The sequence below is a fragment of the Natator depressus genome, chromosome 17, assembly GCF_965152275.1.
Source record: "Natator depressus isolate rNatDep1 chromosome 17, rNatDep2.hap1, whole genome shotgun sequence".
Classification (NCBI taxonomy): domain Eukaryota; kingdom Metazoa; phylum Chordata; order Testudines; family Cheloniidae; genus Natator; species Natator depressus.
The window spans coordinates 19,406,327-19,687,566 of NC_134250.1; the positions used below are offsets into that span (position 1 = coordinate 19,406,327).

General features: G+C 52.9%; 1 protein-coding gene across 2 annotated transcripts; it reads right to left on the bottom strand.

Moving 5' to 3' along the window:
- Nucleotides 1–1,918: 1,918 nt before the first annotated feature.
- Nucleotides 1,919–180,615, bottom strand: SRRM3 (serine/arginine repetitive matrix 3). Of its 2 annotated transcripts, XM_074974575.1 has the most exons (17): nt 180,487–180,615; nt 119,730–119,858; nt 97,310–97,563; nt 59,911–60,012; nt 43,813–43,938; nt 41,949–42,029; nt 37,662–37,691; nt 35,467–35,535; nt 33,054–33,089; nt 30,491–30,541; nt 30,279–30,383; nt 28,766–28,943; nt 10,126–10,469; nt 8,324–8,536; nt 7,071–7,208; nt 4,065–4,157; nt 2,314–2,427 (listed from the first exon to the last, which is right to left on the bottom strand). In XM_074974575.1, the coding sequence occupies exons 3-16, from the start codon at nt 97,531–97,533 to the stop codon at nt 4,112–4,114; spliced, it is 1,743 nt and encodes a 580-aa protein (XP_074830676.1). In that variant the 5' UTR covers nt 97,534–97,563; nt 119,730–119,858; nt 180,487–180,615; the 3' UTR covers nt 2,314–2,427; nt 4,065–4,111. The 2 variants fall into 2 exon arrangements, with proteins under 2 accessions (XP_074830675.1, XP_074830676.1); XM_074974574.1 differs by lacking the exon at nt 4,065–4,157 and having other exon boundaries at nt 1,919–2,427.
- Nucleotides 180,616–281,240: the final 100,625 nt, after the last annotated feature.

The following is a 281,240-nucleotide window of genomic DNA, read 5'->3' on the forward strand; positions in this document are numbered from 1 at the left end:
GCCCTGAACACTCACACCCTGAATAGCATTCCCTGCCTGCAGGAGTTTACAGTCTAAATAAGCGAGACGCTCAAAGGGAGAAACTGAGGCACAGAGCAAGTGGACGTGACTACTCCAAGGTGACACAGCAGGGTAGTGGTAGTGTCAGGAACAGAACTCGCATCTCCTCACACCTCGTTCAGTTCTTGCTGTGCTAAACCCTGCTGTCTCCCTTGGTCCAAAATGGGTCAGGTTCCTTGCTAATATCCATCAGTCTGTGACCTGGTCGATATAATGGATGGCATCAGGCTGTAACTAACCCTTGCACGGCCAGGGCTGTAGGCTCAATGTCCTGAAACAATTCTGTTCTGGACGCGTTGCTTCTCCCCTACCTCACCCCCCGCCCCCGAAGGGGTTCTGAAATGGTTCCCCAATCCCTCGCTATGGCACTCGGGGTGAACGCTTCACCTTACACTGGGGTGCGGGCAGTCACCCACTGAAGTCAATAGGACTAGGCGGGTGAATAAGTGCTCCCCAGGGCCAGGGTAGGGTTCACAGCCTGGGCCTGAGAAGAGGCCTGCGACCAGTTCATGGCTCGACTCTCCGCAACCTCTTTCGTTGGGTAAGGAAGGGCTACTCACCAGGGCAGGAGGAAGGGAGCCAGGTGCTGGAGCAGCAGTTGTGTTCTTTGTGGTGCACACAGCCCCCCAAAGTGGAGAATGAAATGAAATTCCATGGAAAAGGCACCACCAGTCATGGAAGACGAGGGCCCTGGCTCAGCCTGCCAGGCTGGGGCCCAGGTCCTGGTATGGGACGTTCAGTGGTCGCATCTCCTCACCATCCGCCCGTAGCGTGACTTTGAGGTCATGTAACTGTGAGTCCCGCTGGGCCGAGCCTGGAGTTAGGACATGCAGAGACTCCTCTGCCATGCACGAGAGTGCTGCTATTCTGCTGGGGGCGACTTGCCGCCACGCCCAGGTGTCACTGGGATCGGCTCGTCCTGCTGGGAGCAGGTCAGAATGAATGGGTTCTGCAAAGCACCCGCGCTGGATGTGTGGGAGCGGCTGGATCAGGCCCTGGGCCTCCAAGTTACCTGCACAGCTGGGGTGCGAAGGGACCTTCGAACTGCACCCGAAAACCGAAGCGCCATCCGTAACTTTTCGGCGGGGCCTGCCTTGCGGCCGGGTGCGCTCCTGTCAGCTGCATTCCCAGAGATTTGCCCCCAGCTGGCTGCTTCACCAGCAGACGGCGGCGGAGAACTTTGTTCAGTGGAGGCTCTGAGGGCGTTGGGCGTTGTGTAGCTCCGGGAGGTGGGGGATGCCCCCGACGCCTCCCACGGGCCGATCCAGTCCCAAGCAGCTGGAGATGGCCCAGCTCAGCTAGGGATTCTCCACGGAAGCAGCGAATCCTCCTCCATGCCAAAGTCCAGAAAGATCTGGTACGCTTCTTTGGATTGCATCAATCCTGCAGATCTAGTGTCCCCCAACACCCCCTCTTCTCCCCTACCCCACCTCATCCTGCCTCCTTTAGCGCCCCCCCCCCCTGCAAATTTATACAGTTGTGCTCAAAAAATAAATTAAATGAAATAAAGCACAAGGACCTTTTGATGGGCCTGAGCAACATAAATAGAAACAACCCATCCCAAACCTTCCTCGGGTCCATGAGCTTTTTGTTCATGAAAGGCCCCCCCTCGCGGGAGGGTCCAGTCCAAGGTCTCTGTTAAGCATTTTGTTCCCTTGCTCCATGCCCCCCGATCCCCCACCCCAGCATTTGTTTGTAGACATGAAACCCCCCCCCCCCGCCCCCAAAACAACCCATGACGTTTTGGAGTCTGCCCTGCCCCTCGTGATGGGCGACAGCAGGGTTGTATTTGCCCGGTCAGCTGGAGCCTGCTGGGAGTAACATCAGCCTGGCCTCCTCCTCCGCTGTCCTGCATGCCCCTTCAGCCAGGACAACAACGGGGGCTGGGCGCTGTCTGCATCCCACTTGTCAGCCTCGAGCTCCAGCTGTTAGCAGCTGCCACGGTTGCCCCTCAAACCTCCCCTCCCCACCCCGATCAGATGTCTCAGCTCCTGGGCTGGAGGATCTCACCTGGCGGCTCCTTCTCCCTCTTCAAGGAGAAGGCGAGGATGTGCTGGAAGGACCAGGCCAGCTTGTGTGAGGGGGTGGGCACTGGGCGCCCTAGAGCCAACGGGGTCAGGGTGGAAAGGGGAGCGAGGGGCATGCCTGCTGCTGGCTCAGAACCCGGCGCTCTCCGAGCTGCTGGGGCTGTTGTAGCTGGGGCTGGGGCTTGGGCTGCGAGAGCGGCTCTGGGGGCTGCGAGTCCGGCTCCGGCTGGTACTGTAGCTGTCGTAACTCCGGCTGTGGCTCCGGCTGTATGAGTAGCTGCTCAGGGAGCTGGAAGAGGAAGGGCTGGGTCTGTAGTAGGGGATCGGGCGCTTGCGGGCACTGCAAATGAAAGGGAAACTGAGTCAGGGCCAGGCTCGGCAAGACAGGGGGTTGGATTTGGTTCTGGGCTTTGGCTTGAGCACAGAGGGGGAAGCTGAGAGGAGCGGGGGCTTTAGTTTAGTGCCAGCTAAGCCCCACATTTACCCCCTTCCCCCCCCCGCCCCCCAAAACAATGGGCAAGTTTAGATTCAGCTCTGGATCCAAATGTCCTGGCTCAATGGGCCAGACCCAAGGCCAGCTCTGGGCCAGAACTCTGCCCAAAACAGCAGAATCTCATGGCCTGGCTCCAGAGTGGCAGGACTGGGGCGGGTGGGCGGGGGGGGGGGCGGAGAAGGGGGTGCGTGCTGCTCCTTTACAAGGTGATGCTGCTAGGGACCATGGCTGACACCTGTGCCTTGCAGAGGCATGAGCTGTGTTAATCTTCTCGCCAAACCCCACTGCCAGCCCCCCTGGCTGCCCCCACAGTGCCCAAGCCGTGGCCCCTGGGTGTTAGTCCTGGATTAGGAGGCTACGACAGAGCAGGAAAAAGGTTAAGTGTAGCGTGTGTTTTTTTTCCCCCGACACCAAAGAGTTAAAGCTGCTGAAAAACAGAAGTTAGGGATTAGTGGGGGGGCTAGGCCAGGCCAGGGTTGGAGGGCTGAGCTGCTGCTGCTAATTCCCGTGGGCAGGGGGAAGAACAAACCTGCCCTTGGGTTCTCCTCCAGCCCAAAGGGGAGGGTCAGGTGGTAAAATCCTCTCCCTGCCCCCATTCAATATGCCAGGTGCCTGGGGTTCGGGGACAGGGCCAGTGCCCGGGAGGCACCGTGCAAGGGAACCAGACGTGTGAGGGGAAGAAACAAAGGGGAAGCTAAGAACTGGGGGAAAGGAGAAGTGAAGCCAGAGCAGGTTTCCTGTAGGATTGGATCTCTTGACCCCACAGCTCCCTGGTACCTTTTGTGGCCCCCTCCCAAGTCCTCCCCCATGGATCCTAACGCCCCCAACTCTTCCCCCCTGTGGCCTCCAAACCCTCCCCCATGGGCCTCTTGACCACCAGACCCTGCGAGGATGCTCTCTCGTGGACTTCCCTGTCCTTCCCTGGGGGCCTCCAGGGGCCTTTCTCTGGGGGTCCCCCAAACCTGCCCTACTGGCCCTTCACCCCACCCCACTTCCTCATCACCTTGCCCCCTGAGCCTTATGCCCTTCCTCAGCTGGCCTCCCCCCAGCACAGTCCCCAGTAAGCCCACCTCACGCGTGGCCCCTCTTCCTTGGCTCAGCCCCATTCACAAACGCCTCGCCCCACCCTAGACTCAGAGGGCAGCTCCGGCGGGAGAGGCTTAGGGGGTTAGCCCCTCAGCTGCAAGGCTCTCTGCAGCAGGCAATGGCAGGGAGCCAGGATGCTGGCCCCAGAAGCCCACTCAGACAGACTCCATCGCCCCTGACCCCGGCACTCGCAGGCTCAGGCCAGTGGGGCTGGGGCTCCTAGCAGGCAGCGAACCGGTGAGGAAGGAGTGAACGTCACCAAACCACCCCTGGCAGCCCCCAGCCGCCGGATGCACCCCCCCACCCCCCCGAACACTGCCCGCCCCAGTGAGTGGTGTTAGTGGGAGCAACAGAGCGAGACAGACGGCACAGACGCAGCTTAGCGCTGAAGGCCTCACACGGTGAATTCAGGGAGACGCGGGGAGCGGGGTCCTGGGCACCATGGTCACCAGGCCCGCGGCGACGCTCTCCGAGAGGAACCTTGAGATGGGCTGGAAAAGGAGAGGTTGGCATCAATAAGGGAGGCGGGGAGGAACAGGTCAGACAAACACCCGGGGCTCAGATGCAAACAAGGACACTCCAGACGCCTGCTGAGTCTTCCCATAGGCTGGGCGGGAGCTTGGTACTCCTTTGCAAGCAAGAGGCCCCGAGGCATCATCCCGTGTTTCTATCTTAGGGATGTACGTGGCCCCCCATGCCCACATTCCTGCAGTTTCTGGGCACATCGCCAGCTTTGCAGCACCGCTGGGAGGCAGGGCCAGGCTGTTATTCCCCATTTTTACAGAAGGGAAACTGAGGCACAGAGCAGCTAAGTGACTTGCCCCAGGTCCCACAGCAAACCTGGGGCAGAGCAGGGAACTGAGCGCAGGGATCCCAAATCCTAGGCTCATGTGCTAAACCTTGTACCACCCTTCCGCCACTTATTTGGGCCCACTGCTCCATTTCTGCCTTGATCCACCTCCCAGCCTAGCCAACCCCAAACAATCAGGACTCAGGCCCCCCCCAAAATCATGAGATTGGCTTTAAAAAAAAATTCACATAATTGTGACTACAGTAAATGTCAGGGGCTGTTTAGTTGCTGTCTGGGTTTTATGCCTTGGGGGGGGTGGTTATGGCTTCAGGCTTTTTCCCCACCAGCGGAAGGGCTAGGAGTTCCCTTTTCTTAAAAAAATGAAAGCTGAGATTCTCTGTAATCACAGGACTCCAGCAGCTGGGGCTTTAAGAGAAACACCAAGCACTGTGAGACTGGTAATGAAATCACGCGGCTGGGCAAGGCTGCACCAAGGCTAGAATCCACTAACACCGTGGGGCCCCCACCCAAGTCCCTTCTGTGATGATCCTATCCAGCCCCTATGGCTTGCCATGTGGGAGACAGGGAAGGAGCACAGCAGTGCATGTGTCTGGGGTGATTTGGCGGAGTAGGACTGAGCGCCAAAATAGGACTGTGGGCCCAATTCTGCATTGTCCTGTGACAACGCCCATGGCTTCCCAGGAAGTGCAAGCCAGCAGCAAGCTTGCCTTGTTACGATAGACCCTGGACTCACTTCTAGGTGACTCGTTGGGTGCTGGGGTGGAACGGCTGCACGTTGCAACAAGACCCCCCGAAGGCCTCCCTCTGACTCTGGAAATGCAGCTCCTGGTGAGGCCAGAAGCTGAGCTACAGAGGTTTGAAACTGGCCTCTTACATCGGGGACTCTCTGCCCATCCCATCCAATGGGTGTCACTACAGCCGAGAGAAGGAGCCAGATGGCTGGGTCCCCGCCTTGCCCTCTGGAGGGGGTGTCATTGCTCTAGCATTCACGGAAAGGGACGATGCCAGTGGCATCACCCCACCCATACACCCTCCAGTGGCTGATGCCATTTCAGCCCAGATCACAGGACACTGGAGCATCCCAAAATCCCAGGGGACTGAAAATACAGCACTTTTGCATGGGGCGCTACATCTGTTCTTGTCTGTAGCGTCTCATAGCCAGGCCCTGCAGGTTTCACAGACCGAGAAATCAACCCATTTAGCACCCTTCCAGTATCGCCCCTTCATGGAGGAAAAAAAACATTAGATCTGAAAGGCAACTTCAAGAGCATGGCTTAATTACACCTGCGGGGGGAGGGCGTGCTGGGAACCAAGGTGAGTGCTGTACAGTCCTGTATCAATAAGCCATGGCATTGATTGCATGGCAGTAACACGGATTGTACACACGCATCACAGGCGGGGGAAAGCAAGTTCCTGCTCAGTTACCTCCATTTCCAGTGGTGTCACCTTGCAACACGGCTGCTCTTTTGCAGCAACTGTTTGACTTGCATCCTCACCCTGACCCTGCAAACCCACACCTGTGTAATGTCAAGCAGCCCCGGAACATCTGGGGCCTGTGATGGCATGTGGTGCTCTAAAGATATGGGTCCAAGCTTCCTGCTGGTGCAAATGGGTGAAAGCTCCTTTGACTTCAGTGGTGTTTTGCCCATTTACATCAGCAGGGAATCTGGCCCACAGTAAGGCAGGACTGCACTACTCTAACGTCGCAAAGCCACCGTGAGTTACAGGGGTCACTGACACCAGCATTTTACACCATCATGTATTCCGTTGGCTTCATATACAGAAAAGCTACCGGAGAAATCCACAGAACACTTTAGCTCATTGCATTGGTACTAATTTTCCTGTCCTCTCTGCCTCTTAAGCCTTGAGTCTAATTGTCAGGGGCAAGTTAGTGCTACAATTCTCACCACTGTGACCTAAGGCTGGTTTTCCATAAATCCAGCTGTCCAAATATTAATGTCACAATTGACAGTAGCTAGAAAGAAACAGGTTAGAAAAGGCAAATCTCAGTTTGAGGTTTAAGTTTCTAGCTCTGAACAAGGTTCTAGTCTTTCAAACTGGGTCTGGTCTCAGATTAACTATTGCCCAGGTTGGAATTTAGGACTGAGATCTTTGTTTAATTTCAAAGAGAGGGAGATTCTGCATTTACAGCGCACGAGAGAAACAGATCAGGGGCAGGATCTTTTGTTTTACAATATAAATAAAATGTTAACAAAAAAAAACATGTATTTACTTATTTTGAAGGATCTTAGAAGCTTGTAATGTTGGTATCTATCGATCCTCATACACACTCATCTATCTATCTACTATGGGGCCCAAGGTTCACCACAGGGGCCTTGTCTAGACTAGGATTTGGACAGTGCTAGCTAACATAGGTGAACAGCCTAGTGTAGACAAGGCAGTGTACCTTTAACACCTGGGAAATTGATTGAATTAACTCTCTCTTTGCTGACCAGCTGCAGCAACCTGGGCTCTGTCTTTGCAGAGGAGCAAAGGGCGTTTTTGGGGCGGACACTGGGGGTTTGAGGCTATCAATGAATGAGTAAAACCCCTGAGCTGAGCCAGAGCTGAGCCCCTGCACCGTGGGAGCTACCTTGTAATTCTTCTGGGCTCCATGAAGCTGGGAGAGTCACGCCTCCTCTTCCTGATAGGGGAATAGCTTCTGGAGCGGCGCCTGGCCCGGGCAGGATCCGGGTCACTGTGCCGTGTTCGGGGCTCGTTGTCTCTCTCTCTGGATCCAAACCACACATGTTAGCTGGGTCGGCATGCACCGTGGTGCGCGCGCATGTCTGCTACAGGCCTATACGTATGCCCTGTGTGATCTGTGTCGGCGTGAGTCCACATTTACTTGTGTATACATGCTGACCCCACAGGTGGGTCATGTGTGGGAATGGAACCCAGGACCTGTGGAGTTAAAAACACAAGCCTCTCCTGGCTGAGCTAAAGGGACAGCACGGGTAGTTTGGAGCCAGCAGCAGACTCATAAACCCCTTGCCTTGTCTAGCCACTAGGGCAAGACAAAGAGCCACCCCAGGGTAGCTCAGGTTACAGCTGTGACCACACATGGCTTCCATGGTCACATAAAAGTTGGCACTGGGAACAGGTCTATTCGGTCCCGTCTAGTCCACCTCAGTGCAGGACTCTGACCGCTTTGCTTTGACTGTCCCACGAGATGGGGCTTCCGTCGCTTGTCCACCTGTGTGTGTCTACACCCAGACACGTGGGCAGGCTGGCTGCAATGGGGCTAGCCCTGGGGACCACGCAGAAGCCTCAGCTAGTGCAGAATGTGGCAGCATCTCCAGGGAGGTGGTCACCCTTGGGTGCCCCAGGCTGCCCCGGTTGCCCTAGGATCTCCGGGTGCAATTCGCCACCCCCCTGCCTGATCCATGAAGCTCTCTGTGGTTTGGGTGCCGAGCCTCTTAGAGATGCTGGTGTCTCTCTCCCTGCCCTCCTTACCCCAGCCACTGAGCTCGGCCAGGAAGGCTGGAGCCGAGTACCCCTTGATGAGCATGTACAGAGAAGAGAAAAGACGTTCCCAGTGAAGGAAGTGGTTTCCTTCACCTTGGTCTGACAGAGATTGTTGCCCTTCTGGCCATGTTACAAAGCACATTTATCTGCTCAAGCCTCTCCTGATTGGATGGGTTGGTGCGCAAGGCACATGTCTCCATGGGTACATCTGACCCCATGTGTGTGCTGGTGTCCTTGTGCGAACACTGGCTGGGTGCCTATCTGTGCCCAAGTGTCTGCTGGCATCCTGACCTATGCCTTTGTCAGTGTGTCTCTATGCCCATGTACTGCCCCACCCTGTGATCCTGTCTTGGGGGACGTGTGCTGCTGGGGCCTCACCTGCTTGAGTTTTTTTTCTGCGATGGAGACTGGCTCCGGCTCCGTGCTGGTCTTTTCTCCCGGGATCGCGACCGGGATTTGGATGGGGAGCCGCTGGAGCTCCAGGAGCTGCTACGGGACAGGCTCTTCCTTCTCTCGGAGTTGTGCCTGGAGTGCTTGACAGGGGACTGGGAGCCGCTGTTTGGCCTGCCCCGGTGGTGTCTGTCCTTCACCCTGCAAGACCATTAGATCAGACAGCCAGTCACTATCTCAGCCCCACTCCCTGTCACCCGCTGGCCTCCACCATGTTTCCAAGGAGACAGGAACACCCCACTTCCAGTTGAATCCCTTGAGAACAACGTGGCGTGGGCATCCAGGAGCAACAACAGTTAAGGCCTGATTTTCAGAAGTGCTGGGCATCCATAATGCCAAATGACGTCAGTGGGAACCTTGGGTGTTCTGAAAATCAGGCCATGAACATTCAGTGACCCCACATGACTGTGTCAATTAGGGTACCCATCAATGACTAATATAGGGCTAATTTTATTCTTTAGTAGAATGGCTACTTCTGCTGCCAAGGCACTCCCTATACCGTATATAATTAACCTATGGAACTCACTGCCACAAGATAATACTTAGGCCAAGTTTAGCAGGATGCCAAAAAGTCTGAGACAGTCATATGACTAATAGGGACCTCAACAGTTCCATTAGATGGGACAAGTATTTGTGAAAGGGATACAAATCCTCATGCTTCAGGGCATAAGCCAACCACTCACTTTCAGAGGTCAGGAAGAAACTTCCCCAAGGAGCAGATTATTCCACAATTGTCCACTAAGGGGTTTCTAGCACCTTCTTCTGAAGCATCTGGCACCAGCCACTGTGAGGACACGGACTGTATGGACCAATGGTCCGGTACTGCCTGGTGATACCTGTCTTCCGCGTATTGGGAAACAGAGGCTACAGTGGTTTTGGGTTGCAGTGTACAGTGTCTGATCCTGATTCTCAGGGGATTGCCATGCGCTCCACAAGAAGATCAGAAGAGAATAAACTGGAAGCAGCTTTTCTCCTTTGGGCGCGTTTCCCTGCAAACCTGGAATGTGCACACCTGAAACCTGCATCTCTAGGTCTGGCCCTGCTCCAATACCATTTCCAATCTATAGACAGAGCAGATAAGGGAGGGCAGGTGGGGGTCCCGCTCACTGGGCCAGTGAGTCCTGTGCAACGAAAGCCCGCTATCCAGCCTACATTTCCCCTTTCTTAATGCTCCCACCCAGCCGGAGCAATCCGTGGTGTGAATGCCCTTTGGAGCCATGTAGCCTGCGCTCACATCTCCCCTTTAGGAGTTCCTCTGCCTAGCGGGTGGAACCCCGCAAGCCAGTCCCTCCAGCGCCAGGATCATTTCCACCACTCTTCTCTGCGCTGCTCCCAGCCTGCCAGTCAAACTTTGCCCCACAGTGAACACCGGGTGCTGGGGCGATCGCATCATCGCCATCAGAAGGGGCCCTGTTAGCTCCAAGGCCTCTGCTTAATGGGTCTCTTGCTCTATCACAGCCCCCCTCCCCATGGCATCTCCGCCTCTCGCACGCTTTAATGTCTTTACCCGGCTCCTGCTGTGAGCTGCATTGGACAGGCAGAGAACTGTGGCCCGGAAAGGCAACGAGACACCCAAGGGAGTGCAGGGAGTTTATGGCAGGGCAAAGAATTGAACCCAGCTATCCAGGGTGAAACACCAGTTGACCTCATGGGTGGAGGATCACGCCCTGCAGGCAGCGACCGGGCTCTGAGGTCTCCGGGGCCCCTCCCTTCATGGCCCCGACTCTTACTTTTTCAAGTGCGCCCCATGGTTCTTCTCCGCCCCCCGCGCCGCCGGGTAGGGGTGCGAGCAGGCCGACCCCTCTGAATCGCTGCTGTAGTCGGTGTGGCTGAGCGAGTGGGGGGACTCCTTCTGGGCCGAGGCCTTGGCCTTGCTCCTCCCCTTGTGTTTGTGCAGCGACACGGACCGGGAGCGGCGTCGGTGGACGTACTTGTCCCCTCCGGAGCATCGGCCTCCTTTGTCCGGAGACACCGACCGGGGGCTTCTGGGGCCGCGTCTGCTGCCCTTGGAGCGGGGGGACGGCGGCTCGGTCTTGACATGCCCCCTGGGAGAAGGGGACGTGGAGTCCAGCCTCTGATGGGAAGAAAGAAAACAGGGGTGGGGAGGAAAGAAGAGAAGAAAGAAGGGGAGAGAGGTCTTTAAAGGGGAACCCCAAGCCAGAAGTGCAATTCACAACGTCAACGCACATTGCATAAGGCAGGCTACACAGAACTCTACTCTGAATCTGCCCTCCTGCTCAGCCTTTCGACCTCAACAATGCAGCTCATGCAAATCTCCGCATGCAAAACACAAAAGAAATCCATAAATCAAAAACTGGAAGAAGGGAGGGAGACTTCAAATGAAAAACCATCTGAAACGGAGTTTAAAAAACCCCAAAATAAACTGTGTGTAAACACCAAACAAACTAAAAAAAAAAAAAAAAAAAAAATAAGAGAGAGGTTGGAGGGGGAAAATAAATTGGACTTAATGAGGAAAAACCAAACCAAACCAAACTGGGATGTTGAAGGAAACGGGCCTGAGGGGAAGGAATGGAGTGGCGGGTCTTATACATAGTGTTTGGGTTGAAACAAACCAAGGTGTGAGGAAGACAGCACAGAAAGATGGCGAGGGGTGGGGCCGGGAGGTAATGGGGGCGGAAGGGGGCAGGGGGGAAAAAAAAGTATAAAAAACAAAAAGGAAGAGAAACATTAAAGAAAAAAAAAAAGAAAAGAAAACTCCACAAATGTCGTCATTACTGAAATAAACGAATGGTTCTGAACTCTTCCTGGGAAACTGTTTTTATCTGTGAGTGCAGAGCCCTGCTGAGTTTTCACCAGCGCTCTACATGGACTCCTGCTTTCTGCTTCCATTTTTTTTTCCTTTTTGTTAAATTCTGATTTTTTTTTTTTAAGTCCCTCTTGGTTAACATCCACTTACCAAAAAAGTGGCATTTCCTCCTTTAGTAGGTAAGGTATGAAGAGAAGGGAAAAGCGGGGCAATATAAGTGCATCATTAGATTCACAAAAATGCAAGAGAGAACGAGAGAGAGAGAGAGAGAGAGAAAGAAGAGAAATAAAACAAAACAACTCACTTCTCCTAGGCCTCGGAAACATCAACCATGTGAGAAACCAACTCTAGCTGGATTTGCATTTGCATCAGCTCTGCTTTGTTTGGTAAGCAAGTTCAGCGTAGGAGCACCGTTTTTTGGTTGGTTGGACAGCTTTTACTTAAAAACATTGAGTTCAAAGCCTTTAGAGCCTGCATATTTCACCCAGTGACCTGCTGCTTAGGCATTCAATAGCATAGTATCGGCCTGCCAGATCCAGCAAAGGCCTATAAGGAATTCTCCAGGACACTCTTGGCAATGAAATCCCATGGTGTGGATGGGAGCGGGGCAGTAGGGAAGTGGTACCAGCAAGTTTTTCCCCCAGTGGTAATATTCCAGAATCTAGCCAATGGCCCAAGTGGCACAAGAGAGGCCTGTGAGAAAGCAGTACAATTTCACATTGACTCATAGCTATGATCTGGTGTGAGCCAGCATGTCGGCTAGAATCCCACCTTGCATGGAATCACTGTGGCTCGATATGAAATATACACACGGATTTGCACGCGAAGAGCTAGCTTCTGGGCCCTCGCGGTACCGCAGCAAAGCAAATGGGGGGAAACGGGGCACTTTCTCCCCTGGTTTCAAATCAATGTAAGCGAGAGAAAACGCCGCTGACGCTGTCTGGAACCGCGGGCGGAGCCGTCTTTTCATTTCCTTCCAACTGGGTGAAGACACCCCCTGGCGACTGAGCTGCACTGCCCAGTGCTGGCTGACAGCTCAGCTAGCCTACAACTACAAAAGACAGTGGGATCAGCCCAGTGCACCCCGCTAAATAAAGTGAATCAACAAACTGCTGCCATGCTGTTCATGGCATCCCTGCCCGTTGGGTTCGCTTGCCTATAGGGCTCTAGTGACGCTGTATAAGATTAGCCAAGTCAGACCCCTTTGGAGGAGCTCAGCATTATTCCACAGATAGGGAAACTGAGGCACAGAGCGGTTATGCTCACTCCCCTAGACCACACGACTTGAGTGGCTGGCTCTTGGGCTTCTATTTTACCCTCTGCCCGTTTGTAAAACCACTGGAAGCGTGTGATATGCTGACAATAGAACCTAGCGATGGTTCCTTCTAATTACTGTCAGTGCAAACTGCCCCGGGAATCACACCGATATAGACTATTTTAAGTCACACAAATGTTTGTATGTTCACTAGTATGTATCTTAACCCCACTCCAATTATAGGTTATAGAACTTCGGGCTGACCCTGCTTCAAGGGGAAAAAGAGCAAACCATGGGCTGACTTCAGTGGGCTTCGGATCAGGCTGTATGAGGCTGAGTATCTCCAGAATCCCTGCAAGCAGTTATAGCCTGGTTCCTTCGAGCAGCCAGATGCCATTGAAAAGAGGTTGAGCTAATAAGCTGGGGAACAAAAAGGGGTTCTAAGTCTACCCTTAACTCTGCCCCACTCTCACGTGCTTTTCATCTTTACTGGATTTTCACCTCCCTGTTGCAATAGTGCTCTCTACCAAGTCACACCTGATAACACAATTGTTTTAGTCACGTCTTACTTTCATGCTCACCAGTGCTGCTTGCCACACGTCCTTACAGTTCATGCTGCTGTTTATCCTTAGCTTCGCTGAGGGGGGTAGAGGGCCGATGAGAATAACGGATCCATGCCCCCGGCTGGATTCAGACCTGCACTTACCCAAGCCGCCTGTGCCTGATCTGGAGCCCTGCCTGCGGTTCTGGGGGTGGGACCCCACACAGCTCTGTACAGGCACCTCACATCGGACCTGGATAGCCCCCTGCTATTCCAGCCCTGGGACTTCACAAGGGCCATAATATCGTGCACTATGACAATCCTAGGCCTGCGCTAAGCAGAGAGTCCCAGCTGCGACGAACAGATTTGGGGCAGTTGCTGGCTAGAGATTAGCCCGAGAGTGAAAAGTTGATTGCCAGGTGGGGCAGGACCCAACCCTAGCTCTCCCATGGGGAAGGCTGCAGCATCCCCCTAACCAATGCTGAAGGCGCTTTGCAGCATCTTCAAAGGGGAATTGGGTTGGCCTGAGCGGTACCTGGTAGGCAGCTCTGGAGACTGACGTCCGCTCTTTACCCACAGATCAGACAAAGCAAGGGACTCGGCTGCACAAGTTTCTCCCACCCCGCCCCGGTGTCTCCGCACTGCTAGGGAGACATTGTGTCCTACGGGCGAGGGTCTGTCTCCCGGAGCTCTTCTGTGCTGGGCCAGCCAGCACGGGGGGCGTAGTGAGGGGAGTTTACTGACATGGATTCCAGTGCAGGTGGCACTGACCCGAGACCACTGGAATTCACAACGGGGAAAGGCTGGCTGCCAGGTGGAAACCTGGGCCCCTCAATATAACTTTAGGCTCCTAAACCCAAGTGGCCTCCTATTCAGAGCTGCTCCCAGTCCCACTTTCCTCTGGCTGCCCAGATTCAGGAAATGGTTCCTATGATATACCAAGGGGGTCAAGGTGCCCAACCAAGGGGTTTGGTGCCCAACTCCTATTGGATTCCAAAGAGATTTGGGCAACCACCTAACTCCCTGGGGCTCCTCTGAAAGACCCAGCCTGGGTGCTTAAGGTTAGGCTCCTACATTCATATTTAGGCACTTAAGTGGCCTGATTTTGAAGACTGCTGAGTAGCGGCCAGTGCGTTCAGCGGGTACAGGACTGGTCCCATACGTGATGACGAGGTTTTAGTGTGAACAGAGTGCAGTGGCTTGTAAAGATGAACTCAACTTTGCCTCCGAACCCTCCCTCTCCTGGTCTCTCTTGCAGTATCAGGGGCAAAGACCCGAGCTTTGAGTTCTGCGTCCAGACAGGGCCCCAGGGCCTTTTCTCTCAGTGTCCTTTGCTGCCTCCTGGCCCATCTCAGCTGACACTAGGGGTAGGATGGGTTACATCAGCTTGGCTGGCTTTCCCTGGACGACTGATTGGTAGCAACACACTAAACACTCCAGGGGAAGGAACACCATGCAGTCAGACGTTTCAAACCCAGAACAACTGCAAACCAGGCACAGGGAGGTATAATCACCCAGCGACATGCCCTTGACTCACTGCATGAGCATTTCCACTCTCGTCTCCTGGCTCAAGGACACCCACTCCCCTCCCAGCTCAGATTCTCCTGCCCAGGGGCTTTGTAACATCCCCACCCCCAGGATTTATCCTTCCTCGCCCCCAGCTCCTCAGTGTCACAGCCCAGGGATGCTTGTTCCTGCATTTCCACCTTGTGTCTACATCTGAGGATTCCCCCTGTGCCCCACATCGCAGGGTCCCTGACCTTATCTCACGTCCTGGGGGCGTCCCTGGCCGAGGAGTTTCCCTGGCATTTCAGCACCTTCAGACAAAACGAACAGTAACAACAGTCATAGCGAATCAAAGCTGCAAGCAACAGTCCTGAACTAAGCAACTCACAATGGCACACAAGTGGCTAGCGTTGAGACCTGTAGCAATCCTCTCGGCTACACTTGGGAAGCACACATCCATGATCATTGCTCAGCCGTTTGAGCGAACCTGTCACGCACAGATGGAAAACGTATGCCGTTCTTACAGGACTGAGCCCCACTTCACACTTATTCAGACACTTAAGGCTGACATTTTTGACACTGATGGTAATTAACCGAGGGAACAATTTTCCAAGGGCCCTGGTGGATTCTCCATCACGGACAATTTTTAAATCCGGTGGGATAGTTTTCTAACAGCTCTGCTCTAGGAATTATTTTGGGGCAGGTCTCCAGCCTGTGCTGTGCAGGGGGGGCAGGCCAGGTGATCACAATGGTCCCTTCTGGCCTTAGCAGCTATGAATCTACACCCCCATCACAACAACAACCAACTCCTCCCTGACGGGAGAGGTGCTTAGCTACAGGTGAACATAGCGCATTCGAAGTGGAGATCTCTGCTCTAGTTACCTAGTTCAGACCAGGTGGCCAGTTTTTACCGTTAGGCTCCTGAGTTAGGTCACCTGCTTCCACATCTGGGCAGCCAAATCGGCACGTAGGCCCGGATTTCAAAAGGTGTTTAGGAGTGGCTCCGCTGTGCCTAAGTGATTTGGGAGCCCCAGGCCCAGATTTCTAAGGGATTTGGGTGCCTAATTCCTACTGAAATGAGTCTTAGGCACCCACATCACTTTTGACAATGAAACTTAGACTCCTAAGTCAGTTAGGAGTCGCACTGCTGAGCGGCACACCACGTAAACGCCTGTCAAAAGCTGGAGCCTTTGAGGATCTGGGCCATAGCTATGTGCTTCAGATTTAGTTCTGATCTGAGGACCTGAAGGCTCCATCCTCTCCCCATTCAAGTCAATGATAAAGCTCCTGTTGAGCTTTGGCACAGACCCAACCGCACAGCTGGGTGACTTGATGAAGATGCCCGTGTACAATAACAGGACTGTGCCTCAGTGGGTTGGAATCAGGGCAATTTCTGCATGTGCGGCCTGCCTTTCAGGGACTCACATGGGTAGGGTTTAGATGGGCCATAGGCAGCAGCAGGGGGAAATTGCTATAACATACAGCAGCAGCATTGCTCAAGGTTTCCAGCTGAATTTTGTCCGGCTCAATGCCGTGGGTAGGCTGGCGTCCCCAGCACTTGGGATGAGAGCAGTGACCCAGGCAGGAGGAAAAGGTTGCATTGTAAAAGGGACGCGCTTAAATTTCCTTGCAAGCAAACTGGTAATTAGCAGGGCTGGGAAGCGGAATCTGGGGAAAGCTCATGAGTATTAGCGAGGCTCTGGGGAAGACATACGGGTTGGGACTGAAAGTCACCCCACCTTTAAAATGTACCTGGATGTGGCAGGGCTCCTTTAATAAGCTGCCATGGGGACTAACTCCCCCAGGTTGGGCGGACAGTATCCACGGATTCAGGCTACAGAGTACATACACCGCAATTACACCCGGTGCCCAGTAACTGCGTACTTGGGTGGGAAGACACAGCCCACTTCATTTCCCTTCCTAGCATGCTCTCCCATGATTCTGCAGAGGAGACACTGAGCGGCTTGCTCAGGCTCTGGCCAGTTACACTCTTGTAACAGGGAAAATGACCGTGCCCTCATTTCCGTTCTTTTGACCCTTTACCAAGACAGGGAGCGAGAGAAACTGCAGGTCTGCTTGTTGAGCTATAGCTACCCTCCAGACCTCCCTCCCTCTCTCTGTCTGTCTCGGTTTCTTTGTTATCTCTGCTAGCACTGGGAGTGGTGGAGAGAATCATCCTAAAATGCATTATCAGGAATAAAAGCAAAATTGACCAACATTGTAACATTTAACCAGAGAAGCTCAAGGTCAACAGTGAGCAGGCTCCATTTGTGAGGATGCTTATTAAGTTGACAATGCCTTAGGGGGCTGGGAGGGGTTGGAATACCTCTCCCCAGGCTTAGAACCCAGTCCCTGCAGACGCGTGGTTCCTAGCAGGCGGGGGGCTACTAACAGTGGTGAGCACGGTGGGTGAAATTCACCCTTGTGCATCGACGCAGCACAAGGCCTGTGCATGCATTACGTCCCCGTAAGCGCTAATTGTAAGGCCTTGCGTTGGTCCCGTGAGTTTCACCCTTGTGCTAAGTTAGCACGGCCAAGCTTTTCAAAACCGAGCCCTTAACGCAGGGCTCATGAAGCCATACGTAGGTCCCTGGCTTATTCCCGTAGCAGTGAAGGGGAGTTCTGGGAGGCTGGTCACTTCAGGCAGTCAGCCAGGTGCCGCAGTACCAGTTTGGGAACCTAGGTGTGTGTCTTTGAAAGGCCTCCTCCCCACCCCTGCATTTGCATGATCAGGCCCATCATTTACAACATGCTTTCTGGCATCAATTCAGCAAAGCACCTATGTACATCTATTAAAGTCAATGGGACATAAGCAGGTCCTTAAAGTTAAGTATGTATTTAAGTGTTTTTCCTTATAGGTACAATTTGCTGAATCAAGACCAAGTCCAACCAAAATTGCTTCTTGCTTTGCTTCTTAGCCTGAGCCAGACATCACAAATGGAACAAGAGGCTGATTAAAAGACGACAAAAAGGAGAACATCTCTATATTTTCTCTCCCGTCCCCCTTAATGACCTAAACTTCCTAAACTTTCAATAACCCAAGAAATAAACAGGCTGGAATAATCATTGGAATCGCTGGTCCTTTTTCATTTGGTCTTGTCTCTATTTGTCATTAAGTTTGTTTGTCTTGTTACCCAGCCCCTAAAAAATCACAGAGGAAATCAAATTGACTAGACAGAATTATACCATTTATGGAAACAAACACAAAGTTGGAGGGCTAAAACACACAGAAATGCATTCTAACAACGGAACAAGAAACGGGGCAGGAGGAAAGGAAAGAAAGAAAGAAAAAAAATTACATGGACAGAAAAAAAAAAGTGAAAGAAGAGCATGGCTTTGTAGCTAACTGGGAAAAATAATACAAGTTAAAAAATTATACAGAGCCACCAAAAAGACAAAATGAAAGAGAAAAAGAGAGAGAGAGAGAGAGAGAGAATAACATTAAATCAAGCTACGGTGCTTTTCAACAGGCTGATCTGCAGAAGTGAACGTGCAGAGGCGGACAAAATACCTACCTTCTGCTTTGTCAGTGACAGGAATGCAATAATAAAAAAGAAAACAATAAACTCCACATTTGGAGTGCAGAATGGGAAAAAGACAATGACTCTTTAGTAATGTGATTTAGACCCCTGTGTAATCAAGTTTGCGTTGTTCTGAACTGGTTTGGCTTGTTGGCATTGGTCTGCTTTTCACTGATCTTGTTGAGCAGGTGAAGGAGGCAGCCGTATTGGGGGTTCATTTGGTGGTTCAACCAGCCCTCTAAATAGCAGCGCTTCTGTCCTGTTTTAAAGTCTCTACGTACCATCACAGAGTCCCAAAGAGCATGCAAGTAAAGCAACGGATGAAGGCAGAACATGTCAAGGTTTGCTGGGTTATTTGGGCACTGGGGTAGGCTAAGAGTGGCCCACAGAAAAAAAAAAAAGAGAGAGATAGAGAGAGAGAGAGAGTGAGTATGGGAGAGAGGAAAAGAGAGAGAAGGGAAGGGAAGGGAAGCCAACCAGAGTGAAAGGATGGGATGAAAATCTGAATGGTCCATTTAAAAGGGAAGCCAACTCCACCTGAACACTGACAATATTGTTTGTTTGCCCCCAACAGGCCAATACTCCCCCGAGGCTAATTTTAGGGGTGGGGTTTGCTGAATACACAGTTCAAGAAACACACCCAGTCAATACAACCTCCCTATTTCCAAGCTCCCTGACTGTTCTCCCGGGGTTGAGGGGTGAGCAATGCTGCCTGCTGGATGATGAAGTAGTAGAGGTGTCAAGCCCCGCTCCACCAAGCACGCAGTGTGGCCAACTCTTATGACAGGTTTCAGAGTAACAGCCGTGTTAGTCTGTATTCGCAAAAAGAAAAGGAGGACTTGTGGCCCCTTAGAGACTAACAAATTTATTTGAGCATAAGCTTTCGTGAGCTACAGCTCACTTCATCGAATGCATACTGTGGAAAATACAGAAGATGTTTTTATACACACAGACCATGAAAAGTCACCTACTACAGGACAGGCCCAACAAAGAAAATAACAGAACGCCACTAGCCGTCACCTTCAGCCCCCAACTAAAACCTCTCCAATGCATTATCAAGGATCTACAACCTATCCTGAATGATGACCCAACACTCTCACAGATCTTGGGAGACAGGCCAGTCCTTGCCTACAGACAGCCCCCCAACCTGAAGCGAATACTCACCAGCAACCACATACCACACAACAGAACCACTAACCCAGGAACCTATCCTTGCAACAAAGCCCATTGCCAACTGTGCCCACATATCTATTCAGGGGACACCATCACAGGGCCTAAACACATCAGCCACACTATCAGAGGCTCATTCACCTGCACATCCACCAATGTGATATATGCCATCATGTGCCAGCAATGCCCCTCTGCCATGTACATTGGGCACACTGGACAGTTTCTACGTAAAAGAATAAATGGACACAAATCAGATGTCAAGAATTATAACATTCATAAACCAGTCGGCGAACACTTCAATCTCTCTGGTCACTCGATTTCTGATCTCAAAGTGACTATCCTTCAACAAAAAAACTTCGAAAACAGACTCCAACGAGAGACTGCTGAATTGAAATTAATTTGCAAATTGGATACAATTAACTTAGGCTTGAATAGAGACTGGGAATGGTTGAGTCATTATAAAAAGTAACCTATTTCCCCTTGTTTATTATTTCCTCCCCCCGCCCCCCACTGTTCCTCAGATGTTCTTGTTAAACCCTGGATTTGTGCTGGAAATGGCCCACCTTGATTATCATACACATTGTAAGGAGAGTGATCACTTTAGATAAGCTATTACCAGCAGGAGAGTGGGGTGGGGGGGGAGAGAGAACCTTTTGTAGTGATAAACACCCATTTTTTCATGGTCTGCGTGTATAAAAACATCTTCTGTATTTTCCACAGTATGCATCCGATGAAGTGAGCTGTAGCTCACGAAAGCTTATGCTCAAATAAATTTGTTAGTCTCTAAGGGGCCACAAGTCCTCCTTTTCTTTTTGCAGCTCTTATGATATTACCCCAAGGCTTATGCTCTTGGGTTAAAGCTTCCAGTCCCGGAGTTGCGAATCCATGAGAAACTCAGCTGTCAGGTTCTAGTCCCTGTGACTGTGGGGCAAAGCTTGAAACCGACTTGAATTCATTTCCATCCTACACAGGGTTTACAGTTTGGTTCAATGGCTCTCAGCACCCCCACTCTACAAATTGTTCCAGCACCAGGGCAGGGACTGTCTTTTTGTTCTGAGTTTGTACAGTGCCAAGCACAGGCGGGCTCTGGTCCATGACTGGGGTTCCAAGGTGCTACCACGATACAAATAAATAAATACATAACAAGACTAATCATTAGATCTCGTTACTTACTTTTGTGCCTTGAGAGCAGAAAGAAAAGGACCTACGTTTTTAGGGGGGGGAGGGGGCTAGATTTTGAATTTGGAAATAAGTCCAGCAACTTTTCTTATCTGCACAGTTATCTTCCCTTTTAAATTCTCTGGTCAAAAGATGGAGATGGAAATACAATGTTCAACGGTTTGACTATTAAGATAACAGCTGTTTGTTTTTTTTTCCTTCTCCACATTAACACACGGCAAAGCACAGAGATTCGAGGACGACACAGCGACGACAGGAAAAGAAATAGAGAAACATAGAGTTTGCATTTCTGTACGTCACGAAGGGACAATAAATCAATGATTTTTAAAAAAGGAAACTAAACAAGGGAAAAGCACGTTCAGTCACCCTGCCCTCCCCCTCAGCCCTGCTTCTGCTGAGCAAGAAATGGAATTGTATATTACCGTTTTCAAACAGGAGGCTAAAGAAAAACACAGATGGGATTAAAAAGAAAACAAACCAAAAAGAGAGAGAGAGAGCGAGAGAGAGAGAGTTGTCGGAGAAAGGCACCGCCAGCGCTCGTTAACAAAAGAAACTTGTGTTTATTCAGCCGTGACTCTGACATGATGGGGCAGTAATGAAGGGACACGGAGATAGGGGGCTCTTTTTGGTAATCTCTGCATCGTTATCCAAACGACACGGTCAGCGGCTTGCTAAATCCACATGGGACCTTTGATGGGGGGGGGGGAGGTTGGGATTTCAGGGAAGGGTTCACAAAGACTAAGGACAATTGATAAATCATCATGGGTTTGTGAATTGGGGGGAGGGGTGCTTGTGGGATGGGAAGCAGAATCATAATAAAAATAAGCCATATTAAAAAAAAACCCACAATATAGAGGAAATCAAAGAGCTGCTACAGGGATTGAACTGAAATCTCTGGGTTGGGCAACATGATTGTTAGTGGGAATTAGCCTCGAAGGCAGTGGGGACTGGGGGGAGGGAAGGAAAGGAAGGGGAATATGAAAATGTAAAATTTGATTGCTGAAATATACTAGAGCTGTAGGATTGCATTTGCTTCAGGCTACTATACACCATTCCCCCCGGCCCCCGTGCAATAAGATCTCCAATGCCCATCTCATCACATCCTGATTGTTACAGAATGAGCAGGAAATCCACCCCAGCTCTTTCCACTCTGTCCCAAAGCCCGACCAAGTCAATGCAGAGACACCCGCTGACTTGGACAGACTTTTGATCAGGCAGCATCCTGATACAGGAGGCAAAAGAGGAGGTCTCTGGTGCAAAGCTTGAAAGCACAGTTCAGAGTTCAAAAGCAGAACACTTTTCCCTGGCTCAGGGTGGCTCTTGGGAAACCTGTCCTAAAGCAAAGTTCTCTGTTACCGGAGTGGAGTGGAAAGGGGGATTTCTGTCCCGTGGGGAATTCTGACACTTCAGCATTTGTTTTTGTCCCAAATTGGGATACAAAGCTGAAAAATATTGAAATTTTTCTTGGACTGAAATGTTCTGAAAAATGCCAATTTGGAAATGGCGAATGCTTCTGTTTCAGCGGTTGAGACGTTTCCTTGCAGTTGGTTGAAATGACCCAGACTGTTTCGTTGTGAGTCAGTTCAACATTAACTGGCATTTCCCTAGTGTGCTGCGTTGCCTCATGGGAGCTGGAGTTTGGATGTGACACGCCCATTCTCCACTATGGGCTGGATTCTATGGCCAGACTACATTTCCCATGATGCACCACACCATTCAATAAGAGGAGAAACTATGTTCCATCATGGAAGACGCAGTCTAGCCAGGGTGCCTGACCCACAGGAGAGAACAGGCTCTTCAGATATCCTGAACTACAAGTCCCATGAGGCAATGCTGTCGTTTAACGCTGAGCTGACTCAAAATGAAACATTTTGGATCTGTTCAACAAACCAAAACCTTTGGGCGAACTAACCCCAAATGAAATATTTTGGTTCCATTTTCCTAATGGAAAAATGGAAATTTTCTTCCAGAAAATTTTGATTTTGCACAAACTACATTTTCCGTCAAAAATCGTTCAAATGGAAAATTTCCGATCAGCTCCCCCCATTAAAGCCTTCTGCTGGGGGTGGAGGGGCATCTTTGTGTAAGGGTGAGGGGTGTTCCTCAATGATAGGCAATACTGCCAACTAAAATACTCAAAACCCAAGAGTCAGATCCATCTGAAATCATGAGATTGGCGTAAAAAGCCATGAGATTTTTTTTTTAATAAATAAATGCGGTGCTCTTTCTGAGGGAAGGCAGTGTTGCCTAGTGGATAGGGCATGGGACTGGAGGTCCAGTTCAACTCCTGACGCTGACGCTCAGTGACCATGGCCAAGTCACTTCCCTTCACTGTGCCTCAGTTTCCCCATCTGTAAAACGGGGATAATGACCCTGACCACCCTTGTGAAGTGCTTAGAGATCTAAAGATGAAAAGTGCTATACAAGAGCTAGGGATTTTTTATTATTTTTATTTCTCTCTTCTCTGAGCCTTTAGGTTTCACATTTTCAAGCATTTTTCCACAACCAGGAGGGCTAGAAACTTATTAAGAAAAAAACCAAAGATTATGATTCTCTCATAATCACATGACTCCAGGAGGTGGGGTTTTAAGAAAAACTCCAAATAGCACGAGACCTGCAATAAAATGATCAGAGCTGGCAATTCAGGACAGGCACATGGAGGGCAGAGCTAGTGGAAGTGCAAAATCCCCCTTCATGGGCAAATATTTTTGCAACTAGAAGTGCTGGATTCCATTTGCTGGGATTTATTCAGCTCATTCATTGCTCTTGAGTATTCAGAGGGCTGCTGTGGGAGGCCCAGAATCCTCACAAACAGCCATTTGTCCAACCCTTTGCAGCGAGAAGTGCTTTGCTCACTAGTTATTCCTGGCTGTTGGTCGGTTTCCTATTTAAAGTCAGGAATCAAAAATCCTAAATTAAATCAGGAATCAAACCCCGCCCCGACTCAGGTGGACAAGGAGGCTAAAGCGGAGCATGTGCTTGAGGCAGCTGGCTGGTGAATGACGTGCGCGATGGACGCTGTCCAGACAGCCTATTTGCCAAGTGCTAACGAACAAAGCACTGGATAGAAATCAGGCAGTGTGAGACATTCGCTGACCAACAAAGGGGGTAGGGGCCCAGGCTTGCAAAGGGATCGGTGTGCACAAATTCCTGCTGCCCAAATGGCGCAAGGTCTTGCACTCGCCTCTCCCTTTGCAGAGCTGCCAGGCTTTGTGCGGCCTCCTCTGTGACATGACACAGTCCCTGATTTCCCTCTTGGGACACCCCAATAGTGGGACAGGTGGGGGGAGGCAGCAGCCCGGCCCTGCATCCCACAGCTGCAGCGTGGATAGGCACAGCCCTGTTCAGAAGCCAATAGTGAGCAGGGGGGTTGGAAGGAGGCGGGGGTGACTATGGGGGAGGGATACTTCTTTGGGAAGCAGAGAGGCAGGAGAGCATGTTGGGGGTGGGGAGAGACAGGAATATTGGGGGGCTGTAGGGGCAGGGCTGGAGCAGGCTCCCCATTCTGTCCCAGCTTCTTACCCTCCACCCCATTATCTTAGCCTGAGCCCTTCTACTCCTACCCCCCACCCTGTTCCCTATGTCCCTCTTCTGCCCCTCTCCCCACTCCCTGCATTCAGGTCAAATTGCTTCCCCCTTCTCTATGCAGGCTGGGTGCTATGGGGGAGGGGGAGGGGGGGCGGCACAGATGAAACACCATTGATGCCACAGCAGTCCCTGCTGGCCAGGTGTAGCAATTGCTGGGAAAGTCTGGATCCATCCCTGTGGGGTCCCTGAGGCTCCAGCACAGGCTGGCCTTCCAGTCCTACTCAGCTTCTGACGCCAGCGTCAGGCCTTGATCCTAATTTTCAAAGCAACGAACGGATCAAGCCCCAGCTACATCACAGACAAATTCTGATCTGCGACCCCCGGCGACAGCTGCGGTTCTCTGGCACAGTGCAGGCCCCGAAGCCCAGAAGGAAGCTTGTGAGAGCTGGGTCTAAACCAGGATGAGGCCCGGTATCTGTTCTGAATCCACAGCAGCGAGCCACAATGTTGCTAGCACAGATCCGTGCACTAGTGCAAGGTATGGACCAAACCAATCGCACGCGCACTGCGACCGAGTCCCTGGTGTAAATAGCTCGCCATGTGCCTGCAAAGAGAACTTGGCCTACTGCTCTGATCGTCTGCATTACAGAGAATGAGATCCTTCTGAAGTGGGAAGAACACCCAGCCCCATGCAGGATCAGGCCCATAGCTTGCTCGCTCTTGGGCATGTAGATGCTGAGGACGAGGGAGAGGCAGTTTGCAGGCCTACACATGCTGATTTGTTTCAGCAGCAGCATTCCCTTGTGCCTGGCCTCACGGTAATCTGCAAACAGATTCAAATCTGCTGGTTAGCTCGATGCGTTCGTCTCTCGGTTATTTGACTTATGCTGCCTTGAGCGGCTGATTGGTCTGGAGGTCCCTGTCCAGCAAACAGTCTTCACACAACTCGCTCCTTCACCAGAGGCAGCTCATCTCACAGGGCAGAAAAATATGGTCTCAAACGCGATCCTGGCCCAGTTGTTGGAGACCTGATTCTGTTCTTGCTTACACTGGCTCCACACTCACATAGCGCCACTGACTTCAAGGGAGTGACTGGGGCTTCACGCCAATGCCACAGAAATCAGCTCGGTTCCGATTACCCGAACCTCAAATACCCAGAATACGTCCAGTTATCGCAAATAGGCTCACGGCCCCTGCTGTGTATGAATTACACTGGTGCTGAGTCTTCGGTCAAGCCGGGGTAAGCTTTGAAGGCAGAAGCGTAACATGGCTGTAAGTGAGAGGAGATCCACAGAGAACATCAGCTCCTCAGAGACCGCCAGCATCCCGAAGGATTCGTTCAGCCCTCGGACAGCTGAGGCTGGGGGCCATACAGACAGACACAGCTGTTTAACACTGGGCCTGCGTCCAAACCGTGGTTCTCTGACCATCACCCAAAGTGGGCGTCTAGTTCCAAACTTTATACTGGGCCCAAAGAGATCCCCAGATCTGGCTCCAAACTCAGGCCCATCTTGCTAACCCAACTGCCTTTGACAGTCCATGCTTGGCTCTAACAGGAAAGGGCTGGATTTTTTGTTAGTTTTAACCCCCTTCATGCCTGTCTGAGATAAATCCAAGTGAGGTGCTGGGGCCCCATGCGTGCCTGTCAGCAGCCATGGCTGGTCACTCCAGCCTGAGGATGGAGCAGACTCCCGCCCCTCAGCTTCAACAGGAGCCCTGTGCCCGGCGTGCTGACAGGATGGGGTCCTGGGTGATGTGGGCAGACGAGCCCTTAGCAGCTGGGGTTCTGTCTCAGAAGCACCTGGGGGTTTGTTTCACACAACCCTGGCCGGGGTTTAATGGGCTGAAACAATTTGGATTTCAGGATTAGCTGAGAAAAAAACAAAAACAAAAAAACCCGCAACAGCCCATTTTAAAATTCAGCCCTGGGGCGGTAAGATCCCGAAGTACGGAACAGCCCTTCCCAGCAGGTGCCCAAAGATCCCAGGTGCCCCACAAGCGCCCAACGGCTCAGCCGTGAAAATACAGCCCTGCCACGCAAGGAGCCTCCTCGCGCCCAGATGGTGTCCCGGCGAAGGTTGACGCGAAGGGCCGGCTGGGGAGTTCCCCGCATGAAGAGTCTGGGTTTGTGGAAAGGAGATTCCCCCCCCCAGGAAAATCCCTCTGTTGGTTTTCTCATCTGTCTGCTGCCGAGAGGTATCCCGAGCTCTGAGCCGGGTTCTGGGCACCCGGAGACCTTTCCTCACCTAGTGCCCAGCCCAGGGGAGCCACACGCTTTGATGGCCAGTGCCCCCAGGACACAGGAGGGAGCTGCCTGGGCTCAGTGACCATGCCTGGGGGATGTAGCCCGGCAGCCTTTGGCAGACCCAGTGCCTCCAGCAGCATTGTTCAGGCTGTGCGTGTGTGCTAGGGACACACTGCTGGATGCCCGGTGCGGTGCAAGTCACACACTGGCCAGGCTGTGCTAAGGGTGTTCTTGCTTCATAGGCTAAGTTCTGTGTTGGCCTGACTGAGTCAAGAGGACTCGTTTCAGTGTGAACTGGCCTCTGTGGCTCCTGACCCAGGGCAGCTCAAAGGGCCCCCGAGGACTGAACCCCAGAGAAGATGCGGATAATGAAGGAGGATCAGTTATAACTATCCTCAACTCCTACACAGCTTTTCATCACAAGATCTCAAAGCACTTTGCAAACATTAAGGGCTGGATTCTGACCTCAGAGAGACTAATGGAAATCTAAAGCAACTCCACTAACGTCAGGGGACTTCCTCTGGCTTTAAAGAGGGGGTGAAATCTGAAGCTGGCCCTAGATAACGAAGCCTCCAGGCAAGTGTCGGTCATCCCCCCCATTTTACAGATGGGGAAACTGAGGCACAGAAAGATTAAGCGTCTTGCCCAAAGCCACTGAGCAAATCAGGAGCAGAGACAGGTCAGAATCCAGGAGTCGTCACTTCACTAAGCCCACTTTCTAAAGTCCCCCTGGGAGATTTTAAAACCCCACCATTTACCCTTCAGTCCAGCAAGTGTGGGAGTCTCTGTCAAGCATTCCACCGTGTCCCTGGCTCTGGCCCTGATACGTTTGCCTCAGTCAAGTCCAGCTGCAGTGTACAGCAAGCTGGTCGCTGCCAAAATGCCAGAGGGACTCTGTTGAGCCTGCCCCTGGGATCTAACACCATGGTGGTGGACTGGTCCAGATTTCAGCTGGGGAGCACATGCACTGGAGGGCGGCAAAGGAAGGATGGTGTAATGGTTAGGGCAGTAGCTAGGTTCAATTCCCTGCACTGCCACAGGTTCTCTCTGTGACCTTGGTCAAGTCACTTAGTCTCAGTTCCCCATCTGTGAAATGAGGATCACGGAAATGCTTTATCATAACTGGCACTATTTATCCCGGCCTCACAGGGGGCAAACACCAGAGCTGGTTGGAAATTTTCAACAGAACAGGTCTGTCAGAATCTGCAGTATTGTTGAAATCAAAGTGTTTTGCAGGAACATCTGGATTTCTGTCGAAAACGTCATTAAAATGTCTAAACAAATAGTTTGGACTGTTTCATTTCCTTTTGAGAAGGTACAAAATGTTTCATTTTGCCTTTCTCATTTTGTTTTGACTTGTAGATTATATTAATTTTATTATTGTATATACTTAACATTAATCGTAGTTTAGGGCTACACCCTGCACAGAACCCCCAAACCACATGAAACTCGCCCGGTCTGGGGACAGCCCTGAACCCTAGCCAAGGTTCTCTGCCTGAAGCCAGGTCCAGTTCTGAGCGAGCAGGGCCTGGCTTAGGCTCCTGGGGGACTCACCATCTTGCATGGTCTTAGCATGATACTAGGAGAAGCTCTGCAGATTCTACTAGGTTCCCCCCCACTTGACTTTTTCAGGCTCCCAGGGGTTGAGTTCTATAGAGAGAAACCAAGGCTTCCTACCAAGCACTAGGGCCCCATGGCTGTCAGGAAAGGCCCGAAGCTTTGTACGAGGAAGGAGGCTGTAGCCAAAGTGGGCACAAAGCCCCCAGACGCAAGGGGAATAGCCAACATCTCTGCAGCCCCTGCTCATGCAGAAGGACTGAGGCTAGCTAGCCAGACCTACAGGCCACAGGCCTTGCTCGCTCCATTGACTTTCATGGAGTAAGGGCGGCAGGGTGTGGCCATGGGGAAGGATCGGAGAGTGGAGTTAGAGGGGAAGACGGTGGGGGAGGATCCCAGCGGATGTGAGGAGGGCTCCTACCACAGCGAGCTCCCTGACTAAGAGGGCTTCTGCCATTCCAGCTACGCCAGCCGCCCAGATGCATCGTGGGGAGGGTGGTGACCAACTTTCACCGCCTGTATCAGAGATGCTGCTACCCCTTGGTTATTTAGTCGGGCCCACCGGGAAGCGCCACGCAGGGCGGAAGAAGGCACTGAACGCTCCCCGCCCCTCCTCGGTGCCCTTGGGAGGAGTCAGTGAGGAGAGGGGAAGGGGCAGCTGGAAAAAAGCCCCGCTATTTGCTCCCCTCAGGGGTGTTTATTGGGAAATCTTGATGCAAACCGGGAAATAAACCTTGGAAAAGTGCTTTCTGCTCCCACCCATGCCACACCTGTCCAGTCCCCCAGCAATGCATTGGGCTGCCCGGGCCTGGGCCCATGTCAATGGTGATGGGGTGGGGGTGGGTCTGTGCATGGCACGGCCTGTCCAGCAGACACAGGCCAGGCCTCTGGCCCTGCCCCACGCCGAGAGCTGGGCTGCTCCCGCGGGATCGCTGAGCTGGCACGGCTGGGTTTGCCAGCCCTGGCTTTGCAAGCACTGAGCAAAGTGACTAGAGGGGGAGGATAGATGATGAGGGGGGAGGTTGGCGGGGTGGGGGAGCTGGGGAGGAGGAAGGCAGGGCAGGGAGGGGGCAAACCGTGGTAACAGAAAAGCATACATACATCCTGCTGTTTTTCACCCGAGGGACCGTGGCTGTGCCGGCCATTCTGGGCGCTGCCCTTGTGCCCGTTCTGGTGCGGCGTGGCCGAGCGGCTGTGCCAGGTGCGAGAGGAGGACGGGCTGCGGCTGGAGCGGAGGCTGCCGGGCTTGTGTCCGTCCTCTCTGTGCTTGGGGGTTAGTCTGCGGGAGAAAGCAGAGGGCAGATGTCCATGGATGGGCTCCTCGGAGAGGCAAGGGGGCAGTGGCAGGCTGGCATAGCTCCAGTACTTCCTGAAGGCGAGCATCTCGCTGACCGGCATTATACACATACACACAGATAACGGCAGGGCTGCCCCCACAGCACCTTCTGCTGGCCATGCATGGTGCTGCAGGCGCTCCCTGCCTCAGTTTCCCCCTCCAACATGGGTCCCCATCCCCGCTGCCTTCCCACACAGGCTGGAGGTGGTGCCCTTGCTGAGCCCCCTGGCTAAGTCACTCACTAAATCTTAAACCCTTCCAGGATAACAAAAGGCCAAACAAACAAAAGGTTCTTCCACCCGCTGGGCCTCTCTTCAGCCCAACCCCTACAGGCTCACCCCCAGCCCTCTGGGCTCTCTTCCAGTCCCTCTGCTCCAGGACAGAGCCCTGACTCCTGGCTGCTTCTCTGGAGCCCTTCCAGACCCTGCTTCAGGGCCTGCCACAGCAGCCCACATGCTCCCTGTCATTCCTTCCCAAACTGAGCCCTCTGCCCTTTTAAAGCCCAGGTGTTTACCAGACTGTCACATGACCGCATTAGTCCCGCCCCCTCCAGCTGAGAGGCAGCTAATTATGGCCCTGGCAGGGCTGATTGAACAGGGCTGGCTGGTCCAAAGCCGGCTGGCCCTTAAAGGGGCAGGCCATCCTGTTATGCACACGCAGATACCTCTACACAGATGTGTCCGCACACATACCCACATACACACACAGCGGGCCTGATTCTGACCTCACTTGTGGCATTTTACGTCACTGGGACTCCACTGAGGTCACTTCTTCAGCCCCGACTGCTCCAAAAGCATGAGTCAGGCCTCCCAAAATCGCGAGATTGGCGTAAAAATCAGATTTTTTTTTAAAAAAACCCAACCATTTGGGGCTCTTTATTTGCTGTCTGGTTTTGGAGCCTTCAGGAGTCACATTTCCAAGCTTTTCTCCTGACCCGCCCGGGCTGGAAGCGCCCCCTGACTCCAGGAGCTGGGGCTTTCAGAAAGAACCCCCAGGCGTGCCAGGCTGGTGGTGCAGCGTGCTGCTGGGAGATCAGAACCAGGCCCCATCTTCTCGTCCCATAATACAAGGGGCGGTGAGAGCCAGGTCAAAATGGGGTAGGCTTGCAGATACATCGAGGCTCACGCACACCTCTGACAGCCTCACCTGCACTCTGCTCACCCATCCCTTCCCAGCCCCCCACCCCGGAGCTGCCTTAAGTCCTCCCCCAACAGGTGGAGTTTTCCCCCACCTCCCGTCTCCAGGACGGGCCAAGGTTCCTTGGGGGACCAAGCTTACCTGCCGGGCGATTTGGAGTGGCTGTAATCTGACGAGAGTGAAGTGCTTTGAGAGCTGCAGCTGCTGTGCCCGTGGCATCTGCGGGCTGGGGAGTTGCTGGGGAATCTGCAAGGGGGAGGAAAGAGGGTGAGCAGGAGGGTGAAGGACCTGGCCAGAAACCAAGGCCCTGCTCCCACCTGAAACCTCACCTGGGCTTGCATCTGAAACCTCACCTCTTTCGCTCTTTGTTTTTCTCTTTCCTTTTGTTCTTGGGGCTCCGGGACCTACGGAACAGCAGAGAACTGAAAACACAGACGGCAGCGTGCGACCCAGCGTGTGGATGGGGAGGGGTTGTCTTCCAAGCTGCCATCCAACCGGCCAGCCCCGAGCGCGGCGCTCAGCATGGGTGCACACGGGGCTGGCACCGGGAGAGGGAGCAACAGAACTGAAGAGGGGCTCTCAGGACCCCTGCCACGCTCATCCCCATCTTAGCACGTGGGCTGAGACCGACAAGGCTGCACGCCCCACGCTGGGGCAAATTCTCTGCTGGTGTCAATGGCATTTTGCAGGGAATCGGTCCCATCACCACTACAACGATCCCGGCCAGACTCACTCACTCGGTGTGCTGAGACCCCACTGAACTGTTGGGTGCATGTTTACCTTGGCCCAGCCCTGGTGATTTCCAGCATTGGGTGATTTGCATTGGTTTCCAATCACCTCCCCCACCCCCGCTTTGAATTTTGAGTTCAAACACCCTCCCCCCACCCTCGCTCCAAATTCAAAGCAAACCTCCTTCAATGCAGGGGGAGTCTGGCACCGGTTTCGATGCTAAACCAGTGAGTAGCCCAGGTTGGCCGAACACCGGGCCCCACGTGCCAGTGAACCGTGGTTCCGTTTCACGGGGATTCTCCATCACCCGCGGTCTTTAAATCGCGACGGGATGTCTTTCCCAAAGAGATGCTCCCGCTTGACCAGAAGGCATTGGGCTGCATGCAGAATCACTGCGGGGCTCCCCCGGGCTGTGCAATGCAGGAGATCAGATCGCCAGGATCCCGGCTGGCCTTCGTATCTATGACTCTAAGTCGGCCAGATGCCCCAAAGCCGGAGGCCTGTCTCATGGGCTCAGGTCACAGGACAGGATCTCACTGTTCTACCCCCACCCACTGTATCCCCCGCCCCAGTTTTCCTGTGCCCTTTTTTCGCCCACGTGTGTATTTCCACCACCAGAGGGCAGCAGCCTACCGACACAAAGCCAGGCCACGGGTTTGGCAAGGCAAGGTGCCTAACCCCCCTCACCCCCTGCAGGAATGGGAGAGGGGCTTGTCAGGAGCCCTGCGTCCCGGAACAAACGTGGGCAAGGTTGAGCGGGGAGCCAGGGTTGAGGACCGGGCCTGTCTCCCCTAGCGCCAGGGGGACGTCTCCATTGGAGCTGGAGGTGTCGTTTCCAGCTCAGAGGGACGAGCCCGCGCCAGTTCTGGTTGAAACAGCAGGCTAAAAAGAGCAGCGTAGCTGCTCGGGAGGAACTATTCGCCCTGAGCACGTCCCGAGCACCTCGGACCGGATCGTGCTCCGGGGGCAGCGCCTGGCACCACCGCGCCCACACGACCGTTAGCGGGTGGGTCTCCTTGGGGTGGAAATCACACCTCCGGCTCCAGCCTTGTCGTGCCCCAGGCCTGGACCCATTGAATCCCAGCGGAATGGCTGATAAAGGGCCTGGCTTTTCCATCCCCTCTTGAGCCTTGTTTCAAAACACAAGGCAGAGGGCAAAGGCTTGCCGGAGCGGAGCGATGTGCTTGGAGTTAGACCGGCAACCTGAACTAAGGCACGGATCCTCATGCTGCTGGGGGGCCAGGGGGAGGGATCCTGGCGGTGCTGCTGGGGGGGCAGGGGGAGGGATCCTGGATCAGGGGGTGCTGCTGGGGGGGCAGGGGGAGGGATCCTGGATCTGGGGGTGCTGCTGGGGGAGCAGGGGGAGGGATCCTGGATCAGGGGACTTGCAGGGGGAGGAATCCTGAATCTGGATCCCCCCGGCTGTGTAAGCTGGAAAGCTTGTCTCCCTCCCTAACAGAAGCTGGGCCAATCAAAGATACCCCCTCCCCCAGGTTGTCTCTCTAATCAGTGTAGAGGTCAGGGAGGCACATCAGACACATGACAGTGGCTTTCTTTGCCTTCCTCTGAAGCATGGAGTCTGCTATCTGCAGGGCACCAGGCTGGCTTGACAAGCGGCCTGGTGGCTCCCAGGGCCTGTTCCAGTGGAGAGAGTCTGTTATATCTGCACGCCGAGGAGCAGATGTAGCCCTTTCGCAGCAGCCCGGCCTTGCCGAGTGCACAGGAGGCTGGGATCTGTTGGGAGCAGCCTCCCTGGGGCCGAGCTGGTACGCACGGAACCAACCTGGAAGTGACTCTTCGCGAGCGTCTTACCGGTGGCCTCTGCTGGAGCAGGGGAGGAGATCGGTGCTGGCGGTGAAGTGAAGATGGGGTGTCACCATCTAGCAGCTCCACCCCGAGCCCCCTTTGCTTCTGGCTCCCCGTGGGACGTGCCTCTGGTGTGCAAATGAGCCTGGCCCTGCTCCCGCACCCACTTGGTGTTGACACAGTCAAACAGCTCAGGGGCACACGACCCTGCCTGCTTCCCCTCCTCGGTGAGGCCACCCCTGAACGGTCATTGGCAGGGAGCGAATTTCCCTCGGGGCAGGGGACGGCACAGGCCGGGAGGGAGGAGAGGGTGCCGTGGGGGCACCACCGGGCGGGGTGGGCCAAGCTAGGGAGTGAGGCTCTTGCATCGATCACTCTCACCTGCGTCTTCTCTTCTTCCGGGATCCAGACTCGGACCTGAGGGACGACAGGGACAAGAGAAACAAGAGACAGAAACAAAGCAGATGGGTTGAGATGCGCCCTGAGGGGGTCAGCCCGGCAACTGTGACGCCCCGAGGGAAGGGAAACTGGTAGCCAGGGAGCCAACAATGCCCTTATATTTCAGTGGTGCGTCTACGTACCCCCCTACAAACCCTCTGTCCACCTGTCCCCATACATACCTGCCTATCCAGCCCCAGATATGCCCACCTATTTATCTACCGCAGACAATTGTATTTCCATGTTTCACAGCCAGCTCTCCAGTGAAATCATTTCACCCGCAAACCACCTGCAGCTGAATCTGGGTGGGAGGCGGCCGTGGTTTAAACAGCCCATGGCATAGCAGCTTGGAAGAGGGGAGGCAGAAGACTCCTGTGTCCATCTGAAATGGGGCCGGCGGGAGAGGCCGAGGGGGGTGTGTGTGGGATTTAGTTCAGAATAGAATGACCTGCCCAGGGACTGAGGCAGGGCCCCGGGGCGAACACCCCGACTTATACAAAACATGGGATCTCCACTAACCACAACGGGCCAGGCCCTTGATTTTACCTCTGGGCCCAAAGAAGCCACCTTCACCAGCGCAGCGCCCCCGGCACCATGCCGGGCCGTCGGCTCCACGTGCTGATTCAGAGATATTGCTGGGGGGGTTATATTCCAGGGCTGAGCCAGCCCTGCCCTGGCTACTTTATGAGAGCTGATGGGCTCGCAGATCAAGGCTCCGTATAGCAGCAATGCTCAAGTCCGTCTGCTTGCTACCGTAACACACGAGTGTAAAGTCCCGCAGTAACACCATGGCTGAACACTCCAGAATAGCTGCGTCCTGCAGTAATACCCAAGGGCGGCTGCATATTACAGTGTCACCGGCACGCTAGAAGGCCTAAACCAGCTCCTCTAACCGTGTCTGGCCATCACCTTCTCTGGTTCCGGTCCAGCTGGGACGAGTGAGGTGCTGTCGGGATCACACTTCCCTGGGGCGTGTTACCGCCCCCAAAAGAGGGGGGTGGGGGATCAAAGATTTATCAATGATCATTTATTCAAACTTTGGAATCCTTGAACCCAATAAGATGGCAGTGTGCAAAGGAACCAGTCAGCTGCCCGGCAGGCCGGAGAAGGATTGGCTGAGCCACCTCTGAGGTCACCCAGGTGGTGCTTTACCTCTTGGGATGCTAGTCGCAGGGGGACACAGGAGCCAGAAGGGTGGGTGTGTAATCTGAAGGAAAGCGACCTTGCCCGGTGTGGTCTCTGGGGTGGGGGTGACCCTACATGATTGATCTAAGGAGGGCAGGGGGTTCTCCACCTGGACCCTACTGATGCCACTCCTTGGTTGGCCCTTGGGATTAGCACCCTGTGCTCTCTGTCCACCAGGGAGCGCCACCCCACGGTGCAACGAGGTCCCGGCTGAAGCCCAGGTTGAAGGGGAGACACGGGGTCAGCGAGGTTGGGATTTCACTGGCAGAATAGGAGGGACTCGGTGTCACCAGTCCCTGGCTGCGCAGCCACGGAGGAGTCTGGGCCTTAGCCCCCGCGGGGAGACGCCAGGCAGTGCGAGCGGACAGTATTCAGCGTGACTCCGTGTGGCGCTCTGCCCCCCTGTAGGGGTGGCCGGGCCAAGGAGAGAGGTTGACGGGCCCGCTACGGCCTTGGCTGACAGAGGGGGCTCCTTTCGCTCAGGCAGGAGAGGCTCCTGCTTCAGGATCCAGAGGCCCCAGGGTGGATCCCCACTGCCGACGACCCGCCGGGGGGCTGCAGCCTCAGCTGATCAGCCCCGCTGTACTGGTTACAGCCCAGTCCTACCTCTCCTTCAGGGGGCCGGACGCCGCACGCCTCCTGCCAAGAGGCCATTTGCACCTGGGCGGCCCCGAGCCCTTCCAAACTCCCCCTGTCCCCAGTGGGTGCTGCCTGGAGCCTCTGCCCGCTGCATCATATTCCCCAGCGATGTCCTAATTGCTTCTGCACTGGTCATTTATAACATCCCGCTGCCCTCCTGTCCTGGGGGGGATGACTTCATTACCGGGGGAGGAGCACTGAGTTCAGGTTTAAGGGCCTTAGCCCAGGCAGCTGCTTTGTAAGCCAGATCGGCTGCTTGCCCTGCATTATTCACGGCCCCGGAGACCCACAGTGCAACACCGGCAGCTGCCGGAAGCTGTGGGGCCAGAGCCGGTTTTGAGTCAATCGAATTACACCAAGGTGAGCTTTGGCCCTTCCCCCCCAGCCACGGACGGATTAACCCTTTCCGCTGCGTGGCCCAGCCCAGCCCAGCCCAGGAGGGAGCGAGCTGGGGAATGAGGGTGGCGAAGGATGGAGCAGCGAGGGGAAGGGTCACGCAGAGAGATGGGGCACGACTCCCCCATCCCAGTACCTGTCTCGTCTGTGTTTCTTCCCGTTCTTCTTTTTCTTCTCCTTCCGGAGCGGCGAGGAGCTGTCGCAGCTGGAAAGCAAACACGGGTGCCTTTGAGTGGCGGGTGGAGTGGGACCTTCCTGCCCCGGGACGGGGCCTCCAGAGGGCCGGAGAGTTTGCTGGGACCAGTATCTGCGAACACGGCCCCCTCCTGCCCACGCCTCTGAGCCGGATACCCGGCATGTGCCGAACCCTCCCGAACAGCCGGCGCCGTGTCCCCATGAGCCAGCGCACACCCAGCCCGATGCAGGGAGGTTTCAGAGAGAAAGGCTGAGATCCCTCCAAGCAGCCAAAGGGATTTGGACACTGAATTATAACCGGGTGTTCAAATCCACTGGGTGGCTCGGAAAGTCTCAGCCAGCAAAAACAGAGTCAAGAGCATTAGCGAGGATCTGAAAAATGGGGGAAAGGATTTTCCTGAGCGGTCTTTTGGTTGAAATTTTGTTTAAAAATGTGATTGAACTGTTGTTTTTTGAAACGTTTTGGCCAGCTCTAAAAACACTTCTGTTGCATCTCAGTGCCACCTTGTGGTCTCGGCAGGATCTAACAGGAAACGGGCCACAAAGCCCATGGGCCAAAGACTCCTAATGGGTATTATGATTTATGCTAAGTGTTGGCGCTGTCCAAACACAGACTGAACTGGGAGCCCCGGCCCCAAAGAGCTTCCAGTCTGCGGAACCTTAATACACCCAGCTGGAGTCAGATGCACCAAAGCCCTTAACGCTGGCGCTTCCACGGAAGTCCCCGGGAAATCACCCTTCTGCAACTCCTGGCAAACTATGGCCCGCGGGCCACATCCGGCCCGCCGAACCGTCCTGCCCGGCACCTGAGCTCCTGGCAGGGGAGGCGCCCCCAGCCCCTCCCCTGCTGTCCTCCCTCCGGCTGCCAGACAAGCTGCTCTGAGAGGCATGGTAAGGGGGCCAGGGGGTTGGATAAGGGGCAGGGAGTCCCGGGGGGCAGTCAGGGGACAGGGAGCAGGGGGCGGTTGGATGGGGCGGAGGTTCTGAGGGGGGTGGTCAGGGAACGGGGGGGGGGTTGGATAGGCGTGGGAGTCCGGGGGAGCCTGTTAGGGGGGCTGGGCGGTGGGGAGGTGGATAGAGGGTCAGGGGACAGGGGGGTTGGAAATGGGGTGAGGTCCCCGGGGCCAGTTAGGGGCGGGGTCCCGGGAGGGGGCAGTCAGGGGACAAGGAGCAGGGGGGTTGGATGGGTCGGGAGTTCTGAGGGGGGCAGTCAGGGGGTAGGAAGTGGGAGGGGGCAGATAGGGGGCGGGGGGGTTGGATTGGGGGTAGCCTCCCGGCGGGGGCAGTTTGGGGTAGGGGGTCCCAGGAGGGGGCAGTCAGGGGACAAGAAGCAGGGGGGGCTGCATGGTTCTGGGGTTCTGAGGGGGGCAGTCAGGGGGCAGGAAGTGGGAGGGGGCAGATAGGGGGCGGGGGCCAGGCTATTTGGGGAGGCACAGCCTTCCCTACCCAGCCCTCCATACAGCTTTGCAACCCCGATGTGGCCCTCGGGCCAAAAAGTTTGCCCACTCCTGGTTTAGGGGCTCAGGATGTGACCCTGAATCCACCATGTTGTTGACATGATTGTTAAAGGAAAGCATTTCACCGGCCCCTCAGGGTGTCGCTGCACTGGCCGCACATGTCGACGCTCCCTAGCTGGCTTTGGTCTAGTGGCCACTCCGCTGTGCAGCGGGGGTCCTGGGCGGGCAGGGCTAGCTGCAGATTCCCTGCTATTGTTCCTCAGGCAGCTAGAGCAAAGCTACCCCGGCCTGTCTCCATGGGCTGCAGTCACACCTGGGACTGCGGTGGAGACACGCCCGGAGACACCCACCCCGCTGGTTCAGGGAGGCAGCAGTGCTTGGCAGCCGGCTGACGTGCCGGGCATTGGCTTGGCACGGGATATCGCCTGTTCCCGAGCCAACTGGGCCACAGCTTGACTTCAGCGGGGCTTTGACACGGACACGGCCCGGGCAGACGCTGGGGAGGGAGCCGAGGGCTTGGCCCAGTGCTTGCAGCTCTGGGAGTATGGACTTACCTAGAGAGGGGGGAGCGCGCTGGGCTGGAAAGAATGGCCAGCCTGCTGCCTCCTCCCATCCCATCCCATCCCTTACATTTCAGGGGGGCCCGCGAGGAGGACGAGCAGGCTCCCGCGTCACTCACCTGCGCTCTGATCCAGGTTTCCTCTTTTTGCTGGCATTGGGGGAGGAACCAGATAAACCACGTTACTGGCAGCAATGTCTTTCCTGTGGGCAGAGGGCCAGAGCCCAGGACCCATTCAGGAGCTGGGCCCCTGATGGGGACCACTTAGCCCTTCTGTAGGGCTTGGGGCCCAAATCCTGCTCAGTTCCCACCACGCTGATGCTGAGCATCCATCTCCCCCCCCACTGGGGCGGGCCTGCTCCCAGCATGTGCCCTGAAGTTTGTTCGGCTGGGTGATGGCACGTCTCCTAATGACATAATTACATGCAATGATTATCTCATGCACGCACAGTAATTGCCTCGTTAGGACGTGGCATGGCAGAGAGGGGAAACATTATGGGGCTGGTTGCATTCCAGGACAAAAAAAGAAGACATTTACACACACACACAAACTCCCGTCAGAGGAGCCAGAGCTCCCAGCAGCAGAGAGAGCCGGACAGCCCCAGACAAGGAGGGGATGGAAGTGGCCATGGCGGCAAAGGGTCCTTGAACGTGCTTGATTGCGCTTGGCAATTGGGGGCAAAGGGAATTACCCCTCCGCTGTTATCTCCTGTTCTCAGTTTGCATTTGAGCGAGGGTGGCCATATTTACCAAAGTAAAATCGGGACCCCGCACGGGGCTGGCCTAAGCTGCCTTTCTGACATTACCACTTGCCTGAGGACACACACAACCTCCTCTCTCATGGGGCTGCCCCAAGCCGCCTGGCATTGCTGCTCGCCCAGAACTGGGGCTGACCACCTGCGCCCCGCACTGCCCTGGGCTGACTGACCGAGCACCACACTGCCCGGGACTGGGTCTGTCCACCTGAGCCTCGCGACTCCCTGACTCCCCAAGACCCGCGTCACCCTGGACTGACTGCCTGAGCCCCACCACCCAGCGCCTCGTCTTGCCACTGGTCTCCCCAAACGTTCCTCCGCATCCCATCAGCTGGCACACTTGCCAACTGATCAGAGCAACTTGCAATTGTCAAGAGCAAATGGGACAAATGCCCAGGGTTGCCAAAAAAAAGCCAGGATGTCTGGGACAGGGCTTAAAAAGGGGACTGTCCCGGCCAAAACGGGACGTATGATCATCCTAATTTGAGCCTTACTGTAAGGTGCATGTCTGGTTGTGTGTGTGCCCGTCCCTCTGGTGGTTGTGTGTGTGCATGTCTCTATCTCTCTGTTATCTTCATCTCTCTCTCTGGGTAGCTCTTTGTGTGTGTTCTTGCTTTGTGTGTGTGTGTGTGTGTGTGTGTGTGTGTGTCTCCATAACAGTGTCTTTCCTTCTCTTCATGTCTCTAGATCTGTGCGTATGTCGGTGTTGTATCTCACTCTGTGTGTGTGTGTGTGCGCATAGAGGTCTCAGTGACAGTGTCTCTCTAGCTCTGTGTGCGTCTGTATCTCTGGGAGTGTTTTGTGTCTCTGTGTGTGGGTGCAGGTCTCTGTCACAGCATCTCGCTAGCCACAATCCTGCATCTCTCTCCGCCTTGGTGAGTGTCTCTGGATCCACGGCAGCTTGTTCCCAGCTAGGATTACGGGCAGCCTCCCCTCACCTTGTCTGACCCCAGCAATCCAGCCGGGTACTTGGCCAAGCCTGGCCGAACAGGCCGGCTGGGAAACGCTCTGCCGCCCCATGGCAGCTGGGACCCCTGGCACGCCCCTGAGTTGAACCACGCTCACATCTAACAGGGTCACGTGCTGACTCCGGGGGGGACGGGCAGAATTTAAGACTCAAAGGCAATGTAGGTAGCTGTGGGGTTCCTGCTAACATGCCTGGGAGCTGGGTGACTAGTTCCCATTGACCCTAAAGCTTGGAGCTGGCTTCGGACAGGCTCGGATTATCCTGACTCTGCGTATTCAGGGAGTCACCTTGCCTCTTAAAGTGGTGACGCCATATCCATTTCTGGGGCCCTTCCCTCTCAAGTTAAAGCTTGCCAAGTGGTGAAAATGAACGTGTCACACTCCCTCCGAATCGACCTGTTGCTGGAGGGGGAGGCGAGACCCAGGGGGTGGCGTCGGGGTAAAGGGAGTCCTGGGGAATGGGGAGGGGACAGCCAAACAAACAGAGGGAGAGGGTGGATGGAGAGGAACGAGGATAAGGCAAGTGTTGGGGTTGGCAGGGGAATGCCGGGCTGGGGCCCAGGAGGGGAGTGGGCCCCACAGGGTGGGGGCAGGGTGGGGTACACACTCCTGGAGGGAGGGAGCCAGGAAGGAGCAAGCAGCCCTGTGTCCGACTCCTCTTCCTCGTTAAGTGCGGCTCTTCCCAGCCTGCCAGGAAGGCAGTCAGTCCTTGATTAATCGCCAGCCAGGCCGGGCTCATTAAACCGGCTGGCTCCAGCTCGGCAGACAGAGTCATTAGCAGTGCCAAGGCTGGACAGTCCCCAGCTCAGAGACTCCCCGCCACGTGCCGAGGCCCCCGGGGTGTCCCCGGTAATGGGGCGATGGGCGTGGCATGGCCTGATCAGGACTTTCTAGACACAAGCAGGGGGCTGGGGCTGAGTGGGACCGGTCGGCACACACCAGCTGGGGGAGGGGGTGCCCATGGAATGGACTGCGGCACCTGTTTGCACAAGCTGTGGGGGCAAATGCTTTCTCCCCCCTGGCTGCCCCATGCAGGGCCGTAGCCGTGCGCTGGGTGGGCTCGGCCAGCAGATCCCCCATGCAGGGGTCTGAGCCCCATTCTAACACCTGCCTGAGCTGCCCGGCCAGCTGCATGGGGCAAAACGAGAGGGGATGGCACCCAGTGTGGCTAGAGTTCGGATCGCGCTTCATGGGAGACACCCCCTCTGCCACACTCCCCCTTCTCTCTAATACGCTCACCCATTGGGGGCCAGATCCTTGGCTACAGCTGTGCAAAAGGGGACCCCCAGCTAGCTTTATGTTCCCCCTGCACCTCAGCTCTCCAGACCGGGGCAGCTCAGCGGTGCGACATGGTGGCCAGAGGGGGCAGGGCCCTAGCAGACCGATTCAGCAAGCATAAGCTAGAGCAGCCCGGTGGTCCCTCTACTTTACGTGAGGAGCCAATTTGGCCCTAGGATCGAGGGTAGGGGGGAATCCATCCCAGAGACTCTAGCAGGGCAGACAATATTGCCGCCATCTGCCCTGGGAATGCTGGAATTTCTGTAAGGGGCTGGGAGCCTGCCAGACAGCACTGTCACCGCCAATTCATATGGGGCTTGGGGTCAGCACACCAGGCTGGGACACACAGCAAGCGAGCAAGCATTTTGCACCAACAGCTTCCTGTCTGGGTGGAAAACTCTCCAAAGAAACTTGCAATGAAGCCATAAGACCACCCAGAGTCCATGGAACCAGCCCGGGCCATGTGTCATTTCCGGGGGAGGCGGTGTGGCTGAAGCGCTGGGTGGGGACTCTGGGCTCCTGGGTTTTTAGGCACTGACTCACTGTGGGTAGGGCTACGCTGCACTGGGAGGTGCTGCCCATGTAGGTTTCCCTGTTCGAGCTAGGGCTAGCAGCGAAGCCATGGCAGTAACCCTGGCTACTTATCCGAGTGGCTGGCCCATGCCACCGTGGCTTCACTGCTATGGTTACTGGAGCTGGCTGGATCAATGCGAGCTTGGGTAGATCACCTGGTGTGGCAGGCACCTCCCACTGCAGAGTAGACGTACCCTAAGTGACCTTAGACAAGGCATTTTCCCCCTGCTTTGTGCCTCAGTTTCCCCATCTGTAAAGCAGGGATAAGGGAGCCCATTAAACGCCAGCACCAGGAGGCGTCTCTCTCCCAGGCTCTCCTCCTCACAGGTCATTGCAGGTCCGCGGTGGGACGGGCCTGAGCCTGCTGCTTGGGCACGAGATGGGGAAGAGAAGGTGTTCCGGCAGGTGCTCGGGAATATCGGGTCACAGGGAGCAAGCCAAGATCACACTTCAGGGAGAATGCCAGGACCCCCACAGTCGGCCCTGCCTCTGCCCGGGGCCCCTGGGAGTCCCCGCGACTCCGAGAGCCAGCTCAGGGCATGAGGAAAGATCAAAGAAGGGAATCTCAGGCCGGGGTGGTGGGGAACCTTGGCCCGGCCCCATAGTGCTGGCTGCCCCACCCTATTCAGGGGAAGGGGAGGGGAGGGAGAGGGAGAGGGACGGGCAGAGAGAGAGGGTGGCTGGGGAAGGGAAGGGAATGAGGGGTCCCCAGGGAGCCGGCTGGCGAGCGGTTGAGGATCCTGCTTGGCTTGGGGTCAGGCAGGTATCCCCCTCCCAGTGGCAGGGGCTCATGGACTGGGCCAGAGGAGCGGGAAGGGGCAGGCAGGTGACTCACCGGCTCCGGCGATGACCCGATTTCTTTTTCTTTTTCTTCTTGGGCGGCGGCGAGGTGGAGCTGCTCATCCTCCTCTTCAGCCTGCGGCGGAGCGGAGAGGCTCAGAGCGGGGAGCGGTCACCGCGAGCCCCCCCACGACCCAGCCCCTGCGCAGAGCTGCAGGGGTGCCTTACCCCCAGTGTGTGTGAGTGGCCGTGGCTTTCTTGGGGATAAAGGTGTTTTCAAACCTGCTTTAGGTGACATAGTAACTAACACATGTTAACACCCTCGTGTAGACGCAGCGGTTTGTCTCTCAGCATGTATGTGTGGGAGGATGTCAGCCTTACGGGGGAGCCTAGAATTTATCGTAAGCAGCTAACACCTGTTAAAACTACTGGCTGCTCCCCGCTAGGATAACAACCTACTGCTGCTACCCGCTTGCAGAGCTGTGTTTGTAGCTCAAGCACCAGAGGTTAGCGCTGTGATGGTGAAGGTCCCAGGCTTGAGCCGATGTGGCAGGGGGAAGTAATTACGGAATCTCAGCGGCGAGCCTCCAGGTGATCATTGCTTCGGAGATGAGTAACTGGCGTGCGTACAATACACCACACCGTGCTTCCCCCGCCCCCGGCAGGTGTTGGATGCTCACGTTATCGGACATGGCCGCAGAAGGAGAGACACCAGGCTTGGTTTCTGAAGCAATCTGCCGCCATGACCCAGCCGTGCTACCTAGGAGCACCCGGGCTCGCCCTGCTCCCACTGATTGATGGAGTAGCTTGTCCGTGCACTTGCGCAGGGCCAGATCCAAAGCTCTTTGAAACCGATGGGAAGACTCTCCTGCACCATCATGGGCTTTGGATCAGGGCCGGAGTGCTCGGACCAGGTCCCTCTCTAGTGGCTCTCCCAGCCTGCCGCTTACTCCTTTAGCTCAGGGCTTGTGTTTTTGCTGCAGACGGGGGCTAACTGGGTTCCTTGGGGGCTGGCAGCTTGTTCCTTTGGATCCAGGTTTCTATGCCCATTGACAACGCTGACATCTGTCTGCATGTGTCCTTACAAGGGGGCAGTGCGGCGACCCCTTGTGGCGGACGTGTGCATCGGCATGGCGGCACCTTCCTTGGCAGAGAGATTCTGCAGGAAGCGAGAGGTCTGGCTTTGGCACTGGGCAGGCAGCACTGAAATGATCATTTCTTGTTCATCTCAAAACTCAGGCTTTCCCCCTCCCTCGCACCTAACCACCAGAAGGAGGGAGACCATGGAGAGCAGCAACAATGGACACATTCAAAGGGCTGAAGGACTGACAGCCCAGAGAAGATTAAAAGCACTAAAGCTGCATGGCTGGATTAAGCGGGCACACTCCTGTCAGCAAACGTGTGATGGCTGGAAACAGCTGGGCAGGAGACAACTCTGCTCAGGGCACAAAATGTACGTGCAAATGAGTGCCCACCTGATGGGCACGTGCAATTCCCGTGCTGCGTGACACAGGCTGGGCACTATTCTGCGCTCACTCAGCCGCCCGCTGGGCCTGGGTCGTTGTTGCAACTGGGCACACATACTAGGCCCCCGTCTCCCTGGCCCACAGTCCCAGTTTGACTTTTTCCAAACCGGGCCTCCTGTGCTTTCCCATGTTGAACATCTGGCGAATCCACGGCGGAGAGCAGCTCACTGAGCCCGAATCCCAGTTCAGGTGGGACTGGGAGGAGCGCTTGGTTCTCAGGTGTACGCTTGGCCACCTGCAAACATTTCAAGGCTGCGTGTGCTGGAATGTGAGCCTGTTCTCCTAAGAGCCCTGGCAGCATCCCCAGTGACTTCTGTGGGCTATAAGCACGTTCTCCAGGGGATCCGGGCATGGATCCGGGCATGCCCCCTGCCAGCCCCCCCAGCCACTTACCTGTGCTCTCTGTGGCTGCAGTGGTCTCGGCAGCAGTCGGCTGGGCAGTCACACGGCAGCAGGCAGCCCTCTCCGTACTCTGGGTACTCCGTGGCGTACTCCTCCAGGTGGTGGTTTTCGATCACTCTGCCCAAGGGAGAAGACGCAGTTTGATCAGGCTTGTCACTGACTATAGACCAGGCCGTGCCGACGCCACCGTCGCCCTAGGCCTGTGCCTAGCCTCTCCTTGCGGGGCACCTCTCCAAAGGCCTGGTTCGAGATGCCTTCCCTTCCAGCCACACTAGTGCCCTAACCACTGGGCCATCTGTCATCAGCCATACAAGTGGGTGACTTTCCTTGAGCCCAGGTGCAGGCTCCGTTTCATTAAGACACGACTGCTAATTACCCCGGAATTATTCAGTGGCCCATACCTTCCTCTGGCGGCAGCAGCAAACCAAGCCCCAAGGACGGCAGGATTTCATGCGAGCGATAGAGAACGACATGGGACTGACAGTCCTTCGGGAGACAGAGAGCTGCCTGGACAGCAGCCCCATGCCACGCAGGTTGGGAGACCCATCCTACCAGAGGGCCGGGCCCCTTTTGGGTAAGCAATGACTGGAAGCAATTCCTCCGACCGCTGCTCGTTCCAGCCTGAGATGGGATCTGAGCCCGACCTGTCCCAAGGGAGAGCAGATACATCCTTTTCTACTGCAGGGGCTTCCGCTCGGTCTGATCAGAGGCAACACAGCACCCAGCGCAAGGGGCTCCTGGTCCGTGACGGGGGCTCCTAGGTGCTACCGTAATACACCTAATAAATAACATGCAGCACCCAGCACAATGGGGTCCTGGTCCACGACGGGGGCTCCTAGGCACTCCCACAACACATATAACTAACAATATGATGCCCAAGAGGCCGTAGACCAGCCAGCCTCACCTGGATGAGCTTCACAATCTGGCCCTTGTGGCCTTTGTTACAATGGAAGGACTGTTGTGGATGTAAATCACACAGGGTGAACTTGATCCAGCACGACGCCGAGGGACCAGTGAGCCCTACGTCAGCCCCAAGGCCCAAGAGGACTCAGCTGGGGGTCTGGCCTCTGTGTCTGATTTTCTGGGTGATGCTACGGGACCCATGTGACTTTCCCACCCGGATGTTCTCCCATGGAGAACCCCACCCCAATCTCTAAAGAATCAGAATTCTGCCTCTGGCTCCTTTCGTCCATGGGTGTCTGGTAGCGCCGGGATTCCACCCGTCATGAGGAAACTGAGGCACGGGGAGCTGAAGGGAGTCACACAGAGAGGCAGCGGCAGAGAGGGGAACAGAACCCAGGAGTGCTGATGCCCTGCCCCTGCTTTAGCCACTGGACCGCACTCAGCAGCATGGAACCGACTCAAGGGGCTGGACTCTGGAGCATGCTCTGCCCAGGGGGTGGGAGGCTCACGGGGGTGGCACAGAAGGCACCAGGATGAAGAACTCTCGCCCCCCCACCCCGCAGTGCCCCTGGCTTTGCCCGCTGAGATCAGGCAGCATCTCCACCAGATGCCTTCCTGGCTGCCCTACCCTCACGCACTGGGGCTCCTCCTTCCCTCGGCTCTGCTTGCTTGGAGCCCCACACTCTGATGGGGCTTGTGTCAGTGCGGGACATCTCTACTCCCAGGGAGAAGCAGCAGCGGGCAGTGCGAGGGGGGCAAAAGTCCCTCTAACAAAGTGCTACAGAACACCCCCCACACCACCATCGGGGGGTGCTGCCCATGTCCCAACCTCAGCAGGCCTGAGGAGCTGTACCCACGGACACACTGGCAGGGAGAGCCTCGCCAGGGGTTCAAAGGCAGCTTCTTCCCTCTGATCTCGGCTCTTCCCCCTCCCCGGGTATCGCGGTATTCGCTGTTTCCCCGTTTGTTAGCTGGGTCCCCCAGTGGGGGACACATGTGGGCCAATGAGGGGGCCTGTCAAATTCCAGGGGAGGAAATGACTTTGCAGCTTAGTGAGCGGCTGAGAAAAGCGAAGGGGGTGCCCCAGGCAAGTGAGAGAGGCTCTGGGCAAGCCCTGGGGGCAAGTCACGCTTCTGAGACGCATGGCAGTCTCTGGGGCGGACGTATGTGTACTAGGCGCGGCAGCGGAAATGGGCCTCCTGTCTTTGCCCCGCGAAGAGCTGGAGCTGCCCAGCTGGGCTGGGGATTTCAGGCCATGGCGGCTGAGGCTCGGCAGCTGTAGTCACAAGGAACGGCTGGCTCGGGAGAGGCGACTTGGCCCAGCCAGCCTCCCATCTCTGACCTGTCCCCTCCATGCCAATGACCCACACTCATTTATACTCCTGGCTTCAGTGGCTTTTCTAGCTGTGCCTGCATCCCGCTAGTGTCCTGGGAGTTTGGCTGGTGCTACAGCATGAAACGTACTGCTGCCCGCATCGGCCATGTCAAGGCGATGTCCGGGCCAACGGCAAGGACGGGCACTGCGGAAGTCGCTTGGCTTGGCTGGTGACGTAGGAGCAGGCACTCTTGCCATTGGCTCCAGTGCCCGCAGAGAAGGTGCAGAGCACAGACTGATCTTCCGCCATGGCCGAAGCTGCAAGGGGGCATGGCGCAGAGCTGTTCTGAGCCGGGAAGCGGAAAAGCCATGTGACGGAGGAGATTGGGAGATCAACACTTGGCTCTGCCACAGATTCCCTCTATGACCTTGGGCAAGTCACTTAATCGCTCTGTGCCTCAGTTTCCCATCTGTAAAACGGGAATAATAATTCTGTCTTGTCTATGTAGATGGTAATCTCTCACTGTATGCGTGCACAGCACCTTGCACAATGAGGCTTTGATCTCGGTTGGGGCTTCCAAGTAAATAACAGTCAGGCGATAAGAGGGAAGGTCCTCGCAAGATAGGAGTCAAAGGGTAGGAATAAATGGTCAGGTTTCACAATGGAGAGACGTAAATAGTGGGGTCCCCCAGGGGTCTGTACTGGGACCAGTCCTATTCAACATAGTAGTAAATGATCTGGAAAAAGAGGTAGACAGTGAAGTGGCAAAGTTTGCAACAGACACAAAATTACTCATGATATTTAAAGCCAAAGCTGACTGTGAAGAGCTACAAAAGGATCTCACAAAGCTGGGTGACTGGGCAGCAAAGTGGCAGATGAAATTCAGTGTTGATAAATGCAAAGTAATGCACTTTGGAAAACATAATCCCAACTGCACATACAAAATGATGGGGTCTAAATAAATTGTAACCACTCAGGAAAGAGATCTTGGAGTCACTGTGGATAGTTCTCTGAAAACATCCACTCAATGTGCAGCGGCAGGCAAAAAAGCCAACAGAATGTTAGAAACCATTGGGAAAGGGATGTAAATCCATGGTACACCAGCACCTTGTATACTGTGTGCAGTTCTGGTTGCCCCATCTCAAAGAAAAAAAAAAAGAATGGAAAAAGTACAGAGAAGGGCAACAAAAAGGATTAAGAGCATGGAACAGCTTCCATATGAGGAGAGATTAAAACCACTGGGACTGTTTAGTTCAGAAAAGAGACGACGAAGGGGGGAGATGACAGAGGTCTATAAAATCATGACTGGTGTGGAGAAAGTGAATAGGGAAGTGTTGTTTACCCCTTCACATCACACAAGAACTAGGGGTCATGTGATGAAATGAATAGGCAGCACGTTTTAAACAAACATCAGGAAGTACCTCTTCACACACCCCACAGTCAACCTGTGGAACTCACTGCCAGGGGAGGTTGTGAAGGCCAAAAGTATAACTGGGTTCAAAGAAGAATTAGATCAGTTCCTAGAGGGTAAATCCATCAATGGCTATTAGCCAAGATGGTCAGGGCTGCTACCCCAACCATCAGTTAGAACACATAAAGACAGCCTGAGGATGTTGCAGGCTCTGTCTGAGATCACTACAGTGGTCGCAAAATAAAGTCAATATAAAGGTTCAGTGGGGTCATACCCCATTGGCTGGGGTCAATAGGATTGAGCTGCGGGTATGCAGGGCCCAGGAGATATCTTGAGTTGCTGGAGATGTTAGCCTGGATTTTTGCAGTTCCCTGGGGCATGTGCGGTCCCTCTGTAGATCACAGAAGGATTATCCGGGATAAGCAGGGGGTGAGGAAGTCAATGAAGATCACGGGGAGAGGGTTATGCCAGGTTATCACTGAAGGGGCTTAGCCGGTGTTCTGTTGAAAACCGGGATGGATTATCTGAGGAGAAAGAAGGCTGAACAGCAATCTGGGGACTCAGCAGGATTATCTGGTCATTGGCAGGAGCTGCCTAAGATGACCTAGGATTTTGAGCTGCTCACCTGAGCCACCAGAGGGACATTTGGAGCTACTGACGGTCACCTTCAGTCCATCTGGGGTTGGAGGCCGTGTGGAAGTTAATTGCCAGGGTAACAGATCTCACCGCTGGCGAGTGAGAGCGTGCACAGCGGCCATGTAGGTTACCTGGGAACGGTTAGGGTCGCCTGGAGTGGTAGGACAAGGTTTTCTGAAGGTCACATATGGCCACCTGAAGGTGGGATGGCTTTAGTGTCAACTGAAGCTAGTCTGTGTGGGATACCCAGGCAAGCTGCTGGCTGAGGCCAGTCGAGATGGGGCAGGGTCTGGCTTGCCTGTTGCAGAGAAGCTGGGAGAAGACAGTCAATGAGAGGAACGGCATGAGGGAAATCCTTGGTGTCTTTCCTCCCACCAAGGGGTTTATCTGCTTAATGCCAATGGGTGCAATCATGTTCCCATGGAAAACAAGGGGATTTGCCATGGGCTACAACGAAGGGCAACAGGATGGGGGCTGGTGACTTGTATGTCGGCAGCAACCTTTCGTTTAAGGATCTCAAAGCTCTTTGCAGACACCCATGAAGAGGCGTGCAGCACCCATGGAGGGCTGGGCAGTATCACTGTCCCACTGACCAGGAGACATGGGTGCAGAGGGACAATACAGCTCCACGTTCAACCTCGGGAGCCCGACGGCAGTGAGCCGGCTGGATATTGGGCCTGGTTCTCCCAGGGGCACTGTGGTTGCTTGAACACTGGGCCGTTTCTTTGCATGCCTAAATATGGCTTCGGGGGCCTAACCCCAGAATCTGAACACTTTGGTTTGAACACTTGGCTGCTGATCACACAGTAATTGAGGTGGAGAATCAGGGTTAGGACCCAGAAGTCCTGGCCCCCATCCTCTGCACTAGCCACTACTCCTGCATAGACTCATAGATATTAAGGTCAGAAGGGACCATTATGATCATCTAGTCCGACCTCCTGCACAACGCAGGCCACCGAATCTCACCCACCCACTCCTGCAAAAAACCTCTCACCTATGTCTGAGCTATTGAAGTCCTCAAATCATGGTTTAAAGACTGCAAGGTGCAGAGAATCCTCCAGCAAGTGACCCGTGCCCCATGCTACAGAGGAAGGCGAAAAACCCCAGGGCCTCTTCCAATCTGCCCTGGAGGAAAATTCCTTCCCGGCCCCAAATATGGCGATCAGCTAAACCCTGAGCATATGGGCAAGATTCACCAGCCAGATACCCAGGAAAGAATTCTCTGTAGTAACTCAGATCCCATCCCATCTAACATCCCATCACAGGCCATTGGGCCTATTTACCATGAATAGTTAAAGATCAACTAATTGCCAAAATCATGTTATCCCATCATACCATCTCCTCCATACACTTATTGAGTTTAATCTTGAAGCCAGATAGGTCTTTTGCCCCCACTGCTTCCCTTGGAAGGCCGTTCCAGAACTTCACTCCTCTGATGGTTAGAAACCTTCGTCTAATTTCAAGTCTGAACTTCCCGATGGCCAGTTTATATCCATTTGTTCTTGTGTCCACATTGGTACTGAGCTTAAATAATTCCTCTCCCTCTCCGGTATTTATCCCTCTGACATATTTATAGAGAGCAATCATATCGCCCCTCAACCTTCTTTTGGTTAGGCTAAACAAGCCAAGCTCGAGTCTCCTTTCATAAGACAGGTTTTCCATTCCTCGGATCATCCTAGTAGCCCTTCTCTGTACCTGATCCAGTTTGAATTCATCCTTCTTAAACATGGGAGACCAGAACTGCACACAGTATTCCAGGTGAGTCTCAACCAGTGCCTTGTATAACGGTACTAACACCTCCTTATCTCTACTGGAAATACCTCGCCTGATGCATCCCAAGACCGCATTAGCTTTTTTCACAGCCATATCACATTGGCGGCTCATAGTCATCCTGTGATCAACCAATACTCCAAGGTCCTTCTCCTCCTCCGTTACTTCTAATTGATGCATCCCCAGTTTATAACTAATATTCTTGTTATTAATCCCTAAATGCATGACCTTACACTTCTCACTATTAAATTTCATCCTATTACTATTACTCCAGTTTACAAGGTCATCCAGATCCTCCTGTAGGATATCCCTGTCCTTCTCTAAATTGGCAATACAGCCCAGCTTTGTATCATCCGCAAACTTTATTAGCACACTCCCACTTTTTGTACCAAGGTCAGTAATAAAAAGATTAAATAAGATTGGTCCCAAAACTGATCCCTGAGGAACTCCACTGGTAACCTCCCTCCAGCCTGACAGTTCACATTTCAGTATGACCCGCTGTAGTCTCCCTTTTAACCAATTCCTTATCTACCTTTCAATTTTCATACTGATCCCCATCTTTTCCAATTTAACTAATAATTCCCCAAGTGGCACGGTATCAAACGCCTTACTGAAATCTAGGTAAATTAGATCCACTGCGTTTCCTTTGTCTAAAAAATCTGTTACTCATAGACTGTAAGGTCAGAAGGGATCATCACGATCATCTAGTCTGATCTCCTGCACATCGCAGGCCACAGAACCTCACCCACCCCCTCCCGTGATAGACCCTGAACCTCTGGCTGAGTTCCTGAATCCTCAAATCATGGTTTAAAGAGTTCAGGTTACAGACAACCCACTTGACCTCCCTGCTTCGGCCATCAAGGAGTCTGGGCAAGATGGCTGGTGAAATGCACTGTGGGAATGGGCACACTGACTTGGAGCCTCAAAATCCCACATATCCTGGAGGAGATTCAGTGCAGTTCCCCATGCTGCCAGGCAGACCCTCCCCTGCAGGACGGAAAGGGACTAGTGCCACACAGGGGAGTGGGACTCAGCGAGAGCCCTGCACTCAGCAGACAGGTCCCTGCAGTCCCCCTGCACCAGGAGCTTGGTGTGCGGGGCACCCCCAGCAGAGAAGGGGCACTGTGGGAGGGTTTTCCAAAGCATCTGGCTGCAGCAAGCGCATGAGAAATCCGTGCTGACCCCGTGAGCCCTGAGCAGGCAGCCCGGCTCCCAGCAGAGGCCTGTCGGCTGGAAAGTGCATGCTCTCTCTGGAGTCAGGAGAGCCTTAGCCCTGTCTACACTGCAATCCGAGCACGTGCAGACATACCCGAGCTAGCTTTGATCTAGCTAGTTCCAATAACAAAAGCAGCGTCTCCCCCATCTCTCTGTTCTCCAGTCCTCTCTCAAACCCCAGAGCAGTGTGAAAACTTGACCCGAGCCTTCCTCTGCCTCTGCATGCAAACAGTAACAGCAGTGCCCTTTCGCTTTCGTCCGGCTCGGGGGGAGGTTTGAACAGGTAGGTGCGAGGGCACAAAGGCTCGGCTGTGTCCTGCTGAGGCACCAGCCACACCAGCGAATCATCAAAGAGTACAAACAAAATGTTTTCCAGCTGCGCAGCAAGCCAGAGCCACGAGAGAGGAAAAGGCAGAGCGTCAGAGGGTGGGAACAGGCAGCTCTGTGACTTGTTTTAAACGCAGCATCTTCTTTAGGCTCGTTGGACTTGGGCTCGGATGCTCCCTGCCTGGAGGATCGCTGGGAAAGGTTCCAGGCACTGGCTTCTGCTCCCACCACCCACAGTGAATTTGATCCCTAAGGGCCCCACTGCACCAGCAAACCGGGTGACATCTGAATCAGATTTGGATACTCTTGCTCAAACTCACCCCTTCGGCAAACGCCCCAATTTCAATGGGGCTACTCCAGGAGCAGGGTAGTACTCACTGGGAGAAAGGGTGTCGCAAGCTAGCCCCTAGGGAGGGAGGATGTGGAGCGGGATGGCTAAGGCACTAGCCTAGCATAGAGTAGCTTGGAGTCTGATCCTACTGACTCCCTGGCCCCAGCTCTTCGAAAGAATTCAGCCCCCAGCATCTTGGACTGACACAACTTTTTACTTTTTACTGGTTTTTCAAAAATGGCCGGCTGTCATTGAGAACAATGGGAGGTGCAGAGTGCTTTTGAAAATCTGGCCCTCAGTGCCGCATCTGTACAATGGGGTTAATAGCACTGCCTTTCCCCCACCATGGGTCTGTCTTGTGTGTTTAGACTGTCGCTCTCCAGGACAGGGCCCATCTCCCCTGCCTGCCCTGGGGCTCTGCCTGGCTAGGTCAAACTGCAGAATCGGGGCCCAAAGCATCTGCAAATCACGGTGAGCTCAGAAACAAAGGCGCAGTTAAGGCTGGGCTAAAAGTCAGGCCCTGGCTCTAAACCCTCCAGTTCTCCAGCATTTCAAGATCCCATATTCCCCACTGGAAGGGGGCAGCAAACAAGGACTGGCCTGAACCAGCTCTTAGTGAAATGAAAGTGGGGATGAGATAGGTTAGGGTGAGACCCTCTAGCTGGCGAGTTTGAAACTGGAGCAGGTGGGCAGTGACTCCACATTGTTCCCCTCGGATGGCTCGTTGGGGGCCTACAGGGAAAACGCTGGGCAGGTCTGTTCCTAGTGGCCAAGCATCTGTCCCATTTGTCCCTTGCGCTGGTAGCCTCAGCCAAGAGGCCTAGGGCTGAATGGGCCTCAGAGACAGAATTCTCCATCTAGGCCCTAAGGTTGGTCTCTCCGGGTCATCGGGCTGGCAGGGCAGCACAGGGAAGCTGCCTGGGCTGTACCCATTCTACAGACAGACAGAGCATCCGTCCCCATGGCCGCCAAGCTGACCCAGGCCTTCCCGCGTTGAATCGGCTGGTAAATCATGTTCAATAATGCAGCAGGCAGGGGCAGACAGCTCTGCTCGGAGCCGGCGCCTGGTGCTGAGGTGGGATTTGCAGGGCACGCGCTGCATGCAGATCCTCCCCTCCCTTCACTAGTTGCACCCTAGGGCAATTTCACTGACTCCTGACCAGCACTGAGGGACAGACCAGGCCCAAAGCCTTGACACTAATCCAGTGCTTGGAAGATGGCTCCTCGGCCGCTCATTAAGCATCACATGATAACTAGTGTCACATTCCTGCCAGCTGGAAACTGCATTTAACAGAGCTGGCAGGACCCAGCTCAGGCTTCCCCTGGGACTCCGACAGCAATGGATTTGTATGATGTGATTTACATTAAGGCTGATAAACGCTCTTCTAAACCAGCCTCACTTTGTGCCTCCTTCCCCCCCGCAGCCATTGAGCAGGGGATGACAAGCGGCAGCCTCTCCCCATGCACACGAACCTCGGCCACTCGGGGAGTTTCACCCAATTAAGAGCCGAGTGAACAATGGCCTGTTTTAAGGGAGTGAAAACCAGGGTGTTGTGGACTCAACGTACAAGCCAGCTCTCTTCCTTTCTACTGCAAATTATCCATCCTCCCAGGAGGCTGTCCAGCTGCCCGCCAGAGAGACAGGGACGGTGGCTGGTATTTGAAAGGCTTTTCTCAGGTTAGCTGCCTTCATTTTCCCAGTGGCGTGTTTCTCAGTGATTGAGTGGTGTGACATTTCAAGAAGACTTTTGCCTGGATGTGCATGCAGGCCAGGCGATGCCTTTAGAGTAAATAAATATAATTCTTGCTGGATTTTGACGACTTGGCCAGGTGATAACAATCAGTACCATGAACAGCTCCCATGCTAGGCTGTCCAGGCTGGAGTCCCTTACTAAAATCATCCCATCTGAAGATTTTCTCCCCTTAGCTTTACTTAACCGTTTGGGACCAGCTTTTGCTGCCTGGATGATTTTTTTTTTGTCTTCTCCTCCTGAAACCTGGGTAAGATTTTTTTCAGTAACAGCAGGGCGCCTCTTAGGAGATTAACAGGAGGGGAGGGGAGCTGTTTGGGTGGTTTAGAGGGGGTCAGAAAACAGTGCTGGAGTAGGAACTCAGAGGCAGTAGGAACAATGATCAGAAGTCCTGGGTTCCATTCCTGGCTCTGCACTGGCCTGCTGAGTGACTTTGGATAAGCCACTTTAATCTCTGTGTGCCTTGGTTTCTCCATCTGTAAAATGGAGAGAACGCTGCTGACGCTGAGATGCTCTCTATGGTTCTTGGTGCTCAATGGCTGCAAAGAGCTCCGTGCTGTTGGTATATAGCACATACACCTAAACGGCATTAAAAGAACATGAAGGTTGCAAAGCCAAGCACTCAGAAATTAGGAAATGCCAGCATTAAAGTTGTCTGGGCAACCTGAATCTGACCCCCTTGTGCATACGCAGCATGAGCCAGTCTTTAATTACATGCCCCCATATTATTTTTGGCACAGGACCCCAGACTCATTCAGTGAATGGGCTGAACTGCGGCCATTCAATAGTTTGTCTTCTTCTCATTGCTAGGAGCTGATTCTTCAGAGCACATAGCATTATACAGGGAAGGACCTGCTCCGGTCACTGCAGCTCTGGGCTGGGACCATGCTCAGTGTGGATGGAAGGTTTGAGAATTAGCCTGGGCTCGAGCAAGGGTCTTCTGACTATGCGCAAGTTGTAATTTTTCAGAGGCTTATAGCTTGGCCTAATTTGGGGAGATTTTCACAGGGACAACAAAAGGCAGAGCCCCGGGACAAAGGCTGCCCCCTGCCAAATTTAAAGTCCTTGCTCCAAAGCCTGGTGGGCGCTAGAGCTTCTAACAAAGGTCACGAGGCTTTTTTACCACCAGCAAAACAATGTATCTTTCCCTAACCTTGTACTCGGAAATGGCTGAACCAAGATTGGGCTCAATGCTTGTAAAATGTTTTGGAGAGGGAATGTGCCCCTGAAGTACTAGGGATTGTTAGCAAGGCAGTGTAGAAGAGCCCTCATCCCAGCTCAGCAATTCCCCTCTATCCCCAGGGGTAATGCATGAAAATTCATCAGCACGTGGACACCTCTGCAGGGTAAAACTACTATATTGAACTACTGCCACTAGATGAACATGATTTGTTGGGGAAGAGTCAACATGGTTTTTGTAAAGGAAAATCATACCTCACCAATCTACTAGAATTCTTTGAGGGAGTCAACAAGCATGTAGACAAGGGGGAATCCAGTGAATATAGTGTACTTAGATTTTCAGAAAGCCTTTGACAAGGTGCCTCACCAAAGGTTCATAAGCAAAGTAAGCTGTCATGGGATAAAACGGAAGGTCATCTCATGAATCAGTAACTGGTTAAAAGATGGGAAACAAAGAGTAGGAATAAATGGTCAGTTTTCAGAAAGGAGAGAGGTAAACAGTGATGTCCCCCAAGGGTCTGTACTTGGACTAGTCCTATTCAACAAATTCATAAATGAGGTGAAACAAGGGGTAAACAGTGAGGTGGCAAAATTTGCAGATGATACAAAAGTACTCAAGATAGCTAAATCCAAAGCAGACTGTGAAAAGTTACAAAGGGATCTCACAAAATGGCAAATGAAATTCAATGTTGATAAATGCAAAGTAGTGCACATTGGAAAACATAATCCCAGCTACACATATAAAATGATGGGGTCTAAATTAGCTGTTACCACTCAAGAAAGAGATTTTGGAGCCATTGTGGATAGTTCTCGGAAAACGTCCACTCAATGTGCAGCGGCAGTCAAAAAAGCCAACAGAATGTTGGGAATCATTAAGAAAGGGATAGATAATAAGACAGAATATATCATATTGCCTCTATATAAATCCATGGTACGCCCACATCTTGAATACTGCGTGCAGATCTAGTTGCTCCATATCAAAAAAATATATATTGGAATTGAAAAAAGGGCAACAAAAATGATGAGGGGTATAGAACGGCTTCTGTATGAGGAGAGATTAATAACACTGGGACTTTTCAGCTTGGAAAAGAGGTGACTAAGGGGGGATATGATTGAGGTCTATACAATCATGACTGGTGTGGAGAAAGTAAATAAGGACGTGTTATTTACTCCTTCTCATAACACAAGAACTAGGGGTCATCAAATGAAATTAACAGGCAGCAGGTTTAAAACAAACAAAAGGAAGTGTTTCTTCACACAATGCACAGTCAACCTGTGGAACTCTTTGCCAGAGGATGATGTGAAGGCCAAGACCATAACAGCGTTCAAAAAAAGAGCTAGATAAGTTCATGGAGGATAGGTCCATCAGTGGCTATTAGCCAGGATGGGCAGGGATGGTGTCCCTAGCCTCTGTTTGCCAGAAGCTGGGAATGGACCACAGGGGATGGATGACCTGTTCTGTTCTTTCCCACTGATGCACCTGGCACTGGCCACTGTCAGAAGACAGGACACTGGGCTAGATGGACCTTTGGTCTGACCCAATGTGGCCATTCTTTTGTTCTTATTCTTAGCTTGTAAGCATCTTGGAGCAGAGACTGTCCTTTTCTGATGTGTCTGTACCACTCCAAGTACAAATGGGGTCTAGGACCAGGGCCCCAGGCACTGCTGACGTACAAATCAATAAGAACATTAATAATATCCACCTCACTTACACCTGGGACCATCTCTGTTCTGTGATTGTACAGCACCTAGCACGATGGGGTCCTGGGCCATGAGTGGGACTCTTCAGCGCTACTACAGTCATCAGCTGGGGTTTCTTCTTTGTGAGTCTGCCGCCCCCTCTGCCCAGCATAACCTGAGAGCGACATCTACACTTGAATTCCTTCCCAAACCCATTCGCTAATCCTGCACTAAGCTTCCAGACTCTTGCTACCTTCACCGCAGCTGGAGTGTGACACACAAGATTGCTTTTTTATTACTTAGACGCTGGCCTGCGCTTACCCCCCGCTCCCGCTTTATGGCACTCCCCAAGCAAACTGGCCTCAAATTAAGATCCATGTCTGGGCGGGTGAGCTCAGAGAAAGCAGTGCCATAACTGGCAGAATTTCTAGCATGCCGACCAGGTGCCAGACAGCTCCATTTCCTCTCCAATGTGCTTCACAAGTCTCGCAGCCCTTCTCTCCCCTTGGAACTCCCTGTGACACTGCAAAGTCTGCAAATAGTTCGACCGGTCACCCCACCGCATACGCACACTGCAGAGACGTCAGCAGGAGGAGGAGCCCAAACCCTCAGCAGGTGTAACCCGGCATCAACAACAGAGCAGTGCCCATGTAAGCTAGCTTAAGATCTGGCCCCCTCCAGACCCCAGTTCTGCAAAATTACAGTGCAAAGCATGAATGCTGCCAAGGTCCTAGTGAGCAAGGGATTAATCTAAGCTCACATAGGCTGCTTAGAGGGTGGAGATGGAGGCCCAGGGACCAGAGGGCTGGGATGATCTACAAACTGGGAAGTGTTTTTCTATTCACTTTCCACTCCTGGGGTCTTATTTTGCTTCCTTATTCAGAAAGCCCTCCCTTGGGGAAGAGATCTTGCTGACTGCAGCTGGATTTGCCTGATGAGTCCTTCCACCAGCCCCTAGAGTGAGCGATCAAGCAAGGGAGCAGATCTCAGCAAGGCTTTGCGATGCTCTCCCATGCTGAAACCCAGGTACACTTTGAGCTGTACCCAGCTGTGCTTTTCGGCTGGGGTGTGGTTGCAGAAGTTTCTGCCCCCCCCCGATCCCATCCCCCCGTGCTGCAGTTCTTTCTCACTGCCCTGATTTCCTGAGCCTAATGAAGCATTAATATTCAGTGAACCTACAGGATCTATTCCTGTCCCAGAGTGACCTGCTTTCCAGGCTGATAGATGATGTGTGGCTTGCCAACTGTGCTCACTGTGCCATTAAACATTTCACAGATAAATCACAATCAAGCTGGGGCAGAACCAAGCGGTGACAGGGATATTCCTGGAGCTGCACCAGGGGAGGAGGGAGAGGAGAGGGGGAATGAAATCAGAACCTAGGAATCGGGGTATTTGCAGCACAAGCTGTCACCTGAATGATTTGAGAGTGGAAAACCCCTTCATCCCATTCCAGAGAGACACACACATCACAGGATGGGAGTTATCGTAGGCCAGATTCTGACTTCAGAGGAGTCACTCCCGATGTGGAGCAGTGTAATTGAAGTCAGTGTGTTCGCATGCCTCAGTGCAGCCAGTGGTGTTACTTTGGATTTACACAAGATGCGAAGTGAAAAATGCGTGGGGCAACTCTGGATTGATACTGACCTACCCCTGGTTACACCAAATTCCGTGCAGTGCCTAGCAAAATGGGGCCAAGGCAGGTAGTGTAATTGATTACACAACAGTAACTGATGTCAGGCTCTGTGGAAGTCAATGGAGTTACTCCAGATTTACCCGGATCAGACCCACTACACTGGCAATTAATTTCAAGGGCCAGGGCACAAATGGCACTGGGAGTGCACTCCACTGGGAGTGCCATGTAGAAGAGAAGCATTGCCCCAAACTGGCAGAGGATGGGCATGTGGGAGAGGTGAGTGAGACCCCAAGCTGCTGAGACTTTCTCTCCTAGCATAGACCTGGAGCACAGTTTTGCTCTCCGTTTACATGGGTGCAACTTCAGGACAGTGACACGCAGCACAGAACTGGACCCCTAGGGTGGCAGTAGTGCTGACAGACAACTGCACCCCACCGGTCCATGGCCTCACCGAAGCAGAAAAGACAGTGACTGACAGGAGAAGAGCAGAGGAGAGATTTTCTGGAATGGCAGGAAGTGGCCAGAAGCTTGGAACTGCCTGAGCTGGGAAACCCCTGGCCTCTTCGCAGGGCTGAGACTCAAGGGACTTGGGTTCTCTTCCTGGCTGTGCCACGGGCTGACCTGGGGTAAGTCAGGTCCCTCCCTGTGCCTCAGTTTCCCCATCTGTAAAATGGGGGTAATGACACCGACTGCCTTGGTTTGAGATCTCTTGATGAACAGTGCGGTATAAAACTAGGCGTTCTCCATGGGCATAAGGGCACAGAAGGCCTCGCTTTATATATTTTTTACCTCTGCTGTGGTGAAGGGAGATCACTGCTCATCCTCCCCGTGCACCATTATTTATCTGAGTAACCCGCAGAGGTATCGCATGCAGTGAGATTTCCCAGGAGAGTTGGGAACTCTTTGGGGGTTGCTTGGCCAGACCACAGAATCTAAGCCAAGTTTAGAAAGCCGGGCTCCGTACAGTCTGGAGGCCAGCCAGGCCTCTGGGATCTTGTTGCCCTGGATTTGAGGGGTGTGTATACCCCAGAATGTGATCAAGCTAATTGCACCCATATTATGTGCTTTTAGCCACCATCAATTAATGAAATAGACCACATAGTTAAGGGTTAATTTGGAGACAGGCTTTCAGAAGCAAGGTCATACCTAGCTGGCAGTTTCTGCTCATTAGAATAGGAGGAGGGGGGCAGACAAGTAAACAGCTGAGACTGAAAACCTTGGTGGTTGGAAAACCTTGAATCTAGACGCCGCTAATATTAAAAAGTGTATTAAAAGTTAGGAAAAGTGATGATCCAGGAGGGGTCATTATGACCTATGTGCTTTGTAAAAGTTAGTTATAAAAAATTAGCGAACAGAGCGTACTTTGGAGCAGTCCTCTGAAGCCATCTTGAGCGGCGTTTTCCCTGACACCCTTTCTCCCTGGCAGGTGAGCAGCTGGCCACTGTGAACCTGCTGTGAATTCCTCAGTACCGTTCCAGATGTTGGGTAAATATCTGGGATGTTCTAAACCTATTGCTCAGATCTGTGTGTGCTTAAATCTCACAAACTGCTGTGCTGGACAAGAGCACGCTGACTTACACGAATCTTATCAGATGGAATTGCTGTGTTCCCATTGACATCAACCAGAGCGAAATCGTTAACGTGCCCCTGCTGGGGGTTCTGAAAACACCAGGTAACAATCTCAGACCCATTCACTTCCTCCACCGTCAGCCTATGCAACGTGATGGGGGCACGAACGCAGCTCCCCATTGTATTTACTGGGCGGGGAGAGAAGGGAAGGAGAACTGCCCTGGGTCAGTGGATCCTGATCTGCTCCCAAGAGGGGGGTAAATTGGCGTGACAAGAGACTACGAAGCCCAGGACAGGTGAGGTGAGAATTCAATCCTTCCCCGTGCATCCCCCACCCCTGCCCAGCTGAGTGACCCTTCCATACTCACATCTGGCGCCCGTGCTGGTCCTCCCTGGTGAGCACTCCCTCCTTCTCCATCAGCATTTGCCGGAAGGTCCCCACTTTCTGCCGGATCTCCTCTTCGGAATACCTGGGGCAGAGAGAGAGCTGGAGAGTCAGGGATGCCATCGCCCTGAGGTCACGCTCCACCGACAATGCCCCACTCCGCGCTTCCTTCCCTCCTCTCTCCCACTCCCCTCTCCTGGCCTTCAGCTCACCGCTCCCTGTGTCTGGAGCCCCTCATTGTGCCGGGGTATCGTCCAGCCCCCCTGGCTCGCAGGCTCAGCCGAGCGGCCAAGGACGGATCGGCCCATGGGGGCCTCCCCATCCCCAGAGGTTAAGGGGGCGTCACACCAACAGGGCGGGGAGAGCACCCACATTGTTACAGTGTCAATAGGGCAGCACATCTCCGCTGGCCAGCATGGGCCAGGACAGAGCCACCGCTGGGTATTAGCTCTGCCAGCTCTTCCTACCCCTTGGAGGCAGGGCCTGGCTCTCCTGGGTGGGGGGAGGGCAGTGCCTGGCTCCCACCCACCCAGACTGGGCTAGGGGACCAGCTCCATACCCCTCCCCACACACACACTGCAGGCTCCCGATAAGGACCAGGCAGGACGCACCCTCCCTCTGCTGTCTCCCACTCCCAGTGACTTCACGGAGGGCGTGTGGCCTAAAGAAGGACTTCGGGGTTGGGCCCGTGTTAAGGTAAAGGGGCCAGACCCTGAGCACAGACTCCCCACTCGGGGGGAGGAGTTCCAGGGTGGGCAGAGAGTGTGACGGGGCACAGCGGGAGCAGGCTTGCTCTGGGGACCCAGGACTACAGGGGGACACTTCCTAGGGGACCACAGCAGCTGGGGAAAGTCACCGCCCACCCCCCGCCCAGTGGTTGCACATGGTGGGCTGTGCTATGCAGGCAGTGAGAACTCCCTGGTCGTGTGTTCCCCTCCCGGAGGGCAGACACGCTCCCAAGAAAGGCGTCAACTCAACACACGTCACACTGCAGGGGCAGCATCGCTATCCCTATTTCATAGCTGGGAAACTGAGGCACAGAGAGACGTGACTTGCCCTAGGCTGCACAAGGCATCGGTGGCAGAGCCTGGGACAGAGACCTGGGTTTTAATCCCACTAGCCTGCTGCGTGTGTAACTGTGAGCAAATCACCTCTCTGGGCCCCTCTTTCCCCTCCCACCCTTTGTCCATCTGTCTAGCTAGCCTGAGCTCTGTGGGGTAGGAACTGTCTCAAGCTCCGTGTGTATACGGCGCCTAGCATGCTGCGGCCCTGATCTCAGCCGCAGCCTGTTTGCAGTATTGTCACACAGAGAAGATGAACGCTCATCTCTAGACACTGGACTGTCCCGCTCCCCCAGCACGCACTCCCCGGGGACGTGACACCGGGCCGGGCAGTAACCTGCTCCATGGCACAAAGCCGACGGGAGCTGTCAGAACAAAGGAGGAGGGGATGGACAGCTTCCTCCCCATGGGCTCTGCCTGCTCGGAGAGAAGCAAAGCAAGTGAGCAGAGAATAACAGACCCATCTCCTCCCTCTCCCGCGCACGCACACGGCAAGCCAAGAGATATCGACCAGCTGGCAAAGGCAGCAGGGACCCTGCCGGAGACCACAGCCAATGAGCAGCAGCTGGAGAAATGGCCATAACTCAGGATCAACAACTCGTGCAAGCTAGAAGACGAGGGAGAATCACCCCCTAAATGCCGGAGCCAGCAGCCCGGGGCGGCCTTGCCATCTGTAGCAAAGGAAAACAAGGCCAGGGTTTAATCGCCCAGGCCAAGTGACAGGGATAAACGGGCCCTATCCCTGGGGAGTTTTCACTCCCATCGCCCTCATCCATTTGTCCCTGGTAACCCCCGAGGCCCATAGCTTCCCGGAGAGGCCCTGGCATGCCAATGCCAGTGCTGGCACCTTGCCCTGTTCCTGCCGGGCCTCAGAGTGCTGCTGGCGGCCCCGGGCAGCTTTTGCCTCAGCCCTTGGAGGCAGGAGGCATGCCCACTTCTGCCTCCAGAGCAACACATTGTGGCGGCACAAGGAGACCCCAGGCCCTAGGAAAGGAAGCTCAGCCCAATAGTTACGGTGTTTTCCTGGGACTTGCGAGACCAGGGTTCAAGTCCTGTCTCTGCCACAGACTACCTGTGTGACCTTGGGTAAGTCACTTAGTCTCGCTGTGCCTCAGTTTCCCCTCTGTACAACAGCACTGCCCTGCCCCTGGGGGTGGGGGTGTTATGAAGATAAATATGTTAGTGCCTGGGGTGCTCAGACACCAGGGTGAGGGGACCACACGAGCACCAGGGATAGAAGGGCCCCAGTCCCCCAGTTTGCAACCCACATGGAGGTGGGGGCCTATCCCAGGAATATCTGGGTACGGAGCTAGTCTCTGCAAGGGGCGTGTGGCTGCCGAGAGCAATGCTCATCCTTCCTCGTGGACAACAGGGCTTTGAACTGCAGGAACCTCAGGCTTGTTAGCATTAGGCCTGGTAACGTACGTGTCGGACCTCAGCTGTCGGCGCTGGGCGGGGGGGGGGTGAAAAACACCACTGTACATGCGTGTTCAAAATATTCTTGTGTGTGACAGAACACAGAGGGCACCTGGAGACATGGTTACAGACAGCTCATCCCGCCGGGCTGGCCACCAAACTCCCCAGGCCCCCTTGCTGACCACGCGCCAGTCCCTTGCTGTGGGCGACTGCTGGACACCCCACATAGGGCGGGGGCAGGCTGTGACAGCCCCTAGCTTGATGAGAATGGCTAGGGATGCAGACAGCCAAGTGCCTCTTGGAGGCGATGTTCTTTTTTCGCTGAGATCCGACTCGCTACCAGACTGGGGGGAGCGGGGGGAGCACAAACAGAGCTCGCGATGTCTGGCCTAAAGCCAACGGTGCAGAGAGCAAATGCGTGTCTGGGCCATCTGCCACTGACCTCCTGGGAAGCTGGCTCGGTCCCGTCCACCTCCCAGCTTCACCCTCCCTCCCGCCAGTCTGCTTAACTGTCCAAAACAGACTAGGCTTTGGGTTATTATTCACAGTGACCAGCCTCGATTGGGCACCCATCACCATGGCATCCGGGCACTCACAATGCTTCAGTGGAGATGATCCAGATCCCAGTCGGAGACACCAAGCTCCCAGCCTCCAGCTTTCCCAGCCAGCCAGGCCAGCAGGAGGAGCCAGGAAAACAACGGGGGGGGGGGGGCTTTCCAGTAACTTCACCAGGAGGGGGAGCATTACTATTATTAATCGTCTGTATTAATAGGGCCCTGTTGTACTGGGTGCTGTACAGACATGGTCCCTGCACCAAAGAGCCTTGCATCAGGAGCGGAGTATCCAAGGACAGTGGTGTTTATTATCCCCATAGTACAGATGTGGGGGCTGAGGCAAGGGGAAATTGTGTGACTTGGCCAAGGCCGCTGGCCCAGCTAAGATTGGAGCCCACAAGCTCCAAGGCTGGCCTATGGATGGATTCACCCTGGAGCAGAGCCCTGGGCAAGGAGGTTTTTCATGGTTTGCTCTGTGAGGCAATCCCACTGCTTCCAGAAAGTGCCAGGGGACCTCTTGCCTGGAGAACCGCCCAAGATGGGCTGAGAGGTCCTCAGTGACAAATCCCATCCCGAGGATGGTTAATGATTGAGCGGGAGGCAGGCAAGCCCTTCAGCAAAGCCTCCGCCACCCCATGGCTCATCATCTCCTCCCCTCATGTCTCCAAGCCTCTGTGCAGCACACGGGTCACCGTGAAGCCATCCCAGACACGTCGCCCAGTTTCTTTATTTTACATCCATCTCCTCATTTATTCTCGGCGCAAGTGACAAATGGAAACGCAATTTCTCCCTCCCAGCCGGGGACTCCAGCTCTCCGCAGGGCGAGCTTAATGAAAGTCTGTGATTTAGCCAATGTGTCCTGGAGCCGGCACCATCGGGCCGCATCTCAGGTAGAAAAGCCACAGCACCAGGGCCGGAGAGCTGGGCAGGGATCAGATTTACTGTCTTGCAGGAAATTCCGTGATGTGAAAAATGCTTCTGGTCCAAAATGGAACGAACACGATTCTCCCCCCTGGCCTCCAAAATTTCCCCATGAAACAGAATTGTGAACAAATTTTTCAGTTGAATGGTTTCATTTTGATCAAACTGAAACATTTTGCACTGATTTTGACTTTACAAAAGCAAACGAACACGAGATTAGAGACATTTGAAAACCAAGTTGTTTCGAAAACACAAAACAAAGAAAAAAATCAAAACATGCGGGTCCAAAAATGTCAACACAATGTTGCAACCTTATTGAAAACTCCCCCACCCCCGTATTTCCTCCTCCACCCGCCAGAACCAGAGTTTCATTGACATAACAAATCTCGGAGAAACAGTTCACTTTTGACAAACCGGCATTTTCCAACGAGGCAGTTTGCCATCAGGTAATTTCCTCCCCGCTGTACTTAACGTTCCACGTGGTCTGTGTGAGCGCCCCGGTCCCCCAGGGGGAAACGCCGCTGACTGACACTGAGGCCACACGACTCTCCTGCCGGACGGGTGGCATTCGAAGAGTCGGAGACTGTATCAACACCTGAGTTGTTTGTGGGCCACCAGCCGGCACAAGCCACAAGTCACGCACTGCGTTCTGGAGCAGGGACGGCACCTTCTACCCCCTTTTACAGAACTTTCTCTGCCAGAAGGACTGAAAGGCACCGAACCAACAGCTCGAGAAGCTGGAGATTTTGCTACCCAGGGAACAAGGCCAGCAGCAGTGAAAGTCTTCCCCATACCCCTGCCAATGCGCCATATGCCTGAACAAAAGTGACTGATTAAGGGACGTCGGTTTCCTTGGCCTTTCTAAGGATGCCAATGAGGGATCAAATCAGTGGCAGACGTGGGGGCGGTTTCACGGACGTGGCTGTTAAGTGGGGGTTAAACGGTTTAAGGGGCTTAATTCACTCCTCCGCACGGGGGTGGATTTCAGCCATTGCATATGAACTTGGCTGACCTCGGCTGAATGAGCATGCCTGAACCGGGTCTGAGCACAGCCGTGAAGGAAGGAATCTGGAGCTCTTAAGTAGGGGTGTCTGAGGAAGCTATTGCCCAAAGCAAGCAGGGTCAGGAGCGAGATTAGGCGGTGGCCCACGTGTCTGGAATAAGCCGGGAGAGGAAATCCCCCGTTGGCTCATTCAGCTACTGAGTTTTGTAAACAAGGTTCGTTTTGCCCTGTCGGGCTGTCCGCAGTATCATTCGATTTCACCCATGCATTCTTCATTTTCTGGGACTGTTTTCTCAGGGTCAGATCCCAAGCACTGCAGAGCGCTTGCCATGAGTTCTGGCAGCTCAGTGCCCCTCCCAGGATTTGGCCCTAAATGTGGAAGTTCTGGGAATTAGGAAATGAATTATTCCGATTCATCTAACTTCAAAAGCAGCATGGATGTGAAAAGCCAGAGCGCTGAACCTGGATGTCAGTCAGCCGGGCTTTGAAGAGGAGGGTGGAGGTTCAGAGACACGGAAGACATGCCTGCTATAGGGAAGAGAGCCAGGAAAGTCTTAGCACAGAGCAGATGAGTGGCAATTTCTGAATCCAGCTGGATCCAATGGATCATTTGAGGCCTAGTGGTCTAAGATCGGGACTGGGAAATTGGATGCCTGGGGTTCTAGTCCCAACCCTGATAACGCCTCTTGGACTGTGTTTACATGGGGTTAGTTGTGTGGCTGCTCTTCCTTCAATTTAACGGTGGCTTACTGCATTTTACCTTAAAGCTGTTCCTAATCAATGCAAGCAAAACGGAAAAGAGCCCCTCTGAAACTGAAATCCAATTAGCCACAGAGCGGTCTGCGCCAGGTTAACTACATCAGTTTAAATTCACACCTTGGGTGCAACTTTCTCATGGGGACAAGGCCTAACTGATTTAAACTAAACGTGATTAAGGCTGGTTTAAGCCAAAATAAGTCAGCCTACGTGGCCTTTTGTGTCAATTTAACAAAGCCAGTTTAAAAGTCACCCCTCTATAAACTAGCACAACTCTGCATGTAGGCAGAGCCAGAGTTTGGGCAAGTCACTGATCCCCTCACTGGGATGGGGTGTCTGAGAGAGACCTGGCTGGTGTGAGCTTTGCTACCATTTGGCAAGCTGCTCCCTTATTGGACAGCAGCAGGTCCTGATCCCAGGAAAGATTCATCAGAGTCTGAATGCCTGTCTAAGGTGTGACTGGGGGGGCCAGTGCGGTCCTGCTGCCTCTGTTTAAGAGAGATGGGGTCTCACCTAGTGCAAAGCAAAGTTGCCTGCAGCAGCCAGAGCACTAATTCTCACACTAAGCAGGGCCTTCGATCATGGTCACCCCATAACAACAGACAACATAGGTACAGGGCAGCCAGGGGAGAAGGAAATGAAGAGGCAGAGATCAGGGAGAGATGTTTCCCGATGAGATACGAACTGAGATGGAAAGCTGATGAGATCCCGATACAAGGAGGCTGTTTCAGCTGGCAGGAGATGCAGAGGAGAAGGTTCTTGCACCACTTAGACCAGGGCAGGAACTGTCTTTTGCCCATCCCCCACTGAGGTGGGCTTTCCAATTCCCGTGGCTGAGAGCTGTGACCCGGATTATTCTTACTGCAGTGCCTCCTAGCGGCTCCACACCCACCCTGTGTGTCTGGGAGGGGGGTCGCCAAGCCCACACAGAGCTAGAAGGGTTAATGTGCTGCTGTGAGCCCAATCAGCCCCTCCTGCCGCACCTGTAGCAGGTGTCAAGCCAGAAGGGAAGGGCTAAAAAGGGGAGAGCCTGCCCCAGCAAGGTGGAGAAAAGACCAACAGCCCTGGTGTGGGGAGAGAAGCCAGACTGGAGCCGGGATAGGTTTCATGCCTGATTGAGCTGCCCCGGAGGGCAGGTAGGCCCTGACCGGGACCTGTTTAGACCTGCTGGTGGTTTTTAGGCCAGGCCCTGGCAGTGGGGTGGCTGAGAGCTGGATAACCCTGAAAGGACCGAGAGCACACCCAGCTGTAACATAGATTTGATTATTCTGTGGTTGTTTGGATGGTGACTTTGGACTCCGCTAGCTTGGAAGGAATTGACCTTTGTAGTGACTTGGCTGGAAGGCTGAGCCATGTAAACCACCAGAGAAGGTGCGGAAGTACTGACTGGGGAAACTGAGGCAGCTGGCCTGCACCACCAGCCCTTGCCAGGGTGGTGGTGTCCTGCTCAGTGCCAGTCATAGAACCACAGGATCGGTGCTATGGGTCTAGCTTTACAGCTGTCTCTGTCAGTAACCCCTTCAGCATGCCAGACCTCCTAGGGGTCTCACTCCTCCAGCAGGGTAAGCCACATGGCCTCACCGCCTCCTTAGACAGGATCTCTGGGCTGTCCGCGCTCCTGCTTCACACCGTGAGCTCTGCTCAGTGCGTCCAGCTGAGATGGACGCCTGAAAGAGAGTGGGACGCTCTCAGGGAGCGATGCACCCCCGCTAGATTCTGCAGGCCGCTCAGCCACCGCCGGGTTTATCCGGCGCAGCAAGTCCTTAGGTGAGCACAGAGAAATGAAAGTTGAAGTCCCGTTACCCTAGAGCAGAGGTTCTCAAACTGGGGGGTGGGCGTGTGAAATGTATGGGGGGGGGCATGAGGAGCTCTGGTCCTGCTCACATTTTACCCCCAGCAATGACTAACTAGAAAAGCTGATTGCTCCAGACCGATCAGGTCCTCCGGTGGCGCTGGGCCTGTGGATGGATTTCTGTTCCGCTCGCACAGCGGTAGCCAAAGTCGCTGCCTTCGGTACGTGAATCTGTCGGCTACGGCGCGGTGCGCATATTAAACCGTAAGCGTCGACCACAATCCCAGTTCTGCTTTTGTTCTTATTACAGTGGATGGTTGGCTTTGCTTGAATCAGTGCCTGACTGGTTTTAATAGTTAGTGAGAGATTTATGTTGTGGGGTTTTTTAATTAGGCTATGTGCTTGTGTGGCGGGCGGGGCGGGGAAGACATGAACTTCTACAGACACAAAGAAGGGGGGGGTGATCAAGTAAGTTTGAGAACCACTGGTGAACCCCTGGGGTCCAGCTCTGTCTCTCTGGCCTCACTTTGTCGGAGTCCCTGGGTGAACAGCCCCCTGGAAGCTCTCAGCAGCCAACCCTTAACCATCCTCCGGCACCACCCCCGCCCTCGGTTCTCCCGCTGGGCAAACGCTGCTTGGCTTCCTGCAGAAAGGTGGGCCATCCGTGGTAGTTGATGGTTAGGTATCAAAGTCCCAGTGATTGGGTTTGCCATGGTTTTCTCAAAAGCTGGCCCAAGCCCCAGACAGCTAAGTACCATTTACACCTGTGTCATAGCCTCAGCAGAGAGCAAAACAACCCTTTCTCCCCAGTAGGTAACCCTGCTGCACATAGGGGAAACTGAGGCACACACAGGCCTCACAGAAACATTACAGAAGATTCCCACTTCATCACAATGTCCAATCAAAATAGCTTATGTTTTGAGTAGAGTTCTCCCAATTGAGGTGCAGGCTGAGCATTATTCCTGGAAATGATTCAGCAAATTATTACCAATATCAAATTAAAGTCAAGGTGTGGGGGGAATTCCCCACTCTGTTTGTGGGCTCTTTACAAGCAGAAAAGGAGGTGAGATTTTTCCAGCAAAGAACTCATGGCTGAACAGGTCTACTGCTGTTACCTGAAAGCTTGATTACAGAGAAATAGAGATTAGCTGGGACGTGGTAGTCTTTTGCACTTGTATATTTCGTCTTCAAAGCACCTTTCAAACATTCACTGATCCTCTCCATGGTCTTGTAAAGTAGGGCTTGCCTGTATGGGGAAATTATTCCAGAATAGAAGAGGGGGTGAATTTAATTGTGGTCAGGTTCCCTGGGTAGACAAGCCCTGGGATGAGTATTTGTATCTCTGAGTTGCAGATCACAGAATGGAGGCAGAGCTGATCAGTGACTTGCCCAAACTCTGGCTGTGCCAAATGCAGAGTTGCGCTAGTTTATAGAGGGGTGACTTTTAAACTGGCTTTGTTAAATTGGCACAAAAGGCCACGTAGGCTGACTTATTTTGGTTTAAACCAGCCTTAATCACGTTTAGTTTAAATCAGTTAGGCCTTGTCCCCATGAGAAAGTTGCACCCAAGGTGTGAATTTAAACTGATGTAGTTAAACTGGTGCAGACCTCTCTGCAGCGAATCGGATTTCAATTTCAGAGGGGCTCTTTTCCGTTTTGCTTGCATCGATTGGGAACAGCTTTAAGGTAAAATGTAGGAAGCCACTGTTAAATTGAAGAAAGAGCATTCTGCAGTGTGGGGCGCGGAGGTCACAGGTTCGAAGGGGGGACTCTCCCGGACTGTGCCTGGTACGTGGCAAAAGAGAGGGCCTGAGTCTCCATGCCTGTCAAGGCTCTGCCTTTCACCCTCAGCCCTGTCGCAAATGATCCTTCCCATAGGTCCCCTGGGCTCCGAAGGGCCGATCCCTTCCCAGTAGAGATTCCCACGATGCAGCTCCCAGGAGAAGCCATTGCCAGGACCCAGGATTAAGTTAACTAAGGCTCTGATGCGGTGAGGTGAGATTTCTGGGCTGGCTCGTGGATCCAGAGTGGCAGGAATGCAGGCCACTGAGCTAATAATGACCCTGGGGATTTGTATAGCACTGTGCATCATTGTCACAAATTCATCCTCCCAACCCCCGGCAGGACAGATGGGGAAACTGAGGCTCCTGGCTCCTGGCCTTGTGCTCTGATCAGTAGCTTAGGCCTCTCTCTTCGACTAAGAGTCTAACCAGGCAGAAGGATGGGGATGAGATACAGAGCCTGCAGGGGGGACCTTGCCTTGGCAAGCCCAGACTGGCCCGCCAGCTCCTCTTTGCTACACGGAGGGGCCACCCCCATGCCTGGGCCATCTCCACAGTAGCTGTTTCAGAGCAACGTCTCTACCCCGCCAGCACTTGGTGTGGCTTGGTGCTCAGAAGGACTGTAGGACAAGAGGTGGTAACAGAGACGACACTGACTCATTGCCTGGCCCAGGATCCCTCCCCCTGGACGGGGTGGGCAGAGCTCTCTTCTCTGGAGTCTCCCTGCTCCGTGAAACCTGCGCCCCGTCTCTGCACCTCTCTGCTTCCCTTGCTTTCATTCAGATCAATAAACCCGACTTCCTTCCTTCTCCCAGAGGATCCGCCCGTCCAACATATCGCTGACAATCAGAGCTCTCTGGCTCACACCAGAGTGAGTGCAAACACAGCCAGGCGTGGCCTCAAGGCTAGGTCTGGGCTACCCAAATCTGGGGGTATTTGGACCCGGTGTTTTGGTTCAGTACGCTAGAGAGATGGGAGACATCAGCACAGAATCACTGCTGAGAATCTAGCCCAGAAACCAGCTGAAATATTCAGTTCAAACTCTGAACCTTCCTTAAGTTCAAAGGTCTTTGGATCGGGCTCAGGCCCGTCTTTCCCCAGATGTATCCCGTGCCCGTTCGAGTGCAAAGGAGATGAGGAGAAAGCAGTTCACATTCTCCCTCCCTGTGATCCTGTCTTGGGTGGCAGCTGGTGCTACCAGATGCGAGCAGCTCAGGAGAGGCCTGAGCTGATGCCCTTGTCTGGCTGAATTGATCACACTTCAAAAGCCAGCCCATCCCCGAATTCCCCATCTATTGGGCCCTGTGGCACAGCCCCCAAGGGGCACTCTGTGCTCTCTGCTTGGTAACCCGCTCCGCCATTTGCCAGGAGCAGCTCCTGGTCTGAAAGTCTGGCATATTTTTAATGTCATGCCTGGAAGAGGCTGACCAGCCCCCTCCGTGCGGCTGCAATTGGCTTCTGCAGGCCGGGGCTCAGTAACAGTTTGTGTAATCGACATGACAGGAAGGGGGGGGAAGTTACTTAGTCACGGACCAGACTTGAATAAATAAGGCGTTGTGCTCCACTCAGCCTGCTGCCTCGCTCGCTCTCTGAAGCTCTGCGTCTGGAAAGACCCAAGCCCCATGAAAACATTCTTTGGCTCGGCGACGTTTCGGGCCGGCTGTCAGACAACGGGGAGCTCGCGAGGCTGGGAAGGAGGGGAGCAGGAGAGGAAAAAGGCAGAGGAATGTAACAGACTCACGGGTCGCCCTTTAAAATATACATCAAAATGCCCAGCAGGAAGAGAGAAGCTGGCTGCAAAGCGAATGGCTGCCAGAAGGCGAGCGCCAAGCTGGGATCCACCCTGAAAATAGAAGGGTTCGCGGACACTGGCGCTGCCCTGACTTTCAATGGCTTCATTCCTTCCAAACCATTTCTTTTCCGTAATCCCTTTAGGCCCCACTCGTCAGTGGAATTCATGGCTGGAGCTGGGCGGGAAATGGATTTCTTGTCCTGGAAAATGTTTAGAGATTTAGAACATTTTCCCGTCCCGAATCCTGGGAAGAAAAGTCGAAAACCGGAACATTTTTTGCAAACCAAAAATTTGAAAAATCTTTCAGAGCTTGGCTCAGCTCAGGTCCCCCTGCCCCGGAGCTAGCCCCGTGTCCGCTGCAGCAGAGCGAGCCTGACACGTCGAAGGAGACCCGCTCCCTTTGTGTATTTATCTGGTGGGACTAGACCAGGGGTAGGCAACCTGCGGCATGGGTGCTGATTTTCGGGGCACTCATGCTTCCCGGGTCCTGGCCACCGGGCTGGGGGGCTCTGCATTTTAATTTAATTTTAAATGAAGCTTCTTAAACATTTTAAAAACCTTATTTACTTTACCTACAACAATAATTTAGTTATATATTAAAGACTTATTGAAAGAGACCTTCTAAAAACGTTAAAATGTATTACCAGCATGCCAAACCTTAAATTAGAGTGAATAAATGAAGAGTCGGCACCCTGCTTCTGAAAGGTTGCCGACCCCTGGACTAGAGTCATGCGCATGCCTTGTGCTAGCCTTCTTTACGGCGGGGAATTTCCCCTGCGGACCATGGAGTTCACCACTCTCATGCCCAGAGTGGCAATCAAGCGTGGCCAGCACCCCCTGCCACCTAACCTCCCACTTCAATCTGAAGTGAATGAAACTGCATCCATGTACACGAACTGCGGCTCTGGCCCATTCGCTCGAAGGGAGCTACACCCGTTTACATCAGTGGAGGATACAGCCCCATTGACTCCAGTGCAGTGATGCCAATTTGGGCCAGCGGAGGGTCCGACCCCCAAGTTACTCAGCAGGAATAAGAAGAGGGGCAGAGAAAGCAGAACGCCATGGTCAAGGAGGGGAAAGTTTTGAGGCCGTCACTCAGAGGTTCCACGCTTTGATTCACACTGGCCTCGGATGCGCTAAGGCTCCACGAGCCAACCCGCTCTCCCTCTGCTGACCCCAGAAAGTTGGCTCGTGTCAGAAAAGGATGAAACGCAGGAAATACCCTGAAATGTCTCTCTGCAGTGCAGGGAAACGGCCAGCAACAGTCTCTGGGCAGAGCTTGTTTGCAAAGAGATCTGCCCCACATGGGCTCTGTGTCTAGGTGACGCTTTGTCTCGTGTATAGGATGAGATAGGAGACCAGGGTGCTGCTCCCAGAACTGAAACTGTGCTCTGTGACCTTCAACACGTTACGTTCCCCCTCCGTGCCCCAGTTTCCCCTCCTACCCTTACTCTGCCGTAAGTGTTTAGATTGTAAACTCACTGGCACACGTAGTCTCTCTCCCCATGTGTACGTACAGCACCTGGCACAGTGGGGCCCTGATTGTGGCTGGGAGCTACTGTCAAACAAATAATAATCCATCAGGGAAGCTTGCGACTCTGCAGGAACCATTTCCCCTCTGCTAAGCCCTTCTCTCCCATTCCTGGGGTCTGCAGCTGGATTAACGGAGGATCCATCACTGAGAGAAAGAAAAGCCTGCAAGGATCTCAGAGGGAGCAGCTTGGGCCTCCCTCTGCGTCAGACCCAGGCCCTTCCAGATGCTCTGGGAGCCCTGCTCGGCTCAGTGGATAGCACTCCACCGAGCCTGATCTCGCTAGAGACTGCCTGGCTCGAGCTGCCCCCTTTCGCTGCCCTGCCGACAGGAAACACCAATAACAGGGCTCGGCCCTTCCCAGCTGAGGGGCTCCAAATGCTCCAGAGACACTAACAAACCAACTGCCTTGCGAGGCAGGTATCATTAGCTCCAACGTACAGATGGGGGAAACTGAGGGCCAGAGAAGGAAAGGGACTTATCCAAGTGGCTAAGCTGGGAACTGAACCCAGGAGTCGGGACTTCCAGTCCCCAGCACTAACTATATCCTTGCCCTTAACAATACCATTTCCCAGCTCCTGACATCAGTAGATCTCAAAGCGCTTTACAAAGGAGATCATGCTCATTATCCCCATTTTACAGATGGGGAAACTGAGGCACATGAAGGTGAAGCACCTTGTCCCAGGTCACCCAGCAGCAGAGTTCAGAACAGAACCCACGTCTCCTATACCTGAGTCCAGGGCACCAGCCTCTGGAACATACTAACTCCTAACTGCATTAGTCACATGTATAGCTAGCCCTACACTGTGGGACTCCTCGACGCGAGGCAGAGAACAGTCACCGCAAGGAGAGCCAGCTGTAGCTGGGCATGGAGGCTACAAGCATCCCCTGGGATGGTGGGCCTCTCAGCGGCTCGCTGTGCAATTCCTCCTCCCCCCTTCTGTCTCATCTTTTTGCTGCCATTCATACAACGTCTGTTCCTTGAATGTTTCCAGAACGTGGAGGGTCGCAAAGCCAGCTCAGTGCCCCAACCACACCCTGGGCAGGGACTCCATTCATCCCAGGATCTGATTCTCTACTCTCCTTTCCCTTAGGAAGTCATCTCCATCAGGGCAGGGTGGGTGCACTGTGCTACCAATCAGGCATCTCCATTCACTCACCCCCGGGGTAGCATTTGGCACCGAGCTGGCACAGGTGTGAATGATAAGACAGCGGGGAAGCAGGCCCCCAGCTGGCTGAAGCTGGTGGAGATGGGAGCGAAAGGTCCTGTGGCAGCAGATGGTCTATGGAGGAGTGAGGAGGCTACAGTGACAAGGCATCACAATGCACGTGTCCCTGGCAGGTCTGAGTTGGACGTGTACATTCAGTGGCTCGGATACACTGCTGGCATTAGCCCCATTGACTGCGCTTGCTTCCGTGGAGCTGCCCCAGTTTGCACCAGCCTCACCCGCACAGCCGAGCTGCACACGAGAGCAGCCCATGGGAAATCGCAACAGACAGGCCTCATCAGCACGAAGGAATTTCTCCCTAATCTCAAGGTGCGGCACTGGCAAAGCAGGGCTGAGGCTGGTGATCACAGCAGACAGGGCCTTATAAACCTTGACAAAGAAGGGTTGCAGTGGAACCGTAGCTAGGACTTCCCGCGTAGAGGCAGTAGGGACTTAGAGGCCCAACAGCCAAGGCCAGGGTTTGCCTCGATGTTAAATCCCTCACCAAACAACGGGAGCATGCCAGGGAGTAAATCAATGCAGGGATTCCCACAGGAGCAGGAATCAGTGGGACCGTGGGTGGGTGTAAATCGGTGGTGTGCCCGATGAAGAGCAACAGCTGGGGAAGTTGGTCAGTGGCTGTTAATCAATGGCTCAACAAAGGGCTGTAAGCCATCTGCACAGAGGTGTGACTAAAGGGGGTGGCTCAGGGGCGTAAGCCAACCAGGGGAGCCGAGGGTAGGTCAGCCAGGGCTGCGGTTGGACGGTGTACCAGTTATCAAGGCGGTGACTCGACGAGGGTGTGGTGTGTGATCGGGTGTGACTGGTACAAGCCACTTCTACTCCCTGTCCAGCCATTGATTGCACTGTATCTCTCTGCCCTGAAACCCCACAGGGCTCCGGAAGCTGCCTCTCTTCCTGATCCCAGAGCCTGCACAGCCGTTCTCCACCAGCTGACTGCCCAAGCGCAAGTGAGCTGGGTACAGAGCGATGGAAATCGATAAGGGGTGATTTACACCCGGCTGTTGATGAATCGGGAGTGCCAGCTGCTCAGCAATACGATCTGGGTGTACGTCAGCCAGGGGTGAAGTGAAGGGGGGTAGGAACCAAGGGTGTGAGCCACACGGGGGTGTAACCAGACATGCAAGCTGCTCAGTGGTGTAACTGGGGCAAAAGGGGGCCAGGTGTCATGTGCACAGGGGTATGATGCAGTGCAAAATTCCCTTCCCCTCGCCGTTAGACCAGGTGGAAGTATCAGCTCTCCCCTGAGTCTTTAGCCACAGCCGGCTCCCTGGGCTGAGCATCAGGCCACATGCCCCCCTCCAGTTGCCAGCGCATCGGGGCTGGGGTGCAGCTGGCCACCTATCTGAATCCCTATCCCTTATCACTGGCCCAGGGAGCGTCGGGCTGGCATGGATCTCACCTGCCGTTTCCACCTGCTGTCCTTGCATGGATTGCACTGTATCTCTCTGCTCTGAACCATCATGGGCTCTGGAAGCTGCCCCCTCCCAATTCCCAGAGCCTGCACAAATGTTCTCCATCAGCTGACTGCACACGCTGTGAACGCCACTGTGCCACGCCTGCCGTCCTGCATCTCAGAACCCACCGTCTGACTTGAAAGGGAACCATCCCGGCCGGCCGCTATCACCCCCGGGCGCCCGTGCCCAAGGGGGACCCGGAGCCGGGAAGAGGAGTAGGGGGGATGAGGCAGGAAAGCAAACAGCACAAAATGAAGGCACGTGTTGAAATTGGAGAGACGGGAAGGATAACACAGACTGCAAGCATGCTGCTCGACAAACGTTTCCCGGGTGATCGGGGGCTGCGTGTGCCCGGCTTCAGGGGGACCAGCGAGGTGTACGGGCGGGCGTGCTGGGTTGTGGGGTGATGGGGAGCCTGTGAGTGGGATATTGTGTTTGTGCGTAGGGTGGGGGTGGGTAGGGTGGAGTGGTAGGAGCGTGTGGGTGCTGGGGATACAGCCTTGTCACCATCCCAAGGTCAGCCTTTTCCAAGCACAGCTGTTTCCTCTTCCAAATCTAGAGGAACTCCGCACTGTGTCAGGTAGCAGCGGGGGCAGGTTCTCGCCCGACCCGTGTGCCAGGCCTCAGCCCGTGCAAGCTGCGGTGCCGTGGGTTGGGTCCTGGCAGAACCGTTTGCAACCCTTCCCCTTCCCAGATTTTATATGGATATTTAATCTCCTGAAACTCTCTTTGAAAGTGTGAAATTCACAGAGCTCCTCAGGAAAGAAGGGAGGGGTGTGGAAGGAATGAATATGAATGAGTTCATTCATACCAAAATGGCCTCATTAGCCCGCAAGCTGGTGAAAGTTCCTGAAAGCTGACTCATCGTGTGGAGCCCCCATCCCCGGTCCTAAAGACAGCACCCCCCATCTCTGCTGGGGAGAACCCCAGCCCCGCAGCGGACTCTAGGTTTTGCCGAGGTATGTACAAAGTCCCCCGGACCTCCGGCAGATGTCCGAACCCCACTAGCAGGCAGCGTGCTGTCATGAAATGCGGGGATTTCGACGCCGGAAGCTGGGGGTAGTTCGTGGGTTTGCCACTACTGAGGGCAGGGAGCAGAGCAGGTAAAGTGTGAGCAAGTGCCAGCCTGGCACAAAGGGGGGCTGTCCAGTGGGCTGGGGCAGGTGTGGGCATTTGCCAGGATAGGGAGGGAGGGAGGTCAGAGAGCAGCTCCCCAAAGGGCTTGTCAGGAAGCTGCATCCCTGGACCAGTCTATTGTCCAACCAGTCTGTCCATTTAATGCGCTATCCTAGATCTCTCTCTCATCCCTGTACACATCCAGCATCCATCTGTCTATCCTTCCATCCCCCTACACACCCACCATCTATCTATCCCCATACACACCCAGCATCCATCCATCTATCTATCCTTCCATCCTTCCCCATACACACCCAGCATCCATCCATCCCCATACACACCCATTATCTATCTATCCATCCATCCATCCCAATACACACCCATTATCTATCTATCCATCCATCCACACCCATACACACCTTCTATCTTGCTTTCCATCACCATGGCATCTAGACCCGTGATTTAAGGTTACTGATAGACACCCCATGAAAATCAGTGGCTCAGCCTAGTTCTGACCCTAAGCTGGGCGATTTCTGATGCCTTTTGCTTGGGGTTACTGTGTCCAACCCCAGCCGTCCAGGGAAGACTCAGGGGCCACAAGCAGAAAGTGACCCAAAGGTTTGCACTGCCTGAGCTCCCCATGACCCCCAGCTAATGCCCCCCTGCCGCCAACTCTGACAGCCCAAAGCAGATTACGCCTCCTGGAGAACCAGTTCCTGTTTGCAGGGCCTGATGTGCAGGGGTGCTGAGCACCACATGATGCCAGCAGGCGGCGGGAGAACTGTGGGTGCTCAACACCTCAGCGACCCCAGGCTGGTTCTCACCCAGCTGCAGCCTCGGGCCAGCTGCGCGGGTGAGACCCACGGAGAAAGCAAAGGGGGGAGGGGGCTTGATTCAGAGCCGGAGCAAAGCAAACGCTACAGACTAGGGACCGAATGGCTAGGCAGCAGTTCTGTGGAAAAGGACCTAGGGGTGACAGTGGACGAGAAGCTGGATATGAGTCAACAGTGTGCCCTTGTTGCCAAGAAGGCCAATGGCATTTTGGGATGTATAAGTAGGGGCATAGCGAGCAGATCGAGGGATGTGATCGTTCCCCTCTATTCGACACTGGTGAGGCCTCATCTGGAGTACTGTGTCCAGTTTTGGGCCCCACACTACAAGAAGGATGTGGATAAATTGGAGAGAGTCCAGCGAAGGGCAACAAAAATGATTAGGGGTCTAGAGCACATGACTTATGAAGAGAGGCTGAGGGAGCTGGGATTGTTTAGTCTGCAGAAGAGAAGAATGAGGGGGGATTTGATAGCTGCTTTCAACTACCTGAAAGGGGGTTCCAAAGAGGATGGCTCTAGACTGTTCTCAATGGTAGCAGATGACAGAACGAGGAGTAATGGTCTCAAGTTGCAATGGGGGAGGTTTAGATTGGATATTAGGAAAAACTTTTTCACTAAGAGGGTGGTGAAACACTGGAATGCGTTACCTAGGGAGGTGGTAGAATCTCCTTCCTTAGAGGTTTTTAAGGTCAGTCTTGACAAAGCCCTGGCTGGGATGATTTAACTGGGAATTGGTCCTGCTTCGAGCAGGGGGTTGGACTAGATGACCTTCTGGGGTCCCTTCCAACCCTGATATTCTATGATTCTATGATTCTATGAAACAGGGCTCTGGAGTCCAATGGTCCCAGCACGCCCCCCCCCCCCCCCGCACACCCAGCAGCCTCTGCTCAGAGGTTCCACATAAGAGGATTCCTCACATAAAAACCGGCCCCCGGCCCCCCAGGAGGCCACACGAAGATTCAGCTGCTGTCTGGTGGCTTCATTAGGCCGAGCGCCTCACGCTGCTTCTGCCTTTCACCCCTAGATTTAAGAGCCCTTGTGTAGCCAGCATTTTCTCCCCACAAAGGTCAAGTCACCTCCGGAGCTCCCTTTGCACAGACCAAACCGATTGAGCACTTCAAGTCACTAGCTGTGAGGCCTTTTCTCCAGCCCCCCCACCGCCCCCGAGTTATTTGTGGGGCTCTCCTCTGCACCCTCCCCAGGTTTTCAACATCCTTAGAAAAATGTGGCACCCACCAGGGCTGGATCAGTTGCCCCGTCTCACCCACGCTGCATACAGAGGTAACGTCCCCTCCCGGCTCGCTACTCCCCTCTGTGCACTGCTGGGTGGCAGGCCAGCAGCCCGAGGCTGCAGGCCAGGAAAGCTGCAGTGCGCTTATCCAGCCCCCAGGGAGATTCAGTGGAAGAGAGGCTCAGAGAGGCCTGGGCATGATGAGAAATTGCCAGGACGAGGGTTGCCAGGTGTCCAGTTTTCGACCAGAACGCCCGGGCAAAAAGAGACCCTGGTGGCTCCAGTCAGCACCACTGACCAGGCCGTAAAAAGTCCGGTTGACAGGGCAGGCAGGCTCCCTACCTGGCTCCCCGGAAGCAGCAACATGTCCCTTGGGCTCCTAGGCGGAGGTGCGGCCAGGTGGGCTCCATGCACTGCCCCCGCCCTGAGCATCTGCTCCGCAGCTCCCATTGGCCAGGAACCACAGCCAATGGGAACTGCGGGCCTGTGGGTGGTGGAAGCGTATACCATGCAGAGCCACCTGGCCGTGCCTCCGCCTAGGAGCCAAGGGACATGTCGCTGCTTGTGGTGAGCCCCCCAAGGTAAATGCTGCCCCACTCCCCGCACCCCCTCCTATACCCCAACTCCTTACCCCAGCCCTTAGCCCCCTCCTGCACCTCGTACCCCAACCCCCAGCCCTGAGCACCCTTCCACACCCAAACTCCCTCCTGGAGCCTGCACCCCCTCCCACGCCCCAACCCCCTGCTCCAGGCCAGAGCCCCCCCGCACACCCTGAACCTTTAATTTCTGACCCCACTCTGAACACCTCGGCTCCACCCCCCAGCCTGGAGCACCCTCCTGTAGCCCAAAACCCTCATCCCCAGCCCCACCCCAGAACCTGCACCCCCAGCCGGAGCCCTCGCCCCCTCTCACACCCCAACCCCCTGCCCCAACCTGGTGAAAATGAGTGAATGAGTGAAGGTGGGGGAGAGCGAGTCACAGAGGGAGGGGGGATGGAGTGGGCGGGGCCTTGGAGAAGGGGTGGGGCATGGGGCAGGGCCTCAGAAGAGGCGGGGAAGGGGGCAGGGCAAGGGTGTTCAGTTTTGTGTGATTAGAAAGTTGGCAACCCTGGCCAGGACTAGAGGGATTTGGCTCGTCAAGGAGAAGAGCTAGAAAGGTCTTGACCCAGGCAGGGAAAATGATTGAGGGTCTCATGCAAGCTGATCAGTCCCTCCTCTTTGCATAGCTCTGGAATACGGGAACGAGAGGATACTCAGGGAGGCAGCAAGGCAGTGAATCTAGAGCCAGTAAGAGGCAATACTTCCCCATGCATTAACCTGCCAGCTAGCGGCTGCCAAGTGCCAGCCGGGCCAAGGCCAGGGTTACCAGAATGGCACAGGGCAGGCCGGTCCCTTTGAGAGGCCGTGGGGCTTCAGCTCCGACACTGGTGTTGCCTACAATTCCTGGGGTCCCTCTGAGAAGTCCCCAGCGTGCCTCCTTCCTGGGCTGCTCCCAGGAACAGGGACTGGCCCTTGAAGCCTTCTTAAAGGGGCAGCTTGTTCTGTGAGAAGTGTGTTCAAAAGGGCCAGCTAATCTAACAGCTACTGATAACATTTGGGGCTAGGCAAGCGAGGAGAAGGGCGATTGTCGGCCAGGCAATGATCGCAAATATTCTCCTCTCCCTCCAACGTGCACAACCCTGATCAATCGAGTAGGGCATTGGCAGCGTCTTCGTGTTCCCCTGTCACATCAGGCACAAGCAGGGCCTGGATTCCAAATCAGCTAGACTGAGAAGCTGATCCGGCGTGTAAACCCCATCCCTGCCATCACACCCTAATTCCTTCCCCAACGCAAGTGGGGCGAACTTCGTCCCGGGTCTAACCCCCACTGAGGTCAATGAAATTAGCCCAGAGAAACTCTGGCCCATGCTAGCTCAAGGGTGGGACAGGGTTGCTGGCCTTTTGTGGATATAGTCTGGAGTCATTTCTGGAGGTTGTGCGTGGAAAGGCCATAGCACAACGAGGAGGAAGGATGGTTAGGTCACAGACCTGGGTTCAAGTCCCTGCAGACTCCCCGTGTGACCTTGGCCAAATCACTTAGCCTCAGTTCCCCATCTCTAAAGTGGGGATAAAGCCCTGCTCTGCCTCTCAGGGGTATTATAAGGACAGGGATTTTACAGACTATGAGGCACTCAGATATTGGTGTACCGGGGCCATGTAAGTACCGAGATAGACCCCTGTTCAGTGCATGGTTGTTTGCTGGCTGGTGTCAGCAATAATATGGAGGCAGCTGACAAAGGGAGCAAATGTGGCAGCTCCTGAGTTGCTCGGGGTTTTGAAGCAGGTGATGGAGAAGTGGAAACAAACACCATGCTGGGTGCGGGCTATCCCCAGGGACACAGTTAACTCAGGTCTTCCAGGCTTTGCCTTTTATTTCAGGGATGCTGAAGAGTTGAATTGTAGGAGCTGGGTCTACAGCCCTTTCGAGGGAGCCTTATGGAGAAGGCAGGGCCCTGGGACTCAGCAGAACCAGGTTCAGGGCCCTGTTCTCTCTCAGACTCCTTGCTTGCTCTTTGCCTCAATTGCCCACCTGGAAAGCAAAGGTAATGATCCGTCTTTCTTCCCCACCTTCTTGTGTATTTCAATTCTAAGCCCTGTGGGTCAGGGCCTGTCTCTCACTCTATACGGCAGCTAGCACAATGGGGCCACGCTCCAAGTCTGGGGCGTCTAGGGTCCTCACGCGGGACAAATAATGAATGATATTACCGCAATCTGTGGCTAGGTCTGGAGTGAACAGGTCACAACTGCATCCTACACAGCTAAGGATGCCGGCTTCTAAGAGCAAATTGCACCTGCTTGGTGACAGATCTTCTGTGACTAAATTGCTTGGTAACATAAAAGGCGGAGCAGGGACTCAGACACTCAATTGCCCCTTGAATGCGGTCTGTACCTCCTGCTAGTTCCATCTCTGGGCTGCCACTCTTCTAATACTTACCGTCTGGCTTCTTGACTATTTAATGGACAGTGACTGAGCTTTTCATGGGGTATTTTGTGCGTCTCTCAAGCAGATCCTTTCCATTGGGGCTGAAAGTTTCTTGTTTCCCTTCCAAAAGTATTAAGAGTGTTAAATGCGAAACATCTACCCGACGGGAAGGCAGCAGGGTTAAAAACAAAGCCAGGAAAGGCAGAAAAGAGATACAGAGGGGAATGTGCAGTGTTTACACACACTTTGATACTATAAGCCAGATTTTCCAAAGGACTCTGACCCACATCAAAGGTATTTAGGCACCTAATTTCCACTGATTTCAGGGTTCTGGGCCCCTAGGCCTTGGGTGGAGGCTGGGTGCTGAGCCCTTTGGAAAATCTGGCCTTATGTGTCCCACAGGGACTTCTGGGGTGCTGAGCATTGTTTAAAATCAGGCCCTTATTTTGGTGCCGAAATGGGAATTGAACTCTGCTACAAATCTGGCCGGGTGGGTGCTGAGATATGTACATCTAGTCCTGCACTGATGGGTACCAGTGAAACACCAGAGAGAGGCAGAGAGAGGTTATATTTTGTATTCCTTTTTTGTGTGTGTGCATGCTAACGTTTTCTGTTGATTCATTATAGAGCCCAATAATAAAAATGCCTAGCTCTGACATAGCAGTTTTCACCAGTAGCTCTCAAACTACTGGGGAAACTGAGGCACGAGGGGTCGGAAGTGACTTGTCTAAGGTCACCCAGCAGAGCTGAGACTAGAATCCAGGTTGCCTGAGTCCCACGCCAGGGCTCTATCCCACTAGACCACACTGCCCCTAGGAACCCGACACAAGGATCAAGTTCCCACTAGGCGCTGCACAGCAAAGAATACACTGAGAACACACAAAGAACACACAGCAAAAAAAAAAAAAAATACATTCTCTGCCTTGGAGATCTTTTGCAGTGCTGAATCCGCTTCATAAAATATCCTTCACTCTCGCAGAGAAAGCTCCATCCATGGATTTCAAAGCAGTGAACAGAACAAAGAGAGCCTCATTATCCTCATTTTGCAGCTGGGGAAACCAAGGCACAGCTTCGTTAAGTGTGTACCCTGACAAAATCCAAAAGCCCTGAAAACACCACTGATTGGGCACAGATCTAAACAAGAAAATGAATACAGCCAAGCATCTCTCTAGGGGAGTCTTGCACTGGCAGGGAGATGGACTGACTGAACCCGTCCCATCTCTAAGGTCTGTGATGCTACGCTGTATGCCAGTAGGACACACCTTGTTAGATCTGAGAAGATCTAAAGAGCTCTTTGCACCTCCTCAGAGGAGACAATCCCCAGCTTGTTTGTAGCCCCCAAAGTCTGGAGTCCAGGATGGAATGTCTTCAGCCCACCTCTCAGGACCCCGAGGTGACAGCCAGAGACCTGTGCCGGCAGCTGTATCGCTGTGGTCCATGAGCAGCACCCAGTGGTCAGTGAAGATAATCCCGTCTCTATCTCCGCTTCCCTCCTCCCTTCTTTAAAGGTGACCTCTTCAAATCTTCTGACCGGTTTCTCCCAGCTGTAGCTACATGCACTGAACAGCAACACTGTCAGCTAAATAGGACCTGCCAAATAACGCACGAATGGGCAACCTCGCAAATCCCGGACAGCAAATTGGGAGCCTAATAGCCTATTTGCATGGGCCCTGTTAAGCGATTTGGGCAAGAGGAGGCACAAAAGCAGGAGAACCAAAGACTTCCTAGCTGTAACTCCCACTGTAACCTGAAGCGTCTCAAAATGCACTTGCTGGCAAAGGCAGAGATACAGAGCGTGAAACACCTTTAAAAGTCAGAACACGCTTGTCAGTTTCGATTCAGGAAGCCCCTTGCCCAAAGAGAAATGGCAATCAGCGAGCGTTTAGATCCCAGTCCCTTTGCCAGTCACACTGGAGAGCTTGCCCTCCCTTTGTCATTCAAAGCTAAAATTCAGATAATCAATAAAGCAATTTAGAAAAACTCCAAAGCCGTTTCTCAGCCGGTCTCTGTCACTCGCAAAACCACTAAAGGGTGCTCGCTGGAAGCGAGGGCTGGTTCTGGTTTTTGCAGTATGGCTTGCCTGGTGCTGTGACAGTCTGTTGATTCAAAGAACAGGCCCCAGGATACATGACCGTTCTATCGCAGGGCTTTATATTGCCATTCATCCTCATGCCATCTGGGTGCCAGTGTTCCAATAAGGATAAACTTTTCATTCAAGATCTAACAGGGTCCCTGTTGTGGGTGCCAATTATTGGAGAGCCACAGGGTACGTCTACAGTGCAATCCGAGGTTGACTGGAGTGTGTGTAGACAAATCCAACCTAGCTTTGATCTGGCTAGCTCCAAGAACAGCAGCGGCGAAGCTGTGGCATGAGTGCCGCTGTGACTTCACTGCTGTTGTAACTGGTGCTAGCTAGACCAAAACTAGTTTGGGTTTGTCTACACATGCTCCATTCCCACCTCTGACTGCACTGTAGACAAACTCCCAGACTTATTTAGGGGTAGCTGGTCAGGGTTTTAGGTTGACCGCCTGGTATCCACCCCCAGGCCTTCAAAGGTTTTGGACCCATGTTATTTAGTGGGGAAAAAGTGATCCAGAAATAGTTTTGTTTCTTATAAACAGTTGTTAAAAACTCTTAAACCTAAAAATATCGAGAAAACACCTCTCCAGAGCTGAGCTTTTATTAACACTGCTACATTCAAACAATCAAAGCAAAATCAAACAAATTAGTCCCAGTATTGGACTGGAGCTGACTCATCCAATTAGTACTAAAAATAATCAATCCTAAAATAAATTCTAAGGAGTCTAAGGAGGCGGCTCTCCATTCAGTTCTAGATCCCAAAGCTCAATATCAACCTCCAAATATAACTCCCCTAAAAATAAGGAATAGAAAACCCCCAGCACAACTTGTTAATCATAGGCCACTTTCCATCAGTAAATTTCAAAGCGCTTTACAAAGGAGATTGGTGTCATTATCCTTGTTTTACAGGTGGGGAAACTGAGGCACAGAGCAGTGACATGACTTGCTGAAGGTCACCCAACAGGCTAGTGGCAGAGCCAGAAATAGAAACCAGTTCTTCTGAATGGCAGGCCACACCCCCTCCTGCAACAAAGCCAGCTGATTAAATGCTCACTGATCAGCAACATGAAAATAAAATCAAACGTATAGCAGCAGCGTGACCCTCTCCACTTACTTCTCCGCTAATCGAACCAGAGACATATGTTCTTAGGCTTTCTGGAAGCAAGGCGACTACAGTGACCTTTCTATGCTGGACTCGGACTACAGGTCCGATGGCTTATCTTCCAAAATCTACATCTTGACAGAGAAAGGCTACTTGAAAGATCATCAGGATGAACCAACTTAAAATGAAAACAAATAAATTTGCCGTGAGGTCCGCGTGCCCACTCAGCGGACACGGGCTAGGGAATTTTCCTCCACAGGCGCAGAGTGGCTGTGAGTAAACCCCATGGCACTGCCCATCCCAGCCCTAGGTCAGTGCATTGACATCGTGGCAAACCCACCATTCCCATGACCACTTCTCTGCTGGCCCAGCCCTAACCCCCCCCCAGCCCAGGGACCGGGATACGCATGCCAGGCTAGGTCCAGGCGTTCTGTCATAGAATCATAGAATATCAGGGTTGGAAGGGACCTCAGGAGGTCACCTAGTCCAACCCCCTGCTCAAAGCCCCCAGCACATGCCACAGAGGAAGTGCATTGGATCTGCTGGGCCAGGCTCTGAAGCCACGGGGCCAGGCAAGTAGCAAGAATCTCTTTAGAGAGATAAGCAGGGATGCAATTCTGACCATGGTGGGTGGAAGGTCTGACTGGATCACTAGGTCCATACAGAAGCTGCCACAGTAGAGAAGAGAGGGGACCTGGCTGGAATGAACATCCAGGGAAGTTTCTGTCGGGCAGCTGGACACAGACAGACCCTGCAGTTCTCTCTGGCTTGGCTGGCCACAGCCCATGCTGCCTAGTGACACCATGCCCCGGGGCTGCTGATTACACGGCAGCTCGCATCGCTCCATGCAAGAAAGGAGCGAAGAGGAGAAAGGAACAGAACATCTAGGGGGAAAAGAGCAGGAAGGATGTTTGGATGTGGATTCGGGTCTGAGACGGAGCTTGGGTTCCGACGTGACCGCAGCAAGGGCAGAAATTTCACTTGATCTACTGACCTGGCAAGATGCTTGCCATCTCCCGCTGCAGATGGGCCCCTCCTTCAAATCTGACCCGGACCCACAAGTGTGGGAACCCGGATCCCAGACACCAACCTTGCCCTATTCTCCAGTACTCAGGGGAGTGGGGAGAGTTGGTTTGAGGTTCCTTTTTGGCCCCATCACTACAATAGCCGTGATGTATGTACCCCCTACTTCCAGCCAAGCAGCTGTATCTGGCACAAGGACCGGACGTGGTCCTTTAGCCAGAGAGATACGTTTTTAACTGAATCACTTGGAAAAACTACCAATCCAGGAAGTTAAATTTCCGAGGGAAAAAACACCTTTTAAAACGAGGTAGCAGCAGCATTCGAACCATGCACCTGCCATGCTAAAACAAGCCAGAGTCTCTACCTCTTGAGCTAAAGCTCCATGAGCTTGTAGCAGTAGTAGGCTCTTATATTCTTACTGCTGACCAGCCACTAGAGCGCAACAAAGCCCCACCCTGTGAAAGTGGCGGTTACGCAAATTCAGACTCCTTTTGTTAACCTAAACGGAATCAATTCCAAGGCCCAAAAGGCTTTTGGGTTCTCCCCAACCCTCGAACCAGACCGGACTCAAGGGATTTCGATGATGAACAAACACATGGCTTGATGCATGACAGGAAGGTGCTCAGATGACGAGCATGGTAGAAGCATCTACATAGAACAGACTAGACCGGTCGTTACTTTCTCCCCATGTGGTCCCCCAGCCATTCCACGGAAGGGCTATCAAAGCCAGCTGCCCTGGGTGCCAACACAGACCTGCCACCCATAGGGTTTCCCTCTCATCTCTGCTGCTATTTCTTGTTCCAGCCCGAACAATGCAGAGGGAAGACAACACAAGCCAGGCTCGGGCTGGGGGTGAGGTGCGCAGGAGAGCCCAGCGGGGGTGAATCACACCCAGCGTTTGCCTTGGCTGCTGAGCGTGAAAGCCAATCTCACCCAGTGCCCAGAGCATGTCAAGTGCCTGCCACCTCCGCCCCCTTGGAGGCCAGGGAATAATTGGAAAACTCAATAATTTATCAGCTACTTTCACCAAGAGCAGTAGTAAACAAAGCAAGCAATGAAATACCCTCTCCCACGTCCACTGTAAACCAAGCCATGGAGCATTCAGCTGCCTGCCAGCTGCTCTGTTTTCTCCACAGCCTCTTTCCCAAGCCCTGTGAACTACAGGAGGAGGCCAGGGTTTGGCTGTGGAGCAGTGCAGAGACCTGGTTATCTATCGAAGGCTGGCCACATGTCAGGCCTGGCCCGGCATCAGCCATTGGGGTGATGCACCGAGCAGGAGCAGAGCTGACACGAGCTCCGGAGGACGTCCTCATGGAGAGATTCAGGGGTTGGGGAGTTGGACACAGATAGATCACTTAGATTTGAATCTATGCTTAGCTCCCTTCTACGCCGGCCATTGCACTGCGTTGGAGATCTCGCTTTAAACACAGTTGCAGGGTCTAACCAAGGATGTGGCCAGATCAGGTTTCAAACAGGTTTCACCTGCACATTTACCAATGTGATATATGCCATCATGTGCCAGCAATGCCCCTCTGCCATGTACATTGGTCAAACTGGACAGTCTCTACGTAAAAGAATAAATGGACACAAATCAGACGTCAAGAATTATAACATTCAAAAACCAGTTGGAGAACACTTCAATCTCTCTGGTCACTCGATTACAGACCTAAAAGTGGCAATTCTTCAACAAAAAAACTTCGAAAACAGACTCTAACGAGAGACTGCTGAATTGGAATTAATTTGCAAACTGGATGCAATTAACTTAGGCTTGAATAGAGACTGGGAGTGGATGGGTCATTACACAAAGGAAAACTATTTCCCTGTAAAAAGAAAAGGAGTACTTGTGGCACCTTAGAGACTAACTATTTGAGCATAAGCCGTTTATCCATGTTTATCCCCCCCACCCCACCCCCCACTGTTCCTCAGACGTTCTTGTCAACTGCTGGAAATGGCCCACCTTGATTATCACTACAAAAGGTTCCCCCCTCCTCCGCTCTCCTGCTGGTAATAGCTCACCTTAAGTGATCACTCTCGTTACAGTGTGTATGGTAACACACATTGTTTCATGTTCTCTATGTATATAAATCTCCCCACTGTATTTTCCACTGCATGCATCCGATGAAGTGAGCTGTAGCTCACGAAAGCTTATGCTCCAATAAATTTGTTAGTCTCTAAGGTGCCACAAGTCCTCCTTTTCTTTTGTTTCAAACAGGGTTTCTAGTGCAAATCCCCACTTAGGTGGTGAAACCAAGCTAGAAACGAGTTTAGCCAGGAGATCAGAATCCCTGTTGCGGTGATCTGAGAGCAGAACGTTGGCCCCCCCCCCCGCTGAAGGCTCGAGGACTTCTCCTGGCAGAGATAAACTTTGCAACATAAACCCATGCAACGCACCACCCCATTGTGTACCCAACTCTGGTACCGATGTGCGAGTCCCTTAATAGCCGCATGCCACAATCTTTGCTGCATTTAGCCTCACAGCACCCAGGAGAAGCAAGGCTAGGCTATTACCCCCATGGTACAGACAGGGAAACTGAGGCACAGAGAGATGCCATGACTTACCCAGTCTGTCTCTGAGAAGAGAATTGCACTCAGGTCTAGCTTCTTGCAAGCAATCAAGCAAACCACTGAGCTATCCTTCCACTCATGGAGCATAGGCCATTCAATGGCCATTAGCCAGGATGGGCAGGGATGGTGTCTCTAGCCTCTGTTTGCCAGAAGTTGGGAATGGGTGACAGGAGATGGATCACTTGATGATGACCTGTTCTGTTCATTCCCTCTGGGGCACCTGGCATTGGCCACTGTCAGAGGACAGGATACTGGGCTAGATGGACCTTTGGTCTGACCCAGTGTGGCCGTTCTTATGTTCTAGTCAATGACTCACTCACAATACAGGTAACCCGCAATCCTTCTTCACTTCAAACCCATGTTACTCCCGCAGCACTGAATTTCTAACCTGAATCTTGCCAAAGGCACTGTGAGCACTGGGTGTCAACAAGGATCAAAGCCCAGTTTTCAGAAGAGATTAGGGCCAGATATTCATGCCCACTGGCTCCCACGTGCACCTTCTCTTGAAAATCTAGACCCTACGTGCATGAGGCGTTTGGCCTTTGTTCTCAGTAAGACTTTCTGAGAAAGGCTCCCCCTCCTCTCCGCCCAAGAAAAGGGAGAAGAAAATTTTAGCAAACAGAGAAAACATGCATTTCTACAGCCCCGTCTCTCAAAAATACCTTCAGGCATTCCAGCGGACCTTTGCATGGAGACTAAGGACTCCCACCCATACGGAGAATTTAACCCAGACAGGGAACTGGGGCTGAAATATGCATAATTAGACAGTGGAACTCATTGTCACTGGATGCGGCTAAGGCCAAAAACTTAGGAAGAATCAAAGAGGGATGGGATATGGATATGGATAACCAGAATATCCGGAGTTATAACGGTTAATTTTAATATATTTTTGGAAGGGATATTAAACTTCCTGCATCAGGCCTTAAACCAATCTCTAATTAGGATGAGACCTTCATGGGGGGGCAGAAATCTGCTATGGTGGGGTTTCCTGCACCTTCCTCTGAGGCATCTGGTGCTGGGCACTGTCTGAGACAAGATCCTGGACAAGATGGATCATGGGTGTGATCCAGTCTGGAGTTTCCTATGTCCCTAATTGAAATATGATCACCAAACTCTTCTCCCAATGCAAACCACACCCTCTAGTTTGCCCAGAGCTCGAATGATTAGATACGCCCACGTGTGCCCTGCTTTGGTTGGGATGCTGTCCTAACTCGGTGAGCTGGGCGTTTCCTCTGGATTCATTCCGGTGGCTGATCTTTGCCTGGGTTCTCCCGTCCCATCTACGCCCTGATGAAAGATACACCTGGGCCATCATGCTGCCAGCCCGTGCACCTGGCATGGGGCCGGGCTTGCTGCAAAGCTCTCTGGACCAGCCTTTGGCAATAGAAAGATGGAGGGGAGGGATAGCTCAGTGGTTTGAGCATTGGCCTGCTAAACCCAGGGTTGTAAGTTCAATCCTTGAGGGGGACATTTAGGGATCTGGGGCAAAAATTGGGGATTGGTCCTGCTTTGAGCAGGGGGTTGGACCAGATGACCTCCTGAGGTCCCTTCCAACCCTGATATTCTAAGACAGCCTCTCTCCATGTGTGAATGCCCCAGTCTGGCAGCTCCAGACAGCTCTGGGTGTTGTCAGTGCAGATGGCCTCTTGCCTGCCCATCCAGCTGGAGAAATGTCTATAGTGGGAAGCTGTCAGGAAAGGCTGGGAGACAATGACAGATATGGAAAGGAAGGATCGTGTGTGGAAGGGTCATGGGTTACCCTGTGATCAGACAGCGAGAGGGTATTCAGAACCAGGAGGCAGCCACTTGGGCATCTTGTAGCTTCTGAGCAGGACAGAAAAACATGGACATGTTATGTTTTGGGCTAACGATGCATCTCACTGTCCCTCCGTTTATCTGCCTGTCTCTGATCATACTCTGCAGTGCGCTCCCAGGCCTGGGCTCAGTAAGATTTGGCCCCAAAATATTTTGGGACAGATCCCCTAAGGGCATAGAGCAGCATGGTGGTCTGGATGGAGGAAGAGGGAACGGAGAAGAGACCCACGTGCTAGTCATCTGGGTGGCAGCATTCTGGGTGAGATGGGCCATGGGTCTGATCCCCGTGTTGCCGGGAGAACACGATGTGCGCTGAGACATGCACGAACAGGATCTGGGAGCACTGGGGTGGAACGTGGATCTGCCAGGACCTCTGGTTTGGTAGCAGCAGCTCAACCTTGGTGCTTTCCCAGTCTTACACCCCAAACCGCCACACAAGGGAGAGAACCCACCACATGAACCACCCTGCACCCCAACCTCTCTGCCATTCCAGCCTCTCCTTTGCTTCCTCTGACTGACCACCAGTCTGCACGAATGGGCACAGGGCTGGGAGATCCTGAGTGCTAATCCTGGCTCTGACACCGACCGCTCTGTGCTCTTGGGCTCAGACACTTTGGCCCAGATCCTCAAAGGTCTTGGGGCTCCTAACTTCCATTGAAATCAACAGGCATTAGGTACCTAAGCACCTCGAGGAGCTGAGCCTTTGCCTTGTGTCACGGAGTGTGGGGGAGTCCAGGCCCTGCACCCCTCTTCCTGGGATTCACTGAGACTCTCAGCCAGCCAGTAAAACCGAAGGTTTATTGGACAACAGGAACACAGTCCAAAACAGAGCTTGTGGGGACACCCAGGACCCCTCAGTGAAGTCCTTCTGGGGAAGCAGGGAGCTTAGACCCCAGCCCTGGGGTTCCCTGTGTTCCTCCACCCAGCCCCAAACTGAAACTAAACCCACCGAGCAGGTTCCCTGCTGCAGCCTCCATCCACATTCCTGGGCAGAGGTGTTACCTCCTCCTCCCCCTCCTGGCTCAGGTGACAGGCTCTCAGGTCTCCCGTCCCCAGGGCACATTCCCAGGTCAACACTCCCCCCTCCCTGCTGCGTCACATCGTCACATCTCTCCCCCCTTCGAGACTGAACTGAGCGGGGTCACTGTGACCAGTGACCTGGGGAAGTTCGGGGCCCCCTCTCCGGGACAGCGCATCCGCTATCAGGTTGGCACTTCCCTTCACGTGGACCACGTCCATGTCGTAATCCTGCAGGAGCAGGCTCCACCTCAGGAGCTTGGCGTTGGCTCCTTTCATCTGGTGCAGCCAGGTCAGGGGAGAGTGGTCGGTGTAGACGGTGAAGTGTCGCCCGAAGAGATAGGGCTCTAGTTTCTTGAGGGCCCACACCATGGCCAGGCACTCCTTCTCGATGGCCGCGTAGTGTTGCTCCCGGGGTAGCAACTTCTTGCTCAGGTACACGATGGGGTGTCTCTCCCCCTTTTCATCCTCCTGCATTAACACCGCCCCCAGTCCCGTGTCGGAGGCGTCGGTGAACACCACAAAGGGCTTGTCAAAGTCTGGGTTTGCTAGAACTGGGCCACTGACCAGAGCCTCCTTCAGCGCCCGGAAAGCCTCCTGGCACTGCTCGGTCCAGACCACCTTGTCTGGCTTCCCCTTCTTGCATAGCTCAATGATGGGGGTGGCTATGGCGCTAAAGTGGGGCACAAATCTTCGGTAGTATCCTGCCATCCCAATAAAGGCTTGGACCTGCTTTTTGGTGTGGGGAGCGGGCCAGTCTCTGATCACCTCCACCTTGGCCGGTTCCGGCTTTAGGCGGCCGCTCCCCACCCGATGGCCCAGGTAAGATACTTCAGCCATCCCCACCTTGCACTTCTCCGCTTTGACAGTCAGCCCAGCCCCCTGGAGTCGGTCCAGCACTTGTCTAACCTGGGACACGTGGTCCTCCCAGGTCTGGCTAAAGACACAGATGTCGTCAATATACGCCACGGCAAAACTCTCCATCCCCCTCAGGAGCTGGTCCACCAGGCGCTGGAAGGTGGCCGGCGCTCCCTTGAGGCCGAAAGGCAGGGTCAGAAACTCATAGAGCCCCAGAGGGGTGATAAAGGCCGATTTCAGCCGGGCATCTGCATCCAGCGGCACTTGCCAGTAGCCCTTTGTAAGGTCCATGGTGGTAAGGTACCGAGCTCCTCCCAGCTTGTCTAGGAGCTCGTCCGGCCTGGGCATGGGGTAGGCATCCGATACAGTGATGGCATTGAGCTTCCGATAGTCCACACAGAACCGGACTGACCCATCCTTTTTGGGGACCAGCACCACCGGCGAGGCCCAAGGGCTGGCCGATGGCTGGATCACCCCCAAAGCCAGCATGTCCCGGACCTCTCTTTCCAGGTCCTGAGCAGTTTTCCCTGTGACTCGGAAGGGGGAGCATCTTATCGGCGGGTGCAACCCTGTCTGCACCCGGTGGACAGTCAGATTAGTGCGTCCAGGCTGGTTGGAAAACAGCTGTCGGTACGGATGCAGCACCCCCCTGACCTCAGCTTGCTGGGCAGGGGTGAGCTGATCCGAGAGGGGGATTGTTTCCAGGGGGGAACCAGCTCTGGTCCCAGGGAATAGATCTACTAAAGGGTCATCTCCCTGCTCCTCCCACTGACCACACACAGCTAACACCACATTCCCCCTGGCATAATATGGCTTCATCATATTCACATGGTACACCCGGCGGTGGTGGGCCCGGTTCGACAGCTCCACCACATAGTTTACCTCATTGAGCTGCTTGACGACCTTGAACGGGCCCTCCCAGGCGGCCTGTAGTTTGTTCTTTCTCACGGGGATGAGAACCATCACCTGATCCCCGGTGGCGTAGGCCCGGGCCCGCGCCGTGCGGTCATACCAGACCTTCTGCTTCCTCTGGGCTCTGGCCAGATTCTCCCTGGCCAGGCCCATGAGTTCAGCCAGTCTCTCTCGGAAGGTCAGGACATACTCCACCACTGACTCTCCATCGGGAGTGGCCTTCCCCTCCCACTCGTCTCTCATCAGGTCCAGGGGGCCCCTCACCCTCCTTCCATATAACAGTTCGAAAGGCGAAAATCCGGTAGACTCCTGGGGCACCTCCCTGTACGCGAACAGCAGGTGAGGTAAGTACTTGTCCCAATCCTGCGGGTGCTGGTTCATAAAGGTTTTCAGCATCATCTTTAGCGTCCCGTTAAACCTCTCCACCAGCCCATTGGACTGGGGGTGATAAGCTGAGGCCCAGTCGTGCCAGACCCCACATTTCTCCCACAAGCACCGGAGCAGGGCCGACATGAAGTTGGAGCCTTGGTCTGTCAAGACTTCCCTGGGGAACCCCACTCGGCTGAAAATGGTCAGGAGCGCATCTGCCACGGTGTCTGCTTCAATGGAAGCTAAGGGCACTGCCTCGGGGTAGCGGGTGGCGAAATCTACCACCACCAGAATGTATTTCTTCCCCGACCGGGTCGTCTTGCTGAGAGGCCCCACGATGTCCATGGCCACCTTCTGGAAAGGCTCCTCTATGATGGGCAAAGGTCTCAACGCCGCTTTCCCCTTGTCCCGGGCCTTCCCCACCCTCTGACAGGGGTCACAGGATCGGCAATACTGCCGGACGGTGGTAAAGACCCCGGGCCAGTAAAAGTTCTGTAGCAACCTCTGCCGGGTGCGCCGGATTCCCTGGTGCCCTGCGAGGGGGATGTCATGGGCCAGGGACAGGAGCTTGCGGCGGTACTTCTGGGGGACCACCAGCTGCCTCCTGATCCCACAGGACTCCCCTTCCCCTGGGGGAGCCCATTCTCGGTACAGGAACCCCTTCTCCCACAGGAACCTCTCCTGGCAGCCTCTCCTCATGGTCCGTCCCTCACTGAGGTCGGCCAGGTCCCTGAGCTTCTGCAAGGAGGGATCTTTCCTCAACTCGGCCTGGAACTCAGCGGCTGGGGAAGGGATGGGGCCCGGTTCCCCCTCCGTGGCCAGGTCTGAGGCCGCAGCCTCTCTGAGCCGTGCCCCTCGGCGCTCCCTCCCCACCCGAGTAGGGTCTCGCGCCTCCAGTGTGGTACCCTCCCCAGGGTCAGGTCGCAGTGCCCCTCGCCGGCTCTGGCTACGGGTCACAACCAGGGCGGTCTGGGGGTCGCTTGGCCAGTCCTCTAGGTCTCCCCCCATCAAAACTTCAGTGGGCAAATGGTGGTGTACCCCCACATCCTTGGGGCCCTCCTTGGTCCCCCATTTCAGGTGTACCCTTGCCACGGGCACCTTAAATGGGGTCCCGCCCACCCCCGTCAGGGTCAGGTAGGTGTTGGGCACCACCCGATCTGGGGCCACCACCTCGGGCCGGGCCAGCATCACCTCCGCGCCCGTATCCCAGTATCCATTGACCTTCCTCCCATCCACCTCCAGGGGAACAAGGCACTCTCTCCGGAGGGACAGCCCCGCACCCACCCTATAAACCGAGCACCCGGAGTCCAGAGCCTCCAGCCCTCTGGCGGGGCTGGCTGGGGGTACTCTTCCCTCCTGAGCAGGTGGCAAACTGGTAGCCCCCCTTTCCTGGGTCGCCTGCCCCTCGTCCAGCTGAGTCCCTACCCAGTTAACCCTGGGTAGGTTGGGTCTGCTCAGTTTGTCCCGGAGCCCGGGGCACTGGGCCCGTACGTGGCCTCTCTGGCCACAGTGATAGCAGCTCAGGTCACGTTGGTCCCCTCGAACGGGTCGGAGGGGCCCGACACCAGGCGTTCCCCTTTGGAGGGGGTTCTCCCTATTTCCCCGCTGGGAGGCCCCATGGTGACTCTCTCTCTGCATCGGGGGGGGCCTGTTCTTTTGGGACTCCTCCCGGCTACCCCCTGACCGACTGTTCACAAACTCGTCGGCCAGCTGCCCTGCATGCTGGGGGTTCGCGAGCTTTTTGTCCACCAGCCACAGCCTCAGGTCGGAAGGGCACTGTTCATACAGGTGCTCCAGTACAAACAGGTCAAGCAGGTCCTCTTTAGTTTGGGCCCCCGCTGTCCACTTGCGGGCATATCCCTGCATCCTGTTGACCAGTTGTAGGTAGGTGACCTCAGGCGTTTTACGCTGACTCCGGAACCTTCTCCGGTACATCTCGGGGGTCAGCCCAAACTCACGGAGCAGGGCCTGTTTGAACAGTTCATAGTCCCCTGCCTCTGCCCCTGTCATCCGGCTGTAGACCTCCACGGCTTTGGGGTCCAGTAAGGGGGTGAGGAACTGGAGCCTGTCTGCAGGGTCAACCCTGTGCAGCTCGCAGGCATTCTCAAAGGCCGTCAGGAAGCTATCTATGTCCTCCCCCTCCTTCCGCTGGGCCAGGAAGCACTTATCAAAGCTCCTTGCAGTCTTGGGTCCCCCCTCACTCACCGCAGCCGGGGCCCCACTGCTCCTCAGCCTGGCCAGCTCCAGTTCATGCTGTCTTTGTTTCTCCTTCTCCTGCTGCTCATGTTGACGTTCCCTCTCCTTCTCCTGACGCTCCCTCTCCTTCTCCTGACGCTCCCTCTCCTTCTCCTCCTGCTCATGTTGACGTTGTTTCTCCTTCTCCTCCTGCTCATGTTGACGTTGTTTCTCCTCATGTTGACGTTGTTTTTCATGATCCTCCAGCTCCCTCATTTTCCTCTCCCTCTCCCATTCCAGCCGCATCCGCTCCAGGGATGGGGAGCTCCGCTGGGAGGATCCCCTGCTGGCTGCTGGGGTCAGGGGGCCCTCGGTATTCGCTGGGCTTCCCACAACCCCTCCCCCAGGCATAGGTAGGAAGGGTCTCGGGGTGTCCTGGGCAGCAGTCTGACCCCTCCCAGCCTGGTCAGGCCCCAGGGCCCACGCTGCGTCCGCCGGGCGGCTTCCCTCAGGGACAGGGATCGGGTCATCCAAGCGATCCCTCTCCTCCAGCTGGGCAATCAGCTGTTCCTTGGTGGACCTCCCGACGCGCAGCCCCCTCTGCCTGCACAGCTCCACCAGGTCGCTCTTAAGGCGTTTAGCGTACATCTCCCGGCTGGCCACTCGCAGGCCGGGCAGCTGTCCACGGTTTCCAGGAAAAGCCCCTAGTGTGCCAGTCCTTCTTGAGGTCACCACCTCTTTGCCAGGGTCGAGCTGCAGACTCCTCCGCCCCTGGGACCGCTCGCTGCAATCCCCCGGGGGACCCTGTTACTGCAAAAGTCCTTCTCTCTGGTGACACACTCCCAGGGGTTAACCGCCCCCTGAAACCGTCTCTCTCTGAATCTTCAGCACGCCTGGTCCCCGTCAATCCCCCTTCGTTTTACTGTTCCCCAGTCACTTACTGCAGGAAGCGCCGTTCACGGGGTGCAGTAGATCCCACCGCTGCCACCAGTTGTCACGGAGTGTGGGGGAGTCCAGGCCCTGCACCCCTCTTCCTGGGATTCACTGAGACTCTCAGCCAGCCAGTAAAACCGAAGGTTTATTGGACAACAGGAACACAGTCCAAAACAGAGCTTGTGGGGACACCCAGGACCCCTCAGTGAAGTCCTTCTGGGGAAGCAGGGAGCTTAGACCCCAGCCCTGGGGTTCCCTGTGTTCCTCCACCCAGCCCCAAACTGAAACTAAACCCACCGAGCAGGTTCCCTGCTGCAGCCTCCATCCACATTCCTGGGCAGAGGTGTTACCTCCTCCTCCCCCTCCTGGCTCAGGTGACAGGCTCTCAGGTCTCCCGTCCCCAGGGCACATTCCCAGGTCAACACTCCCCCCTCCCTGCTGCGTCACATCGTCACACCTTGTCAGATAACACAGAGCTGGAATGAGACAATGGCCAAAGTTTCCAACCAGAGGAGCCACAGCTTAGTCTCCAAAATCCATATTTAGCTACAGATTTCAGAAATGCCTCTGGGATGTAGGCGCACAAACCCCACTCAAGTCAATAGGACCTTTGCTCCTAACTCACCTGGGCACTTTTGTAAAACCCACCTACATTCAGCCACAGGGGCTTTACTTGAAGCCCCTATTTTTGATCCTTTGGGCCAGCGTCTGTCGAGCACTGGGGATGTAAAAAGCACTAGACAGAGGCTACATCTTTATTACCAAGGCCTCCTGCTCTAGGCCGTAACGTGAGCAGCCCTGGCCTAGAATGCAGCGTGGCGAGTGGTGGAGAAATCCAGCATGGTCTAGTGGATTGAATATGGGGCTGGGGACCGGGGATTCCCAGGCACTGCCCTGCTGTGGGTGAGGATGGCTAATGACCTGCTCCGGGGTGCGATGTACTGGGTTGCAGTTGGCCTGGCTCCGGTGGCCTCTTAGGACCGTGCAATGCTGGAGAGCTGTGTGCCTAGACTGGAGTGTATGGTGTGGGCTTTGCTAGGGGAGAAACGGTCCCCCCCGCCACACTCAGGAAAGCAGCCTCCTCCAGAAGGACATCACTCACCCTTGCTCCTCCATCATCTCCTGCAGCTCCATGCACTTCAGCTCCACCCGCCGCTTCCGCTCGTGATCCAGGATCTCCCGGTGAGCCTTCTTCACCAGGCTGGGCTCCACCAGCCGCGCCTCCTCCTCCGGCTTGTGCCAGGTACCGGAGGCGCCAGCTTGGGGAAATCCATTGGCCGCCTCCTGGGGGGAAGGCATCTTGGCCCCATTGTTATAGAGGGCCATCCCAGCGTGCGCCCACCAACTCCGCAGCCCCTGCGAGGGAGAGAAACAAATTCATGGTAAGTCATTTCCAGCTTCCCTCTCCCCAACCAGGAGGAAGGAAAAAATATACAGCTGAGCACTAAGCCACTCTGCCTAATTAATACTGACAGCTTAATGGGAGACGAGCTGTTCTAATCTGCTTCTCAGCACTTCGGGGACGGACGCCGGCAGCCAGGCAGGGCAGCTGCCGTTAAGGCAGAGAGAGAAGGAGATTCTAATCCAGGAGGGGTCCTGGAGCCATGGGGATGCAAATGAAAGGACACTGCCAAGTGGGCACAGATCCCATGTCATCCAGCAATAAAAGCATCACGTGAAAGACCCTCCTTCAACAGGGGATACCATCCCTGGACCAACTGCAGCGAGGTCCAACTTGGACGGCTTTAGAAAGTGAGGCCCTACTCAGCAAAGAGACTGCAGAAATGGCATCTGGGTTCATCATGTCAACAGGATTTCCAGCTCAAACCTGATCTGTTTACTAGCAAATGCCTGGGATCTGAGACTCAAGCTGGGTTCTTTTCTTTCTTGCACATCATCACCAGTAATCAAGGTTCTGCTGGCCAAACCATGCCGTCGGTGACATCTATGCAACCCCATTGTCTTCCTATTTGCCCTGGATCACAACTCCGCAGCCGCCACCCCCATATCTAAACCAGGATTCCATGTAGGGTTTAACTGGTTGGAACTTTGCCAACAATTCTGCTGCTGATGCCTCAGGAGGGCCAACAGGAATGAAATGTAGCCACAACCCATTTTGGTTCCTCAAGCCAGCAGATCTGACTGACGCACACAAGGAAGCAGGTCTCTGGAAAGAGGAGGTGTCACTTAATATAGCCCCTCGTTAGAGGAAAGCTGCATTTCAAATAGCACCACAAGACCGTAGTCACCTACCCCTGGAAAATCTAAGAAGAGCTGACCCAGCTGGGATTCAAATCTGTATTCACAGTAAGGCAACCCACGTGCTTATCACTGTAGCCAGATTTACAATGCGGCTCTTCTGTCTCCCTGTGGAGGCTGGACCATGCATAGAGCTGTATGAATCTGCTATTGCCTAAGAGCTACAGAGCTGGTTGTTAAGATCACATAGCAGCGGCTCTCGCTTTTTGAGCCAGAAGTCCCGGGTTCAGCGCTAACAGACAGCCAGAGCAGGGGGGTGGTTACACATCAGTCAGTCATCCCCTCTGGTAGTGGTGGCATTCAACCTGCTTCAGAGCTGCTTCCCCGCATCTTAATTTGATCCTTCCTTTGGTAAAAGGAGTTTGGTCACTGGCTTCAAGGGAAGCCAGATTCAGCCGTCTCCGAGAGCTCTGATACAATTCCACCCTCCTCCCCACCCTCACCCGAGACATGCAGCTTGAGAAGAGATCTCTCTGCACTGCTGAACCAAGCCATCTCTTTTGAGTCCCTGGCGGTAGCAAAGCACCATCAGTCCTTGGGTCATCTTGTTGAACTGGATTATTTCATTAAACACAAGCTCAAAGGGTGCATTTTGCACAAGTCTAGGTGGTTCTATGATGGCCACTTTGCATCCTCACTGCAGGAAAACCCCAGCCGCGCTCCTCAGCTAATGAAAAGGTTTGCGAGAGCTGGGTGTGCTGGGAGCTACCTGCAAGCTGAGACAACGATTAGGTACCGATAGCGAATTACCAGGCACCCGTGCAGCCTCCAATATCCCTAGAGCCTCTCGATGAAATCTGGCTACTGCGTGTCTCTTGGGAAGTAGGTTATGAAATTAAGTACAAAACTTAATTATTCGTATCAGGTGCCCACTGCAAAAAGCCTTGGGGATGCAGTTTGCATGGCTTAGAAAAAATGCAGGAACATCTCCCCAGTACAGGGAGCGAGTACCCCATAACCCCCCTGCAGCCTCCCCATAGTTAGGAGGACAGAGACAAGGAAACCTGCTGAGCAATCTCAATGCGTGAGTTCCAGAGTTGGGACAAAGAGGCTCCCCTCCGGCCCTAGAGCGTGTCAGTCTGGTTTGCACGTCCGCCGCTTTGCAACAGTGCATTGTGGGGAAATTGAGGGCGCTGGCCCGGAACACCTCAGTGTCACCGAGCTGAGCGTCTGGCCCACTCAGGCAGATGCATCAATGGCTCTTGTTGCTGCATCCTGAGCACCCGGGAGCAGAGAGGAGCCCAGCACAAGTCCCAACGTGTGGCCCACTTTGCCAATGAGCAGAGAGATGCCCACCACTGAGGGGGTGGTTAAACCCCCGCTGACTTCAGTGGCCTTGGAGTTCTCTCCCCCCACGGCGAATGGCTCTTCTCCTTCAGAGCCTAACCTCGGCTAGACCTTAGGAGCCCACGGCTCTGGCCAGGAGCCCACACTCCAGTCATTTCCTTCCACCCACCGGCACAAGAGGGGAAACCACCCCCTGGAGCCTGGAGGGAGCGACTTCTCCAGGCTGCCTTGGCCTGCCGCTGTATCCCTTGCTTCCTAAGGGAACCTGCATCCAGGCGCCCACCCTGGCAGGCTACTTGGGAACGAATGGGAGTCCTGGTTCGGGTGCCCTGGGGCACACTGGGACTGCCCCGCTGCAAGAGGGTGATCAATGATCAACAGATCCAGGCAGGAAATGGCTGAAACCATTCAGATACCATGCCCTGAGCGCACTGGGGGCCTGCCTAGAGAGGTCAGTAGGGCTCTGCATCTCAGAGACAGCACAGCTGGGCAGGCCAGGCCCAACTCCCCGAGCCCCTGGGCAGAGGGACTGGCCCAGTGCCCCTTCTCCAGGTGCAGGAGATGCCAGTGCTAACCCCGTTTCCAGCTCCATTCCCACCCAAAGGACACTCTGCTTGGCCTTTTCTCCTTGGCACGGAAATCGTACTCATGGGCACAATTTAGCCCGATACATGTGCCAGTGAAAGAACAGATTACGCTAATGGGATCTGCTCCCTCTTTCTGTCTGTTCCCCCACAGAGCTCTGAACTTGTACAGTCATCTCTTTACATATGGGTAACAAACTGAGCCACTTGTCTTTCCGGAGTAGTTAAAGCACCAGTCTGGGACGCCAGAGAACTGGGCACTATTCCCAGCAATGCCACAGAAGCCATTTGTGACCCTGGGCAAGTCACTGCCCTGCTCTGTGCCTCAGTTTCCCCCTTTGTAACAGTGGGAGTCCATGCCTGGGTGCAGGACTGCTGTAGGGGGCTGGTGTGTTTCAAGGTGAGGGGAGGTATCCCCTGGGGTTGGTTCCCCCCTTTCAAGGACCTTGTGCCCTGCCCAGGGGTTGTAAAGCGCCTGGCAGAATGGAGACTGGGGGTGTAATTCACCCCAGGAGTGGGTTCTGGGTCAGGACCACAGGGTTTGACCTGCAGGCCCTGGCACGCTGCTCCCTGGCAGCCTGGCTCCAGGCCCTGCACGGGGCACAGGGACAAGTGGCAGCTAAGGGGCTCGTTAACTGCTCCAAGTTTTGTTTGCGAAGGGTCAACATCCAGAGCTATTTTAATTCACTCGATCTAATGTACTGCCGGTTGCCAGGCAACGTAGCCGTCTGTTGCGGCCTGTGCGGAAGCTTTTAAGGACCTTGTTGGATGTGGAAGTGGGGGGAGGCTTGGGGGGGGGGTTGAGAAACACAGCTCCGACTCTGTGCAGAAAAAGCCGTCCCCAATGCCCACTGCCTCCCCCCAGCTGCCCCTGCCCATTCGAAGGGTGGGGGGGAGCTCCAGGGCCTTGTGCCCAGAGACGCTGGCTGCCACGGGCACTCTACCGGGGGGGGGGAGGGCAAGGTGTGGGGGGGCCCACCTCCACAGGCTCTTATTGCCCATGGACAGCGGAGGGCTATGGGAAAGCGCAGCATGAAGCCAAGCTGGACACCACCACAATCTAAACAGACAAAGGTCCGGAGGGGAAATGGAGGCACAGAATGGAAAAGTGCTTGACCAAGGTCATGCAACACGTAAATGGCAGAGACTCTGGACTAGAGCACAGCTCTCCTAGCTGCCAGCCCTGCGCCCTACCCACTAGCCCATGCTGCACGTGCTGCCTTGTTGCCCAGGGGCCCTGAAGAAGCCTGGAGCTCCGCCTCTTAAGGGGAATCACTGGGGTGCATACCACCTTTTGGGGGAATTTCCTTAATGGCTCCCACCATGCATGGGGGCCACTGCCCCACACCCCGGTGGGCAAAGCGCCTCTGATCACAGCTCTGCTGAGGTGCCCCATACCATGGTTGTAGCCCTACACGTGGAGGCATGAACAAGAGTGGGCCAGATCCACAGCTGGTGTAAATCAGCTAAACCACACCACTTAGCACTGGGGTCATACGGAAGGCCACCCTTCCTCTTGTGGTCGGAGCCAAGAAAATCTTACCTTAGCCCATAACTGCTTTGTTGGGTGGATGGAGGCAGACGGAATCCAGCCTAGCTTGTTCTAACTCGACAAGCCAGAATGAAAAGTTTCCTGCTCCTGTATCTCTCTTGTGAGTGATTCTCGTCTCAAGAAAAGCTTTTATCTAGTTTATTTGATCATCAGATATTAACTCATGCCTGGGATGCTCCTAGAGCCTGGAAAGTGAAGCTGGAGAGGGGAAGCCCCAGCAGGTAGCTGAAAATTCAGAGGTTCTGATGCAATGCGAGGTGAGAATTAATGGCTGGACTTTTTCAGCAGCTCAGCACGCTGGCTGCGTGGCTCTGAAAAAATCTCGCCCTACGTGATCGGCCAGTTGAGTCGACAGCAGAGATGGGAACTGAGTCCACAGCTGCGGGATGGATTAGATGCCCTCTTGAGGTCCCTTCCAGCCCTATGGTTCTACAAGCCACAAGCCTCCTGCGAACCAGCCACGCATTCAGCTCCAAACACCAGGGTCTAGCTCATCCCCTCCCTCTCTCCTCGCACACACTAGCACCCTCCAAAGACCCACATTCACAGGAGACAACAGCACTTGGATGGAGGACACAGGCGCCTCTGAAACCGCCGGTGGCCTGTGCATTGACTCACGCCTCACGCTTTGATTCCAGGACTGCTGAAAATGACTGTAAATGAACAGACCGGGTGAACCCCAGGCCCCAGTTCACATCCGCCTCTCGCACACAGCCGCGGCACTTCTGCTCCCTTCCAGGCCCCGTCCCGAAGCCGTCTCCCCTTGGACGGGCTGGGAAGATGGGCAAGAGGCGCTCATGTCTGGGGAGGCAGTGGCAGTCTGGGCCAGGCTGCTCTGATGAAGATTAATTGCCGGTGAAATGGCCCAGCTGTAACGCGGCACCCAACCTGCTTCCAAAATTTCGCCTACTGCTGGGGAAAGCAGTTACGCTAATGAGCTAATCACTCATGGGGGAGCAGCACATCCAACCATGTCAGCTTCAGGAAGACCTAGAGGAAGCTTATCTGGATGATGGCAGCCTCTCACTGGGGCTTGGAGCCAGCCATCTTCTCAGAGCAATTCACTGCAGTTCCAGGGCTACGATCGAGAGAAGGGAAGCATCCCCTGCCCCCACCCCTAAATCTCAGGGGCTCAGGTGCAATCTGATGGTCCCCAGTCATTTGCTGTCCAAGTGGAAAAGCGTACTGGTGTGGTCTGCCGGATAAATGCCCTCAAACAAACATTTTACAGATGGGGAAACTGAGGCACAGAAAGGTTAAGTGACTCAACCAAGGTCACAGAGCGAGGCAGTGGCCAAGAGCCACTAGACTGAAGGAGGCTTAACTCTAACCACTAGATATGCTCCCTGAAACCTTTGATCTCTAACAGCATCTGTTTGGAGTTCACTTACCAGGCAACCCCCTGGTACAAGACATTTACAAGACATTTCTGAGCCAGTATTGAGCCCAAGCAAAGCCAGGAGTTCTGCAGGGCACCCCTAACCCTATGCTGCTACAGTGAATGGGCGAAATACATATGAGCAGGTCCACTGGGGTCTATAGATGCATGCTATTGAGTGACAACTCCAGGAGCTGCCTGGTTTGATCCCCAGGGCAAAGGGATTAAAGGGCCAAGAGATCTCACTGCATCTGATCCTCCAGACCCTCTGGGAATCGCATGGAGGACCATTTGCCCTCGGGCTGCAATGCCAAGCGCCTCACAGCCCATCCCTTCTCTGTCAGCTGATTGTAAACCCACAGACACACACACAGCTGACTGTAAACCCACAGAGACACACACCCCTTCCTTGTAGGCTCTGACGTGACTGTATCAGCCATGGACGTGCCATGGCTCCACTCTTTAGTGCACGGGTCCCATGGGGCCACACCTGCTCTACTTTGATTCAGACCCTCCCCCAGGTGGAGCTAAAGACTCAGATGGGGGCGTCCCTCCCTCGGATCCAGCGCTCACTCGGTGCCTCGGCAGGGCACCAGGGATCTGTGCTGAGGGAGGGGCTGTCTCTTTGGGGAGTGTGAGGTCACTGAAGTTCCCATGGCAAGTCTTCTGCCAGTGTGTGTGTGTGTGTGGGGGGGGTTGCTAAAGGCCCAGTGGGGTCGGCTTTAGGTGCCCCAAGCAAGGCCCCCATCCCGGATATTCCTCCTTTCCCCAGTGAATCCTCTGAGTTTACCCTCCTGCATCTAGTGGAGCGCTGCTCAGGATGGGATGGATGGGAGTGGAACCCCTTCTCCCCCACTCCTTTCGGTCCCATCAGCCCCAGGACCCCTATTGCATGTTTCTGTGCCCCCCAACCAGCGGCTCGGTCAAATCCCAGCCCTGGCGGTTTCTTTCCACCTGTCCACATTCGCCCTGTGGTTTCCATGAGATACGCTGCCCTTCCTTCCCTGTCCTACACTGTCAGCTGGGGTCGTCGTGCGCTGTTCAGCAGTGGCCAGGCCCCACCCCAGAAGTGGCTACAGCTCGGCTGTTGCTGTTGTATGTATTGCAGCAGCACCTAGCAGCCTCAGCTGGGGTCAGGGGTGCACTGCGCTGCACGGTGTATATACACAGGCCTCGCGCCACACAGCTGACACTCAGTACGTGCAAGGCAGAGAGACAGGAGCCTGGAGCAGTAACTTGCCCATGTCACACAACAGGGGCAGGACACCAGCGCTCCTGAATCCCAGCCCACTGCCTTCCCCACTGCACAACAGCCGGCTCGGTCCCCCTCCTAGTTTGGGAAGCACTTAGAGAGGCGAGGCGCTATTCAAGCAAGAGTCATTATTCACCGAGCCCAGTATGGACTGTTAACGGCTGGACCATGCCGGCGGGTGGAAGAGCTTTTGAATAGCCGACGCTGGGGCAGAGGTGAAAAAGGCACACATGTATGTGTAGGCGATTCTACACAGGCCACACAGCTGGCTATGAGCTAATCCATGAACAGGCTTGGAATTGCCGATCGCTGCTCAGCACTCCTAACCCACAGGGCAATGGTTCCCAGGCCAAAACGGGCGCCCAGGGTCTCCCTGCAGCCCCACCCTCCTCCCCGGCATCTGGTTTCCATGGGAGAGGAAAAGCCCGTGAGAGAAGAACACCACTTCTGGTTTATCACCCTCTCACTCCTCCCCTCTTTTCTCTCCTGCTCTTTCACCTTCACATGTCCCTGTCTCCTTCCTCCACCATCAAATTCCAGTCTTTTTTTTCCCCCTCCAAAAATAACCAGCAGTGCCCTCAGCCGGAATGAGAAACCTGGGTTCCCGCCGAGGAGGAGAGACATAAATACCTTTGGATCCAGGATGCCCCGATTCAATCAGGCCGATGAGAGGCTCAGCCTGGGCATCTATGCAGGTTGTGACATTCTGCATCCACCACTTCGTTAAGCTCAGATCGGACTTTTCCTGGTTTGAAAGTCAAGCTCTTGTCTTCTGGGGAGCAATATCACACTTGTCTTTCCTACCCACAACTCCAGCAGGACCCAGGAAGCAGAGCTGAAGGGCCTTGCCTTGTCTGGACAACGGCGAGTCAGCCTGATCTGTACATGCGGATCTAGGCAGCGCTCTCCAGTGATTAGATCAAGGAGTCTGTGGCCTGATTTTCAAAAGAGCAGCAAGCCCAGCATCTCCTACTGGTGGGTGCTTATTCAGGTGCCTAAATTGAGATTTAGGGCTGTAAACTTTGGGCATCTAGTTTTCCAGATCCCAGCCCTGAGTTCTAGTCCTGGCTCTGGCAGGAGTGATCTTGAACAAGTCAGTGCCTTGCTCTGTGCCTCAGTGTCCCCATCTATACAATGGGGATAATAATACTTAGCCACTTTTTGTAAAATGCTTTGGGATTCTTGGCTGAAAAGCCCTATCTGAGTGCTTCGTGCTCACAGGATATATTGTTCTCCTTAATAATCAAATCAAATCTGCGAACGGGGAGTCTTTGCTTTGCCTTTGATGTTCAGTGATTCTTTCTGTTGCCAAAGAAGTCTCCAGAAATGGAGAGGTCTGACATAGCAAATAATCAATGTGATTCTCAGAGGTCAGGTGCTCCGCACTCTCTGCTAATCAAGGCCCTTTAAGGCATCACAAATCACGCAGTGAAAAATGGAGGCACCTCGCCTCTTTTACAAATCTCGGCTGAAACCCTTTGTGATTCCTTGGGACGGACGCAAGCCCCGTTTGGACAATCCCCAGGGGTCAGCCGTGCAATCCTTAGAGCAGGCCCAGCTCCCTCACTGGGTGTCTACACGGGTCTGAGCTCAGGTGGCTAGTCTGAGCCTCTGGCCTTGCAGCAATGTCCATGCTATGAATGCGCTAGCTTGAGCCCTGCTAGCTCATGCCTGTCTACCCAGGGTACTCCCAGCTGCAGTGTAGACATTCCCAGGGATGTTCCCTTATAACCATTTAGCATAGGCACCTCTCTCTCTCTCTCTCTCTCCCCACATCCATCAATCCCTATATCATCTAATCTAACCAGTGGTTCTCAAAAAGGGGTACATGTACCCCCGGGGCTATGCAGAGGTCTTCCGGGGGGTACATCAACTTGTCCAGATATTTGCCTAGTTTTACAACAAGCTACATAAAAAGCACTCGTGAAATCAATACACACTAAAATGTCATGCAGACAATGACTTGTTTATACTGCTCGATATACTCTACACTGAAATGTAAGTATGATATTTATATTACAATCGATTTATTTCATAATTACATGGTAAAAATGAGCAAGTCAGCAATTTGTCATGAATAGTGCACATGTTTACTTCTGATTTTGTAAGCAAGTCATTTTTAAGTGAGCTGGAAATTGGGGGGCATGAAAGACTAGTCAGACTCCTGAAAGGGGTACAGTAGTCTGAAACGGTTGAGAACCACTGATCTAACTTCTCATGCCACCCCATCACTGTCGGGTCTAGAGACACGATGCTGTAATGTTCTGGGGAATTTTAAATGAGAACACCAGACATTGGCATCTTTCCACAAGTGCAAAAGTCACTTCATTGTGGGCTTGAGTCTTGACAGCATCACCTGAAATGCCACATGCTAGGACTTTCCTGCCCTCGCAGCTGGGCTGGGAAGGGCAGAGCTGGCCCTATATCTGTGTAGTGGGAGCTGTCCACAGGGTTGCAGTGCTGAAAGCATCAGGGGAGAACTGAATGGAGGTACCTGCGTTTTAAAGCCAGATGTTATTAGATGTACCTGGTCATGAGAGACCTTGGGATAGCTACTTTCATGGAGGAGACAGGCTCCCCAATCCAGCTGTGTAAGGCCACAGCCTCCTGCTGCCTTCCTTCCTGGGAATTACTTATGAGTTCTCCTGGGACTGAAAGTCACTGCAGCTTGAATGGTTCTGGGACACATGGTAAAGCAGTGCCAAGCAGCCTTGCACAGTGGTTAGAGAAGAGGATCGGGCGTTGGGATGAGTGGTGTGAACAGCACCTGCGTTGAAGCTCAGATACACTTGAAATCAGCTCTGGCTAGAGTCTGATCTGTTTGCAAGCCATTGATAGGCCACTCAGGGTCTGTGCCCATAATGTTCAGGGAAGCTGGATAGGGATTTTGGGGTCTCTCTCTGGGTAGCTGAGATCTTGCTGAGTCTTCCCAACACCGAGGCCCTTTGAGTACCAACCGTGGTCCCACGGGACGCATTGCAGGGCTCAGTCCAGCATGGCCAGTACTCCCACTCCTGATGTCACCACCCCAGAGCTGGCTTGTGGGGCACAGCAAGAACCAGCTGGGAAGATCAAACCCCGACCTTTTTATGTTGTTACACTTCAGAGCCTGGGAACCCACACAAAGCTGTTCTGACAAAAAACATTCGTAAGCTGGCTCTGCATGGCACTTGGAAGGGTTCACACAGCTCTGCTCAGGACTCCTGGGTTCTATCTCCTGTACTTACAGGGCCCCCTTTTCCATGGAATATGAGCACCTCACAATCTGCGATGTATCTATCCTCACAACACCCCTGGGAGGCAGGGCAGGGCTGTTATCTCCATTGGACAGATAGACACCAAGTGACTTACCCAAGGCCACGCAGTGACTAAGGAAGTGAACCCAAGTCTTAGGCCGATGCCCTAACCACTAGACCCATTCTTCCTCTGTAGGGCCCGCCTCTGCTACAGGCCCATTGTGTGACGTAGAGCAAGCCACTTAGCCCCTGATTCTGCCAGCACGTAAGCAAATGTTCCACTTACTCACCTGAGCACTGACATTGAAATCAGTGGGACTTACTCACATGAGGAAAGTTAAGCACATGCCTAGGGCCTCTTTGTGTGACAGTTTCTCTGCCTGTAAAACAGGGGGGATAATACAGAGCCCTTTCAGTTTGTTGAACTGATCGTTTTGAGTCCATTCAACATGAAACTGTATTTCCCTATGGTGCTTCATTGCCTCATGGGAATTGTAGTTCAGGTACCCTGAAGCCCCCATTCTGCACTGTGGGACAGGCTGCCTGGCTGGACTACCTCTCCCATGAAGCAATGCGGTCTTCCCTCTGACTGAGCTGCGTGGTACATCATGGGAGATGAAACTCTTCAGTGGAGAGACCATCTTGTCATTATAGGGGTTTTTTAATAGCATCCAGCACAATGGGGCCCTGATCCCTGCTCTGCAATACAGAAATAAATAATAAAGACATGCTTCAAGGAAGACAAGTGAAAATATGATAATACAGCTGGCCAATTACACAGTACTCAACCTTGGGGTCAAAATGTATTCTAAAGCCTGCGTCGAATACGACAGTCGTATTTATTTCATGATTCCATCATGGTGAACCTAAACAGTCATCTTAACTCTATTGCTTATGCACCGGTGTACGCAATCATGCTAGTGCCAGTCAAGCACTGTCACTGTCTCTCTCTCTCTCTCTATATATATATATAGATAGATAGATTAGATAGATATTTATATATATTTAAAGAGCTAGAGGAAAAAGAGGATACTTGAAAAAATAATTCATTCCCTAACGGGAGTTCTTCAGCTCTGCTTCCCAGTGCAGTCCTAGGGAAAAGTCCCCTCAATCCATCTACACTTCAAGCATCCAGTCTATGATTTGGACATGCTGAAAGTAGGTGCAGTTGGATATGAGCTCCTCCTAGAAAATTAGGGGCTGGCAGTCAGAGCATGGGCTAGTGGCAAGGTAATTTCCCCTAGATTGGCAGTAATCAGATTTGACCTCTGATTTCAGGATATGATTATCTCCAAATAGGAAATAACCATCAGCAGAATAGCCAGCTCTTTCTGTTCTATGTCGGCTCCCCATGACCAGCTCATCACCATTTCATCAGTAGCTCGCAAAGACAGTCAGGATCATTATCCCCCCATAGAGGCTGATCCATGAACTGTTATTATTATTACAATAGGACTCAGAGGCCGCCGTCAGGATTAGATAAATATACCGACACATGAAGAGAAGCGAGTTCTCTTTATGTGCCAGTATCTGTATGCCTGCATCTGTAATTTTCACTCCATGCATCTGAAGAAGTGGGATTTTTAACCAAGAAAGCTTATGCCCAAATAAATCTGTCAGTCTTTAAGGTGCCACTAGACTCCTTGTTGTTTCTGTGGATACAGACTAACATGGCTACCCCGATACTTAACAAAAATCCATGAAATTTTGCCTCCATAGAACTTTGTGATAGCGAAATTCTTCTTACAGTGCGTTGCTAAGCAAGTAGCCTGACCAGCAGCACACTGAACCCCAGTGATGAACACAGGATAGACAGATAGATTAGATGTCAACCGTCTGATTGAAGTCAATGGGTCTTGTCACTGATGATGCAAAGCTTTGTAGAGATGCCAGATGCTTCTGGCATTTCTCTAGGTGGATTCCCCACCCCCACCCCCTATTCAGATGCCTCTCTGGGAGCCTCGTTCCGATCTCATTGATACTAGTGTAAATCAGAAGTAAACCCACTGAAGCCAATGCAGTTACACTGGTGGTATAAAACCAGGGTCAGCGAGATCAGGACCTGGCCCTTTTGTATGTTAGTGGGAGCATCTTGTCCCCTGTTTGCTCCCTTGAATTCAAGGGGACAGTCAAGCCTGGGTTCGTGAATAGCGGAATGGGGGGGAAGTGCTGATGCAGGGGTGTTTCCTGGGGCGAGCTGCTGGGGAGCGAGAGGGAACCGGTGTGGTTGTGAGGGAGAACAGGATTCAGGAAAGAGAGGAGGTGCATTAATAGAGACGGAAAGAGAGAAAGTGAGAAAAGAAAAAAGAGAAAATGAAAGAGGGAAAAAGAGGCATGAATGAGAGAAAACAGAAACGTGAAGGTGAAAGAAAGAGTGATCAAGAGACAAAGAACCCACCCCCACTCCAAACACACATGCCTCAACAGAGTCCACTTTCCGAGGCAATATTTCGATGCACTCAGATTCAGAGACGAGAGGGACGCCCTATCGCCAAGTGAATACAAATCAGCCACTTGCAGCCATGTCCTGCTGCGTGTGTTGCTAATTCCCTGAAGCCCACCTGCTTTCCCTGCAGTTGTATGGAACACGGGAAGAGTCTCCACCGGCTCAGATTTACCTCCCAGCGACTCTGAAACTTACCAACCTGCCCAAATCCCTCTAATTGCGGAAACATCGCATGGATCCCAACCACCAGATGTCCTACCTATCCCCATACATTTTAATCTGTCAAGGTGACATGGGAATACATTTCCCATCTGTATTTTGTCATGTTTTACCCAGCGGCCATTGGTACAGTCAGCCCTCCTGAAAGCCTGTACAATGTTATTTGTGCAAGTATCACCGAATCATTTCACAGACAGATGAAATCGTGCTCCCTGGCTATGCGGCTTGCCCAGGTAATCTATCCTCAAACAGGAAAAGGTGGGCAAGCTTTGACTTGAATCCTGATGAGACTCCTGGAGTCAGATCCACTAAGGCCCTGATTCAGCGAAGCACATGCTTAAGTGTTTTGCTGAATAGGGATGAGATTCCTAAAGCTTCGTGCCCACTGGTGTAGATCCTGACTCCTTGGATCCCCGAGGTCCTGCAGAAAGAGCAGGAGATGTTTCTATCACCACCTCAGCTCACATTTCCCCCCTTTCACAGGGAGAGGAGGTGTTAAACCAGCATCTAGGACAAGCACTCTGGCTGGGCCCTGAGCAAGCAGGGCCTATTCCTTTTTGGGCTGCCCTGGTTTAGTGCTCCCCCTTGAAGCAAGGGAAGTGGTGGCTGCTTTGCACCTGGGGCCTGAGGCCCAAGCCAGCTAGGCCATCAGGCAGTGTTTACAGCTTGTACAAAACCAGCCCTTGGTGTTACCTTCCAGGACTGACAAACCAACAGGAGAACACAGGGGTTGTAAGGCCAGAAGGGATCATTAGCTCACCCAGTCTGACCTGCATGCCACAGGCCACAGAACACCAGCCAGCTAGGCCCGTATGGAGCCCAGAATCTGCATAGATGTGACTGGGGCTCCGTCTGGCTCACCGTTGTTCAGGGGCAGGGCTCAGGTTCAGACCAGGGATCGGACCAGTTCTCCCTACTCTGATTTTCATACCCCACTGGGGCCCCGGGTGGCTCAGAGGTGGACCAGTTCACTTCTGGAACAGGGCATGAGGCTGAAATCAGGGCTAGCTCAGTTGGGGAGAGGACTGGTGACTGGGTGCATCTCACCCATCTCTGCATTGGGCCTAACAATACTGCCGCCCGCCTTGAGCCCAGATCCCTTTGTTTTTCCGCCATCGTTTCGCTCCACTGCTCAGAGATGCTTGCTATTTTTCTGCAACAAACGCTTCCCCCATTGCTTCCCACAGTGGAAACCAGGTGCAGTCGGCAATTATTCCACCAGCACGGGGGACACAGGGCTGTTTAGCAGGGTCTCCTCCCCTATCCATGGAGATTAGGCTCATGACCAATACATTTGCTCTGTCTCCCCTCACTCCCTTTAGCTCTGGGGTATCAGCACCGGGACTGGTGAACATATGGATGGACTCCGACAGACAGCATCCGTCTATAAATACATGAGCCCCTCACTAGCCAGGAGCTGCCATTTCTACAGAAATCCCTCTGTAACCTCATTGATTCCCACCTGTTTCAGTTCTGAGACTCAATGGGCTTTCATAACGCAGCAAAACTCCCCGGCCAACTCCGGCTCGTTATCTCTGTCGCCTTCAGCTCCGAGCACTTGTAAAACACCCCCTCGGATGCAGCCCGGCTCCACACGGCCTGTGTGTGTCAAATAAGCAATTCGAACCCCGGGGGAGTTTGAAAGGGCGCCTGGAGAGAGAGGCTGGTGTGTGAGCAGAAGGTGGCAGTGTAGACCCCCGGGACGTCAGATGTCAGAGCTGCGCTGACAAAAGGGAGTTCCACTGCTCAGGGGGCTACAGGGGATGGGACGGAGTCGGGAGATGTTGGTTCTATTCCCAGCTCGGTCACTGGCCTGCTGGATGTCCTTGGTTCTGTCACCTCCCCTCTCTGGGCCTCAGTTTCCACTTTGTCTGTCTCTTCAGTTTAGAGCATAAGCTCTTCAGGGTGGAGACTGTCTCTCACTATGTGTCCGTCCAGCACCCAACACAAGAGGGCCCTGATCTCAGCCGAGGCCTCCAGGTTCTACTGAAAGGAAGGATAATTTGCTTCCTAAGGCAGAAGCGCCCTTGTGCTGAAGGACAGAAGGGCGTAACCCAGGGAAGAGTGTTAGGCCCTGTGTAATGTGGGCATATTTGCAGCAGTGCAAACCCTGTGGGTAGAAGCCCTGCACCGGGGTGAAGTGGGGTAATTTGTCCCATTCATCAGTTCAAATACCTCCAAGACAGACAGGCCCTGACAGAAAATGCCAGGTCAAATCCTAAAGAGTGCTGAGCACCCACAGCTCCCCTTAGCATCCGGCGGGGGGATGTGGATGCTCAGGATTTGGCCCATTATGCTCAGAGCATCATGAGTGAGTGACACCCCCAAACTGTGACTGGTCTAGAGATGCCCCCGACCAGGCTCAGTGCAGCAAGCTAAAGGAGCCCTTGAGAACCACACTCTTAGGCATCATCCAGGACTTTTCTTTTGCAAGGGCGGGGAAAGACAAACCTGTTACGAGAGTACCCCAAAATTTACACAGCTGGTGAAACTGGCGAGGGAGACTGATTTGTCCTTGCCTCACATTTATGATGCAGACACAAATGGCCGTTTCACCCCGCCACACAATTCCAGTGAATTCTCTCTCTCTCTCTCTCACACACACACACACACAATTTTTGCCCCCATGTTTTTGGGTCTGTTCAGTGCATGGAACGGAGAGAAGCTCAGCAAGGAGGGAATCCACCAGACCTGGAACTGAAAGAAAACATCACCTGGATCCCGAAAGAACCCAGTTTCTGGCTTTGCCCAGCTCAGTAACCAGCCTGTAAACAATGCTGGGAAAAGGGGGCTGCTTGGGAAATCAAAGTAACCGAAGGCTTGAACTTTAAACTCCCCTCCAGGAGCCGTCATTGAATCAGTGGGAGCAGGATCTGGCTTGAAATGGGCGGTGGGGCAGTTAGTTAGGGGTAGTTCAGAGGCAGGGGTAAATCAGAGGAAGGGTAAATGGGTAATCACAATTCCTCTTCTCTCCTGAATGTGGGGCCTGCCAACTAGCGGTGCCAGCTACCCCAAAGGGGGCAGGGAGGAGGGTGGGTGATTGCTTGGCCCATCGGGCAGCCTAAGGGCACAACGCCTCCCAGAGCTCTCCCTGGGGTGGCACAGCCCTGCACCATTCCCAGCACAGGCCAGCGCTGCACAGACACAATGGGGCCCTTAATCCACCATTCGGTGCAATAGCTGCAACCTTCCAACAATCCCAATCCCCCGATAGCGCTCTTCATTCACAGCCGCGAGCGAGCAGAGAGAAGCTTTGCTCTGGAGCAGCTGGCCAACCCCACTAAAGAGCCTGCCTCCTGCACCGCAGACAGCAGGGCTGTCTCTACCGCAGCCCAGCAAGGCCCTGGCACAGAGACACCGGGAGAGGCCCCATCGTGATAAGAGACCCTCAGAGCCTGTGGAATATCCCCGGATTTCCCTCTGCAATAGGCTGCCCCCCACAGTCACTTGTCCCCTGATAACTCTGCCTTCCCAGCCTCCTCTGATTACTTAATTACAAGGCTTTATTTTTATTGCACTGCTATCAGCAGGCAGCCTCGGAAGGGCAGGCAGCTGTATTTATTGCCTGTCCATTATCTGAGCACGCTCTCAAAATGAAATGAGAAATGCCCTGAAGATCTGTTACACCACAAGCCCGCCCACAGGATTTCATGCACTCACACACAGCCTAATTCTCCTCCTTCACTACACACGCTGCATTCCCCCCTGCCTGCCCCCCCCCACACCGCCCCGCGGCATTTGCTGGGTTTCTTTACACCGGGTGCAGAGGGGGAGGGACAGATCTAGGCAGCAGCGCCAGCCAAAATTCAGAATTTCCATGTGGGAGAAGGCCAGAAGGATCCATCAGATCATCTGGTCTGACCTCCTGTATATCACAGGCCATTAAGCCCAGCCCAGTTAGGCCTGCATTTCAACCCAATAGTCTATATTTAGGCTTGGAAGGATTAGATGGTTATCAGTAAATGTCAATTTCACCCTACACACACAAACCCAGGACAAAATATTTCGGGCGATAATCATCGCAATTTACAAAGTAAAGAAAAATGCGGCTTGAGAACGGATCCCGCGTTGATTTAAGGATATTTACTTTGTTCGCAATTTACATTTTAATGGTCATAAAGCGTCAGCTTTCGGAATCTTAACATCTACTGCCATTAACATGTCTCTCCGCCCCCAGTGTCTGATCCCCCATAAGTTCCTGCAACTGGGAAAATGTAAAGTGATAAAAATAAAGATAAGTGCTTAAAAGAAACATTGATATTATCCGTCTACATCAAAAGGTAAATAAAAATCAAATTATGTCAAGTCTCCCCACAGTGGCCCTCCAGAGACTAAACAGGGTTTTTTTTTGACTTTTAAGTATATTGCGAAGAGCCAGACAGATGCCCAGTGGGGTTTCAAAAGCCCCGTGGCACTTAACTCCCATTAAAACCTTTTGAAAATAGGGTGTAGGCTCTTAAATTACTTAGGGTAAGATTGTCAAAAACTCTTAAGTGACTTGTGTAAAGGAATCTCTGGCCAAGCCCTCAACTGAATCCATATTCCTCACCTTATTGTTCAAAATGCTTCAACAGGTTCCTGTGAAATTTGAGCTTGATGTGCGCTCATGAACTTGTCAAATCAGTATTTCCTGTGGCAAAGTTTCTGACCAGGAAGGGGGCAGGGTATTTGTGCGTTCTGTGCACTGGACGGGGATTCAGGAGATATGGATTCTGTTTGGGACTTGGCCAAAGATTCCTCTGGGACCCTGGGCAAATCACTTGGGTGCTCTTGAAAAATTGACCCCAAGTGACTTTGGAGCCTAAGTTCCATTTGCAAAAGATTTCAAGGGGAGTTAGGTGCTTCAGGGGGTGAGGGGGTTGAATACGCCACTAAGAGACTATCTGCATCTTTAGGCACCTAAGTACTTTTAAAAATCTGGCCCCCAGGAGGCTAAGTCTTTTGAAAATGTTATTACTGACATTTCCACTGGTAACATGGGGTTAGTAGCACTTCCTTTCTCCCACCCTGCACCCACCTGGTCTTTTTAGACTGCAAGCTCCGCAGGGCGGAGATTGTTTCTCACAAGGTTTACGTACAGCCCCTACCGCGGGGGGGGGCCCCAGTCTCAGCTGAAGCCTCTGCTTACTGCTGGAATACAAGAAAAAAATGAGGAAGGGACTAGGATTCAAGAGACGTGGAATGCAGTCCTGGCCATGCCCTGACTCACTGTGGCACCTTGGCCTGGTCACTTCCCCTCTCTCAGCCTCAGTTATCTCATCAGTAAAATGGGAATAACTCAGATTCTGAAGCCAGATCATCTAGTCTGGCCTCCTGCAAAACACAGGCCTTCGGACTTCCCTGAATTAATCCTCATGTCAAGCATAAGGCTACATACCCACTTGGTAACGTGCTTTGAAATCTGATTATGAAATATTGATGCTACTCCATATTACCACCCCTGCCCAAAGAAATCCAGAATATTATGTTATTATTTACAACAAACAGTGAGAGAACAGGACACGGAGATTTAGAGCAGTAAAATAATGAATATTATATTTCCATAATATTTTTCATACTAGCTAGCTAGATGGGGACATACGGGGATAACCAGATAGATAGATGGAGGGGGAAATATAGGGCAATCTTGCTAGCTAGGGACACATGGGGATAGACAGACAGATAGATAGATAGATAGATGCAAATCACTTTAGTAAGTGCTCCCCAATATGAGTAAAGGGGTTGTAATCTGAACATTATAAAAATACCCTATGCCTTCACTTCCAATAATGGCTGAGTATGGAAGCTGCATTATTAGAAGGCAGTTTGGGGGAGATGTGAACTGAATGCGCTTTCGTGGAGTACTTTGGTAGGCGGAATGAGTAACACTCCAACAAGGTCTGAAGGAATTTCTAATGTGGCTTGGGGGAGGGGGTAGACAGGTTGGGGATTTTTCAGAGAGGGTTTGAGGAAATGTAGGAGAAAACTGCAAGGTTCTGGCCAAAGGACATTGTGGGTGCACAAAATCTGATGGAGCATTTAGGTGTATTTCATCCAGAAGTTGGTGTTTGTGATTTAGGAGAAGTTCTGCCAAACAGGTTGTCACAGAGCATTTATGAGGACAGGACTGTCAGTTGCAAGAGCATACATACTCAAGCACTGGACTAGCGGTGTCAGAATAGATTATGCGTCTATCTGGTTACGGGGCAGCATTTATCCACGCAGCGGCCAGCCAGAGACATCTAGGAAGACCCTTCCTGCAGGATCACTGTGATAACCATTCGTTGGCAAATCTGCGCAGTTGTTTGTTTTCATGCTGGCAGGGTAGCTCTGTGCAGGGGCTCAACTGTACATGAACGCAGCACTGCTTTGATTGCTCAGATGCCCCGGTGGACAACTCTGGATAACGGAGGTGTTGGACAATTGAGGGAACGTTCAATGCAATTCACAGACGTGGGCAGGCATGACCCTGTGTCAGATAAGAGGGAATTAGGCTCAGATAATTGATGTTGTGCAGGGCTGGTTTAGGTTTATATATAAAGTATCAAGGAGACGTCTGTTTTTCTGCTAAACTCGGTTCACTTTGTTACCACTTCTTCCCATTCACCCCTTCCCCATTTGTCTGATCATATACTTCATCCTGCGTGCGGGGGGAGCAATTAGATGATCTCTTGAGATCCCTTCCAGCTCAACCTTCCTGGACCCCTGGCCAGCAAGCTCTCCTGGGCAAGGACTGTCTTCTGTGCTATCTGTCTGCGCAGCGCTTAGCACAGCGGGGCCGCATCCTTGACTGGGGATCACCGGTGTAACCACTGTCACTGCCACCTGAAATTCTCCAGCTGCTGTTCTGCAGCCGGTCAGAACAGATGATCAGAACGGTCCCTTCCGGCCTTAAAATCTCTGGCTCCAGGCAGCAGAGAGGAATCCTGCAGCATTTGATGAGATACTTGAGCTGAGACTCCCAGAGGTACAGCACAAAAGGGGCAGAGAGTGCTTCAAAGCACCATTGTGCCGCTCCTCCCACCCCCCCGTCTGGATTTCTCCAGGGGCGGCATCAATTAGAATAGCCAGGGGTTGCTCTAAGTTGCAGTCGTCCCCCAAGAGCTGCCTATGGGACTCTGGAGATACCCCTCCCACGCTGGCTTGCCCCGTGTGCCAAGGCTTACAATGGCAGCTGGCAACGTAGGGCCGCTTCTGGTTGGCATATGCAGTGCCTCCACCTGAGGGAATTCTGCCCGGGGCTTTAGCAGTGGAGGGGAGAATTTCTCCTAGAGCGGGTCAGGAATTTTCAGACTATACAGCTTTTCGTTGGGAGATGCCGAGGGGTTGAAACTGTTCATGGGAAAGGATCGGCTTTGACAAATAGACTTCTAGACTTTAAGGTCAGACGGGACCATCACGATCACCTCGTCTGATCTCCCGCACATCGCAGGCCACAGAACCTCACCCACCCGCTCCAGTGATAGACCCCCAGCCTCTGGTTGAGTTTCTGAATCCTCAAATCATGGTTTAAAGACGTCAAGTTCCAGAGAACTCACCATTTACACTAGTTTAAATCAGCAAGTGACCCAACCCCCTTGCTGCAGAGGAAGGCAAAAAACCATCAGGGTCTCTGCCAATCTGACCTGAGAGAAAAATTCCTTCCCGACCCCAAATACGGTGATCGGTGAGATCCTGACATGTGGGCGAGACCCACCAGCCAGACACCTGGGAAAGAATCCTCTGTAGTAACTCAGAGCGCTCCCCACCCAGTGTCTCATCTCCAGCCATTGGAGATATTTGCTGCTTGCAGTCACAGATCGGCTACATCCCAACGTAGGCAGTCTCATATCGTGCCCTCCATAAACTTATCAATTCAAAAATGTTTTTTTAAAAAAGGAAACATTCTGAAACGGTTGAAACATTTTGACCTTTTTTTAAGTAAAACGTTTCACTTTTGGTTGGAAATGTTAGGGAATTAATACTTTTTTAAAAGTTTAAAAAACATTTTGAAGGTCGAAATCGGAACAAAACAGTTCGACATTATCAAGACCAAATGATCTGACTGACCCAATGCAGTTTATTTCAGGGTACCAATGCCTGAAAATGCTGAGATTTTGATGTTTCATCGTGATTCAGAATGGGGAAATATTTCAAAATCTCAAAAACTCACATGGGATGGAACAACCATTTCCCCAGCCAGTTCTGTCCCTCCATTGCTCCAAGCCCTGTCCAGTCATACCTTGGCCCCCCGGCCCCATTCCCTTCCCCCTAGACACTGCACCTTTTCTGACTCCCAGGGGCATTTCCGATTCAATTCGCTCCACCAGAACTCAAATCCAGTGTCACTGAGACCCCCAGCTGCAGCCCTGGAAAGCGGCGGTCAGGAATGCCCTAGTCTGAAGCCATATTTCTCTCCAGCCTTGGGAGAGGACAGCAGAGCCATTCCTTATTCACAACTCCAGATAATCTACACGAATGAAAAAAACGGATCGATAGGAGAGTAAATATGCTCAAAGGGGATATTTACTGCTGAGCCAGGCACTGCCTGGATTTGAGATTCAGCAAGACCGTGACAGGGGCAAAACAGTGTTAAGTGAGATGTACAGAACAGCGCAGCTCCACGGCACAGTGCAGCACAGGGTCATGAGACATTGCGGGGGATGGGGGACCCGGTGAGGAATGAAGCATTGACAGGTTATCATCATTCCTCACCTTATCGTACCAACTTGATACCCCTAAGCAAGCGCAGCTCCCTGCGGCGCTAGGTGCTGTACGTATGCATTGAAACACTCCCTGCCCCAAAGAATTTACACTCTCAATTAACACAGGGAGGATTATTACCCCCTTTTACAGACAGGAACAGCGAGACTAAGCGACGTGCCTGAGGTCACACAAGGAGTGCATGCCAGAGCCGGAGTGACCCTACATCTCTAGCACTTCGACCACAAGCCCATCCTTCTCCATTCCTGCTACTGGCTGGGTTCTGATCAGTGTTTTACAAGGGACAGGGGAGACAGACCTCTCCAGATACCTGGGGTGAAATCTGGGCCCCACTGGTGTCAGGGACTAAACTTCACTTGACTTCAGTGCAGCCAGGATTTTGCTCCTCGTGCGGCTGCTGCAACGAATCAGCTGTCAGCAGATGGATGGTTGGAGCGGAGGCCACCTGACAGCAGGAGGAGGGGACACATGGGGGCAGGTAGACATGCTCATGGCCACGAAGAGCCCGATCAGCTGTTCTCATGGTGAGCAGCTCTTCCCTGTGTCCCCAACTCTGAGCACACCCCAAAGAACCACCCTGGTAAGCGACAACACACCCGCCCTCCGGTCGCCCCAGCCCAGGCTCACCTCTCAGAGGGCACGGTCCATCGGCCGCTGCACAGCTCCAGTCCTAGCCAGCTCAGTTCGGGGCCTTCTTGCCTGCCGAAAACTTCTCCTATGGAAGCCCGACTGCTCCAGCACTGCTGGCTTCAACGCCTGGGAGAAAGGCAGGGAGGAGAACCCTGTTAATCCCAAAGCGGCTGGAAGTCTCACCCATCGCCCTCCCATTGCCCATTCTCCATGTCAGCGGCCGGCCCTTTCCCCAGCGCAGCCACCTGCCGATGATTAGAAGGTAGAAGTGAGGCCCGTGTGATGCTCAGGGATCACACCGTGCTGATGGCACTTGCCAGAGATCTGCTTTATTCTGCGTCCATTTACAACCAGCTGTGCCTAACAACCAGAGCCTCAAGGCATCTCGTCCAGCCTCTCTGGCTGGGAAGCTCATCCCTTAAAGGCCCAGTCCCCTTTAGCACACCCTAGAAGCCAACATCCCGTTGCAGCTTCTGGAAGGAAAGGCCATGAGATAGCAATATAGCGTGTCATCCCACTTCTGCCCAGTTACAGGTAATCCTCATCTTCCAGATTAGGAGTCAGACCCTCCCCTTCCACCCAGCCCCAGCGGAGGAGAACTTTCTTAGTTGTCAGTTTCTCAGCGGGTTAAACGTGTTTTGAATCCCAAGCAGCAACATCAACCATAGCAGGTGATTTCCACCCCAGCTATAACTACATGGGATGACTTGTTCATTAGCCCAGCCTTGTCTTCCTGCCAGGTGTCTGTGTTGCAAACAAGGCCTTCCTGAGCCAAGATCAGCTGTTTTTCTCCAAAGCCACCAACTTCTTAAAAATTTATCATCTGAAAATCGCACAGATTAATCTTTAGTGTAGGGAGGCCAAAGTTCTACCAAGTGCAGGGGTGTGAATGTGTCACGAGAAATAGATCCCTTTAGAAGTCCGAACAAGCCTCAGAGTCCAATGGGCTGGTCTGTTTATCGTAGCCCATGGGCAGCCATTAAGCTACAGGCCCCGTTTGCACCTCTGGTCTGTTTATTTTGGGCTAGCTTGGGAACCATTCGATCACGTTGCTGAGCCACGATTCGTGTAAGCGGTCCCACTGGAAACAATGGGATTGCCATGTCAGCCCGCACTGCCAACCCCAAGTATCCAAAAAACATGAGTCAAGCCCCCCAAATCATGAAACTGACTTAAAAACCATGAGATTGTAAGAAACTGACAAATAATGGGTTTCTTTTTATGTTTCTTTAGACACACAAAAACCATGACTTGAAAGTGGCCATGGTTTCAAGCTTTTTCCTTCAACCATGAAGGCTAAAAAACTTTTTTTTTTTTTTTTTTACTGACACCTGAGATTCTCATGTAATCCCCTGACTCCCGGGGCTGGGGCTTTAAGAAAAGCCGCCAATATTGTAAGTCTCTCGATAAAAATCTTGATAAAAACCCTGCATACCAGTGGGAGTAATGGATTCACCAGCTAACCCTTGAGCAGCTCCCCAGCAGACTGGGTTTTTATTACTGGCTTTTCTCTGATGGGAATGTCACTACGAAAAGAAGCAGGTACCTTCCCTTATGCCTACACTAGCAGGGCTTACTAACACCTTCCATAGCAAGATCTCTATGCACTTTGCAGGCCACCAAACTGCCCACTAACCCCTGTGCATCAGGCCAGGACACGTTATCTCCATTTTACAGAGGAGGAAACTGAGGCACAGGCAGGTTTAGCCACATATCCAAGGTCACCCTGTGGATCAGGGACAAAGCCAGGACTCTCCATTTTAGGTGGCCGTTGACATCAGTGCCATGTGAGAACAACGTGGATGTAAAACTCTGCCGGATCAGAATGGTAGCATTTGCCCCCACTTTGAATGGTTGTGAACGAGGGTGTAATGGGATATGGAGTGCTGAGGTCATATTACATCTAACTCTTCTACACACCCCTTTTCCTGCACCTCCGCTGAACTGCTTGCTGAAGAGGCCAGAGCTCTGTCTTATCCAGACTTTGCAAAAAAAAACCAAAAAAAACAAAACATTGCACAAAGTTATAGTTTAAAGGGTATTGTACGTAAAGCCCTGAATGGAGCGGTTAATAGTTCCCAGCCAGCTTCCAAGAGATACTGATGAATAACTTCTTAACCAAAAGCTGTTAGGTAGCTGTCTGCTGGTGTTTGCTATACACACATCCCCACTTCGTGGCTGTTGGGTATATTTAAATGCAGCATTTCAACACAACTTCCCTCCTTTGGCACACACGCACTGCCCTCTGATCTTCTCTCAGCGATGATTTCTCAGTCCCTGTAGTGTAGTTACAATATGTAGCGGGTGCCACCGGGATACTTCCGAGCCTGGAAAGAATGGCAGCATCCCCGGTCTTTTCCAAACCCTCCAGCACCTTGGCAGCAAACCGGAGTCTGGAATCCTTCACAGCAGCATTCCCGCCTTTGGGTTAACAGCTGACTGGTCTGCTCAGCAGCTGATAAGCTGAATCTGTAGCCTGTGTCCAAAGGGGTTCAGGTATTGGGACCCCGCCCCCAGAGCAGATAGTTTCTCAGTCCCATGTGGATCAGCCAATGGGTCCGCAGAGTTGTCTTTAATTCCTGCATTTATACCCCGTCCCCTCACTCCTGAGCTCCAATTGGCTCAGCTCTGGAAGGGTGACTGGCAGCTGCCTCTAAATGAAAGCTTCAGAACCGGCTACCGAGCATGTCCGTGAGCTGCCACACTTCCCTCGGACGGTTCCTGGGCCCTTCGAGCTGGATTGCCCTGCTTCGCCTTCTGCACGTATGCAGTCACAGAGGATTCAATCAAAATCCACGTCTGCGCCCCGCTGCTCCTCTCCCCCCCTTCGGATCAAAAAAGGATCGAATGCTGCCGGATAAAGCCTGTGGGTTGCAGCCATGCCAGGCTCAGGCCCATGGAGACACTGGCCCCAGGAACCCTGACTTGCTATGCTCTGCTCTGTAGGCTAGAGCAGGGTGCAGACCCATTTATAGACTGTTCCTGCTGCAGCCCACGCTCTCCTGTCTCTGCCTACAGTGCGTGGCAGGGGACAGCTACACCTGCAGATGGAGTGTACAACCATGCGATCCGCAAGAAGGTATCAGTGCCGAGTCACTGCAGAAAAGGGGGAGCTTTGAACACCAGGATTTCCAGGTTATATTGTCTCTTTGTCTTCTCGATTGAGGACCCCTTCTCTTTCATTGGAGAGCTCGTCTGTGGATCCGAAAGGACAGGGCCATTCAAAGGGGTCTCCGTTCTCCTGCATGCCCCAGGACCCCACTGCCCATCAATCGCCGTCCCACGGCTGCTGATGAAGACAGGGCTCCATTTCCTCGTGTGGACCGCTGGGTAGAGCAGTGTTGTGTGTTTATATCTTCTGCTGCAAAAGGCCCCAGTGCACTCTGCTGGGGCCAGATTTTCAGGGGGGGCCTCTCTGTCCGTGCTTGCGGGCAGCAATAGCTGCAGACACAGTCCTGCGCCAGGGGTACTTGTAGACACGCTTTAGTTCATCCAGAGGTCTGGGTGCCTGATTGTCCCCACCGATCGGGGCGCCCAAGGCAGCTAACGTGTGTGCCGTATCTCTCGGACACCAGGGTGATGGGCACGGTATACACAGCTAGATACAGAAAGCCACTCCCAGGCCACTGACATGCAGCTGCCGGGTTTAGCATTTCTGACCCAATCTGAATGTTATCGGTCCCCCACAGGCACTTTCCCACTTCATAAAGGTTGGGACCAAGTGCAAAATTCCCCATCATGTGAGATCCACAAGGAGCTATCAGTTTTGGTGGGACAACTCCAAACCCAGTAAAGGAGGCAGAAACATACATCCCCTTTCCACCTACCTATGGCACTCACGTGGCCCCCTTTGCCCCCCAGCAGACCAGTGAAGTAAAGAAGAATAGTTATCCCCATCTCACAGATGGCAAACTGAGGCCCAGAGACACTAAGGACAGACAGGAAATCTGTGGCAGAGCAAGGAATCAAGCACGGGTTTCCCAAGCCCACAGCTAGTCTCCTAACCCCTGGCCCATCTCCTGAGGAGCTCTGCAAGCATCCCTCTCTCTCCACCCCCTTTGCAAGTCCTTGCACAGAAAGTCCAAGGGCAACAGAGCCAGCAAAGCTGCACAGACGCAGACTGCAGACCTGGCCTAGACCCACTATCTGGGGCACTTGCTTGTGCTGTGGACAGTCTCTAATTTCGTCCATCTTGGCTAATCTAGCTCAAGAGGAAAGCGGAGCAGACCTTCCAGCTCAGCAATGCAGCCGGGGCTGGTTTAGCGCCAGTCAGATTATGTTACGCAGTGACAGGGCGACTTGCCCATGCTGTACTCTCCTCTGGGACCGGGATGGCTTTCAACCTTCCAGCAACACCAGACATCCAGATACAGCGGCTGCAGTTGGAGCAACTGGCAGGTGCAAGCAAGAGAGATGGTCGAAACGCCTTGGAAACCTGACAGGAGAAGAGATGGATGGGGCCGGGGCAGGCTCTCCTCGACAGGCGCCACCTTCCACACTGCAGCACGAGCCGGGGGGGGGGCTAGTGGATCCCTGCCTCATAGCAGGGAGAATGGAGATCGCTCAGGGCTGCGCTGGTGGGTCATTCCTGCAATTGAATGGGCTTTTAAATCAGGGTCTCGCTTTCTCTGATCAATGTGTTTGGATGGCTCCGTGGGCCAAGACACCGGGCTTTTAGTTGGGCAGGCCGGGATCCAAATGCTGCCCTAGATCGCCGGAGGGGACAGGAGATTGGTGGCTTGTGCTTCGTTCCCTCTTTGTGCACAGCATGAGAGCTGGCAGCCTCTGCTCGAGTGGAGCTGCGGTAGTGGGGGGATGCAGTGGAGGGTCGAGGGGCGTTGGCAGAACTGTGTGTATGTGCAGAGGCCAGGAATGGGCTAGCAGGGGCTGTGGGTTGGGTTGGGACTGACGTGTCATGGCAGAGCCCAAGACTGGAAGAGCAGGGGGTGGGGGAGCCGGCGGTCAGGAACGGGTTGATGAGCGGACACTGCAGTGTACCAATTTCTAGCCTGCACTAATTTATTACCTCCTCTGTCTCATTAGCATATATAGTTTTAACCCCCGGATCCTTCCTAAAACTGCCCAGTTTTTCAAATAAGGACCCCACGTCTCTGTACGTAAGAGGCCAGTCATGCACTAAATCACTGGGAAATCTCACCTCATTACCCAGTCTCCTTAAAAACCCACGACAGAGGGAGCATGGAAAACCAGTTCCAGGGAGTCATGCGCCCGGATCCCATTAGCAAATAAGTGCGGCAGCTAATTCCAAACACAGACCCACCCTCCTTTCAACAGAAAGCCCACCACAGCTTAGGAGAGCAGCCAAGTGAACCAAATCACGCTGATTAACATTTAGGGCAGCCAGTCCTAAAGCCAGTTCAGATGTTCATCAACATCTGGATCGCACGGCGCTTGCAGAACGCCACTGTCACTCGGCTGGAAGGTAAGGGAGAGTTCGGGAGATGATGTTACATTGCCAGGAGTCTGAACAACCCGGAAGCAGGGGTATTACACACACACACAGACACACACACTCTTATACATGAGGCGGCTTTTATACAGGGTTTGATCTGATGCTTGCCAGGGCTTGCCTAGGTCTCTGAGGGTACGTCTAAACTGCAATCCAACACCCGCGGTTGGCCCATATCAGCTGACTTGGGCTCATGGGTCTCTAATATTGCTGTGTAGACATTCGGGCTCAGGTTGGAGCCTGAGCTCTGGGATCCCATGGGGGGTGCCAGAGCCTGGACTCCAGCCTGACCCTGAATGTCTACACTGCAATTAAACAGCCCCATAGCCTGAGTCAGCTGACCTGGGCCAGCCTCAGGTGTAACTGCAGTGTAAGCTCAGGGTTGGTAGAAGGCAAGTTAGCAGACCCTGGGTTTGTTAACATAAGGCTTGAGCGTCTACACTCAGTTAGGAATTGTTGAACCCTGGGTCCCAGCCTGGGGCTCCAGCACCTACATTGCATTATGTGGGCCCGAGTCCCACCACCCATCTCCCAGACTTCTTAGTGCTCTCCCAAAAGGTGGCTGCTCTAGCCCTTTGTTCATGGAGCAGTTTGGGAAAACTTGACCGTCCACCAAACTTGACTGTCCAGAGGACAAAGGAAGTCGGCCTGTGGGATACTTTTGGAGGACTCCAACAGCCCGAGTCCAGTGCGGCTATGTCTACACTGCAGAGTAATAGAGCTTGAACCCTGGGTCCCAGCTTGACTCAGGCTCAGACCCTCCACCCCCCGTGGGGTCCTGGGACCCTGGGTCTGAGTCCTCAGTTAGTGCAATTTGTGTGTAGATGTAAGGGAGGTTTGGCTTGAGCCTGAGTTCAAACCCTGGGCTTACACCGCAGTGTGGACATACCCTAAGGGCTATAACCCTCAGACAGGGCAGATCCTCAGTGGTGTAAGTCCGCATAGCTCCTGTGACTTCAATGGAGATGTTTATTTCAATGGAGCTTTGTCGATTCACAGCGTCTGAGGCTCTGGCCCTTTGTCCTCTCCCTTGCTGTCCAGGCCCTAGAGGTGACGGGCAGGAGAGCGGGTATTCTTAACCGATGGGAGGTTTTCCCTACCGGCAACGAAACTGGGTGTATTATACTGGTTGGACCTGGGCAGACACAGCTCATGTTTCTCCCCCAGCAGCAAACCAGGCCACTGCATCTCAGCCCTGATGTGCAGCCACCTCGCCCGCTCCCCTCCCACTGCAGGGGTCGCTGGGCGGAGGTCCATGGCCTGTGTTATGCAGGAAGACAGCCTAAGTAATCATAATGGTTCCTCCTGGCCTTCATATCTATCAGTCTACAAACTGCCCAGCGGAAACAGGACTGAAATAACCAGCTCACCCCCCCCCGGGCCATCCAATAACCATGCTTGTGGGTGGAGACCAAATCCCCCCCGGTGTAACTCTGGTGACATCCAGGGATCACCCCAGGGATGGACTTGCCTCTTGATGTCAAGTATCAGCGTAGACAGCCAGTGGGGTTTAGCGGATAAAACACTGAACTTGGAGAGCTGGGGTCTGGTCCTGCCTCTGCCACTGAGCTGCTGAGCAATCTTGAGGTGAGTCACGTCTAGAGCTGCCTGAAAATTTTCCAGTGAAGCAGCTTTGTGTCAGGGCATGCCAGTATGATTACCCTGAAATATTTCATGGGAACCTAGCGATGTTGTCAACATTTTTGTGGAAAATTATCTAAATGTTGTGGGTTGACTTGATGACAAAAGTGGAAATGATAAAATCATAAGAAAATATTTGTGGACTGTTTCATTCCAGAAAATATTCCAAGATTTTGACTTTTCTTCCCAATTCAGGGTGACAACAAATGTTGAAATCTCGCCATTTCCCACGGGACAGAAATTCCAGTTTCTACCATTTCTAGTCACTGCCACTCGGCTTTCTCTCTCACCGTTCATTTGCATAGATTGTACGCTCTTCGGGACAGGGGCGGTCTCTTACTGTGTGTTTCTACAGCTCCTCACACGATGGGGGCTCTAATTTCACTTGGGTCTTCTATGCACTACTGCCATATCATTTAACAATGGTTTCTTCTGCCGCCAGAGCCCTGCATTAGGGCTGTAGGAGGGGCAGCGTCACCGACGCTCATTCTGTGACGGTATTTCTGTGTTTCTTTCTTCTCTTGTTTGAAAGGCTCTGTTGGATTTTTATAGGCAGTTTAGGACAATAGGGGGGAAACAAACCCAGACATGAGTAATAATAATAATAACAGGTAATAACAGCAACCATTGCACTGAAGGTATAGGTCCAGGCATGAAAACAATGGAACATAAAACCACCGTGAATGCAATGCTGCTATAAATAGCCAGGGAGCAGCTACACAGAAAACTGAACGGTCGCAATACCCCCAGCGACAATCACAGCAGAATGCAGCCATAAAAGGCGCTGGCCCAGAATGAGTCCCCTATCCCTAAGGGAATGACTTACAGAGCGGGCATTGAATCACCAGGCAACACGCAATAAATTTGGCCATGGGTTCAGCTCCCCCAAAATACAGGGCTATGGCTGGTCTCTAAAGCTGGGAAGGGGGGAATTTTTGGATCAAACATTTTTTATTCAGTTCATTAGAACTGAAACTTTGCACAGCCATGTATCAATTTGCTCTAGGAATTATTTTGGGGGCAGTTCTGTGGCCTGTGCTATACAGGGGGTCAGACCAGATGATCACAATGGCCCCTTTTGGCCTTGCAACCTATGAATCTAGGACAACTGTTGCCAGGAAGGTCTGTCAGGACCAGGAATTTATGATCAAAACCAGAAGGCGAGCCCGCTGTGGGAGAGCCCCAACCAAGCAGCAATTGGAGACTGCTGGGTTGGACTGCCTCCTGCTGGAGCTATTCCACCTGGTATCAATAATTAAATATTAACTGAGCCATAGCAAGAGCCTGGCTCTATAGCCTGGTAGTTGGGGCACTCACCAGGGACACTGGAGAACCAGCTCTGAATCAGGCCTGCCAGGGGAGTTCTGGGCACACACACTCTCTCTCTCTCTCTCTGTTGGTTTTTTGGTGAAAAATATTGCAGGGTCTTGGTTTTTGCCCTGATGTGGAACAAAACCAAATGCCAAAACCGCCCCATTTTCCACAAAGCACCATTCTTGTTTCCTAGAGAGCTGGGAGATACCCAGGCCCAAGGTGGGAGAGGTATCGTCTCTTCAGGATCATTCAGGCTTTTTCCATCCCAGAGGAGAGCAGAGAAGTATTACTCAGCTGATCCCCACCACTTCAGTCATGCAAGCAATGCCAGCTCTTAGAGCCAGGGTCTTGTGGAGAAAGCACATGGCCAGGTCTCAGGAGATCTAAGACATCAGAGGATCTGAACCCCTCATAATCTTTAATGTATTTATCTTCACAGCCTGCTGGGAGGCAGAGCAGGGCTGTTATCTCCATCGTACAGACGGAGGAAACCGAGGCAGGCAGCAGCTAAGTGACTTCCCCAAGGTCACATGGGCAGTCTGTGGCAGAGGCAGGAATTGGAATGCAGCTCTCCAAAAAGAGTACTTTGACCACCACACCATCCTTCACAGCTCTGCAGTGGGCCGTTTTAATGGCCGTGAGCAAACCCCTCACTCTCTCCAGGCTGTAGGTCCCCTGCTGTTAAATGGAGGTAATAAACCTTCCCTTGTCTGTCTTGTGTGTTTAGACGATGTCTCTTATGACATGCATGTACAGCACCTAATACAACTGCTAGTGGAAAATAAATCAGAAGAGCTGGCTAGGAAGACCATCACAGCGCGGCACTTACGGTACCAGTTACTGCAAAGATGCCCTTGCCCCATTACGGAGCCTGCAACATGATCAAGGCCTTCAGCAGTTATTACTCATCACTGGAACACAATAAAATGACCAGATGCTTTGAGTGCATCAAGCCTCAACCTCGGGCGTTAGCGCTAGCTGGGTTGGCAGAAGGATGTTTTCCAGGCCCCGAGATGTCGGCCAGCTTAGCCTCCAGGAAGAGCAGCCACCGATACATTGGACCTGCCCCCACTACAAGGGAATTGTTACGGAGCTGAAACTTCAGACGTGCGAATGCTCTGTGCAGCCACGGGCAGCACCGGGAGAGAGTGATCGTTAGAGAGCCACGTGCGGGAGGGGCCCAGATCCAGAAGCGGGTATAAAGGAAACGAATGCCGCAAGGTAATACTGCCACGTCTCCACCAACACACATCCTGTCTAGTCCATTAGGCTTAAATACCCAGCGAATTCCACATTTAATGGATTGACATTTTGCAGAGTCATTTTAGTTTAATGCAGCACAGTGTGTATAACAGACCATCACTCCACTCTTGGGAAACACTTTGTACGCTCCTGGAGGCTTTCTACCCCACCTGTCCTACAAGGAGGAAGTGCCCTTCTCTTTAAGAAACAGGAGCTTAATGTTATGCAATGGAAATCCCTTGCAAGCCAGATGCCAGGCTCTGCCACAGACTCCTTGTGTGACCTTGGCCAAATCACTTAATTGCTCTATGCCTCAGTTTCCCCATCTGTACTATAGGGAAAATACTGCCTTTCTCCCACCTTGTCTCTTTTGTATGTTTCGGCCCCAGTTCAGTAAAGGAGGTGTTTAAATAATTTATTGAATCAGGGCCGTGGCTGCTAAGCTCTTTGGGGGCAGGGACTGTCTTTTACGATGGGTCTGGACAGTGCCTAGTGCGATGGGGCCCTGGTTTGCACCTGGGGCTGCTAGGTGCTACTGCAATACAAAGGAATAAATAATTACTAATTATCATTATCTCTCCAGGACTGTTTATTGATAAGGTCACTAAGATACAGGAGGAGCATGGTATAAACACCTCAATCGATTGGATAGATTTGAGACAAACACTCAGCTGCATAGAGAGGCTACAGCCTCGCTATAGTCTAGACAGGTTATCTAATACAGAGAGGGAGAAGAGCGATTCTGTACAGTGCAGCCACGCAGAGGGAGGGGCTGTCTATCATCTCATCACGAGCTGGCCTATCTGTGGGTACCCTCAGTTCTGTCCCTTCCCCAGCACTTGGCTAACAGGATATGCTCAGATCTTGCACTTTCTGTCCATTCACCCTGTTATGCAGATCGCAGGTGGACTACATGCATTGGAGGTCTCTCACTTGGTGGGCTGGGCTTCCTCCATCTATTGGACCTTTCCTCCACAAGGACCAGCCCGTTTCCCCTGCGAATTACCACAGGGGATACACATGCTTGGCAGCGGGGGTTCCAGACTCACCCTCTCCCCTCCCCATCCATGGATCACCAAGAGGAACGTGATGCATTTTGTTTGGTGATCAGACAAAGGAACAGCATCCCTGTCACCTTCATTCTCCTCAGATCCTGCTGCAGCCCAGCAGTGCCAGCGTTCACCCTTCTTAGACGCTGCCTCTGCTGAAATCCCTTTTTCGGGCTCAATTCATCTCCTGCAACTGGATCTTCTCTGGTGTTTCCCAAGTCCCCTCCCCCAGAGGAGCCAGTATCCTGCAGCCAGAGAACTCCACAGTGTAGCTCCAAAGGAGCAGGACAAATCTATCTCCATCTGCTATCGGCTTTCCTGGTTTCCTCTGTTTCTCTGAAGCCGGTTATAAATGGTGTTCACATATCTCCGTGGTGTAGCTCCATCCAGCCCTGCAGACACCACACCCACTTTCTCCCTGCCTGCTCACACATTCCGCGGTTCCCAGCTACATCGACTCTCCACCCCACTGGCCAAGGTTTCCAAAACCGACTAGTGATTTTGGGCACCCAACTTGAGATGCTTTAAAAGGGTCTTAATTTCAGAAGGCGCTGAGCATTCACCCTCTGAAACTCAGGCCCCTTTAGGACACCCGGAAATCAAGGCTCTGAAATCACTAGTCACGGAGTCCCATGAGTGTTAGGTGCCTAAATATCTCTGAGCATCCGGGCCCAAAAATCTTGGCCAATCAGCCTTGGGGTGTGCGGGCTCATCTGTTAATTAATTAATGTACTTGTTTAAGGTCTTCATCTATCGACCCAGTGGGTCTATAGTTAAAATCACTTGCCCTTTTAAATATCACACTAGACACTTTCCTGTCCTCCCTCTCCTTGGATGACCGTAGGACAAATTCTCTCGGAAGCATCTGGGGACACTCAGTATGAAGGATGCCACATTAATATACACAGTGATGTGTTTTATGAAGCTGTCAGAATATTGTCAGAATACTTAGTCCTGCCTTGAGTGCAGGGGACTGGACTAGATGACCTCTTGAGGTCCCTTCCAGTTCTATGATTCTAGGATTGCTATCCAGTCCCTGGTTACATTGCACGATCATCTCATAATGTGCAGGATTCCGAAGGAAAGGCAAGTGTGTCCTTTAATTGAGCCCATCAGCTCCTCTGCTGTCCAGACAAGATCTTCTCTGGTAAGCAGCAAGCTTCTCCTTCACTGCCATGGATTGGATAGCATCCCAGTGCCCAAATCAGGGCATGCTACCGACAGGGGGACCTGATCAAAAACGGCTGCCATCCCGCTGCAAGCTGCCTCTGGCCCAAGGTCCTTGTTACAATGGGGCGCCTTCCAGTCTGTGCAGTGCTGAGAACACCAGGCTTGTACTTTGCTTATAAATGGATACATCCTCCTGGATTTCTCTTGGTTGGGAAGGGAAGAACATCTCAAATGTAGCAGTTCGGGTGATGATCGTCCTCTACTTAATCCCTTCACTGGCCTGTTTCAATTCATGCTGTTGGCAGGCGAAATTCCCCGGAGCTGTGTTAATTCCCCCTTTCGAAAGGTCAGGGTGAAAGGCTGCCTCAAGCAGATCGGCAACAAATCCTTCCCATCCAGCCCTCTCCCCACCAGTATCAAGCCTCCTTGCCTTGCTGGTCTTCCCTGTCTCCGAGATGGAAACCTGGCCGGTGAGTTCCCTGGACTGGCCACGGGGCACTCGAGCAGTCACTGACCAGGGTAGCGCTTCAACAGCCCCTCTCGAATTCCACAGGCATGCACGGCTGGTGGGCGCCCGCGAGGCAGGGGGTGGCTAGCAGGCTGCTTTGCATCACGCCACATGTCAGTTGGCCGTGGCTTATTCTCTCTAGTCCCAAAGCTCTTGAAGGGCCCGACCCTGCGCCCTCAGCTCTCACTGAAATTGTCTTCACAGGCTCAGCCCATGGGAGTCAATGCAAGTGCCTCTTGATTTCAGTGGGCTCCAGATTGAGCCCTAACAACATGACCACATTTAGGGGCTGTCTACACTAGCCCATGGAGGCCTGGGACAGTGAGGGGTATCCGTGTTCCAGCAGGGTGTTTTTTTACAGCCTGGACAGGACAAAGCTGTTAAACACAAATGCATCAGGGAATCCCGGTGGGCCTAGATCCTGGCGGGTCTATGACCATGAGGCCACATTCCCAACCAAACCAGGGTTCAGACATGGACAGCCCACTTGCGCCGTCAGACATCTACGGTCCTACAGACCATCAGTGCGCCTGGTGCCTGCTCCGGGACCCTTCACATCAATAGGGCCCTGGCCGGAGCAGGTGCGAATCAGTGCAGTTGCTCTGTCTACACTGGAGTTAATTCACACCAGCTGAGGGCCTGGCCCAGTGTAGTTTCTTGAGCACTTATAAGGGTGGGAAATATCCCTTCTGCTGGGCAGGACAAGGAGAGATGCAGGGTTAACCCTTTGCTGGCAGGCAGACGGACTGGGTTATCTAATAAGACGCCGCATCTCTGTCTCCTGTGATCCAGAGTCTGTTGGACTCTTTCTCCCGCACTCAGAAGATCCCCAGCAATGAAAGGCTGCTGGGAAAAACCACACCACTGCTCTCCCATGGCCCCTCCTCTGCCTGCTGGGGCTCGCTTTGCTGAGGTTTAGTGGCTTTGATCCCATGCTCTGACAGGTGCTGGCTGATAATCATGCTAACATTTTGAACTTCTGTGGGTCTTTCATCTCACAAGTTCAAACCTCTTTAAAGGGCATTCGCTGAGCAAGTTCCACCGCACCCCAAGTACGACCATCCCCATTTTACAGAGGGGAAACTGAGGCACAGAGCAGGGACATGGTTGGCCCACGGACACACACCAAGTGTGTGACAGAGCTAGGAATAGAGTGTGGGAATCCTGATGGCTAGACCCAGCCTCTAACCACTAGACTATACTCCCCTCCTGCCACAGGCATCCTCCTTTGCCACTAACACACGTGGTTGCAGAACTGTAGAGCGAATGGATGCACTTTTTCCCCTTAACATAGCAGATTAGACCTTTAGACTGAGATTTTCAAGAGATTTGGGCCCTAATTCTCCTTTAAAATGAGCGGGAGCCGAGCACCCCAATTCCCTTGGCACGCTTAAAATCTCTCTAGTAAAACAATTTTTTGCCACTGATAAGGAAGAGAATTCCAATGGACGCGACAAGGCAAAGTAACAACCTGCCTCCATCCTTCTCTGCAGCCAGGCTGGATGTGGCAGAATTCCAGGGATCACTGGCTGCTTTGACCGGTTTAACTCCCCCGGCCGATGGGTTCTATATTTCCATTATATCTGCGCTGCTGGATTACTCACAGGTCTTAACAAGAGATTTCAATTCCAACCCACTTCTAAGTAAGCGACAGAGGCAACCGCCATTCATCATTCTCCCTGCTTTGTGCGTCGAATCGGCTCTCCTGGACACAGTCAGTGTTCGTGCGTTGATCAAGCCCGAGTGGTGGAGTGAAGAGGTAAGGGTGGGACCACTTCACCTGTGCCACAATAGGCCTTTATGATGCACTTGCAGAGCGGGGAACTAGGCAGAGCGCTCTGTGATTAAGACACAGGAATGGGGGTTGGGAGATCTGGGATCAGTTCCCAGTTATGCAGACGTGTGCCTCAGGTTCTCCTCTTTAATACTTGCTGATGCTAATGCCATGGCTCTGTATGTTGCTGCTCCTTAGTGGCAGACTCACTGAGTGGGTCAGAGAGCGACTAGGGGTGTTGTCTTTGGGCTCAAGTGGCAGAGGCCTGCACTTTAGAGGGAAAGACACCTGGGGCCAGGACTGTCTCTGCAGGCGTGTGCCATGTACTGTCTCCACTGCGAAGCACAGAGATTCACCAGGCTGCTTCCCAGCCGGGGCGGTTGGGAGGCTAAACTCATGAGCTGTTTTAAAGCCCTTTGAGATCCTGGCATGAAAGCAGCTGGCGCTGGATGAAGTCTCACTGCAAACCCTCTTCCCTTGTACTTCATACTTTCCCTTGCCGGGGCTGCTGGTCACCAGAGAGCCTGGTGCTTAAAAGGAGGGGATCCTCCTCAGTTATTAAAACAGCTGAGATTAGAGCCCCAACAGGCTCCAGAGCTCGCAGCCTGAGGTTACAGCCTGGGGCTGTAACAGACTCACATCCGCAGTGGATCAGAGGTCAGAGGTGAGGCGAGGCGACCTGCCCAAGGTCAGTGTCAGAGCCGCGATTACAACACGGGTCTTCCAGCCCTCAGACCGGCGCCCCAACCCCTAGGCTGCACCCCCAATTCATGCATAATCTGCTGCTTGCAGGGAAGTCCCAGGGCCAAATCCAGGCCCGGTGTGAGCAGGCCCCACTTCGCCGACATCGAAGGAGCTGCACTGGCTTACAGCAGGGCTGTGGCCTGCCATCACTAATCACTGTCATTATGGTTAAGCGCAGGGGGACTCTGCCTTCTCCCCGGCTTGTGGAGGAGGGGCCCTGACTGCAGCAAAAGGGACACAGAAGGGTAGTGAAATGTGCTCTCTTCCCAGCTCCACTCAGCTGTGAAAGCCCCACTTGAAACTCCCCAAGGTGATCAGCTGAGCGCTGACATTTGGAAGGACGTGCGTTTGCCCAAGAGACCAGAAGAGCCGCGGCTTGGGCGAATGCATAATCAGGCGGGTTTTCCTCCTGCGCGAGCAGGTATAGCCGAGCAGAATGGCTCCTAGCCCCTTGCACTGTTACATAACGAGGAGTCGGGCACATGCCATCTGCAGCCAACTCATCTCACACTGGGCTCTTCTCTGGCCACCTCAAACATTAGGTGATCGTGCCCCGGCTGGAACCTTGGTGTCCAACCAAGATGCCCAGCTGCTCTCTGGCTTCTCTTAACTGCACCATTTGAGCCTGGGGACTCCCTTTTCCACTGCGGCAGGCGGCCCTGACCTATCCCCCTGCGCCGCGCGTGTGTAATTAACCTCAGCATGGCCCGATCTTCAAGCTCCCTCCCGTTCCCGAGCCCAGCTGGAACAGGAGACAACAGGCCAGGCTGGAAGGGGCAGGCCAAGCAAATCCCATTACCTCGCCGCGGGAGCACTGGCCTCCTGCTTATCCTCTAATTCTTTCATTCCCACTTGAACCTTAACAGCCCCCTTTTATACAATCAAGAGAATTAGAGCCAGCCCACTCATGCTGCCGGGAAGTAGGTGATTAGCTCTCGAGGCCTACTCTACACTGAGGCAGCAGACAGCCGACAAGGGCCCCCAATTATCCGACTGAGTTCCGTTCACAATCCCACGGCCAGGAAGTGTCTCCACAGCCTCGCTCAGCCGATACCTTACATGCACATAGCACAAAGGACCCTTCACAAACTATACTCCAAGGGATCTCTGCAGCTACCTCTGGGGCGGAGCATGGCAGCTGATTGCGTAGCATTGCGGTGCACTATTAACCACCTGCCATGCTCCACCCCAGAGGTAGATGCAGGGCTCCCTCTGTGCCTATGGTTCGTAAATCACCTTTGTGCTATGCCCATGGGACTGTGTAGCATTGCTGGGCTCCATTTAATAGTTTATGCGCAGCAAAAAGGACCCCAAAGCGCTTTAGTTATCCACAATTATTAATACACAACGATATTGCAGTACTGCCTAAAGGTGGCAACCAGTTTGGGCCCCATTGTGCCGGGCACTGTACAAATATATAATAAATGACCCTCTCTTGCCCCAGGGGCGTATTGGTTAGAAGATAAGACAGAACCAGTGGTGGAGACCACAACAAGCAGGCGAGGCTGGGGTGGGGGAGACAGGAAAATAAATACTATTTATGAACTATATCCATAGAGGAACGCCCGCAACCAACTCTGGGGTGGAGCATGACACCTCACCAAGGGCACACAGCAATGCTAGGCAAACAGCTTGAGACAGAAAGGAGGAAAAAATATCCAATTGAAACAGCAGGGAGTGTGGCTAGGCCCCAGGACCCATCCCTTTAGTACAAATCACCAGAGGATCCCTGGAAGCCTTGAGAGGAGAAATAAATCCCCTCCAGAAGGGAGACATTTGTTGGCCAGGATATGAACAGAACAAAAGAAGTGGGGCTCAGAGGTGCCCCGTTGCCCCAGGAGGGCGACACAAATAAACCAGAATGCAGGGCGCAGAGAGTACAGCAATTGGGGCCATATACACACACAGCTCAGAGACACATAGCATCTCACGGCTCTGGGCGCTGCTTGTAGGGACTCCCCAAGAAGACTTCAAGCTCCTGGATAGAAATTCCCCTTAAGATCTCCCTTTTTTTTTTTTTTTTTTTTACAGACTAAAGGTGTGGCTGCCCTCAGCGTCACTGGCTCCAGAGGGATCCTGGACAGCAAGCACTCCCCCAGATCACGGCTTCCACTGGAGAAGTCCGACGCCACTCCCTTTACTAGGGCACGGCGTGGGGCCTCTGAGGACTCAGGGGCACGAAGAATCTGCAGCCTAAATTCCGGGAGAGGAATTTACTGGCCTACGCAGTACCAATGACCATGGCTGGTGTTATGAGGATGAATGGTCCCTTCCCACCTGGGTAGGAGGACACCAACCTGAGCTAAGAGTAAACTCTCACCCACCCCAACCATGGGATTTCAGCTCCCAGCATGATGTCGGCAGCACGATTCCCAAGGAATGAGGCTGGAGGAGGAGAGCTGGAAACTTGCTGTCACCGACCAGAGTCAGGTGCTTGCTCTTGGCCAGGGGAGGTGAGAAGGCCCAGAGGTGCTGGCGAGCCGGCCAGAGAGGCGAGCGGATGAGCTAGTGTTGCTAAATGCTGAGTCTCAGGGTGCATTAAATGCAGTGGGCCAGGGCGGGTCGTCCTGGGAAGCTGAGCCCTCATGGCTTTTGGGGATGCTGGACAAACCCCAGCATGCCAGACCCTTGCTGGCTTCCCTTTGAGTTTGCCCTTTGCGCTAGTGGGTTCAGATGAACCAGAAACTTGAAGGAGTTCTTTCGAGGCATCTGGGGATGGCCACCCCTGGAGACGGAACGAGATGGGCACGTGCAAACCAGCGACACGCCCAGTGAGCTGAAATCGACAGGTTTCACGCTGCTGGAGAAATCAAATTCCATCAAAACTTTCCCCTCCCCATTGGGGTCAGCATCCAGCCAATGGGCTCAGTGGGGCGAGGGACTGTGTCCGGAGAGCTGAGTTAATCCGATTTGCTGATTGCATTGCGGAGCTGCACGTGGATTGGTGCCGATAGGATTGGGCTGCAGTTCCCACAGCTTTCCAAGGTCACAGCCGACACTGATTCGCCCTGGGTCCGGGACCTTTCCTACAAGGCTGTGGCAGATCCCAGAAAGAGCCACCATCTGCCTTCAGCTTTGACTTACAGAAGCAGCTCGGCCCATTCCTACTGGCTTTGTAGCCATGGCTTTGCTTGGCTGTGATTCTGCAGCCAGCCCAAAGCACGCTCAGTGGCTGGAAAGCTGAGGTCAGTCTCAACACTCCAGACCAGATCGTCCCCTGCCAAAATCACCATGGATCTGTGGGCATCAACGGGACAGCTTCCCCAGCAGGTGTAAGACAGCACAGCTCCACTGGAGTCAAGCCAATGGCAAACTTTGGTAGCGGAGATCAGAATCAAGCCCCTCTTCTTTTTCCTGAGTGTCTGCATTTGGGGATCACGCCCCCAAACCGCTCCAGGCATTTCCCTGTCCACACTGGCCACTGGAGCGCTGAGAGTTGGAGATGCTGGGGCCAGAAGATCTCCTGCAAAACACAGACCAAAGAGCCTCCCCCCGCGTCATTTCTGCCTCAAGCCCATAACTTCTCTTTGAGCTAGGGTCCGGCCAGCCAGCCGGGCAAGCTAGAGGGCTGGTCAAAGGGTTTTCTGTCCAGCCGCTCGCCTTGATACAGTCCACTCCGTTCCACCATGGGCCAGCTCAGCACCCTGTCTCCATCTGCCTTAGACACTGCCACCTTCCACTCCACTGCATCGTCTGCCCCGGCTGGCCCGTCAGACAACACTCCGCTGCTCACACGGACACAGCCTGGCCTGACAGCTAGCATGCAGGGATGGCCGGGACTCCTCTGGCACCGGAGTTAGCTAGCCATCTGCCCGAGCACCTCGGTATCCTCCCAGCAGCTACTCCAGCAACACGGTCCTCAGTGACGAAAGAGACAGAGACATGAGAGTGGAATAGCATCCTATTTCGGATTGTCGGTATGCCACGATCCCTCAGGTAAAACCACGCAGGGACAAATGCCTTCCGACGAGCAGAGCGCGTGGATCAGCCGGTCTGATGGACTGTCCCGGCCGCAGGCACGGCCAAGGGGATGCGATCCCACCCGCGCTTGCTCGCCTCCCTTTGGCTCTGCTGCAGATACCAGCGCAGGAGACCGAGGGCCAGACCCGCAGCTGGGGTAAAGCAGCGTAGCGCCATTGGAATCAGTTCAGTGATGCTGTTTTACACCAGGTGAGGATCTGGCCCTGTATCCACACAGGCAAATTACTGCCAGCCTCACACCTGTTAATTGCACTGCTTTCTTTTAACACTGCAAAGGGCTATAGTAACCCATCCCCCACCCCTTAAATCTCCCCCTCCCGCTAGCCGGAGACGCCTGCTTTTGTGTCCAACAGTCTATGGGGCACAGGGGGAGGCTATGGCTTGAAGGCCCAGATTCTGATCTCAGGGACACCAGCAAAAATCCAAGGGGAGCCCAATGATTTAAGCAGCCGGACTCTGTATTTACGCCGGAGAAGCAGCCGGACACAGCGGGGTCCCATGGATGGTGCAGGGGGCTGGGAGTCAGGCCAAGTGTAATCCTAGCTCCGCTGCGAACCTGCTGTGCAAATTCAGGGAAGTCGATGAGCCTCTTCCCCTTCCCACCACTGTCCGTTTGGACTGTAAGCTTTTCAGGGCCAGGACTGGCTTGAATTGTGTCTGCCCGTGCAGCGCCTAGCACAGAGGGACCCTGAGCAGGGCCCTACTGGAACACAAGGCAATGAATGAGAGAAGAAAAGATGGGTCTAGAACCCGGCCCCCCATCCTCCGCCCTAACCACGCTTCCCCACCTCTCCAAGCACACCTTCAGGCTGCGTGACGAATACACTGTAAAGCCCCCACGGGCTGAGTCCTGGCAACCTGTTAAAATGACCCTGCAGAGCCAGCACACCCCGGGGGAGAAGGGACTTTCCCCTGTGACCTCTCCCCCTCACACTGGTGTGGTGGGGTGGCACATTTCCTATCTTTATAGCCCGGCAGTGTGAAGTTGCAAACACGGCAGCGGAGCTGTGATGGCATCATGGAGCTGGGACCATCATTACTCTGAAAAACACCCCCGAGACAGCCCTCCATGAGTGGGAGGAGGAAGTTACCATACCAGCAGCTTTCTCCCTGGATCAGCGTTACAGATCCGAGTAAACAGAGTGGCTAAATATTTCATTGCATGCGGTAATTACACACAAATCATCTACCACCAGCAGCAAAATGTCCAAATTGCCTAGTGCAACTCACCAGGTTGACAGTGAGGAGAGAGAAAGGGAGCAGATGGGAAGGTATATTTCCTCCCCTCACACACAAAAAACAAAGCTACGCTTCTAGCCCGAAGGTCTCACTGCTGACATTAAGGGGGAAAAATACACCAAAGAGGAACAAGTCAAGTTTCCAGGAGAGAGCATGGTGTGTGCATCTCCTCTGGAACATGCTTCATTAACTCTGCCTTGCCAAATGACTGACACACACACACACACCCGCGCAGACTCCTTAGATATTTAAAGCTTAAATGTCCCTCTCCCGCTAGCCGGAGATCTCCTACTTGTGTCCGACCGTCCATGGGGCAGAGTCTGTGGCACTAAGGCCCAGATTCTGACACCAGTGGAAATCCAAGGGATGCCCAATGATTTAAACGGCACGACTGCCGGCGGCTGTCCTGCATGGGGCTGAGTCTGGGGAAGGTAAGCACATCCCTCCCCAACCAGGGGGCCGGCCACTGGCCTGTTGCACAGCCCCTTCACGCTTGCTATTCTCCATCCACAAACCTTCCCAAGGAGTGGCCACTGAATTTGTGTTGCTGCCATCTAGCAGCCTCTCCGCGTCAGCCTCTTCTGGGCCAGCACTAAGCACACAGGAGGTACAGTCAGAGGGGCACAGAGTTTAAGGCCAGAAGGGGGCCAGCAGAGTATCTAGTCTGACCTCCCATATAGCCCCACCCACCAACACCCGCACACGAAACCCAACAGCCAGGAAATGATTACATGAGATACACCCAGATTATCCTGGCAAGTGACCCTCACCCATGCACTGCAGAGGACGGCGGTAACCTCCCCAGGTCACTGCCAATCTGACCTGGCGGACATTCCTTCCCAACCCCGTATATGGTGATCAGTTAGCCATGTGAGCAAGGACCAGCCACCCCAGCACCGGAGCAAGAGAGAGAACGCTTGATGCCACCTCAGAGCCCTGGCCCACCCTGCCAGTGGCCCATCTCCAGCCAGGGCCATCCCTGATGCTTCAGAGGAAGGAGATAAAAAAAAACCCCCAAACCTTCCAGAATATATTGGGGGCAGGGTACGAAAAAATCCCTTCCTGACCCCTGCCAGGTGAAACCATGAAGCATGAGACTTAGGAAAAGATGACAAACCAGAAGGGAGCCCCAGGGCTGCTGAGCCCTGCCCCCTACCATCACAAGCAGCAATGTTATAAAATTGCACTAATAAATACGCCCAGCTCTCTTCTCAAGCTAATTAAGTTGTTTGCCCCCACATCTATTGGGAGGCTGGTCCAGGACCTCTCCCCTCTGAATATTAAACCTACTGTAGAGCACTCCCCCTCCCCCCACACACCCTGTACTGCCCTAACAAGTGCTTCACTAGCATGGAGGGGCTGGAGCTACTGTCCTGGTGTGAATTTCCCCTTTAAGGTTTGGGCTACTGTAGGGCAGGATTCTGGGAATGGGACCTGAAATCCAAAGAAATCACCAGAAATCAGGCTTTTATCTCAACAGCAGTTGGTCACAAACTTTGTCAAAAGACTGGTTTTTGGGGGAGAAACCCCGGGACCAGTTTTTTTGCACAGCGCCAGGTGAGTGTGGAAAATTTCGTGTTTTTCCGATCAAACTAATTTTGTCTGAAAACTCAAACCTGGGTCGCAAATTTCAACACAAACGAAAGTCTCATTGCCATTCAGCATTTCCACTGGGGGGGGGGGAGGTGGAGAAAAAAATCTGGACAAGCTTCAATCTCAGTGTCAGCCTCAAAGGGTCATCTCCTCCTGCTGTGCCCCTGGCAGTGCCCTTTCGAGTCAGGGATTCACCTGCCCACTGTACCGTCCTCGCTTGCAAAGGGACGAGCACACAGCAGCAACCTGATCCAGGCCCAATCTCCCAGGAGGAGCCAGGCTTCCAACAGAGAATCTTGCAAGGACATTTTCCCTGCATCAAGACGCATCTGAGATTTGGATCCTGGCTCCACCAGTTTGGGCCTGATCCAAAGCCCTGTCACTGCGGTGGGTTTTGGACCTTACCCTAGTTCACGCTGAACCGACAAAGACCTGATGGATGCAGGGCAGTTCAGCTGGCGTAGCTGCTTTCCCTTCCAGCCAGCCATTTCCCGAACACCTTCAGACCCAGATCGGGCCTTTATAAAGATCAAAGGCCAGCAATCTTCAGCAAACATCACCTGTGTTTGTACAGCACCTAGTACAACCTAGGACTCCCACAACGGAGAAACCACTCCCAGCCGCAGCCTTGGGGCAGGTCACCAAGGAGCCGTCGGAAGTTACAGGCACATTTTGCTCCAGCTGATTTTCTTGCGGGGCGGGGTGAGGCCACTGAATGCCAGTCCCACCAGGGCGCAAAGATCAGCTCTGACCTCCCATGGGTGAATCTAATCATGGTACTCAAGGGAAGCATGGGAAACCCTTCACCACTCCCGGATGCTCCGGGCTGTGCCAGACGCCCCTGCTGCTAGGTTTTTGCATGGATCCATATTAAGAGCCGCACATGAACAGAAAACCACCCTCACTCAGTTCTCCCCCTCACTCCTGGGTCCCCTGCCTCTGCCTTTGCTCGAGAGTCTTGCAAGCTGAGGATAGCCAATAGTTGGATGGGAATCACTGAAGAAAGAGACAAGTGCTGCAGGGAGCGGCACGGGCCGCTCGGGGTGGGGCCAGCTCTTCCTTCTGAGCTGGTGTCAAGTACGCAGTGCTAGGAAGCAATGATCTGTGGAGGCAGGATGCACAACTCAGCCTGGGCGATCTCTCCTCCGAGTCCACATGGGATCAATGCGTAGGAGAGGTGCCGTCTTTTGGACGAGACGGAAAACCAAGGCTCTGAATGCTTAACATCACTGGAGCCCCTGGGGCAAGGACAGGAGCACTAGCTAGAGCTGGCTGGTTTCCCAACAGGAAGTGGCTTTTGACTCAATGGATTTTTGTTTTTTGGTTGGGGCTCTGTCCAAAAGACCGAAGAAGAAGAAAGAGTCAGTTTTTCAGCAACTGATTTTAAACTCCCCAAAAAAGGGCTGGTTCTGGTAGCTGAAAACCAAGACAATTATTTCAAACCACAATGAAAACACTTTGTTTTCACTGAAATTGTTGTCCGGGAAGAAAAATCCTTTAAGTTCCTTCGGTGGCTTGTACTCTGTCTCCTAAATCCCCACCTCAGGTTCAACAGGACCCGGGATTCTCCTTCACTTCCTGTCCTAAATTCTTGCACCCCGTTTTAACAGCCACAGCAACAATGGCGGCATCTGCTCCAGGGGACGCCACGGCGGTCGCGTGTGCTCGCCCCTGTTATAGGCTCGGCAATCACAGCTCAGCCATGTCAGCGTTGAAGCCAGCAGGCAAACGCTGACTTCAGCAGGAGCAGAACTGGCCCCCAATCGCCTCTATGGGGCCTGGAGATCCTTCGATGCTATGGAAACGATTCCTTCCGACCACCGAGCAGATCCCACGGGGGCCGAGGTGTTCACACAAAGCACAGAGAGGCAGCAACGGCCCTGATAATTTGGCAGCTGTTGTGTCTTGCTCATGTAGGGCTCCCACTCCGCCAGAACGGGCCACGGAGCCTTGTAGCCTTGCCGGGCCACGCAGAGAGGCGATCCCAGCGCTGCGGGGGTTAAGGCTGACCTCATTCAGCAGATGGTGACCTGACTTCCCCTCCCCGGTTCGGGGGGGCTCCCCTAGGAATAGCTGCCGCCAGTTAACAAAGGGGAGGCAGCAGTAAAAGCATCTAGCTAAATTATTCATTTTCATCAAGGCAGGTAATCCCTTCCGCAGCACTCCCAGGGGAGACGGGCTGCTGTCACCCGCTCAGCAAGCCCGTCGGCAAGGGGCAGCCAGCGACAGGGGTTATTGCAGGTGGGGAGGGGGCAGATAGCCACTGGGAGGCATAGCAGGGTTTGTAGAGGCACGGCTGTGCTAGGGGGACTTGCTGGGGGGGCTGTGTCCAGGGGACAGTATCTGTGGGTGTGCATGTCAGGGTGCAGGTACGTCCAAGTGTGCCCATGGGCGAACGGGCATGCGTGTGGGAGTGCTTTCCCCACCTGTGGGAACCACCTGCCCTGTCCAACTCCCCCGCATGTACCCGCAGCCTGAGGGGATCTCCCCTTCCTGTGAATACATTCCCCGTGGCCCAGTCTTGGCACTGACCCCATCAGCACCGCAGAGCTCATTCGTGTGGCGTGCTCCCGAGGCTTGGCACGTCGGCACAGCAGACGCATGGGCTGCTCCTCGGGCCCCTTGCTGCAAAGCTGGAGACCTCAGCAGCCCAGATGCACAGTCCAGCACTGGCTCCTGGCATTTAGGCAGAGCTGTGGGTGCGTGACCCTCCTTCCCAAGCATCCTGCTCTTGCTACAATGACCCCCGGTGCCGTAATGCCGAGGACCCGGATTTGTTACCAAGTAGACGGTGCTGGCCGAGGCAGAGGGGCGGGGATGTTAGCAAGTGAGGCCACATTGAAAATTGACCCCAGCAGGGCACAACTGTGCTCAGAACACCACGCCAAACCGGCTCCTCCTTACCCTAGCAGAGCCAAGCAGGCTGCTCCAGCTGCAGACTCAGAGTGACTGAGAGAGATGGGCTCCTGTTAGCCCTTCCCGGCCCGATGCAGCTGTGGATCCCGAGGCGGATTCTATTCTGCTGCGTGCATCAAGAGAGGAGTCTAAATTCCAACCGCAGCATGGCGGGTTCAACACATGGGCTGCTGGGAAACCAGAGCTAATTGCATATGCAAGTTGTTGAGAAGGAAGAAATATGGACCCAAGGGATTGCAGCTAGCAAGGGATGTGAAGGGTAACAAGAAGGGTTTCTACAGGTATGTTAGCAACAAGAAAAAGGTCAGGGAAAGTGTGGGACCCTTAATGAATGGGGGAGGCAACCTCGTGACAGATGATGTGCAAAAAGCTGAAGTACTCGATGCTTTTTTTGTCTCGGTCTTCACAGATAAGGTCAGCTCCCAGACTGCTGCATTGGGGCACACAGCATGGGGAGGAGGTGAGCAGCTCTCAGTGGTGAAAGAGCCAGTTAAGGACTATTTAGAAAAGCTGGACATGCACAAGTCCATGGGTCCAGATCTAATGCATCCGAGGGTCCATTTATTTGGTGTTGGTCCTGCTTTGAGGTCTCTTCCAACCCTAATCTTCTATGATTCTTCTATAAAACAATATGGATAAACATTCTGGGAACACTTTGCATAAAATGGGAAATGTCAAAAATGTCAAAATTTTGACAAAAATTTGTTTTTTTTTAAAATGGCCATTTCTGATTTCAAAAATTTCCATACAAAACAGTTTGAGCTGCTCTCCTGCTGACCTAGTGCAAGCGATTGAAACCCACTGGTGGTATGTTACAAATCTCTGTCTGTGCCTAATTCACAGCTGAGAGGGGTTGCAAGCGTCGTGGAGGACAGGATTAGAAATAAAAATAATGTTGACAAACTGGAAAAATGGTCTGAAATAAACAGAATGAAATTCAGTAGGGACCCATGCAAAGTACTCCACTCTGGAAGGAATAATCAGCTGCACAAATGCAAAATGACTGCGTAGGAAGGAATACTGCAGAAAAGGATCTGGGGGTTATAGCAGATCACAAACTAAATATGAGTCAGTGTAACACTTTTGCAAAAAGAAAAAAAAAGTAAACATCCTTCTGGGATGTATTAGCAGAAGTGTTGTAAGCAAGACACGAGAAGTAATTCTTCTGCTCTACTCAGCCCTGATAAGTCCTCAGCTGGAGTGTTGTGTCCCGTTCTTGGCACCACACTTCGGGATAGATGTGGACAAACTGGAGAAAGTCCAGTGGAGAGCAACAAAAACGATAGAAAACATGACCTGTGGGGAAAGATTGGGGGGGAAAACGGGTTTGTTGGAGAAGAGAAGAAGTCTGGACAAGAGAAGACTGAGGGGACATGATAACAGTCTTCAAGTATGTAAAAGGTTATTACAAGGAGGAGGGAGAAAAGTTGTTCTCCTTAATCACAGATGGGCTTACATTGCAGCTAGGGAGGTTTAGGTTGGACATTAGGAAAAACTTCCAAACTGTCAGGGTGGGGAAGCACTGGAATAAATTGCCTAGGGAGGCTGTGGAATGTCCACCACTGGAGATTGTTAAAAGCAGGTTAGACGAACACCTGTCAGCGATGGTCTTAGTCCGGCCTCACTGCAGGGGACTGGACGAGGTGACCCATCAAGGTCCCGTCCAGTCCTGCGACTCTATGACTGGAGCTTGTTACAGCTGCAGCTAGTGACCGCTGGCCCTTTAGCTCACACTGCTCGTGCTTCTGGCTTGGGACATCTCCGGATCAATCCCCGAGGTATCAGCCAAGATGGCGGCCATCACATAACGACGGCTGCCCGGCTTGGCGTCACTGCTGCATTAGCCTGAGGTATAACTCCAGGGTTTCCCTGCATCCAACCCCGGCCCACCCACAAATCTCTGCTTTGAGTTACGGCAGGCGGCACTTTCAACTCCAGCCAGCCGGGCCAGCGAGGGCGGTGGGAGCGTGAGTGCTTGAGCTAGCGATGCAGCGGGCAATGCAGCTGCCCCGTGCCGCTAATCCGGTCGCTCCGTGCGGCGCTGGCTGTATTTCTGCTGACGGGGCACACCAACAACTGGGCCTTTGTGCCAACGAGGGCTGGACGGAGCTGGAGGCAGGGAGCCCACCTGGCAAACCAGGGAAGAGAAGAGAGACCCGAACGGAGCAGGCTGCCTTCCTTGAAACGCGTTCGGTGAAGGCCCCGCCTGGTGACTTCCTCCCCAGCTCCCGTTAACTGGCAAGGAGCGCGAAGGCAGCTCCAGCTCTAGCACAGGCAGATCGCTCCCAACAGAATGATTTTCCTGTGCGGAGCTGAAGTAAGAGGCTGACTTCAAAGTCACTGCAGCGCTTGAGCAGAGTGAGTGTGAAGCGGCCGCCGGCAGACCAGATGGCTCGGTATCACCCGCCGAGTGGTGACAGCAGAGAGTCCCGGCAAGAGAGAGCCCCCAGGCCTGGCTCCAAGCTCCGACGGATTCGAACCCGGCATATCTGAACCCCTCAGCTGCAAGCCACTGGGCCGGAGATCTCGCAACAAGCAGGCTCGCTCGGTGTCGAGTCTGAGACTTGCATTGCGGTGTGCCAGTCCAGAGGGGACTCTGCCCTTCATTGCTCCTAAGTTCAGCTGCTCCGACTACGTAGGGTATTTTGTCCCAGTTCACTTGCTTTGTTGGGAGATGCTGCTGCAGACAGGTGGGGCTCTGCAGTGAGCTCTGAATGCTACTGAAGTCAGAGCAGCTGGGCAGTCCAGCCTCTTTCGGCCTCCAGGCCACAGTATTCTGCTACCAGCTCCCCCATGTTTCGCCCCAGGCCCCTACCGCTTCAGCACCCCTGGTGCCTCAGGGGGTGAAGAGTGGAAGGACCTGAGGGCTTTAACAGTTAACATCAGGACTTTGAATCTGACCTTCGGGCAGCCAGAGGCGGGCCAGTGCTGATGCACTACTCAGCAGGCTGCAGAAGAGTCTTGCTCTGCTAGTTCATGCAGCACGGATGCTGAGTATCTTCTGAACACAATACCGACCCGGGGCAGGTTTAAGACGCCACCCAATTCGACGGTAACCTCTTAAAATGACCGGCAATCCATGGTCTGACACCATGGGTCCCAATTAATGCAGCTAATCCAGTCAAGGGCACACAGATCCTACCCGTTGCTCGGGACATCAATCGTGCTAACTCCCAGGGGGCTCCTGGGAGCCCCATCAATACGTCAGCCTCACTGAAGCAGACGACAGCTTCTCAGCAGCTGTTATGCAAACCAGGGCATGCCTCCAGGAGTCCAGGCCCTTAACTAGGGGGAGAAAGAGATGGGTCTGAGCAATATCATTCCACACCCAAGCTCCTACGCCCTGGGCTCGGGAAGGGGGTGCGTGGCATGTTCCCTGAATCGTGTGGAGCTGCCAGTGGCTGCCCATGGCCATAAATGACAAGTTTCAGAGTAACAGCCGTCTTAGTCTGTATTCGCAAAAAGAAAAGGAGGACTTGTGGCACCTTAGAGACTAACCAATTTATTTGAGCATAAGCTTTCGTGAGCTACAGCTCACTTCATTGGATGCATACGAAGTGAGCTGTAGCTCACGAAAGCTTATGCTCAAATAAATTGGTTAGTCTCTAAGGTGCCACAAGTCCTCCTTTTCTCATGGCCATAAATGTTATTTCCTACAGGGACCTCCGCCCTATTGGATCCCAAGCTGGTACTTTGGCCAGAGATGGGCCCAATCCAGAACCCCAGGCCAATAAACACAAAACTTCAGCCCAGCTTCATTTTAGCCTCCATTTTTGCAGGTCCAGCTACTTGCGCCACAATTATTTGTGTCCAGAACCGAGGTCGGGTCTGAAAATCTGGTGAGAACCACACCAGGAAAGCACGTCACTGGGGCTGGGGGAGGAGAGAAATATAGAAAGGGGGCAGGGGCATAGCAAATAAAGACCTGGTTCGGGATCCCGAGGGTTGCTTTGCAGACAGGAAGCACAGCTGGGGGCAAGCAAAGAAATCTGAAAGGTAACCGAGCCCTGCGGCAGGTCCTCGGCAGAGACCAGAATCTGCTGTGGCACCACAACCTGTCCTGCCCCCAGCCCCATAGACAGAGGGCACTTAGTTCCCCCACCCATCACTTTATCAACCGCACTTACACACCGAGGAGGCAATGTGGCCTTGTGGACTTGGCCTGAGGAGACCTGGGTTCTAATCCTGGCTCTGCATTAGCCTGCTGAGTGACCTTGGACAAGTCTCTGCTCCTCTCTCTGACTCAGTTCACCCATCTGTAGAATGGGGACAATGCCACCAAATGCCTTTGAGAGGATGGAAAGTGCTATGACAAGCCTGAGGGAGGGCTTGCAGGACCAGGCCCTGAAAAATACCTGCAGTTTGTATTTTCTAGGGTCCAATCCTGCAAACCCCAGCTCAGGCCCTGATCCTTAAAAGGGATCGAGATTCCTAACTTCCCCTGAAATCAGTGGGAGTTCAGAGCCTAACTATTTCTGAGGACTACAGAGGGAACTCAACGCCCCCAGAGACTGCAGGATCGGGCCCACCCCCACCCCCCACTGGGATTTTCAAACAAACTAAGGGAGTTAGGCACCTGAATGAAATTCAATGGACCCAACTCCCTTTGAAAAATCCCAGTTCATGTGAAAACGCCCCCTGCTTCCAACACCTCCTCTGGTTCCGACCATTGGCCCTCGGCAGCAGTCAGGCACGTTGGGTTGCTGGGCTCCAGACAGAAAGTCCCTGCCTGACACCAGTCAGCATCCCGCCTCCTCCCCTAAATTAACAAGCAGCCATTTAAGAAGTGCCCAGCTCGAGCTCGTCGTTTTTATGGCATTCAGACATTCTGCCTCCCGTCTCAAGGGAAGCAGCAGCATACTGATGCTGCCATTGATAAGCATCCCTGCAGGACATCATTAGGCACGCGGAGCAGCTATAGCCCATCAGGGCAGGGGATTCTTGATTAATATGGGCAAGAGTGGAGGTCACACTGCCGAAGCCTTCTGCTTCCGTGGAGTCCTAAAAGAAATGCTACCTATATGTGGCCACGCAGTCCAGTCCAGCATGCTGAGAATCAGGATGCCTGGGTTCTGTGCCTAGCGTTAGTCACACTTCGCTGCCCCATGCCTCAGTTTCCCCAGCTGTCAAAGGGGGATGTGTGACACCGAGACCCCTCAGCAAAAGGTCTCCTGTTCTTTCCAAACAACTCTCACCTCAGACCTGACAAACTCACTGCATCCAAACCCGTCTCACAGGAGATTTATCCATAAAGAGTAAACAGGCACAGAAAGCTCATAATTCGTCATGGTTCATAATCCTTGCGAGAGGTACATACAGGTAATATTGACAGAATAATGTCTTTATATTCAAAATTTGCTTTATGGACTTGGAGTAGAAATTAGTCACCAGGAGACAACGTCTCTCTCTGATGGCCCACTCAGGCCATGAGGTTTCTCATCCCACTTTGTTTGGCTGGTGATGCAACGCCAGGCTGAGTTGTTTCACCTTGCACAATACTACGACTTTCAACAATCAATCAAAACTATTTAAAGGTAAAAAAGAAACTTGGCAACAAGATCGTGGTTCACCCTGTCTGTGAACAGAAACAAAAAGCTGTTTGGGGTATAACACAAAGGAGGGAGAAGCACTCTGTATCCATTCACTGAGGAAACCCCTCATGGAGCAGGGTAGCTTTCATGAAAGTTTGATCCCTGCTTCTTGTAAAACCAGCCAGCTCTGCAATAGACTAAATGCGGGACGGCGCGAGGGAGGAGACAAGCCTACTTTTGTAGGAAGGGAAGGTAACTATCGATAAGTGTAGACCCCCGTAATGATTTTGTTGTGTGTTGTTTCTATCACTTTAAGCAAGTAAGAACAGCCACACTGGCTCAGACCAATGGTCCATCTAGCCCTGTTTCCTGTCTTCCAACAGTGGCCAGTGCCAGATGCTTCAGAGGGAATGAACAAAACAGGAAAATTTTGAGTGATCTGTCACCCAGTCCCAGCCTCTGGCAGTCAGAGATTTAGGCACACTGAGAGCATGGGGTTGCATCCCTGACCATCTTGGCTAATAGACTCTGATGGACCTATCCTCCATGAATTATCTAATTCTTTTTTGATCCCAGCTATACTGTTGGTCTACACAACATCCCCTGGCAACAAGTTCCATAGGTTGACTAATTTCTTTCACTTCCAGTTAAATCTTTGTCCTTCCTTAAATAAACCTTCTTTTGTCTTGTGTGCGCTCACAAGTGTTGTGTGGCACCCAGGAGTGGTGGCTTAAGGTGAAACTGAGGTACACGGCTCCTTTGGGGGCAGAGGGCCTGGAATTTCTAGGAGTCGCCAGTGTCAGGGGTTGGATATCGCAGGGGATTGAGTCAAAGGGACTGGAATGCACCTGGAAGGTGAAGCTAGCCCAGTGGAAAGTCAATGAGTGGCTGAAAAGCCGGTGGTGTCAGGGAGCTATCCACCCGCAGACGCGGTCTCACCCATGGCAGGTTCACTTTCCTGTGTACTCAGGTGCCCAGAGCTGGCACGAGGTTGGGCTCCGGGGCTCTCACTGAGGCTCTGCACAACTGAATGGAGGATGAAAACCCAGGTCCTTGCCCCCATTATTATCTGACTGCACGTGCAAATGTAAGGGACGAGGACTCAGCCCTTTTGAGACATAGCCCTTATACTGCCTCCACAATAGGGTGGATGGGAAGTCAATTATAATTAGCCTTTGTTAAGGACTTGGAGATCCTTAGACCAGCGGCTCTCAAACTTCCTTGCCCCCCCCCGACCCGCTTCTGACAACAAAATTACTACACGACCCCAGGTGGGGGGACCGAAGCCTGAGCCCGCCCAAGCCCGGATGCCTCGGGAGCGGGGGCCAAAGCCAAAGCTCAAGGGCTTCAGCCCCAAGTGGAGGGCCTGTAATCTGAGCTCCGCCACCCAGGGCTGAAGCCCTCAGGCTTTGGCCCCGGGAGGTGGGACTCGGGCTTCAGCTTTGACTCCGGGCCCCAGCAAGTCTAACGCCAGCCCTAGTGACCCCATTAAAATGGGGTCACAACCCAAATTTGGGGTCCTGACCCACGGTTTGAGAACCCCGACTTAGACTATTCGTGGCAGTACTTAGGGCTGCAGCCAAGATCAGAGCCCCATCCACTAGGTGCTGTGCAGGGCAAGAGATAATCCCTGCCCCAAAGAGCTTACAGTCTAAACAGACAAGAGAGGGTGGGAGGGGAAACTGAGGCCCAGAGAAGGGAAGTGACTTGCCCAAGGTCACCCAGCAAGTCAGTGGCAGAGCTAGAAACAGATTCCGGGCCGGTGCCCTGGATCTACCAGATCATGTGGCCTAAGGGACAGATTCTATAGCAGGAGAAACTCTAGAACAGGTTCCAAGGGAGGTTGTGGAATCTCCATCATTGGAGGTCTTTAGGGTAGGTCTGGGTTGACTTGGTCCTGCCTCAGCATAGGGGCAGGGGCTGGACTCTTGAAGTCCCTTCCAGCCCTACATTTCTATGTTCCCCTATGAACACTGACAGCCTTCAAGGTATGCGACTGTAGTGCTGGCTACACGGCTTGGCAGGCAGGGAATCCAGGCTATCATCCCCAGCTTTATTCCTTAGGGCTCCAGCTGTTCTATCCATGTTCTTAGCACAAGCCCATCACCCTGGTGTCTGGGACCCGGGGCAAAGTGGGGGAGGCAGATGCGCTTTCAAGTAATCCTCCCCGGCCAATCAAGCTGCAGCATCTAGGCCCCGTTGGCTGGAAGGACGGCTCAATGGCAAAGCGGGGCAGCCTGTCATAAATCTCTCCCTAAGGGGCACCTGTCCCTGCTCCATCATGGCGTAAGACCCACCCCCTAAGCCTCCCCACAATATCAGGTTGGGGAGACTCAGGGGGTGGGTCTTATGCCAGGTCTGCAGGGAAATATACGGTGAATGCCGCCAAACAGCAACGAGCCCAGGTATCCTCAGCTGCCCGCCTGCTGCTGATTAAAGTTGGTCCCACGTGGCGCTCAGCAGAGCCCTTTAATTAATTCTCCCCACATCCAGATGCACCAGACACAAAAATGTCCAGCTCCAAATGCCTGGAAAGAGGTCACGTCGGTGGTGAGCGTGGGAAGTGCACCGGGCAGGCTGCCACCATGCAGCCGGCAGCGGCAGCTTGCTGGAGACAGCAGAGGGAGGGCAGCCTGCCACACAAAGCTCAATCTGCATCTAACTAAGGTACCGCAGTGGCCCATAGTATTGTAGTATCTCACACCCATCCGTTTATTTATCCTCACCTCCCCCACCACCCGCGGCGCAGAGACTAAGTGACTTGCCTCGGATCCTGCAGGAAATCTGTGGCAGTGCAGGGAACTGAACACAGGTCTTCCAAGGCCTAGCTTAGCACCGGACCACTAGCCCATCCTTCCTCGCACTTTCTGCGGCACTGACAGCCCCGTGACTGGAAGAACGGTGTAGCCAAGAGCGTCATCCATTTCAGACAGGTCCCCTCTGCCACCCGCTCATGGCTGCCTTTCCGCTGACCTGAATGGGCCCATGCAGACACCTGGGACAGACTCGCTGAGGTGGGCACAGCAGCAAACTGCAGTGGCAGCCCAAATCCTTCCTGCAGAATGTGGGTGGAAGAGGAGGGTCAGAAGAGCTCTGGCCTGTTCATTGGGTCCCTCCCACAGATCACCTGAGGACTTTGCGGTGCACTAGGCTGGGACCAGCAGGTGTCACAACGTGGTCTAGCAGGTGGAGCAGCCGACCACAAATCAGAACCCCGGGGTTCTGTTTCCAACCTTGTCTTTGCTCCTGTGTGCGTGCAACTCGGGCAATGCATTTCCCCCTCGCTGGGTTGGAGCCAAAGACTTAATGGATTTTGTTGTGGGCCCTTCTGTGCCTCAGTTTCCCCAGCTCTGGAACAGGAGTGACGCTTCTTACTGAGGCTGCCCTTTGAGATCTGCAGCTAAGAGGGGCGCCGTACCATGCGTGCCAGGTCCGAAAGGCGCAAGAGTTATCATGGGAACGCTGTTCCTGGTTTGAGAAGAGCTGCATTTTTCAAACCAGTGAAAGTTTTTACCTGCTCCTATTATAACATTAGTAACATGAGCAAACCTGTTCCCAGGAGACTTCCAAGGTCTTTGCAACATGAAAGGCAGCCCTGATCGAAAAATCAATAGGGCTCTTTTACCTCTGATCTTTCTGGCACTTGTCTGAACAAAATCTGCAGCATTCCACTCAGTAACAGAGACCAGGGGTGAAGTGCTGGACTTCCCTATTGAAGGCAGGGGGAGATTAGCTATTGACTTCAATAGGGCTGGGATTTCAGTCTCAGGACAGCTGGGCCCAGTGGAGAATTTATGCCAAACCGAGTAACAGATCATCTGTAGTCTGAGCTCCTGCAAATCACAGGCCACGGCCTCCCCTTCGCTCCCCCGCCCCCAGCACCACCACCTGAATACCAAGCCCAACAGCCAGAATTAGGCCAAAAAGTGTTAGAGCCCTCAGGAGACTAAACCATTGGGTGCCCCAGGCAGAGGGCGGGGCGACCAGTGCCCAAGGCTCCTGCAATGGCAAGAAACAGATTTGGTGAGCGGTACCGGGCTGATCCTAGCAAGTGACTTGCAGCCCACGCAGCAGACGGAGGGGACCCCTAGAACTCTGTGTTTGACATTCAAAGGAAGCTTTTCAGAGTTGGGAGCTTTTCCCCTTTAATTTGAAACACTTGTGTAATCAGGGGAAATGTGATTAAGAGAAAACAAAAACAAGTCTCTAGCTGGCAGCCTGTGCTAGGCAAACAGGAAAATTTGCCTCCTTTAAAGGGATTCTTGCCCAGTTCCCTGCCTGATCCAGGGAGCAAGTCAGCATGAAGCCGCCTAAACCCTGCGGTCTACAAAAGTCAAAGGGAAGCACAACCTCTCAAAGGACAAGTCCCGTTCATAAGCTAGAACCCCTGTTTTTCAGGCTCAACACGGGTTCTCCAATTACCAAAGAGAAATCTATGGCACAAGGGATACTGAGGTTAGATATTAGGAAAAACCTTCTAACTATAAGGGTATCATAGAATCAAAGAATATCAGGGTTGGAAGGGACCTCAGGAGGTCATCTAGTCCAACCCCCTGCTCAAAGCAGGACCAATCCCCAATTTTTGCCCCAGATCCCTAAATGTCCCCCTCAAGGATTGAACTCACAACCCTGGGTTTAGCAGGCCAATGCTCAAACCACTGAGCTATCCCTCCCCCAACGGGAGTTGTGGAATCCCCATTGCTGGAGGATTCTAAGAACAGGTTAAGGATGGTTTGGTTTACTTGGTCCTGCCTCAGTGCAGGGGCTGGACTTGATGACTCTCCAGGTCCCTTCCAGCCCTGCATTTCTATCATTCTGTGATTCTACAATTTACTCCCAAAGGCCATGTGGCCCATAGATGCCTCTTTCCCCCACCCCTCCTGCAGCGTTTTCCACCCACCCCCAGTGGCTATATCTGGAATCCAGTCCAGATGGCCACAGAAATCCATCTCAGGTTCTCCCCTACCCTTCCTCCAAGTAGACAAGGAGACCGAGGAAGTCTTTGCTCTGCTTAGGGGAGTAGGTTTCACCAAGGGACGCCTCCGGACCTGTGATGTTTCCAAGCCAAAAGCCTGTCCCCGCTGGAGAAGGTCCTGGACGTGACCTTGAGATGACTCTTCCTGCTCCCTGTAGAGAAGCAGAGTCCCCAGTCTGTGGTACCTGATGCATTTCACTCTGCTTGGCATGGCAGCGACTCAGAGCTGTATGACCCTTTGTGCATGCAAGGTGCTTGCAATGCAGCTACTGGAAAGACAAGCTTGAACCCCGCTAAGTCAGAGAGCCTGATCCTCAGCTGGTGTAAATCAGCATTGCTGTCAACAGCGCTATGACAGTTCACACCAGCTGAGGATCTGGCCCGTCAGTAGTCTAGTCACGTGAGCCAGGGCTGGAGGAGAAGCAGGCTCTGCCCTGGATTCCTGCTCACACCTGCGTTCAGCGTGAATAATAGGCTATAGCCGTCCTAGGACGCTCCGTCAGCTCATTCCCCATCAAGGAGCATCTCTCAGTCACAGCAGCCCTAGATTAATACAGTCTGGCCTTTCTTCCCTGTGCTAAACGGATACGAGTGACTCCGCTGTGCCTGTCACTTCCTGGATTGTGCATTTCCTATGTGCTATGCGGCCTGAACCAGCCCTGTTGTAAGCCAGGCACGAGCCACTTAGCATCTTACTTCCTGGAACGTTGCCTCCTTGTTGTTGGAGGAGCAGTGCGGCCTAGTGGCTAGGCCTGAGCCCCCAGTCCCTATCTAAAGATATTGGACCCTGATTACTGTAGCTGAGTGTTTTGCCAGCAAAGCTTAAACCCGCTCCCTGAAGGGAATGAGCTAGAACTAGAAACCAGGTCTCCTAGGTTGCGGTGGACCACGCTGACATCCCACCAAGGGGCTTGGTTTAAACCATCAGCAACTTCTAAGGAGGTTGAGGGGGGCCTTTTGCTGCCCTTTAAGGGTACATCCACGCTGCACAGGATGCCTGGGCCTGTGGGAGCTGGGTTTGTGGACTTGGTGTTTCCAAGCCCAAACTTGAGCATCCACACGCTGTTGTAAACCTGGGTTTACATTAGCTGGACCCAGCTCTCCCAGCCGTGCTAATGTGTCCATAGTGCACCGTGCTGACCTTCTGACTCGGGTCTGCAGCTTGAGCTGTTTCCGCATTGCAAAATGACCGGGCTTGGACCCGAGTCACAGCAGGACTCAGGCTCTGAGCCACTCCCACAGCAGGGTCCTAGGACCCGGGTCCTGAGCACTTGCTGATCGGAGCCAGACTGATTTGAGCGTGGATGGAAGTGGGGCTTGGGCCCAAACCTGATTCAGAACCCGGGCTTAGCGTGAAGTGTAGACACACCCTCGAGGGAGTCGCAGAGGGACACAGAGAAAATGCTAACTGGAGTGATAGGGCGTGCCTATACCAGAACAGCGCCCAGCCCTCACTGCCCTGCGTGCTCACACATGGCAAAGCCACGGTGCATTTGGCATTGCTTGACACAGGAGCAGTTGCTACATGTCACCTGTCCTGCACCGGATTCCAGGCACCTCTGCTGGTCTGAAGGGTTTGCAGTTGGGGACTGCAGGGCTGATGTGTCAGCCCCAAGGGCAGATCCCTGCCATGCAGAGCTGGCACACTGACCTTTCCGCTTGGATTTTAAAGGTCTTTCTGCTTCCTTTATTTCACTTCAGATTATGCATTGACCTAAGCACGTCTAAATCTGGAAAATGCCTTTGGATCCCCTCGCATGGTGACACACTTGCTTGCAGGGGATTTGGAAGCTTCCCTTACTTTTGCAGGAATTTGCCTCTTGCAGTGCATTATTCACTCCAATAGTATCATGCCGTCACATGCAGGTTCTTACCCTCTTCCTTGTGCCTCCTATCTGAAAAATTCAAAGCCCTTTCTACCCATCACATTATCCCCACCATGCACCTCGGGGAGGTAATTTTTTTTAAATATACACATTCCACATATGGGGAAACTGAGGCACACAGGAATCACGGGACTATACAGCCAATGGCAGGGTTGAAAATGGTACCTGGGTGGGGGTCTCCCAATTCAGAGATCCCGACTCTAACTTCTGGACCAAGATTGGCCAGTTCTTTTATTTTGAAGGTGACCTGCAAAGGATTTTGAAACCCTGGGCTTGTCTCTCTTTTTTTAAAAAATTCTCCAATGGTGAAAAAACTTGGAAAATGTTAGACCTGCTCAGGATTTCTTTTTGCCTTAAAACATCAGGTATGTAAATCTGGTCTTCCCTGTTTTTTTGTCCGACTCCCCTTGAACCCAATGGCAGCAGTAGTCGGCCCAGGCAGAGCGCTCCGGAATAATTCCCCCTTTCGACGCCTGTTGAACCCCAGCACCAATTGTCTAGGCTGGAGGGTGAGCCCAGTGTGTCCAGCACATGCCTGCATGGGGCTGGAGAGCCGTCAGTTGCCAGAGAACCGATCGAGAAGTCCCCTCCTGGATAAACTGATTTGGGACTTTGCAGGGAAATGGGCCGGGAGGTGTGGTGTATCGGACTGGGCCCTTTGTACAGCATGGGAGCCTTCTAGTGGGCCCCCTTATCTGCTATTGCAAAAGCCATCAAAACCCTGCCAGGGCAGCAGTGCACAGAAGTGTCAAGGCCTTGCATATTTGTACATGATTAATGAACGCGGTTATTTGCAATCCAATGGTGTCGTCGTGTCACGAGCAAGACCCCAGCAGGCTGAGATCGGCTCTTCCACTGCTCCTCCCACCAGATGCCCAAAGCTCTCCCAACAAACCGAGTCAAAGATGCAGGATTCTGTGGCCCGGCACCCGCCTTACATGTCATCCTTTACACCACGGGGGTGAAGTGCTCCCTAATCAGCATGGTGGCTGTTCCAGGGGTGTCAATGGCTGCACAAAGAGCAGGCCAGCAGGGACCCGGGACCCAAATGCTCTGCAAAGGGGAGCAGCAGACTCGTTCAGCTCAGGGCTTTCCTTAGCGCGAATGCAAAGAACAAGGGTCCGGCTCCTCCCAGGGGATTATTGGAGAGGCTCGGCAGTCGCAGCAGAAAAGGAAGCCACCCAGATCGTTCTGTTGGAACTAACTCAGCTCTCTCCACCTGGGCTTTGCGCAACACTTTGTCAGTTCCCCATAATTCAGGGCTCTCTTGAATGCACCCACCCCACTCCCAATTTACCAGGCACAGGGGTCTGAAAGGAACATGGCACAATGGGCAGCAGAGAGGGGACAACCTGGAGAAAGCTCCACTCGTAGAAGAGGAACTGCGGTGCCTTAGCTGACGGCATCTCTTTGGGACCCTGTCAGTGCTTCCCATAGCTTGGCTGCAGGGGGCACTTTACAGTAACTGTCCTCTCACTACTACACTCAGGCGGGGATTCTCAGTCCCTCCGTTCCTGTGCTTGGAGCAGGGGCTGTATTGCAGGGCTCGCCCAGCCCCTGGTTTAAATTAGAGCAGCCTCGGGGCTGCTCTAACTTACACTCAGCTCCCCATGGGCCCTGGGAAACGCCCTCCAGCCATGCCCCCAGCACAGCCAGTGCTAGGAACAGAGCCCACCCACCAGCTCTACCCACGATGGGGAGGCCCCGTAGGCAGGGAGTATTCTCAGGAGGCTGTTTCCACCCCTTTACCCTGCCAGAGCAGCACAAAGAGACCTTGGTGTCACCGAGACTCAGGTCCTGAGCTTTTTCTCTCTGGGCTGACTGGCTTCCCCTGGCAGTGCTGTAACCTTTACACATTCCCCACGGCTTGCTGCACGAGCACTGCTGAATAAAGTATCAAGCCTTCAGCCCTCTGACAAGAGCCATATTGCATTCAACAGGGAGTCGGCGGCTGCTGCAGAAACGGGCCCTGCAGGACATGGGTCTCTCAAGCTAGGAGCAATATCCATGCCACTCTGCAGCCTCCCAATGGGCACAAAAAGGGGGTGCCCCGAGCCAAAGGGGGTGCACTGCTGCCCCCTTGTACGGGTCAGTCTCCTCCAGCCCCACCTTGCATTCCTGAGTTTCCTGAGTGCAAGTCAGGGGGGGCAGGGAAGAGAGTCACCTTGCATCCCTGCTGTCACCTGAGTGCAAGTCAGGGGGGCAGGGAAGAGGGCTGGACAGGCTGGCCAGGCTGGCCCTCCTCAAATCAACCAATGGAGCCAGCTGCAGAGGGGCGCGCATGCCACCCTCCCACCAAACAGTGGGACAGTTGGTGCCAGGAGCTCTGGGAGGGATAGCGCCTCATGGAGATACAGGGGCTGCTATAGGCTAATACAAGATGGATCCACCACTGTGCCCAGAGGCCGCAATCAGCTGAGCCAAGCTATACCCTTAGTCCAAGCCTACAGCCGTGGTCATGGGGCACTCTAGTGGCCAGCCATAGCTACATAACACGTTGCCGCTTGCAGCTACCAAACTGACCCGTAGTGCAGCGGGGAGGGCCTCGTGCTGTGGTATTTACAGCCCCAGCTTGGACCCCGCTCGTGAAGCATGGTACATGTGTGGCCATGATTCACTGCACAAGTACCTGAGATAGCTCTCATCTTCTCCCCTGCGCCAGCCCCACTGTTCCTCCAATAGTGAAGGGCTGGCCACAGACCTGCACTGCGGGTCCCACGGCCATATGCAGGAGAGGAGAGAGAATTCAGGACCTTCTCCAAAACACAGGCCTCTGCCACTTGAGCAAATGGAGATTCTCCATCAGGTGGCAGCAGTACTAAGGCTTTTATCCTCTAAGTGGGGCCTCCAACTACCAAGTGATATCATAACCAGCAGCACATTGGGCAGAGTCCAACCAGTACAAAACACACACACACACACACACCAGCCAATTCATTGCACCTACATGCCTTTATATACAGTAGGAGCCTGATGTGCGAAGGTGGTGAGGACCTACAACTCCAATTAAAGCCAAAGGGAGCTCAGCACCTGTGCAAATCAGGCACCACCCCATATGTATTTACAGTCATTGAATCATAGAATATCAGGGTTGGAAGAGACCTCAGGAGGTCATCTAGTCCAACCCCCTGCTCAAAGCAGAACCAATCCCCAACTAAATCATCCTCTCTCCCTGCCCCTCCCAGCCTGGTCCATCAGGGAACATTGCTGTGTGGCCAGTGCAATGGGAGGAGACAGAGAAAGAGAGCCTGATTGCTGGCCCATGTGTTCGCAGTGGAGTGCAGAGATCAGAGCCCTGTTAGATGCTTCTGCCAGCTTTGGCAGGGGGAGGACACAAGGGGCAATCCAAAGGAACGTGGCCATTTACTCTAGGCCACCATTGCTTCCTCCACCTCCCCAGGGGTTGTAGTATCGATTGTTTGCCTGGATCAGTTTTCACAAGCTGGTTGAGGTGAGGGATCTCTCCTGCCAGCCACGGAGAGAGCTCACGGGCACAGCACAACAGGGCCTTAACCTATCTCTTACAGCAGCCTGGGGTCCACTCACCTAGGAGGAGGAGTGGGGTGCCCCCCCCCCCCGCAGAACTCAGCACTAACCCAGCAGGAGATGCTGAGGATGCAAATTGAGAGGCAGGCACAGTACCTTTTGGTCCTGGACTGGACTATCAGGGGTTGATATAGGATGGGAATTGAGGGACACTGTGCGTCAACGGGTGGAACCAAATGGGATCAGGAGTGCTGTGCACGGATAGGGCTGTTGGGGGGTTCAGAACCGGCCGAAGAGGGGTGTAGATGTGGAGTAAGGTGCATTGGGTCCTCTCGACTGAGACACCAGAGGGGGCTGCAGGGGAGGAGGGAGCTATACGAGCAGAGCCATGTGATGGAGCCTGGTTTTATCATGCAAGGAGCTTTCCAACTGTTTGTGTTGGGGACACTTTGCTGCATCAGACACCCCTCCCCGCCCCCGAACAAAGCCCTCAGCTGCTTCAGGCAGCGTGTGAAATTAGCAGAGATGAGATGTCCAATTGAACCTTGGGCCATAGGAGAAAGGCTCCATGCTGCCGGCCAGCTAGTTTCCTATGATAATTTCGTTGCAGAAAATTCTCCCACCCAATAGCCTCTCGTCTGCGCTTCCCTCTGTGCCTGCCATGTGCTGCCGTGGGGAGCCACAAAGCACCAGTCAGGGTGGTTGAGAGCCAGGAGACAAGGGGGCCTGATTCTGATCTCCTTTACACCAGTTACTCCACTAACTTTAAAGAAATCACTCCAGATTTACACCGGTGTAAGTGACAAGGAGGATCAGACCCTTGATCTATATATTTTTTAAAAGCTTTGGCTAACGGATTTTGTTTACGGTCTGTGGGAGGAGGGGTACAGAGGGAATTGTAGCCACTGATTGGCATCTATCCCGAATTGCTAAGAGACTCAGCTCGTTTGGCCAGCACTTGCCACTAGGGCTTAGGCACCAGTGGGGCGGGGAGGAAGAATATATTTACACATTTTTAAAATAGATCAGTCATCTGGTACAGAAGCTAGAGGGTTGCCAAGCAACAGGGCTCCTGACTTCGTGGATTGCAAATAGCTGGGGGAACAATCCAGCTCAGAAGGGAGAAAACTTTGGAGAAAGGGTTAATTTGGCTTTTCAAAAACGAATCAATATTTAGCCTCGCTCTGCAACTCTGAGTGTTGCTCACATGGGGCTCAGATCCAGGTCAGCAGGGAATGTCTCACTCCCGCCCATCACCCCGTGCAGCCACCTCCAGATGAATCAGATGGGAGAAGAACGAACTGTTCTACATCTACGGCTGAAGGCAAGAGGAAAGCGGGTGCTACCACCACCCAGGCCAAAAGGAGATGGGTCTTTTAAAAGGAGAGATGAGTCCTTGGTTGCTAGGGCTGACCCCCAGCCCCTCAAAGTTTGCAGGTGGCTGGATCTTGGGTTTTGGACCGACTCTTTTCAAGCTCAGGCAGGAGGAGCCAGCATGTCTGCAGATGGATACGTTAAGATGGAAGACATAGTCCACACAGCACATGGATTCAGCTTGTGTGGTCCCTAATCAATCATAGAATATCAGGGTTGGAAGAGACCTAGGAGGTCATCTAGTCCAACCCCCTGCTCAAAGCAGGACCAACCCCAACTAAATCATGCCAGCCAGGGCTTTGTCAAGCCGGGCCTTAAAAACCTCTAAGGATGGAGATTCCACCACCTCCCTAGGGAACCCACCCTCCTAGTGAAATAGTGTTTCCTAATATCCAACCTAGACCTCCCCCACTGCAACTTGAGACCATTGCTCCTTGTTCTGTCATCTGCCACCACAGAGAACAGCTGAGCTCCATCCTCTTTGGAACCGCCCGCCCCCCCGGTAGTTGAAGGCTGCTATCAAATCCCCCCTCACTCTTCTCTTCTGCAGACTAAATAACCCCACTTCCCTCAGGCTATCCTCGTAAGTCATGTGCCCCAGCCCCCTAATCATTTTCGTTGCCCTCCGCTGGACTCTCTCCAATTTGTCCGCATCGTTTCTGTACTGGGGTGCCGAAAACTGGACGCAATACTCTAGCTGTGGCCTCACCAGTGCCGAATAGAGGGGAATAATCACTTCTCTTGATCTGCTGGCAATGCTCCTACTAATGCAGCCCAATATGCCGTTAGCCTTCTTGGCAACGAGGGCACACTCATAATGCAGCTCCATTGCTAGCCATAAACCTGCACTTCATACCTAGATCTGGAACCGCGTCTATTACAGCAGTCCCTAAACTTCCCCCTCCAAAACCAAGGCACCACGGTGCTAGGCGCTGTACATAGACAGACAATCCCTGCCCTAATGAGTTTCCAGTTTAAATAGACAAGACACACGCACAGTGAGAGAAAGGCAGAACAGTAAGGGTTTGTTTACAACGGGTTAATCAATGATTAACAGGTGCTATAAGTGTGTGACCGATGTGAGCAGCATGTAACATCTGCTCTAGAATTATTGTGGGGCAGTTCTCTGGCCTGCACTCTACACCAGGTGAGGCTAGATGATCCACGTGGTCCCTTCTGGCCTTGGCATCTGTGAATGTAATGGATGGTTATAAGCCCATCACTAGAAAGTCCAGCCCATGGGGCTCCATGACAATCACTCTTAACAGATGTTAAAGCACCTGTTAATATTTGACCTTTGCAAAGGCATTTATAAATGGAACCTTAATGTGAAGTGCGACCCAAGGATCCCGATCCCAAATTCACAGATGGTGAAACTGAGGCGCAGCACGTCAGGGAATGTCGGGAGTGTAAGGGAGGTGTCTAGACAGTATGTAGCACCCTTCATTAACGTGGTAGCTAAATCATTTGTGGTCTGACAAGATCCACAGTGTCCCTGGGCTGTGGATTTCATGGTGGCGTTTAATCGGTGTGTAGGGATAATTAGTAGTTAGCCACGTGGATAAATGTATATTTAGGAGCATAGGATTTGCCTACCAGTCTGTGGCAGGGTGCGCCCCCCACGGCCTAGCACGGCCTTACTCACCCTGCTGCAGGGTCTCAGCTGGGTAGCAACACTTCTCATGGCATCTGGGGTGGTGGAGTTGTTGCCCTCTGGCTAAGACACTGTCCTGTTCCAGCCCTTCCAGTGAGACAGGGAACTCAAGATGGGGGCATCCTGCCAGTCTCTGCCTGTCTTCAAATAACCTGTCAGTCTCCCTGTCCCCGGGGAATCCGCCCTAGTAGGCTGACTCCGAGCACCCAGCTGTAGCCAGGCTGCCCTCGCCCTCTCCTTCCTGAGCAGGCCCCAACTGGCCAGAGCCCCCTGCCACACCTCCTGTAGGTGTAGAGGGGCAGGGTTGATTGGGCCCACAGGCCCTCAGTAACCCCCTCCTGGCGGGGTTGGCACACCTCATCGTAAAGTGAAATCCTGACCCCATTGCAAATCACGGCAAAACTCAACAGGGCCAGGATTTCAGCCCTAGATTTTAAGGCCAGCCAGGACCATTCTGATCATCTGCCCTGACCTCCTGAATAACACATTATTGGCCCGGCCTATGCCTCATGCTTGAGAAGAAGGCAAAAGAGAACAGAATGAAAGTGGCAAATTGCACGGTGGGAATAAAGCCCCCGCTGACCCCCACAGGTGAGACAGTTATGCCCTGGAGCACAGCTATGCTTTTCAGATCCAGAATAGGCAGCAAAACCCTGACCATACACAGCCACTTTGAGACAACTCTCCTGGCTAACCTAACAGATGATCCATCTGGCTAGCCCTCCGGCTAACGCATCTGCTCCCAGAGATGGCGGGGCAGGCTGAAGACACACACACATTCAAACTGGCAGCCCTCTTCGGCGCAGCCAGGCACGGCCCAGGCGAGGTACGTCAGGGTAAAGTAATTGCATAGCGTGCTCTTCAAACGCTGCTCTAGACACAATAAGAGAGAAAGAGGCACTAATAACACCTGCGTGGGTGAGATCACGGTTACCAGGCTTCGGGCTTCAATGTGACATCACTCCCAAGGAGGCTGAAAACCCAGACCCCCTACCACCTCCCTCGGGGCCGTGACACACAGAGCGTATAGGCCAGTCACCTGATAGAGTTCAGGGAGCAGATCTCCTTAAAACACAGGCAGGGCAAGAAGCTATTCCAAAGCCACCCCTAAAGTCCGCTAGTCTCTCGTGCATGGATGGTGCTCACACAAATCAGTGTGAAAGACACGTGATGGCTGGGGGAGGGTCATTTAACCTGGAGCCTAAGGGGGTTAGAGTCCTTTGGAAATTCCAGCTGCAATGAATGAGCGAGGCTTTTATGCGGGAACCAGGAGATCAGGGTTGGGGGGTGAGCTGCGATGTAATGTGAGGAGGAAGTGATATGGAAATGGACACATCTCCAGCTCCAAGCTCACCCTACAGGACAGCCGGCCTGCAGGGAGAGTCTGGAACATCCTGTACCTTTCAAGCCCGGCCGCTGGATTCCTTATGCAACAGTCACATTTCTAAGCTGAGTGGAAAACTATTCCTAGCTTAATGGGGAGGCAGCTCTCCGAGTTGATGTGGGGACCCCAGGGAATGGCCAGCCACTTCCAGCTTCCCCTCAGGGAACAGGCTCAGTTCAGCTGACAGGCTGTTGTGGACGGCTGCCTGCAGGGCTGCTTGCTACAATGTGTTCCTCGCCCACCCACCCGGCCGACCCGGGGCTAAAGAGCCGAATCCTGTGCATCTCACTGGGCCTACACAGGCAGCCCCAGAAGGGCCAAATTCCCTGCTGGGGTAGCTCCACTGGAGGCGGTGAAGCGTGCACACCAGCAGATGGTTTGGCCCGGAAGTATAGCAATGAGAAGCCACTCTACATAGCTATCACTCTCCCAGGCGTGTGTACAAACACACACAGTATGGCCTAGTGCATGGGTTCTGGGGGTCAGACAGGGGTCCAGACGAGGCAAACCCACCCTCCCTTTCTTTAGGGCTAGATGGGAGCAGAGGGGTCCTGAAACTTTTCTCCCATCATAACATAGAGGCATGGTATGGGAAAGGTTGAAAACCGGGGTCTAGTGGTTAGACCTTTAGAGAGGGATTGGGTCCTATTCCTGACCCTCTGTGGGACTTGGGCAAGTGACTTCTTTCTGTGCTTCACTTTCCCCATCCGTAAAATGGGGATGGTTCTTCGGGAACCTTTCTCAAGAGCTTGGAGAGCCTGAGATGAAAGGTACCATGGAAGTGCACAGAGTTAGAAATAAAAAGAAAAAAGAAAAGGAGTACTTGTGGCACCTTAGAGACTAACCAGTTTATTTGAGCATGAGCTTTCGTGAGCTACAGCTCACTTCATCGGATGCATAGCATATCGATATTTTATGACATTATTATTATTATTATTATTAAATAGAGAAATAAACATGTGAGAGAGCGAGATCAACCCTGATATCTCAGTATTGTTCCCATTTCTGAGACAGAGAAACTGAGACACAGAATTATTAAAGTGACTTGTCCAAGGTCACACTGTAAAGTCACTGGAAGAGCCAGAAATAAAACCCAGAAGTCCTGGCTCCATACCTCCATGTTCTAACCCATACACAAAACAAAAGGACTGCATAGCTTTATGCAGTGAGACCACCCATTGCCCATGGACCAGGCAGTGAAACAGCAGGAGAAAGAGGGGCAATTATCACCAGTTACGCAAAGAAGCTGGCTAGAATTCTGGTTTGAGGATGCCCTAGCACCATAGGAATTGCCAGTCATTGATCAGATCCCAGGTCCACCTAGTCGAGTATCCTGTCTCCAACAGTGGTCAGCAGCAGATGCTAGAGAGGAAGGGACAAGAAATCCCACAGCTACAGAATAACCTGCCCACTGGAAGCATTTCTTCCTGACCACTGTCAGTTAGTGGCTGGTTTATGCCCTGAAGCATGAGGGTTTATCTTTGGGATTAATACTGCCACCCATCACCATAGTATCTGAGCACCTTCCACGTGCAGCCCAAATAAAAAAATCTCCCTCTTCTAAATCTCATTTCCTCTTTGTCTAATGTAATTGTCGATGCTCTCATTTTCCATATACATGCATGGTCCTTTTTCAAACCATTCCAGACACTGGAAACTTTCATAAAATCAAGGGGATGGACAAAATCCCCACTCTCGGGATTACGGGCACTGCAGTTTAAAAGGAGTGTGGTAAATTCTGGGTTTGTCAAATCAGGGATGTCGTGTTGCTTAATCACACAACCGGCTGGTGGAATCAGATACCTGAATGCCCTTAGCCTTCCTCCACACACAGCACACAGGCTCAGATACGGCCAGAGCAGCCTGCTACTTCCCAGGGATCATGCTGCTTTCAATCCAGCAGCAGGCCTTGTGCAAGCATCTGCCATCCACGCAGACAGCATGTGGCAGCAAACACACAGGCCCACGGTGGGGCTCCCACGCTTTCGGTGGGGGAATGCTCTCCAGCATATCCATATATAGCTATATAATCCCAATTAGCAGCCCCACACTCTAGTCTGCTATCACAGCCCCGCTTCTCAACACTTCCGTTGAGCTGACTTCCGCAGCAGCGTGGGATGGCCGGCTCTGAGTCACGCAGTGCTACGTTCGTTTACAGCCCAATATCATTATTATTTATAATAATAGCAACCGGGGTGAGAGCAGGGGCATTGGAGTCACAGCAGGATTCTATTCCCTGCTCTGCTTCTGACAGCAAAACCTCACTGGGGGTCACAGTAACTCCGTGCCTCAGTTTCCCCATCTGAAAACGTTGTGCTTTGAGATCCTCGGATGATAAGTGCTATTGAGGGCTTCAGTGAAGGCGACTGCAGGCACAAAGTGCTTGCTGCTGGCCATTTGAGCAATGCAAAGTCCGCTATTCTGGGGGGTTTAAGGCCAGTGTCTTAGCTAGGGCATAGAAAGCCCACTGGGGCAATGGGAGAGGGGTCAGCACATTGCAGGCCGGACGTTAGGGAGGGGTTTTATAACTGAGACAGGATAAAGAGGGGGGCTTATGTCAGCAGCAGAGATGCTAAGAAGGGATGTATTACAGGGCTGGAAATAGCATAGGGGGGATTTATGCCAGAAATATAAGCAGTTATAGGGGGATTACGTAAGAGGACTAAAGCTCGGGGCACGCAGGCTGCAAACTGGGCCTGATCCTGAACTGAGGGGCTGAGCAGCTGCTACACCCATTGGTTCCCATGGGACCTGCCAACGCTCAGGATCAGGCCCCGTGCATGCAGGTAGAAAAAGCAGCTCAGACCAGCCAGTGCACAGGGCTGTGGCCTGGGCTGCCCCTTGGCCCCAAAGCTCTGCCGAGAAGCCAGATGTTACAGCTGTGCCCCATCTTCTCCCCAGCGTGGGCGTGCTATCTGCGGGCTAAGCCGAGCTGACTGCCCCTCCTCCCCAGCGCTCCCATTTGGGGTCCTTGATGTCACTGATCTAACGACATCAGTGATGAATGGCCTGACTCTCCAAGTCACAGGGGTCGGGGTGGAATGTCACAAAGAGAGCTTGGAAATGGCTGTTTGGACACGCAGGGCTCTAGGCCAGCGCTGGGGTTCCCCTGGTCTTTGCGCACCAGGAGCGTGCCGGGCGGCCATGTGCCTGCCCCCTGCAGAGCGGTGCAGGAGCAGAGCAAGGTCACTTGCACCTCCCGTCCCATTGCACGGCCATGCAGCACTAGGCAGTGTCCTCCCTCGAGCACTAAGATGGCAGGGCGCTCTGGTAGGGACCCTATTGTCTTTCCATCAGTCACTGCTTAGCAGGGCCATCTTGTTGAGCTACTGAGCATGCTGCATGGTTAGCGAGGGGTTAATGGAGTCGGTAGCATTAATGTGGGGGCTCACTTTCCTCTCTCTCCCAGCTAGTCTGGTGGTAACATGCTGCTCTGACCAGCCCCAGCTCTGGCTAAGACTTGGGGGACACTGCCCCAGTCCTGCAGGGAAGGCGAGCCCCTTAGCTCCCAAACCAGCCATGCAGCTTACTGTTCGGTGGTCCCCGGCCCGTGCTCTGGGCTAGCCATCAAGTTAGCCCATGTGCTCCTGCAATTGGACGAAGAAGGGGGTTGGGGAGACAGGTCACCCCCTCCCCACCAGCAGAGAAAGCAATGAAATAACCATGCAACAGGCCAGCCTACAACAGGAATCGCTAGGGCACAGCCCCCACTTTTGGCAGAAAGCTCCCCTTCCCCCACTAAATTCCCCAACAATGCACAGCCCCATCCTCCAGTCCCCAGTTAGCGCCCCGAGCCTCCATCCCTGCTGTGACATTGTAAATGATGCTCCAAATGACAGCGAGGCTTGCGTCTGACCCCGGTTACAGCACACATGGGTAAGCCGTGTCCACCTGGCATTCCTCCTCCCCCACCCCGAAACACATCCACTTGACAACCATGCTTCTGCCTTCGCACCCACGGTGCTGCCTCGCCAGGGTACGCTGGGAAAATCCGGGCAGCTCCCCCCTGGGGCCTCAGCCGGGGCTAGAGTGCTGGGCAGACGTGCAGACAGAGCAGCACTCGCCATGAAGCCAGGGAAGAGCTGGGGAGGACGACTGGCCAGCCCAGTTATCCAGGCAGGGATAGGGAGCCCCAGAGCCACTGCAGACCACAGTGAGATGCCCTTGCAGGGGACCTGGCGAGGGCGTGTTGCCTAGTGGTTACAGGCGCAGGACTGGGGATCTAGGCGTCTACACCCAGCTCTGTCGCTGACCCCGTGTAACCTGAAGCAAGTCACTTCATTTTGCTGTGTCTGTTTGTCCCAGCTGCAGGGAAACGGATCAGCTTTGTAGGCATTGTTTGTGTAGCCTCTTCCCAGCCCAGCAGGTGCACTGAGGTATTGTAATTAACGGGCTCTTGGGTTTCCTTCTACACAGCAGCTGGCGTGCCAGTCCTGCCCCCTCAGCGGACACATCCCCTGGCAGGGGCAGCTCTCCAGGCTGACGGATGGACGACAGGCCCCAAAACTCCAGCGCCGCACACAAGAACTTCAGCTCCCACGGGGGCAGCGCGCCAGCCCCCCAGGCGACATCTGCCGCCCCAAATACCAACTCCCGGCCCCATCGTCAGTGGGAACCGCGGGACCTGCTCTTCGGTGGGTTTCGATGGGATGCCGTGAGCACAGCCCTCCGCAGTGTGATGGACAGCGCGCACTCCCAGGGGGAGCCTCCCTGTGCAGCCTTGTCACTAGGAAGAGCTGGGGTCAACTCCTAGCCCTGCCCCAGATTCCCTGTGCGACCCTGGGCATGTCACTCACTCTGGACTCCGCTCCCCACCCCATCTGTGAAGTGGGGATGATGCGCCAGCCTTTGTCTGTGTAGACTGTGAGCTCTGTGGGGCGGGATCCCTCGCTCGGTGTGTGCAGCACCTAGCACAATGGAGCCTGGTAGGGGCTACTGCAATAATACCAAAAGCCCCCCTCCCCCGCTAAACCATTGTTTTGCTGGCAGTCAGGGATGCCTCTGTGCTTCTGAGCACCTGGGGCGCCAGACTCCCTGCTGCCCACTTACAACGGGGCCCCAGTCTCGGCCGGCCCCTCGAGGTGGGACCGGAAGAGGAAGGGTAACGCTCGATAGGGGAGGCGTGGGTGAAGGGGGCCGGAGGTCTCTGTAGAGCATCCTCCGGGGCAGAAGGGAGCTCCGACCTAACTGGGAACCCTCTGGCCCATCGTCTCACAGGAGGGCGACTCAGGGCCCGCTCAGAGGACAGAGAACGACGGGCAACACAGGACAAGTGTTCACTCGTGAAGCCTAAACTAGGGCAGAGGGGGAGAGGTTCCCTTCAGACAGGGCTAACGTGACCCCTCAGGATAGGGGTAATGGGGGGGACCCCTCAGGACAGAACTAACTGGTCAGGTGGGGGACTCCCCCAGGATGTGGGTAGTGGGGGGCCTCCCATGGGACAGGGCTAACGGGTTCAGGTGGGGGGCTCTCCCAGGATATACGTAATGGGGGGCTCCCTCAGAACATGACTAATGGGGTCAGGTTGGGGGCTCCCCCAGGATATGGGTAATGGGGGGCTCCCCCAGAACATGGCTAACGGGGTCAGGTGGGCAGCCGTTTCCCTGCAGCTGGGACAAACAGAGACACAGCAAAATGAAGTGACTTGCTTCAGGTTACACGGGGTCAGCGACAGCTGCCATTGGACAGGGCTAACAGGGTTGGGTGGGGAGGGGGCTCCCTCAGGACGAGGGACCAGGTCTGCAGCTAGGTGAGCTCCCCTCCCACCCTTGTCCCTCTCCCCTTTCCGAGGGCCGCGAGCAATCACACGTGTGCCGCGTACGAAAGCCCCGGGGGACAGGCTGCTGGTGCCATGGTAACAGGGCCTCCTCTCAGCCCCGAGCTGTTCCCCAGGCTCGCTCCAGCCCTGGCACACACGGCTCCCACGGGCAAGGGTGCCCCCGGCGAGGCCCAGCACTGCCTGCACCACCAGCAAGCCGACGGCCCTCGCACCTGTCCATGCCAGTCCGGGAGGGGAGCGAGGCCCGTCGCAAACCTATCCTGGGATACGCTGAATCGCCAACATTACGAGCCTCGGTGGGAGCTGGTCCAGACGGCCCGGGGGGCTCTGAGCGCGCACAAAGGATGCGACGTCGGTAGATGACAGGAGTGCGGGGAGCAGGTGGTCCCTGCACTCCTGCCCTCTCCCTTTGGCATCACACCAGCATGGCAGCATGAGCTGCTCCTCGCCCCCTCACGCCAGGCCTGCCCGGCTTCACTTCAGCTGGTGCGAGAGTCAGAGGGGCAGAGTTTAAGGCCAGATCTGGTTTGACCCCCCCCCTCCCCCGTATAGCACAGTCCACTGCACCGGCACCCCCACATGAACCCCAACAGCCAAAGGGAGACCACATATCGCAGCCCCCAGGAGACTAGACTATTATGAGCCACAGGCAGAGAACAGGACAGGCTGAGGGCAGCAGTGCCTGCGGCTCCCACAATGGCAGGGAATTAAGTGAGACAGAACCAGATAATTCCAGCAATCCCCCCACAGCCCCGCTACAGAGGAAGGCGAACATCCCCCCCCACTCCACTACCAATCTGACTTGGGGAACCCACATGATGACCAGTTAGACCCTGAGCATGTGAGCAAGAACCAGCCAGCCCAGCCCTCCCACCCAATGCCCCCTCTCCAGCCACGGCCAGCCCTGATGCTTCAGAGAAAGTTTAAAAAACCCCAAAACCAGAATACACTGGGGCAGGGGGATCCCTGCCAGGAGCTGGTTGAAACCACAAAGCATGAGGTTTAGGAACGTAAGATAAACAGGAAGCGAGCCCCAGAGCTGCTGCCTCCTACCTTCACAGGCAAACCCGTTACACAATCACACTCATAAACCTGCCCAGCTTGCTCTTAAAACGAATCCAGTTATCTCCCCCACAATGCCTACAGCGCAGCTCTTCCAGAGCCTCGCCCCTCTGGTGGTTAGAAACCTTCTTCTAAGTTCCAATCTTTGAATCATGCTGGGGCACGTGTCCCAGCTCCTTTCCACAGTGCAACAAGGTGCCTTTTGCTAGAGTACTGCCCAGTCCTTACACTAGCCATTCACCCGCAGAGACCTGGGTTCCAGCAGCTACATGGGGATCGCAGGCTGGCGGCTCTCAATCCAATCCCTGTTTATGCATCTTGCCAAATCACTGTGCTTCAAAGCCTGGCTCAGCGTAACTAGGAATCTCTGCTCCACAGATGCCAGGAATGGGGGGAGGGACAGGATAGAGGGGCACAGGCAGAGCTGGGGAAAGGCCAGGGATGGATTTTGTTGGGGTTAGTGGGCTGGTGCTGGGTGGTGTACGGCAGATGACCTGGATGATCCAGTGATCCCTTTTGGCCTTAAATGCTATGGAATCACAGGGGGGGCTATAGGATAGACAGGCATGCACATAGCTGTGTTTTGGGGGGCGGGGGCCCAGGACTGCAACAGCAGGGGGTGCTGACAGTCCGAACAGGGGCATTATGGCAGAGCTGGGGAGAATGGGGCAGTGCCGGGGCCAGGTATGAACTGTGTCGACACAGCTGGGATGGAGGGCCTGGCATAACACAGAATGTTTCCCCCAGATTCATTCGCTCACCTCTCTCTCTCTCTCTCCTTTTGCTGCCCGCCTGGGGCCATGGGCCATGCGTGTATCGAGTCCCCTCCTCTCCCAGTGTGATTTGCCTCTCTCCCAGCCAGCTGGAGGATACACCAAGTGCCAAAGAAGGGACAGGAAATAGCAAATGATCCTGTGCAAACAAAACCCCCTCAGCCCCTTCCTGGGAAGTTTCAGTTCCTCCAGGCAAGAAAAATGCGAGGTGGCTGATGTAGCACCAGGGACAGATTCCGCAAAGCTCCTTTGCCTTGAGGGGAGACATGCAGATTTACACCAGCTGAGGAGCTCATCCTTGCTCTCCTAACGTGGTCCCTAACCGAGAGGCAGGCTTCCTGCCTGCCAGACGCAGCCGGCGCGAGCAGCGGGCAATCTCCCCAGCACTGGAATCGAGGACTTCACAGCGAGCGTGTGCATTGGTCAGGTGTCTCCTGAGTGCTAAACACCACAGGTGGGCACTGTCCTTACTGCAGGATCTTTCCATGATCTCCCGGCCCACCCTCATGTCCCGAGGCGACAACTCTCTCCAGAGAGCCTGGGATGTCAAACACTCTAAGCACGCCCGTTGTTACTGTCCATGGCAAAATGACTGGCCCTTGCATTCAGAGCTGTCAGTACGAATGGCTTCTTCTACCCCTCCCATAGTGAGCATTTGGAACCAGCCCTGTGTACCCACCCACATACCATCAACCATGTGAGCACACCACTATTCGAACTGGGCAAATGTGCACCAGGCCAGAGGAACCTCCCACCCCAAAGGCCTAGCTGAGCGTTCTCACCAGCTCAGTTTAAACCCAGGCTTCAGGTTCCAATCCACCAAGAACCTTCTTCCCGGTAATAAAACCACGGGGGGCAATGTCTACCTTTAAAACACCCCAGCGCAGACACCCCCCCACTACAGCGATGGGAGGGCTTCTCCCGCTGCTGTACTTAATCATAGAATAGTAGGGTTGGAAGAGACCTCCAGAGGTCATCTAGTCCAATGCACTGCTCAAAGCAGGACCAATCCCCAACTAAATCATACCAGCCAGGGCCTTGTCAAGCCGGGCCTTAAAAACCTCTAAGGAAGGAGATTCCACCACCTCCCTAGGTAACCCATTCCAGTGCTTCACTATCTTCCTAGTGAAATAGTGTTTCCTGATATCCAACTTAGACCTCCCCCACTGCAACTTGAGACCATTGCTCCTTGTTCTGCCATCTGCCACCACTGAGAACAGCCGAGCTCCATCCCCTTCGGAACCCCCCTTCAGGTAGTTGAAGGCTGCTATCAAATCCCCCCTCACGCTTCTCTTCTGCAGACTAAATCCACCTCCCCGAAAAGCAACAGAATTCTTCTGTCGACCTAGCACTGTCCACAGCAGGGGTTAGGTCAGAACAGCTACGTCGGTCAGGCTGTGGATTTTTCACACCCCTGAGGGACACAGCTATGCCGAAGTAAGTTCCTAGTGGAAACCAGCCCTGAGAGCTGCAGAATAGCCATGGGGCAATTCCTTTGACGAATACATCGGCTCCTCAAGTACTGGACTAACGCCTCACACCTGTTCTTGGATGCACACAAGAACATGCATATGCATGTGATGAACACACACTCTTGGACATGCATGCATGTGGCGTACGCACAGACATGGACCAATAGATGCACGTGGTGTACATACATGGGTGTAGTACGGATGTGACATACACAGGTGTCCCCCTCGTGCCTCCCCCAGAAGAGCAGTGTGAACATTAGCAAAGCACGAGGGAGACGTATTGTGGGGGTCGAAGTGCTATATATTATTGGGCCAGTGGCAGAGAGGGCCAGCAACTCCAGCTGGGAGAATGCAGCCCCTCTGGCCCTCGACTTGTTCCATGGTTTGCACTCAGGCCCCAGTACAAACAAGCCCTGGGAAACGCCTGGCTGGCCAGACATTGCAGGGGCAGCACAGCGTGACGTGGGGAACCATTCCCCCACTAAGTCAGGGTGAAACCCCCTGTACCCGGGCCTCACTTCAGAGCAATGCTGACAATCGGCAAAGGCAGCTGCTTACTGGGGATGCTAATTCCACTGAACCGGGGTGCTGGGCCCCAGGGGAGCCGTGTCAGGGCTCTGAAGGCTGCAGAGATTGTGGGAGGGAACAGAGACCCTTTCACCTCTAGGTCAATAACTCAAATCCAGGGCAGATCAATGACCACAAGGCCTCATGGGCTGCTGGCAGTCATTCAGCAGCCTCTATGAATGAGGCGGGGGGGAGGGGGGAGGGTCTCTGGTGGCAGAATCCATCTCTGCTATTGGTCCCCCTTCAAGGGGCGACTAGACCCCCAAGAACAAGCTTCCTTCTCGCGAGGCATGGTTGGGGAACTGCTGCCTGCCTACTTAGAGTGTCCCTCACCGCCGCAGCACCATCCAGCCGTTTGCATGTTTATCCTCATGTCCGCAGGCACGACTATTAACCCCATTTCAGATGGGGAACTGAGGCACTCAGTGACTTACTCAGGGTCAGGCAGGGAGTTTGGGTCACAGCAGGAAGCAAACCCAGGTCTACCGGAGGGCCAGGCTAGCCCTTTAACCACTGGACCTTTCTTCCTCCCCCTGCACAGCGTCATTGCCATTCCTGCCCATGCTGGGCCTGTTCCATGGCCACCAAGAGGCCTGCAGTCTCCGGGGCTGGCCAGCGAGCTCCCTTCCGCCACGCTTCATTCCCATGTTGTGTTAAAGGAAGAGATCTGCCCCAGGGAGCCGAACCCCTCCCGCCTAGGGGATTTCCAAGCTCGGCAGCTGGGGATCAGCCCCTCAGCAGCAGCAGGCGCTGCCAGGGCACAGGGACCCCCCCCAGCCATGCACTCACATACTGCCGGGGCAGAAGAGAAATTGCTACAACAAATTCCACCTGCTGGCAAAAAGAGCTAGGACCCAGGCGGAATAACCTCACCGGGTCCCTTGAAGCCGAGCATTTCTGTCGAGGCTGACGATTGCTCTCCCTCCCTCAACTTTCTGGGTTCTCCTCTGACAAGTGACAAACTCCTCGCCATGATGAGCTTGGGTCTGCGTCAGAACAGGCTTGGGGCTGAACCGCCCCCAACCCCGACGAAACGCTCTCCTCCCCCTCCCCCCCCAACCCCGCAGGTGGCTCCCACCCTCTGCCGGCAATTCCCATCCATCAGGGTTACAGAACAGAGGCGGCTATTCCTGGGCTGATGACATTCTACAACTTTACATGCCACCTGTCAAGAGAGGGGAGGGATGGGATATGTGAGCGGGGGCACCCTGGTTCGTACCATCGGACGTCCCATCAGGCTCTCCATGGCCCTGCCAAGCCCCAACCCCAGCACAGTTCTGCCAAGCGCAGGAACACCTGAGCCCCAAAGAAGAGGTGAAGGATGGGCTCGTGGCTAGGGCACCTCAGTTCACCCTCTGTAAAATGGGGATAACATCACTACCCTACCCCCAGGGCGTTGGCAGCATCGATACATTAAATGCTGTGAGCTGCTCAGATGCTGGGGCGATGGAGGCCAGATACACACCTTAGATAGATTATCCTTCCTATTAAATAGGAGAGAGCTCCTAACCCTGCAGCTTTTGACACACATGGTTCAGAGTCAGGTTTTTATTTGGAGGTTTGGACAGCACATAGACCAATTCAGGAAAGCATCCCCCATCAGGGCAGCCTGGCATATGCTTAAGGGCTGCCCTGAACTGGGGGCCAAGCAAGGAACTTCAGAGACTGTCCCCCCAGGGACAGTAGCACAATGCCACTGGAGTAGTTAGCATTGGGGCAGGGTTAGACCAGAGGGCTAGGTCTTAAAAGGCTCGGACTCAGATTCTGAAAAAATCAGTCTCTCGGTGTCTCAAGTTGGGCACCCAAAAATGGAGGCTCCCTCCCATTACGGTCACCTTTGAAAATATTGCATTAATGCCCACCCTGCCTCAGTTTCCCCATCAGTACACTCTGGACTGTAACGTTTGCACACCTACCTCGCTGAGAGGACTAGTTGATGTCCGAGAATAAATCAATGTATAAGTGCTATACAGTCTCATTTTCATCTTAAATCCAAGACACACTTGTGCCTTGTAATAACACCCTCTTGCAGAGTTTGTGGGTTGGGTGGGGGGGGGAGTTAGTATGGGCTTGTGGTTAGAGCAGGGGCTGGGTTCTATTCCTGACCCATTGTGGGACATGCGGCAAGCCTTATGTCAGTAACCTATCAAGCCATCAACCTCTATCTGCCGGTGGCCTCAGTTGCCTACCTAGGCACTTCTCCTCCAAGTCCCTCCATGCTGTCCCATGCCACTCTCCCCATGCATAGCAAAGGCTCTTGGCTATACTCAGAAGGCCCCTTAAAACCCACCTCTGCCATGTGCCTATGCCTCACTCCCATTTGGCCCGGGTTTGCAAGTGGTGAGCTGGGACTTCTACTATCCTGCTAAGCTCGGTTGGATTTATGGGTCTCATCTTGCATCCGATGAAGTGAGCTGTAGCTCACGAAAGCTCATGCTCAAATAAACTGGTTAGTCTCTAAGGTGCCACAAGTACTCCTTTTCTTTTTATCTTCTCAACCCACCCTCAGCCCCTTCGTCTGTTTCGTCCACTTGCCATGCCTTGGCTGACACGAAGGGTGTGAGCAACTGGGGTCATGGGACTGTCTGCTGTCATTTGTCTGAACAGCACCTACCACCAAGGGGCCCTTGGTTGGGGGTTCTAGATGCTACTGCAAATACAAATCAGAAACAGCAATAACCGACCGCGAAGCCACACTCCCATCCAGCCAGCTAACTTGTCCTAAAATCCACTGCTGCCAAATATCAAACCATCAACCACAGTCCCTTCTTCTGCAGCGCGCACACACAATCAAAACTAACTTCCCAGATGAGAACAAATGTAGGGGTGTTTGGGCCTGAAAGGTGCCATGTCATAGCAAAAACAGGCCCGTTACTCCCTCCCTGAAAGAACAGGCCCGAGGGGTGGTGGTGCTCAGGAATCAATATTTGCTCCATGGAACAGGAGGACAAGGGAAACGTGTTACTGTCCTGCTTAAAAGGGGAGCTACTCTCCCACTTCCCAGAAACCAAGAAAGAGGAAGCAGTGCCTTCCACGTAAAGGCAGCAAATTCAAAAGCAGTAAGAAGGAAAATGCTCCTTCACCCTCTGATTAACCTGTGCAACTCCCAGGGTGCTGCAGAGGCAAACAGAGCACTGGGTGCTCTCAGAAGCAGGGCGCAGACAGTGACTGAGCTATGCTCCATGAGCCAGGGAAGCAGACTACACAGACCACTGCTGTCTTCCCGCCTGGAAGGAAGCAGAATAAATTCACAGGTTTCAAAGGACCATTGTGATCATCTCATCCCACCTCCTGCATCAGGCAGGCCAGAAGGACGGCTCTGATTAGGGGGGTCATGGGCCTGCTCCAGTCTGGCAAGAGGCAGGACATGGGACTAGATCAACATGGTTTTGGGCTGGCAAAAGGCCGGACACCAAACAAGATGGATCATTCGTCTGGTCTGGGGCAGCAGGAGGCATGTTATAGAACTAGACAGTGTGTTATGGTCCAGCGGCAGCTCAGAGGGTCACTGATCATAGATTTTAACACCGGAAGGGATTACTCTGGTCATGGAGTGTCATCCGGGCAGCCCCGGCCAGAGCTCGTCAGCCACTGAGCCTGGTAACGTGCGGTGTCTCTTTCTGAAAAGCAGACTGTCTGGAACTCCGCCACTTCTCCCGTGGCACAGAGCAGGAAACGTACAAAGAGGAAATGTCCTTTTAAGGATAGGCAGATTGGTGTAAACTTTGCTTTAAAAAGCCCCACGGTCTCTCCCTCACAGTCACAACCACCGTAAATAAGCCCCTCTCGGAAGCCACGGAGGTCATTCCAGCTAGTCGTGCAGGGACACAGAGGAAATCTGCGAGACGCTGCTTCTTTCCATAGATTCTGAGCACGCCCAGCCACTCTCTGCCAGAGATAGGAAAGGCTGCACGGAAGTCCTGGACTTACAAGGGCACCCGGCTTTCTCTAGAATAGAGTTCTCATTTGCGCCCTCCTCAGTGGAAGAGCCGTCTGGGGGGCAGTTGATCTGGTGGCTCATCTGGGAAGGAGAAGCATTTTCCCTTCGGAGAATGAGGGGCATGACTCTCCCGGCTCTGGCTGGGGATGCTCTGAGCCTATGGAAAGAAACATCTTGCATTTTTCCTCTGCCTCCTTCGCAGCTAGCTCAGCAGCTCCCCTGCCACTCTGGGGGAACTTCCTTGGGCTCCCAGCTGCAAGGCGGAGTAGAAGGGTCGTTCAAAGCAGGTGCTGGCAGTGAGATCGTGGGAGAGTGAGGGAGGGTGTGCGTACATGTCAAGGTGTGCACATATGTAAGCTGTCTGCACGTATGGGACAGATCGTGTGATTAGGAAGAGGAAGGGTGGAAACGTGCAGCCCAGAACAAGGGGAAACAGGCAGATTACAATCCCTGATATTTGGTCACGAAGGGGGTTAGGGCCCTTGGCATACACAACAGTCAGGGCTCAGAAGGAGCTGGAGGACACACACCCGTTTTCAGATGCCCCCAGTTTCAGTTGCAACAACACATCCATAAAGGGAAGGCTGGATGGCATGCAGAGGAGCCCTCTGGCTAGCTGACTGTCACTAGTTACGCATAAGCCAAAGAGCACAGCGTGGGGCTTCAGGGTGGCTGGCTACGGTGTTCTGTGCATTTCAGAGCCCTAGGATGCTGTTGCTAGCCTCAGCAGTCAGTGCAAAGGCCAAGCACAGGACAGGCCTGGATCTTACTATGTCAGACGTGGTAACCTGCCAAGGAGCAAAAAACCTAGATCTCAGAACGTGTGTGTGTGTGTGTGTGTGTGTGTGTGTGTACACACACGTAGGTATATAATGTGAATGAACACACACACACACACACACACACAGTTCTATCATCTAACACACATTCCCCAAACAGTGGCATACAAATATCTGTATGGAATTTCTCCTGTATCGTTACTGCATGACTATATGTTGCCATGGTCTGTGTGTCTCGATATATTTGCAGGATAATCTCTAACTATTCCTCACTGAAGTAAACCGTTCTGCGGTAGCTGTCTCAAAGCCCAATTCTGTAAACCCAAAACACTCAGACCACGTTATTTTAAAGAGAAACTGTTTGCTGTGCAAATTAAAAAAAAAACAAAAAAACAAAAAACGAAGTCAAACTGCCACCCAAAATTTCCTAAGAAAATTTCAGGCCCCTCCCTGCTCCAGGATGAATTAATTAATGAAAGATCACACGCCAACCTGAAATTTGCTAAACTTCCTCTTAGCCACCCGCACTGCTCCAGCCCTCCCACCAGCTAAATTGGAGTGCAGCACACAAAGGCAATTAGAAGAGTCCAATTCCCTAGCTCCAAGGAGACAGAAGTGCAAGACACCACTAAGACGACAGTGGGCCCCTCTTACCTGCATCTCCCTACCCACCGCTACTCCTTGCCCATCCCTCTTGGTTTTTAGAAGAGCTGCTGGCATTGCTCTAAACTCTTTCACCGGGTGAGAGAATCACATTCGAGGGTAACATGCTCCTCCGAAGCTGCTGGGGTTTAACCACCACCTAGGGTGAGTGGGGACTATTAGGACTGAACCCAGGGGTACAGCCTTGGCTTAGCAACCCTTCTCTTTCTTGGCAGGGGAATGACCTGGTCCCCTGGTCCCTAGAGCCATTCCATCCCTGCCCATGGGCAACCTTGTTTTCTTTGGTTTATCCATTCAAGGAGAAGAGCTGGATGTCCTTCTCTCCCGGCCATGCTGCGAAGGGGAACTGTAAAACTGCTGTAGTTAGAAATGGGAGCGTGTGCCTCCCCCGGCTGGCATCTCAGCCTTTATCCAGCAGCGAAGGTGATCTCTGCCCCCGGCAAACCTCGGCAGCCTCAAACCAGCCCATTGATGCAACGGAAGACCTGCAAACCCACGCGCAGGGGGAAATATTGTTCATCCGAACGCCTGGCCCCCTTTCCCCTGGACTCCTCGGAGGCAGACCAACGGCCTCCTCCCCCTGCCCCACCTACACCGACTGCTCCATCGGAAAGGGGAAAGAAAAACACATGCCCTTACAAATACACAGCAGATGGGATCGCTGCCAAAATACACCCCCCCCTCCCCCCAGCCACCACCACGGCCGTGGCTCTGCTCCAAGCAAGGCTTTTGCAGCATCCATCCCCACGCGCCCCTCTGCTCCAGCCAGCGGGCCCTGCCTGCCTTACCTCGCCGGGGAATCCTGCGTGGCTGGGCTGGTGCTCGTCTCTCTTCTCCTGCTGGCCTCCCTCCTGGAGCCCTCCGGACTCCTCTCCCTCCGTCCCACCTACCCCCCCGCAGGGCTCTCCCCTGCCTCCCCCCTCCTCTTTCCAGCACCCTGCCCCTGAATCCCTTTTGCAGCCGGTGCTCAATGCAATGCTGAAATGCTGGACAGCTCAGCACCACCGAGCAGGCCTCCCATCCTCACGCAAGACAGTCGCCTGCTCACCACATCCTCTGCCACAGGGCCACCTGGAGCCCAGGAGGGGCTGATGCAAGCAAAACAGGATCCCCCCCCGCCCCCCCGCACGCACACACAGAGATCAGGTTTCAGAGTAGCAGCTCTGTTAGTCTGTATGTGCAAAAAGAAAAGGAGTACTCGTGGCACCTTAGAGACTAACCAATTTATTTGAGCATAAGCTTTCGTGAGCTACAGCTCACTTCATCGGATGCATTCAGTGGAAAATACAGTGGGGAGATTTATATACACAGAGGACATGAAACAATGGGTGTTACCGTACACACTGTAAGGAGATCGCGCTCTCCTGCTGGTATTAGCTCATCTTAAGTGATCACTCTCCTTACAGTGTGTATGGTAACACCCATTGTTTCATGTCCTCTGTGTATATAAATCTCCCCACTGTATTTTCCACTGAATGCATCCGATGAAGTGAGCTGTAGCTCACGAAAGCTTATGCTCAAATACATTGGTTAGTCTCTAAGGTGCCACAAGTCCTCCTTTTCTTTTTGCGAACACAGACTAACACGGCTGCTGCTCTGAAACCAATTTTTACAAAGCGGGTCACTGGCTGCACCTGACTTTGCAGGGATGGCTGCAAGGAAGACTGCAGTGCGGGGAGAGTTTTCGGGCTGAAAAGTGAGACTGAAGGAAAAGAAGACCCGAGGAACAGAAATGAGAGAGAGAGCGCGCGAGGTTTCCAGAGGCGGAGGCTTGTATGCGACAGCGCCATAAATCGGCCCCCGGCGGGAAATCAAAATGAAGAGATCCCACTAAATGCCCACCAGCTCCAAGAGAGAAAGGGAGGGTGCTAAATGTTTTGCAGGGCTAACCCAAGATAAAGACATGCTGTAACAATGGTGCAGGGGCTTGGGGGGAGCAGCAGACAGTGCTGTATTTCGTCTGCAAGTGGTTGCAGGTTCAAATCCTGATTTAGTGGTTGCAGAAGAGATGCAGATCCTTGTATTTAGGAGGTTAACAACTCTGGGGGCAGGGACCATCTCTTTGTTCGGTGTTTGTACAGCACCTACCACAGTGGGGGTCCTGCGCCGTAACTAGCCCCCCCCCCAGGGGCGAGTTATACAAATAATAAATATAATATTACTTTGCACATCCCTGCCATAGCGCTGTTGATCTGAGGATCTCAAAGCACTTCACAGAATAAAGCCACCAGTGTGGTAAGGAAAGCTCTGTTGCCCTCATTCGTAGAGGAGGAAGTTGAGGCACATCTGATTATCACAAGGTCTTTTTTGGGGTTTTTTTTTTGGACTTCGATTATAAGCTGCTCAGGGCAGGAATCTTCTTTTTGTCCTCTTTCTGTATCGCACCCAGTACAATGGGCTCTGGTCTATGACGGTGCTACCTCAATAGAAATAATAATTTAAAAAAAATGTCACTTGGCTAGTCAGTGGCAGTGCCGGGGGTGGAACCCAGGCATCCAGAGAAGAGCAAGGCATGAGGATGGGTTTTTTGCCTCCTACCGGTCACAAACTGATCAACATTTCCCAGCATCCACTGGTTATTTGAAACGATTTGCTCAATCATTCCTGTGAACAACTCCCAGTTGGTAGCTTGTTTGTGAGCAGCGAGCTGCAAGCATGCGAACTCCCAGCTGTTTGGCTGGCACATGCCGTTCTGGTGGCACGTTTCAGTTCCCTGGTGCGAACGCTCACAACTGCAAGCTCATAATTCACTTTTCCGCAAGCGTCCTCTAGTCCCTTCAGATTGGTTATTTCCAAAACATCCCTCCCAGTAAATTCACTGGGCCAATCCTCAGCTGGTGTGAAGCATCGACTTCAGTTTAAACCTGCTGACAATCTGGCCCCTTGGCTAGAATTAGGAGTAGTAGTCAAAGTATGGTTTGATGGTAGTACCTAGAGGCTCAACCAAGATTTAGGACCACACCGTGCTAGACACTGTACATACACACAGTACCAGGCAGCGCCTGCCCTGAAGAGCTTACAGTCTAACAAGGCAAGAGCCATTTTATAGCTAGAGAACGGAGACAGAGAGAGACGCAGGCCAAGAATTTCCAGAGTGACTGGTGATTTTGGGTGCTCCACATGAGCCATCTGACGGGGCCTGGCTTTCAGAAAGTGCTAAACACCTGCCCTCTGGCAGTCTGGCCACTTGACTGCCTCTCAGGTTGGGTGCCCCAAAAAGCAGAGCACCCAAAAATCACTAATCATCTTGGAAAACTCTGGCCTCTTGGGCCTTGCCAAAAGTCACACCAGAAGTCATGGAACAAATTCATTTAACGACTCGGATACGCACAGGAGATTCTTCTGTTCCATTTGTTTGGATTTGAACCACTAAACCACACAAACAATTCTAGCAGCACCAAATACACCCCTTTATATAATGCAGAAAGGATGGACGGACTAGCCTGGAATGTGGAAGACCTGGTTACACTTCCCTGCTCTGCCACAGTCTGCCTCTGTGACCTTGGTCAAGTCACTTAGGCTCAGATCTCCAAAGTTATGTAACTCCTGTTGAACTTAACCTTTGAAGATCTGGGCTATTGCCTCACTCCCTTATCTGACCGGGTGTGGCTGGGCTGAATACGCTGAAGATTAGGAAGTGTTCAGATTCTGTGGTAGCAGGGACCACTTAACTACCTTCGATAGATACCAACTTGGAGCAGGGATTGGCACTTAGTAGGTGTTTGTACAGCATTTAGCACAGTCGGGACCTAGCACCTAGGCACTAAAGGAACAGGAGTGTTAAAAATATCCATGCAGCCTAGAATGCTTTATGGAAATTCACGATACAGGCCTGAAGCCTGGTGCCCTTAGTCCTAGAACAAGTCAAGCCTGAAAGAAGCTACCACAAGAAGCTGATCAATGGATGGGCCAAAGCTCTTTCTTTAACCTCAGGGACACTGGGGCTGCCCCGATGCCCTCCTGCCTGTCCGCCACTAAGAGCCAGCTTATGCCTGAATCTCGCCCCTGCCAGGGCTGTGAAAATAACTGATTACACTGGCTAATGAGGTGCCACGGGATTCCCATTTTAAAGGCATAGATGACAGTAATGGATCATGTTTTTAAAAACTTAATCCAGGGAGGTAATGCGATTGTTCAGGACGAGAAATCACAGACATTACTTCCTGGTCCTGGCTATGAAGGGAGGCACAGGCTTGCAGTTCAAGCGCATGACTGGCTGTCAGGAGACCCTAGCTCTGTCACTGGCTCTACTGTGATGCCAGGAAACCCCTTTCTGTGCCTCAGTTTCCCCACATGTACAATGAAGATACTGATACTAAACAAAGGGCAGTAGTGAGGCTTAATTCATTATCATTTCCCTTGAGATCCCTGGCTGGATGGTGCCAGAGGAGGGCAAAGTATTAGGGCTCAATCCTGTGCTCCCCCTGATCCCTAGGGCTGCCACAGGCTGGTTTGACACCTGATGTAACTTAGAGCAACCTCAGGGTTACTCTAAATTACATCAAACCACAGCCTGTGAGCTGTAGCTCACGAAAGCTTATGCTCAAATAAATTTGTTAGTCTCTAAGGTGCCACAAGCACTCCTTTTCTTTTTGTGACTACAGACTAACACGGCTGCTACTCTGAAACTAGCCTCTAAAGAGCCATTCTCCAGCCAAGGATTGTTGAAGTGGTGTTCTGGCTACACCCCCTTTTCCTGATCATGCCCCCAACACATCCCCCAGGGGAAGGGGCGATGAGGGAGTGACACAGAGCTAGACACATTGGCCCTGCACCAGCTGGAGAGTTCCTCACAATAGGGGATCCCCAGCGAGTGAGATCCATCAGCTTTACAGCGTTGCGAAGGGGTCATGGCAATACCACAGAGCTGGCCCTTAGTACCTGTCTCTGCTTCACCACAGTCAGGGCAAGAGCTTTCTCCCCTGCAGCCCCGGCCTTCTCAGCCCCACTTTCTGAATACGTCGGCTTCATCAACTTGCCATCTCCCTCCCACTCTTTCCCCAGCTTTATGCAACCCAGGGATTCTCCCAACCACAGAGCAATGCCCAGCCATCACGATGGGGTATCTTTGCGCTGCTGAGTCAGTGTAAGGGGCTGGAGCTGGATGCCAGGATCCAGCCCAAAGACCTAATGCTTTATGGCACGTTTGCAACAGGTCTCAGCATTCAGATGAAGGGGAAAGTTCACACCTCTCTGAGCTATTGTGTCAGGCTCTCTACAGATCAGGCAGGCACCTGCTACACGTGTCCTGTTTTCAAACTTTTCTTTGCATCCACGAAGGCTAGAAACAGTGATTTTAAAAAAGAGAGCGGAGAGTCTGATTTCATCACGTGACTCCAGGAGCTGGAGCTTTGGGTCTGAGTTTATAGTGCTTGTGCCTTAATCTTGCCCTGGGATTGGGCAAGATTTTCCCCCCAGCCCCCCCCAAAGAGATTGGATTAACTATAGAGATTTCACACAATTAAAATCAACCAATTCTAAAGACAAAGGGCCAAATACAGCCCTGCTGTAATTTCACTGAGTTACACCAGGCTTAATTAGGCTCAAACCAACCCAGGCGAGCGGGGCTGGAGAGGAAAGCATCTCCCCAGTTGGTATTCACCAATCAAAGTTCTCTCTCTCCCCATACCCCTTTTTCCAATCAAAACTCCAGGCTATTTGGTTCAATTTGGCCTGTAGCAACAGGAATGACTTTCTGGGATGCAGCCGAGGCTGGATCAGCACTAAGCGTTATTGATGTTCTTCTTGTACACATGCACTGCCCTGGGACATGCACATGGAGACGGGAAGACACACACACACACGTCCAAATGCTAGAGCAGTTAGAGTGAGGTCCAGGAGAAGGATGGGCTGAGGCAAGACACAGCCGGGGTGGGGGGCCTGCATCTGGGGATACAAGCCTCCAGCCCAGGCAAGAAATGGACAAGCTAAAATCCCCTGCCCCTTCCAGGGCAAACATAAGCGGAGCTAACCCACCGGCGGGTCAGCGTTCTTCCCAGGCAGTGCCCGTCTCTCCCAGCAGCCGCAAGCGCCAGCGTCAACGAAATTGGCAGCCTGGCCGATCTTTCGCATTGATCCAGTACGTCTGTGCCGAGACCCTCGGCAGGATCTGCTAGCGAAATGCCAGCCGCGGCAGGGAGAGGTCGGCTGCAGGACGCTGGCGCTGGAATGCCACGTGGGCCTGTAGGCCGCGCAAGTGAGGGACGAAGAGAGGCTACGTGAGATGGAAGAGTGTGCACATCTGCAGCTGATGCAAGCTTGAGTCGCCTTCCTGTTCCTCACTCCTGGGTCAGGCTACCGGGAGCTTGGCAATGGCTCAGACTAGCTCCGGGGGGTAGTGGGTATTGGGGCAGATCAGGACGGGCAGGGAGAGCTGCAGAACCCCAGATCTGCCCCCTCCACACACCTGACCCTTAGTGCAGGGGGAAGTGGGTGGAGGCTGCTCATACGACCTGAACCTCTCGCCTCTGCTTCTGGGGCCCTCGTCTCAGCCCGGACACCTGCGCACCCAGCCACCTTCAGGGGAGCAGGGGGATGGGGAGGGACCACACAGAAGAGAGGAGAGGGAAAACCGACAGAACAAAGCCCACAGCCTGGGGTGAGGGTGTGTGGCGAGGCTCCCATCTCAGTGCACCCCAATGGGGCTCCAGCCAGGAAAGGGGGGGCACCACTGGTTTATAACCAGAAAGTAAGGAGAAGACTTCCCACCCTGCAGCTCACTCCAGTCCAAGCATGGGCGGTGCGTGAACTGCTGGCTGGGGCAGGCTAGCCCCCAGCCCTGCCTCTTCTGCCCGAGGGCCCACCCCTTCCGCCCCCCCCGGAGCCCAGAGCCCCCCCACCGTGGCCGCCGGCTAGCACCCCCAGCCCCAGGGCCACAGCACAGGGAAAAGAGGACTGGCAGGAGGGGCCTGGGGGCGGAGCCACAGCCTCCCCCTGCCTACGATACCTGCTACCCACAAGTCCAAGGCCCTGGCAATGGAGCTCCCCTTGCCCAGAGGTGGCTGGAGCAGATAGATTTACATGGGCTTTGGCTCAGGCCCCATAAATCAATGGAAAGATTCCCATTAACCCCCTTGGGCTTTGGATCAGGACCCATAGTCCATGGGGGTAGCTCAGCTGAGATTAACCCCTCGTTGGCTCTGGCCTGGGTACGGCCCCTGTGATCAGCACACTGCACCCAGCCATTTGCACACTTGTACTAATAGGAAGGGCCTCCATGCAGGGCGCTGCATGTCCTCTGGCACAGCAAGATGGAGCTCACTGAATGAGGAGACACTGGGGGGGTTGCTTCGTCACTCAAAGCAGGGTTCTTGGAGCTGGAGCCCCAGGGGGCTGGAAAGCCCAGAACCGAACAGGCCAAGATGCCCCTATGTGGGGTCCTGGGTCAGAGGGCGCTTTGATTCCTGCTCCAGGGACAGACTGACTGTCTCGTCTTCTCCTCAGAATGGCGGGCCAGAGCTTGATCTTGACCATACCCCCTGCTACCAGGGCCTCGGGTTGGAGTGAGAGTGCTCTATAATGCGCTGGAGGCTGCCCTGGGGTCCCAGTCTCACAATGGCGTGCGGAACCCAAGATCCAGGGTGAGTGAGAACATGCCCAGCTACAAAAGCGGCCTGGCGCCAGGACCCAGCACAAAGGAGCCTCATTACAATAACACTTACCTTGCATTTCTACAGTCCCTGCCAGCTGGGGATCTCAAAGCACTTCCCAGACACTCGGGTACCAAGCAGCCAGCACAAGACTTGTGCCCAGTTTAAATTGTCCAGCTAGGACTTAAGTGGTGCATAACACTTGTGCTGGCTCTTTGCACAGGGGTGAATTCTACCCCTTAACTCATTAAGCCCCAAGCACCCCTGTGAGCTAAGTTAGGCATTTTAACTCCATTTTGCAGGAGGGGAGAATGAAGCACAGAAGGGCTGAAGTGACTCCCCCAAGTTCACACAGCAAGGCCAGGAATAAGACCCCCAAACCCTGGCCTGCCAGCCCCATGCGCTAACCTCTAGACACTGCTGTCTCCCAAAGAGAGATGGGGGAGTCTAGTCTACCAATGACAAAAGCTGAAGCTAGCTAAATTCAGACTAGAAATAAGGTGCAAATTTTTAACAGTGAGGGTAATTCACCCTTGGAACAGCTTCCTGCGGGACATCTCCATCGCTTGCTGTGTTTAAGTCAAGAATGGCTGCCTTTTTGAAAGATATGCGATAGCTCAAACAGACTTCAAACTTCAAAGAAGTTCAAAAAAGAACTAGATAAGTTCCTGGAGGATCGGTCCATCAACAGCTATTAGCAGGATGGGCAGGGATGGTGTCCCTAGCTTCTGTTTGCCAGAAGCCGGGAATGAGCGACAGTGAATGGATCACTTGATGACAACATGTTCTGTTCATTCCCTCTGGGGCACCTAGCATTGGCCACTGTCGGAAGACAGGATACTGGGCTAGGTGGACCTTTGGTCTGGCCCAATGTGGCGGTTCTTATGTTCAGACGTTTCGGGCTTGATGCAGAAATCACTGGGTGAGAACTTCCAGCCTGGGGTATGCAGGAGGTCAGACTAGATGATCACAGTGGTCCCTTCTGGCCTTACAATCTATGAAAAGACAGAAGGACCAGGAATTCCAGAGTACTGACGTTTCCGAACCACCGAGCAAATAACTGCTTAGAACAACCTATCATCATTACGGTAGAACCCAAGTGAGATCGCACACCCATTGTGCTTGGCGCTGTACATACACCTAGTGAGAGACAGTCCCTGCAGCACAGAATTTTTAATCTAACTCAACGAGGAAGATAAAGGGTGGGAAAGAGAAATTATTACTGGTTTTACAGATGGGAAATGGGGCAGAGGTCACACAAGAACCGGCAAACCAGGGAACTGAACTCACAACCCCAGCCCAGCATCTTAACCAAAAAGCAGACTCTCTCTATGTATTGAGGCATACCTGCCCGTGGTTGGCAAAGGGTTAATGTTCTAATGAGCTCAGGAATGTTTAGTGTCAGATGTTTGTTCAGTATTATCATACCTGTAGGCTTCTATCAGGGATGTTATGCCCCAGAAGTAATAGATTTGTCCTGCAAATATAGCTTTGCAACTATAAAAAGGAAATACGTGTAATCAAATAGGACTGCTGGAAGCCTGGATATTGCTTGGCGTGTATTAATAAACTTTACAATCACGCAGGGGAAGCCAGCGTGCATTGCCAGGCAGCATGGTAAATCACAGCCACAGAAATTAAAATTCCTAAATAAACCAATAAATACGAAACATAAAATCTGCAAATATCTGAATAAATCTGGAAGGAAAGGATTGCTGTTGGGGTTGGGGGGAACAGAACCTCAGCATTAGAGCAGCTGGTTAAGGAAATCACATTGGATTAATCTGCAAGTCAAATCTCTTGAAAGCAGGGCTTAACTGGGTGAGCCAGACTCTGCAAACTGGGAGGTGAGCCAAAGGCTCGGTCTTAGTGCTAGCAGCCAAGTTACTGCAGCCAGTCAGCATGTGGGCATTACAGATGGGCCTGTAACATCTCTCTGTATCTGAAAACCCCTGGACTTTGAGGGTGTTCAGAGCCAGGTTCAGACCTAGACCCAAATTGTACCGTTCTAGTGGGTCAAACGAGAAACTTCGGACCAACGTCCTCCTTCCATCGCCACACACTGAGCTCTGGTGGGGGAGTTCAAAACCAGACCCACACTGCATAGTTCTAGCAGGCTGGAGCAGAACCCTGGGACAAAAACTCCCTCCTTTCCCCTCCTCATCCGCACATGCTAAGCTTTTGACGAAGTTTAGAAGCAGATCCAAACAACGCAGCTCCAGCAGGCTGAGCCAAGAGCCCAGATCTCACATGCACAGAGCAAGCTTCCAATCTGAACTAGCTCTGCAGCAAAAATTACCCAGTGTCGTTTTGAATCCACTGCAGGGGGCGGCGTAGCCAGAAGGAGCGCTACCACAGACCCACACATACATGGGGTAAGCTAGAGGTGCTTGATTCAAGTGCTTGCTGACATATTAAGATGGCAGTGAGATAGCGGGGCAATGGCTACATTATAAAACCTGAGACAGAGAGAGAGAGATCAATGGGGTATCCAGGAGTAGAGGGGTTAATGATCAGTGAGTAGAATTCTTTCTTCCCTTCTTCATATAATAAAAAATAAAATAAAATAATAATAATAATAATAATAATCCCTAGCTCTTGTCATCAGTAGATTTCAAAGTACTTTACAAAGGAGGTCAGTATCATTATTCCCATCTTGCAGGTGGGGAAACCGAGGCACGGGGAGCTAACTGATTTGCCCAAGGTCACCATACAGTAAAGCTAGGAATGGAACCCAGCCCTCCTGACTCTCACACCAGGACTGTATCCACTAGGCTACACTGCCTATAACGAGCTGACTGCATTGCCTATGCCCCCCAATTGCTGCTCCATTTATAGCTCCAGGGCACCACTCTACAACTTGCCAGGCATCGACACCCTGCTCCAGTGAAATGGGGCCACAGAAGAGGGTTTAAGATTGTCCCAGATCAGGTCCTCTCTGTACTCAGCATGAGGGGTCTGTCCATAGGCCAGGAACAATCTCCCTACTCCAGTGGGCACCAGCCTTTCCATACCAGGACCCCCCCACACACACACACACACACACCTGACGTGGCCATGAATAGGCGGGGAGTTGCAATCCCCAGGCTGGAAACAAACTCTGCATCGAATGGCAGTGGCCTTTGTTTGTGGCAACTTTACTCCATACTCTCGGAGGAGCATTTTTAGAGCTGCTGTTGAATAAGCCAAGGGCAGAGGTTCAAAGAACAGGAAAGCACATCCCCCACCCCTAGGTTTATATACCACACCCATCTCCATCACATCCAAGGGCTTGGAGAACCTCCACCACAGCAGGTCTCGTAGCCACAACCTTGCAATCCACAGCCACGTGTTCTATCTATTAGCTCACGTGGGCAGCTTCCCTCTCCCCCCAGATCCTGAAGTGTCCATTGTACAGGGTCCCATTAGATGTCACCTTGAATCGGATAGAATCTATGGCTGTGCCTGATCTTCATGAACCAGGCGTGGAGGATGTGCTTGAGGTCCATGCGGAGCCCAAGTATCCCGTGTAGCATCATCCACCGGCTGCCCTTGTACCACCCCCATTCCGCCACTGAACCTGCTGACTACTATGGCCTGGAAGCAGTTTAACAGGCATCACACAACAGCAGTTTGCAGTGTTATGATAATTGTGAAGGACTTTTCCGCCACCCAGTATCTGCCTCTGGCAGTGGCTAATGACAGATGCTTCTGAAGAAAGCAAACCATGTCATCACAGTGCCGATGTGCTGTACGCACAGGGAGAAATTCCTTCCTGATCCCTGAAAATGACCAGTATTAAACCCTGAAGCATGAGACTGAATTGTCCTAGCATTAATAAAAATATACATGGTCAAATTCTGAGTGATGCTGAGCGCCAGCAACTCCCATGGAAACATGTGGCCAGCAGCTCTCAGAGATTGGCCTTTGATTAAGCCAGCCACAGGATTTGACCCAACAACCTTCCACAGATGTGAGTTCAAGTTGTCTATAATCTGCGCAAAGAATGCCAGCTGGGCTCTGCCAGGGCCTTTCCTCTCTCTGGGGCAGGCCGGAGGAGCTGTGTCGGTGCTTTGGTCCCATCTGGGAGAGGAGCCTGTGTCTGAACGCTTGGTGCGCCCTGAACCGAATAAGTCAGCCTTTGGCAGGGCTCCAGTCCTTTGGATGTGCTTGCCCAGCCAATCCTGTATCCAGGGCTGATCCAGCCGGTCAGTAGGCGTGTTGGCATCTCATCACGCCTTTGGAGCCTCCGGCAGCAATTCCTGCCCCTGGCAGATGCAGTTGCTTTGCTGATACTTCGTTTCAGAGCTGATGCGCTGCCTTCCACCCACTCACTTTGGTCTGCTCCATATCCCTGGTACATTCTGGATGGCCCCGGGGCACCAGCCACACTGGCTCTGGGGATGATGAATGCAGAGTGCCATCCCCCTCCATCTGGGATTGCACAGTGGAGGTGCAGACCGTCGCATTGGGCTCCGCTCAGACCCGCACTAGCTATGGAACAAAGCCTTGTAAAACCTCGCCGACGGCACAAGACCACCTCTTCAATTCCAAGAGCAGAGAGCTGGGGTTCTTTAATGAGCGGGTGTCAGCGAAAAACTTCAGGACCCTTGTGGGAAAGCAAAGCAGCCAACATCCACCCACCCAGCCCTGGCAAAACCCACCCCTCCTCAGTCCTTCAGACTGCCTGGAGGAAGAAGAGACAAGGTTATCCAGTTAGTGGGACAATCTGGAGACACTGCGGGCCATAACGAGAGCAGGACAACAGGAGAGAAGTGACAAGAAAACCATTAATCAAACCCTGTATCAAGGTGAACATCGACTAGTGCTTTCACCTCACACCAATTGTTTTGGAGGCTTATTTATAATTTCACTGAATTGTCAAAATTCAACCACAATACCAAAGGACCAGCTTCGTCGGCCGATGCAAAGCCAGTAAAGAGGGCCAGGCTAAACGGAAGGTGGAGGAAGCATTGTGTCTAGGGCCTACTTTAATCAGAGATCTCTAAGAAGTCAGCCCCAATAGGGTTGAATTTTTCAGGCAGACTGCCAGTCGTTCACTAGCAGCAAGGTCGGCCATACCAGCTGGGGATCAACATTTCCATTTCTGCAGGATTCATTTTTTAGTGATCAAAGCTGGATGTTAGTAGGTGATCTCCACGTATAAGGAATACCTCCAAGAGTGAAACTTAAGGGGGAGGGCCCCGACGCGGCCGCCAATATCAAACTGGTCCTTTGACCCACCTCATCCCAGAAATCCCTGCTAGAGGGGCACTCCCAAAACATATAAGCCAACACAGCACCAAGGGAATTGCATTTCCAACATTGGTCCGCATTTATGAGGCCCATTACCATTAGCCTACGCAGGGACCAGTATCTTAAAAAAAAAAAAAAAAAATGTCTTTTGGTGAATAAGCCATAGACTCAGGTCTATAGTCACATGCCTTGGCTTGAAGCGGTTTCCATTATATACAGAGTTTACAGTTTGATTCAACGGCTCTCAGCACCCCCCACACACAAATTGTTCCAGCCCCCCTGCTAGAGAGGCATCTAAAAGCCCCTTCAGAGACAATGCACAAAAAGAGTTATTTAGGCCATCTTCACTGATTCCCACTTCAGCTACAAATAGCTTTGAATAAAACTACTGAAATTGTGTATTGACAGCTGACTGCATTGTAGATGATTAATTTATATATTATATAAATACTTCCACGAAGAGCAGCAATCTTATTTCTGTTAGCCTTTTGCTTAAGTCTATCTGGCAACAGCTTGCCAACTCTCTCTCCAGATTCCCAGTGGTTTTGCTTCAAACAGCATAAAGCAAACTCTGCCTTTCGGGACCAAAGTTTGTTGATTTCACATCTTAGCTTGACAAGAGTTCTGACATTCTCTCGGGACAGGGCAGAAGCAGAGTTTACATTCAAGGCCTTAATTTCCTTCACAAGAGTAGTATCGAGTCTTTATTTATCTGGTGTCTCGTGGCAAGAGCCCCTATGGGGTGTCTGAGATGTGAGGACAAGCATGGCAGCCTCCTTTCCCCATCCCCTAGCCCAGCCTTCAGGCTGCACTAGGGACTCCTGACTTCTCTGCTCGGCTTGGCTCAGCCAGGGACTCCCTGGGCAGCTCTCTGACCCCCACCCCCACCCCCGGGAATGGGGGAGCAGCCAGCTCACAGGGAGGCTAAGCTACTTAATGCTCAACAAGTTCTTGATCTTTAACCCATGGCATCCCAATCTACAAATGGAAAGTAGGGCAGCAATGGGTCCGGACCTGGCCGTCCAGAAACCTGACTGCCGCGGGACCGTGGGCGAGTCACCTCCCCTCCTCCAGTTTGTCTGTCTGGTCTACGCAGCCTCTGTGGGGCAGGGACTGTCTGAACGTCCAGCCCCTGGTGCGCTGGGGTCCTGATCTCACACAGGGCTAGCAGCCTCTGCCGTGATACGATAGGAACGGCACCAGCATTAACGGGGCTCGGCCCTTTTCCTTATCAAATGACGACTCCTCCTGTGGGATCCTCGCCATCGTGGGTTCGAGGCTCAGGGAACGATGGGGCACCTCACAAGGAAAGCGGGTCTCATAACAGTAGCAGAACAGTACTGGGTGACGAAGGCCGGGGCTGCGGCAGGAGGTAGCCCGCAGCCGGTGTGCGTGGCTTCCTCACCGGGGCAAATCTAGGGCCTACCTCAGCTCACTGACTCCTGTGTCAATCCAGAATAACTCCACTTGCACCCATGTAACTGGGAAAGGGCTGGGTCCCCAGGGAGTATGCAGGGAAACAGTGCCCCGAGTGCCCCCCACGTGGTGTTCCCTTACCAGCCAGGAGTCATTTCTGACACTACATCTGTGCTGCCCCTGACCATGACACCCTGGGCAGCTGCCCGGATGCCCCCCACAAGGCCAGCCTTGGGGGTATGGCAGCAGAAGCCCCAGCACACTGCAGAGGTCCCTGGCGCTGAGCGCCCTACAGCCCCCTGTACAGACGTTCTCCCAGCTGCAGGCTAGCACACGGTCTGCTGTTCCCATGGGTGGCCCGGCTGCGCCCATCATCCTCTCACCTACTAACAGGCTGCCCCTGGAATGCCAGCCGGCCCCGAGCGCACGCGGCTCCGGGCAGAGCGCGTAACCCGAGGCAGCCACGTGAAATGATGGAGGTTAATGGGGATGATTAATTAATGACAAACTGTCTGCTTCCAGGAGGGACGCTCCCCGCTCTGGAGGGATCGAGCTGGCTCTGCTGAGGAGGGTTGAATCGTTGCTCCTTCAAGGCTCATAATCTGCAGCCTCTGATCCCCCAAAGGGGGACAAGAACTTTTCAGCCAGAGGTGCAGCGGGGGGAAGCCCTTCCTGATCCCAGCTGTACCCCGACACAGAGTGTCTGAGGAGCAGGGGTAGGCCTATCCTCGCCTGACCCCCACTGCCAGCAGTCGGCAAGAGCTCCCTGCACTACAGGAGCCTCTGACCGGCCCCCCTTATGCCTCCAGCGCCCTGGGGGGTGGCTACATGGCAGCTGGGTGCCAGCCTCCCAGCCCTGCGAGGCAGACTGGTGCGAGCAGGGATGGAGCACGGATGGGGGAGCTCTGGCGGTGCCACCCGAACTCACACCCGGGGGGGGGGCTCGAGAGTCCCCAGCTGCTGCGACAACCATGCTGCTGCTCCTAGCGTGCTAGCTCAAGCCCCACAAAACGCGAGCCGGGCTGGGAGGCTCTGGCCCCGCTGCAGCGTAGACAGACCCGGTGGGGCCCAAAAGCCACGGACTGGAGTCACAGAAATGGTGCTTCGTGCTGATCCTGCCAGCAGCTGTTCAAGCAGAGCCATAAAGCAGGACCAGAGTTCGTGGCTACTCGGGTCAGCACCTTCCCTGGAGGCACGGGGGGCTTGTGAGACGGCCACCCCATCAAGCCTCACTGGGCCCCAGTTCCCCGCAGCATCGTCACTGGGTTTTGCCAAGTTACCCCTTTCTCCAGGATGAAAACTGTTCAGATCAAAGGGAATCCCCCGAGGCAGAGACCTCTCCGGAGACCCTGGCTCTGCCAGCTTGTAGGCAGGTAACAGCAGGGCAAGGCATAGGATGGAGACTGAGATACACTGAACCAATTTCTGCCCTGCCTTGTGTCAGCAGCCGCGCCTGTGCTACCCGCTCAAAGTGCGTGGGCCTGCTTCTCAGTTACACCAAGGCCCCTTTGTTCTGCGGGGCAGAATTGGCAGAAGGGCTCTACGCCAGTCTTGCTCTCAAGCCCTGGCACAGAGGCCAGATGTAAGGAGATCATGGCTGGAATAATAGTAATACTTCCCAATGCCCATCGGGAGTGATGAGCTGCAGAGTGTAAGTTAGAGCAGCCCCAAGGCTGCGCAAACTCACTCCTGCATCAGGCAGATCTCTACGTGGCTTCCAGTATCATGTAGCATAAAGGGGGCTTTAGCCTGCACCCTACTCCCACCTCCACTACCATCCCAGACACAGGAGTGCTTGAAATCCACTTTGCAGAAGGCAAGAGGCCAGGACAAGCAGGCCTAATTTGTGGAGCTGGAAAAGACTCACCAAATCATGCCTGTCTAAGATTTGTTTTTCCACTACAAAGGCTCTTTGCCTCTCCATGGAAGCTTTGAAGATGGTTGCCTCTGCTCCCCAGCGCCATGTGTGGTAACAGTGACAGCTGATAAATACCAAGAACATACAAACAACCCTTCCCCCTCTAGTAGGCAAGACTCTGGCTGATCACCCCCGAGCAGGCCATCACCAATCCCTGGCCTCAGACCCATCACCTAGGAGGTAGTTAAATAGTCACAGCTGGGGCCTCCCTTAAGGGGCTGTCCTACCCTGGGACAGAGAGATGGGCATGCCATCCTCTCCCTTTATTTATCCCCCAGATCTTGGGTCACCAGAATGTCTATTGGCCCACATCCCTCCCTAGCCATTCCAGAGAGGCAGACCCGGTGACTCTGTGGGTGTCTACATATCTGCTTTAATCCAGTTTCTAACAGAAATTCTATGGCCGGCGGGGGGAGGTCAGCTGGATGGTCCTGGTAGTCCCTTCTGGTCTTGGAATCTGTGCATCTGAGTCCCCTTGTGCATCCCCTTCCTTCACGGGGAAAACAGGAAGCTCTGCATTGCCCACTGCAGGCTCAGGACACTTGCAGCTCTGCATTAAGAATCTCATGCTTCAGGGCTTCATCAAGTTGCCTGCAGGGGTCAGGAGGGATGCACAATTGCCTAGATGTATTTCCCCCACAGCCATGCCTTCCTCAGGAGCATCAGCCATTGGGCACAGGTGGAAATAAGACAGCAGTCAGGGTGGCCCAGTGCTCTGAGGTGATGCAGAAAATCCTCATTCTAGGTGCCCAGGTGGTGGGTCTTGCTCACCTGCAGGGTTAAATTAATCACCAGATTTGGGGTCAGGAAAGAATTTTCCTGGAGCTCAGATTAGCGGGGACTTTAGGGGGTTTCATCTTCCCCTGCAGCATAGGGCACAGTTCACCGATGGAATCAAGGGGCATATCCCAGCCATACCCATTGCAGGGGCCTTGGCCATCAGCGGCATCTCGGTCTCTCCTGTTCTCTGCCTGTAGCAACAGTCTCCTAGGACTGAAATGCTTTCACTCACGCTCCAGTTATTGGGCATAACGTAGGGGTAACTGAGTGGAAGTGAACAGCATGTGCCCACAGGAGATCAGCCTAAATGGTCTAATGGTCCCTGGAGGCCTTAGACTCTACAGAAGAGCCGCTTTGAATGGCTGGGGTGAATCTGATGCCATTGAAAGATGTGGACACACAGGCAGCGGCAGGGCTAGATCCTGCCCCCACGCCTGGCAGGCGCTGAAGGAAGAGGGAGCAGTTGTGGGGAGAGGAGAAGACAGTTGAAGAGGCTGCTAGGTGGGAAGACCTCTGCTGAACACGCGGCTGTGGTCAAACGCAATGTTAGGATGCGTAAGGAACGGGGTGGAGAATATTCTGTTGGCTTTATATAAATCAATGGTGCTAACTCATCTGGAATACTGTGTGCAGAACTGGCTGCCCCGATTCAGAGGAGATATTGCAGAACTTGAGGGGGATTCAGAGGAGGGTGAGGCAAATGATCAAGGGAAGTTCTCAAATGAAAGGAAAGATTGAAAAGATGGAGAAGACAATAAGGAGGAACAAGACAGATGTATATAAAATAATGACTTGCTAGAGAAGGTAGCTAGGGCTAGCAGAAGTTCCCTGGCTCATAACACAGGAGAAGGGAATGGCCAATGAACACAAAAGATGGGCATTTCAAAACAACGATGAAAGGAAAAACTGTCCCCCACACTATGTGGTGGCGGAACTCACTGCCACAGGAAGGCGCCGAGGCCCAAAATGGAGGGATTAGCTGTGTAGCTGGATCACAAGAATATCCTGAGTTACCATAATTAACGACAAGCATTGTGGAAGGGATATTATTAAACCTCCTGATTCAGGGCTTAAAGCAATTAGAGACCAGGGTGAAACCTAATGGGGGAGGCAGATGATTCCACATCTGGGCAAGGCCTGGCTCAGGAATGCCTGGAATGTCAAGGGTACGTCAACAAAAGACCCACGGGGCGGCTGAGGCTGGCCCAGGTCAGTTTCCTCAGAGGGGGACGATCCCCCTGCAGTTACTTACACCATGGCTGGATTTGGCCCATTACAGCTAGAGCTGTTTGTTACAGGAGAACAAATAGGATCAGAATTAATTCACTAACCACAGGAATCATCTCTCCGTAAATCCTTGTGGGGTGTGTGTGTGTGGCGGGGGGGGGGGGGGGTTGGTTTTGCTAGGAACCCACATGGGAGCTGCTCTCCCATTGGTCTCTGTCGGGATAACACATGCGGGGTGGGGCACCTTTTTTACATTGGACCACTGACCAACCGAAAAAATCAATGGCAGGCCACACACTGTCAACTCACCTTCCCAGGGGGGCGCCGAGACTTGGGGCTTCCCACCCACGGCGGGGCGAGCCAGCACTCCCCAGAGGGAGAGTTGAATGTGTGTGGCCTGCGGGCTGGATGAAAAATGAGCAAGGGGCTGGATCCGGCCCGCAGGCTGTAGGTTCCCTACCCCTGGTTTAAGGAAGCTCTCTAGTGGCCGAACACAACAGATTGTTCCTCTTGCTCCTTGACAACGTACGCGTGAGCCGAACTCTGCCTTGCTAGCAAGTGGCGAGCAGATGGCGGACGATAACACGAGACGGGCACTGTCCTAGTGGGGGCAGTGAACGGGTTCCCCACCGCAGCAGGAGGGGGTTCTTGCTCCAGCTGAATCGCACTCGTCATCCTGTCCGCTGGCAAACGTGGGGTCTGATGCAAGTCACGGCCCCAAAACAAGGAACACAAGGCCGTTCCCTCGCCAAGGAGCTGGGCATGCTCTTGGGATTGGACTGCATTCTTACCCCATGCATGGGGGTTGTGATGCTCAGAGCCCATGGTGACAGATATTGCACGGACACAGCATGGGACAGCCCCTCCCTCCACAAGCGTGCCGTCAAAAACAGACAAAAGATGGTTTATTCTCCCCATTTTACAGAACTAAGGCCAAGAGCTTAAGTGACTTGCTGAAGGTCAGAAGGGGAGTCGGTGGCAGAACCAGGCTCTGAACCCAGCTCTCCAGGGTCTTAGCCATACAACCAGCTTCCTCAATAATATGCCCTTAGGGGGTGGGTTTTTGAACACAGTTAAGTCAAGTCGAAGGGGTTAATACCCATGCAGAGCCCCATCAGCTGCCTGCGTGGATCACGGTGTGGGGCTTGAACCATCGTCTCCATGAGACTGGGAATATTCTGGCCCTTGCATTCCCCTGCCCCAGTATTAATCCACTATAGAAGCAGGGTGGTTGCTCCTAGCTCTGAATTTCAGGCCTCACTCAGTTAAACAGAGGAAAACAAAAGACAACCCAATGCCCCCAGAACAGGACATGCACAATAAACCGCAGGTCTCCATTTTAAAAAATCACGTGCGACCCGGCAGTGATGGGGCTCCCTGCTCAGAGTGCTGGCACCCAAACACCACACACCTCCCCGTCGCCAACGTACTGCGGCCCAGCAATGCGGCTGCTCCGTGGGCACCTGGCTGGGGAGAGGAGCCGTGTCTCAGCGGCACCTGCCTCCCACCCACCACCACAGCTCTGCGGAGAGAGGTGCCACCTCGGAGTGGTTCGGGAGGCTCAGAGAGGGGCTTTCCCCCTTCCTCTGCCACCCCCTCCCCGTGCCTAGTGTCTCCTGCACCCTTCTCCAGCCACCACTCTCTGGGACTCATTCTGATCACACCCCAGGATGAAGCAGGGTCTGACTCCATTGGGGACACTGGTGTAAGGAAGAGAAGAATCAGGCCCTCTGTTCCTCTCTCCATCCCATCTCTGTCCTTTCTTTCCTCCCCCCACACCATGTCTCCCTATACAGCAAACTCCTCTGTAAATCAGGATACAAACAGCCCCCCGCCCCCACAAGCACTGTCACTGCTCAGAGCACCCTCACAGCAGAACGTGTCCCAGCTTTCCCTGCCCCACTTTGTGTCTGAAGTGCAGGGGGGGGGAGAGAGGGGGCGCAGAAGTGGGTCTAATCACTACTCTCTCCCACAGGCCACGCTTGCTCTTTCCTATTTCCCCTCCCCCACACTCTCAGCCAGGCTGCCATGCGCCAGGAGCCCCCTGCCACATGCCTGCCGGAGCCCCCAGCCACCGGCCAGCCGGGGATTAGCAGACGCAGGGAACATTGGGCAGGAGGCGTAGCAGAATTATCCAGCTCCTTTGGCCGAATGCTGTCAGCTAGACCTCGAAACAAGCCCTGGGAGCCCAGCAGATGAGGCCCGGGGGGGGAAAAGGCACCAGACGCCATTGTCAATGTCGAGCACAAACCAAGCGACGGGAGAGCAGCTAGAAGAATGCTTTGGGAAACTCTTAGGGTGACATTTTCAAAAGCCACCCTTGGGATTTCAGGTGCTAACTTCCCATCAGTTTCCAACAGGATGTGGGCAGGCAGAGTTTCAGCACCTTGGAAAACTTCAGCCCAGATGTACAGCCCCATGCACCAGGCCTTCACTGGGATACAGCTATCTCAGACTTCTGGGGCCCATGTTCAGTAATATTAGACAGGAGCGAAGCAATCCACCGAGTCACAATCTTTGGCCCTTTTACAGCATGTCCCATCCCAGGATCTCAAAGCACATCACAAATAAACAACAGTGATAATATCCAGTTCTGGTATAGAGCTTTTCATCCAGAGAGCTGGAAGTGCTTTGCAAAGGAGGTCAGAATTAGCCCCATTGTACAGATGGGGAAACTGAGGCACAGAGATGGGCAGTGACTTGGCCAAGAAGCCCGTGGCAAAGCCAGAACACACCCAGATCGCCTCAGCCCCATGCCAGTGCTTTAGCAACTATGCCACACAGCTTATAAATAGTCCCTATTACACGGCTGGGGAAAGTGAGGCCTGGCGAGAGGAAGTGATGTACCAAAGAAAAATCACACAGCAAGTCAATGGCAGAGCCACGATCCCCCCGATGCCCAGTCCCTGGGCTTCCACCGCTGTACGGTCCTAAATCTGACCCATCTATTCAGCGATAAGGCTTTCACAGTCACCTCTGAGTGAGGGAAACGAATCTGGTGCCTGACCCAGCAGCAGATTGTAACCAAAAGGAAACTACTTCCGATCGGACCAGATCCGCAGCTGGCATAAGTCAGCGGGGCTCCATCAATGGAGTCCACAGTGTCTACACCGGCTTAGGATCTGGACCGTCATTTAGTGTAGTGAGTCTATGAAAAAATGCCAGCAAAAGAACTTGGCCAGCCCTCATTTTCACTGGAAAGCTACTGGCCAAAGGACCAGATTCTGATCTCGGTATAACTGGTGTAAGCGTGGCTGAGGTCTGTGGATTTACACCACCATCCCTGACAATAGTATCTGGGCTAAATCTGAGCCAGAATTTTATTTTATTTTTTTAAACATGAAAAGGAAAAGAAAGAAAGAGAAAGAAAAAGAGAAAAGAAAAAAAAGAGAAAAGAAAAGAAAGAAAAAAGAGAAAAGAAAGAAAAAAGAGAAAGGCAGTGACTATACAGTGACCCCATAGATATGGAGGTCGTTAATGATCTGGAGGATGGTGTGGATTGCACCCTCAGCAAGTTTGCAGATGACACTAAACTGGGAGGAGTGGTAGATACGCTGGAGGGTAGGGATAGGATACAGAGGGACCTAGACAAATTAGAGGATAGGGCCAAAAGAAATCTGATGAGGTTCCACAAGGACAAGTGCAGGGTCCTGCACTTAGGACGGAAAAATCCAATGCAGCGCTACAGACTAGGGACCAAATGGCTCGGCAGCAGTTCTGCAGAAAAGGACCTAGGGGTTACAGTGGACGAGAAGCTGGATATGAGTCAACAGTGTGCCCTTGGTGCCAAGGCTAATGGCATTTTGGGCTGTATAAGTAGGGGCATTGCCAGCAGATCGAGGGACGTGATCGTTCCCCTCTATTCGACATTGGTGAGGCCTCATCTGGAGTACTGCGTCCAGTTTTGGGCCCCACACTACAAGAAGGATGTGGAAAAACTGGAAAGAGTCCAGCGGAGGGCAACAAACTGGGACTGGAACACATGATTTATGAGAAGAGGCTGAGGGAACTGGGATTGTTTAGTCTGCAGAAGAGAAGAGTGAGGGGGGATTTGATAGCTGCTTTCAACTACCTGAAAGGGGGTTCCAAAGAGGATGGATCTAGATTGTTCTCAGTGGTAGCAGTTGACAGAACAAGGAGCAATGGTCTCAAGTTGCAATAGGGGAGGTTTAGGTTGGATATTAGGAAAAAAACTTTTTCCACTAGAAGGGTGGTAAAGCACTGGAATGGGTTACCTAGGGAGGTGGTGGAATCTCCTGCCTTTGACATTTTTAAGGCCCGGCTTGACAAAGCCCTGGCTGGGATGATTTAGTTAGGGATTGGTCCTGCTTTGAGCAGGGGGTTGGACTAGATGACCTCCTGGGGTCCCTTCCAACCCTGATATTCTATGATTCTATAGAACCGAACCGACTCCTTTAAACCGGCAAAGCCCGCCCATCCGTGAAGCGGGGAGGGCTTGATCCAGTTCTCAAATGAGCCTGAGTCTGATCTCTTACAGTAGTAAGCCCTGGGAGTCACTTTGTCTTCAAAAGAGTTACAGCAGCAAACAGCCAGCCTGAGATCAGAGTCAGGCCCCTTGACTGGGCACCAGTGTGACAGCAGAATTAGCCCCAGCGAGTTTCTATAAGAGGCGCCATCCTCAGCTGCAGCTAGTCAGAGCTGGCTGCAGCAGGGCTGGGCCACAATGGAGCCATTTGCAGTTCCCTGAGCCTGGGGCTTGTTCTACAGCACCCCCATTCCCAGAATCATTTGGAGCAGCCTCGAGGCTGCTTTAAATGACACCGTCTGACCATGATGCTGAAAGCCCAAGGATTGCCAGGGGGCATCACACCCACAGCATGTCCCCTGGTCCTGGGGCAAGCAGCAGGGTAGCTTTGATATAGCCATCAGCTACCCCAGTACAGCGTAACTCAGGGATTCCCCCATGCTGGGGGCAGCCCCCGCCGGTCAGTTACTCTGGCTTTCCAGCCCTTTTGCGTCACTGGAGCGGGACAGCAGATCTAGCGTCTGATGTGCTCTGTAGCTCATACCAAGATCTACATTCTCCAAGCATGCTAAGTGTCCTTCAGATGAGACTTAATATTATAGATCATGTTGTTTTGCTTCTCCAACCTGCTCAGCTATTTCCATTAAATGAAGGAGAATTTGAGGATGATAAAAGATAATTAAGTGCTGAAAATGTAGCCGTTCATTCAGCAGGGAGAGAAGAAAAGAAAGAAGAGGCCAAGCCATTTCCTGATTACCGCCTGCTAGTTTGCATTTTTTTGTCTGCTGAATTGGTTGGGGATGTAGTAATTGCCTGTAGATTCTTCAGAGTCGTCTGTAACTGTCTGCAGAGAGCCAATAAAATGTTAATAGGGAAAAAACAGGAGGAGATGGGGACTGGATGGCTCAGGCAATAGGATATGGCCCTTTGCGCTGAGGCCATGGATTTGACTCCCACCTAGATCAGCAGGGAGTGAAAGCTGTTACCATCTGATAGCTCTTTGCCCCTATGGAAAAAAGTCCTATAGAATTGGATAGGGAGGAAACCAATGGGCTTCTATAGACGTTTACTAGGGACCTCCACAAGAGATTTTAAAAGCCTATAGAACTAAATAAGGAACGAGAGCGCGTCTCCAGGATTTTGGAACCCTCTTATAGGATCCTGTTGCATGGATAGAATTCTCTGTTCAATTCTACAAGGGCTGGGTCAAAAGCCCTAAGCTCTCCCTTTCTATCCAGTTCTATAGTGCCTTCCTACGCGGCCATTGATCTGAGTGAGGGAAGGTGGACGAGGTTGAGTAGGGCAGTGGTTCTCAAACTGTGGGTTGGAACCCCATTTTAATGGGGTCCCCAGGGCTGGCTTAGACTTGCTGGGGCCCAGGAGGGAAGCCTGGGGGCCTCAGGCCTGGGCAGCAGGGCTTAGGTTACCAGCCCCCTGGCTGGGGCTGAAGCCCTTGGGCTTTGGACCCCCCCACCTGAGGCAGCGGGGCGTGGGTGAGCTCAGGCTTCAGTCCCTGCTTCTGGGGTCTTGTAGTAATTTTTATGCTCAGAAGGGGGTCTCAGTGCAATGATGTTTGAGAACCCCTGGAGTAGAGAGTGGTGTGGATAGGTCCCCTTGGCACAATTTGCCCTCTCTGTCAGCAGCTCAGAAGAGACCGCATGGATCAAGCGGCAGCAAAGCAGCATCTAACTAGGGCTCAGGAAATCTGGTCTCAGTTCCCAGCTCTGCCACAGATTCCCTGGGTGACCCTTGGCAAGTCACTTAATTTCTCTGCCCCTCTGTAAGATGGGGGTGAGAACACTTCCTTCATCCAGCTTGCCTGTTTAGAGAGCAAGCTCTCTCCAGGCAGGGCCAGTGTCTCTCTACGCACAGCACAAACAGGGCCCTAAACTCTGCTGGACCCTCAAGGTGCTACTGGAATCCAAGCAGGGTGGTCTGCAGCTCAGAGGAGAGGTACGCTGGTGTGGGGAAGGGGGCAATGCTTGTACAGCTGCTTTGTCTGGCGCAGGGACACAGCACTCTGGAGAGGCAATCCCTCCATCAGCAGCCGAACGCTCAGGCTGATCTCTTATGCCTGGTGATTGGATTCGGTCACTTTACGCAGCGCGGGTGATTCAATGAGACAGAGGAGGAACAAGGAAGAAAAATTCAAGGTCTTGAGTCAAAAGAAAAAAGAAAACCCCGAAACCTACAGTCCATGACTGGAAACCTCCAAATCCAGGGGTGAGCAGAGAACAAGGCCAGCTGGGAGAATCGTAGCAGGACAGCACCCAGGGACTGCCTGAGCAGAGACCCCTCCAGGCGGCGTGATCTCTCTGGGCCAGAGGTGGCAGGTCACGGCAATGAGAAGGCGGAAGCCAGGTGGCATCTCATGCAGCCACTGCACCGCCAGGTCTTCGAACTGAATTGCATCTTGCTATCTCGGAGCTCTGCTGCCTGAAAACACCTCCTGAGCCAAGATCCCAGCATCGTACGCATCCCTCCTTGCCTTGTGCTAATCCATCAGCAGCTATTCGCTTAACGCGGAGGTGGACAAACTACGGCCCGCGGGCCACGGGACCCTCCTGCCCGGCCCCTGAGCTCCTGGCCCAGGAGGCTGGCCCCCAGCCCCTCCCCTGCAGCCTCAGCTCACTGTGCCATCGGTGCCATGCTCTGGGTGGTGGGGCTGCGATCTCCTGCCGGGCAGCGCAGCTGCAGAGCCGCGGCCTGACCCGGTGCTCTGTGCTGTGCGGTGGTGTAGCTGGCTCCAGCCGGGCAGCGTGGCGGCCTGTCCTGGTGCTCCAGGCAGCGCGGTAAGGGGGCAGGGAACAGGGGAGGTTGGACAGAGGGCAGGGGAGTTCGGGGTGGTGGTCAGGGGGCGGGGGTGTGGATTGGGGGCGGGGCAGTCAGAGGGCAGGGAGAAGGAAGGAGAAGAGGGGTTGGATGGGGTGGTGGGGGGTCTGGGGCAGGGGTCCAGTGGGGGGCATTTGTGGATAGGGGGCGGTGCAGTCAGGAAGGAAAGGGGGGTTGGATGGGGGGAGGGGCGGGGAGCAGTGGATGGGGCCAGGCCATGCCTGGCTGTTTGGGGAGGCACAGCCTCCCCTAACCAGCCCTCCATAAGTTCCTCTTAGCACCTTTGTTCAGTCACCGAACCTTTCCAAAATGCCAGCCACCCAGGCCTATACCTCTACTGCACGGTTTGGCAGAGGTGTAGATCTGTGCCCATGTAACAAACGGCCGATGTAGACACAGCGTCTGTCAGCAGGAATCAAACCCATGGTCTTTAGCCGTAAACACGCAGGCCTCTGGCCCTACAGCCGAAGGAGAACTCGGCGAGCAGAGAAAGCGGCGAGGGGTAGTTACTGGGACCAGCCACTAGAGGGAGACAGGGTCCCATACAGGGTCCCATGGCCTGGGTATCACTCAGCCAGGGGGCCACAAACAGGAGCTGGGGGCCAACCCCCCTTTCGTTGTAGCTAGATGTGGTGATGGGGTCTGGGATTTGTCTTCTGAGACCCACTGGTCTGGGTCATTGTAGGATATTACACATGGCTTAGGAGTCTGGTAAGAGGACACAGAGCCTTTCACGCCCCCAGCCTGGATGGTAGCGAAGGCAAGTTATCTCCGTATTTGCTGAGCACCCAACAAAACCAGGAGATGGAGACCCATTGCCCTGAAGCTCTTACCATCTGAGCCAGACAAAGGAGACAGTTGACTGCGCGGTTGACTCCCCCCTTGAAGAGGGCCTTCAGGAAGGATGTGAATGAGAAGTGGGTAGCGTCTTGACAAACCAAGCATGGGAGGCTCTCCCATGCTTAAGTGGTCAAAGCTGATGGTGGTTGAGTGGCCCATAGAGAGGATTCGTGGTCTCGCTCCAGCCCCTAGAGGATCCACAGGCCCTCATGAACCCCACCCCATCCCCTGGCCAGTGCCGGGCCCGTACACCCCATCACAAGGTGCAATAAAGTTGACTTTTATGAACTGGAAATGGCTTCCAGTGTCCAGCTCTGAATAGCTGGAAAGCGTTAAAGAGAAAGAAGTGTGTTTATAGAGCTACAGTCACGCTGACAGTCCAGGCTAGCCCTGCTCTGTGAGGATGCCCTTTGTTTCCAGCCACATTAATGTCACGACTTTACTTCTGTGGTAACCTCTAAGGATGCCAATCAGGGAATGTGCTAGACCCTGTCCACCTACACAAAGACATCCCCTGCCTCACTGTTTATTCCCCACCACAGAGGTGGTGAACCACAGCATCCATGTCGTCAGCTAAGCAGGTTCTGCTCCTGGTCCCCTTCCCCTGAACCCATCAGCAGCCCCTCAGTCATTGGCCAGAGGGGTTTGCGAATGAGCAGAGACAATTTGATCCCAATCCGTCCCACAGACAACAGCCACTGCCTCCGAGGGTTAAAATCCCAAGCAGCCCAGACTCTGCTCTGAAGCTTTGTCTCTAAGAAAAGGCTTTGGGATTCCGGCCATGTAGAGTTACAAAATTAAATCTCTGGGAAGAAGATTCAATCATCAGCTATTTTTCCGGCGGCATCTATCTCCAAGACACTGTACAATTAACAGACTCCACTCTCGAGGAACCGGGACTGGGAACAGAAGGTCAGTGCCGCCTGAGAACACCCTCCTTTGGATGCGTTTTAATCTCAGCGATCCAGGGGAACAATAAAATGCTTTAAATGGAACTGGTCTTTAGAGCAAGGCTGATAGCAACACACACCCACCCCCAACAATTGGATGCTGCTTATGGAAACGAAAAGCATGGAGGTGGGGGAAGGAGAAGTCACCATGAGGATGAAAGAGCCATCGGTCATAGATCCATTGAAATGATCTCACACAAAACACGCACAGCCCCTTCTGTTCTAGGTAGGTTTTTATGCTGCGTTCCTCGCCCTAGTATCTGAGCGCCTTCCAGTTGTGCATTCAGCAACATGCCTATACATCTGACACGTTTGTTCTCACATCCTATCCCCAGTGGGAGAAGCACACAGAGTGGAGTCACTTGTTTTGTTAGGGTTTTCTTGGGGTTGTTACATAAATACATGCACTGTTCTGTATCTGTGTTAGAGAAGGCAAGGTCAGAGAAATACCCCTTGCGCTTGGAGCGGAAATTGCTGAGGTTTGTGATGGTCCATAGAATCATAGAAAAATTAGGGTTGGAAGAGACCTCAGGAGGTCATCTGGTCCAACCCCCTGCTCAAAGCAGGACCAATCCCCAACTAAATCATCCCAGCCAGGGCTTTCTCAAGCCTGACCTTAAAAACCTCTAAGGATGGAGATTCCACCACCTCCCTAGGTAACCCATTCCAGTGCTTCACCACCCTCCTAGTGAAACAGTGTTTCCTAAAATCCAACCTAGACTTCCCCCACGGCAACTTGAGAACATTGCACCTTGTTCCGTCAGCTGCCACCACGGAGAACAGCTGAGCTCCATTCTCTTTAGAACCCCCGCCTCAGGTAGTTGAAGGCTACTATCAAATCCCCCCTTCACTCTTCTACAGACTAAATAACCCCAGTTCCCTCAGCCTCTCCTCATAAGTCATGTGCCCCAGCCCTCAAACATTTTCATTGCCCTCCACTGGACTCTCTCCAATTTGTCCACATCCCTTCTGTAGTGAGGGGACCAAAACTGGACACAGTACTCCAGATGTGGCCTCACCAGTGCTGAATGATCACGTCCCTCGATCTGCTGGCAGTGCCCCTACTTCTACAGCCCAAAATGCCGTTAGCCTTTTTGGTAACAAGGGCACACTGTTGACTCACATCCAGCTTCTCATCCACCGTAACCCCTGGGTCTTTTCTGCAGAACTGCTGCAGAGCCATTCGGTCCCTAGTCTGTAGCAGTGCATGGGATTCTTCCATCCTAAGTGCAGGACTCTGCACTTGTCCTTGTTGAACCTCAGATTTCTTTTGGCCCAATCCTCCAATTTGTCTAGGTCACTCTGGACCCTATCCCTACCCTCCAGCGTATCTACCTCTTCTCCCAGCTTAGCGTCATCCGTGAACTTGCTGAGGATGCAATCCATCCCATCATCCAGATCATTAATTAAGATGTTGAAAAAAAAAACGGCCCCAGGACCCACCCCTGGGGCACTCCGCTTGATACCGGCTGCCAACTAGATATTGAGCCATTGATCACTACCCGCTGAGCCCTACAATCTAGCTAGCTTTCTATCCACCTTTAATCCATTCATCCAATCCATACTTTAACTTGCTGGCAAGAATACTGTGGGAGACCATAACAAAAGCTTTGCTAAAGTCAAGATGTAGCACATCCACTGCTTTCCCCATCTCCACAGAGCCAGTTGTCTCATCATAGATGGCAATCAGGTTGGTCAGGCATGACTTGCCCTTGGTGAATCCATGTTGACTGTTCCTGATCACCTTCCTCTCCAAGTGCTTCAAAATGGATTTGTTGAGGACCTGCTCCGTGATTTTTTCCAGGGACTGCGGTGAGGCTGACCGGTCTGTAGTTCCCTGGGTTCTCTTTCTTCCCTCTTTTAAAGATGGGCACTATATTTGCCTTTTTCCAGTCACCATGAGGTTTCAAAGATAATGGCCAATGGGTCTGCAATTACGTCAGCCAACTCCCTCAGCACCGTCGGATGCAGTAGATCCGGCCCCATGGACTTGTGCATGTCCAGCTTTTCTAAATAGTCCTTAACCTGTTCTTTCTCCACAGAGCGCTGCTCACCTCCTCCCCATACTATGCTGCCCAGTGCAACAGTCTGGGAGCTGACCTTGTCTGTGAAGACTGAGGCAAAAAAGCATTGAGTGCTTCAGCTTTTTCCACATCATTTGTCACTAGGTCACCTCCCCCATTCAGTAAGGGGCCCACACTTTCCCTGACCACCTTGTTGCTAACATACCTGTAGAAACCCTTCTTGTTACACTTCACATCCCTTGCTAGCTGCAACTCCAGTTGTGCTTTGGCCTTCCTGATTTCACTCCTGCATACTCAAACAATATTTTTATACTCCTCCCTAGTTATCTGTCCAAGTTTCCACTTCTTGTAAGCTTCCTTTTTGCGTTTAAGCTCCCCAGAGATTTCTCTGTTAAGCCAAGCTGGTCGCCTGCCATATTTGCTATTCTTTCTGCACATTGGGATGGTTTGTTCCTGCACCCTCAATAAGGCTTCTTTAAAATACAGCCAGCAATCCTGGCCTCCTTTTCCCCTCATATTAGCCTCTCAGGGGATCCTGCCCATCAGTTCCCTGAGGGAGTCAAAGTCTGCTTTTCTGAAGTCCAGGGTCCGTATTCTGCTGCTCTCCTTTCTTCCTTTTGTCAGGATCCTGAACTCGACCATCTCATCGTCACTACTGCCCAGGTTGCCACCCACCTTCTACTTCTCCTACCAATTCTTCCTAGTTTGTGAGCAGCAGGTCAAGAGAAGCACGGCCCTTTGTTAGTTCCTTCAGCACTAGCACCAGGAAGTTGGCCCCCATGCTCTCCAAAAACTTCCTGGATTGTCTGTGCACTGCTGTATTGTATCTGCAATACAGCAGATGTCAGGGTGATTGAAGTCCCCCATGAGAACCGGGGCCTGTGATCTGGAAACTTCTGTTAGCTGTCTGAAGAAAACCTTAGTTCCTGGCAGAGTTCATGTCACGGTTCTGTCTCCTGTACGGACATGCTTATTGTTGAAAAGCAAAGCTGTTGCCCATGGTCTTCATCCCAGAGTTTTAGATGATCTTTGAGGTATCCTGGCCCCAGTTGAGTGCTTTGAGGAAGAGGACTGAGACATTGAACTAAGGACAAGCATGATGTGCTCACAGTAGCCGGTGTCACCGTGGAGACGTGCTGCAGTGTTCTGTGCTCGTCGGAAGGTCCTAAAAGCTGCAGGTTAAGGTATATTGCATTGCTGTAGTCCAGCAGAGAGGTGACGCAGGCATGAATAACGGAGGCCAGGTCTTTGTCCACCAGGATGGGATGGAGCCTCCTAGCCAACTGGAGGTGGTAGAAAGGGTCACATGCAGCCATGATGGTGTGAGCTCAGCCTCAGCAAGGAACCCAAGAATACCTTAGACTCTGGACTGAACTAGCCAATTGTGGAGGTATATTTCCAACAAAAGGAGGCTGCACCAGGTCTGCAAACTCCTCAAAATGCGTTCAGCCGACTGTTCTTCCTCCAAGCACAGGGCCATCTTGGTGCTAGTGGTGTGGCCAGATGTGCCGGAGGATAGGTAGAGCTGGGTGACATCTGCCTACTGCTGGCACTTGAGTCCACATCATCTGACCAGTTCCCCCAGTGGTTGCCTGTAGATACATGCAGCCGACTATCCTGGCTGAGTCTGAGTCTTACGGAGCAGCTTCTGCAATGCCGCCTTCACTACATGCATGGGACTGGAGTTTGTCGGGTCCTTGAGTGTCTACAATGGATGCTGGCACAATATGTTTGTGGACAAAGTTGAGGATGGCAAGGAACATTTGAGTTCTGGATGCATGGGAAAGTGCCCTGCCTACCTTACTGTGTCTGAGCCCCAGGGTTTGGAAACTTTCCAAGTTCAGATCCTGAGTTTGGGTTCCAGTCCACCACCCCTGTGGATGTGCAAGGGTCATTTGCTCTCCTGTGTAACTCCTTTGATGTCAATGGAGTTCAAAGCAAGGATGAATTTGGCCCATGCTTTAATGCTTCAGCACCTAGACCACAAGCTCCTATTGGAGCAGATCCTCGGTTGGTGTCAATTGCCATAACTCCACTGACTTCAGCCAAGCTATGCCAGTTTCAGTCAGCTGAGGATCTGGCCCACTGACTTCAAACCAATTGAGGACCTGGCCCATTGGACTAATAAGTACCAGCCACTAAGCATCTCTGATGTGGGCACTGGAACAATAGCAGCGCACTACCTTGGGTGCTGATTTCCTGCCGACCAGTGGAGTTACTCCAGATTTACAGCAGTCTAACTGAGATCAGAATCTGGCCCACAGGGTATCTGTCTGAATAAAGAATGAGTAAGAACGTCCTAATTCCACCCCAAGGATCTGTTGCTCAGAACCATGGAACAGCCACCACTTTGATTGGATCTCATGGGACCCGCAGGTGCTCAGTGCCTCCGAAAATGTCAGGCCCTCTGTGCAGGTCCCACTCGTGTCTCTGAAGATGGGGATGGTGCTCTGATGCCTTGTGACACTGATGTCACTCCAGTGCTGGGAGAAGAGGACCAGCAGCCCTGCTGTCATGGCATCATCTAGGAGATGCAGGGATATCCGTGGTGATTCAATAGCCCTTGCTTGTGCGACGACCATGGTCTTGGAGATGCACCGGGGACCTCTAGAAGCAAAGCTACTGCTTGAAGAAAAGCTCTCGAACTTGGGCTGTAACGGACTCACATCGGCTGTGGCCCATGTCCCAGTGGGTTAGGCTTGCGGTTTAGAGCATAGCCATCTGGCTGTAGCATCTTGTTTTAGCAGAACTATGCAGGGATGCTCCTCATTGTAATACTCCGAAACTACTGCCCTCCCATTGCCCCAGGAATACACCAATTAAAACAGACCTGGCTTGCCCCTGGTGTCTGGGCTAAGCACCCCTGCAGTTACCCAGTGACGGTTCGGCGTTATGTCTGATGCCGGCTCAGCCACAAGAAGTTAGAAGCAGCATCTCAGCAGAGGATACACCAGCCCTTGCAGACAAGAATCCAGACAAGCCTTTTGAACCGTTCATCAAAGTGCTCGCAGCAGTTCCAATTTAAAGGCAGGTGCAAGGATACTAAATATTGGGCAAAGAGAGCCGCCAGAGCCAGAGCATTTTAATAAATATAAAGCTGGCTTTAAAACAAACGAAAAAAACCCCAAAACCCTGTACCACTCCTTAGAATAAAAAATCTGATCTGGCTGGCTGGGTTCAAACTAATGGGTTGACCTGATGGCCGGTTGTCTCGCGGATGTCCAGAAGGGGTCGCCAAAAGTCCCCTCAGCCGACCAAGGGAACCGCAATGTCGGATAGGATTCCAGATTGGTCCCGCTGAAACGGCGGTTGGGATTTTCGACTAGTTCATTCTGACGGGTGCGAGGAGATTTGTGAGGACAGGTTTTTCAGGACCTGTGAGAACTCGAGATGAGCCTCGGGGACCAATCTGCGTATTGTACAGCATCCAGCTGGCTTCCCGCTGAGCTGATCTGGACGTGCCAGATGCCAGCCAAAAGCTCGTGAGCCGTTGGAGTCACGAAGGGTTTGGGGTCATTTGGAAATCCGTTAAATTACAATAGTTCACGCAGATGCCAGTGTGGTCTGGTGGCAAGAAGTCTTAACGGACAGTCCGGAGACTGGATTTGAGTCCCAGCTCTGCCACTGACTGGCTGGCTGCCCACAGGCAGGTCACTTCCCCTCCCCGTGCCTCAGTTGCCACTGCTCTAAAATGGAGCCATCAATACTAGCCTCTTTTGCAAAGTGCCTTGAGATCTGCATCTACCCCATTATAGTACAAAGGCAGCGGAGGGCCTGGGTGAAATAGATTAGGGGACCTCCTCCTGAACCCCAAATCTGCCCCTCACAGCCTCAATCCAGCATTTCTGCCCCCAGCTCCTCTGCAGCCCCATAGCCCCAATCCAGCCCTCCGGCTCCCCTTCCAGTTCTGATCCAGACCCCACAGCTCTTCCTCCACCCTTCTTCAGTCCCGCCCTCACTCCCCAGGTCCTTTTAGCTCTCCTCCTAACCCCAACTTCCTTGATCCACCCCCAGCCCCATTTCAGACCCCCCCAAGCCCTCCCCCAGCACCCCACTCAAAGCTGACCAAAGCTGGAGCCTGCCCAAGCCCGAAAGCCTTAGGGGAGGGGGCCAAAAGCTGAACCCCAAGGGCTTCAGCCCCAGACCTGAGCTCCGCCCCCTGGGGCTAAGACTTTGGCCCCAGACGGTGGAGCTTGGGCTTTGGCCCTGGGCTCCAACAAGTCGAATGCCAGCCCTGTTGACCTCTTAAAACAGGGTCACGACCCATTTTGGGGTCCTGACCCATCATTTGAGAACCACTGACCTAGAGCAAATCTAAAATGAACATGGGCCCACGCTAAATGGATTAAAAGCTGGCTGACTGACAGGTCTCCAGATGTATTTGTAAAAGGGACTCCTGATCGAACGGGTGTGTTTCTAGTGGGGCCCTGCAGAGGTCGGTTCTTGGCCCTGTGCTATTGAACGTTTTTATCAATGACCGGGAAGAAAAATACAATCACCCCCGGTAAAGTTTGCAGCAGACACAAAGATTGGGGGACCGGTAAAGAATGAAGTGGACTAGTCCGTGATTAAGAGTGATCCAGCTTACTTGGTAAGCTGGGCACAAGCAAAGATGTATTTTTAATATCGCTAAATGTAAACTGGAACAAAAACACCAGCCATACTTACAGGACGGAGAGATTGATCCTGGGAAGCAAGGACTGAAAAAGATGTGGGGACTGTGGGGGGGGGGAGGATCATCCACTGAACAGGAGCGCCCAGTGTGACGCTGTGGCCAAAAGAGCTAATGAGATCTCTCTCTCGAGGAGGAGGAGGAGTAGACAGGCTAGGTGACCTCTGGCACCGGTGGGACCACTGCTGGGAATACTGTGGCCAGTTCTGGTACCCACCGTTCCAAAAGGACACTGGTATATCCAAGAGGGTCAGAGAAGAGACAAGAATGATGAAAGGATTAGAAAGCCTCCCTTATAATTGTTAAACTAAACAGCTAGACTCAAGGAGCTCAAAGAGAAGGTTAAGGGGTGATTCGATCACAGTACCTACATGGGGAAAAAATATTTAATAATAGGCTCCTCAATCTAGCAGAGAAAGGTTGAACACAAGCCAGTGGCTAGAAGCTAAAGCAAGACAAATTCAGAGTGGAAATAAGGCTACATTTTTAATGGTGAGAGTAATTAACTAGAGCAGCAACTTACCAAGGGTCGTGGTAGATTCTCCAGTCTTAATTTTTAAAAATCAAGATGGGGGGTGGGTCACAGCACCAGGGCTGTTTTTCAACAAGCTGTGCTCCAAGAATTATCGTGGGGCAGTTGTCTGGTCTGTGTTGTACAGGCGGTAAGACTAGGTGATCATAGTGGTCCCCTTCTGGCCTGGGAATCTATGGATCTAGGAGCTGCTTGGAATAGACTCCGGTTCGAATTGGCCTGGCTGATGAGAACAAGAGGAATGTTGAGCTCCCTCAACGGTGGGTCATTTCCCGAAGTCCAGGCTCAAATCCTGATCCTCAGGACTGCCGAGAACAGGAATTAGGGGTCATATTAGAGACGTCCCGACTGACCACTTCATCTGCATCTCCACACCCAGAACAGCATGGCTAGCAACCTGGACTCCGGCAATGCCCAGGCCTGGGATATCAGGTATGCTACAGCTCAGGATTGGCACATTGTGGGGGTGGACTGTGAACCCCATCCCTAGAATTAGCCTAAAACATTTAAGGGGTTAAGAAGTGACCACATCTGCCTTCTCTGGAAGCAGCTGGTGCTGCCCTCTGTTGGGGACAGGCCTTCGGATGGACTTTGGTTCTGAGCAAAAGGTCAATTCCTCTGTCCCTAGAAAGCTTGGGGTGTCGCAAGCACAATAGCAGAGACGGGGCCGGGGGCTCCTGCAGGTTCACGCGCCAGGCTGAGGCTCCCTGCCTAGGATACCCGGGGATGGGAGGCTGCTTTGGCAGAGGGCAGCTTGCCCAGAGCTTTAACTCTCTGGACTCGCCGCCCTCAGCCCCTTGTGCATTCGAGGGGTTTAGGAAAGAGGCTCGTTTCTGGAACACCTGCTCTGCTGATAATCAGTCCTTGCAGCTGCACTAAGGGGACGCTTTGCTTCTCAACACAAAAGGCGGGAGATTATAGCCCAGGTGTCCCTTAAGGAGCCAGTGCACCTCGTGTTTATAGCACGTAGCCATGCCATCGCTGGATGGGTGGGGTTGGGAGCAGCTTGGCTGAGGGCTGATTGTGCTGCAGGCCCCGTTCCCTACCTATTTCCTGCCTTTCTGTCTCTCGCTCACAATTCAGCCTCTCTCTTGAACCCAGTCGAGAGGGTCCAGATCTCGTCCTTCACAAGCAACGTGCTCGTTTCGCTCTCCGACTACCGCTTCGCTTGGCCTGTCACGGGATGTAGAAATTGCTTCTTGCAACACCGCTCCGGGCGGCTCCCTGTGGTAGAGGAGCCGAGCCAAGCGCTGCGTCCTCCCCACTCCCAGATCCAGGGGTGTCCATCAGCCTGGATAGGACAGGCGCCAGGCGTCTCTGTTTACACAGGACCCTCAAGATAATTCTAGGGGGGTTAGACTTGACAGGACCATTGCAAAGCAGCTCAATAAGAGACAGGGCCCACATTTAATACACAGTGTTTTGTTATATTTCCTGCGTTAGCCAAGTGCATGGAACTTGGTTACATGGGTGTTGTTTGCAGAACAAGTGCTCTGAGGCTGCTCATCTTTAAAATATTCCAGTAGGTCAGTGTACGTGGGTAACCCGACAACAAACCAACCAGCACTTGCTGCCCAGTAAACCTACAACAAACCAGTGTTTACAGTCAACTGGTGCTGCGTAACCCTACAACAACAAACCAGCGTAGGCCTGAGATGGAAGGGGCAAGTCAGTTACCCCTGTTGAACCTCAGTTTGACCAGCTGTAAAATGGGGATTAGAATTCCTACCCAACTTTGTAAAGCTTGGAGCACTCCAGATGAAAAGGACGAGCTGATAGCGTTATAACTCGGTTAGTTTTAAATGGGAGTTTTGGGGAGAGCTGGGAGATGTGCCAGAGAGCAACGTGCAGCAGAGGAAAGCTCAACTCTCACTGCCCTAAGGGGAAGGATGGCCTAGTGGTTAGGGCAAGAGCCTGGCCTCAAGAGACGCTGGTTGAATTCCCTGCCCCACCACAGACTCAGCATGAACTCAGATAAGCCACTTGATCTCTGTGCCTCAGTTTCCCATCTGTATAATGCAGTATTGCCTTGCTTTTCCCCACAAGGATGTTGTGAGGGTGCTCAGATGCTATGGTAATTCGGGCTGTATAATTACCTTAATTACATAAGTAGTACTAGCCCAAGCAACGTTCCCTTTTAACTCACCTTCCCCTAGTTCCTTGCCTTTCATTTGCCTGTGCCATAATTTTGTCCTTCCCTTTGTCCAGAAGGAGGACCTGTAGCTAGGCCTAAGGTCAGCTGGCAAACCACGGCTGAAGCCCCTAATAGACCAGATTGCCCAAGCTGCGTGGCTCACACTGCTCTTAAGGCCCCGCAGCAGCACTTGGCCAGTGGCTGTTCAGTGCTCACACCCGAAGCTGGCATAGCTCCTGGGCCTGCCTTGCTCCAGCCCCGCTCAGTTTCCGACTCCTAATTCTGGATTCCAGCTCCAACCGCTAGGCGTGACCCCTCATGCCCTGGTCCACGGACACTCTCATAACCATAATCAATATCAATAAAAGTCTGGTCAACATTTTCAATTCTGGGCGCTTAAAGTTAGTCTGGAGTGAGACTAAGGCACCTGCACAAAAGGGGCCTGGTTCCCAGATGCCCTGAGCCCCCGCAGCTCTCCTCGGCATCTCAAGCCACTGTTGCAAAGGGCCCGGATTGTCAGAAGTGGCTGGTGATTTGGGCCCAATGGCCCTTCTGGGGGCTGGTTTTCAGCACGCACTGAGCACTCACCCTCCAGAGATCCAGCCCTGCTAAAGGGTCACAGGTTGGGTACGCAAAAATTAAGGCATCTGATTTGAAACATCTTAGCCAAGCTGCTTAAATAGGACTTGGTTATCCTGAATTTCACCTCCCACATAGCAGTTTTGCCTTTTTATATGGGTCTTTATAATGCCCCCCTCACTCTGGTATCAGACCTTTCTGCCTTCAGAAGAACCACGGGGCCATGGTTGGGGCAGAGAGCTCTGAGCCATCCGCTGGGAACAGCTCTAGCCAGAGCCATTCTACTTGCATTTTACATTCACATCACTGTGTCTGGCCAAGGAGAGAACCCGAGAGGTCAGCTGGACCAGGATACGCCGCATTCTTGCACGAAGCCACAGGGTGGGTTTGCTGCAGGGACTGAACCAGCTGGAGATGCAAAGCTCTGTATGCAGAGTCCAGCCCCTAGAGGGAGAGACAGAGCCACCGGTGTTCGTGCAGGTCATGCTTGTGCTAGGAGTCTAGACTGGCTAGCTACTAAAACCTCGCTTGGAGAGGTGAGCCAATCAGAGTGCAGGAAAACAGAAGCCATGGCGACAGCAACATTAGCCCCCCATCATTCCCCCGGCTTTGAACATTCCCCAGTCACCAGACAGGCTGCGATTGAAGGTGCCGGGGCCCGCTGTGCATGCGGAAAGGGTGCATTCGATCAGTTACCTGCCACATGAGGAGCTGAGCCCAGAGCATTCGAATGGTTTGATTTGGGGCCATCGTCTCCTCGTGGCACTGATGTTATTTATGCTGGGAGATAAAGGAGCAGATCGGTTACCCCATCTCACCCCAGTGTGCCAGACAGTCTGTGCGGTAAAACACCTGAGCCAGAGAGGGCTGCCTGTTGATTGCCACGGCAAAGGGTGAAGCGGAGTCAAATGCATGGAAAATTCAGCACACATCAGTTCCAAGTGGTCAGAACTCATGAATCATGAGGCATTACAAGTGATCTCTTTGTATTATTTGCCTTCTTGCTCTCCAGCCTTTAGGAGTCACATGTTCCAGCTTTCCCCCACAACCAGGGAGGCTGGAACTTTTTTTTTTTTTTTAAACACTGAAAACGAAAGCCAAGATTGGCACGAAATCCCCTGACTCCAGGTGCCGGGGCTTTAAGGAAGAAATGACACTAAATCTCGTGAGACTCGTGAGTTGGTATTTAACAAACAACAAGAATGTGTCTGAAAGTCTTGTGCCTTCCAGCCAGAGGGCTCCGAAAGCATGTGTTAGTCCTGCATTATCCATAGTGATCACTTTGCTCCCCCACCACCAAGTGGCATCCACCTCTGGGGCAAAAGGCAGCAGCTGTTTCACCTTGAAAATGCTAATTGAATACCTGGTCCTGTATCTCAAGATCATGCGGCTGAAGCCAAGAAAGAGCTAGGACGTTGATGGGCTAATGCACAGAACTGGGTGTTGGGGACTGGGGATCTAGTCCCAGTTATGCCCCAAACTTTCTGGGCAAGTCCCTTTGCCCTCTTGGTGCCTCAGTTTCTCCAACCGTAAACTGGAGGCCATGATGCCCACCTCCCAGGCAGGTGGCTTAATTCCTTCTCTTCGCAAAGAGCATGGAGATTCTGGGACTGTAACGAATCTCTCTGCTACTTGGATGGCAGCTATGAGCAACGGACCCCTGAATCTATCCCCCACTTCACCCCTCTTCTGCCCTCACCCTCGAGTGGCCCAATTTAAGCCCTTCTGGCTCTTGTTGCTCAATTCCAGTTTGGGACTGAGCAGGTCTCTCTCTCTCGTGCGCGTTCTCTGTCTTCTGCTGTGCAGCTCCTTTGATCTGCCTCAGGACAGACTATTCACAAAGTTCCCTTCATCTCAGCCTCCCTTTGGAGCTTTGCCCCCGGGTAATTTGCTCGCGCACTGTTCGCTCCAACATGCCAATCCCTGCGACACATCAAAGGGGCTGGAGTTCAAAAGCAGCTGCTCAAAGAGACCCAGTTTCCTTTTGCAAACTGCTTAAATTCCATTTAAATTATTAGGAGGCAATTTTGCTTGCTCACCCTCTCACTTTTGCAGTTTGCTAGCAGAAAGGAAAAACGAGTGGAGGTTTGTCCCAGGTAGAGACGAGACACCTTGAGGGTGGGGGGGGGGGGAAGAGAGTGGCGAGTTCCAACGGTGTAAGTGTGGCTTTGGTATGTAAAAGCATGGGCATAAATACTGTGGACCCTTCGGCCCAAGCTGTTGGCCAATATTCTGAACCTTTCAGGATTGTTTCTGCTGGGAGAAATCAGAGAGACAAGCCAGGGTCTTCCTTGGTATAGACAAAGGGACTTTCACAAAAATCCTGTTTCCTTGAATACAGGAGAGACAACCAGCAGCAGCAATTTCCTTGCTCAGAAATCCTCAAGTCTGCTACTCCAGAGAGCTCTGTGCCCAAGAAGCCATGTCTTTCTGCCTCCTTTCAGGGTCACGCCCACAGCTCCTTCTCCAGGCTTTCTGCCTCTAACCTGCACAAGCCACAGAATCCATATCCTGTGTTCGCAGTCCTCAAGTTCACTCCACACAACTCAGCTCTAAGCTACCATGTGCCTTGGGCAGTCTCTCCAGTGTTTGTAGCTCTCTCTGCTACATAATGGTGTTTAATTACTCCTCCAGTGGAACATGAAAGTGTGTTTGACCATACCCATTGACTTTAACTAGTTTGTGGTCGTCTTTGAATCAAAGACTCACATGCCGGCAGCCATTAGCACCTTTCCCCAGAACAGTACTATGGGCCAGATTTCCAAGTGTTCAACACCCCTAGTTAGGGCCAGATATTCAAGGGTTCCGCACCCAGGCAGGCACCAAAATAAGGACCAGGTTTTCAAACGAGCTCAGCATCTAATGTTCGGAGTTGCTTTGAAAATCTGGCCCCCATTGTGTCATTCGGAGCCCACCCACAAATTAGGACCTACATAAAAGACGGAGAGTCAAGAATTCCTCCATCCCACATTCGATCTGACACCTCCTATAACCATGGGTGGATCACTTGGAGAAGGAGACAAGAGAAGAGGAGGAAAGGGAAAAGAATCTGAATGAGTGTTAGGAGACTCAATAACTTTGCGGATCTGGGGGAGAGAGTCCTTTATACCACTTGTTCACTGTGGGAGTGGCTGAGCTCGGAGTACTTTTGAGGGATGATTCACTTTTACCTTCTCTTCCCTCTGTTTGTTGCTTTCAGCCACCGGTTACCTCTTGACGTACGGTACATTGCAAGATCTTTTCAGCAGACAGTCAGAATTCCTTGTGTGTAGAACTCTTTGCACCACGGGCTCTGATTCCGGCGCTAACTCCAAACACACAATGAGTCATCGTGATAGTGTCCAGTGCCACAGCGAAACCATGGTGGTTATAACAGTGCCAACAAGCTCTTTTCACTCCGTAGCTCTCTCAGCATCTTGCAAAGGAGGACAGTGTCATTAAACCCATTTTACAGATGGGGAAACCAAGGCCCTTGGAGGTGAAATTGCCCACGGTCATCCTGCAGGCCAGTGGCAGAGGTGGGACTAGAACCCTGAGCTTCTGAGCCCCAACCCAGCCCGCCTCAGCTGGCACCGACAGAGCATTACACAAGCTGCAGCTCAGAGCCCCGAGAAGCATCCCTTCATTCCCTGCATCAAGATCACGACCCTTATTCCAGCCCAGGAGGACTGGGCTGGGGCACCCTTCAGAGGCCACCACGGTGGGTCTGGAACCAGCCAGAGGGGTTGCTATTGTGCAGTGCACAACAATCTCCTCTCCACATCGGAGCCTGAGCATTTCAGCCTGGAAGGGATTTTTGAGCAGCAGGTCTCCCCGTGACCTCTGGGCACTGAGGGGCGAGAGATGCTCATACCACCAAACCCGGACACAAGCAAGCACTCCAGGAGGAAAGAGGAACAGATGCTCAGATGGCAACTGGATTCTAGTACCAAGAGCTGGCCCACTTTGATTTCTCCTGTTGGCAAAAAACACACACCACACACTCCCAGCTCACCTGAACCAAACAGTTCAGAGAGAAACTGGCATGTCTAGTCATAGAGACCTCCAGGAAAGGACAAGTAACTTAAGCCATTTGGGAAAAAATAATCCTGCATTTTGTAATTGTTCCTGATGCTTTGCATTAGAGAGGAGCAACCAGCATCAGCTAATGGTTAAGGGACTGGCCTGGGATGCAAAGAATCCTGCATTCAGTTCCCTGTTCTGATGGACTTCCCATGTGACCGTGTGCAAGTCACTTGGGCCCAGATCTTCACAGGCCTTTAAGCTGTTGAACCACTGAGGACCCGGGCCTGGTGGTCTCTGCCTCAGTTCCCTGTCTGTACCATGGGGATACTGATCTTTCCTTTCTCCCGCCCTTCGTTTGTCTAGTGCATCTGGGCTGCGAGGTAAATGGGGGATGGATTGTCTGCATGTCCAGCGCATTGGGGCCTCTTGGCTCCACTGTCAAAACAACAAGAGAGGTCAAACTAACATGAGCCTTCACCCCAAACCTCCCAGCGAGACCTTTGGAAGCCCTGCTTTTCCTCAGGGCCCCTGCACCTCTCCTTTGCACTCAGAAATGGAGGTCTCACCAGAGGGGCTCCAGCTTCTGTTTTCAAGCCAAAAAGTTCAGGGAAGCAGACCCAAGCCAAATGTCTGCACCTTTAGGGGTTCATCTGTCCCCACTTTCCAGGTCTCTCCCTCTGTTGTGCCCAATTTGCAGAACGTAATTCCATGGCCGCCGAGAGGTGTCTGTGCTCGGATCCCGCATGCACCAAGCGTGTGGGATTTTGGAGTGGTCATCGCTACGGGGAGGGGGGTGCGGGTATGCTATCCTCGAGTTTGACTGCAGTAGGCGCAGAGGGACCAGAGCTAGTTTTGATCTGACTAGCGCCAAGAACATTAGCAGTGAAGCTGCAGCAGCAGGGGCTGTTGAAAGCCAACCAGTGTCCTTGTTATGTACGTGAGCAATTAGCCCACGCTGCCACAGTTTCACCGCTATCATTATTCAAGCTAGCTTGGGTCTGTCTACACCTGCTGCAGTCACACCTCTGACTGCAGCGAAGACAACTGAGAGCCTTATCCCCCTGGAATGCCAGCCTCCAACGCTTGAGCTAAAGGAGAATTTCTGCTCGCTCCCAGGGCCGGCCAGTCTCTCTCCGCAGCCCAGCCGACCACATGATCGGATACACTGGAGCAGGGCTGGTGTGCCATCGCCCAGCGCTGGGCCCCAAGTGAGAGACGCTGGCCCCATCCCTTTGCCAAACGGGGCACCCGAGCGTCATGATGCAGGTTATCTTTGCAATCAAGAGGGCTACAGGCTGGATGGTTTTTAGGATTCTGGAGCACAAGGTGGCAGCTCTGCTCCCCCCTTCAAGAATACACAGGTGCCCAGTGCCAGCCCAGCCCAGATTCAAGCCGGTGACCTGTGTTGAAAGCCTCTATAACTCACTGCCAACCCAGACCGTTCCTAAGGGCCCATGGGGAGTTGTTCAGATCGGGTCTCATTTTTCATACTCGTGGTTTTATTCAGCTTCTGTAACTGCCGGGTTTTAGCAAGCGAGTTTCCATACAGCAGAGCTTCCCCATTACTGACCCAAATAACAACGGGATGAGCTAGATAGCGACGTTATGTTCTGACCCTTTCCAAATCAGGGCTGGCTATTTGGCCATGGTCAGGCTCTATTGAACACGTCCTTGTTACCCATCTACATCAGTAGCCACTCGTCTCCCCGTCGCGGTTCCCTTGCTTCTCTAGCGCCTCCCTGCCAACAAACCCTCGAGCACGGCGGTGGCTTCTCTTCCAGGGACTCGGCCCTCTACCATCTTAAGTCCATCCCTTCCAGGATCGCAGTTGTCCCCGATAAGAGTCCAAAAATGTCAGGGCTTGTAGGCCTCTTTCCCGGTGGCCCACAGGAGAATCCAGTCCCAGTCTCTGCAGCCCCTGAGGCAAGCTACGCTGTTACAAATCCCCACCCCGACAGTTCAGCCTGAGCTGCAGGGTTCCTTAGGTCAGTGGTTCTCAACCAGGGCCAGCATTAGACTCGCTGGGGCCCAGGGCAGAAACCCAAAACCCCACTGCATGGGGCTGAAGCCTGGGACCCTGAGCCCTGCCCACCTGCGGCTGAAACCGAAGCCTGAGCAATGTAGCCCTGTGGTGGGGCCCTGTGGCATGGGGCCCCAGGCAACTGCCCTGCCTGCTACCCCCTAACACCGGCCCTGACTTTTACATGCAGAGGAACAATTGTGGCACAGGGGGGCCATAGAGTTTTTAATAGCATGTCGGGGCGGGGTGGGGCTCAGAAAGAAAAAGACTGCAAACCCTGCCTTAGGTGATGCTAGCCTGCGAATTAGCATTTTGTTCCTCCTTCGGGACTCTCCTCCATCCATTGCCATCTACCTTGGAGGGGCCAGATCCCCAGGTGGCGTAAATCAGCCATAGCGTCACTGAAGTCAATGCGGCCAGGTCCCCAGCTGCTGCAAAGCATCCTAACTCCACTGAAGCCAACGCAGCCACACCAAGGGACACCGGCCGAGTCTCCGGCCTGGGCCTTTTCGCTACCTTTGTAGCGAGTCGGATGCTCTCGCGCTTGGACTGGGAAGTGGCTCTGAACAACCTTTGCTCTTCCCTCCAGTCAGTTCTTTGCAACACACGTATTAGGAAGGACTTTTAGCTATGGCCGCAATTACCATTTCGGTGCTTGCCATGGTATTAAATTATTACGACGGGATTTAATTACGTCGTTAATGCTGGAAGAGAACTGCTCCCCCTGCAAGCGCACGCAGTCATTCCCCAGGATCGGTGCGCCCAGGGAATAAGGAGATGTAACCGGAATGGGCGGCGGGGAGGGGAAGAGGAGATCTACGACCCATGAGCAATGGGCTGGCAGCTTGAGCTATGTTAGCGCAGAGAAAGGGCAGGATCTTAGGGTCCACGTGCTGCTTTGGCAGCGAATCCCTGGCACGGGGAGGAGCACCAAGAGAGCAACGCTGGCTGGGTGCTCCCAGCAGGGCCACGTGCTGCAGCCAACAGTGAGCCAGGGGCTGTGGGTTAGTCCGATGAAGTGATGAGCCAAGCCCCAGGGGAGAGGAATGTGCCCTGCTAGAGAGAGGCTGTATGGTCTAGTGTGCTGAGCATGGGGCTAGGAACTCCCAAGTGCCGCTCCCAGCCCTGTCTCCCATCTGTGGGATCGTGCAAGCCACTCACCCCTCTGCGACTCACTTTCCCCACCATAACACGAGTTCAGTAATACCCACATCGCAAGGCTGTTGAGAGGCTAGATTAGTAGAGATGGGTCTGAACCCACCAGAAACCTGTAGATCTGAACAGATAAGGGGAGACTCATGTCCCGACACCATTAACGAGTTAATGCTGTAGAGCCCTTTGAAGATGGAAAGCCAGAAGCTCAGCTGATGTAAACCAGTGTAGCTCCAGAGGCCACTTGATGTCACTGGTTCACACCAGCTGATGATCTAGCCCTGAACACCCCATGGGTTATCATTAAGAGCAGTTCCTCTCGATCTACCCAGGCACCCCGCCCCTTCAGACAGGGTGGCCAACCCTCCAAGAATTAAAGATTCATCTTCGATTGAAGATTATGTCCTGGGACGACACCTCCAGGAATACGGCCAAGCTAAGCCAAGCCGGCAGCCCAACTTGCAGAGCAGGTGGCCGGCTGCTATTTCCCTCTAGCTCTGGAATCCTCTTTTAAGAGGAGAGCAAGAGCCCCGACTCCCGGCAGATGCCACATCTGCCAAGATTCCCCCCACGTCCTCGCCATGGTGATTTCACAGCTCTCTTTGTTCCCTTTGGTCTTCTCTCCCCGTTCTCCGCCTCGCAAAAAGACCCCCTCACGCGTGCACACCCCTCCCGAGAAAAATAAAGAAAGATGCCTGACCGGAACAGGCCTTCTCCCCCCCCCCCCCCCCCCGATATTAATTATTATGGATGCCGTGTGTCACACTGGGACTCCTGCCACAGATCCCGCCTTCATTTAGCTCCTTATTTCCAAGTGGCGAATTAATGAAGGTGCTTGGATCGCTCACTCCCACAGAGCCTCAGGAGCCAGGGAGGTATTTATCTTCCAAATGGTTTCTGACAGGCAGTGGCAGCAGCAGCCCTGGGACGGAGCATCGGTTCCCATAGTGGACTCTCTGCCCTGGCCCCCGGGAGAGCTGTCCTTTTTCCCGCCTCGGACGCTAATGAGCAGGGGAACGAAAAATAAAAAGGAAGCGAGAAGCGGCTGACAGCTCACAGGTGTCATTCAGTGAGAAGGCCAGCCACCACCCCGCGCTCCCCAGGAAGAAATGCGTTCCCCCACCACGGCTCAGGAGCTCATTAGAAAGCGGGATTGGAATCTCTAGAGAAGATCCCATCCACGCTCCAGACCAGGACCAAGTGATGGAACAATCCATCCCCGGGGCCGGATCGGTAGAACCCAAGTGCATGCTGGGAGAGGACAGAAAATGATAAAGGTCAGCACTGTTCACCCAAAAACATTCCCCAAAGCACGACACAAACGCATCTAGGAAATGGTCCCTCCACAGCACTGAAATACAGCTGTCTCTGGGGTGGGACATGGCATTGCTGCCCAGCACCCAGCAATGCCGCACAGCGGCGTGAGAGGGGTAGGGAAAGGAGAAACGCTGAATGCTGGAGACAGAACGTGGTTCCCCATATTGGGATTAGACCAGGAGCCCAGAGCTAACCTGCCAGCTGTTCTGAAAAGGGGTGGGGGGGCTCTCTGACGAGACGTGATGAGGACATTAGCTTTATGGCTCATCCGAAATAGACTTCTTGCCAGGCTGGATGCCCAGAGCAAAGCTGCGAGTCCTTTGGCGAGAAGGCCAGCCCACGCCTGCACACGGTTCTGTGACTCATGGAGAGCTCGGAGATGCTCAGACGGGGTGTGCTATGCAGGCTTCTTATTACAGCTCCACTGAAGCAGGGGTCCACCTGCTTGGGCTTTAAAAAGCCCATAAGCCGTAGCCAGGAGAAACCTCAGCACTGTTCTTTACGCTGGCACAGGGCTGCTCACCACTGCAGCCAGCCATTCTAGGTGCTCTTCACTGGCAGACGTTGGAGGAAGTGCATCCGGTTGCTACACACCAGTCCCCACCTCCCTCGGCTGTGCCCCATCCACCCAGTACCAGTGGCATCAGCACAAGGACTTGTCGAGGAACGGGGATGTGGGGCCCTCACATGCCAATTCTCCCTCCCTGGCAGGCCCCCTAATCTCATCTCTTTCGGTGCCCCAGAACAGCCCTGCTCAGAATCCCCTCCCCGGGAGGGCAGATGGAATCACTGTCAAGGCAGCACCTCGATGAGGATGCTGTCAAAAAGCAGGTCAGGGGGTTGATCGCTGAAGGCAGAACCTTCTCCCACTGGGTCACCATTCCTGACCCGGAGAGAGCTGTGGCCATCTCCTGATGGCTGCTCACCTGCCAGCCACATCACTGCTGGCTCTCTTGAGCAGAGAGGCCAGGGGCTGAATAGGTCATGGTAACTAGCTAGCTCCGGGACTTCCAGGGGTCCCATCACCATGGTGTCTGACCACCTTGCAATCTTCAATGCATTTACTACCACCCCCCTCCCACAAGGTAGGGCAATGCTATTATCCCCATTGTACAGACGGCCAACTGAGGCACACAGACTTGCCTGGTGTTACACCGGAAGTCTGCGGCAGAAGGGTCATGAACCCAGGTGTCCTGAGTCTAAGGCAAGTGCCCTAACCACTGGGCCAGCCTTCCTCCCACTTGGGTTCCCCACCCCTTTGAGGAGGTCCTGCCGGTGCAGGGCTGAATCCCATGGGAGCGGCAGGCAGACATGCCCTGCTGTTGCCTGTGCTGTGCCATTCTCCGGCTCAGTAAAGGATCTCAATCTGCCGGGATGTCGAGCCCGCTCTTTTCATGAGCCTCAAATACCCAGTTGGTTTGTTTTTGAAAAACGGCTCTGTAAAACCAGCATCCCAGTGGTACGTGTTTATTATTCATCAGCAACTTCCACGGTTACATTTTGCTTGCTTGAGAAGCCCAAATCAGATTTCGCTGTCGGCCTCTGCTCAGTCAAGGTGGAATTTCTCTTCTCTCTCCTACTTTGTACATCACTGACAGCAAACTCGGCCGGCAACCTTTGGGATGATGCATGAGGCAGTCGGGACGGCTCAGCATGGCACACAGCTCTATCGGCTCTGCCGTGCTGACAGCAGGGAAACCTTCCTTTTACAAGTTAACCAAGCAAAAACCTGGTCTGGAGAATACCCATAGGCAGCTGCCTTCCATCTCAGGAAGCCACCCCAAAGCCGCAGCCTCGTGTTCGCTTTAGAGCGAATTCTGCTCTCTCCTACACCATGGAAATCCGGAATAAGTCAACTTGTACCAGTCAGTTATCCTAGCTTTACATGGATGGAATAGGATACAATATGGCCTGAACTGTCCATGTAGGTTATCAATCCCCTGTTGTTATGCACAGATAAAGGAAGGTCTTGTGGTTAAAGCAGGAGTCAAACTCAGAAGACCTGGGTTTCTACAGCCTCCTGCTTGGACCTTGGGCAAGCCCCTTTGTTTTCTGTGCCTCGGTTTCCCCATTTGTAAAACTGAAATAATGTCTCCCCATTTTTTCCTGTTGAGAATGTAGCCCAGCCTTTATGTACCTCTCAACCTGCCACAGCCCAGGCGTGGGGCACAATGCAGGCCAAAGATCCAAAATGAGAGAGAGAGAAAAAAAAAATCCTTGCCAGGAAACAAAGTGTGTGTGTCTCCATCATTTCGTGTAAACGACCCTTCCTAGGAGCCCAGCTCCATGATTTGCTCTTTCTGCTGTTAATGCTTCCCAGCAATCCAAGGGGGAAGCCCCACATCTGTGTGGGGGGAATGTAGGGAACTTGGGGAGAATTCTGCCCTCCACATCCCTCCTTAAAACTCCTTTGCTGCAATGCCAACAAACACACACTTGACAATGTTGGGCTCACGGCCCATCCTGCTGCCTCACTGTTTCCTTGTACTGTCCCCTCTGTCTGCACCTGGTGGCTCTTGTCTTAGATCTGTGATACTCAGACTGAGACTCCGGAGCTGCACGTGGCCCTTTAATGTGTCTCCTGCGCAGCACGTGACATTAACACACCATGTGATTTAATCAATCAATCAGGATGCTTTTACTATCTTATTAACCAATTGTAGAACACTTGGCCCGTCCTTTTGCTGTGAGATTAATAGACATTTATTAGTCAATGAAGCAATGAATTCACATGACTGTGGCTCTTTTGGGTAATCTTGATGGCTAATTTGGCTCCTGAACCACTGAGATCTGAGTCTCACTGTCTTAGATTATGACTCTTTGGGGCAGCGATGGTCTTTGTTCTGTGTTTGTACAGTGCCTGGTACAATGGGGTCCGTGACAGGGGCTAAGAGCCGCTCTGATAATACAAACAACAACAATTTGGGACTAAAAGCCTGAGTCATATTGCTTAGGAAGGAGTGGAAGTTGCTCAGCTAGTACAATCATCCTATAAAGGACAGAACAGAGCAAAGGGCTCAGATCTTGCTCACAGTCTCTAGCTACTCCTGTAATTAGAGCAAGGCAAAAAGTTTGCAGGGCTGGCAGTACCAAGACATTTTGCAAACCTGGGTCAGTTTCACCAAATTGTTCCTATTGGGGGTGGGGCAGAGATTTCGGTTCCAAACCAAACCACATTCACATTTCCAAATTCCCTTCGGATTAATATTAAAATGGCTTTTAAAAAGTTAAAAATGCTCAACGTTAAAATGTGGCATTTGGCCCAAAGCAACGTTTGGTCAAGTTTTCAATTTGACGAAAATTTACCCCCCCCCCCCCAAAAAAAATCGTTTCTGGATCCCCCTGAAACGAATGCTTTGCCCAATTTTTCGGGAGTGCTAGCGAACCCAAACAAATATCGGTTATTTGCCTGGCTCTGACTGCAATAGAAACAACAATGGCAAGAGTGGGGGAAAAGTCTGACAGTTGCCTAGAAAGAAACCATATCTCCAAAGCAAACGCAACAGAGAGAGCTGTCTGCATGACATTGTTAATAATGGGGAAAACCAAAAACAGCCACCATCTGGAAACCTTTATCGATCCTCCCATGCCTTAAACATTACATCACTATAAATAAAAAGCGCGGCGAGACACTGTAACAGGCCAAAATAATGGAGCGTTAATCTCAATTAGACCCCGAAACTGCAACGCTCAGCACTTGCTAGGGTCCCCGCTACATTTTGTTCAGACCGCACGCCGGCCAGGAAATTCAGCATTAGCGGCAAACGGCACAATACGACTGACACAGCAGAGTGCAGCTGGATGGTATCAGCTACTGTCCTTCTGGGTTTCAGAGTAACAGCCGTGTTAGTCTGTATTTGCAAAAAGAAAAGGAGTACTTGTGGCACCTTAGAGATTAACCAATTTATTTGAGCATAAGCTTTCGTGAGCTACAGCTCACTTCATCGGATCCTTGAAGTGAGCTGTAGCTCACGAAAGCTTATGCTCAAATAAATTGGTCAGTCTCTAAGGTGCCACAAAGTACTCCTTTTCTTTTTGTCCTTCTGGGGCATCCTTCCTGGGCTCCAGTCCTATTGCTGGGAAGTTTGTCTTGTATCGCTCTCTCTAACGGCATGCACATCGGATAGGCTGTCCGCACAGCCTCTGGCTTTCACTGTATTAGGCCAAGCTATTGTACTGATGTCATTTCCCCCACTGAGAACTTGTTTCATTTTAAGGTCACTGTGGCCCATAGGACTTGGGTAATATCTAGGGCCCTACCAAACTCACAGCCATGAAAATGTGTCGTGGACCGTGAAATCTGATTCCTCGCCCCCCCATGAAATCTGGTCTTTGGCGTGCTTTTACCCTGTCCTATACAGAGTTCACGGGGAGACCAGCATTTCTCAAATTGGGGGTCCTGACCCAAAAGGGAATTGTGGGGAGGGGGTCCACAAGGTTATTTTAGGGGGGGTCATGGTAGTGCCACCCTTACTTCTGCGCTGCCTTCAGAGCCGGAGAGCGGTGGCTGTTGGCCGGGTGCCCAGCTCTGAAGGCAGTTCCCCGCCAGCAGCAGGGCAGACGTAAGGGTGGCAATGCCAGACCAGGCCTCCCTTACGTCTGCACTGCTGCCTGCAGAGCTGGGCGGCCAGAGAGCGGCGGCTGCTGACTGCGGGCCCAGCACTGAAGTAAGGGTGGCAATACCACACCAGGCCACCCTGACTTCTGCACCGCTGCTGGCGGGGAACTGCCTTCAGAGCTGGGCTCCTGGCCAGCAGCCGCTGCTCTCCAGCCGCCCAGCTCGGAAGCGGTGCCAGCAGCAGCAGCAGCATAGAAATAAGGGTAGCAGTACTGCAACCCCCCCCCCCCACAATAACCTTACGGACACCCACACACACACACACCCCCTTCATGGGTCAGGACTCCTACAATTACAAACACCCTGAAATTTCTGATTTAAATACCTGAAATCATGAGATTTATGATTTTTAAAATCCTAGGTCTGTGAAACTGACCAAAATGGATCGTGAATTTGGTAGGGCCCTAGTAATATCCCTTCAAAAGGTTTGTGTGCAGTAGGCCTGGTATATAGTTAGCAAACATTAGTGCTGACAGCCTATCCTATACTGAATACAGGACACCTGGTAAAGTTACTCATATTCAAGCAAGTTCAACAGCAACCAAAAGAAATATTACATAATTGGTTTCTTTTTATTTCCCCTTCTTATCGTTAAGGCTTTAGGGATCACACAGGGAGAGGTGACACACACACATTCACTCCTCTCTCATTGGGGGTGGGGGGGGGGACTGGGGAATATGAAGGAGCAGCGGGGCTGGGGCGGGGAAGGGACAAAGCAGGGAGAGGACAGCGAGAGCGGGAGCAGGTAAAGGGCTGATGGGTGGGCACCAGAGGCAACACGTAACTGGAAAGCTACACGCACAGACTTGCATGCACACAACACACACACACACACACACACACACACACACACACACACGTATATGCACAGAGACAAGCCAAACACCCAGCCTTGGCACCTGTCTGCGACATTGCACCCCATAAGGCTTTATGCAAATATGCTTATGAATGTATATATGACATCACTGGAATATGTTTTATACTACATATGCCATGTAACATCTCTCTGTAAAGGTGATCTACTGAATCGATTCCTCCTATTTCTATGCATGTATCATGTCTGTGTTTGAAGTTATGAATATCGGCTGTGTACTTGCTTGATTTTTAAGTAGCCTTAGTAAAGCATTTGGTCAGTTTCTTGAGAAAGGAATGTGCAAGTTAAGTGCCCAATCAAGAAACACTTAACGAACAATGGATCTTGGAAGGCTCCAATCGTCATAAGAAATCTACCTGAGGACGTTCAAGGTAGCATGTGAACTATGGCTGCTACCTGTAAGTTCCGAGTCGTGCATGGACATGTGACTGGCCCATGTGACTCCAAAACTCCATCTTGTAGCTGGAATTCTACACAGGGGGAGGGAGGGGTCTCCACCCACAAGAGAAAAATCTATTTAAACCCTGGGGAGACCCCCTCCATTTTGTCTTCAGCTGGCTCAAGAGATAGCCTCTCCACCCCCAAGGATACCTGAAGGAAACTGGAACAAATGACAGTAACCACAGGGGGTGAGAGTGATTGCTGGACCCAGACTAGAAGGAGACTAGTCTGTAAAAGGAAGCTTACTGGAACACCTCTGAGGGTGAGGTTTTATCTGTATTCAGTTTTCTTACTTTATGAGACAGACTTGTGTGGTCTGTTTTATTTTGTTTGGTAATTCACTTTGTTCTGTCTGTTACTACTTGGAACCACTTAAATCCTACTTTCTGTATTTAATAAAATCATTTGTTAACTATTTAACCCAGAGTATGTATTAATACCGGGGGGGGGGCGAGGGGGGGGAAAGAGAACAGCTGTGCATCTCTATCAGTGTTATAGAGGGCAAACAATTTATGAGTTTACCCTGTATAAGCTTTATACAGGGTAAAACGGATTTATTTGGGGTTCGGACTCCATTGGGAGTTGAGCATCTGAGTGTTAAAGACAGGAACACTTCTTAAGCTGCTTTCAATTAAGCCTACAGCTGTTAGGGGACGTGGTTCAGACCTGGGTCTGGGTTTGCAGTAGGCTAGCGGGTCTGGCTCAAACCAGGCAGGGCACTGAAGTCCCAAGCTGCCAGGGCAGGAAAGCAGGGGCAGAAGTAGTCTTGGCACATCAGTTGGCAGCCCCAAGGGGGTTTCTGTGATCCAACTCGTCACACTGCCATCATGTTGTGCCGGCACCAGGAGGCACATGCTGCCCTCTCCCTGTGGATTCAGATTGCCAGGCCGACTGGGACAGAGGCAAGGTCCAGCCAGCAATCGCCACATGCTCTCTGCTCACCCAAAATTAGACAGGGGTGGCAGGGCTGATGGCGGGCAGGCAGGCGAGTACAGCCAGCCAAGATTAAAATGCCGTGTGATGGCGCTGCCTGGAAAGCTCATCCCAGCTCCCCACTCTGCTGAGTAATTGAAACATCTGCTGCCGTCTCCTCCTGGCAGTTCAGGAGGCCGGAGTCAGATCAATTACCGCCGAGCGAGACCCCGCGGAGCCCTGCTCCAGGGAGGAGAGTTACAGCGGCAGAGAAACATCTCACTTTGATTTACAGCTCTTGGAACTGCCTTCTGGAGGAGACGGGAAGCTGAACTCCCGAGCACTCCTGGCCATTAAAGAGCCCCTCGCAAATGCCAGCATGGGCCATTCCATCCTGCTTCTCTGGACCCGCCTCCAGTTACAGCTGGGTAGGAGAATCTTCTACGCATCCTGCTATAGCCCCTAACTGGGGAGGGACCAGCGTCTGCCAGACTGCGCATGAGGCTGGGAATCAGGAGACCTGTGTTCTACCACTGACCTATTGTGTGACCATGGCCCGCCCTCCCATGCATAGGGATAACAGTCTACTGCTGCTAGCAGTAAAGGAAGTTATTCCTTTAGCTCAAGTGGGAGGAGTGAGGCGACAATGCTAAAAGTCCTAAGTTCAAACCCCAATGACAATTGAGAGCTCATTACATGCTCCTGGACTGACCATTTCACACCTAAAACAGGGACTGAGCGTTGGCCCCAGCTAAAGCCATGACGTGCATTTCAGTGGCAATGGCCCACACGTTAGGCCAGGATGGACTTGGCCGATAAGCAATGAGCCCCCCCCCCCAACCCCGGGGATGAGCAGAGCACTGCCTGTGGCCTTCAGGGAGCACAAGAACCTTTTCTAAATGAGACGCCACAGCAATGACCGTAAAGTTAAGTGAGACAAGGCGCGTACACCAGTGGGGGAAAGAGATGCTGCAGTGAGAGGCACTGGGGTCAGGCAAACTGCTAACCGCTCTCTTCCCACCCCCGGCATGGACTGAACTTTGCGTCTGTCTCAGAATTCGCCTGCTAGCTAATGGCTGGTGACATCAGCCCGGCCATGTGCTTGCTCCTACCTCTCAAGCACCACGTCTGCAGGGGCAGAGCTGCCTTCTGATGCATCTTGTAGATTTCCCTATTTGGAGCCTACATTTTACTTAGCCTGAGCAAAGGGGCTGAATTCACAAGCCCAAAGGGGATGGTCCTTGTGCACATCCAGGCGGGGTATCCCTCTCCTCCCCCTGCAGACCCTCCTCCTCCTTCGTAGGAGCACTACAGGGGCACTTAGCGTGTGGCAAACTGGGCTGCAAATCTACAGCACGCGAGCCTGCCGGGCACCGACTGTCCACATGGCCCTGCCACCACGCAGTAGAACCGTCCTTGTGCGTATTAACCTGCGCCCAGTTCAACGCAGAGCGGATCCAAGCATGCTAGGGAACTTGTAGCATGGGGCCACATGGACAGTTAGTGCACAGAAGATTCTCACACACACACACACACACACACACACCCCGCTTGCCACAGATTAACTGTCCATCCCACACAAGGGCTTGTCTAGAGAGTAGAGCCCCACATTGTGCTAGGCATTGTACAGACATCTAGCAAGAGGCAGCCCCTGTCCCAGAGTGCTCGTAAGCAGTGTTGGCAAACTAGGGACAGGCAAAGCGACTTCCCCAAGGTCATCAGCAGAGCTGAGGCTCGACCCCAGGTCTACTGGGTCTCAATGCAGCACCCTAGCCAGCAGACCACACTGGCTCCCTAAAGTCTTTTGCTGCAATATTGCATCACTGGTTAACCACGGATGACACAGGTCCACTTTCAGCCAAGGCAGAAGCCATTCAGCACTAGAATTTGACAATTACCCTCTTGGATTGCAGATCCCCTCCGTCCCGACAAGCCCTCTGGTGCATGAGCGCTGCTAAAGGACAAGCAGCCCTCGTTATGCGGGGCTGCAGCTGTTCTCTGAAAGGCCGCGACTCCCAAGTGCCAAAAAGACAAAAAAAAAAAAAATCCATTCTGTCTGCTTGGCCGGGGGCTCCCAAGCCATCTGCTGGCCTCGCCTCCCCAGAGTCTGGGATTAAACTGGTCCCCTCCAAGGCAGGCGCTGACTTTCTTTGCGTTAAAGCTCTCTCCCCACAGGTCTGCTGTCGATTGCCGCCCGGGTATTAATACTGCATTTGCAAATAGGGCTCTCCAGACAGATCTCCCCCATGTCCTTCCCAGGCAACCCGCTCCCAGCTATAGCATTTGCAAACTGGGGGCCAGAAACGACCCTGCCGGCATGCATGTCGGTAAATGGGAGGAGGGTGCTGGGCAGATCCTGGCTAGATCAGCGGGCGATACTAGAGAGGGGGAAAAGGGATAGCTCAGTGGTTTGAGCATTGGCCTGCTAAACCCAGGGTTGTGAGTTCAATCCCTGAGGGGGCCATTTAGGGATCTGGGGTAAAAATTTGGGATTGGTCCTGCTTTGAGCAGGGGGTTGGACTAGATGACCTCCTGAGGTCCCTTCCAGTTCTGATACTCTATGACCTGGTATGGAAAAGGTTTGGAACAGCTGGTTTTAAGGAATATCCAGGGCCCGTAAAGGGTCCAAAGCGAACACTGAAAACTAGGGGCTGTAGCAAAAGCAGGGCAGGAAGCAGATTTCCTGTTTCACGGGGAATGCGAAAGGTGTGTGTGGAAAAAATATAAAAAAGTTTTAAAAACAAAAAAAGTCAACATTTTCCATGAAACTCAGGTTTTCAAAAAAGCCTGTTTTGGGTCAATCATTTCAATGAAACGTTCGGACTTTGACCTTTAATCCATAAAACAATGACAGCCATTGCAAAAAAAAAATCTCGTCGAAATGAAAAAAAAATCGAAATGGGACATTTTGCCATTACCAAAATGCTCCTGTTGGGAGCATCGTGGCAAAATGCCACTGAAATGGATTTTGACTGACAGCATTTTCCTCCTAAAACCCTTTCCAACCAGCGCTGAAAACCACCCTCTCTCCTTAGAGACCCGTGTGAAGAACTTAAGAGTGTCAGCACTTCAACAGGTGGCTAGCGGGAGACAGCGGGTAACAGGGGTCAGGCAACACACTGAAAGCGTTCAGGTGGCCTCGCGGCCGAAGGGGCAGCTGGGTGAGGCTGTCCAGCCCCAGCTTGCGTGCTGGGCCTGCCTCTAAAATTTCTGCTGCTGGCGGAGTCTAATTAGCCGGGACAGCTTTTCATCAGTGCGTATTTCATGGTTATTTAAATCTAGATAAATGAATACATGAAATCAAAAAATTTGAGTTTGCATCTGTAACTTTATGGGAACAATCTCCGCTGATGTACAGGTGTCTATCACGATAGTTGTGTCCAGAGTGGCAGGTTTCGCTGATTTAACTAGGTCAGTTTCTTATACTGACGGAGTTAAATCACAACCACAAAAACCTCTGTGTCAACACCCCTAAGAGCATCTACGCTGCCTTTTCCACCAGCTTAACTAAAATCGGTTTGAAATCACACCTGGATGTCAACTGATATCACAATATCTTGATTTTCAGGGCAGGATACACGGTCTATTTCTTCGCCAAGGCTTTTGGAGAGAGGGAGGTGTTTGTGTGTATAATGGGTGGGGGCATACATGCTTGGGGGCATGAGGGAATGTGCCAGTTTTATGTTACTGTTTCTTTAAAATTAAGTCAGGGAGCCCTGGAGAAGAGCTCTCTTCCCCCCATGTTAGAATTCTAAATAAATTTCTATAGTGCCTTTCATCCCAAAGGATCCTAAAGTGATTTACCAACCATAGGCAAATCACTTGCCACTGAAGTGCAATCGCTTCTGGGGAGAGGCGGGTCAGCTCTTTAACACCGCACAGCAACAGTGTGTGCAGGACAAAGTGAGGCACAAGATCACATCCAGTGGAAACTGCAGGTGGAATCTAGGCCAAGAGAATGTTATTAACCAACAGGAGCAGAGCCAGGACTGTAGGCTAACAATCCCTTTCCAACAGCTCAGCGGGATCTTTAATGGCTACAAGAGGGTGGACCCCTTGGGAACCAAAGGAGATTTCCGGGAGAAAGCCACTTCATTCAAAATGCTGGCTGCAGCAATGCTCTCAAGTGGGCAGTTGAGTTTTGATGAGTTTGTATTTCTCTGCAGTGTGCTGGTCTCTTACACGTATGCATCCACACACACACACACACACACACACACACACACGCAGAGCCTGCAAATTCTGCACAGCTGGGTCATACAATGCTTCGTCACTCCCGAAACAAAGCATGCTCGGGCCCAGCTCGCTGACCTCTCCCATGAAAAGAATGCAGGTGGGGGGAAGGGTGTGATCTCTGAAGTGAACGCACACCATTGGGCAGAGCAGATGCCCAGAGCTGGTGGGGACATCAGGGTCTCTACATTGAGGTGTGCATGGGGACGGAACATTACAATTCAATCTGTAATCAAATACCCTGCAAAATCAACCTCTCTCTCTATTCTGTTCCATTCCGGTTCTTATACCACCCTGCTTATGGATTTATCTGTATGGCCGTAATGCCCTATTGTGCTAGACACTGTACAAACAGAACAAAAAGACACTCCCTGCTTCAAAGCCCTTCCAAGGTCTGTATTAATAGTTCTGTAAGCCATACACCATCCTACCAAGAGCAAGACCCCCGGAGCATCAGCAGCTCTGTTCCTAGATCTCTACCAAACAAAGGGAGGCTTTTTTGGTTGGTCTGGGATGTTTTTGTTTTTACTTCATATTTAAAAACGGGGGGGGGGGGTAGAAACCCTGGGTAACAATGAAAAGCTGGCATAGGGCTAAAAAGCAGCATGAATCACAGTCTGTGTCTTTGATGCTTGGATATAGCAGAGCTGAATATGACAAGGACAAACAGACAGATGAGCCACTTCTATGAATGGAAAGAACCAGAGAAAACTAGAATCCAGCGCCTAGTAAAAAGGAGAGTGCAAGTGACAGCAAATAGCAAACAAACACTCATGCCCCTTCCCGCCCATGGAACGGGGCTTTGGCTGGCCACACGTGAATTTGGGGGTTTTTTTTGAAGTGCTGCTAAGAAGCCAGCCTGACAGCTCTGCTCCTGTATCCACCAGCCAGGGACATCAGAGCCGGTATCCAGGAATGTCTCCATGCCAGCGGTGCCTCAACCCAGCCCTCCAGGGACCCAAATACTCCAATCAGATCCAGCCAACACTTATCACCGTGTGATAACCAGCCCAAAGATCCCAAGGGCTAGACACTGAAATCAGCCACGTTCCAGCTGGAAATAAGGGGCATACTGGTAACCATCAGGGTAATCAACTGTTGGAACAGATCACCCAGGGATGGGGTGGAGTCACTAGCACTTGGAGTCTTTATGTACAGATTGGCCGTCTCTCTAAAAACATGGTCTAGCTCAACCACGAGGTATGGGCTTGAGGCAGGAATCGCTAGGCCAGTGAGAAACACCCTGGTGGGGTTCCGCCCTTTTCCCATTGCCACTCTCACAAAGGGCGGCAGCATCGCTAGCACCGACTGGCTCCTTGGCGGGTTCTTTGCTGAAGGCCCCCAGGGCTGAGCAGTCCAGGCATCTCTGTGCTAGGAACTGGTCCTGACGCTACCCAGGCTAGGTCTCAGACTGCAGCCCCAGGAGCAATTCTGTCACCTCTTCCTGGCCCTGGGACTTCAGTGGGAAAGCCTAAGGTCACACACTCATTCTTGCACAGACTCCAGCCTGCCTGTCAGTCTGTGAACACTTAAAGAACGCAAATATCAAATAATAATCTCAGTATGTATAGCAGAGTGTCTCATCTGCAGCCTTCCGTACATTTTGCAGAGGCAACTAAGCATCAGATATCCCCAATTACAACAGGGAAACTGAGGCATAGAGGCCAGAACCCTCAGCACCCACAAGTGTGGTCAGATTTTCAAAAGAGCTCAGCACCCAATACGCTGTGCCTGCTTTCTGCCTGGCTCCTGGGCACACTTGAAAATCTGGCCCTTACTTAGGAGCCCTTTTCCAAATCTGATCTAGACAGGGAAGTGATTTACCCAAGTCACACAGCTGGGAAGAGAATCCAAGTCTGCAGACTGCTAGTCCTGGACCCTAACCACTCCACTACGCTGTCTCCCATTGTAACAACTGGGATATGTTGGCACTAAGAACCAAAATTCCTTTCTGCAGAGTGTTTTAGATCTCTCCTTTGCAGGCTGGCAGTTTATAAATTACAAATATCTTGGGGACAAATCCAGTGAATAGTCTTAAAGATCTTGTGAAATTAAATCCTGACCCTAGATTAGGCGCAATGAAAAATTGACAGTGACTGAACGGCCTCCCCAGGCAATGGCATGTCTTTAGGTCTCTACCCATTCATTTCTCCAACTCCTGTGTTCCTCTTTCTATTTAAGGAACTTCTTTGTCAGCAGAGATGAAAAAGGAAGGCCCTCCTGCTCCAAAACGCTTCTGCTCATGGAAGCCTTTGGGTGGATCGTCCCAGAATTACAGCTGCGCCATGATTCAAGTGATCACAAGCCAGCTGCCATGCGCTTTTCTGGAACTGGTAATGAAAGGTCAAGAGGGCAATAACCTCTCAGGGCCCAAACTTCAAGGGCATGGCCCCCACAGCTGGCCCAGATTTTAAACAGCTCCCATTGTGACACTGGGGTGGAATTTCCCCAGAGCTCAGCGCGAGGGCCGGGTGAAAATTCTGTCCAAATGGATTTAAAAAAAAAAAAAGAAGAAGGGTTTTCCAGGCTAAGGGAAGTTTCAGGTGTTCATGGCCAACATGTCAGCCTCTGGCCAGCTGGCAGCCTGTTCCTAACGTTTCCTTTGAGGCTGTTTGATAGCACGCAGCAGCAGAAGTCACTTGCCGTAGAAGTAGTGAACAACTGGGCTGCAGGACACGTATAGCGCTATGTACATGGGCAAGCCGGCCCCTGGACAAAGGAGTATAGAGCACCGGCCAGGCAGGCCTCCTCAGCAGTGACTAGGATGGTAGCTGGAGAACTGTCCGCACCCCTGCTGCTGTCAGACCAGCAATCTCCATCCACGCTGGTGCTGATGGCCCGGCCAGAAGCAAGCCTAACTCAGACATGGTCTGGTACCCGCTGGGAGTGCTTACATGGGGCCAAGAGGTGCATTATGGCTGTACCACGGGGTGTGTCCAATGGCCCATTTCTCCAATGCAGACAAAGGCTTAGCGCAGTGCATCTCAACCTGCTCCTGTCTGGGGCCTCCTCCCATTTGGCCAAGATCTAGTGGTGGCCTCCTAGCAGTTGTGACTTGCATGACCTCTTCTTAAGGTCACAATCCTCATGGTGGGACCTCCTGCCTTAGGCAAGTACATGTAGAGACCAGATACAGAACCAGTCCCTACGTCACTGGATTGTACGGGAGCTTTGCCATCGAGTGCAATAGGAGCAGGACTGAGCCTTCCACGGGAAGGCAATTCTGTCCTGTTAACCTCCTTATAACCTTTTGCAAAAGCCCTGTGCACTGTACCCAGACACAATAGCTTCCTACCTTCCAATAGATCCTTGTGAGGTGTGGGACCAAACAAAGCCACAGCACTCAAACTTAACGGGCATAATACCACCACCAGATGCTGGAACTGCAAGGACAACTATGGAGATTTATCCCGTGCGCCACAGCCTTGGCTTAATGGGCTGCCTTGTTGGAAGATGATACCACTATTAACTGTGAATCTAAACCGTTATTTGGCCTCCGACCTTTCCCTCTGCAGTTTGGCGAGTCCGGATCTTGACTGGTCTTCCCATTATAGTGGGGGGGAGGGGGGCGGCACCCCCAGAACAAAGGAATTGTTCCTCGTAAAAATCCAGCCTGATTGCTAAATGGAGCTGAATTGTTATGTGGTGGGGAGATGCCAGGAAACTGAACCTAGCAGCAGGATATGCCAAGGTTGGAAGGTGGAAGAAACCTGGAAAGAGTCGAGTACTATCTTAGCAATCAAGTGGGAGAGCGGTTTCTCTGGCTGCATGCAAGAGAAGAATGTGCCCTGTGTGGAGCAAATCCGGCAGCCTTCGCTCAGGGAGAACTCCTATTCACTTCAGCGGGTGTGGCTCTGACCCCAGGTCCTTGGCACTCTAGCTCTCTGTATCCCATGCAGCAAGACCAAATTCCCCTCTCAGATCCAGGCTGTGCCAATGTCCCTTAAAGTCAGAGAGAGCTGGTTGGATGGATTTAATGGGTGTTAAATTGGACCTTTATATTGCAGCCAACCCAGCCTTGCTCTCCAGATGGTGATTCTGCAGGGAACCGTTCACACAGCTGGATTCCAGAGCGGTGTGGTATTTAGGCACTGGCTCCAGCCTGGGGCTTGCTATACCGCTACTGCCATCCGCTCCAGCGCCAGGCTAGCCACCCCCCCCCCCGACCCTGCCCCAGCCTCAAACCCCTGCCGTCCCCCCTCCAGCACCCCAACATCCCCATGCACTACATCAGCCTGTCTAGGCAGAGGCAGATACTGCAGTGCCGAGCGGATTAGAGATTCATTCCAGCTCTGCACGTACAGCATTCCTAGATCTGCGACAGCTTCTGTCTGTGGAACAGCTGCAAACACTGCAGGGGCACAGAAAGCAACAGACAGAAGGATCCTGCTCTTGTTTTGATGTGTGGCAGGGCTCAGAGCCTGGCCTCCCTCTCGCTGCCACATTTCGGCTCCCTGCATGTATCTCCTCGGTCAGAGCTACTTAGTTCCCAGACCAAAACAAAACACAAGGCTGTGTTCCCCTCGGCACCACAGGTGTCCTTATTCTGCCTCATACATCAGCCAACCTGCCAGCTGCTCTCAGATCCCACGGCTTTATTGGTGGCAGCGGTGGTGCCGAGTTGAAGTAGTGCAGCTTGGAATTGTTCCTCCCACCTCCCGCAGTCGGTGGCTTGAACCTGCACTGCAGACGCTCAGCCCAGAGAAAAACATCTCGCTACAGCTTGTGAAGGCAGCTGATTTGATACGAGAGTCGCAGAGGGAGAATGATGCCAGGATGGCTCGGTTACCAGGGATCCTTCAACCCCGAGACACCCCCTCCACTTGAGTGTCAAGTTTTCCCCTCGGCATTTGGAGCAGGGGCTGAAGGAGGGGGAACAACAACCCCTCGGGTTTGTTTCAGCAACACTAATGGGCGCGGGTGGTGGCAGGCAGAGTTGTAGGAGAGAGATCTTTATTGGGCAGGCTGAGGCTGCAGAGTTTGTGGGAGGTGCCTGGCCCCCCACTTGCGTCCCTGAGCCCCTGATGACACAGCGAACTTGGTCCTCCTGAAACATGGCCCTCTTTGGTCCAGGTCAGGGGAGATGCTGCTTTCTTGGGCCTGGACTAGAACAGTTCGGAAGTGTTCGGCCATTGCAGGATTTGTGTTACAGTAGCAGCCAGAGACCCGTAACAAAGTATAGTCACCTTGAAAGAGATTGAGCCTGCAATGTAAATGGGCAAAACAAGCCCACCTTGGGAGGGGAAACAGAGGCACAGAGAAGGGAAGTGACTTGCCCAAGGCCACTTAATGGGTCAGTGGCAGAGCTCAGTCCAGTGCCCCATCCAATAGACTCATGCCGCCTCCCACATATGTATTGTGTTTGATCCCTTCTTGTTTCACTCATTCAGGTCACCATTATGGAAGGGGGCCTATAGAATCTGAAAAAACCCTTCTGGTATTAGGCAGGTAGCTCCTGGAGGCTCCAGCTAGATGACCGGGGCGGGGGGGGGGGGGTGCGGCGCATTGTGCTAGTAAGAGACAGTCCCCTCACTCCAAAAACAGTCAGAGGATGGAGTATTATCCCCATTTTATAGACAGGTAACTGAGGCCCAGAGAGATTAAGTGACTCATCCAAGGTCCCTCAGGGAGTCTGTGGGAGAGGCAGGAACTGAACCTAGATTTTCCAAGACCCAGTCTGGTGCCTTATCTAGAAGTCCATCCCATAAGCTTCAGATGCCCCCTACGGAATGGGAAATGCTCCGGAGCTAATGTCTGCACCCCACACTTTCCAAGATGGCAGATGGGTTTTCTCTAGCAGAAGGATTGGCTGCTTTAAATGCTATATTTACATCCATATCTACAATACCCCCCCCCCCCCGAGATTGTACCCTGGGCCTGTAGCCCCACAAGCACCAACCCCCCTGAGCCACGGGAACCACCTCATTGGCTGTGAGCAAGTTGAACCAGGCACGAGGGGGCACCGCACTCCCACAGCCTACCCAGTGGCTACACCGCTGGATGAACGGAACCCGATTTCCCGCCCCCCCCTTCACTAAAAATACATCCAGGATCAGCCCCCTCCCCCAGGCCGGCACAGAAGATGGCCTGGTCCCCACTGAATCCCTCTCACATATCATGCAGTCCCGCTACATATCTGGGTTGGCGGGGTGCTCCCCAGCACCGGTTCTTTTATGCAAGATGTAGGCTCCAGCAATAAAACCCAGACACCTCATCCGAGCTCTCAGTCATCGCTCTTGCCTCTCTGCACTAAGCCTTCAGACACTTGGAATTGCTCACGGCCTTCCCCAATGGGTTTGTCGTTGGTATTCTGCGCATGGCACTGGTAATACTTTTGTCTGATCTTTTGAAGACATTTTGCTGCAGTAAATGGAACTTGGGAGGGGTTGTTTGTTTGTTTTTGTTTTTTTTGACTGAATGGCGCGCTGGAGAGAGGTGATGGATTGATGCCTCTGGTACCTAGAGTCATCTCTGTGCCTGTAGAATAGGAGAGCAGCAGGGCCAGCCAGCCCCCCACAATTTCCCAGTGATGGACTTCCACCCTGACCCACTCCAGGCTACAGCTCCAGAGGTTACCTGGGTATTTCTCTAAGGGATACAGAGCCTACCCATCACCAGGAACAGTGCTACCAAGGCTAGGTCCACTTGGGCCCAGTGTAAAGCCCATTAGAGCCCATGGGAGACTGTCCAACGACTGGACTGAGACCCACCAATGCATGTTGCCAAAAGTAACAACGCTCAGGTCTTGTCTACAGGGGACAGTGCACCCCTCCAGTTCTAAATGGATCTTGTTAAAGCGATGCAGATCCCTAGGTGGATGCTCTTAGTTCAGTTTAAGAGCGGCTCATTGCACTCAAGCTTAATTGGGGGGTGGGGGGGAAGGAGGGGGAAGCCACCCTTAAACTGGAATGAAAGTGTCCACACATGGCTCTGCACTGCTTTCATGTCACACCTTCAGTTAAACGGGTGCTGCTCTCCATGGAGACAAGCAGTCACTGCTCACGTGGGCTGGGCTTAGGCTCTGGTGCTTGGCTATTCCCAGTGTCTTGCCCCATCCAGCCCCCTTCATGGACATGCTTTGGGGATAATTTGCTTATTGTTCCAAGCCTGAACCAGCTTCTGTAATGCACCATAGTAAGGAGGGGGGCCCCGGGTGACCTAGAAGGTTTTACCACCCGTCCACAGCATGGCAACAGCCCCCTGGCTCTCTTCAGTGGAGTCCCATGTATGATGATGATGTATGGTAGCCACGCACCTGTGACACTTGTTACCTTGTGTCTCCCTTGCCTCTGAGTTACGTTGGTCAGAGCAACACCACCATGTGGGACACAAGGAGGCAGGAGAGGAAAAGGGAGCAGTTGTTAATGTGACATGGGTGATATGAAAGGAATTATATCCTATACCAGCCTGTCATCACCACTAGGTCATGGGTTCAAACACAGCCTGTGACTAGAAGTGGTTACTACTTTCAGGGTGTCCTTCTGTGCAAAGAAGGGGGAGGTGGGCGGGCACTTCCGTTCCTAGCGGAGAAGGCCTGGCATCTCCAAAACTACCCTGGAATGTCACGGATGGTTGTAACGCCAAGGATTACCCTCCACGGAGGTGTCTCAGGGCTCACCGCCATTACAGTCCGACCAGCTGTTTGGCTGTGGAAAGGAGCTTAAGTTCCCAGTCCAAATGAGAGCGGTACATGCATCTTTTATTTATAGGCCTTTCTACGGCCCTCATCACATCACAACTGTTAATGAATTGGACCTTCCCCAAACTCCTGTAGACCAGTATCACACACCCCATTTTACAAATGGGGAAACTGAAGCATGGAGAAAGCATGTGAGCTTGTGCAAGTTGCTTTCTGAGCCAGCAGCAGGGTGGGCAATAGAACCCAGATTTCATGTCCAGTTCCTTAAGCCCCATCAGGGCCATTCTCCACAGACAGGCCAGAGAGACAGAGCTACGCTCTCATCCCTCGTGGTGGTCCACCCACAGGATGCTCACCCTGATGGCACCCCTTGTTCCGTGCCTAGCCAGGCCTCATGCTCCAGGACTGGCATTCCCCAGCCTTTGCCCAGCAGTAATTCACAGAGGCAAGAGGAGGAGTCAGTCCCAGCCGTGGCCCCATGGCCACTCTTATGCACAGCAAGAGAAGTGCTGGGGACCAGTTTCCATATAAATCAAGTGGAAAGACATCAAGCTGGACTTCCTGTTTGCCCCTGCCCCCACGCTGGGGGCTCTTCAACCCATGAGCATGAACATAAAGAGCTCAACGCCCATAAAAATGAGTGCAACTGAAAGATGAGCCTATGCTAATCAGTCCTCGGGGCTGCGGCGGGAGTCCGGGGAGGGAAAGGTTACTCCACGAGAAAGATAAGCCAAGATGAATGGAGCGAGGCCTAAAACCTGCCAGGAAGCTACAAGGGGGGAATTAATAATCCATGCCCAGCGTGCTCTGGGAGTCTTTATTTATCAGTGTCCAGTGCAGAAAGGGCTCCGTGACATTGGAAGAGTGGGCCTCGCGAGGTCAGGAAGGCGACCTTGTGGAAAGGGAATCACTGCAGCGGTCAGGTAGCGTTGTACAGAAGAGGTGCAAGCTGAGGGACAGCAAAAGACCTTCCTTAGCCCAGCCTGCCTCCAGACCAATGGATCAGCTCGTGACTGACCTCCGGTCTATCACAGGCCACTAACCCACCAGCCGCACATCCAGCCCAGCGTATTCCAGCCCTCAGGAGCCGGAGCTGCTGTGGGCCACAGGCAGAGGACAGGCGGGACCGCCTTTCACCAGCGTCCGAGGCAGGGAATTGATTAAGTGAGAGAGAACCAGACAATCTCAGCAAGTGATCGCACCCACACCCTGCAGAGAAAGGTGAGAAACCTCCACTGTCCCCTGGGGGGGAAATTCCTTCCTGCCCCCCACACATGGAGATCGGTTAGACCCTGAGCAGGTGAGCAAGAACCAGCCAGACCGAATTCTCCGTACCACCTCCAAGCGCTGGCTCACCTGGTCTGGGAGTGCCCAGCACTCACTCTAGGGCCAGTCTGCCTAGGCTGTGCGCGGGCGAGGGGTTTAGGTGCTAATGGAAACAGGCCTGGTAACGGAAGCCGGCTGAGCCAGGGGAGGGACGTGCTCCTACCTGCCGGACGCAGGCTTTGGGCTGGAACAAGGGAGAAAGAGACAAACTGAAGCGCTCATGGAGGTTGCTGCCTAGTTGAGCCCCCGACAGGTAGCCCAGGGCACTTGGGGCAGCCAGCCATTAGCAGTCATGACAAAGGTGGGATTTGCCGTGGTGCTAGAGACAGGTGGATGCCAGCTGGGAATAACAGAGCCTCCCACGCTGAGGGAGCACAGGCAGATAATGGGATACCCAACCCTACCTGACCAGAAGGCTGGGGGGCTAATCAGATTGCCTCCTCACTCTGAACAGATGCCAGGTGGTGCCCAGCCCTCAAGGAGGCTACGCCCCTGTGAGATCTGCCATAATGACAATGATCTGAATGGATACTTCTCTAGAGCCGAACTGCACCCGCTGCATGCAAGAAGCCAGAGCAGCTCGCAGTCCCGGCAGGGGCCTGCCTAGCCACAAGGCCCTGCTGAGGGCACCACAGGCTGATCCAAAGGGCCCTGCTGCCTCCAGAAGGGGGACAGACGATGCCAGGTTAGATGTGCCCAGGGAGTAGGCAGCCTGTTCGCTGGGTATACGGGTCACTGTCACAAGGCCACCTACCCCATGAGCCCAGCAGGGGATGTTTCTGTGGTAGCATGCTGAAAAATTGAATGCAAAGCCCCACTGGAACGGGTGCTTGGGAGACAGAAGCCAAAGCGAAGGGCTCTGGGGGTTGACTGGACTGAGAAGGGGAGCATAGCAAAGGGGGCCCCTAGGAAGGGTAGCCAGGAAGCCATCGATTTATGAGGGGAGAATAAAGGGCTAAATACTTGAGGGGTCAAAGAGCCTAATTCCCCCTCTGTGTTACTCCAGCTTCTAGTAAATCAATGGTGTACAATGGATGAGGGGAAGCCCACCCACAATGTAGTTCATCTCTGGCACACTGTATCGCTGTAATATCCTGCTTAGCAACAAAGGACCTAATTAGACTCCTGCGTGACCCCGATGCGCAGACAACACCTTGGCCAGCGAAGATGGTTTAGCCTGGTGCGAGGGAGGAGTGGGGTGAAAGGGAGCTAGAGAACATATGGGTCAGGCACCACTTCCTGTTGATTCTGCACTGTGATTGCCTAACCCACTGGGGAGTGTGTGTCACGGGTCCATCTGCAGCCTGAGCCAGACACGAGTCTAGTCCAGCCCCAGCTGGGGAGCTGCAACTCTCTAGCTCCCGCTATAGCGGCTCGTGATTTTAGCTTTGGAGGTCTCCAGTTCAGTCTGGGCAGGTCAAGTTGGAGCAGCCATCTAAATAGCACACACAAATCAGGGCCCATTGGCTCTGTGGCTGCACAGACGAGATGGTCCCTCCCCTGTGCGGCTTAGAAAGGGAGTACAACCGTCCTCGTTTGCCAGCTGGTGACCCAGAGGGAGAGCAAGGGGCTTGCCCATATCCCACAGGGAGTCTGGTGGAGCAGGGAATTAAATCCCCAAGCCCAGGCTGGTGCTTTCACCACCACACCATCCTCTCCCCCCCTTCCAGAAGGGAGGATGCCTGGGCCCCAGGGGAAGCGCAAATGACTGACATTCAATGTTAGACCTGCCAGCATGCTGGAGCATGCACCACAGGGAATAATCCTAGGACTGTGGGAGGATCAAGGAGAAATGTTACTGCAGCTGACGGGAGCTCAGACCAGCTGTCTCTTTCCTGAGCCTGGCTGCACACTGCTGGGGCACGGAAGGGCTATGGTAACAGAAGTTCACGACTGCTCCTGTAGAAAGCCAGGGAGCAGAGTACAGCCACCCCTTTCCTTGAGCTCATCCCAGATCCTAGCCCACATGCCTTATTACCCACCCAGACTGGGAAGGGAGCGGGAGCATCTGGCTTGGCTCTGGATGTTGTGTATATCACTCCTAGGCACTGCCCACGTGGATACTTCATCCCTCCAGCACCTAGATCCTATAGGGGTTGGTGCAGCAGCAGTGCCATGGATTTGACTGGGATGCACAGGGATTGGGTAGCAGGGGAAGGGTTACATGCCTGGGTGCTCCAGAAGACTCAGATTAGCGCTTGGCCAAGAAAGGCAGGTGTGGTGCTTCCATCTACATTAACAGTCACTTCGCCTTGAATGTCTGAAGTCCAGTGCCGGGGGGGAGGGGGGGGGCGTGACTCTAGGAACCTGCCAAGAGCTGGAAGGTGAAGCTAAACAGACTGGAGAGAAGAGACAGGCCGGGAATGGGCAGCATCACCACACACCAGAGGTCTCCAGGTTATTCTAGCAGCAATCATCAGCTGAAGCCAGCAGCCCGTCTGTGCTTCTCCTCTCCTCCCAGTCACCACCAATCACATGAACCGAATGCAACAAGGAGAGTTTGGGCCAGTGCTGTAGGATAAACCTCTAAAGCATTTGGGATTGAAACAGGCGCAGGCCGCTTTGCATGTATTTCAAAGTCTTTGTGGCTAATTTAACTCTCCCTGCCTCCCCTGCCCTGCCAGGTTCTTGTTCACAGAGACAAAGGGTCTGCATTTTCAATTGGTGGCCGAGGGCTAGAAGCATAATCATACCAAAGGGGTGGAGGTGCGGGGGAGAAATCCATTTGCACAGCCCAAAGGATCTTAACAAATCCACAGAGCGTCAGGAACATCAGAGGAGCCGCTGCTCTTCTGCTTCATGTTGTCACAAGGGCCTCAAAGGAACAGGGCTACAATAACTCTCCCCAAGAGAGGGATTTAAGGGGCATGGCCAGGCCCCACAGAAAGCGGAGCCTAACGTCGATGGACCAGATCCCCAGCTGGTGGAAATGGACATGGGTCTATTGCACTCAGAGCTATGGCCATTTACAGTGTGAGGATCTGGCCAAATTGGCTTTTAATTTCAAGGGAAACAGTTTACTTTTATGGGAATAGTTTCTCTGCAATGTTTGCATGGTGTATATGATGTAAGCAGAGTCAGGATGGGCTCCACCCTGACATCTGGTGGTGAGGTGTGGCAAGTAGTGGAAAAGAACTTCAGGAGCTGATCTCAATTTGCATAGGCACACCCACCCCGCCTAGAATGAGGCCATAACTGCCCAAATGGTCACTTTGGCTGTTGTGGGATCCCCAGTGTCTTTGTTATTGGGGCGGGAAGAGTAAATTGTTATTACCCTGATTATGGGAACTGTGCTTGGAACTGTACTTGGCCTTTTGTTATGATGGAGGGACTCACCATCAACTGAGTAGCACTCGCTAGGCAAGGGACATGGGTTCCAAAACTCTGTGAAGAGAGAGAGACTTGAGACAGGTATTAGTACCTGGTGGTGTGGGCCCCTTTGCGAGGGCCTGAAGCACCAATTGCACCTCTGTCTCTCTCCACTGAGAAGTGTCAGAGCTAATTTTGGGTCTATTAAGAGTCTTGCTACAGGTACTGTGCTGCATTCACTTTGGCCTTATGGTGCACCAGCACTAAGGCCTCCACTACTATGAGCTGAAATCACTGAGCACTATGTCAAGTAGTGGGGAGCCGGAAGATCTAGAGTGCAGTGGTGCTGTTCGTGGATAGGCTGGCAGAGCCAAGCCGGTCGTGAGATGGTGAGCTGGGCAGAGCCAAGCCGGTCGTGAGACAGTGGTGTGTTTGTGAGACGGCAAGCTGAGCAGAGCTGTTCGTGAGACGGCGAGCTGTGCAGAGCTGAGCCGGTTGTGGTGGAGCAGAGCCCTGTGGGGCAGCCAGCTTCAGGACACGTAAGGTGCCCCTTACCCCTTTCCCCCCCACACACAGGCACATTTTAGCCAGACTGGGGAGTAACACTATGCAGATGAACTTTTGAACTCTGGGGCTGGACTTTTTGGACTTTGGGTGATTTGTGGATTGCTGGACTCAAGAGACGCTTGGGTGCTGGGACTCAAGAACCCGAGGGAAAGGGGCATGCCCCAATTTGCTTGGGGTGGGTTTTTTTTGCTCATGGGTTGTGTTATGAATCCTGTTGGTGGTGTCTCCCCAACATAATGCCACATTGTTTCTCTCTGTTATTAAAAGGCTTTTTGCTACACTCAGACTATGTGCTTGCGAGAGGGGAAGTATTGCCTCTTGAAGGCGCCCAGCGGGGGTGGTATATATTTATCCCAGGTCACTGGGTGGGGGCTCGAGCCGGTTTGCATTGTGTTATTGGAATGGATCCCCTAGATATTGAACCCGGCCCTTGTTGCTGCCAACTCTGATGGGCAGAAGGGTTACAATAACAATTGCTTTGCTCTAAACAACATCTCTGAATGTCTACGAGCCTGCTAGTTGCAGAAGGCAACTGCCATTTTGTGAGGTGAGGTTAAGGCAGCATGTTAGAGAGGAGACATGCACACCATACTCTATCACACACACACACTTTCATTGACTCCCTTAATCTAAAATTAAAGGGATTCACAGTAAAGTGACAGGGTTTCCCCTTTAGGTAATGGAAAGTCATCATAAACTAAGGGAGACTGCATCTGTCTGTAGTTTCAACTGACACTCCAGCAAAGCTTGCCAGTCTGTGCTATGATCTCACTTTTTGCAGCTGGTTAAAAGCTAAAGATCAGTGTGCAGACTGCTGTCCCTTTAAGATGGATCTTTATGGTTCTGATTTAGCATTGCCCAATGCTGGGAAAGACAAGGGTCCTGGGAAAACACCAGTCACACTAGAGGTGGCTGGCAGGGAGAGGAGAAGCCTCTGTGGGCTACTCCTATGTGCTCCAAGAATATCCTTCCTTCCAGGCCACACGGACTCAGTCAGGGAGAAGGGCCCCATGTTGCAATGTGTGTGGCCCTTGTTATCTTGCAGGACAATGGATCATTCTTGCACTGAAGGAGCATGGAGGGAAGCTGCGTCCTATAGACACAGCCAACGATGCACCTGAAAACCAGCACGCTGTTCACCTGGGTCTTATTTGCTGGTGTCGGATGGGCTCAGCTAAGTTTGCAGGGAGCGAGTCCCCTTGGCCCAAAGCCAGGAGAAAGTGTGGCCGCAGCCTAGGTGGGCAGACTTGCCAAGCTATGCCCAGGTCTTACAGAGAAGCTCATGCCCCAATGCTGCATAGCATTGATCACACATGTGCTCCTTGGTCATTGCACCCCACCAATGCCTAATGACATGTTCCCAGCCCTATTCCTATTGGCAGGTCCTTTTATAGACTATCAGGGTTGGAAGGGACCTCAGGAGGTATCTAATCCAACCCCCTGCTCAGAGCAGGGCCAATCCCCAACTAAATCATCCCAGCCAGGGCTCTCTCAAGCCTGACCTTAAAAACTTCTAAGGAAGGAGATTCCACCACCTCCCTAGGTAATGCATTTCAGTGTTTCACCACCCTCCTAGTGAAAATTTTTTTCCTAATATCCAAAATTAACCTCCCCCACTGCAAATTGAGACCATTACTCCTTGTTCTGTCATCTGCTACCACTGAGAACAGTCTACATCCATCCTCTTTGGCAGCCCCTTTCAGGTAGTTGAAAGCAGCTATCAAATCCCCCCTCATTCTTCTCTTCCGCAAACTAAAGAATCCCAGTTCCCTTAGCTTCTCCTCATAAGTCATGTGTTCCAGTCCCCTAATCATTTTTGTTGCCCTCTGCTGGACGCTTTCCAATTTTTCCACATCCTTCTTGTAGTGTGGGGCCGAAAACTGGACACAGTACTCCAGATGAGGCCTCACCAGTGTCGAATAGAGGGGAACGATCACATCCCTCGATCTGCTCGCTATGCCCCTACTTATACATCCCAAAATGCCATTGGCCTTCTTGGCAACAAGGGCACACTGTTGTCGCATATCTAGCTTCTCGTCCACTGTAACCCCTAGGTCCTTTTCTGCAGGACTGCTGCCTAGCCACTCGGTCCCTAGTCTGTAGCGGTGCATGGGATTCTTCTGACCTAAGTGCAGGACTTTGCACTTGTCCTTGTTGAACCTCAGATTTCTTTTGGCCCCATCCTCTGATTTGTCTAGGTCCCTCTGTATCCTATCCCTACCCTCCAGCGTATCTACCTCTCCTCCCAGTTTAGTGTCATCTGCAAACTTGCTGATGGTGCAGTCCACGCCATCTTCTAGATCATTAAGGAAGGTATTGAACAAAAACAGGACTGACCCCTGGGGCACTCCACTTGATACCAGCTGCCAACTAGACATGGAGCCATTGATCACTACCAGTTGAGCCAGACAATCTAGCCAGCTTTCTATGAAACTTATAGTCCATTCATCCAGCCCATACTTCTTTAACTTGCTGGCAAGAATACTGTGGGAAATACTATTGGGCCCAAATACCCTGTGGGTGAAATCCTCTCAAGTTGATGGGGCAGAATTCACCCTGTGATTGGAGTCTGTGTGCAGAGCCCAAAGGCCGTTGCTTGGCTGCCTAGAATCCATACATATTCAAAGACTTTTAAACTTAGACATTCATCTTGCTCATCCGCAGGTGACTTTAGTGAGCAGATGGCCCTCTCCCAAGCCCACTGTTCCCTGCCAGCTTCACAGGTTACAGATATCCATCCAGAACCAAGGGATCACTCTCCCCCTGCAAGGGGATTGATGAGAAGCACTCCAGAGGCATGAGTGCTTGCTCGAGACCCAGCGAGGGACATCTGGGGCAGCCATCCTGCTCTGAAGACTCACAATCAGACTGAAGTTTGAATGGCCATGTCCTTGTCCCACTATCTCCCATCCCTTTGTATTTGATCAGACAGCGTCAGCAAAGGCCCTAAGAAAGGGGAGCTGAATGGAAAACTGGGAGAACAGGCTGCAGTTATTGGTCATTTGCAGCTGCAGAGATGCTGCTGGGTGTCTCATGTGTGGGGATTGTACCCAGAAAACTTTGGATCTAAAAGCAGCATCTTCCCTGCCTGAGCTAGGACAGGTTCCCAGAGCTTGCAGGCAGTAGCTGGCCCAGAGCCCTTTGCATGGTCCAGCCAATAGACAGAGACAAAGACACCCCCAGCCATTGTCTTGCCCAAATGCAGAGATGGATTGAGAACACAGGGCAAGTGGGGTGGCAGAACTGCATGTTGGGTAAAAACGGTCATCACACCCAGGTTCTAAACATGGCACCGACTTGATTTCATTGATGCGGAAGTCTGCTCTTTCAAAGGCAGTGTGAGATCAAAACTAGGCTAGCCATGTCAGTACCCACTGTACACCCCCCCACACTCACATTGCTTAACAGGATACAGTGCTGGCCGATAGTCACAGGAGGACATGAGGGTCATAACACCATGGCTACATGCAGAGAGATATCAGAGTAATTGACTCCAGTGCATAGAGGCAGCAGTGAAGAAAGAACCCCATAGCTTTGAGAACCACAAGTCTGTTAGTTTTTTAAAATGATTTCATGATTTTTTTTAAGCTAATCTTTGGAATGGGGGGTGGCGGGGGGGCTGACACGTGATATTTGAAAACTTGGGGCTGGCCACACAGCTGTGGCAGTGCTGCTGTAATAGCTGCTGAAGCAGTGTGTTATGAATACAGGGGTGATGCAGGAAATCACACATTATTAAGCCAAGGGCCTTGGGAATCAAACAAGAAAGAAAACATCTGGATTTATACACAAATAAAAACCAAACCCAAACCATGGGAGTCTTTGCTTTTAACTCCTTCATTTTATTCCATTAGGGCTGAATAAAAATGGGTTAGCAATAGACAAGCCACCCCTACCCCCCAAATACGTGGGGCATATACCCCTACAATATGTAGCAAGGGTCCCTCCCATTCCAAAATGACAGGTTTCAGAGTAACAGCCGTGTTAGTCTGTATCTGCAAAAAGAAAAGGAGGACTTGTGGCACCTTAGAGACTAAGCAATTTATTTGAGCATAAGCTTTCGTGAGCTACAGCTCACTTCATTGGATGCATACTGTGGAAAATACAGAAGATGTTTGTTTTTATACTCACAAATCATGAAAAAAAATGGGTGTTTATCACTACAAAAGGTTTTAGTAAACCCAAGCTCTTGTCAATAGATCCCAAGGCCCTTTACCATGGAGGCCAGTATCCTCATTATACAGATGGGTAAACCAAGGTACAAAGTGGAATGACTTCATAGAATCATAGAATATCAGGGTTGGAAGGGACCTCAGGAGGTCATCTAGTCCAACCCCCTGCTCAAAGCAGGACCAATCCCCAATCAAATCATCCCAGCCAGGGCTTTGTCAAGCCTGACCTTAAAAACTTCCAAGGAAGGAGATTCTACCACCTCCCTAGGTAAACACATTCCAGTGTTTCACCACCCTCCTAGTGAAAAAGTTTTTCCTAATATCCAACCTAAACCTCCCCCACTGCAACTTGAGACCATTACTCCTTGTCCTGTCCTCTTCTACCACTGAGAATAGTCTAGAATCATCCTCTCTGGAACCACCTCTCAGGTAGTTGAAAGCAGCTATCAAATCCCCCCTCATTCTTCTCTTCTGCAGACTAAACAATCCCAGTTCCCTCAGCCTCTCCTCATAAGTCATGTGTTCCAGACCCCTAATCATTATTGTTGCCCTTCGCTGGACTCTCTCCAATTTATCCACATCCTTCTTGTAGTGTGGGGCCCAAAACTGGACACAGTACTCCAGATGAGGCCTCACCAATGTCGAATAGAGGGGAACGATCACGTCCCTCGATCTGCTCGCTATGCCCCTACTTATACATCCCAAAATGCCATTGGCCTTCTTGGCAACAAGGGCACACTGCTGACTCATATCCAGCTTCTCGTCCACTGTCACCCCTAGGTCCTTTTCCGCAGAACTGCTGCCTAGCCATTCAGTCCCTAGTCTGTAGCTGTGCATTGGGTTCTTCCGTCCTAAGTGCAGGACCCTGCACTTATCCTTATTGAACCTCATCAGGTTTCTTTTGGCCCAATCCTCTAATTTGTCTAGGTCCCTCTGTATCCTATCCCTACCCTCCAGCGTATCTACCACTCCTCCCAGTTTAGTATCATCCGCAAATTTGCTGAGAGTGCAATCCACACCATCCTCCAGATCATTTATGAAGATATTGAACAAAACCGGCCCCAGGACCGACCCCTGGGGCACTCCACTTGACACCGGCTGCCATCTAGACATGGAGCCATTGATCACTACCCATTGAGCCCGACAATCTAGCCAACTTTCTACCCACCTTATAGTGCATTCATCCAGCCCATACTTCTTTAACTTGCTGACAAGAATACTGTGGGAGACAGTGTCAAAAGCTTTGCTAAAGTCAAGAAACAATACATCCACTGCTTTCCCTTCATCCACAGGATCAGTAATCTCATCATAGAAGGCGATTAGATTAGTCAGGCATGACCTACCCTTGGTGAATCCATGCTGACTGTTCCTGATCACTTTCCTCTCGTGCAAGTGCTTCAGGATTGATTCCTTGAGGACCTGCTCCATGATTTTTCTGGGGACTGAGGTGAGGCTGACTGGCCTGTAGTTCCCAGGATCCTCCTTCTTCCCTTTTTTAAAGATTGGCACTACATTAGCCTTTTTCCAGTCATCCGGGACTTCCCTCGTTCGCCACGAGTTTTCAAAGATAATGGCCAATGGCTCTGCAATCACATCCGCCAATTCCTTTAGCACTCTCGGATGCAACTCGTCCGGCCCCATGGACTTGTGCTCGTCCAGCTTTTCTAAATAGTCCCTAACCACCTCTTTCTCCACAGAGGGCTGGCCATCTACTCCCCATGTTGCGATGCCCAGCGCAGCAGTCTGGGAGCTGTCCTTGTTAGTGAAGACAGAGGCAAAAAAAAGCATTGAGCACATTAGCTTTTTCCACATCCTCTGTCACGAGGTTGCCTCCCTCATTCAGTAAGGGACCCACACTTTCCTTGGCTTTCTTCTTGTTGCCAACATACCTGAAGAAACCCTTCTTGTTACTCTTGACATCTCTTGCTAGCTGCAGCTCCAGGTGCTATTTGGCCCTCCTGATTTCATTCCTACATGCCCGAGCAATATTTTTAATACTCTTCCCTGGTCATATGTCCAACCTTCCACTTCTTGTAAGCTTCTTTTTTATGTTTAAGATCTGCAAGGATTTCACCGTTAAGCCAAGCTGGTCGCCTGCCATATTTACTATTCTTTCGACTCATTGGGATGGTTTGTCCCTGTAACCTCAACAGGGATTCCTTGAAATACAGCCAGCTCTCCTGGACTCCTTTCCCCTTCATGTTAGTCCCCCAGGGGATCCTACCCATCCGCTCCCTGAGAGAGTCGAAGTCTGCTTTCCTGAAGTCCAGGGTCCGTATCCTGCTGCTTACCTTTCTTCCCTGTGTCAGGATCCTGAACTCAACCAACTCATGGTCACTGCCTCCCAGATTCCCGTCCACTTTTGCTTCCCCCACTAATTCTTCCCTGTTTGTGAGCAGCAGGTCAAGAAAAGCTCCCCCCCCAGTTGGCTCGTCTAGCACTTGCACCAGGAAATTGTCCCCTGCGCTTTCCAAAAACTTCCTGGATTGTCTATGCACCGCTGTATTGCTCTCCCAGCAAATATCAGGAAAATTAAAGTCACCCATGAGAACCAGGGCGTGCGATCTAGTAGCTTCTGCAAGTTGCCGGAAGAAAGCCTCATCCACCTCATCCCCCTGGTCTGGTGGTCTATAGCAGACTCCCACCAGTACATCACTCTTGTTGCTCACACTTCTAAACTTAATCCAGAGACACTCAGGTTTTTCTGCAGTTTCGTACCGGAGCTCTGAGCAGTCATACTGCTCCCTTACATACAGTGCTACTCCCCCACCTTTTCTGCCCTGCCCGTCCTTCCTGAACAGTTTATAACCATCCATGACAGTACTCCAGTCATGTGAGTTATCCCACCAAGTCTCTGTTATTCCAATCACGTCATAATTCCTTGACATCACCAGGACCTCCAGTTCTCCCTGCTTGTTTCCAAGGCTTTGTGCATTCGTATATAAGCACTTGAGATAACCTGCTGATCGCCCCTCATTCTCAATATGAGGCAGGAGCCCTCCCCTCACAGACGTTCCTGCCTGTGCTTCCTCCTGGTATCCAGTTTTCCCACTTACCTCAGGGCTTTGGTCTCCTTCCCCCGGTGAACCTAGTTTAAAGCCCTCCTCACTAGGTTAGCCAGCCTGCTTGCAAAGATGCTCTTCCCTCTCTTCGTAAGATGGAGCCCGTCTCTGCCCAGCACTCCTCTTTCATGGAAGACCATCCCATGGTCAAAGAATCCAAAGCCTTCTCTCCGACACCACCTGCATAGCCATTCGTTGACTTCCACGATTCGACAGTCCCTGCCCTGGCCTTTTCCTTCCACGGGGAGGATGGACGAGAACACCACTTGCGCCTCAAAACTCCTTTATCCTTCTTCCCAGAGCCACGTAGTCCGCAGTGATCCGCTCAAGGTCATTCTTGGCAGTATCATTGGTGCCCACGTGGAGAAGCAGGAAGGGGTAGCGATCTGAGGGCTACCCCTTGTCCAAGGTCAGCCAGCCACAGAGCTGGGAATAGAACTAGAGTCTTTGAAGCCCCATTCCTGGGCTCCATGCTACTGGATAGATTAAATACCCTTCATTTTCTGAGATAATTCTGAAAAGGTACCCAGTGGGAACACATGAAAACAAGGAATATGATTGCTAGGTGCACAGTAGCAGAGGAATACTGCTTGCTATATATTATTTCCACCATCTGCAAACCTCAGGAGACTATAAGCACTTCTGTGCAAGGATTTCAACTGTTAATGAATTAACCCTCACATGCACACACACACAGCAAGCAGGTAATCATCAGTAGCTCTGTTTTACAGACGGGGAAAGTAACGCATGAGGAAAGTCTAAGTGACTTGCCTAGGGTCACACCCCAGAGACAGTGGCAGAGAAAGGAAAAGAACGCCCGGTCTATATTAGTATTACAGCACCACATAGGGGCCCCAACTGAGATCAGGGCCCTGTTGTGCCAGGCGCTGTGCAAATACACAGCGTGAGACAACTCTTCCTTTTGCCCACCCTTTGTCTTTCCTGTTTAGATTCTAAGCTCGGTGGGGAAGCTTTTACACATGGGGACCTGAGGCCCAAAGAGAGTGAGACTTGATTAGGTCCACACAGAAAAGCCAAGGATCAAGCCCAGAGCTCCTCCATCCAATGCCTTGCCCAAAATATTCGGTTCCCCTTACACTGGTACAACCCCCTAGACTTCAAGCAGATTGCACTGCCATCAAGGAAAGCAGAATCTGGCCATATGCAGGCATCTGTTTCAGCTACAAGACTGTCCTCGCTCACTGGAGACCATATTTAGGGACTGTGTCAGGCAGCAAGGTCCAGCAGTGTCCTCTTTCCTAGGAGGAGAAATTCACCACCCAGCAGGGCGAGCTTTTCCAGAGGGGAATCCAGGATAGAATTTCCTGGTTATAGTGGGGGACCACTTTTTCCTCAAGGTCTTACCACACGCCCAGGCAAAGCCATTGTAGCCTTCAGTGTCCTTCATTTCTTGATCACCTCCTGCAATCTCTGCAGGTTCCAAAACCCAGTGATTTGTCAGAGGCAGAGAACTTATTCATGTTTGAGTCCTGAGCTCATGGGTGGCATGTGACCCCCCCCCCTCCCTTTTGGGAGGCTAGCCCCCTGGCCCCACTCCTACGACCACCCTCGCCCCAAAGCCCCACACACACCGTGGTCAGAGGAGCCCTGACGCAGCTATCCCACCCCACAGTGGGCCGGCCCACGCCCATCGGCTGGCCGGATTCCAGCTCCAGACCACCAGCCCAAGCTGAGCCCCCTTCGGCTTCAGGGGAGAGAGGACAGGGCCTCGGGGTGGAGCATGGGTAGGGCCATGGCTTGGGTTAGGGGAGGCTTAGTCTCCCCTGGCCTATTATACCCACCATCCATGCCTGAGCTATTTGGTGAGTCCAGACAATGCTCGAATACAGAGAGACTCAGAAAAGAAGTCCGGTTCATTTATCACTAAGGGATTTGCTCTCACTGCAAGTCTCTTTCAGGTTCTTGGTGCCTTGTAAACCAGCTGATAAAGAAGTCTCCCAATATTACCGTTTACAAGTGTGGATGGAATGCATGTTGCCATAGAAACATACAAACCCATGTAAACTACTGCCTTTGTCGGTCAAGTAAATGATCCCGATGCTGCCTCCCCCATCCAGAAGGGATAATGGACTACTACTAGGACCTGTTAAAGGAGTTCTCCTTTAGCTCAGATGGTGGAAGCCTGGGATTTTAGAGATGAAGGTGCAGGTGTTCTAACCCCAGTTGCCTCTTTGCATGTAATCTGTATAGTACCCATGTGCTACAGACACAATTACCATCAGATGTCCCTACCAAGGAATTTTGGCTCCAGTTTAATTCAGAATTAAATAATAGCCTGGGGGCTGGTTGAAGTCAAAATGGAGCGGATATCATGGGAGAGTCAAATGTGAAATGGCTTCATGTTTTAAAGGATTTCAGTGGTTGTAAGCTTTCCCCTGGAAGTAAGCGTTTGGGCCTCTAGTCACTAAATCCCCATTCAGCCTGTGTCGGCATCAAGACGACCTCTGGTGGAAGAGGGGTGAGCAGGGATTGCGTTAGATACCGTCTGCTTTCTGGCCAGCGGACGTCAGTACCCAGATCCTTTTGTGATCCCTTCCTTCGGGCTGTACTAAAAGGAACAATTACTCCATCAGGATGCTTTGAGGAGATCTCATGATAACCAAAGGAAACAGTATCTAAGGTTTGGTTTAGACGTGTTGGCGCGCAGGGAAAAGGAGCCTCCGTTCGCTCACTGATCAGCCCGATGAGCGCAGAGTGAGGCCACTGATTGCTGCTTAGTTACGGGACATCCTTTTGCAACTTCCTGCTCGATGGCCTGGAATCTCAGCAAGACAGTGTCCGGTCAGCATGCCAAGGGCCCAGAGATGAGACCCTGGTGGATGTCAGGGGACATCCCTGCCTCTCCGAGCGAGCTGCAGGGAGGATCAAGGAGTTAGCGCTTAGAGCAAACAAGAAGGGCTAAGAGATGAAGAGGATTAGGAAGCAGCCCAGCACTGTGGCAGGATTGTGATGTTAGCTACCAGGCATACCTCCCTCCACACACCCAACACTGCAGTAAGGAGTCTTCTAGACATCGAGACTAAGGGCTGGTCTACACTAGAAAATTAGATCAACCCAGCTAGGTCACTCAGGGGTGTGAAAAATCCACATAGATTCATAGATATTAAGGTCAGAAGGGACCATTATGATCATCTAGTCCGACCTCCTGCACAATGCAGGCCACAGAATCTCACCCACCCACTCCTGCAAAAAACCTCTCACCTATGTCTGAGCTATTGAAATCCTCAAATTGTGGTTTAAAGACTTCAAGGAGCAGAGAATCCTCCAGCAAGTGACCCGTGCCCCATGCTACAGAGGAAAGCGAAAAACCTCCAGGGCCTCTTCCAATCTGCCCTGGAGGAAAATTCCTTCCTGACCCCAAATATGGCGATCAGCTAAACCCTGAGCATACGGGTAAGAATTCTCTGTAGTAACTCAGAACCCACCCCATCTAACATCCCATCACAGGCCATTGGGCCTATTTACCATGAATATTTAAAGATCAGTTACCAAAATCATGTTATCCCATCATACCTTCTCCTCCATAAACTTATCGAGTTTAATATTAAAGCCAGATAGATCTTTTGCCCCCACTGCTTCCCTTCCAAAAAACTTCACTCCTCTGAACGACGTAGTTAAGCTGACCTAAGCCCCGGTCTAGACAGGGCTAGGTTGATGGAAGAATTCTTCCATTGACCTAGCTACCTCCTCTCGGGGACGGTGGATTAGCTGTGCCACTGGGAGAACCTCTCCCATCACGGTCAGCGTCTCCACTGAAGCACCGAGCTGGGCTGCTGTAGTGGTTTAAGTGTAGACATTGCCCAACAGTCAATGGTGGGTCTGTCCACACTGCGACGCAAGCTCACGGTTCGCGGGACTCGAGCCAGCTGACCCATGTTAGGGCTGGAGCGTCTACACTGCATTTTAACCCTACATTAAAGGCTTTTCCAACCTGGGCTTGAACCAAGGGCTCTGGCATGCACTCTGTAGTGCACAGACCCACGTCAAAGAAACTGTATCCCAGAGTCCCTGGCGCCAACCCCACAACACATGGCTGCTGTAGCCCTAGGACTGTGGGAAAACTTTTACCGCCTGCCCTGAATGTTACAGGAAGTCTGAAGCAGCTTGTTTTGCAGAAAGCTTGATGGGTTCATTCTCCATTGCAAACCCAGAGGCTCACAGATCAGCGATCAGAAGAGAATGGGTTACCGCTGCTGCTGTTCGCAAAAGCGGGGGTAGAGGACTTCCATTTTCAATAGAGTGGATTGCAGATTTTGGGGGAAGAGAGAGAGAGAGGACTAAGGAAGCCATCCCATGGAATTGTGGGATACTTCTGGCTGACTCCTGGGACCCAAGTCAAGCTGGGCTGCGTCTACACTGCAAAGCAATAGGGCTTGGACCCTGGGTCTTGGCTTAACTTGAGCTTGGACCCTCCAGCCTTGTAGGGTCCTGGGACAGCACAAATGCAGTGTAAATGCAAATGCGGATTAGGCTTGAGCCCAAGCTCACATTGCAGTACAGACATACCCAGAGAGCCTGGCACCAAACTAGAGTTCTCAGTGAGTTTCCCCACTTCTCAGCCTCTCTAGAGGGAGCTGAAGCCACTTGTATTGCAGGGGAAGGAGCTTTTTATGGGCAGGATCCAATGCGGGTTGTCCCCACTTCCTGGGTGGAGCCATTTTGGCGAGGGACTAGGAGCTGGCCCGTGTCTCCCCCTCCACACACCCTGGAGTTACCAGACACTAACTGATTGTGATTCTCCACTATTGAACAATTGAGGGTTGGCAATATTGCAAACCCTAAGACTCAGGCCCCCAGAATGAGGGTTTTGTCTTCGGCATCTGGATTTTGATCCTTCAAGCCATGTTCTATCCACGGCACTTTTAGGGTCTCCATTACTATCGTACCTGAGATCCTCACAATCTTGAATGCATTTCTCTTCCCAAGGAAGGGCAGTGCATTATCCCCATTGGGCAGAGGCGGCACTGAGAAACCGTGAGACTAAGGTGATGGCGATGGACGTTAGGAGCCCTAAATACTTTTGCGGATCTGGGTCCAAGTAACTTGTTTTAGGTCACACCGGAAGATCATAGATGTCCCAAGCTCACACCCAATCCACAGGACCCTTCTGCCTCCTATTCTTAAGCTATTCTCCAGTCATGCAGGCTAGGAACTTCCTTTAAGTTTTTTAAGCATGTATTCATGAGGCTTGGAGCAGAATCACTCAATACAGTGATTTTTATCAAAAACCTACATCACTGACAACACACAGTCAATAGAACACAGCCATGGTAGCCGCTATACGGGCCTACGGTCATCATCACTCCCAGGCCTAACATACAGAGAAGTGCTTGGATGATACCTGCCCTTTCTGCATTGTAAGTAAACCCCTTTCCGACTAGGATTCAAGAGCTCCATCTCAGGTTCCTCTAGCCCAGTGGTTCTCAAACTTTTGTACTGGTGACCCCTTTCACACAGCAAACCTCTGAGTGCAACACCCCTTACAAATTAAAAACACTAACACCATTATAAATGCTGGAGGTGAAGCAGAGTTAATTCAGCCAGCCAGGGATTCCTCAGCTGAGTCAGGCCTACCCTGCATGTGCACCAATTGCTCTCTGCTTCGTGGTGGTGTGTGTATCCCCCACTGGCAGAGAAAGAGTTAATGGGAGCCATTCTCTCCCCCCTCCCCCACAAGGGGAAAGCATGATTGGGGGTGGAGGCTGACAGCTCACGACCCCCACAACCTCCTGAGAGGTCATGATCCCCAGTTTCAGAACCCCTTAGCCCACTGGGATACCCGCTGATTCATGCTAGTCAGGCATTTTCCTAGCTGTGTAGCAAAAATACACTTGCATTTCCTTCTCACGCCATGGTTTCTAAAGCAAGAAATCCATCACGCATTCAGAGCCGCAGAAGTGAGCGGTGCGCCAGCCAAACATGGACCGAAGTGGTCACTGACCCCAACTCCGGGGCCTGGGTTTCCTAAACAGCACTGAGCATCCCCAGAGAATCCCATTGCCTGCTCCACCCACTCCATCTGGGCTCTCTCCCTGCAGCGAGGTTCTGCTACACAGCTAGCAGAGGGCATGGGATCTGGGGGAGTTCACCCCAGTCACATCGCAGCAATAGGGTCTGGCTTTCCGCATGCTCACCCCGGTGAGTGCCAGGAGGGAGTCCATGGAGATTAGAGGAGTTATGCTGGTGTAAACACAGATGTGAGTGATGAACAGTCAAGCCTACAGCCTTCACCAGAACAGTTTAGTGCCTGATCCTGAGCAGGGCTGAATACCTCTAACTCCTATTGAGGTTAAGGGCTCAGCACCCCTCAGGATCAGGCCTGTCACATATGGAGGATATATCCAGCTAGCTGGCCCAGCAATGCCTATAAACCACAATGCACTGGGCCAGATCCCCAGCTGGCATCAATCAGCCCAGCTATGCTGACATCGGTGCCATCAGCCCTTTGAAATCAATAGAGCAAAGCTGATTTGCCCCAGTGGAGGATCTAGCCCAGTAGCTCTCAACCTTTCCAGACCACTGTACCCATTTCAAGAGTCTGATTGGTCTTGTGTACCCCCAAGTTTCACCTCCCTTAAAGACTACTTCCTTACAAAATCAGACATAAAAGTAAAAGTGTCACAGCACGCTATTACTGAAAGATTGCTGACTCTCTCATTTTTTACCATATAATTATAAGGTAAATCAATTGGAATAATAAAGATTGTCTTTACATTTCAGCATCTAGTACATCGAGCAATATAAACAAGTCATTGTTTAAAGTTTAGTTTGTACCGACTCACTAGTGCTTTTTAGGTAGCCTGTTGTAAAACAAGGCAAAGATCAAGAGGAGTTGATGTACCCCCGTAAGACCTCTACATACCCCCAGGGGGACACATCCCCCTGGTTGAGAACCACTGCTCTAGCCCACGGTCAGTAAGCGTGTAGGAGAATGACTCACCAGCTGCTGTATCCCCTCATGGCCGGCACGGCGTAGCAGGCTCTCCTCCAGCAATCCAGCCTGGGCTTTTTCTTCTCAGGACTTGGCCCATGTCACCTTCAGTCCCACCCCTTCTGGGGTAACAGAGTCCCACAAAACAACCACCACCTCACAGCAGGCTCTCAGCCCATCTCCCTTGCATCAGGGGGCTTTCACTTCACCATCCCCAGAGGCCAGCATACCACAGCTGCCTGCCACAGGAAGCCTGGGCTGGGCCCCAAGACTCTTCACCCCACCCCAGGTTCTGGGGACTGCTTTCCTGCTCCAGTGCCTAGGGAGGCATTACTTGGCTTTCTCGCTGGAGGGCTGGCTCCTTGTCTTCCTCCCCCCAGGCTCTCTGGGGCTGTACCCCTCTGTTCCCCAACCCCAGCAGCTTCATGGTGCCTGGACTCACCACTGGAGCTTACTCCACTCCTGTCCTGTCCTGTCCTGTCCTGTCCTAGGGTCTCTCCTAGAGCTCCCCTCTCAGGAGAGGGGCCCAATACCTACTCTCCCCCTGCCTCTCTTCTACTATCCTCAAGTCCTTCCTTTTCCTATCCCCCTGCTCATCTCAGCCTTAATTCAGCCAGCCAGGGATTCCTCAGCTGAGTCAGGCCTGCCCTGCAGGTGCACCTGAGTGCACTAATTGCTCTCTGGCTCCCATTAACTCTTTCTCTGCCAGTGGGGGGTACATACCCCACCACAAAGCATCCCCCCCCCAGGAAAAAGCATGATTAGACTCTTGGGTTCGGCCCCCGCCTCCTCAGGCAAAGTGTGCACAAAGCACCCATGGGTGCCAGCAAGCCTGGGGAACCCACAAGGCTGGCTCTGAGGTCTTGGGATTTGCAGAAGCGAGGCACCAGCCTCACAGCACCCACACAAAATAAACAATGGGCCAAACTCACCCCTCGCTAAACTCCATCGACTTCGTGGGGTCACACCCAGGAGAAAATTGGCCCAGTGTGCTTAACTGCACATCAGTAACAAGCGCTGGCTTCAGCACCGCAACCAGCCTTCCCCCTTCTTCTCTCTAATTGCTCTTTTAGGGACCGGGGAAAATTCAGCTTGTGCAGGCTGTGTATCTTACAGCCAGACAGGGTGAAGAGACAGGCAGGGCGACAGTCGTCTGGCTTCAGGCCACTAGATCCGCGGCCTTGCCAGGGTGCTCCTGCTGGCTCACCCGCTTTAGGGCCCCATGCCATCAGCCTTGCTGGTGCTGAGCACGACCACGCCCTGTCCTCTCCTTGCTCCAGGGGGCAGTAGCCTGGGATTGGCCTCAGGCAGGTGGCAAGTTACTGCTCTCCTCCCGCCGTGCTGGCACATTGGGGGAGGGCAAAGCCAGGCCAGCCGTTCCCCATCTCCCTGCCCATCTGTCTGTGTAGCACCTGCTTACCACTGTACACCCAGACCCACAGACTGGAAAGGATGTGTTGGGCCATTGAGGGGTGAAGGGTTCCTGACACCCCTGGCCAGCCCAGAGCACAATCTGACTCCTGGAGTGAGGGTGTTGCTCAGTGTGAGCCCAGGTGGCAGGATCTTGGCCCTTAGCTTCTAGCAGATGCCTGTTCTGAATATGCACAGACAGATCCTGCAAGGCTATTGCCTGCAAATGGAAGATGCACATGGGTAAGCACGGGGAGCAGCCCTCCGCAACGAGTGGGATCTAGTACCCAGGCCCTCCCGTGTACCCGCTCCCTCTTTCAGCACAAGAAAGCGGCAGGGGGTGGGTAGAGAAGGGGTGAGTCTGAAAGTAACAGAGGGAAGGGCCAAAGAACCAGGCCTTTTGCAAAGAAAAAGACAAAGTCCCTGGGCCAAAGATTTGACAGTCTAAGGGCCAGATCCTGAGAGCTGCCTGCCCCAGCAGTGGATGCTGTAGGGGCTCAGCATCCCCCAGGGTCTGGCAGAACTTGGCAACATGAGGACAGGGACAGGGACGATGAGGACCGCAAGGCAACTGGTGGGGAGGTTAAGCACGTGCGTGTGTGGGCTGTTGCAGCGGGCTATGGGAGGCAGCCGTGCTGGAGTTTCTAACCCAGCCTGTAGAAGCATTTGCCCCATACAGAAGGGTGGCCAGGCGTAGAATATGGATCTGGGTTAGGATTTCAGACACCCCTAGGGTGACCAGATGTTCTGATTTTATAGGGATAGTCCTGATATTCGGGGTTTTGTCTTATAGAAGGCCTATTAACCCCCACCCCCCGTCCCGATTTCTCACATTTGCTGTTTGGTCCCCCAATGGTGAACTGTTTGGATCCAGCAGGTTTTGTTCAGGTCTCGACTTTGTAACCAAGAAAAGCATTCTCCATGGACAGGAAGGGGAGGGATGGGGAGATTCTCTGACCACATCTACACTACACACTTCTGCTGGCCTAGCTGGGTCAGTCAGGGGTGAAGAAGTGAGATCCCCTGACCAACACAGCTGTGCTGGTAGAAGTCCCTAGTGCAGAAGTCCCTATACTTTGCCGGTATAGCTGTGTCCACACTAGAAGAGCTTTGCTAGTACAGTGTACCAGTATTCTGATACCACTGAAGCACCCCTAGTGTAGACATGGCCTCTGGGACAAAAATCAACCTTCATATTCCCAGTCTAACCCAGCCAGGCCTCTCTGTGACACACAGACACAGTGAGCACCAGCTGCCCTCTGACTAGGTGTCTCCATGAGAGAGAAATCTGGCGGGAGGGGAGCGGACTGTTTCTTTTATTTGCAGCATCCAGGAATCAGCCCAGCAGGATGGAGGTGGCGTTGTTTGGAGGTAAAGCATTAAGAGCGCTTTCTCTGAGTTGCTGTTGGAGTCACAGGGGACAGAGGAGGGGAGAGAAAACACACAAACTTGCTGGCTTTCGTTCAGCAAAATAAGGATGACTAGAGGCCCGGGGGAGCCGCTGCCTCTCACTCTCCTTTACGCCGTACCCCGCCTCTCTGCAAAAGTCTGCTGCTCTCTTTTCCCCCTGCTGTTGTCACTAACGTCTATGTCTTCTATTGAGCGAGAGCAGATGCCCTATCGTGGGAAGAACCTGCCTCGTGGATCGTTCCTTTGCAGTGTGAATTCCGGTAGCAGAACAGTGAAAGTGAGCCCAGACAGACAGCGAGCCGGTGTCCCCGGGGTGGGCACTTCGCCCTGCGCTCGGCAGCGATCTTTTCATAACCACCTGGCAGGGCTGCAGCACTGAATAATTGATCAGGCGCCCTTCCAAGGCAAATAGGAGGAGAGAGGAACTGGCTCGGCAGCTTTTCCACCCAGGTGCACCTGGAATATTACAGCACCTGGGCTTCTTGCAGCATTTTCACTATGGCAGCTCCCCGCACAGCATCTCTGGGGAAATACCCAACTTCAGCACAAAGCGTTGCTGGGCTGCAGTGCTGGACCAGCCCGCAGAGGGCAGTGTGTTCTCAAACACACACTTCAGTTAGACTCAAGGGGACACCTATTGTGTTTACATAAAGGAAGGGAAGGCAGCATGGCCTAGTGGTTAGTGGAGGGTTTAAGGCCTGGGCTGTGCACAGCTTCTGTACCAGCATAACTAGGTCAGTTAGGGGTGTGATTTTTTACTGATCTACCAGGACAACCGCGAGTGTGGATGTAGTTACACCAATCCACAGAGCTCATTCCCCTTCCCATGAGTGAACAGCCATACTAGAATAAAAAAAAGCTTGAAAGCTTGTCCCTTCCACCAACAAATGTTGGTCCAATAAAAGATATTCCCTCGCCACCTTGTCTCTCTCATATGGGGATAAACACCTTTGTACTGATCTGAGACCATTCACACGAGGGGATTGTACCTCGTTCACTATACCAGTATAATTAAAGCAGAATCACCTGCATGTGTGGAGAAGGTTTGACTCAGAGAGACTGGGTTCTAGCCCAGACTTACTTTGGGTCACTGTGCAGCCATGGGGAAGCCACATACCCCTTCTGTGCCTCAGTTTCCCCTTCTGCACAAAAGGGATAACAGCATTTCCCTGCCTCCCAAGGGCGTTGTGAGGCTACATACATGAGCGATTGTGAGGCACTCGGCTATCTGTCCCCCATGATCATGGTAAGTATCTAGAATGAGGAGTATCTTAGGCCAGATCTTCACCACAGACTTCTGCCGGCATAGCTCTGACAGCTGGGGTGTGAGAAGGCATGAGCCCTGACTGACACAGCTGGGCCGATAAAAGCCCCTAGTACATTTATTATTTGTGTTGTGGTACAGCCTAGGTCATGGACCAGAGCCCCATTGTGCTAGGCGCTGTACAAAAGTGGAGATGCCCCATACTGGCAAAATTGTGCTTTTACCAGTGTAGCTTGTTTTGCTCGATAGGACGCCGGACTAAGCTATCCCAGCAAAGGTGCGTACTGCCCGTAAAGCTGTGGGCACACTAGCCGTGCTTTGCCAGTATAATACACAGACATTCATAGAGCCGTAGACTTCATGGCCAGAAGGGACCATTACATCTGCACCTCCTGCATAGCACAGGGCATTACATTTCAGCTAGTCGCCAGTGTGGAGCCCAATAACTTGGGTTTGGCTAGCGCTAGGGTTGCCAACTCTCTAATCGCACAAAAACCGAACACCCTTGCCCCGCCCCTTCCCTGAGGCCACAACCCTTCTCCGAGGCCCCCCCTCCCTGCTCACTCCATCCCCCTTCCCTCCGTCACTCGCTTTCCCCCACCCTCACTCACTTTCACCCAGCTGGGGCAGGGGGTTCGGGTGCCGGGAGGGTGAGGGCTCCAGCTGCAGGTGCACGCTCTGGGGTGGGGCCAGAAATGAGGGGGTCAGGGTGCGGGAGGGGGCTGCGGGTTGAGGCAGAGGGTTGGGGCGCAGAAGGGGTGAGGGCTCTGGCTGGGGGTGTGGGCTCTGGGGTGGGGCTGGGGATGAGGAGTTTGGCTTGTAGGAGGGGGCTCCGGGCTGGGGCTGAGGGGTTCAATATGTGGGAGGGAGCTCAGCACTGGGGCAGGGGGCTGGGGTGCGGGAGGGGGGTCAGGTCTGGGGCAGAGGGTTGGGGTATGGGAGGGGGTGCGGGATTCAGGCTCCGGCCAGGCGGCGCTTACCTCAGGTGGCTCCCGGAAGCAGCCAGCATGTCCGGCTCCTAGGCGGAGGGGGCCAGGGGCTCTGCACACTGCCCGTGCCCACAGGCACCGCCCCCGCAGCTCCCATTGGCCACAGTTCCCAGCCAATGGGAGCTTCAGAGCCGGCTGCTTCCGGGAGCAGCGCAGACCCCAGCCAGGCAGGGAGCCTGCCGTAGCCCTGCCCCACTGCATCACCAACTGGACTTCTAGCGGCCCGGTCAGCGGGCCTCCAATCTTGATTTGCTGGAGAATCCACCACTTCCCTTGGGAGTTTGCTCCAATTGTTAATCCCCCGCACTTTTGTCTCTAATTTCTAAATGGACTTTGTCCGACTTCAACTTCCAGCCATTGGTTCTTGTTCTGCCTTTTCCCAATAGATTCCCAGCTCGGCTGGGGAGGACGGGACTTTCTCTTCCCTTGCAGGGCATCTGGGGCCGGGTCAGACCCACCCCCAGATTTCTCCCCCGGCTGAAGGAAGCTCTGCAAACTCCCCCCCTTCCTGCACCCATCGTTCCTCAGCTGCAGGGGGAGCGATCCCTGTACAGGGAGCTGCTCCACCATCCGCCCAACCCGTGTGCATCCAGACCCCCTCATATTCAGACTCTCCCACCAAGCCTCACCTCCCCACACACTCAGAACCCCCCTCCCCAATGAGCCCCATTCCCCTGCACCTGGACCACCCCGACGAGCCACCCACACCCAGATCCCCACCCCACCAAGCCCCAAACAGCTGCATCTGGACCCTCCACTGAGCCCCCCATGCCCGCCTGCCGAGCTCTATCCCCCTACACCCAGACACCCCCCCACACTGAGCCGCAACCAACTTCACCTGGACCCCCATGCAGAGTCCCAATACTGTTGCACCCAGAACCCCCCCAACAAGACCCTGTGCATCCAGATCCCCCCCACACCTGGATCCCCCACTGAGCCACCCACACCCAGATTGCCCCACACAGAACCCTCTCAACCCATACCTGGATCCCCCACACTTGAATCCTGCCTTGCTGAGCTTGCCTGCCCACAGCTGGTGCACCTGGCACAGAGGGGCAGGGCCCTGGGGTGTTTCTGGGGCAGACCCAGTCCTTGCGCTGTGTCAGGGTTGGGTGTAGCCTCACCGCTGAGTCCATGTCCTGCGGGGAGCTGCACAGTGATCTCCAACCTCTGTGCAGCCAGTACCCTGTGCTCCCCAATGCCATGCTGGAGCTGCCACATTTATTTAACAAATAAATAACATTTTCAGAATTTTGCAGAATTTTTAAATATTGTGCTCAGAATTTTTAAATTTTTTGGCGCAGAATGCCCTCAGGAGTAATGACATTAACAATCCTAGGTAGGTACAGGAGAAAGGTTACTTGACTTTAAGTCAGTTCCCTGGGAGTGGAAGAATTCAGAAAAGAAAGGCTAGGTGAAGAGCAGACATTGATCTGTAAGAAGTATAAGAACCTGAAGAGAAGAGAAGAGAAGAGATACTCCATCAATGTAGTGTAGATGAGGAAAAAAGCCATGAAGAAACCCTAAGAGACCAAGAAGAACAAGTGTTTGGGGTGGGGGAAAAAAATCCCAAGGAAGAACTGAGGCAGGCCAGAGAAACTGTGCAAAAAGTCCAGCTGCGCTAGCTGCTAGAGATCTTGCAGAGAGCAAAAGGCAGAGTGAGATAAAAACAACTCAGGAGAAAGAACATTAATTGCAGCGAAGCAGGGAGAGCTGCAGCTGAAGGGAAACGGAAGAAAATAATCACTTGAAAGAAACCAAGGATACAGAGGGGAAGAAAAATGCAATAAATAATTAAAGGAAACCCAAGTGGGGAAGGCATCAGAATAGGGTCTAATTGAGAAGAGTCATACTGTGATTCAAAAGCTCCATGAGGTTCAGGAGACACAAGAAAGGGTGGCTTGAAATAGTAGCTATTGAAACTCGAGGTGTGCAGTGTTAGAGGGGCAAAGGAGTCATCCTGTTGATTAAAGCCCAGCCCTGACTTCCTGGCTGCTCAGTGACCTGGTATTAGCAGGAGCAGATGGTAATGAGAGAGCAGGAATGTCCGCAAACAGAAGAGAAGCCAAGCAATGTTCCATACTGGAGCGGCCAGATAGGCAGATCCACCCCGGTGCACGCACCAAGGCTTGGGGACTGTAACTATGGGTACGTCTACACAGCAGCTCGGAGATGTGATTCCCAGCTTGGGTAGACCTACATGTGCTAGGCCTGCTCACATTAGCATCCCAAAATAGCAGCATTGGTGGCGACTCAGATTAGCCATCCAAGCACATACCCAGGGGGCCGGGCGGGACTGCACTCAGGCAGCTAGCCCGAGCTGCTGCCCATGCTGGTGCTAGCTGGATCAGAGCTAGTCCCTGCGCATCTGCATGAGCTGGGAATCACCCCTCCAGCTGCGGTAGACGTCCCCCCTGGGACAAAGGAACCAGTGGGAAAGTTTGACGGGTGCTTGGAAGACAGGCAAAGTAGGAGCGAGGTGGCTCTGTGGCTAAGGCAGGTCTGGCAAACTCGGTCTGGGACTGAGATTGGTCTTCTGGCTTTGATTTCTCCCTTACACCCCACATGTGTAACCTCAGGTAAGTTAGTCATGGCCTGATTCAAAGCCCACTGCAGCCGCTGTAAAGGCTCCCATTGGCATCCTGGCACTTTGGGTCAGAGCCTTCGAGCCAGATTTCCAAGTGCTCAGCTCCCAGTGGGGCGCCTAAATAGAGGTTGAATTTCCAGGTGGGCTCTGCTCCCAGCCACTCCCACTGGGACACTGGAGGCTAGATTCTTGCAGCATCCAACGTGCTGAGCAGTTGAAGGCCCGGCCCCGACTGTGGGCACTGAGCACTTCTGAAAATTCAGGCCTGAGTATCCCTGGCTAGGGCTAACTCAGAAACACAAACCGCATTGACTGCCAACCCCCCTCCAGCCCCCAGCTGGGGTGGGGTTTGAGCCTGATTCTCCTCTCACCGCAGTTTAACTTCATTGCCCGCAGAGGAGTTACTCTTGATTTGCAGCCATGGGAGCAGTAGGAGAACCAGGCTGTCTTGCTCCCCAGCAGCAGTGAGGTGAACAGGTGTGGGGGGCAGGGGGGCACCATGGCTGGCAGCATGTCCTGGTGGCTGGGGCACTAGATGGGGAAAAGGACACTTGGGCTCCCACTGGCCTGCGGGAGGGGACCTTGGCCAAGTGACTCTCTGGGCCTGTTTTACCTCTCACCCTGCATCTGCCTTGTCCAATTAGACTGTAAGTTTGATGGGGCAGGTCTCTCCCTATGTATTTATGCAGCACCCAGTACAGTTGGGGGCGTCTTGGTGCTACTGTAATAAATAACCCCTAGAATTGGGGAATTTATGTAAGGTAAGGTGGGGTGAGGAATCTGGGGTGGCAGGAGACTCAAGGATGATGCTTCTTGGGGCAGGGACTGTCTTTTTGTCCTTTGTTTGTACAGTGCCTAGCACCACATGGTCCTGGTCCAGGGCTGAGATTCCTAGGCCGGCTGAGAATACAAACAAATAATAATGTAACATTCAGCCCTTCGTGTGCAGGTGAAGCGTCCCAAGGGATTAATTACAAAGCACTATGGCAGTGAAGGGTCTGGCTGTCTGCCTCGGAAGGCTCCGTGTAATTACAGAGGCAGGTATTGATCTGATAGATAAAGCGTTGTGTTCCAGCCGAGAGCCAGGGGCCGGCAGTCAGCTGACTCGCTCCCCCTCTCTGCATAGACACCAGGCAGTTGTGAGTGGATCCAACGCCAGGAACCCATGTGCTGCTATCCTCCCCCCCGGCTGGGTCTGGGCAGCGACTGAGCACTGCGCCTAGCTCTGGGTCACGCAGGCACATTCCCAGGGGCAGCCCCTATGTCTGACACCCTTTTTGGGGAGCAGCAGGTCCCCAAAATCCAGCCGCCTCAGCCCCCAGAACCTGTGCCTTCCCTGCCCCCTTGCTTATGCATGCTCCCCCCAGTGTTCCTTGCTGGGGCCCTCTGCACTTCTTCACCCCTTCAGGGACGGGGCAGAAGGCAAGCAAGGAACGCAGGCTTAGCCAAGGGATTTCTGAACGACATTCACTTTACTCTTGAAAGCCCCAGAGAGTCCCAGGCTGTGGGCTATAACAAACAGCCTCTTTAGTGCAGTCTGATCTCAGCCCTCTTGTCAGTCTGAGGCCTGGCCAGTGTCTTTAGACCAAGCAACCCGTCTTATCTTCTTGGCTTGGCCTGCTCACACGTGGCAGTGGTCAGCCTTCTTCACAGAGAGCGCTCCCCCTTCATGTAGTCTCTAACCCTTTGGCCACGTGCCCCGGCTGGGGAACTGCAGCTCCTTCCCCGAGCCAGGCTCCTTCTTGTGGATGGGCTGGCAGCTGAGAGACAGTCAGAATCAATGGGCCTTGAGAGCTGTCACACTCCTAGCCTCCTGCAAGGCTCCCTAATCCCTAGCAGGACAGTGTCGAGAATATCCTGGCCTTGTCCAGGTTAGCCAGGCTCTCAACCCCACCCATCAGACGTCTTCTTCAACATGGAGGCTCCAATACAGAGTGACGGTGACAATCAGTGGTGTCCGTCCAATAAAATGGAGTTCACCATTTGACACAGACTTACCCCTGGTCTGTCACTTCAGCGGCCCTGTGGCATGGAGAAAGGACCACAAGGTTTTGGGAGGCTGCTGGAAATGGGACAGAACCTTGAATCGAACTGTATTTGTGGGCCCGAGTGAACAGGAAAACAGGCCAAGCCTGCTGCCCTGCGTTCAGGTCACAGGCTATCGCCTTTGTTGTTCCAACCAATGCTTTCTGCTCCTATAGAACTAGGGCTCGGGGGCAAAGTTCTTAGGGATGGGTCGTGATTCAGGCACTGGACTGGCCTGAGTTTAATCCCTGTCTCTGGCATGACCTTGGGGAAATCACTCAATGGTGGGTGTGGAGCTCTTTGGAACAGCTGGCCAGTGGGGCCTTATTTAGAAAGTGCCGGGTATGCACAACTGCAGCTGAAATCAGTGCTTCCTCGGCATGCTTTGGTCTGGTCCCTTCAGCTTACAGCCCTTCTGGAGAGAGAGTTTTGTCTCCTCCACGCTGCTCCAAGACTCCCCCAGCAGCAGGAGCAACCTAGCTAATGTGTACACACACCTGTGCCCTTTCCCAGCCACTAATCGGGATGACAATAGCACTTATTGTAGGGAAGGATCTCTGCAGGGATGTAAATACATGTGCAAACAGCATGAACCCGGGGGAAGCATGGCAAAGAGTCAGCTTCAGGAGAGAGCACAGCTCCCTTGTCCTCAATGCTGCTCAACTGTCCCCTCATTTGCCCAGGAGAATTCGCTCCGGTGACTCGCCTACATGCAAAATGTGCGGTAGGAGTTGGGTTCCTCTGTGTTGTTCTCAGGTCATGAGTGAATGCAAGATTCTCCCTGTTGGTGCTGCGGCTGCTCTGGAATTTGTGCGCTTGCAAGGTAAGAGGTGGCTTGAACCGCCAAGACCTCACACACTTAAGGGCAACATAATGATTAGGGGGATGGAACAGCTTCCACATGAGGAGAGATTCGTAAGACTGGGACTGTTCAGCTTAGAAAAGAGATGACTAAGGGGGGATATGAGAGAGGTCTATAAGATCAGGAATGGTGGGGACAAAGTGAATATGGAAGTATTATTTACCTCTTCCCAGCACACAAGAACCGAGGGTCACCCAATGAAGTTAACAGGCAGCAGCTTTAAAACAAACACAAGGGAGTACTTCATCAGACAACGCACAGTCAACCCACGGAACTCATTGCTGGGAGATGTTGTGAGGCCCAAAAGTATAAATGGAACTAAAGAGAATTAGGCAAGTTCATGGAGGATGAGTCCATCAATGGCTATTAGCCAAGATGGTCAGGGACGCAACCATATGCTCTGGGTGTTTTTAACACCCCCAACTGCCAGACTGGGTGACAGGGGATGGATCACTCAATGATCGCTGTTCTGTTCATTCCTCCTGAAGATCTGGCACCAGCCACTGTCAGAGCCAGGATACAGGGCTAAATGGACCGTTGGTCTGACCCAGTGTGGCCATTCTTATGTTCTTATGTTCTTGAGCAAGTCCACCAGAGGGCTGTCTGGCTCAGGTAGTTACTAATGGCCTCTAATTCATAGCTTGACCGAGCTACACTGAGGATGCTCGTTCAAATCCAACCCATCTTAGTTGCTTTCACCTGATGGCTGTATGCCCATCTGATCCCATAGATAACTGTTCAACCCCCTCCATCCATGGGAAACTTGGCAAAGGGCCCAAGGAGCCAGCCTGGCTGCTTTTCATTCTAACTCCAAGGAGTGGGCAAGGTTGGCATGTGTTTCAAGGGGAAGCCTGTGCTGTAGCTGCCTAACTGTGCCTAGTCCGTGGATGAAGAGAAGAGGGCTCTGTTCCCTGGGGCCTGTCAGTCTGGGGGTGTGGAGTTCGCACTAGGGTTGAACCCCTGGGAGGGCTGGAAAAGTGGGATAATGCCAAAGTTTTTAGAAAGATCTGGGGATGCCCTGGGTTACTTGGCAAGGAGACAGGGAACTTTTGCACAGCCCACTCCCCCTCGGCAGCAGAGTTTAACCTAAATAAGCACAGTGAATAATTTACAGAGAATTCAGAGATAAGAGGCTTTTTGGGGGGAATCTCTAAATGGGCTAATTGAAAAGGTCCTTGTGAGACAGCAGTAATTAGGATGTGGGGTGGCCCTGAAAACATATATTCAGAGCTGTGAAAGAAAGAGACACAGAAGCACCTATTGGGACAAAAATTGACTGCGCCCCTGGGATGGTTAGTGGACCATTGAGTAGCTTCATTAACAAAGGCTGTGAAACCACTGAGCAGTTCCAGCACCCTCTCTCCCCCACTTGCAGATGAGGTTTCAGGCACTGCAGTGATTTAGCCGCCCAAATGGGATTGTTTTGTCTAACAGTGAAATGTGACCCGGGCACGTTCCCACTGGGGAATCAGAACTCCTGGGTTCTGTTCCTGTTCCTACTTCCCTGTTGTGTCAGCTGGGTGGGGAATGGGTTTCCCGTGAGATTTCACACATTTTCCCAGTCTGCATCAAGATGTAACCAAGACCTTTCAAAGTTTTTCACAAAAAAAACAGAGAGCAGCCTATACCCAAAGCGCTAATAGCCCAGCAGTTAGGGCAAGTTAGCTCAAGGCCCTGCTTTCCCTGATTCAGAAGAAGCACCAGAATCTGGGCCTCCTGCGTCCGAGGTGACCTAATTAGTGGGCTGTGGAGTCTCTTACTGGCCCAGTGAAGAGTCAATTATTTATACCCAGAGGAACATCTCCAACAGAAGAGACTGAAGGACTTGCACCTGTCACATGAGCACTCTAGCCATGTAGCTCTTCTGGTGCACACTCTTCTAGACACCCCCAAGAAACCTTCCAGACAAAAGTTTTCTCAAATCCAGCCCTCTCCTGCAAAATGTTGGGGTTCTGACAAATCTGCATTTTTCAATGCACCATCTTTGCACTGGGAAATTCGCGATCAGCTCCACTGTTGAGACTCTGCAAAGTCTCTCCATGCAGCTGAGCCGAGCCCTCATTCATACCGGCCAAAAACGTACTTAAAATGTGAGACGCTTGAGCAGAGTCAGCTGGAAAACTGCACCCAATTCTTGCCTTAATTTCTCTCTGCCTGGACAATGTACACCAGCAGCTCCCAGCAAATGGCAGGGTCCCTGTGCTCTGGGAGATTCTCTGCGAGCACCACCTCCGGGACCAGTTCGACTTGCCCCTTTTGGAACGTGCGGGAGAACAGCAGGGAGTCTCCCTAACCTGGCTAGAAAGGCAGTGACTCCCGCTGAGCAAACTCTTTTTTGATATCACCTCCCTCTCCGCATATCTCCCTACATTCCCCACTGTGTCTACTCCCAGCACTACCACAAACTCCTTGTGTGTCTTTGATCAACAATCAGGGCCTCATCTGTGAGATGCAGCTAATACTTCCCTACCTCCTAGGGCCATGTCAAGGGCCACGAGATCCTGGGATGGTGGGTGCTAGAGAGGAACAAGCACAGGGAAGCTTGTGCTAACAGTCACCTGCTAACTGCAGTAACCTCTCCTAACAAGCAGTGAAATCTCAGCCCCTGCAGGCATGGCTGTGTATTAATTGCACGGCATTATGCAGCCATCTGTTATAGCACCCAGGTAAAGAGTTGTCCCTCGGGTGTCCTTTATTGGCAGATTTCACTGGAAATGCAAACAGACTCTCCTGTCTCATCGCTGCGCTCCAAATCTGCCTTGAAAGAGGCCAGGCGGGAAGCAGGAGCTCCCCGGGGATGTAGTAAATCATGGAGAGTGAATGGAAGGTAGTGAGTTGAAGCTGTGTAGTGCCAGGTGGAGCTGCTTAAGAGAAACTGACAAACAATGCCCCTGCACTACAGCAACTGCAGATTAGGTGGCTTCTCTTCCCCACTATACACGTGAAACTCTCTCCCTGACATTGCAGCCTCTCTCCTCCACCATCTTCCTTTCCCCCGCATCCCTGAAAGGTGACCTGGACAGCAAGGACATCAGCCACTTGAAATGAGAATTCGCCTGCTCCTGGAGATTTCAGTATCACTCAGAGCTCACGTAATCCTTCCTCTGTAATCACTTAACACACCAGAGTTCAGCACAGGTACAGCTGTGCAACCCGGCACTTGTAGCATGAATTTGCCACTCCAGCCCCTTTTGTTCCATACTACCTCGGACTGCCCAGTGTCTGTGAGGTGCTTATATAACGCTAAGCAAGCACGAGCTGTCAGCACCACTGTCCTTTATTTTAAGCTAAGAAAATAACAGCCCAAGAAAGAACACAAGTAAGGTCTTCATGGAAGAGAGCACAGCGTATGTGACTCGTCTGTAGCTGGTGGCATCTGAACACAAACATGGCAGCTGTGTCTGGAGCTTGGAAGCTGGGCTTTCCCCCAGTAAAGGGGCCGCAGAAGAGTCATAACAGACACCAGCTACATAGGCCACAAGAGCTATTATTGCTGCATTAGCAATTACAAGTCAACCCTCCCCCGCCCCATGTTCCTGACCCAGCTCCAAGTGGCGATACCCCACTATCTCTGCTCCACACCGCAGCGTGCATGAAGCCCTAAGATAAACTAGGTCTCAGAGAGGAAGGAGAGTCTCGTAGTTAAGGCCTGGACTGGGGCTCAGGAGATCTAGGTTTAACACTCGGTTCTACCACTGGCTCCCTGTGTGACCCTGGGCGAGTCACTTAGTCTCTCTGTGGTGCAGTTCCCCACCTGTAACATGGGGTAATGATCCTTCCTTTCTCCTACCTTTGGCTTGTCTATTTGCACTGTAAGGTGTTCAGGGCAGGGACTGTCTCTCGCTGTGCGTTTGTAGAGCACCCAGCACCATAGGGCCCTGGCTCAGTTGTAGCCTCTTGACCTTACAGTAATACAAATAATATTAGGGCAAATTCTCTCTTTGACTTACACCCTGTGCAACCCAATTCACATAAGTGGGTAGAATTTGGCCCATTGGAACTGGATCCTTATGGGCCAAATTCTCTTCTTGGTTACACTGGGCATGGATGTGTTTGGATAGATGTGACTGAGAAGGCAGTGTAGTCTAGTGGGTAGGGCACTGCACGGAGATCTGGGTTTTAGTCCTGGCTCTGTTGTTATGATGATTTGTTTGTTTTATCGTAGCATCTAGGACCTACAGTCATGGACCAGGTGCTACGATGCTGTACACACACAGAACCAGAAGCTGCTGCCCAAAGAGCTTACAATCAAAGATAAGAAACACCAGAGGGCTACAGCCAGACTGAGGAGCACAAAGAAATATTGGTCTAACTGCTGTCGAGTGACTCTGCCATACACCTGCGGGGTGACCTTGGGCAAGTCACATCACTGTTCCGTGCCTCAGTTTCCCCATCTGTACAATGGGGGTGATGAGACTGACCTCCTTTGTAAGCACTTTGAGATCTCCTGAGGAAAAGAGCTATCTAACAGCTACGAGATGGATTTGGCTCTAGTATTCTTACAAGGAACCTGTTGAAGTTGGTGAATAAAGCATGACCCACTGAAACATGATCAATAATAAAGCCCAGTCTGACCTGCAAGCCCCACTAAACCAAAGGGCACATGACTGAGTGGAAATACCATTGCAGGAACATCAGCTTTGCCGTCTGAAGGGGGCGGGTGTCAAATCCACTCATCCTGCAGTGACATTTTACAACCCTTGTAAAGTCCTTCTTGCCATCAAAGGCCCAGAAGTATTATTCCTTCTTTGGGAGCTGGGAGTCCAGCCAGCTCTGCCAATGCTCGTCCTGCAGTCAAATGCCAGCCTGTTCCCCCCACCCCCAATCCTTCCACCAAATATCATTGAAATGCTATTGATTGTTCCTGGGCTCAAATGCTCCTGCTGTTTGCAGAAGAACAATATCAAAGAAGCCAGCCACTGCTGCCATCTCCTGGTCACTCCAGTGCTTGCTCCCATTTGGGTGTAATAAAGAAGGGTTTGCTGCAGTGGAGAAAAACATAAGAACGTAAGAGCTGCCACACTGGATCAGACCAAAGGTCCATCTAGCCCAGTGTCCTGTCTTCCGACAGTGGCCAATGCCAGGTGCCCCAGAGGGAATGAACAGAACAGGTCATCATCAAGTGATCCATCCTGTGTTGCCCATTCCCAACTTCTGGCAAACAGGCTAGGGCCACATCCGGGGGAGGGATAGCTCAGTGGTTTGAGCACTGGCCTGCTAAACCCAGGGTTGTGAGTTCAATCCTTGAGGTGGCCATTTAGGGATCAGGGGCAAAAACTGGGGATTGGTCCTGCTTTGAGCAGGGGCTTGGACTAGATGACCTCCTGAGGTCCCTTCCAACCCTGATATTCTATGATTCTATGACATCCCTGCCCATCCTGGCTAATAACCACTGAAGTGCTCCTATGAAGAGATGAAGGGAGGGATTTTCTGAAGCATTTCCGGGAGTTCAGCACCCAACTCTCCCTGACTTTCTTCCATGGCAGGAGGCTTTTCCAGGGTGGTTATGCTCAGAGAAGTTCGCTGAAGTCTTTTTTATTATGTATATGACAATAGCAACTACGCTGCCCTGACGCCTTTACAATCTAACTGGACAAGACAGAATTTCTTTCACTTTCCTGTGAAACACTGGGTGCTGGCCAGTCAGAGACAGAATATCAGGCTAATGGACCTCAGGTTTGATCTTGGCAATTTCTATGCCTGTTAGGTTTTCTCCTTTGTGCAGCTTCCTCCTGCTGCGCTTGCCCCTTACTGACCACAGCTCCAAGAGGTAAATCCTGCCTCCCATCACCACTCCCTGGCCAAGGAAGGTCTGACTCCAGAATTCAGTGGGGCCAGTGCAGTCCCACTGCGTGTGCACACGTTGGTGGGATGCGCAAAGCCAGTCCAGGGTGAGCAATATGCTCCCTACGGCCAAGCATGCATGAAGATTTGCAGGGCTAGGAGAAAGCCCGAGTGGATCCACCACCAGACAACTCATCCCTCAACCCCAAAGCACAGCAGCTGTGGTGTGGTGGGCAGAGGGAAGATTCCATCCCTTCCCAACCCACAGCCCATTTACTTATCCTTAGTACTAGAAAACAGATTTAGCTCTTGGAAAGAAAAGTAAGAGAAGTAGCCACCACATAGCCAAGGAGCAACATAGCCTTGGATAGAGGAGCCCACGGGAAGGGTGCACCTATCAGCATTCCCCCTCATGCTTGCTATCAGGTCAGACAGGAGCAGGTCTGAGAGGCAGCCTCCTTTTCAGCAAACCACTCACCAGCTCCAGGTGGAAACGAAGCCCCTATTCATACAACAACCTATTACGGCAGGGACCTCCTGAGTTAAGTTCAGCCACCTGCCTCCGCAAGACACACTCGGTGCCAGGCTTTCCATATAATTATCTAACCAGCTTGTCTGAGCTGTAAAACCACTCCACTCCCCAATTGTCCTTTTGTCAATCCATTTTTCTTACTATACAAGTTCAATTTATCACTCTCAACCTTTAATGCACTTCCCCTTGCTTTATTAATAGTGCCCAATGGCTGCTTCTTTTACCTTCTAAATCATTAGCATCACCCCATAGTGAATTTTTGCAGGTGAAATGTTTTAATTCATTTATTCTTTCCTGGTATGTCATCTCAGGGCCTGCAGTTGCTAGTCTCTGGTCTCTCAGTATCCCTTTTAAAGAGAACCCAGCATTGCACTCCAGGTGCAGCCTTATCAACGCAGAGGGATTGGAACATGGAAAATGCCACGCTAGATCAGCTCAATATTCCTTCATGGAACATCATCTAGCAGAGGTGCCAGTGCAAACATAGCCCAGAGCTGCACTAGTTGCTCTTTGCAACAGCATCAGGGTCAGGCACCACTTGTTATTCAACTACCCATAAATCTCTTCTGGGGATTTGGTTCCTTGATAAGAGTCTCCTCTCTTTGATTGGCAGAGTCCATTATTAATTCCCATGTGTTAGCCTCTACATTTCTTTATAATAAAGATCAGCTTGCTCTGTTCTATTTCTCAGATTAGTGGGATCTCTTTTAACGTTCAATGTACTTATGTATTTGTAGGGTCAAGAAATCCACCTGCCAGCCTGCCACAGCCTAAGACGGAAGATTCACTAAAGGGTTAACCCTGAAGGATATCCTAGCTATATTAAAACTTGCCCCAAGGGAAATATAGAGGAGAAACCAACTGCA

Excerpts from the sequence above, each read along its gene's own strand:
- SRRM3 (XM_074974574.1), bottom strand. The coding sequence starts at position 97,533 with ATGGCCCTCTATAACAATGGGGCCAAGATGCCTTCCCCCCAGGAGGCG. Across the intron at positions 28,944-30,278 it reads CACTCCAAATCGCCCGGCAG|ACTAACCCCCAAGCACAGAG; the intron begins GTAAGCTTGGTC and ends TTTCTCCCGCAG. Across the intron at positions 10,470-28,765 it reads CGGGTGAAAAACAGCAGGAT|AGGCTGGACTCCACGTCCCC; the intron begins GTATGTATGCTT and ends TCTTCCCATCAG.